General features: G+C 39.0%; 7 protein-coding genes across 13 annotated transcripts; 2 read left to right on the forward strand and 5 right to left on the reverse strand.

The window, feature by feature from the left end:
- The first annotated feature begins 5,929 nt into the window (after window positions 1-5,929).
- Window positions 5,930-8,935, forward strand: LOC306889067 (E3 ubiquitin-protein ligase DTX3L). The gene is made up of 4 exons (XM_079447737.1): window positions 5,930-6,396; window positions 6,505-7,479; window positions 7,559-7,776; window positions 7,869-8,935. Exons 1-4 carry the CDS (start codon window positions 6,373-6,375, stop codon window positions 7,936-7,938), a joined length of 1,287 nt encoding a protein of 428 aa, XP_079303863.1. The 5' UTR covers window positions 5,930-6,372; the 3' UTR covers window positions 7,939-8,935.
- parp8 (poly (ADP-ribose) polymerase family, member 8) lies at window positions 8,815-41,551 on the reverse strand. Its single transcript, XM_079447723.1, has 26 exons — window positions 40,918-41,551; window positions 40,353-40,407; window positions 34,274-34,311; window positions 33,205-33,294; window positions 32,412-32,482; window positions 32,243-32,311; window positions 26,919-27,013; window positions 23,242-23,302; window positions 22,845-22,935; window positions 21,872-21,938; window positions 20,805-20,933; window positions 17,873-18,455; window positions 17,362-17,415; window positions 16,961-17,056; window positions 16,482-16,574; window positions 15,898-16,023; window positions 15,741-15,806; window positions 15,531-15,598; window positions 15,297-15,345; window positions 14,412-14,524; window positions 13,908-13,980; window positions 13,328-13,397; window positions 13,170-13,243; window positions 12,990-13,059; window positions 12,817-12,901; window positions 8,815-11,241 (listed from the first exon to the last, which is right to left on the reverse strand). Exons 1-26 carry the CDS (start codon window positions 41,006-41,008, stop codon window positions 11,139-11,141), a joined length of 2,580 nt encoding a protein of 859 aa, XP_079303849.1. The 5' UTR covers window positions 41,009-41,551; the 3' UTR covers window positions 8,815-11,138.
- A 9,329-nt stretch (window positions 41,552-50,880) lies between these two features.
- pdzd2 (PDZ domain containing 2) lies at window positions 50,881-100,830 on the reverse strand (the record flags this gene model as incomplete). Of its 2 annotated transcripts, none has more annotated exons than XM_079447232.1 (24): window positions 50,881-52,437; window positions 52,606-52,740; window positions 53,714-53,987; window positions 54,205-54,306; window positions 54,692-54,809; window positions 55,286-57,899; window positions 60,180-60,324; window positions 61,156-62,027; window positions 62,125-62,299; window positions 62,524-62,627; window positions 63,237-63,309; window positions 64,910-65,042; window positions 66,493-66,610; window positions 67,486-67,702; window positions 67,986-68,059; window positions 68,224-68,338; window positions 68,508-68,627; window positions 68,954-69,102; window positions 70,703-70,802; window positions 75,562-75,732; window positions 76,058-76,190; window positions 78,306-78,451; window positions 82,048-82,510; window positions 100,334-100,830. In XM_079447232.1, 24 exons carry the CDS (start codon window positions 100,828-100,830, stop codon window positions 52,271-52,273), a joined length of 7,215 nt encoding a protein of 2,404 aa, XP_079303358.1. In that variant the 3' UTR covers window positions 50,881-52,270. The 2 variants fall into 2 exon arrangements, with proteins under 2 accessions (XP_079303358.1, XP_079303359.1); XM_079447233.1 differs by lacking the exon at window positions 100,334-100,830 and adding an exon at window positions 92,718-93,022.
- A 14,107-nt stretch (window positions 100,831-114,937) lies between these two features.
- On the reverse strand, window positions 114,938-128,830 carry golph3a (golgi phosphoprotein 3a). Its single transcript, XM_079479986.1, has 4 exons — window positions 128,352-128,830; window positions 122,799-122,930; window positions 119,314-119,428; window positions 114,938-117,380 (listed from the first exon to the last, which is right to left on the reverse strand). The coding sequence occupies exons 1-4, from the start codon at window positions 128,565-128,567 to the stop codon at window positions 116,956-116,958; spliced, it is 888 nt and encodes a 295-aa protein (XP_079336112.1). The 5' UTR covers window positions 128,568-128,830; the 3' UTR covers window positions 114,938-116,955.
- A 465-nt stretch (window positions 128,831-129,295) lies between these two features.
- Window positions 129,296-143,604, reverse strand: mtmr12 (myotubularin related protein 12). 4 transcript variants are annotated; one of them, XM_079482029.1, is made up of 16 exons: window positions 143,119-143,604; window positions 141,377-141,434; window positions 140,857-140,996; window positions 139,887-139,959; window positions 139,641-139,777; window positions 139,457-139,544; window positions 138,788-138,911; window positions 138,370-138,439; window positions 138,178-138,275; window positions 137,718-137,842; window positions 137,540-137,618; window positions 137,291-137,361; window positions 133,481-133,650; window positions 132,877-133,053; window positions 131,836-131,976; window positions 129,296-131,690 (listed from the first exon to the last, which is right to left on the reverse strand). In XM_079482029.1, the coding sequence occupies exons 1-16, from the start codon at window positions 143,185-143,187 to the stop codon at window positions 131,103-131,105; spliced, it is 2,208 nt and encodes a 735-aa protein (XP_079338155.1). In that variant the 5' UTR covers window positions 143,188-143,604; the 3' UTR covers window positions 129,296-131,102. The 4 variants fall into 4 exon arrangements, with proteins under 4 accessions (XP_079338155.1, XP_079338156.1, XP_079338154.1 ...); XM_079482030.1 differs by having other exon boundaries at window positions 132,877-133,020; window positions 143,119-143,402; XM_079482028.1 differs by lacking the exon at window positions 143,119-143,604 and adding an exon at window positions 142,362-142,617 and having other exon boundaries at window positions 132,877-133,020.
- Window positions 143,605-144,026: 422 nt separating this feature from the next.
- On the reverse strand, window positions 144,027-156,157 carry zfr (zinc finger RNA binding protein). 2 transcript variants are annotated; one of them, XM_079481378.1, is made up of 20 exons: window positions 156,040-156,157; window positions 155,748-155,829; window positions 153,645-153,924; window positions 153,382-153,529; window positions 152,909-153,130; window positions 152,574-152,824; window positions 152,230-152,439; window positions 151,626-151,920; window positions 151,313-151,503; window positions 151,093-151,212; window positions 150,876-151,021; window positions 150,633-150,798; window positions 150,244-150,461; window positions 150,018-150,168; window positions 149,621-149,762; window positions 147,231-147,328; window positions 146,306-146,401; window positions 146,067-146,178; window positions 145,601-145,698; window positions 144,027-145,530 (listed from the first exon to the last, which is right to left on the reverse strand). In XM_079481378.1, exons 1-20 carry the CDS (start codon window positions 156,074-156,076, stop codon window positions 145,348-145,350), a joined length of 3,246 nt encoding a protein of 1,081 aa, XP_079337504.1. In that variant the 5' UTR covers window positions 156,077-156,157; the 3' UTR covers window positions 144,027-145,347. The 2 variants fall into 2 exon arrangements, 1 of the variants encoding a protein (XP_079337504.1); XR_013788012.1 differs by lacking the exon at window positions 147,231-147,328 and having other exon boundaries at window positions 144,034-145,530.
- Window positions 156,158-156,207: 50 nt separating this feature from the next.
- sub1b (SUB1 regulator of transcription b) lies at window positions 156,208-158,376 on the forward strand. 2 transcript variants are annotated; one of them, XM_079481405.1, is made up of 5 exons: window positions 156,208-156,542; window positions 157,374-157,443; window positions 157,570-157,689; window positions 157,773-157,881; window positions 158,020-158,376. In XM_079481405.1, the coding sequence occupies exons 1-5, from the start codon at window positions 156,472-156,474 to the stop codon at window positions 158,097-158,099; spliced, it is 450 nt and encodes a 149-aa protein (XP_079337531.1). In that variant the 5' UTR covers window positions 156,208-156,471; the 3' UTR covers window positions 158,100-158,376. The 2 variants fall into 2 exon arrangements, with proteins under 2 accessions (XP_079337531.1, XP_079337532.1); XM_079481406.1 differs by having other exon boundaries at window positions 156,500-156,542; window positions 157,348-157,443.
- Window positions 158,377-212,031: the final 53,655 nt, after the last annotated feature.

Below are 212,031 nucleotides of genomic sequence, written 5' to 3' on the forward strand. Positions count from 1 at the left end.
CATACACAGTATTGTTAAAAGCTGTATTTCTATTAAAGACTATAAGACCTGTAAATAATGTCTTTGCATGTTATTTTATCATTATTATACCTCACTGTCAGGTGAGGTCACTCAATTTCATTACCTAGGATTTTACCAACAATATTCTACACACAAAAAGTGTCAAGTTTTTTAACGATTTCACGTTTATTCCATCACATGGTTATGACTTCACCAACATTTGAGTTTGGTCAAGACCCTTTGTGTAAAAGATAAATGTCTTTAGGTGGTATAGTTGATTTAAGGTCTTCAGATTGTTACGATAGACCAAGGGTAGAGAGAGAAATGGAAAAATCTACAATATGCTATTCACATTTTAATATTTCACTGTCTCCTTGTCATGTTCAGACACCTTACTGTATATTCATTACATCAGCTTTAGGCAACCGTCACTGTCAGCTTTGTAATTTGACAAGGAAAGGGCTGAAAATGAACGTTTCCGATACAAGGTGTTTTAAATATGGAAAATCTGCCATATTTCATCTTGAGCGGATCAAATTATATAGACATTCTAATATAGAGAGATAGCAAGGCTAAGCCTGACAGTCACATTAGAGGATGAGAGTGAAAATTATTCCTTTGTGGTATTTCTCCTGTCGCTGAACAATTTCGGAGACTATACCCAAGGTAACAATCATATAGCTAAACTCAAGGTTACTTCTCTTATTCTACTGTATATTATTATTCTTTGGCTTAAAAAAAGTATCTAACTCAGTTTGGAGCATCAGATTTATCTGTGCCTTAGACATTAGCCCTGTTTGCATTTACATTAAGCAGCTCTTACGGTAAATCGTGCATAACATTTGGAATCCTCATCTGCTTAAAAATGTATAGCATGGTCTATTTAAATTCCTCATTCCTGGCATCTGGTGTGACAAAGGATGCAAGCATGTAGAAAATTTGAAAAAAAGGAAAAAGAAGAAAATGTACAGATCGTGCTGAACAGTTAAAAATAGAATAAAACTATTATCAATATTAATCAATACGGTGGCAAAGATCTGTACTTCCAAAAAACATGTACTTCATTTTTTAAATATGGTAATTAACAAAATATGCACAATAACAGGCAAGTCACACAAGGCACGTTCAGTTTTGTACTTGTCTTTGAGTCTGGACGTTTATTGAATATTATTGATCAGAGTGGGGAACAACAATACTGTATTCAATAGGAGAACACGTGGTGTGTATTTGCCTGATTCCAATAAGAAAACACATAAATATGTATTATTATCTCTTCTCCTTTTTCATAATAAAGCGTTTTTGAAAAACAAAAGCAAAAAACAGCAAGGCAAAACAACAACATAATTAAGTCCCCCTACACCCCCATCCCATCAACCCTCTGCCCATGTCATATTTAGATCAGATTAGCTCTCCCTTTTTGCTGCCTGTTGTCTATCCTGCTTTAGTGTCTATAGTCTGATATCAATATTGAGTCTGTTCTGAGGTCAACAGGCATCAGGTCACTATGGACTTCATATGGATATTTAATATCTACAGGTTTTCTATAACTTTATATGTTCCAAAATCTGTTGTTGTTGTTGTTGTTTACAACGTTTTGTTCTATATGCTAGTTCTTTTACTTGTTTCGATATTAATTTGGTAAACGGAATTATGGTTGTTAAAAATCTATTACTACCGTATCAAAGGCAAAGAAAGGTTAAAAATAGGCTACATGGAGTTAAAACCTAAAATACCATGAATAAAATGAAATGTTGAGGCTTATTTTAAGTGATTTCCATACCGCTTGAAAGAAAATCGGTGACAGTCTGACAGTCAATGATAACGTTTAACATTTTAAGCCCACTCACATGACACGTAACGCAGAAGGGCATCTTGATCTGTGCCCCCTTTGTCATCTGCATTGTGTCTGCCTGCATGCTTTCAAGCAGCCGAGTTTTCGTGATCAGATTATGAATTGTACTTAATCCTCCCCCGATCTGCCGACGTCTTTCTTGGTTCAATATTACTAATGTACATTATATTGGCTGCTTTTGACAGATGTCTAGATCTCCCTCAATCCGATTCCACATAATACTTTCACTGCCATTAAATCCACACTGGTGGCCTCTTTGGGATCGGCGCTATTTGAGGACTGGCAGTGATGCTTTCCATATCGAGCTGGTTGTGCTTGAACTGGAGCATTGGCTGATGTTTTACGCAGCGCTCCACGCGCGTTTGCAGACTCAGCGTCCTGCTTACAGCAACACGGTGATTTCGAGCATTTTGCGCAAATCGATTTGAGGGATACATAAATCTGCCAGCGTGTCAAGGCGAATCTAAATAATGGCTCCCTTAGAACGGAACATTTTCTATTCTTATACAAACAGACTTACATCAGTCTGGAGTTAACATCTGAATGGCGTTATCTTTAATAAAAGGACACTGTTGTAAAGCACAACAATAAAATAATTTTTACCGTACTGATATAAAAGATGCAAAGGCAAATACATTTTTTTTTCATTGATTTTGTTCTTATTTTGGTTTTTTATCGTTTATGGCTTATTGTTGTTTTTATTATTATTATTTATAATATTGAAAAAGTTAATAGTATTTCTTTATTTTGTTTGTAGTATTTTAGTTTTAGTAGCCTATTATAAATCCTGATTTAGTATATCAATACAGTGTTGTATTGTACATTTTTGGTCCATTTCATTTGCCATTACTTTTAATCAAATGTATGTATAATCCACCCGTAAAAATTAGACATCATTTTGCTGTAATTATTTTAAAATACATTTTTCTTGCTATATCATTTTTAAGCCTAACTCTAAAATTAAATCCTCGTGCCCGTGTTCAAAGCTTTGCTCTGTCGAGACTCTAGGGAACACAAACGAAAACGTTTTATAAAAACTATAATAAATTTAGCACACAATAACTGCCAACTTTCTTACAAAATAATTATAACGTGCTATTTAAATAGGCTAATGTTATATAATGAGATGTGAGGTCCTTCAAAACGTTCAAATCTATTTTCTATTTTAAAACAACACAACACACTATTTTAATAGCCTACACTCATTATCAGAACATTTTCAATAATATCAATATCATATAAATTAAACATATATTGGGTAGAATAGCGGACTATGAATTTAAACGCTACCAAATGTATGGAATAGAAACATCTAAATTTGTTTTAACATTTACAAAACAACTTAACAAAATCGACAAAAAAATACTTTAATGAAGGAAGTTCCTAACTCATACATGTAGTACAATATTTACTTTCTCCGAGCATACATACTGTGATGAACGAGAGCCCCGTTTGGCTGGCTGTCCTCCTGCTTTCAAAAATGTCCCAAATAGTCGTTGACGAGTCGTCTTGTAAGGACACATAATTTGTGTCATGTGCAGGTGGCCGATTGTGTGATATCCGACAGGACCATCATTGGTGCAGTCTCACTCCAATTAGAGTCCACCCTTTAGAATTAGAAGTTAGCCAGACGTGCAATGCAACAACCCATAGCTTACATTAAAAAACACATGTAGAACATGTGGAAATACATTTTCCATCTTAAGTTTAATGTAAACTAATACAAACAACGACTAACAATGAGTTAAGATGAAATGTGGGATTTGGGTGACAGTTGTCTTAGCCGGGCGAGTGTAAGACAGCCTGTGCCATGTAGGCTATTAAGTGCTGCTGGTCAGAAAGGAAAAACATTAGGAGAAGGTGCTGTAACAATCGATTTTGGCATGAATTTGCTTGATGTGTGTTGTGGAAATGAAAGTCTAACTGTTACCTTATTATTAAACAGCAGGTTGGGTTGTAATCAGTTTAACACAAAAGAGAACTCTTCTGCCATCTAGCGATCATATAGACAGAGAATGCGCCGTTGCGTCAAATCTCAAATAACTCCACTGCCATCTAGTGTTTTTCTGAAGAACATACATCTGAACTTGACTGTTTTTGCAAGAGGTAAAAGAGTCAAGAATTCGCTCAGTGTTTCTATCCATTCATGTTTGCACCACATGCACGATTGAATTATTATAAATATTTTGATCACGCAGACTTTCTTTTAATCCATAGTGGTGTTCTACGGTGTTTTACAGTCTCATGTCCTAATGGGGTTTCCTGATGATGCTTTACCAAAGACGTTCTGGAGGGGTCTCAGGTGATTATTTTGTAGTGTATTCGAAAGTTTGGATGCTTTTTTGCTTAGCTTTTTCTCTTTAGTACCCCGCATTGTGTTTAGTTGTTCAGTTCTTTTGCATTTACTAAGTGTTCTTTTAGCTTTTGGCGGTAGAAATCTTGGCTGTGATGGAAAAGTGATGAGCTAAATGTACAGATTTGCACAACCTGTTGAGATGTTAATGATGGAAGGAGATTTTGAATGATATTATTTGTGTGTAAGAGATCTCTGTGTACAAGTCAGAGAAAGAAATTTGAAGGGGGTGTGGCCAGTTTTCATACTGAATCACTTTTTGGATGATGTTTGAACCAAATACCCAAATAATCAAAAATGATTTTTAACTTATCATAGAAATGTGTTCTATTTTTAACATGTATATACACACATTTTCAACTCTATAACCGTTACCCCTACTGGTGGTACTCTTCTGCAACATTTGAGCTAAAACGTGCTGTGGTTGCTATGGCTACCTCAACTGTCCAACCACCGACTGCTTGTAAGTAGCCAACCAGGAGGCGGGAATACGTTTAGAAAGAACCCATACACTCAGCGTTGCCAGATTGGGCGGGATCCTCCGCCCAATTCTTTTTAACGTGTTTTTTATTGAACTCAACCATAGAAATACAAGATGACATGTTCACACATAATGTATAATTTAGGTTAGCACTGTGTTAGACGGAATAAAATGCATCGGGCGGTTGGAAAAAATAGGGGCGACTTAAGAAATGAAAAACCCGCCCAAGCAAACTTTTTTATTTCAAGTTATTTCAAAATGTTCGAAAATCATTTTTAGCGAGTGCAGTCATAAACACGTGATTCCTTAACACGGCCCTTGTAGGTTCAGTTTAACCAATCATGTATGGAATAGGGAGACTGTCAATCAATCTACCGTTGAGATGTCATGACTCGTGAGTGACTGCGTTTTGGCGCGAAAAAGGACCAGATTTTGTATATTGAAGCGATCGCAATGTCAAAGTGGCCCAAATATATGTTGCACGGTAGGTTGAGTAACTCAAATCTCACAACGTGGATTACAAACGTGACAAACGAGTCGAAGACTTTGCAAATATAACTATTACTGAATTCAGAGCACAGTGTAATGATTTAATAAAATCAAACTAAATGGGATTAACTCTCTGTTCATCGTCAGCACACCTTTAAACGGTACAGACTGTAGGCCTTCATTAAATTACTCTGGCATAGGTCGTCCTTGACAGCTTCTGACTTGCTTGCTATATTATGCATTATGTGTTCTGCAATATATATTTGACGTTAGGCTACTGCAGTTCTGTCAGATGTTCAGGCACATAAAGGCAAGCACATTTTGTTGCTGCTATTCTGTTTTGTTCTGTCTATCTATCAATGAATTATAATTTTTTTGCTGCCGTGATGTGTGTAGAATGAAAAAAATGTAAAACTTGTTGCACAAATATTCACATAGGCCTAAGCATAAGTGTTTTTTGCAGGTTAAGTCATTGGTTAATTTCTTGATTGTGCTTTGAAGTGGTTTCTGCACACATATTTCCTAACTGTAATACATTTGCTATGTTTGATCCGTTTTATCTGTTTTCCAGTTTTTTATTATATTCTGTCATGTTGTCATACTTCGTTTTAAGGAGATAAAATGATCGTTATTAACGTTGATTGACATTGCAATACATTTCAATCACTCTATTTTGGCAGTCAAAATTTGGGCTGGTTTTTGTTGGTGTGGGCGGGTTTTAGTGAGCCTTTGTGCTCGAAATTGTCCACCCAATCTGGCAACACTGCATACACGTAACTTATTTCCTGTTTCAGAAATGAAAGTAAAGCTAGAAGGGATACAATATCTCGCTATATAATGACGATAACTTACATTAGCTAACGTCCAAACCTACCAAAACCCTAAGCATAGCCTTACAATAATAAAAAAATCTTAATCAACTGTTTTCAGCGTGACAAAAAGTATGCGGTATTGAAGTGCGCATGCCCAGTGGAGGTAGACGTCTCCCTTCGAGTCAAAACCGCGCATGCATGGTTGCAGTCAAAGTAAACAATAATTTAAGTGACATTAAAAGAAAAGATCAACTGTTCTCCTTCGGTGGATGAGAATGGGAAAAGGTTTTTCGGCAATCTGCATTATTGTTATCGTGTGTAGTTTGTGGCGGTGTTTTGTTTTGATTACCTTGACAACTTCTAGAAAGCCATTCGTAGTAACAAGATGTCGAGCTCGCCATTACCAGAGGTAAGTTTGCCAATAAATAAAACAAAAAGGGGTGGACGTAGAAAAACTGCGTTGGTACGTCAAGTTCTTATTTGTTATGACGTTTTTACAGTCTCATCTTCTTTCCAGATATTTAACGCGGTGAGACTTTATAACGATCCACCCGCCAGACGCCGTACGTCACTTCAAGACGTGAATGCTACAGTTGAACGTAAAGGCGGTTACGTTTCCAGCGGCACATTCGAAGATGTAAACAAAATGTTTCATTATGTACTAACTGCACACGATACATATAGTGTCCATTCAAAAGATGAGATGAATATGAGAAGCTACGCCTCAGCAGGTCTGGGGTCAGCCCGGAGTCGCTCCTCGCCATCGGATCGAGCAGTTGAGGTGGATGAGACTGTCATGCGTTACATCAAAAAAATCAAATCGGAGCAGTTTGAAAGAATCACGAGGAATCACGTCGAAATTGAAGAACGCAATGGACACGTGACCTTTTCCTCTCTGACTGGACAGAACATTCATGCTCAACTTGCGCGAGAAGAGTTCATAACGTTATATCAGAAAACTGCAACAGGGCTGCAAAGCCGACAATACGATTCACATCCAAAAATGATTGACCGGGTCAGTGCAGACTTTCCAGATCTCATGATTGACACCGGTAGAGATAAGCTGATGCTGACCGGTAGCTTCATTAGCCTTGAGAGATTTGAGACGATTTTAAGTGATAAAGGCTCTTCACGGAACAAAGTCCCAAATACGGCAAGACACTATGGTACACATGATACACGACAAGCGATGCAAAAGAATGCAACAGTCGAAGCCAAACAGGAGACATGTCCTATTTGTCTGGATACAATCAGTATGGGTGACTGTGAAGTCTTGCCTAAATGCAAGCACTGCTTTTGTAAAGGCTGCTTGAAGAGTGCTTTCCAGCTAAAACCTATCTGTCCAGTTTGTGGAGAGATGTACGGCAGTCTTATGGGCACACAGCCGAAAGGAGGAACCATGAATGTCTCGAGCGATAACTCATCCTTACCTGGATATGAGAGAAATGGAACAATCATAATTCACTACAACATACCAAGCGGAATTCAGGAGGTGAGATGCACCAAAATATACAGCTCCCACCAAAAATACTCCTTTATATTGCACATTTAAACGTTATTTTACTACGCAGGGTGAACACCCCAACCCAGGCCAGTCTTACCAGGGAGCATCTCGCACAGCTTACCTCCCTGATTCATCAGAGGGCAGGAAAGTACAGAAGCTTCTGAAAAGGGCATTTGACCAGCGACTCACTTTCACTATTGGTCGTTCCTCCACCACTGGAAGGAATAACGTTGTCACCTGGAATGACATTCACCATAAAACATCTCGTACTGGGGGGCCAACATAGTACGTAAACAATATGGGTGTTTAGAAATTTCGTACATGACTATTTAACAATGTTGAGATTGACTGTTTTAATGGTGTTTTATTTATTTTAGTTACGGTTACCCGGATCCGGAGTACCTGAAACGAGTCCAAGATGAACTGAAAGTAAAGGGAATTTATTGAATTTGTTACTCTTTTACATAGTTACTATGGTTACTAAACTTATTACATAAGCAGAATGTATTTCTCATGCAACCAGAAGCCTTTTAAATAAACAAGGATAGAGATTTAGAAAAATGTTAAGTTAGACTTTTTAATCACAGCACAACATGATTTACTCTTTATATGTAAATATGTGAATAATTGGGAAAAATGGGGCTTAAATAAGTGAAATAGAAAATCAAGGTAAAAAATGTTTCATTGGGGGAAATTATAAAATATGATAGAGCCACATAAGCATAGACATAGCTAGTTTTTTTTTAACACTACTGCTGTATTTGGGTGTTTTGTTTATACAAATGTTTTATGCTGTATCATTAAATCAACACTATATAGCAAACATCATTTAATGAGTCAGTGTGAACTGAAGACTGAACACCACGGTTATGCTACATTTACTTAGACAAGAGTGTAATTAAACGATAACAAAGAAAGGCCCACTGAATGCGTCCACTTAAAATAGTGATCATTTAATCCATCATCTCCAAATCTGTCCAAGAGTATCTATACAGTATATACAGTAGTTACTTCAAAAGAAGCAACAATAGCTAAACCAAAGAGTAAATTGTATTTGTGCCTCAAAGAACAAACATTTAAAAAGCCAGTCTGAAGCAATTCGCATATTCCACAAAAATTGCTTTTCATTTACACTTTCTCTTTTGTATACTGTTGTTTGGCTGGAACAAAATGAATTTGCATTATGAAGTGGAGGATAAAAGATGACAATATGATACTGTCTGCATACTGCAGTATTTAGAGTTTAACATGTAATTGTAATTTCCATTTTTCATCTTATTTCTAGTTTCAGTTAGAAAGAAAAAAATGCAAAGGTGTATGTTTATAGGCAAATCTGGATTTAATGAACATAAACAGGTACATAAGCTGCTATTTCCATAACTTGTAAAAAGACGAAAAGCTTGATCAGTTCGCAAAATAAGGTAAAAATAAAAACATACTACTGAAAATATTTGGCATTCATGTTGATGTGGCATTATTTACACATTTTACAGTATTTTCATATATGACAGTATTGTCACGTTTGCCGTTAAATCCATATCGGTAAGGCACCAAATGCTAAGTAGCATGGTTTTCCACCAAAGTGTGTGAAATGTACAAAACGTTTCCGACAGCTATCATCACATATGAACAGTTTTAACAATGATGGTCAAGTAAATAAGTTGAGCTGTTATGAAGCAGTTGTGATAAGGAGTGTGTATGCATGTGAAAACCCCAAAGGTAATGATTTAAGGATTATAATTTAGAATTATTTTACCTCCATAACTAGTTAGGTAATTGGATACACAAACACTCGAGTGATAAATCTGTGAACAACTTGCATCCCCTTTTTTTAATGAAAAACTTGACAATACTTATTTAACTTTCACCTTATTTATTGTAATACTAAGCTGTTAACATTCCGATCATTTTAATCTAAATTTGAATATTGAATTTTTGCTCAGCTGGTAGAGCATTGTGTTAGATGCATGGCCATGGGTTTGATTTCTAGGGAACACCATAAACTCATGTTGGGTTTTTAACCCAAAGTTGGGTGAAATATGGACAAAACCAACCCTATGCTGGGTTTATTTTACCCAAATAAGGTAAATGTACAACATATCTGTTGGTTCTGTACATATTTTAACTAATTATGGTTTGTAACAACGCAGCATCAATGCACTCTTAGTAGTTCTGGAAATAAGCGCAAGTAGTCAAATGTGTAAATGGATTCAAGTGAGATATATATGGCAACTTAACATCATGTAGAGTAACAAGCATTTCAACGATGTTAAAAACAGAATGCTTTTTTGCACACAAAATGATAAATACCACATTTTAATGTGCCTGTAGTTCAATAAAAACCCATAATTCTGCCCAAGAATAAGTGAAAAACATTTGTGTTGCTACATTTTCACTTGTAAAAGTTGCATTTCCTCAAATGGCATTCTAAATACAGATAAAAAATTTGTAACCACATCTGCCACCTATATATACAAATTCTTTATACCTATATTATTAGGTGACTGTCATTCCTTTTCAAGAAAAGATTTAGAGAATTTAACAATTTAATTTATGTTTGGAAAGTAAAATAAACAACCACAGAGATGTCTAAACATCACTATAAAGAATTGCAAAAACAGAATACTCACACATTTGAACCTTCCGTTAATACATTACAATGTATAAACAACCAAAGCAGCAAACACTTATTCTGCCTTAAAATCACAGTACAAAAAAGGATTGAAATATTCAAAGACATCTTACAATTGGGTGCCAACTTTTTTCTTTATCAAAATTCTAGAGTCATACCAAAGAAAACCAAATGGTTTGTTGAAAAGGTAAGGAAAGCAGCATGCATCTTATTTTTACTTGTTGCTGCCAAATATATTGTATTTTTTGTTTGTTTTTTGTTGTTTTATTTTTTTATATCTTGTTATATATATTCACTCCTCAATGAAAAATGCTTTGAATATTTTGAATGAATTATAGTTTATGATGTGATAGGTTGGGCAAGTTCTAAATGGAGACCTTTAGAAATTGTAAACTGACGGCTACTTTAAAGTAGCTTGACATACACAGATGTACATTTGTCATCATCTCCAAATACTCTGTCTTCAAGATCTTGCTTGTGTTCAGCACTGTCAAACAATAGATACTTCTGTCTCTGAAAGGCATTTGGGATTACATGGAAGTTTGAAACCGCTATCATACATTAAGAAAAATAAAGTGCATATAGACACCTTTTGTATACACAAATGAATGTACTTTAACAAGTACAACTCTTAGTAAACAAGGTCAGATGGCGCATATCCACACAGGAATATTGTATTTTCTCCAGTAAAGTCTCAAAATATTAATTAAATTGTTTCCATTGTTTTGCATTCTTTACAAAAAAAATAAGTATTCAATCAGTTGAACTGAAAGACGTACCATGCTCTTTTAAAATGTACTTTTTGTTTTATAAACTTAGCAAAATGGTAAGAGTTTGAATAGCCAGTGTAAATATACATACAGTATATCCCAGGGGAATAGTATAAATAGTGTATTTCAGAGATGTTCTTTATTCTGTTTTCTGTGGTGACAAAAAATACATATGGTGTTGACCTCCAACGCTCAAATGTCCAGCTTTGAGAACGAGGTCAAGGCAGCAATATTGTGTTAAACTCTTATCCAGTAGCTGTTTGATTGCCGATGACTCGAAGGATCTCCCTGTTAATACCAGGGTCCTGTGTGTTTATACTTGTGTCACCTACCTGTCCGTCCTCATAACTAGTTGATAAAAACAAAGAGACAAAGAGAACAGTAAAATAAGACACACATATACTGAAAAGAATACAGTATTTACATTGGGGGAAATTACTAATATTTGATCCCCTGCTGATTTTTAAAGATTGGCCGCTTACAAAGAAATGAAGGGTCTATAATTTCTATGGTAGGCTTATTTTAACTGATAGAGACAGAATAAAAAAAATCAGGGGAAAAATTTTATATAAAGGTAATAAATATAAAGCATAGATTTCAGTCAGTGAAATAAGTATTTGATCCCTGAGCAAAACATAACTTTGGGGTTTCTCTTGTAAGTTCAGAGGTCAGACATTTCTGATAGTTGGTCACCAGGTTTGCACATGTGTCGGGATACATTTTATTCCACTCCTCTGGGAATCTTTAAGGTTTCTTGGCTGTCACTCAGCAACTTGTTTAGCCTCCTTCACAGATTTTCTTTTGGGTTAGGGTCTAGAGACTGGCTAGGATATTTAATGTGCTTCTCCTTAAGCCACTCTTTGGTTGTCTTGGCAATATGTTTTGGGTCTTTGTCGTGTTAAAGGCACATCCACGACCCATGGGGTGGAGGAGGTTCTTGCCCAACATTTTTTACTGTACATGGGTCCGTCCCTCAGCCCCTCAATGTGGTGAAGTCATCCTGTACCCGAGCAGAAAAAAGCCCTAAAGCATAATGTTTACAAAAATGTCCTTCTCTTTAGGGATGGTGTTCTTGGGATCATAGTCAGCCTTTCTCTCCCTCCAAAAACAGGAGTACATTTTCTTCCTGTTTGGCAACACCATACACTTTCTCCAAAGCCTTTTTTGAAACAATGTTCATTGTCAAACTTCAGACAAGCCAGGTGGGTCTTCTTGAGCAGGAGGACCTTGTGGGTGCTTCTGGATTTCAATCTATTGTGACATAGTGTGTTACCGATGGTTTGCTTGTTAACTGTGGTCCCTGCTGAAATCATAAACAAGCTTCCGTGTAGTTCTGGGCTGATCTTTAACCTTTCTCATGATCATCTTTACCCCATTGAGGAAATCTTACAGGGAGCTCCAGTCCAAGGTTATTTTGTATTTCTTCTATTTCCAAATAAGAAAAAATTATAATCGTACCAACAGTTGTCTCCTTCTCACCAAGCGTCTGTCTGTAGCCTATTCAAGGATTGTGCTGCTCTACAATCTTGTCCCTGACATCCTTTGGAACGTATTTGGTCTTGACCATTGTGGTGGGGAGGTTGAAATGAAAGATACCGATTATACATAACAAGCTAACTTCGAGGTACTTTCGTAAAGAGACAGGACTAATCTGTGGTCCATATAGGCACATAACCAATCTGTGGAGCCAGAATTCTTGCTGCTTGGTAGGGGAACACATACTTATTTCACTGAAATGCAAATCAATTTATAACATTTATATGATTTTTTTCTCCCGATTCATTTTTGATATTCTGTCTCTAATTTGTATGAGGTTTATTTGAACTGATATAGAACCTTCATTTATTTGTAAGCAGGCAAACTTACAAAATCAGCAGGGGATCAAATTATTATTTACATTACTGTACTGGGAACTGTACTTACACAAAGAAAAAACGTGTGCAGACATGATCTGTGTTTGGAACTACCCAGATGTCACCATGCTTGTGCAGGTCTGGAGATGTAATAACTATAAAGAAATGAAAGGAGAGTTAACAAGGAAGATTACAGATGATGTTGTAAATCTGTGTAAAGAGCATTAGAGTCAGAGACCGAACCTTCACATAAGGCTATGCATTTCAGGTTACGACTCTGCAGAAACTGCGGGTTCTGGCCTTTCTTTTGTGCCTAAAGGAAAATACCAAACAATTAGTCTGAGCTATGCGCATGTGGAGCATTTTCATCAAGTCCTTAAGAAATGTATCATTGCATCTATGATGTCACCTGATGAAATATACCTGCAAATGAATATTGGACTTATTGGCAGCGGTTTCATCTTTTGAAGCAACTTTCTGCTGTTTTTTATTCATCCCTATTCAAAAAAGCCACAATGTGTCAAACAAATACATACATTTAAATGGATTAAGGCTTTTAATGTACTGTATGGTATGAAGACCTGAGTAGCCAAAGGATATGCTTGATAATGGACTGAGATAGATTCCAATGCCATAGATAGCGCCGTGGAGCTGCAAACAAAACAATGTTTCGCTTTGGTGTGGAATTACTCAATTATTTTCAAACATTTTTTATTTTGCTAAAACGTCAGTTTTAAGGCACTGCAACTGTGGATTGATCTTGTAAATAAACCTTTTACCAAAAAATCCCAAATATTTGTATATATATATATATATATCACATACTGTATATTTGGTTCCCCCTCGCATATACAGTATCTAGAAAAAATTTGCATCGTAGTGTTCTAATTTTATAGAAGTGTACTGAGCATACAATAACGTATTAGGCATGAATATATCATTCAATATTTTTGTTCTGGTTTAATTAGATATTAACAGTAAATATTAACTAACATTTATATTAACACATCCATAGTTAAATTAGATACAAATATATTACATTAAAACACAGTATGTTTAAAAATATTAACCAAATCTTTTCCCTCAACACCTTTCATAATTTGTCACTTTAAAAACTTGGGCTATAGAAACCATATGCATACTCTTTCAAGAACTGAATACCTGAAGCCTTGTGTTTGATGCCACAACCAAACCGTTTCTCAGAATGGAGTGCCAATTTTCTATGTGTGATCCACTGTTAGTAAAAGAAAATAAATGAGTCAGTTTTTCTTTTCAGAATTTAAAATAATCAATACAGAGTCTGGTGTTTTAAGTCAATAAATGGCTGTACGTCTGTTCAACTGTAGTTTTATTTTTATGTCATAATATTAACATTTTCACCTGTAATGTTTGTCTAAAACATCATCCATGCTATTATATTGTATTTGATTTAAACATCTGTCTGGCGGCCCTTCCTTGGTTCTTGGACAGAATAAGTGACTTAGCGGTACAGATTTTGTTCTAGGAGTCAAAAGCTCAACTTTGTGTGTGCACTGTGCAGTTCTACCATTATATAACATTTTGTTTAATACCAGCACCAACAACTACACGAATCTTGTCATAAAAGAGACAACTAGAGGTTTTAATATTCTTTTATCTATACTAGGTGTTTAAAATATAACCTACTGAAAGGCAAAGGTACTCCCGAAGAGGCCTTTGGCAGCTCGAAAGTTGGATTCTTTGGCAGGTGGACTGCTGAGCAGGAGGAACTGGTGGGGTGTGTGCATGAACTTCAGTTGCTATCATGATAGAAACGAGATATAAGTACATATTCTTGAGACATTAAAGGGATACTTCACCCAAAAATGAAAATTCTGTCGTCACGTACTCACCTTCGAGTTGTTCCAAATCTGTATACATTTATTTGTTCTGATTAACGCAGAGAAAGATATTTGGAAGAATGCTTATAACCAGAGTAGGAACAAATACAATGGTAGTCAAATGTGCCCCAGAACTGTTTACTTTCCTACATTCTTCAAAATGTCTTTTGTTTTCAAAAGAACAAAAAAATGTATAAAGTATTTTTTCCTATGGATAGAATTTTCATTTTGGGGTGAAGTATCACTTTCTATTTTCTATAAGATTCAAAGTTCTGTCTGTCTTCTGAATTTTATGAGAGAATAATCATTCCATGTTTAACTCTTAATCATCTTAACCTAGACGACTTGAATTGATCTCAGAAACACATTTTCTTTCTACTTTCTAATAGAAATAAAAGTCAATTAACAGTCAATTCTCGCACATCTGTAGTTAATGGATAGGTGCGTAGGAAAAAAGACCAACAGGTCCAAATATAAGCAAAACAGAAAAGAAGTCCCGCACACAACCAGTGCTTTCAAAGAGGTTAATTGAATTAGTATAACAACGTGTGGGTCTCATGACCTTGGTATATGCCTGATGAAAGACAAACGTTGTTATACTCATTAAATTGACCTCTGTGCAAGCACTGGTATTGTGCGGGAATTCTTTTCTTTTTTGCTAATAGAAATAAAAAAAAGATCAAAGACTTACTCTAGTAACAGTAAGCTTCACTATGTGTGACCTGTTACTGGATATCACCCTGTAAAGAAAAGTGACTTCATCAACCATGTCATATTCCCCACAACCTCTGACCGTAGATGTCTTTATCAAATAGTAGTACTTCATAAGCTTATACTGACTGGCAAATGTACAGTGTGTAATACTACTGTGATATTAACGGATCCTTAAACGACAGATAATGTTTGAAGTGTTATTGTGTCGTACCACTGCAGCAGTGGATGAGCCAGTGGATCGTGCTTGTCCATTTGCTTCTTTATCTCCAGGTACGGAGCCTGTGCAGCAGAAATGTTAATGGTCAACATGTTATGTCGTTCTGATGAGGCGAATACATTTTTTTCATAATACTTGATTAGTTCCCTGTCAACGTAAATACATTTTCACACTTCAGCTTTAAGACAATACAAATGTATTCACCTGTGTCATTTCTCTGAAAGATGCGATACTGTCAAGAGCTCTCGTCACTCGATCATAGTCCTTTTTCTGAAAGAAAATATAACAACGAATGTTGCATATATTCACATTGCACTAAATATTATGTTAAATGTTCTTCGTGAGATAAATGAAGAAGTACCCTGGGGTTGAAGGCAAGTGTTTGTGAGTCATTAGGATCCACAACAGAGGGATATGGCTCAAAAATTACAACTTTCCTTGGAGACTCCAGTGCAGATCGGCACATGGAGACCAGTAGGTCTACTACCTGCCATTACAAATAGAGACTGGTTAATTTGTTCATTTCATGTTCAATCCAGTTCTGCAATCCATTTCAATTTAGTTACAGTATATTACTGTGTTTCGTCCCAGTGATATCACAATAAATTGCAACTAAATACATACATGTTTTGGATAAAATAAATGTTCCTTTTATCATACAAAGCTTTATGCACTGAATGGTTTTAAACTCAATTCCACACACTCACTCAAGTTTTTAATCTGTTTATCATGCACACGTCTGCAGATTTCCTAATTCTACACCGTGTCCACACCAGACGCGACGCAAAACGACACACGGCTTGTTCTGATGGGATTGTCGTGTCGCACCACGCCGCATTCAGTGTGGAACAAAATTTACATTTATAATGGTGTCAATGCATTCTATTGTCTTATGTCGAGTCTTGCCCCACACGGTGTAAGAATGACTGAAAGCAAGTTGTATACCTGAGCACCAGTGGCAATCTCATTGGCAGCCTCATTCATGACCCCTAGCGTTTGGAAGGCGAATACACACAACTCTCTCTCACACACTGTGGGCTGCAAAGACACAAAAAAGGAAAACATTGAACTATTTCATAAATAAGTAAAAATGTGCTTCTTAGAGCAGCATTTGTTTTACAAAGAGGAATTAGAGTAATAAAAAAGTCAGAGGACAAACATGTCACATTGTTAAGCTTAATGATTTATTTTATTAATGAATAATGGTTTATTTGAGCTGGATTTTCATTGTTTTACTTTAACCCTCATAAGGATGCGCGTGTAAAGTAACATGGAATTTTATGTTTTAAACAGAGTTGGTAATTCACAGTGTTAAGTGTTAAAAAGTATTACATTAAGTTGTAAACGCATCAGAGTCGTCTTTGTTAAATACGTTCAGTGTAAAGAGCATTTACACAGATTCAGACGTGCTAGTAAATACTTACTCTGAGCATTGGTCCATTTTGGAACACGTGAGGTTCATCACAGACCACACAGAACTCGTTCAGTACGGGGATACGCTGTTCTGCGTACTCTATGGTCTGCATTTACAAGAGAAGTGAACATATATAGAGTACTGTAATGCAGTACTGTAAAACAACTCCAACAATAACCCACAAGTGCAAGAAAAGTTCACACCGCCCCCAAAAAACATTTTCACCTCATGTCATTTCAACCATATGTATGTTTAGAATATAGATATTTAGAAAGCCCATATGACTTGTGTGCCACAGGTCACATTATATGTTTGCTCTGTAAGGAACATACATATGAAATACATTTTTGTGTGTGTGCTTTAAAAAAAATGCATATCCATCAATATATAGTATAGAACTATAGATTTTACCTGCACAAGGAAGCCTCTGTCTCTGACTGGAATGGATTTGGCTCCAAAGTTTGGCTACTCAAGAAGACACAAAAATGTATGAGCTCCCTCTAAACTAAATACATAAAATAGTTTTCAACCCCTTAAGCTCAAAATTTAACTGTTGGCACAAACATCTACTTTGTCTCCGAAACTCTCATCCATGCCTGGTCAGAGAAATTACTAATTCACTCCTATTTTCACTTTAAATCTGCAGTGCACAATTTCAGCAGCAATAATGAGATTCCTAACAGGTTTCCAAATAGCCCCCTCATCTACCATTGGTGAACATCCAAATGGCTTACTTAGAGTTGTCTAATAGGATCTAAGAATTCATTATATAAATATAAAGTTATACACGTTAAATAAATTAGCTTATGATTATTAGTGGTTTGTACTGCTTTTAATGTGTTCTTGATCTTATTAGGCCACAGCAAACGGCCAATCACAATAAGCATGTCTATAAAAACCTGTATTTTCTGAGACTTATCACCTGAGGTGTTGAAGAGAGTGAAGGGGCCAGGATGCCGATAAGCCCTGAGGTAAGGGAGAGGCGTCTACTCTCGGTGACAGGCTCTTTAAAGATGTCTGTTTTGCCTATCTTGGTGCTGCTGGAGTAAGACCTGCTGAGCAGACGGTGGTGGTGCTTCAAGCCGTCCAGCTCTTCAGTCCGAACGCTGCCCGAGCACGAGCGACTCAGGAGCCGGTGGGGCTTTAAAGCACCGCCATCGTTGCTGCCCGCAGCGTGTTCGCAGCGAGGCTCCGGCGCGCTCGCCCGCGGCGACAGTTTGTGAGGCCGCAGCGGGGGGCAGTCCTCTGGTTTCACGGCAGTCGAGCAGGGCCTCGGCAGCAGCCGGTGGGGCTGTTTGAGGGGCTGATGTTGCTCCATGCGTGGGTCGCTGGAGAGGGAGTGGCTCAGCAGCTTGTGGGACTTGCCCACGCAGCTGTCCATTTCTGGCTTCACCGTGCTGGAACACGTTCGGCGCAACAGACGGTGGGATTTTGACACGCCATCTTGCTCGGGTTTGAGCTTCTTTTTGCTTTTCACGCAGCCGGGAGGAGGGTAGCTGGGGGATCTGAGTTTGCAAAAGCCCGGCACATTAATCAAACAAAGGAACACAAGGATGTTGTGCAATTATACTTGTGCAAATCTTGCACATTTCCAGACGCCTCATCGGCTGATTTACATGATTACATCTTTCAACTTGAAGTCTGTATAGTTCACAGAGGGAATGTATGTTTCTAATGCTCATTAGCTACTGTATGCTGTGATTTTGAGAGTTAATGGGAAACAAAGAATTAATCATTGTTGACAAATTGCTTTATCATTTATTCTCTATAAATGAGAGGATGAGACATCCTCTTTCAGCATTTTGAATTAACATTTTGAATTAAATTAAATTAACAAGAATTAACATGTATGTACAGTACAAACAAGTTACCGCTGCTGTCCTTCTAAACCTAATGTTGCCATATTGTCATGTTTCTGCCATAAATCATTATTATTGGTCACCCTTTATGTTTATCACAAGGTTTGGCAAATATCTAAACTATAAAAAGTATTAAAAAGTGCTTGTCAATCATGTAAAAGTTACACAGTTTTTATCCATTTCCTTAAAAAAAGTGAATTTAGACATACAAGGGTTCCTAAGGACAGTGACGATACTCTAAGAATCTCAACATTTTCGAAAAATAAAATTTCTTGCCGAACTGCATGCCATAATTGAATTTTGACAATTAAATTAAATTTTAAAATGAAGAATGATTATGATTTTACTATACGTGATATGGTCTCTCTCTGTTGATATAAAATATATTAGGATATTTTCACTGAATTTTTTTTACATTATTTAGAAGGGTTTTATGTAGAAAACAGTAAATCTTTTGCTCGGTTTTCACTAGTAGGGTCACAAATTCAACCTTATGGCGCTTCTCCACTGCATAGTGCGGTACGGTACAGCATTCCAGGGGTTTCCACTGTGTACAGTACCTAGTACCTAACACCGTGTCATAACCAAACGCGATGCGACACGTGATAAGAGGTATATGTTCCATGTTAATCAGAGGTTTTGCCCTAACCATCCGTGACAGCGCTGCGCGACGAGCAGCGGCCTTTCTATTTAAGAAATGATTTCTATTTCTGCGATGTCGCGGCTTACAGCTCCACCCACACAAGGATCTTATTCCATGTAAATTCTGCACCTCTTGAATATTAATCCCCAAACATGGATGAGGACAGGCTATATACATTTGATTAAATACGTTTAGATTCATAAATTATAGCAAAGTGTCCTGTGAGGCAACACTCAAGTCATCTCTATACAGTATGTGCACTATTCAGCTGTAGCGTGAGAGGGTGCGTGGACAGAGAAAAATTGCTGTGATTGGCTGTGTGGTGATTGATTGTTGTGTCACGCCCCTTTTCCGTGTTTGGTATACAGTTAAATTGCTTATCGCAGGAATCTCATCGCATCACGTTTGGTTAGGACACGATGTAATACTTTTGTAGTACCACCTTAGTTCAGGTTCCAAGCACCTCGTACTGATAACAAAATGTGACACACAGATCACTCAACACGGTCTCGAGGGAATTCATGACATTGTCACGAACTGTAAGCTATTCATTTGTATTCCTGACACGAATTTCCCCCTTTTTTCGTGCAAGTCAGCACGACCTTCTACATATGTACGCAGTATCTCTCATATGTATAAATATACATCAACGTAATCTGATCGGAAATCATACATATTTTACAAGTTGGTGCATTCGTGTGAATTCCTGTTTCCAAGATCTTATTATAATGTTTTTGAATGATTTGACTTTGCCCCTGTGACGTTAGTTTGGGGGGGGGGGTTAGAGTAGCCATTTATGATTGCTTTGCCACCTCCTGAAACCTTTTCTAGCCTTTGCAGCTGTAATTTTAGGGTTTGGGGTGACCTAAAATATGTACAACTTCTTTTGATATCAGGTTATAATATATTAATGGATATACACACACGATCCATGTATTAAAAGTCATGCTGAGTGCCTCGAAAAAAGGGGGACATTCGTCTCCATGAATTTGAATAAATAGATTCCAAATTTCGTGCCTATGCCACAGATTGCCTTGACACAGGGTTGGATAACTGATTGGTCAGAGAATCGCCATTACCAGCATCGTTGAATTTTCAACACTAGAGTACAAGGACATGCTCCACGATGATCTCACGGCAGTAGAGGTGGCGCAACTATGACAATATATATATAATCCCACCCACTTTGAAGCGGCTTTGAAACTGCAGGGGAAAAGCTACCACGCAGTGGAAAAACGCCATTATTCCTGGATTAAAAAGATCTTCAAATGGGAATGATCAATAAAAGTTTGATTAAACCTAAGACTAAGAATAGCTTGTATGTGATAAACTGAATAAATCTTTGCTCTTACCTGCGCAGAGTTGAAAAAATGTGCAGCGGAGACTTCACCTTCTTCTCGCTTTGCTTTTTGCTGTGTGGGCTGATGAGTTTATCTTTGCTTTGACACTTCCACTGCTGTGTGACAAAGGTTTGCATTATCCTACCGAGATAAAACATACTTATGAATGACACCATACAATTCAACCTTGCAGTATGAAACAACAATATACAGTGCATCCAGAAAGTATTCGCAGCGCATTTTTTCATGTTACAGCATTATTCCAAAATGGATTCAATTCATTATTTTCCTCAATTCTACAAACAATACCCCATAATGACAGAGAAGTTTGTTTGAAATCTTTGCAAATGTATTAAAAATAAAAGAGCACATGTACATAAGTATCACAGCCTTTGGTCAATACTTTGTTGAAGAACCTTTGACATCAATTATAGCCTCAAGTCTTTTTGAGTATGATGCTACAAGCTTGTCACACCTATTTTTGGGCAGTTTCTTCCTTTTTGTCATTACAAGATATCTCAAGCTCCATCAGGTTAGATGGGGAGCGTCGTTGCACAGCCATTTTCAGATCTCTCCAGAGATGTTCAATCGGGTTCAAGTCTGGGCCCTGGCTTGGTCCTGATGGTTCCAAACTTCTTCCAATTACGGATGATGGAGGCCACTGTGCTCATTGGGACCATCAATGCTGCAGAAAGTTTTCTGTACCCTTCTCCAGATCTGTGCCTCGATACAATCCTGTCTCGGCGGATCAACTGAATTTACTACAGGTGGACTCCAATCAAGTCGTAGAGACATCTCAAGGAAGATCAGTGGATTCAGGATGCAGCTGAGCTCAATTTTGAGTGTCATGGCAAAGGCTGTGAATACTAATATACGTGTACTTTTTTTCGTTTTTAATTTTTAACAAATTTGCAAAGATTTCAAATAAACTTCTTTCACATTGGCATTATGGGGTATTGTTTGTAGAATTTTGAGGAAAATAATGAATTGAATCCATTTTGGAATAAGGCTGTAACATGACAAAATGTGAAAAAGTGAAGCGCTGTGAATACTTTCCAGATTTTATTCTAGTTTCTTACTTTTTCAGCTGATGTCCCAGTCCAAATCTGTCTTTTGAATACCCTTGAAACACATCAACAGTGGGAACTGGAAAAGATATCAATGCGATTAAAAGTAGGCCTATCTAGTAACTAATGAAATAACTTGGGGATATTAGGAATCGTTTAAAAACATTTGAGATGAAATGCATCTATCAAAGCAATTCAGGTCATTTTAAAACACTGGAACAGGAGGTCACTTCGAAAATGAGCCAATTATGATTAGCGATATCTTAGCGGGAGCTTTATAGCCTTGTTCATGTTACTTGTCTCTGTTTCTTTTGTGATCTGAACTGAAGTGGCGTATGTCCTTGATGCATGTAATTTGGTTTAAATCTTCAATCAACAAAGAAAGCTTGCTAAAAGAGATGTCAACAGTGCAGGGACACAAGTCGTCTACTGATAGGAACACAGGTCATGTAGCTATTCGTGAACTGTTTGTGTATTGGTGTACATACAGTAAGCCTCACCTAACAAGCCAAATAAGCCAAACTGCCTTGCCGGCAAAAGTTGGAAGAACATGTGCATCAAAAAAAAAAGTGGATCAATATTTTAGCTTGAGTTAAAGGAAAGATGTATGTAAATTACTGTACATTTTACAAAATGAATAAATGCCAGTTAACATCCACAGCTTCAACAAAAATATCGTACTCCAGACAATATAAGCTATGTATTGTAATTAAGAATTATGTCTGGATCAGTTAAAATAAATAAATTCAGCTAACGCTTCAAAGAAAAAACTACTTACTAAATCCTTTGTTTAAACCAGTTAAGTTGGTGTATTAGTGTAGTGTTACGACATTTGTAGCTGCATCGTTTTGTAGAGAGTTGGCAATTGCATTTAGGGTCGTATATTACATGTGCATACTGTTGGGATAAATTCAATTGAATCTGTTTATATCATGAAAGTTTTATTACTGGACGTGTCTGCATGTATGTGTGTGTGTCATCTAACCTGGTCCATTGAGATACTGTGTAAGCGAGCAGTGAAGCCGCACAATAACAGGTTCACTCCTGATCACATCCCACGCAAGTGCAATCTCCTCCTTTAAACAAACACTGCATTTCAGTTTCTAAAGTTGAGATAACTACAGTATATATGTTTTTTACATATAATCCACCTACATAATGTAAACAATATTCTGTGAACACATACCATGGTAAAGATTGAAATCATAGTGTTGGATGGTGGAAATGAAACTTTGATGCTCATTTCCTCAAAATTAGATTTTGACACTTAAGCCTTGTTTTCACAGACTGTGTCTTAAATGACTGTATACTAGTATATAGTGCTTTCCATACTTCAAGTCTTTATCAATTATGTTTAGTAACACAACGAAACAGTTACTTACATCTAGGAAACTGACATCTATGTGTAGGTCGATGTCCACGTCATCAATTGCACCATATTCCCTACATTGTACACAAAGCATTTCCAGACTTGGTGATTATGATATTTCATCCTTCACATCATCACATTCATCCTTGTACTAAGTTATACACAACAGTTGCCATAGTATATAATATTATGTTTTTTGGTGGAATATGAAGCCTTGATATAAAAAATAATTCTCAGAGAAGCAAACATAAGTAGGCAGTGCCAGAATAAATCATAAGACTTCATTTTTTCACAAAGTAGCATTTGGAAAAACACTGATTTCGACATAAACACTACTACAATACTGTCCACTGCTTTAAACAAGATGTGGCGTGATGCATGAAGCTCTGTTTCCACACCCCCCTCAATGCATTTATTTCTCATAAAACCACTACGATGAGTTTGTTGCGTTGCTCTGAGCTAACTGTTACCATGGTTACATCTCACTCCAAAAACAACCACTGTCTCAAAAGCAAGAGGTTTGAGAAAATAATAATCCACTTTAATCTGTCAAGAGGAAACAGCTCACGAACACATAAACGCACGTAAACACTGACTTATTTTGAGAGATAAATACACACATTGAAGTTAAGTTAAACAGTTCTACAAATAATTTAAAGGCGCACTTCACCCAAAATAACAATTCTGTCATAATTTAGTCACCCTCGAGTTGTTCCAAACCTGCATAAATGTCTTTGTTCTGATGAACACAGAAGAATATATTTGGATGAATGCTTGTAATCAAACAGTTCTTGGCCACCATTGACTACCATAGTAGGAAAAATGACAATGGTAGTCAAAAGTGCCCCAGAACTGTTTGTTTTTCTGCATTCTTTAAAAGATTTTCTTTTGTGCTCAACAAATTTCTCCTACTTTGGTAGTCAATGTTGGCCAAGAACTGTTTGGTTATTGGCATTCTTCCAAATATCTATGTGTTCATCAGAATGAAGAAATATATACAGATTTGGAACAACTCACTCAAGCGTTACCAAATGATGACATCTTATTTTTGGGTAACTTCGCCTTTAAATTGTTTCCAGTTATGCCATTCCAATAAATTCCAGTTCCACCCCATATAGCAGCAAAAGCCAGCGACTCGAAGCGTTTGGTGGGAAATGTCCTGGAGTTATTAAAAAGGCCTCAGTGAACCCGCTCAAGGTAGTCATGCAGAGACTGCAGCAAAAAACAGCCCAGGTCATTTTTCAAGCAGAAAGCAGAGCAAAATACCCAAAATAGCTTTCAGTCCATGACTCAGGGCTAATGTTTCAAAGATCACGCACGTGACTAAATATCAAATACAAAGTTACGCTGCTGTAAATAGAATCATTTTTACCATTCTCTCTGTTTGCTGTTATCAAAAGCAGCCTGACATATAAACTTTCAAAAGGCTGAGCTTTTGCTTAGCCAGATTTGGCAAGATGACTCACATTCTTGTTGAAAATTTGTCACGAGTGCTTTTTACGACTTTCTCACCACATGCTCGATCTGGACATTTTCGCAAGTGCGTGCACATGTTTGGCTTTCAGAAGACAAAAATGATTATCCACAGCATTCTTAAAAGCAGCAGTTTAAAATCTGCACCTACACTGATGGCAGAGCAGATTAGTAAATAAGCCTTTACAACACAGCCATCAGCAGATCATTGCACTGCTGTGATGGAGCTGAAATGACTCTGACTCTCACACACAGTGCTTCAGTTGATCACTGAGCATTAACTCAAATCACAGGTTGGCGAGATGGAGACCTGGCTTGGGGAGAGAACGTCCTTGAGAGGGTTAACTGTGCCAGAACACTAAAGAACTATTGCTCACATAAAGCACAGCTCAGATGGGGACAGATAAGAAAGTGAACCAAGGCGCTGTTTGCACTTTTTCTGACATCATGCTTCTTATTTATTGATTATTTTCTTCTTTTTTATTAAAGGGATAATCCACCAAAAATGAGAATTCTGTCATGAAATACTCCCCAAAATGTAGTCCCAAACCTGTATACATTTATTTGTTGAACAAAAACAAAGATATTTGGAAGAATGTTAGCAACTGACATTTTTGGGACTACATTGACTACCATAGTAGGAAAAATCAATGGCAGTCAAAGGTGCCTGAGAACTGTTTGCTTTCCTAAATTCTTCAAAGTATATAATTTTGTGTTCAACAGGACAAAAAAATGACACAATATTTTTTCCTGCTGTTGTAGTCATGATAAGTTTCATTTTGGTGTCCAATAACTTTTTGAAAGAAATTGAGGTATATAATTTTTTTGGGTGAGAGAACTACTAGATATTTCAGATTAGCTATTATCCTAGAAAGAATAAACCAATAAATAATGTAATGTAAAATACTTATTTCACAGGAGTGATCTTGACCTGTTTATCTACATTAGTGGCCGAAAGTCATTTCCATCTTTGTACAATTAATATCTTCGGTATTATTCAAATACTAAATATATTTAATAATACTAAAACACATACAACACATCTGAAAAGTTTAGCTCAGTAGAAAGACAAATTGACACTGTAGTCAAAGTTTGTTTTCTTTCCTGTACGATTTTTTTAATAAAACCATCATTTCCTGATAGATGTCCAAGAAACACCTTTAAAATGTTGTGTTTTATCCATTTTGTACATACACCTCATCTTTTGATGGTTTGAGAGACATTTAAAGCAAACGTTGTACAAATATGCCCCCCAGACATTACTTGTGCCTGTCATGATTCCGCTATCATGTCATGTTAATTCTTGGTCTTGCAGCGGAGTTATGGCATAGCCTTAGGTTTTGTGTGAGAAAGACATGGCTTTGTTTAGATTTTGACTTGCCATGTGCTTTCTCGTGTCCTGTCGGTGTTCCCCGCCCTTTTATTTCGTTAGCCTTCCCATTAGTGTTTCATTACCTACACCTGCCCCTTGTTAATTTTCCTGTTTGTTCCCCTTTAAAACATCCTCGTGTTCATTGTCCTTTGCTTGGTCATCATACTCTGTATGCCTTTCCCCATGCGCTACCTGTTCAGTTATTTGCTTCTTGGATTAGTCGTGTCTGGAATTATTGTTACCCTGTGTCTAGTCTAGTCTAGTCTTTTAGTTCAGTCTAGTCTAGTCTTTTAGTTCAGTCCAGTCTAGTCTTTTAGTTCAGTCCAGTCTAGTCTTTTAGTTCAGTCTAGTTAGTCGGTGTCCTGATGTCATTATTATTTATCTAGCCTTGTTTTACTCCCTCGTGGGTTTTTGTTTTGTGTTTATTGTGATTAAACTTATTGTAACCCCTTCATCCCTGTGTCTGCCTGCACTTGGGTTCTCCCTCCTACACCGTTCTTGACAGTGCCCACTACTAACCCTAACCCAACCAACAATTACATTTATACAATAATGTCATAATGTTTATATCATTTTAAAATCTAAAATAATCATCAATTCATTTAAGCAAACAAAAAACGTTTAAACATCATTTAGTTAAGTCTCCTATCTGCCAATCAATATTGTCTAACTTATTTTCACTGCCTCTTTGTTAAAAAAAGTTTCAGGCTCTAATTTGCAACCTGTTCCTGAAAAGTGCCTGCTATATTACTCAGCGAAAATCACACCCCTGTGTAAGAACAGTTTCATCAAGCGTAATGTTCTCACATCGATTTGAGAAAAAAAGCGAGAGAACAGTCAGGTACCTGAGAGATACTGCATGATGGCCATATAAGTCCCTCACGGCTGCCAAATCGGCCTCCAGCTGGGGGTGTTTGTGAAGCTCTCCATCATAATTTACCTGCCCACACAAACACAAAAGGTCAAAGAGTGACACGCATGGCCCGGGGTAGTAGACAGGAGCAGCGGTGCATTCATTTAGATTAAACACAGGGACACTTGATCAAGGTCTGAGGACTGGACCCAATCTTTGGCAAGCTTTAAGAGTACTTCACTACTTCTGATTTGTGCTACCTTGAGGCTTCAGATGTTCATTTCATTGGCTTAGCAATGAGTCTTTAATCAGTATAAGATCAAGAACACGTCAAACAAGGTTTCTGATATCAATCGTCAAGCTATATTTGTACTGTTGATGATAAATAGGCTCCTTTGATGATATTTGCACTTTCATAATAGTATTCATCATAAACTCATGGAGAACTCTACTCTAGGATCAGTCCTTTTAGACTTTGTATTCAAATCTACAGTCTAACTTCCCTGTGGAAGTTCATTTGCCTTAACTTGCCTATTAAGTATTTTATGACTGATTTTAGAATTCCTCTCGTTTAAGCTCGACTAAAATTGCTAGTGCAGGATTCTGGAGGCAGATTTCCCAAGAGAACCACGAGTACAAATCCATGAGTACAATTTATTCAAACCTAGGCTGTGCATATGATAAACCTGAATGAAAACAGAAAGTATATTGTGTATGATTTAGAGATGTAGATTAGATGTCTTTATGAATAATTTTTTTTGAGAGTCTTCATTATAATACAATTGTACAAATTGTATTTTAGAAAATGTTTTAACATGCAGTCAAATATGTCTTAGAGGTAAGATGTAAATTTGTAAAATGTCTTTAAAAGAGTTCGTCTTTGGATAGTTTACATTAACATTTACATTTAGTCATTTAGCAGATGCTTTTATCCAAAGCGACTTACAAAGAGTTCGGGGAGCAATAAGCAATATTTGCTGTGTAAAATAACACACAACACTGAAAACAGTCCTGATCATGGCGATCCACCAGCTGTGCTCCAGTCCAGCAAGCATGGTAGGTAACCATATGGAAACATCTACCCGAAGACTTGTGGCCTGCTAGTTTTGGAATCGAGTGTTCCTAGCACGGATGTGAAAATTGCAATTGGCCACATTACAGTGAGCAAGAGCCAGTGGGCATTGAAAGCCCAGCGCGAACATTAGGACATGCATCTTCATCAGCACCAGACTGCTCCTCACAGGCCACTCAAAGCTTAGTCTCTCAAGTTTAATGGATCTGCTCCAGTGGACGGTCACCTGATTCATTTAAAAAACGTTCTCTAAAGAGTGAGGGACTAATCATTAAAATTTTAAGAAAGTTTTTTCTATATTGAGTCAATTTACCATGAAATGAAAAATCTCAAGCCTAAGGTACTGTGAGTGTGGGGATGGATATACCTAGAAAACCAGAGGTGACGTCACAGTCACCATGTGAGGTTTAAAGTCAGGTGGCCTTGTTGAAGTGATAGTTCACCCAAAATGAAAAATCTGTCATCATTGACTAACCCTGTTGTTACTTCAAACCAATTTGACTCTCTTGTTTCTGCAGAACACAAACTATTTTTTGAAAAATAATGGCGGCACCCATTTACTTTTATTATATGGACACAAAACGAATGCAAGTCAATGGGTAGAGCCATGGTTCAGTTACCGACATTCTTCAAAATATCTTCTTTTGTGGTCTGCAGAAGAAAGAAAGTCACATCTGAAATCTGGGCAAAGTTCTGAAGAATACACCATAAAACGGATTCATTCATTCATTCATTCATTTTCTACCGCTTTATCCGGGGCCGGGTCGCGGGGGCAGCAGTCTAAGCAGAGATGCCCAGACATCCCTCACCCTAGACACTTCCTCCAGCTCTTCCGGGGGGACACCGAGGCGTTCCCAGGCCAGCCGGGAGACATAGTCCCACCAGCGTGTCCTAGGTCTTCCCCGGGGTCTCCTCCCGGTCGGACGGGCCCAGAGCACCTTCCGGGGAAGGCGTCCAGTAGGCATCCGTAACAGATGCCCAAGCCACCTCAGCTGACCCCTCTCGATGTGGAGGAGCAGCGGCTCTACTCCGAGCTCCTCCCGGGTGACCGAGCTTCTCACCCTATCTCTAAGGGATCGCCCAGCCACCCTGCGGAGGAAGCTCATTTCAGCCGCCTGTATCCGGGATCTTGTCCTTTCGGTCATGACCCAAAGCTCATGACCATAGGTGAGAGTAGGAACGTAGATTGACCGGTAAATTGAGAGCTTCGCCTTGCGGCTCAGCTCTTTCTTCACCACGACGGACCGGTACATCGACCGCATTACTGCAGAAGCTGCACCGATCCGTCTGTCAATCTCCCGTTCCATCCTTCCCTCACTCGTGAACAAGACCCCGAGATACTTAAACTCCTCCACTTGAGGAAGGAACTCTCCACCAACCTGAAGTGGGCAAGCCACCCTTTTCCGACTGAGGACCATGGCCTCAGATTTGGAGGTACTGATTTTCATTCCAGCCGCTTCACACTCTGCTGTAAACCGTCCCAGTGCATGCTGAAGGTCCTGGTTTGAAGGGGCCAACACGACAACATCATCCGCAAATAGCAGAGACGAGATCGTGTGGTCCCCAAACCTGACACCCTCCGGCCCCCGGCTGCGCCTAGAAATTCTGTCCATAAAAATTACGAACAGAACCGGTGACAAAGGGCAGCCCTGCCGGAGTCCGACATGCACTGGGAACAAGTCCGACTCACTGCCGGCAATGCGAACCAAGCTCCTGCTTCGGCCGTACAGGGACCTGACAGCCCTTAGTAAAGGACCACAGACCCCATACTCCCGAAGCACCCTCCACAGGATGCCACGAGGGACACAGTCGAATGCCTTCTCCAAATCCACAAAACACATGTGGATTGGTTGTGCAAACTCCCATGAACCCTCCAGCACCCTGTAGAGGGTGTAGAGCTGGTCCAGCGTTCCACGGCCTGGACGAAAACCACACTGTTCCTCCTGAATCCGAGGTTCTACTATCGGCCGTATTCTCCTCTCCAGTACCCTGGCATAGACTTTCCCGGGAAGGCTGAGAAGTGTGATCCCCCTGTAGTTGGAACACACCCTCCGGTCCCCCTTCTTAAAAAGAGGGACCACCACCCCGGTCTGCCATCCCAAAGGCACTGTCCCCGACCGCCACGCGATGCTGCAGAGGCGTGTCAGCCAAGACAGCCCCACAACATCCAGAGACTTGAGGTACTCAGGGCGAATCTCATCCACCCCCGGTGCCTTGCCACTGAGGAGTTTCTTGACTACCTCAGTGACTTCGGCTTGGGTGATGGACGAGTCCTCCTCTGAGCCCTCAACCTCTGCTTCCTCAATGGAGGACGTGACGGTGGGATTGAGGAGATCCTCGAAGTACTCCTTCCACCGTCCGACGACATCCCCAGTTGAGGTCAACAGCCTCCCACCTCCACTGTAAACAGCGTTGGTAGGGCACTGTTTCCCTCTCCTGAGGCGCCGGACGGTTTGCCAGAATCTCTTCGAGGCCAGTCGATAGTCCTTCTCCATGGCCTCACCAAACTCCTCCCAGGCCCGAGTTTTTGCCTCCACAACCACCCGGGCAGCAGTCCGCTTGGCCTGCCGGTACCTGTCAGCTGCCTCAGGAGTCCCACAAGCCAACCAGGCCCGATAAGACTCCTTCTTCAGCTTGACGGTCTCCCTTACTTCCGGTGTCCACCACCGGGTTCGGGGATTCCCGCCTCGACAGGCACCGGAGACCTTACGGCCACAGCTCCGAGTGGCCGCTTCGACAATGGAGGCGGAGAACATGGTCCACTCGGACTCAATGTCTCCAGCCTCCCTCGGGATCTGGTTGAAGCTCTGTCGGAGGTGGGAGTTAAAGATCTCTCTGACAGGAGACTCGGCCAGGCGTTCCCAGCAGACCCTTACAGTACGTTTGGGTCTGCCGAGTCTGTCCAGCTTCCTCTCCTGCCATCGGATCCAACTCACCACCAGGTGGTGATCAGTTGACAGCTCCGCCCCTCTCTTAACCCGAGTGTCCAAAACATATGGTCGCAGGTCAGATGAAACGACCACAAAGTCGATCATTGACCTGCGGCCTAGGGTGTCCTGGTGCCACGTGCACTGATGGACACCCTTATGCTTGAACATGGTGTTCGTTATAGACAAACTGTGGCTAGCACAGAAGTCCAATAACTGAACACCGCTCGGGTTCAGATCAGGGGGGCCGTTCCTCCCAATCACGCCCCTCCAGGTGTCACTGTCGTTGCCGACATGGGCGTTGAAGTCCCCCAGTAGGACGACGGAGTCCCCAGTCGGAGTACTTTCCAGCACCCCTCCCAGAGACTCCAAGAAGGTCGGGTACTCTGCACTGCCGTTCGGCCCGTAGGCACAAACAACAGTGAGAGACCTAACCCCGACCCGTAGGCGCAGGGAAACGACCCTCTCGTTCACCGGGGTAAACTCCAACACATGCCGGGAGAGCTGGGGGGCTATAAGCAGACCCACACCAGCCCGCCGCCTCTCCCCATGGGCAACTCCAGAGTGATGAAGTGTCCATCCTCTCTCGAGGAGTGTGGTTCCAGAGCCCAAGCCATGCGTAGAGGTGATCCCGACTATCTCTAGTCGGAACCTATCAACCTCACGCACCATCTCAGGCTCCTTCCCCGCCAGCGAGGTGACGTTCCACGTCCCTAGAGCTAGCTTCCGTGTCCAGGGATCGGGCTGTCGAGGCACTCTCCTCCGACTGCCGCCCGATCCACTACGCACCGACCCCCTATGGTCCCTCCCGCACGTGGTGAGCCCACGGGAAGGCGGCCCCACGTCGCTCCTTCGGGCTGAGCCCGGCCGGACCCCGTGGGGAAAGGCCCGGCCACCAGACGCTCGCATACGAGCACCGACCCCGGGCCTGGCTCCAGGGTGGTGCCCCGGTTGCGCCATACCGGGCGACGTCACGGTCCTTGTAATTTTAAACATCATAAAGGGTTTTTGAACCACTCTTAGTCTTTAAAACGGATTTGATTTGTTTAACCATCTTTAAAAAAATGTTGTTGTCCTTATGTTATTCCGATTGCTTCCATTGTTTACCTCATTTGTAAGTCGCTTTGGATAAAAGCATCTGCTAAATGACTAAATGTAAATTCGTTGTTTTGGTCACTATATAATTCTCTTACTTCAATTGGTGGTTCTGCTATCAATTTAAAACAATCGAACTAGTACAACTAATACAGAAGGATCATGTGTTTACATGTTTTTAACCAGAAATGTATTATAATACAGACATTCCTCTGAACTCACCTGCCCCACATAGTAGAACTCCTCAGAATCATTGTCACCCTCTGAATCCTCCTCTATAGCATAATGGCACTAGAGACACGTAAAGCACATAAGCATTTATATTATTTGACAAGCGATAAAACGCACAGCATGTCACAGTTTTTATAAAAAACACTGAGTCAATTCTTACCGGGTTTTTGTCAGTTTGAGGTTTTGGTTTAATAGATGGACAACTGGGCGCATCGTTATTTATACGTATTTCTAAAGACAAAAAGAAAGCAACGAGATTGTATGCTAATACACTAATATTTCCAACAAGTGATCATTTCTAGCACATTTTGTGTGACAGCTCTGCATGTGCAACATCTAAAAAGCTAGATTTACACAGTGCAATGGTAACGTGCTAGGGGAACAGTCAGGTCGGGACCTTCAAGTGATGCTTGAGTCCCGCGCCACCTCCGAGTTAAAATAAGGCAATTTATGTGGTGTCAGAAACAAGTAAGAAAACATTTCACACTGACATCCAGCTGTGTACACAGACTCATTGGTTATAATGCACTGTGCTGGAAAATGTCAACACTTTTTTTAGTAAATGTGCGGACTAAAACAACATGAGGTGGGATGAGCCTCTAATAAGAGTCTGGAGGAAATTAGTCAAGACTGGTGCTGTTTACCCACTTTGTTTTTTGGCACATATGACTTGACCTATGCTTAAAATAGGAGCTAAAGACATCCTCTACAAGTTTTTTTCTCATGAAATCCAGCCAGCCTGTTCAATGAGCTCCAGATTGGAAAGTGGATTACGCACAGAAACTGCAATAACGAGGCACTTAGATGATTATGCACAATTTAAACGTCTTCACAACATTTCTAAAACATATAGTTAGATGTTAAATAGTTATAATACTGTACCACGATTTTGGGGTTTGGTTTTCTGTTACTGGTTAGTTATTGATTTACAAGTGTATAACAGAGACTCCCACCTGTTGCAATTCTGTGGAAAATTACTGGTATTGGATCCCGGGTGACTAATACTTCATCCTCATTTTCAGAGTTAGACACAAATGTGTTATCTGTAAAGACAAGAAAAGAACTAACAAAGTGAACAACGGCAGAATAAGACATTAAATACAAAGTATACTGTACGTAAATTATTAACAGAAATACTTGATAGAAAAGCGAGATAAATGCTGATGCCATGGTTTCTGGGCAATCCACTATGTTCATGTTAACACAGCCCGTGGCCTTCTGTCTGTGCCAGGCAAATTCCTCATTCTTATGCAAAGCTGACTGTCTGCCACTATGCTGTAAATCAGTCTAGACTAAAGCTCCGGCAAAGAGCATGTCTGCATCTTCCCAATTTAGGGGAAAAACTCTTGTGTGTTGAAGTAAAACATCAAATGTCAATCTCAGATTTACAGAAAGAGCAATACTGCAGATTAAGACGAAAATCCACTGGGGAATTTGAGAATAAGTACATGGTAGTTTGTCTGTTGAGGATAAATACTTAAATAATAATAAGTGAAGAAAATGTGAATGAAAGTGAAGGAAAACTGTGTGTCTACAGAGGAAACACACAAAAGCTACATAAATCCAGCCTAATCACTTTACCCATAAAACTCACCGAACTTCAATGCTCCATCATTTTATGACTCTTAAGAGAAAAATAACAAACAGTGTTTCCGGCTTGAAGTATTGTGCCGTTGAAATTAAATGACAGAATAGGAGGAGAATGAGAATATAAAGCAGATGTTCTCACACTGAGAGTGATGTGGTTTAGTTCCGTTACTATCAACTTTAGTATCAGTTGTATCATCTGTCACTTTATCAGACAGCCTATATCATCTTGGCTATCAGACCAGTTATACCGCACAGATCGAATCACACAGTGAATAAATGACAGTGGCTCCTTATTATAACAGATGGAAAATGAGTAATCTTTCTTTCTGAGTAATGAAGTTGGTTCAATCATATGCCATGGTGAGAGTTGAGGGTATCCAAACTCTCCATCCACCCGTCTTTCATCCATTCATTCATTAGTTTGTGCATTACCTGGATAATCATCAGAGACGTGAACAGAGTAGGAGACCCTGAAAGAAACAAACATTGACTTTAGACTGGATGCACATGCAATGCTTTACACTAAACTCCAAAAGCAGTTTGAATAGCAAGTTCACATATTGTGATATTTTCTGCAGCTTTTCTCAGACATTAACAGCATAGTTTCAATCTAAGTCAAATAAAATTAATTATTATTGTAGCTGACTCAGCAGTGTCCTGAATCAAAATGTTTCCCAGCCCTTCTTTATTAAACAGATCCATAAATTAATATTCATATTTATGGTAAGACTTTACAATAAGGTTGTATTTGTTCACACATTAGTAGATGCATTTACTGACATAAACTAACTAACAATGAGCAATACAGTTGGTGTGACATAGCTAAATTTAGAAAACCAACTGTTTACATTGTTTTTAGGGCTGTCAAAAGATTAAAAGATTCATCAAATTCAGTATAAAAGTGTGTTTACATAATACGTCTAGGCATCATAATATTTATAAATCATTTCAATTATTGATAAATAAAAACATAAAAATATTTCCTATATACATGTATGTTTTCGTGTTTATAATACAAAATGAACATGCCCAGTACACAGACATACATTGTATTGTAAACACAAACTTTAAACACAAATTGTTTCCAATGATTAATATTTATATTTATGATATAAAATAGCATAAGAGAGATTTATCTAAAGTATTAGTTTTTTCTAAATTTGCTGTCACACCATAGGACAAATCTGCATATTAGTCTGTCAACTACACATGTATGGACAGTTTCATCGTATGCATTTGCCTGGCCATAAGTTAAATTCCCATCTGTATTTGGTAATAATATAACAAATATTTATTTATTTAATTTATATTAATATTATTTATATTAACATTTTATTGTATACTATTTGTATAAAATGAACTACTGAACAGTTATGGAGTGTTTTGCGGAGGTCTTCCGGAAGTAAAATTTGGGCCACATAACGTTTGTTTGTTTAAATTTAAGTCTCTAATGCTGGCTTTTAAAACCATCACCCCTTAATAAAACACAGTCCTCACCTGCATACTTTCACTCCCTCCTTAACACATACTGCCCAACCAGAACCCTGAGATCAGCAAACGAGCGCGCCTAGTAGTCCCTTCACAAAATCAATCTTCCGCTCATTCCCCTTTGCTATCCCTGGCTGGTGGAACAATCTTCACAATTCAATCTGATCAGCTTCATCCCTCACATCCTTCAAGAAACAACTTAAACTCGTCTTTTGTCGAAAAAAAACCTGACGTGAACATGCTACCTTCTGCTTATAAAAAACCTAATTCCTTTTTCTCTCCCAACAGGTATTGTCTTGCCTTCTATAACCTGGTAACTTGTTACAGCACTTCTAATGCTACCTCTACGACTTAACGCTTCATTGCTTCCTTGCCTCTTGTAAATTTCTTTGGATAAAAGCTTCTGCTACATGCCTAAATGTAAATGTTTATGTTGTTGCCACTGAAACCATGTAATCCTTATTAACGTTAGTTAACGTCAAAACAATTATTCATGTTAGTTCACTGTGCATAAAGTAATGTTAACAATTACAACATTTGATTTAAAAAAATTATTAGTAAATGCTGAAATTAACATGAACTAAGATTAATAAATGCTTTATTTTATTTCTAAAGTGATTAAGTAATGGTATATCAATCAATTAAAACGAAGTAAAAAAATTTTTAGGTTAGGTGCAGAAATACAGTTATGACAGAAATCTGAAAACCAGCAAAACCTTTTAAAAAAAGAGAAGGTCTAATTAAATGAAAATGTCATCAAAGTTACAAAGCCTGACAGATGAGCAGATGGAGTATATAGCTGAATTGCAAGTGCCAAAAGAGATTTTCTGTATGCCCATTACAGAACAGCCTATCGGGATCCTGAAGGGTGGTGCACACATGTCCCAAACACAAGTCTAAATGCTTAAGTAAAAGGTTATTAAGTGTGGTCTCCATTTTACGTAGTCAAGTAAATAAGGTTTTTAATAAAAGATTGTTGACCACAGGACACCGCCTTTTGTAAAGTACCCTGAATTCATGTAGAGATTAAAGCCCGGGTGGTGATCCTGTCCAGAAACATTGTCATGTTGGTTGGAAATCTCTTTACATCCTGATGGCAATCAAGAAGTATAGCGGTCACACAATATTTTCATCATTATATATCTTCTGTGAGAGGCGTAGGACCAAAAAAACTTTGCCCAATTAAAACGCTCTGGCCGAACTCTGTGACTGGTCATGTGTACATTTTCAGCTAACGTACAGTATTTTAAATACCACTGTGAACACCCTGTTCACGGCACGCAGACATCAAACGTCAACATCGCGCGCATGTCCGCTGTGTCAATGTAACCTGTGTGGCGTCATCAACTATTGCTGAACCAACTTGGTTGAAACAATTGATCTTCGACAGAGTTACTACGGTTTCGGGAAACAGTCGTAACTACATCGTAAATTTCCCCAACGATGCATTGTCCTATAGTGGTTAACCAGCGAGTTATGTGGTTGTTTGGGAAACGCAACCCAGACTGATAGCTACTACAGAAAGTGATACTAGTCTAAAAGTAATTATATGATGACTACTCGCATTGAAATTGATTCGGTGGAAGTGAAACCCCTCCTGAAGATTCACATCTTAAGTGATTCACAACGACACCTGACCTGACTATGTCTAAAAATGACTTCTGTCACGTCATGCATGATACAGTTCTTTAGGGTATGCAAAACTTTTTTTCTAGAGCTCCAAACATCTGCTACGATGACTGTTGAAATATATACCATGGAAATATGGTGTATGTGGTCCAGTAAGAACATTTATTTTGAATTTATTTGTACTGTATTCCCAAACTTGTTTTACTGATATTTATGACTTAAACATGACTATATTGGTTTACATAAGTACATTTTTAGGGTTAAACAGCTTCTTAAGATAACTATACATGATTCAAAATATACACACAGAACAAGTAAAGGAAAGGAGTTTTATGATTGTTGAATTAACTATTAGTATATAAATGTCACGTTCTCTGTAAATCTAATGATTTCAAGGACTAGACCTCAATTTTAAGTCCTTAAAATTCAAAACTAAATGGAGTGTCAATATTAACAAGCCCAGAATAATATCCCCCCTGCTTCCCATTGACTTTCACTGTATAAACATCTTATTTTGTTGCTTGACATATGAGAGGCTTGGAATACAATAAATGATGACAGAATTTCCAGTTCTAGGTGGCTTATCACTTTAAGTACAAGGTAGTTACAGTTAGCATCTGGTATTTCTTGGTTCAATTGATTTGATGCTATTTGACGTACTGAAACTCTTAAAATTATGCTTTTAAATTAAATCTTTTTATTCAAGTTCAAAATGTTAACATGACTTTAATACGACTGAATCAATTTGAATGCATCAGGTCGAACCAAAAAAATTACTTGAGGGTTAGATCAAGCAAAGATAGATCCTTAAGGTAAAACTGCACCTGAATCTTGCATTTTTATTCTTTTTATTCTGTTTAAAGTGGGTTAATCTTTATTAAGGGGTCATGTGACACGGCTAAAACTTATTATCATTTGTTTTAGATGAAATGCAATGTGTATACACCATTTAAGGTAAAAAAATGCAATTACAGGCAAGTTTGTATCTCGTCTTTGCATGTATTCGCACCATTGACCCCTTTAAGCAAATAAAGGAAAACTCATTGCATGGTTAAAAAGGTCCAAAGCAGCGTGAAAAAGCCAAATTTCTTAAACGCAACACCCTAAACTAACATACTGTAAGCAGATCCTAAGAAACAGGTGATATTTTCTTGATTTATTTGATAGGGTGATATAGTTTGCATGCAGTGTATAGTACCTACATACTAATTATCCCAAAGTTAATCTTCCGGTATCCAAATCTAATGCAACAACATTTGTCACAATTTAGCATTCTTGGTAATTATGTTAATTCAGTTAATCGAAGATGATAAAATGCAAACATAATTTGTGCTGTTCTCGGAGACTATTCATGAGTAACCACCGCATCTCATGGATTGAGGGCTTGTCTATTCTTTTCACAGCTTGAAATAGCCTCCACCTAGTTTGGTAACATAACAAAAGTGATGTCAATGTGAATGTTTATCTTTTAGAAGTTATATCGAATAGCAGGTATATCTCATTTCAGGGTAACCTCCTTTCAAGTAACAAAACATACAAAAGGATAGAATTAGGTTCTTCGTCTACACTACTATAAAAAACAAGGATCTCCGAGTAAAGACACTGATGCTGCGAACTCTACAAACAGGAAATGTGCTACTTCCTCTTAATGCAACGTGCGACGATTTTTCATAGAGAGCCTGCCAGCTCATTTCCTGCATATAATGCACGGCGTCTCCTCTAATAACAAGAGTGACATTTGCAGAATTTTTTTAATGGAGGGAGACATAGAACTCCCTTTGAATGCAGAACACCTAAATACAGAATTGCTTTAGCGCAGCATTACTCCACAAGTGAATTAGCAAAAAGCTAAAAGTGACTGAAATGTAAATAAAACTGGATAATGTGATTTAGATGCTTGGTGACAATCAGAATTAGATAAGTGCAATTGTATTTCTTGAATAGACAAATTGACATATACGTAGCGTGTAGGAATGTGTTTTAGAGTGAAATTTACAATGAAACCATAAAAAGTAATACTGACAAAAGCAGAAATCACTTTACATACCGGCGGTAATTAAAACTTGAAGACCTTAATTAAAGTCGATTATTGCAAAGACAGGATCCACCATTCTGCATACATAAATCTTCCCAATACTTTCTTATCGGTACTGGTACTGCTCCACTGAGCCCGAAGTGCTTTCCTGGACAACTCATTTTAATTAGCATATTTATCATAAAATTTGCATGACTATAGAGAGGAACGAACTACAACAGGGCTCCTTTGTACCGAAAGCTTGTAGCTTTAATGTTTTACTCATCCAAACGGCCTAAAGCTCAAATTTCAGTTTGGTGTCTTGTCTTGTCTTGTCTGACTTCATTGGCAAGTAAGGGTACAAAATGAAGCATCATTTGCATGGTCAAATTCAGCAAGCAAATATTCCTGTCCATTTCACTTCTTAATCTGTGGAGAGGGTCCAAATAAAAAGTTTATCATATCTGAAATAGGTGGTAAATAGGTCGAAAGAATGGAAAGATGACCTGGGCAAGAACCAGGGCAACGGTGTTCCTCTCATGTTACCTTTCACCAGACAATATTGTGTGCGTGACACAAGACTCTGCAAGACAAAACTTGCCACTTGAACACTTGAAGCCAAGCTTTCACAGGTTAGTCCAAAGGAAGTTCGTATTCAAAGTTCAGAGATAGCCCAAAATAAAAATCCAATGATCATTTATTAGCCCATATGTTGTTCAAAACGTTTTTCTGTGGCACAAAATAATATATTTTGAGAAACGTTTTAAGGTTTTCGTGTACATATAATGAAAGACAATGTGGTCAGTGATGTTTGGTAACCAACCTTCTTCAAAACATCTTGTTTTGTGTTCTGCAGATTGAAGAAGGTCATACATCTTTGAAATAACATGTTCCTGTAACATGTCATAGATTAACTGCAAGTAAGCTTGTCTTTTCGTACGTTGTCACTATTTAAGGTCACGTTAATGAAACCAAAAGCAAGTTAAATAACGTGAATACAGTGGCATCTCCATGTTCAATGAAGCTATAGAGTGTATGTACAGTTTATGAGTGAATCATGGCGTTTAAGGAACTGACAACGTCGCTTAGTGCTCCAGATGTTTTTATAAAGCAATTTTCGACAGAATTTCAACGGACACCAAAACAAAATGAGCATGCTGCTATGAGGTATTACACGAAAAAGATATAATACCCACAGACCTGAATTGAATACTCAGTGCTTACTGTGTAACAAATGCAAAACCACACAAACATCCAGCACGCACGTGAGCCTCTTGTGCGCATACAGTTGACAGTGGAAGTTTGTTTTAACAGTAACGGTTTGTGACAAATCTCTTTTCAATAAAGACAAATAAAAGAAAGTCTCGGGGCAAGGTTTACCTTTTAGGTCCTTTTGAATAGGTGAACGTAAAGGTGGAGTCGGAGAATCGAAACTCTGAAAAAGACAATAAAGACGTGAAAATGTATTAACAGACTGGGCCACGAAAAGTCCCTTTCAACAAGTGTAGTCTCCATGGCAACATCAACAGGGACTGTCCACTGACGAAGGATATACAAGAATTCAACGGATAGCTGATGATTATTTACACACCGTATGAGCTGTACCGGCCATTGGTATGCCTAACCAAACACGCATTGACAAAACGCCCATAGCAACACCTGAAAGGCATGTTAATGTCTTTATTCCCGAGCAAAATATATGATAATAATGGCAGCTGACGTTTCGGTAGGCCCGCGGTTGCAGTTGATGATTGTTGCATAATTTATAAGTACACCTAAATCCAGGAAACATTCAATTGTAGCACCTACATACGTGTTTTTCAGCATTATGGGGTTTTAAGGAGATCAACAGTGAAGCTCGGGTGTCCTCTGTTCGATATGTTATGACTGAATTAACGGAAGATATCCACGATAGCACTCTTAATAAGAGACGATGAAAACTTACCAGAAAACAGGCAGTCTTTCTCTGCCTTACACCTTTGAATTACGATGTCGGCGTCTTTTTGAATCCTCTCTTGCCTTGAACACATCCCCATGAAATAACTAGAATAAGAATAAACGGCTTCTTTAACTAATATTCGGCGGAAAATGAACGCTTCCTCTCCTCTCGCGGGCACGGTGTATGTGAGGAACACGGTAAATACGTGCTTTGACGTAGCTTTGACAATTCCAGGTGTGTCACGCCAACTGACACCGTTTCATCTCGTCTAACAATAGCCTCGATCGCATCGGCACAGCGGAGAGCTCTTCCTCGCGACGGCTTTCATAAAGATAATATCACTTTTACACCGGAAGCATCTCTTGGTCGTCCTCATAACTCTGCGAAACCACACAATGGCGATATCGAAACCAACGCGGGGAAGAGCATCGGAGCGTTACGGGATTAGCGTTACGGAATTAGTGTGGGAATCCTGCGATTGCATCTACGAGATGAACCCGGTGGGAACGGGAATCACTACAAGGCGGATGATGTCATGGACGTGTTTTTCTCCCCACGCGTCCACCCGGCTGCTGCTGCTGATGCTGCTGATGCTGCTGCTGTTGAGCGTACTGGATAAGAGGCGGCCGCTTCTGAGTCTGTTCAGCATCTTTAAGATGTTGCTACGGGAAAGGTGCCCAGGAACAGCATGAGAAGAAATGCATCTTATTTTTTCAACATCAGTCTGTTTGCTGCAACTCAGCAGACATTATTCCTAACTGCTATTATTATCAATGAAGCCAGGAAATTGAGGGACAAAGCGCGTTGATGCAGTAGAATATTCGGCGTCTTTCAACATTGTTTTACTTTACCTTTGGTCTCTAGAGTAATAAAGCATTTGGCCACTGAATCCAGGGGCGCCGCCAGGAATTTTGGGCCCCATGACAAAAAAATCGAATCGGTCCCCCTCGGTGCAGCTGTTGGCACCACATCTCTAGGACCTAACTGTCCAATCAAAAGCTTTAAATAACTCCAATCAAAGGCTTGCAACTGTCTTGCTTCTTGTAGTGCAATACTAGTGCTAGCAAAATATTTACACTGCTGGTGATCTGTAAATGCAAGTCTACATACAGTATGCAGTTCACTATTTGATGCAAGATTAAAAGCCACGATAAAAATGTCCAATCTTAATGTATTTTTATTGTAAAAATATTGACAGATTTAAAAAAAGAAAAAGAAAAAACCTTAATATATAAATTAACTTTTTAATCAAAATAAATTAACATCATCATCTCAAACCAATGAAAACAGATTATTTTTTAATTTAACTGCACATATATGCCAACAACAAAATAAAGTTGACGTGTAAAACTGAATTTCCTTGCTACAAAAAAGATCAAGTGATCAATAAATCATTAGGTTTTTAAGGTTTGGAATTTGGTCATAACAAAACTGACAGTACCAGACATCAAATTAAAAGGTAAGTTCACATGGTACAAATAAGAACAATGGAAATATATACCAATAAATGACACTAACACTTCAGAACGTGGACCCAAATTACTTATAGTTCTGTATTATCATCACTTGATTACATACATTAGATATGATAGATTTGTGTGTGTGCAAGCTTCTCAAATAAATTGCCCATCATGATGGGAATAATAAAGTCTGTATCTATAGATGTCATTTAAAAGCCAAAATTCAGTCTAAATGAACACATCAAACTGGATTATTTTAATATTGTCTGTAATTTACATGCAGGTTGAGGTGAGCTACTCATTGTTTCTAAATGCATCTAATACAGACAGGAGGTTCTTTTTTATGTCATAATTGTCATTATGTGAGAAAATAATTTGTGTTTAATTTCTGTCATTAATAAATATTCCACTTTTATTTTGTTATGGTAAAGTCATTTACACAATGTTGCTCACCTTCTTCACTGGGACAAGCCACCCTTTTCCGACTGAGGACCATGGCCTCGGATTTGGAGGTACTGATTTTCATATAGTGTATAAGATAATTAAAAATTAATTTGTTTTTACCTATTTGTTGGGGCCCCTGTCAGTCAGGGAATCCATCATTTGGAATCCAAAAACAGTCCATATATAATTTTCACGCCTTCCCTTGTCAACCATGTGTTCATGGACATGCTATCAAGGTGGTGCCAAGGTATCCATAAAGGTGCGACGTGTGAGATTAAGAAGGATCTATTGACATAAATGCAATATACATACATAACTGTCTTTCGAGGTGTATACCGTACATAATGAAGGCTTATGTTTTTATTACCTGGGAATGAGCTATTTTCTACATGTAAATGTGGTGGTGAGATCGTGCAAACGTGTGATAACTGTGGTTTTACTACTAGAGTATTTTTATAAGGTAAACTCTGATGGATGTGATACTACAGTATTTCCTGCAGTTAGCAATGAGAAACAACAGCAATAACAGTGACAGGAAAATAATATGCTTGTTTCATATAACATCAAGAGATTGCATTAATAAAACCGAGGTTCCTTTTAACAACAGAGAGGAGAAACTGTAAAGGGCCACAGCAGCCCGTCCAGCCTGAAGATGGATGGCTGTGTTAGTGGCACTTTGATTAACAGTTCCATCCGGGCTCTGGCTGGTGGCTCACCAGGCTGGAGTTGCTCCAAGGAGACCCCACCAGCCCAGCTGTGCCCAAACAGGCAGGGCCTCTGCTGATGACTGCAGTGGCAGGAAAATCCATCTTCCTGCATCAAGCCTCAAATGTATTTCCACCTTCTACACACGGGCCCTGATTGAGGATTTAGTGCATGTTCTGATCAATATACACGCAAACACACTCATCATTTTCTCTTTCACATAAATGACATTAACCAAACACTAATCAGTAATCCCAATTTCACAGTGAGCCAAACAGTTGGTGACTGTGCGAGCACATATGCACTGTGATGCTCTTTATTAGCACGTAGGCATGGTAGATAACGTGTGCTTAAAGGAATTGTTCACTTTCAACATTCATTATCATGATAATTTACTCACCCCTGTAGTCATCCAAGATTTGTATGTATTCGAAAAGAAATTAAGTTTTTGATGAAAACGCGATCACGACTTAATATAATTACGTTAACGAAAAGGTCACGCCTGACGTAGGCGAGATCCAGGACACACTAAATGACCATTTTAAACAATAAACTGACACAAAGACAATTGAATATTCATTATTCAACAACTTTTGTACGGTCCTCCTTCTCCACATTTGTAAGCACTGACTCAATACTGCCTATGTCAAGCGTGACCTTTTCAACGTAATTACGTATTCCGTGAAGTCGTGATCGCGCTTCGCAGAACAGAGCAAGGCGAGCATTTGTGCATATACATTTAAAAAAATTTTTGAAAACGACCGATCGTTTCGCTAGATAAGACCCTTATTCATAGTCTGGTATCATTTAAAGCCCTTTGAAGCTGCACTGAATGTAATTTTGACCTTCAACCATTTGGAGTCCATTGAAGTCCACTATATGGAGAATTATCCTGGAATATTTTCATCAAAAACCTTAATATCTTTTCGACTAACATATCAATCTTGGATCACAACAGGGGTGAGTAAATTATCCTGAAAATGTATGCTGAAGGTGGGCCAATTTACCAATAATCTTCTTTGCACCATCTGAAGGTTTGAGCTGGATACTGTTTGTGGGTTGAGAAACAAATTTCTCTTTAGAAGTGCTTGTTGCACCACTTGTAAATTTATATATATATTATCATCAAGAAATTGGCCTTTTATTTATAGCGGACCGTATCAATATGTAACGCTATCAATATTATCTTGTTACTGTAGAGGTTGATGTATGAATCGTTTTTTATTCAGGAGACACCCTTCTGCAATACTATATTATCTGGGATTCTTAATGTCTAACAATTACAAAATTGAACATTTTAAATGAATACCTGGGGTGTCATGCAACGAATTGGTTGGCTAGTGGTTCTCAAACTGGGGCCCCCCAAGATGGATTCAGGGGGATATAGAAATGTATCATAGATTTTATGCAATCAACCATCAGAAACATAAAACTATCATTGTATAACTAAATATGTTTTTGGTACAATACAAATTCTAAGTTACATTCTAGCCTTATAACAAAAAAGTTTGAGAACCACTGGGCTATGCGATACATTTGTGTAATACCCATTATTGTTGTGGTACAGTTTTTGTGTAGCATGATCTAACCAATGACCAGCATGCATTATTAGCTGTTTAGACATTTTGAAAGTAACACCCTTTGTCCACCACAGGAACAGGAAGTCTTTTGAAGTTTCGAGTGACATGGTGGTGGGTAGAGGTCTGGAGGATGACAACACTAAACGTATAACTTTCCTGTACCTAATACTCATGCAAGCACAGTGTTTATGTTTTAATTGGAAGCTGCAAAACCCATTCAAAAATCATAGTAAGAATGGGCACGCCACTTGTTATTGTGCCATGTGCAACCTTTTCTCCAGAACCAAACTAACTTCATTTAGTTTACTAGCTGTCATTTCCCCTCTTTCGCATTGGAAAGGAATGAGCAGCATTCCAAATATCCATGACTGCAAATGTGTACAGTAATCAATTAGCTTAGCTTACAGGAAACCCCATTATCCATCACACAGTGAGACAAACTGGTCCTCTGGAGATTTCCTGATGCCATTTACGAGAGTAACTAGGCCATTTTGCATTTCTCCACCTCCACAGTCTTGCCGCATCCTTTGATGTATCCTTGCGAAGGCAAACTTTGGTTCCTTATTTGCTGGACTATTAGGATCTCGTGTGCATTTGTTTATCATTGTCTATAACTGTGATTCGACTTCAGATCGATACACTCTTAAAAATAGAGGTGCTTAAAAGGTTCTTCACAGTGATGCCATAGAAGAAAAATGTTTTTCTCCACAAAGAACCATTCAGTCAAATATTGTTTAAAGAATATTTCTTTCTTACTTTTTTATAATCTGAAGAACCTTTTTTCACCACACTTCAGATGTTAAATGGCATCGAAGAACCTTTTGAAGCTATAAAACTATAAGACTATAAAATCTGACAAATGTGTGCGGAGAGGACCAGCCCACCGCATCACACACTTGCTTCAAGGGGATACTAAAGCCATAGAAGATGAAACCCCCCTTGATGAATAAGCTTTGACACCTACAGGTGAAGCTTGACTGCGGGCCTCATAGGCCAGAGCAATAGCATCCCTCACCCAACGTGACATTGTTTGCCTGGTGGCAGCTGCCCCTTTGTTGTGGCTCCCATAACATATGAAAAGCTGCTCTTGATTTACGCCACGGTGGGCCATTCCCCTGCCTCTTCGAGGGGGGGCGTGATTCGCCACACTCTGCCTGACGACTTCACGCCTCAGGTAGACCGGACCCACCCGAGACTGTGTGCCTGGTTGGGACTGGGGAACTGGTCCGGAGTGGGTGGCCGACACTCCAGACGCTTGAGCACGGCGGGGGAGATACCTGACGAATGCCTCCTTGTGGCGTCTCACCTCCCGGAACCTGGTGACTACGGTATTAACCGCATCACCAAACAGTCCAGAAGGCAAGATTATGGGTCTCTTTTTCCTGCGGCCAGTTGAGCTCAAGACGGTTAACTGCATTCGTCACCGCGCCGAGAAGCTCGTCCAACGTTTTTGAGTCGTGAGAAAAACGCCCCGATGATGCGCTCTCCAAGCCCGCAGAAACAAGGGATGCTTCCTCCTCTGCCGGGGCACACTTTGGAAGTGGACACAAAGATTACGCGTCATGGCGAGTGCACAGGGGAAACGGCTTCCGTCACCCATGCCTCGGCTAAATCGAACCACAAACCCCAGGTCAGGGGAGAGGCAGCTCGGTCTCTCTTAAAGAAGGAACACAGAGCACGGAGAACTCGGATGTCAATAGCCCCAGGGTAACATGATCAACCCCCAAGCACTCAAAACAGAATTCATGTCTGTCCCGCTCGTCAAGGAACCTCTGACAAGGAGGCACACATTTCCGCTCTGGACTAGACATGACTCTCTCTATATACAGTATATATTTTTTTTGTTACTCTTTTTATTGTTATGTAAGGCTAAGTAACCGTACTGCTTAGAACCTATATACAACAAGCCCTACTTTCCGTTACACTATGTCTTAACGCTTTCGCTATGTAGAAAACACACATGCACACAAACCGGTCCTTGAAGACAATAGAACCTGAAGACACATCCGCACAATGCGTATTTATAACCTGCAGGTGCTGATGTAATTAGCCACGTCACCTGCCGAGGTTATTTAAAGCCGTTTTGAAAAAAATTGGCCGTGTTTGACACACATGCTTCACAACCGGTCGAAAACAAAGACGTTCTCCCATAACGTTTGAAACGCAGCATCGAGAGTAGCTTTTTATAGGGAACTTTCCATCTCCTCCCCCTTTTAAAGCGCAAGTGGTGTAACTCATTAATTCGTTCATTAATACAGCCATTCATTGCACACATTAGGATCACACAGAGACCATCTCAGTGACTAAAATGTAATTTGTGCTTTTATAGAGGATCCTGTATGTGAAGAGGTTTCATTAATTCATAGGGGTGTACTTTGATTTCAGGAGAGCAATTTAGAACCCGAGTGGAATTTTGATATTTCCCTGTGCATTTTTATTAAAACCGTACCATTTTTCTCTACAGTAAATTAAATATATCAAAACATCTCATCCATCCTTCCATCGATAACATCTGCCAACGTGGCCATGTATTACATCAGAGCAGATTCTTTACTTTACATTTTCTCACAAATGGTAATTTTCTATGTAGGATGAGAAATCACTTAATAAAGTGTATAAATAAAGTGCACGAATAAGAAAAGTAATAGCTAATAGTAATAATCAACCATCTTAGACGTGCAGCCACTCCTACCCAAATCTACTGTGAGCAGAGTTCGAAACGGCTTTCAGTCTGACTTTGATATTAGAGTCTGACACCCTGACAACTGTCCGCCATGAGAACAGAATTCTTTTTTTTATTAAATTGATGTTTTTTTGCATTCATTTATATACTGATTAATTGATTTGATTATTGGTACATCTATTTATTCTTTTAAACTTCAGTTACTTGCATTTCAGTTCATGCACGCTCTCAACTCAAGATAAACCTATACCCAGAGTTGATCGAACTAACTCAAATCATCTGTTCTCAAACCAAAAACTAAAAGTTTTGGATCTTAGTGTAAATCAAGTCAGAGTTCACACTTCAACATGATGTTGGTTGAACTTCCTTATTGAAACAGGCCCCTGCTGTACATTATGAGCACACTATACTGTACAACAAATACACATTTTTCTTATACATTCACTAATGCACATTATTACACGTCTGGTTGGAATGCTTGATTCTGATTGGAAAGTTGCGACATTTGCAGGTTGGTTATTCCCAGATAACAGCCACTCAAAACTAAAAAATAACACACAGTAACCCAGATGCAGCTTTTTTTTGACAAATTAAATATAAATATATATTTTAATATCATATATGACATTCAATTTTAAAAATGATTATACCAAATTGCCTGTTCGTGACATCTGAACGTCGTTTCTTATCTTAAAACTGAAAGTAAACGTTGTTTTCTCGCAGAAGGTCTGCATTCAGTAAAAATGACCTAATAAAATATTTCAAATTCACATTTCAGTTTTTTACTCATGTGGCAAGTAGCCATGTAATAAGCGGGATAATGTACAAGCAGCCGGCTGTTATGACGAAATAAGCCCCTTCAGTGTGATACCTGATCAAACTCTCGGGGCTTAACTCTCTGTACATTGTCCCTTGGTGTGTTTGTTGAACACGAGCAGTGTGGAGTGTAAGTATATGTGCCCTGTTAATGGAGGCTTACGGCTTTTTGCTGCAACACAACTCAATCTATTTTTCAAGTCTTGATTCACTCTTAAGGTTCATTATCGTCTATAAATCAGTCTGACCTTTTTTAGGGAGCCTTCATTGCTTTGTTTCAGTAAAACACTACAGAAGGCAGATTGATTTATAGAGTTTCTGTTCATTCTCAAGTTCTAATGACAACAATCAGACAGCTTACCAGGAGGTCAGTTTGCTTGTTTTATTTGCACCTGCCATGTCCTAGAAACCCATGTCCTTTGGATTCGTAGCTTGTGGTATAGTGTTCTAAACAAGCAAACAATGAATTAATCTGAGTGACATGGATGTCTGAGATATTCACCAAAACAATTATTCTGTCAGGATACTTACCCTGAAGTTGTTCCAAACTTATTGTATTTGGATATATAATATATATATAAGATATTTGGGAAAATGTGAGCAATAAAGATATTTGTGGCACCATTGACTACCAAAGTAGAAATAATGATATTGTTTGTTCTGATGAACACAAAATGTGATATTTTGAAGAATTTCACAAAACAAACAGTTCTGGGGCGCCTTTGACAACCATTTTAATGCTAATATTCTTCTAAATATATTTCTTTGTGTTCAACAGAATAAAGTAATTCATACAGATTTGAAATAATTCAAGCCTATATGAATTTCCATCTTGTAAAGTCATCCGACAGAGAATGTTACATTTTAAACAGCAACAAAAGAGATTTATTGGTTGACTCTTCAGGGAGTCAACTTCAAGGTGGAAAAGTGAAAAGATGCAAAATCATGTCACTTAAATTCTTAAAATACCTATATAACACGCCTACTCATATTTTCCGTTTGTGTTCCATTGATCTTTGCATTCAGTTATGCACCTGTCCACACAGCATTTCATCTGATCTGCATGGACATCACATCTAAAACTATCAATAAGACGTTATGGGATTTAATACAATGAATTCATGAACACTAACAATATTGCTTTCTGTAATTTAGCTCCGTTTTAAGCATATGGCACATCCTTCTCCTGCTGGCTGGTGTTTAAAAATGGTTGTGGCTTGAGATCACATGACTGTGAAAATAGAGAACAGGAAATGAGCAAGAACTGAAACTTGACCTCATGCAGTTTTACATAAATTCAACAAACATTTATTTTTCAGGCCTGTGTTTTTTTTAACTTAAGAATTCTTAAGTCAATATTAAATACAGATGAGACCAAATCATCCTTACCAAATACAGAAGGTCACCCTTAATATTGAACATGTAGTCTATTTAGTTGTCATATCAGTCAATAGCAGTTTTATACCGTAAGACGAGCAGCTGGAAAATTGAAGCTAAAATTCTATATAATGTTAAATGCATATAGTTCTGGTTTATTATTAGTTGCACGTGAACCATGTTTATTGTAATAACACTATGCTGGTACAGGCTATGGTGTTTGGTGCAATGGGAAACCTTCTCTGTTCCTGTTAAATACCAAGACAAACACAACAGTTACAGTTTAAATTATCTGCCATGTCTGAATCACATAGTGATTCACAGAAGCGTATTATCGAGAAGATCAATGTCGGCCAGCGATGAATTAACTCTTTGGCAGGTGGTGTGAGGTGTTGATGATTCCCATGAGACTGTGGCCATCATCTGGAATGGAGCAAGATGCAAACAACCCTTCAACTCAATTCACTCATGTTGTAGTGTCATGTTGTAGTTTTTTTAAGACGGAAAAGTGCTTGCTCGGGCAGTTGATAGAAATGCTGCAGAGAATTAAACTTCACAGTAAGGAATTATTTAAGATTAAATTGTATATAAGATTTTATATAAATCTTTGTTTGATTTGTATTGTTAAAAAGGCTTATGCTATTCACTTTAAAGGCACAGTATGTAATTGCATAACAAAGGCATAGCTTAATAACTGTAACACCATGATTTTTATAGATATTTTAATTCAAAAATCTTACTTTAAGTGTCTATTATTTGTGCCTTGGGGAAATATTAATATTAACATATTGGACCCGTATATAATGACCAGACCAATATAATGAATATTTTTATAAAATAACTATTTAAAAAATAACATTATCCGTAATACCAGTAGCTCCTATGCATAAACTGAATCTCAAGTACAAAATAGTTGATGTCTTTATTCACAATAGCAGAAAGTCTGAAAGACTATAGAAATACTCATGATTGCTTATTTCATATAAACACTTGTGCTTAATGCTGAGCTCAATTCAATTACAGCCATTTCAGTTGGAAATGCAATATTTACAAAAGACAACTCAAGTACAAAACAACAACAGCACTGATACAGTATTTCCTATCAGGGAGAGGACTCTCTTTAAAGTCTCAGATGTGAGTAAACATGACAAATGATTCACAGCTGAAAGAATATGGTCAACCAAACCTTATGAAATGCAGATTTCAAATAAAAAACTGCTAATATATGATGACAATGCTTTAATATAGGGAATGCTGTAACGTCACCGCGACAACATTAGTGTACATCTCTAAAGTGACGTCTAAAATGGTGAAAAGTTGTGGTGCAACCAAATTTTATCAAAGCGAATTATTATTTTCACTGGCATTTTCACAGCTGACGCAACTTCAACCCCCGATTTTCCTGAATGTTTTGCCACTCAATGGGGTCGTGTTCAGACATGTTTACATGAGATACCTCTATATGTGGACATGTATTTTAAATGCTAATAATCTGATTGAGTTCAAGTATTTAAAGGTAAAGTGAGTGTAAACATTGTGGCTTTGTATGTCTGAGCGGCTGACATGTCAATTGGAATAAATTGGAATAGAATGACTCACTTCACATTTCTTCCCCCCCATTGCGCCATCTCTGCCTAAAACATAAAATGTTTTATGTTATCTTTACATACGTCAAAGTTGAGTTTAAACTAATGTTTCCCATGAACTCGTACCCCGCAGCTGAACTTCTAATTAAATCATTATTACATTTTTGGGATATTTTAAACCCAAGAATTCCTAGATTGCAGATTTATGATAAAATAATAAATTAAAGGAACAGTACAAACACAGAATTATTTTGATCACAGAGACAAGATCCAAATCCAAACCAGATCAAAGAAAAACATATTCGCACAGATTTTGATACAAATAACTAATATCTATTCTATCAGATCAGGCAGAGTGAAGACACTCTTCAGTGGTTTGCATTATCACCATACATAACCAGAGACAGTACGGCAGGCATGTAAAACAATTGTCACAAATTAAATTAAATTATACAAGGGATGCAGCTATTAACATATCGCTTATACTTTTTACAATTATGTTTTAATAGTTTTCAAAAAGGACAAATCAGGACATTAAAAATACTCTAACCCCGCATATAAGCCCACTGCAAAGCTGCAGAAGCCTTGATTTGTACAAAATCAATGTGCTACAAATTCATCATAAAGAAGTTGCAAAAAGCAATGCAAAATATAAATATGTACAATACATGCCTATCACAGTTTGGCACCTTCACATACATGCAGATGTCATACAGAAGTCCTGGGTTTTTTAATGACTAACCGGACGGGGCCTTCAGAGACTGTTTTAATGATGTTCCAGGCGTCATAGTGCATGAGGCCCTGCAAAGACCTGCCATTGATGGCTAGAAGTTCATCTCCAACATCAATAACCCGGGACTGCTCGGCAGCTCCTCCTGGTGACAGAGAGAACATTTCAATTGAGCTTTTCACAGAATTAACTCTCAAACTACAGTATATGCAGAATGCGTGTTCATATGCCCTCATAACAAACAAACGCAGAGGGATTCCTTTGTTTACCCCCCCTAGTGGACATCTTAAAAAATGATGTGTAAGACACTCACCACGGAACACACGTTTGATGTAAAGAGGTCGATTTCCATGGGCCAATGCTTTACCTCCGTCTAGACTGAACCCTAGACCACCAGCAGCCTTCTGTATTTCCACACTCAAAGCCCCGTCGGACCCCACCTCCACACCTACAACACACCCAGCAGGAATAGAAAACGTAGGCTATTAAACGGGATGCTTTTCCATGACACGAATACAGAAAAAACAGAAGCATATTTCTGTGTAGAATGTGTGATTGTAATTCTAAAATCTTGCCAGTCTTGAATTCTAAATACAAATCAACAAAAAGAAAAGATTTGGGTTGAATGCATTGGTACTTGACAGGACTGAATGATTAATTGTATTTGCAAAGACTGTGATTAATTATGGGGATGTACAGTTTGAGCAATGGCCTCAGGCTCGACAGAACGTGGTGCTGTGGAAACTTTAGTGAAAAAGAGCAACAGCAGGTCAGTTGTGTGACAACTGAACTGACCTATTAGCACCTATTGTATTATTGCTCTTTGTATGACATATTGCTTATTGCTCCCCGAACTCTTTGTAAGTCGCTTTGGATAAAAGCGTCTGCTAAATGACTAAATGTAAATGTAAATATGTGTATTACAGTGACTCTGCAGTATCAAATTACAGCGTGTGGTAAAGCCAAAGTTTTGTTTTATATTTATGTAATCTGCATTTTAGTTTCTGAGACGAATGACTTTCATGTTACACCAAGATTATTTGTGAGTGCGTCATGATAATTATTAAATGTTTACATGGCAAGAAATTTAACATATCATTCAATACACTAGTATGATTGAGGAAATTCTATAAAAATATGTCAATCAATTTAGGCATCAACTAATATCATTTTAAGCCTGGCCTATAGTTTATGGTTAATCCGTCTAATATTGTGTTGGTCACATGATTTATTGAATTTCATTATTAATAATACAGAAGATAAGGTGCTTAAATTATTGCATATTAAATCACAATCGCAATATTGGTAAAATTGTAAAGCATCAGTATTTCAAATGAATCCATCTAATCTGTTTGCTGTATTTTTTACTTCAGGGTGATGTGATACATGCAGTATTTACCCTTGCAATTACAAATACTTACTGGCTTTATTCTCTCTTAAACTGTCTATATGGGCAGGAGATGTGCAGACTCGAGTCGGAAGGGGATGTTCTGGTCTAGGTGATATTGGTTCAATGTCTTTGCCCTTCTGAATGACCACTAATGCCTGTCTGGGCAGTCTGGTCTGATGAAGGCAGGACAGCGCCTCTCCGTGCGTCATCCCACTCAAACCGGTCCCGTTTACTGACAGAACCCGATCGCCTCTGTGAATTGTACCTTCCACTCCTGCCACCCCTCGAGTAAACACCCGATGGACCTGTCAGAAGAGACATTTTATCTGTTAGTCTAACTGAGGGTAACTGTTCAATAATCTTAGTTGACTGACAATATTGCTTTAGTGTTTGAACTGAAATGCTTCTTATGTGTTCCAAAGGAAAGTACTTTCTTTAAATACCACAAGGGGGTGATAATGTGTAATTTAATTATAAATTCTAAGTGTCTCATTTTTCAAAAGCCAACAACGAAAAACATACAGTAATAGATTTCTGTTCCAGATCTACTCCTCCAGCGATGCTGAAACCCAATCCAGATCCACCCTCTTTGGTTAAAATAACAAAGTATACGTCCTCCGTAAGCTTGATACAAAAGATTAACGAAGGACAGGTTAATATTTTCCACAGAAAATCTAACCAGGAACCTTCTAGCTGTTAGTGTTACCAAGCTAAAAAAAACTAAGAATAGCTCAAAATAAATCAAGCCCTGAAGTATTTGAAGCTATAAATATGACTAAGTAAACATTTTGAGTTGAGCGTTATAAATATGAATAAGCTAAAACAAAGCAATTTTGTGATTTCTTGCACTATATATCAGAAACCATATCTTCTCCATTTCTTAAAAGAAACTTTGGAGCTAAAATAGCTTTCTCAACAAACCAAAAACAAAACCTGATATGCAAAGAAACAGTGTCACAGCAAAAACTCTTGTACCACCAAAGTATCTGTCTGAAATGTTATAACGTACCTCAGAGAGAGCATCTGTGTCCTGTGTGAGAGTCGTCACATCCACTTTAGTTGTAATGGAACACAGAACATCTCGCACCTTATTTTGATCCAAGGGAGAGGATTTAAGATCTTTTAAACTATAACAGAAAGACACAAAACAGACAACAACTGTTATACTAATTAGCCGAGCTAGAACTAATGGTTGTTGAAAAAAGACTGAGCGTGAAGGGATAGTTCACCCAAAAAGGAAAATTCTGCCATCATTTACTCACCCTCATGTAATTTCAAACCTGTATGACTCTCCTTCTTCCACAAATCACGAAATAAGATATTTTGAACAATGTTGGTAACTGGACAATGGCGGTACCCATTCACTTGCATTGGTTTTGTGTCCGTACAATAGTAGTGAATGGATAGCCCCATTGTTCGGTTAACAACATTCTTTAAAAATATGTTCTTTTGTGTTCTGCAGAATAAAGTTGTACAGGTTTGAAAAGACAACAAGCATCAACAGTAAATTATAACAGAATTTTCCATTTTGGGTGAGCTATCCCATTAAACAACCTTACACAGATTATTACCAACACATACTTACAACATTCATAATGCTCACCTTATAGACCAGCATGAGGGACTCGTTGCCTGACTTTCATGTTTCTCCCCATTGCTGGTCGAACCAAGAGCCCCATCGCTCACCCTGGTCACTACAGTGCACTGTGCATTGTGTGACGTTGGTTCTGCAGGCCTGCAAGGGTGGATCTCCAGTTCAGTCTTAAAGATCACCTTTCCAGAATCGCTGGAAAATTCCTCGGTACATAGCTTGTCCAGTTCAGGCATGCTTAACGCTCTTATCTCTCTCAGTTTCGAGCGTGACAGTCCTCCATGGGCACGGGCATTGCGGGAACGCAGCACGGGTGGTGTATGTACTGGGGGTTGGTTCTGAGAGGTGCCATTTCTTCCCATCTCCTTTATAACCGGCTCTGTGGTTCCGTTTGAAGGAGCCGATTCAGAGTTGGTGATAAATGAACCAGCAGAAGAATTCTGTTGCTGATGCAATGGAGATGGAGCCGAGTTCAAATTGTCCAAACAGGAACTAAGACTCCTCCTCAATGAACGGCTATCATTGGACTGAGTGCTTACAGTGTAACCAGACAGCCTCCGATTGAGAGGTGGCTTGGAGTTAACAGCATAATACGGGACGTCTATGCACCTCACAACAGAACCATCAAAGCTGGCCAGATTCTCAAAGGACTGGATTCTTTGTCGAACTGAGAATGGATTTGGGTCTTTAGCGTCTATAGAGTAGCTTCTACGTTCAAGTCCTCTTAGATACAGTTTGGACGTGCTTGATTTGAGACTAGATGAAGCATCTTTATTTGAGTTTATGAGGGGGGTTTCCTCCAGACCATTGCAGTATACCTTCTCAGCAATTTCATTTGTACTAAAAGTACAATTTTGCAGAGGATTAGATGAAGAATTGGTTGAGTCTATAGACACCATTTGTATTCCTAAATTAGATTCCTCACACTCGAATTGATTGGCTGAACTTGGTTGACTTGCATGCATGACTTCCTTGTGTGTCAGGACAGGTGTGGAAGGTGATGAAGAAAGTCTTACCTCGATGAAAGTTCTTTGTGTGGTATTGACAGTAGCCTCAAGTTTGGAGATTTGCTCCTTTTGATCTGAGATCAGTTCCTCCTTGGTCGGTTTAGAAAGTTTGTTGTTGACAAAGGGGTTTGCCTTCAATGCACTGGTTGTATTTGTTTGATTTGGGTCCATTTTACAAGAATCCTTAGTCTTCTCAGACGTTCTGCTCGATTTTGGACTACCTGTTGGTGTGGTTCTTCTAGGATGAAGTTTAGGAGACTGACTTGGCGAGTTGAGGGATTTCCTCTGCGCTGGACTTTCCAGCTTGGGCGATCTTGTGAATGACTTTTCTTGTTCTTTGCATTTACTCCTAATACTCAGACCCTTGAGTTTTGAAGTCGTGCTTGACTTTTTATCATCAGGTTTGAGCTTGTTTCTCAGGAGGGGCGAGGCAGGGTTGTCATTAGAGGATTTAGTTCCTGAAGGCCTGGTGGATTTATTCTGGGTTTGGGAAAGGGATGATTTAGAGTCAGGTATAACTTTCTCTTTGTCTCTTGTAGCTTGTGCGGTGGAAACCTGCTCACTAGATTTGTCACCGGTATTATTTGACGCCTTGAGTTCTGACATGGTTGACCTCAGAGGCACATGCACAGTGTTGGGTTTCTCTGTGGAGAGGGATTTAGCCGAGCGCAGCTCAGCCGTCCTCTCCTGACTCCTGGGGATGACATGCTGGTTGATTTGAGGACAACTGACACCTGTTGGTGTCTGGCTGAGTTTGACCGGTTCTGGAGTAGTTTCACATTTCTCATCAGCCTTGCAGTTTGAGGACACTGTTGATGCACACATCACCTCCTGCTGCATGGGAATGTGTCTGGTATCTCCATTTAAAAGTGCATCACCTGAAATGGAATCACTGTTTCCCTTTAAAACCTTATCCAGCTTAGGAGGCGAAGGGGGGTTGTGGAGATCCGTACTGATGAGTGTTTGTTCATCTGCAATGATGTTTCTGTGTGGAAGAGAATGGCCCCCTGATTGGCCAATTGCAAAACAGAGCTCAACCTCTTCCTCATCTGTGTCTTGTGGATATTCACGGTGACCTTGAGTCTTCTCCACTTTGACAACACTGTCAGTAGCAGAGTCGCTCTCAGAGTCACTATCCTCCAACAGACTGTACATACCTGGTTTCTCCCCATGTTCTTTCCCCACGGAATCAATGTCATCTGCGATTTTACTAAAGTTCCTGGAGTAACTATTTAAAAATGTATTTTCTGGTGGAAAATGGCAAGTGTTGTTTCCCACATCTAACCCAGAGAAATCCAGATGATTTGGATGTGATGGTGCAGCTGTCGAAGTCTTTTCCTCCACCTCTGCTGTATTTGCACTCGTGTCTGGGAAACCTGAGACAATTTGGTCCTTTTCATTCATTTCAGCTGAGTTGAGTTCAGTTATGACATCATCAATGTTTGTGACAGGCACACTGTTGCTGTGGTTCACTGTCTGTTTTGCATTTGTTTCGGATGGAGGGGTCTCCTGAGTTTTGTCCATACTGCTTTTGTCTTCGGTAGGAGGTCTAGGTGCCTCCGATTTGGATGAGCCCTCACAGCCAGAAGACATAATTAAGCTGGAAAGTCGATCTACAGCTAAGAAGGTGGACAAAAATAGAAGAGTTACAAAAAGGGTAATTCCATGCAAAGGTTTTTACCAAAGGTTTTCACCAGACTGATATGTCAATATTTGGAATATCTCCCTTAAGGTTTTCATAGCTTTTTATGGGGTTTAAAGAATAATTTTCCAAAGTCTGGAAAGTGAATTGTCACATCCATAACAATTCATATTTCTCATAAATGGGCACATGAAATTTTTTATATTGTAACTATGTTATGGTCTATAAAGAGCCATCGCTTCTCAGTTTGTTGGGTATTATTGCTTCTGGTTTGTGCATTTTAATTCACAGTAATCCTGCAAAGTGTGTTGTCTCTCAAAAACATGCATTATTTTTGTCACAGGTGATCACAAATGCTAATTTAAAGCAACATTAATTAAGTAAAAAATATGGCAGAGCTGTAAAAGGGAATTTATATTTATCCATTGGATTGTCAAATAAGTGCGGTAATGTTTTTATGTTATGTTTTTGGAAAGTTGTGAAGGATGCTGCAGTTCGGGTGGAGGCTGGCAGTTCTTTCCACCACAGGGGAACCGAATGAATAAAGCTTTTTGCAAGCGATTTGGTGCCTCGTTGTGATGGAACCACCAAGCGTCGCTCATGGCCAGATGGGCCAGATATGACTTCACATCAAGATTTGCTCCGTCATATACCGTAAGTGCACCACAGAGGCCTGCAAGACAAGTTACAAATTGCTTCTGTTTTATAAATCAACATTCTGGAAAACTATTCCCACTAATCCCCTTCCATTCTCCAGAGCGTGCCTTCAGATTTTTCTGAAGATTTGCGTATCGTATTATACATCCTGAAAAAACACCCAGACCAGTACACATTCCACAGTCTGATATTTCACTGATTTAAAACACACTTTTGTCTGTTGTTAGTTAGTGGAAGGAATCTGTGCTCAGTCTAATAGAAGCCAGCACCACACTATCAAACTCCACAGGAAACATTGGACTACTGTCCCGTCTCTGTAAATTCACTTTATCAGAGTCTCATTCTTAGCACATTCAGGTTTCATTGGAACACATTACTAAGGCAATCCACAAAGAGATTTTTGTATTCTTTCCGATGATGTAACACTGGTATCCTGGAGGGAGCTGATATTTTTTAAAGACCTTACCAATTTTACTCTGAATGTACAATTGAATTAAACAGACAGATGTCAAATAAGTCAAATCTGTGCAAAAAGTTTTGCTGTTATGTCACAATTCTTAGAACACAGAAAATAGGTAGACATTAAAATGGCATGTTCAATACGATAAATAAACACAGTTGATAAATACCTGTGTTTATAAATATGTACATGCTTATATATTATATATTATAATATATATTATAAGGCTATTGCTCTGCATGCCAAATGTAAAAACAAGCATGAATCAATACAGTGGACTAAAAGGAAAACGTTTCTTAAGTCTTATAATGTAATTCTGAGATAACAAGCATTAAAGTTGGATTTCAATCATTTGTTTGACCGATTTCTCAGTCAAAATGAAAGATATGAAGGGTACACTTTTCACACAAGGTTTATACATTACATAAAATGAGTTTATGCAAAAAACACTAAATCACAAAATGCTTGGTTTTCACAGGCAGGGTAATTTTTTTTAAACAACTTCCTGTCAAATAATGCTTGTTTGAACTATAATGTGGCAGCAAAACAATAGTCAGAGCAATAGTATTACATCTACTTACTAAATTGACTAAAGGCCACTAAGAAGCGTTAGAGCTGCTACTCTACACATCTACATTGGCTACGGTAGTAAAGTAATCAATAGTCACCATTGACAAATAGCCAGAAGCCTGCAGTTCCCTTTGAGCTGGTGTAGGGTACTGCCAGAAAGGGGAAGTCTGTAGTACTCCTATATCTTTAGGGCAGCATGGGGAAAGACAGACTGATCTCTTTGTTGCAGTGGCAACTCTGCATGTGCTAACAGTCTCTTGCGAAGGATAAACAAGAACTGTTGAAGTTGTTATATACTTTTTATATTATTAGGGAATAAGTTTTCTTGGACTGAATCTGCTAGAGGAGTCTGCGAGGAAGGGAGGGATGTGGCCATTTAGCAACATGACACTATGCATAACACAGCGTTGACTACTATTCTTAATCAGAGCCAAATCATATAAGACTGTTTTATAGCATCATACAAAAGAGGCATAAGTGAATTTGAGAAAATACAACGTGGAAGGAAATAAAGCTGTTTCAATGAATCAACCTCTTTCGGGGACAAAAAAAGTTTTTGCTGTAACTTACCCGAGACTGGCTTTTTAATTTCTAAGGTCAATGTGATTGGCAGGTTATGCATGAGGTCACAGATGTCCTGATAGGTGGATGTACACACGGGGGTATCACCAATCGTTACGATCTCGTCACCAACACTCATCTTCCCTGAGGCGTCCTGATGAACAGACAGGAGAGAAATGGGCGACATGTACCTCAGATTTAGTCTTGCAACACCTCACCCGCCCCAATGACAAGCAGCTGTGTATAGTTTGGATGGCTGCCGTACACCCACTATTACCCAACATCTCAACATCATCATTATTCTTGCTGTTAACTTAGTGATGTGGCGTAAAGTTGTGTTCTAAGCCCATATGCTTTTATTTCTTCAGTGAAAGGGTAGAACTGTTAAAAAATACCCTGCCATAGAAATTAACCTATGCAACTATAGAGAGGTTTTGGAAAAAATCAGGATTTAACCTAGAAAAACTTTTATCTGATATACTATATTATATTGTGGATTTTATAAACATGCCATAAAAAAAACATTACTGATATGTAGCAAAACAAAGGTTCTGACATATTTTAAGATATTTTGACTAGGCTTAAAGGGACAGTTCCCCCCCAAAATCACCCCCGATCATATTCTTTCAAATATCTTCCTCTGTGTTTAACAGAATAAATGTATATAGATTTGGAACAACTCGAAGGTGAGAACATGATTACAGAATATTTATTTTAAACCTTTAAACCAGATGCACCATTTCTGAACACACGCTAGACAAAGGTTACATATCAACCTTTGTGTTTAGTGCAAAATATAACAGCATTTGGTTTTGGAAAGACATGAGTGTGACAGAATTAGAGGAAAATTTGACACAGCCCACATAATGGACTGTATTTTAATGCTAGATTTAGATCAATCAATAAAATTCATGTTTGGTTGCTCCTATTCTGAATGTTAAAAACGTTAAAATCAATAAAAAACATTACATGAATTCCAACGTACCCGCTCTGCGACACCTCCCGGTCTCAGTCCTGTGATCAGCACCCTGAGCGGAGCGGATTTTATCTCCAGATCCAGACCAAAAGACTCAATTTCTCCCCGCTGAAGCACTATGGTCTCAATGGTGCAGACCCCAGATAAGTCACTGCATTCCCCCTTCTTACAGTGTAGCAGTCTACAAGGGGGCCGTGTGCTGTTCTGCAAATTCTGGGCCGGGGTTGTCGGAACTGAGGGTGGCTCTTCAACCTTGACCCTTTGTGGAGGGTTGGGGCACTCAATGCTCATCATGCTCTTTACACGAGTCACAGCTTTGTGCTCCAACTTGGGTGAGCGTTTAAACTCCTGTCCTTCTCTATGAGGCTCTTTTTTCAAACCCAGGTTGGTTCCACCAGGTGGCCCAGTGTTGTGCTCCGTACAGCGAATGGCCATGGCGGGAGATTCAGTCCCAGGTGGCCCACCGGATCCTTCCTCAGATTCTAGCGAGCTGCCGTAGAGTGGAGTTGTCGGTTCGCTGCCGATTTGCCTGTGGCTTTCGCTGCTATCCTGGCTTTCATCATCGACCTCGAGAGATGAGGTGGCTACTACAATACCAGAGTCTTCTTCCAGGTGGTGACGGCCAATCTCCGAGACACCATGGAGAAGACGACTGAAGGGGCTGTTGTCTTCTTCAAGGCCGGTCTCGTCGTCACTGTGTTCATCTTCATAGCAGTTGACCCGGCGCTGGCGGAGAAGGGGGCTGCGTACAGAACTAGGGCTGCTTCCCACGCTGGCTTGATGGGGTGGGTCGGCGGCACGACCAGCTCCAGGAGGGGTTTTACAGCAGTCTGGGGTTGTGGGGATACTGTCTGAACCTCTATAAGAAGCGTCTCGATAAACTATGATCATAAAAGGACAGTCAAGAACATGTTTGTGATGATGGAAAATCGAAAATGTACACATAAACATTTGCTTATAGAAAGGTAACGTGGCTACCATGTGGCTGAGGTGCTGCTGGTTCCTCAATAGAAGTATTACAGCTTCTGCTGCTGTGCAGCATGTCGTCATCACTGGATCCCATCGCCAGAGTCTCAGAGAGAGACGACTGGCTTGGTACATCATGAACTGAGAAATACTGAGAGAGCTCTGCCTCTGAACTCAATGAACCTTGCTGCAGGGCGAGATAAAGACAGAAAATCAGATCGGCGCATGAGCGTAGACCAGTTATAAAAAAGTAATCAAAATTTACTTCAAACAAAGCTCAGTAGCGTGCCCTAAACTGCAATCAAATTCAAATGTATATGGAAAAAACACACATTATGAAAAATCCAAAACCCAAATATGTTTATCTCTGACACGGTGAATTTTGTCTGCAAACAAAAGCTTCTGGTTTACCCTGCTGGCTGGCTCTAAAAACCTCTTCATGGTCCAGCTGAGCGCAGGGTTTCCTTCACCCTGCCTGGACTTGACACTGGGAGATGGACTTTTAGACGGCAGACCTGTGCAAAAAATAAAAAAGCAACAGTCAGAGAATCTGAAGACTGAACAAACTGTGCTTTATTCACTGCGGACATTTAGTCCAAAACATTACAATTTAAAGATTTGGGGAATTTTTACTAATTAAAATATAAAATGTATGTAAATAATATCTTTACAGTGGCCAATGCTGCAGAAAAAAAAGAGAAAGATCGTTTTTGTTTTATTCTGTGAACTACAAACATTATTTCAACAAAAATATTGTTTCTATTTGCATTTATTTGCAGAAAATGAAAACTGGAGAAATAACAAAAATAACAGAAAAGATGCTCTGTATATTTTCAGACCTCATTTGCAGCAGTAATATTTGTACATGTATTAGTGAAAAGTTATTCCTTTTTTATGTGATAACCTTGGTTTTTATCAGTTTTAATTTGTCTTGTCATGCTGTCAGATTTCACATTGCTGTGGGATGACTTTGTCACTCCTGAGGTTTGATTTTGTTGGAATTAAACAGACACTGGACTGGAATGACCACAATATATCTAGAAATGCTGATGTAATGAAAATGTTTATGATTTCTTTTTTTCTGTGGCTGTGTGTAAGCCTTTCACCTCAAGCAGACAATTTACCTAGTGTGTGAGAAGACTGACTCTCTCTGTGTGTGGAGCGAGCGATCACTTCATCCATCTCTTGTTCAGACACCTGAGGACATAAAAAAGCCATGAACAAGTGTATCTTGATCTGATAATCCTAACGTAATGCTTTTCTTGGTTAAATAATGACCATAAGGGCAGTCAATCGCTTTCCAGCTCATTCTCCTTCACAACTCCTTCCTGGTGGAACGTTCTTCCTAACGCGGTCCGGTCAACCACATCTCTCACAACCTTCAAAAAACTACTGAAACTCTTCTTTGAATACTTGATAGACAAATATATATTTATTTTAATTTAAAGTACACTAACCCTCTCTCTTTCTCTCAACAGGTAGTGGTCTTGCTTTTGTTGACACTAGTAAGTTTATATTAGCACCTATTGTACTATTGCTCTTGTATGACATGTCACTTATTGCTCCCTGAATTCTTTGTAAGTCACTTTGGATAAAAGCGTCTGCTAAATGACTAAATGACTAAAGGCAATTTGTCATCACGGACCACTAGGTGGCACTGTGAATTAAGAAGAATGGAATCTGTTTCATTTTCATTAATCTACACTTGCTTATCAGAGGTTTTCTCAGTTTTAAGTCAGTGATGACCCTTAATAATGGCACTTAGGTGAAATTATTGTGATTTTAGAGATTTAACTAAATGCAGTGAAGAAATCGTATCTGTTTTGAGCATTTAACATTCCACAATATTAATCATATTACAATAATACAAGGTATTAATGGTATGGTTAGTAAAGCTACAAATCTATTCTGTTGTGTCGTGTAGTCTAGTTGTTTTGATTCGACACACTGAAACTAAAGAAAATCTCCATTTGTCTGCAGAGCTCTGGTAGAAAAGCCTGATTTAGATCAGGTTTTGCAAGATCTATTTCCGATGATTTGTTATTGTTGGATTTAATGTAAGTCTTGCTCTCAATTCAAACTTAACAGAACTGATCAAAGGTCAAATGACCTAGTTTTAAAAACATAATAAAAGAAACATCCTGAGTGTAATAAAATGGACACATGCCATTCACACCTTGGGATGACTCACTTGCCTGAAAACACTTCTAAATGCATGCAAACATCCGTCTGCACACAGATGCTACACAAACTTGCATTAAAATGTCATGTTTTGTTATTAATGGCCCTTTTGAGCAATGTTTCTGACCTTGGGTCAAATGCTAAGTATTCAGCTAGCCACATTAGAACTAGCAAGCCGAATTAACAGTCAGCACATTCTAACCACTAAAGCCTCTCACTGTACCCCACCCTGGCCCACATTTAAAATCTTGATTCATTGGCAGGAGGAAAATCAAGTCATGCTGGCATTAGGGCGAGAGGAATGTTGTTTACTTATTGGCAATCTTCAATAATTCATGTTAGGGGCAAATTATAACTTTAGCAGGTGGATGACGCTTTTGATTTCCACTTGCACCAATATGGCAGAGGGCCTTGTGACTGAAGCAGTGTGACCAAATCTCCACACAGATGTTTGGGGTTTATTCATTTATAAACTAGGGCCTGCTCCGTTAACTCCAGTAGTTTCACAAAGACTGTTAATGATAAGGCAGTCTGTTTTGTATATCAATCCTACAAGATATATTGAAGGAAAGAGGGACCATGATGCAATTCCATATGCATGCAGTTTGGCTCTTACTTTAGCGTTGGGATGTCGGCTAATGATGAGGCTGACCGGGCCGGGCCCACATTCACTCAGTATAGCGTAAGCTTCACTCAAAGCTGCATGTCTCAGGCTCACCGAATCCACCTCCAGGAGCTGGTCACCTCGACTAATACACACAAACATACACACATTAGACTTGTACTAAAGGATAAAAACAACATTATACCTGTAAGACTTAATCAAATAAGACATTTTAAATTATAAAATAAAGATTCTGCAAGGCGTATGTAGATGTATGATCCTGCAACGTGTAAATGTTAATTTAATTTATACACAATGTTAAATTAAGGTGCTTTAAATAGGCAAAATAACGAGAAAGAAAATAATAAAACTCTATAATATTACTTTCAATAGTGGAAGACAGGGACCGTCGGCCTCATCCATTGCTAGCTTTCATTGTATGGAAAACTATGCAATAAAAATATTTCGGATATTTGCATGTAGAAATGCTATGAAACTTGGATTCATTCAAAAAGGTCGTAATAAAGTCACATATTTATTCTTGAACACCATAGAAAATGAATGAAAATATAATACATATTACATTATAATATTATTCAATTTAGAAAATGTGTTGCTTATAAATATGATGTTAAGTATTAAAATAACTATTATAATTGCTATTATTTTCAACAACACCAATAATAAAGAATGTTAGAAACATTTTAAACAAAAATATATTCATTTTAATAAGCAAATAAAATTGGATTTTACATTTACATATAAAAAATTTTTTATCAGTCTGACATCCTTTAAAAGCTGGTGTGTCCCAGGAATGATAAGGCATAAAATGCTTTACAATAATGCTTAGAATATTGTGAAATATGTTGAAATACATACTCAATGTGCATTTAAAAACAGGCATATCTGTAAGTATAACAGCCTTATAGTTCCTTCACACAACTGCAACCGCTTTCACAACTAGATGCAAGATTCTGAACCACAAGTCTGTGTTTTGACATAAAGACCCCATTCATGAGCTTCTGGCTCTTATTGCACATTCCCTTCAGTCTGCGAGGTGTTTCATCATAACAAGAGTAAGCACATACACACCATTCACACAAACATACACCAGCAAATCACAAACAAATATGCACACAAACTTGACAGGTTTATTGGATGATTGACACATTAGAAAGAATATTCTGATTCAAACACATGTACAGACACACCGTGGACTTGGTAAAGAAAATAAAGATCTGTGTGATAGTTTTCCCAAGTGGGGTCTTATTCCTGCCTCTCCCTTCCTTAATTAACTGTAAGTGAAGAATTTAAGATGATAGATCATAGCAGTCCGATGTCTACTACAGTCCAATGCAATTTCACTCCTTGAACCGTGAAGGAGAGCATGAAGGGCATTTTATTACTTTCTTTCTCAGAATTATACCTAAAAGAAAACTTTACATGTGCTTTGAGCTCATTTTCTCCCTGACTAACCATTGTTAAACATTGACAGACCGGGACTTAAATGAGAACGAAAGACTTGTAGTTGCAATCATGTTTTTACAGTAGTTATTTACAATAATAACCGGTAAGGTATATGATCACAAATTTACCTGAGTCTGCCATCCATTTTGGCAACGGATCCTGGCGCCAAGCTGTGAATGTAGATCCCAGGAGCACTGTTTTCCAGTGTTAAACAGCAAGCACCAATACCCAGCCCCACACCTGGCTCTGAAGCACACAACATAACAGCATGTTGTTCACAACAGGCAAGATTTCTGATTCTAATTTCTGGCGAGGACACGTACATGCTTGATTTAAGGATAAAAATATTTCAGACATCTGAAAAAAAATGTGAAGTCAGATAACTGAACCTAATATTCCCATAAGGAAAGGGGAGGGGACCATTTATAGCACACTAATACAAAAATAATAGTTTTCATTTTGACAGGACAGTTCATTTGGAATAAGACCATGACCACAAAGCTGCTTTGGAACAATGCATGTTGTGAAAAGCACTATATAAATAAAATTGAATTGAATTCTTTCTGGTGCAGCGTGTGAGTCTTTGCCGCTGCAAATTACTTTAAATTTCAATTAAATCTCTTGCTAAAGCCAATTTTAAATATCAAGAAGTGTTGCAATCATTTTTAAACTGATAGAAAAATGAATATGGGCCCAAATTTGTATTGGGTCAAAAAGAGTCTAACCCAACTGTTGGGTTCAATTAACCCAGAAAATGGGTCACATTGACCCAACGATGAGTTAAAACCCAGCATTTTGGGTGGAACAACCCAACATATGATCATGGGTTCATCCTTTTAGGATCCAATTGAATATCTGAGCAGGTAACCCAAAGGTTCTGGGTTCAAACCCTATAGTGTGTGTTTATTAATGAAATATTGGCATTTCTTTTGAAAAATAAAACTGCAGGTTACGTCATGGTTCTTATCGTTTCATAGGCTGAAGTCAAATGATGTCAAACTGACATTACCCATGAAATCGTAATCGACAGCTTAACTTAAAAATTCATACGTTTTGTTTCTTTTTAAACAAAATGTACAGATTGCAGCTTAAAAAAAGAATTTAAAAAGTCATGATTGTACCTTTGTGTAATGTAACCTCCATGATAATGCGATCTTTGGGACCGGGCCCCTTACGAGAATCCCCATCTTCAAAACCTGCAGGGACTGGTGTTCCGCCGCTAGCATTTGAGTTTGGAGAGCTGGATCTGCTGAGCAGTGTGGGCGTGGGACACGGCGTAAGACTGGGACTTCTCAGACGGGTCCGAACAGTCAGGGTCACGACTCCCTTCTTTAATTGCTAAACAGTGGAAAACGTCATACCTTAGATAGCCAGGACGAATAAGATGCCAGCTGCTGTTGGGATTTGGTAGCATGTGTGCATTTATTTCACAATACGTCAAGCAAACATCTTTACTAGTGTGTCAAACAAAATAACAATCTATTGAACGCGAAACTTTGCGTTTCCTTCCTTAACAAACTGTTGCTTGCTGAAAGCTATTCAAGTACACAGGATGGAGTTTAGCGATCCGGGATTAATTCTCCACTGCGGTTGTGTCTGAGAATGACTGAGCGGTTTATACCTTAAACGTCTGAATGGCCTGCTGGTGTGTGAGGCCTTGCAGAGACTCTCCATTCACCTCCAATATCTCATCACCTGAAAGAGATAAACGTGATGAACAGAGCAACGATCACCAATGATGAAAGCCAGAGACTGTGAGAATACAGCTAATTATGCTCATGCCATTTGGATTCTATGGTGTCCAACCGCTTTGATGATCAATTGTTCCATCACTCAATGTATCAGGAGTGTCTATCTACCTTCTTTCAGCCTCCCATCAGCTGCAGCTGCCCCATTGGAGAAAATGGTCTTGACAAATATACCCATCCTCCCACGAGCTGAATCCTGTCCTCCAACAATACTGAACCCGAGACCCTAGACACATTCAAATCTTTATTAGCCAAGATTAACCATACTACAGGTGTACCCAATATATGAAACTGGATCAAAGCATGTGTCCATACTGTACATTAAATAATATAGATTTTTAAAAAGCTTAAAAAGAACACAGCATGTACTGTTCTCGGTGCAGGGTCTCCCTTACCTTGCCCTGTCCTTTCATCAGGACAATGTTAGAGATTATAGATGGCTGTGCCAGTCGCCATGGAGACTCCACTTGAACGGTGCTCAGGGAACGTGCCGATTTCTTCACGATTTGATATTCCTGAAGAGGATGTTTAAAGAGGTTATGAATAAACATTGAGATATTGCCTAACTGTAATAAAACAGGTAGCTAGTGTATACAGGATTTGTTACTATATTTCGATTGCTATTTGTTAAAAGCATAACTTATTCTACAAAAATAAATCTAAGGCAGTCAAGGTCAAAGACTGCGTTATTAAAGTTATGTCTTTTTTTGGTAAGTTGCAACATACAGAATTTGAAGAAGGTGTAAGATCATAATGGGTCAAAACGAAATACGGGAAAAATTTAACATATAGGCTAGTAGGTTTTAACTTAGGTAAAGAAAATGATGAATGCTGCATTAACCTGTCGGATGCCGACTGTGTCAAGTTGCTGAGGAAGAGAGTGTTTGCGTCCTCCACGTGCAGGCTTTCCTGCCATGTCACTTTCTGTATCACCGTTTTCCACGATTAGCTCATCGTCTTCACCAACAGACTCCAGACGGCTCCCTCCTCCTGACCATAATGAGTTCAATTGATATTGACATCTACACATACTTATAGTTAAAGTGAAGGATCATCTCATAATCAAGCCTAACATACAAATGCCGAGTTATTTCAAACCAGTGTTAGGTCATGAAGGATTACCCCAAATGTTCCATTGTAAATTAAGGTACGCTGGGTTGTTTAAATCCAATTGTTTGGTCAATATAAAGATTTTCTGGGTTTATTTAACCCAGGCACAAGCTGTGTTGGTCCGTTTTTGACCCTACACTGAGTTAAAAATAACCTGGGATGTTTTAGACTAGTGGTGCCCAACACTGCTCCTGGAGATCTACAGTCCTGCAGAGCGCAGCTCCAACCCTGCTTCAGCACAATCAAGGTGCGTTCCATTTGGCTGTAAGTGGACTGCGAAGTGGACGTCACAGGGTCTTCCGCCATTCGGAGGGCACTGCGAACGGTGTATGGAATCGGGGAAAATCGATATGTCACTTCGCCAGATGTGGAAAGGAAAAATAATCCAACAACCATTGCACGCCACGTGTCAGAAAAACAATGGACGAATTTACGTATGCCTTTTGTACATTGCGAAAGTTGATTTAATTAATGTTAATTATATTAAATGCTTCACATAAGTATGTTATTTTACTTTTTGTAGCATTGTTATTATATAGGCTACACACTTGAGATGATGAATGTCTTTATTTTTATTTTATTGTGCAATTAAAAAGAAGTTTTCATATGCGTGTATGTCAATCCATTATGCTTTTATTATACAAACTAATGTAAAATTGGTAAGGAGCTGCAGTTATGTTATGGTATTTGTTTACCTCAGGAATGTTTATGGCTGCACCGCGTATGGAAAAAAGCTAAATGAGACCGACGTGTCCATGGATTAAGAACACATCTTTACATAGTTGACCAAATTAAAATTTATTTTTATATTGCATAACCGTAGAGTTTTGAATTTTCAAAGCTGCATCAGTCAAATAATAAATAGCAACATAAACAAAAGTTAAGATAATATTGATTAGATACATAACGCGTGTTACGTTTGGTTGTATATTTATTTTAAATTTAAAACTAAAGTTACAATATTTATTTATATTATAATCAGCGCAACCCTGCCGTTGCCGTTCTTTGATGACATTGCAGGGCATTCCAATAAAGCGTTTTTGTCAGCAAAGTCAGGCAAGTAGGGAGCAGTGAACACTGCTTAGGGACCCTATCAAATGGAACGCAGCTCTTAAATAGATAGTCCAGATGTGTTTGATTGGGGTTGGAGCTGAAATTTTCAGGACGGTAGATCTCCACAGGGGCTGATTTAGACTGTTACTGTTTAAGAAGCATTTGTTAAGAATAAACGCATTATTGTATTTATTTTATTTAAAATGTTTATGTTTATTAACATACATAATTATAACAACAACAAAAAACAGTAACATGCAAAAATATTTTCACTACACCTTTTTTATACAAGAATCTATAACAAAGGAATTAGAATGGGTGAAGTCTCCCTTGGAGACTCCCAACACCGTTTAATCTCATTACAATGTTTTCATGCTCAGCAGTGTTTTGACCTGATAGAATTTATGTTTGTTAATTTATGTGTGACCTTGGGATCTGCTGCGGAACTTCATAGGTGTGGGGCTACGACAACATCCCTTGGGACCCTCAAACCTGCAACGATCCTCCAGCCTGTCAAGATCTGTAAACTGAAGAAAAAACAGCAGAAGAAATAAGGAAGCTTGCCTTGAAAAGTTAGACAGAAGATCTTAAAATTTCTCTTAATGGAAAGATAAAATAAATTGACTAAACAGGTGTCATTAAAATAAGTCTCATTAAATTTCATTTTTAGGGTGAACAATCCTTCTACCATTGCTGTGAAGGACTAGAAGGAATGTTACACTGCAGTAATAAATTAACTCTTTCACAATTTCAAGAAAGCAAATCTCTTGTTCACTTAAAGAGCAAATATTTTGTAATTGTTAAGGTCCTACATTGGTTTATGGAGTGTCCAACAACAAGGTTACGCACATGCACGGTGTAAAAACACTTCCATTTTCTAATAATAGGCAGTTATTATTACCTCACTTCTTGATTTATTCTTCGAATCATCTGTCTAATCCTCTCCTTTCTGTCAGCCTTCTCTGATCTGATTGGTCGGATAGTCTAGTCTGGTGTGATTGGTCTATCGTGTACAGTTTCGCAAATGGAGGGTAGGCAGGCATTACATGGAGTGATGCAAATCTGACCCGGAACAGAAATAAAAACGACAGACGACTCGTTCGCGTGATTCAGAGTCGACTCCTTTTTCCCAAAACAATAACTGTCGCTAAATTGGATACACTGGACCTTTAAAAGTTAAAGTATTAATGAAAGTTTCTGGGAAATGTGCTATTGGTCAAATGTTCAGGTACTCTATGTTCAAAACAGACTAACCAACTTGAACCAATACTGTTGAATAACTAATAAATAACTGTGAATATAAAAAGAAAAAAAAACATAAAAACACCAACTAACTGGACTGAGTGGATCACTTCATTTCTGTCATCATAGTGCATTACAGAGTTCAGTGCTGATCTCCTTAGATTTGTTTTGGAAAGGAATGTTACCTATACCTCAAGGCCCATTATTAAACTTATTTTTAAAATATTTGTTTTTGTAAAATCAACATGTTAAATTGACAGCCTAATTACTATACATTTTAAAGTAAAGTATTTGTTCTGTGTGGCTATTACACAATGGTCATTGTTGATATTTGTTACCATCTTATTTCCTGTAAATGTTCAATGTTATTTTTAATCATGGGAAAATGCATTTGAACCGAGCTAAGTTAATACTGAATGTTTGATCTTCATAAGCCTCTTGTTGTACACACTACATGAGGGTGGTGTTGGACTTCTCCTTCCAACTGTCTGACCTTCAAGAACGAGCTCCAGTTTATCGCACAGCTCCTATGTCCTGAAACAAGTTTAAACAGCAACATGCAAGGGATGATCCGCTGCTCCCCTTCAGGCATGCTGACAGGAATCCCTTCCCATGGCTGTCAAAAATGAAATCCATCTCCCGCATGAACGAGCTACACGAACAGAGCTGTCGCAGGTGAGCCGGTGGGTTTCCACAAACACCACACCTCTGTGCCTCGCAGAACTCAACGTGACAGTCACAGTGGTGTTCTTCCTACAGATACTTTCGTTTCCTTCCATGTTTTTTATTTTCCTCCCCCAGTCTGTCTCCCATCCTTTGTCTCATCAAAACCCCTTCAGATCCAATCTGACAAGCTGCATAGGAGACACACCCAACCCTGTCAGCGCTGGACAGCCACATGAAAGCGACCGCTCAGTGCCGCCCTGCGCTGTGGTGGGACGCTGAAAGGGAGTGTAAGAACAGTTTGGAAAGGTGTTTAGATCTGGAATGTCAGTGTGAGCAAACTGTGGGAAACTGAAAAATGAATAGGCATAATTACGGTTTCCTTGTTTTCCGTTAAATTATTGAAGCAAACTTTGCAGAAAACCACAAAGGTCAAAGATTTGGGAGTGACAAGAGCAGTACCTCTGCCTTAACTGTTTTGTTAAGCTTTGTACAAGCTATGCAGATTTATAGAAAGTTGCAATATTCATGAAAAGTAAGCCAAATTGTAATGCAAATTGTTCACTTTCTATTATATCATCAATTTTCAATACAATAATTTTCCCAAGGATTGTTTTTAAAAAACTCTTCAATATGTCCCGCTAATGTCACATTCATGCTGGGTTTCCATCATCATATTTTTATGTCTGTTCTAGTATATCCAGTACATTTTTTATTTATTATTTATGTTTTTAAATTACATTTAACTCAAGAAAAAGCTATCTATAAATGCCCGTTGTGTTCAGAACAAGACTCAAGTGACACTAGTCATTATATCCAGGCGATTTACATGACGCCATTTTCACGTCAAAACAGAAAACTATTTATGCGTTTTGGCCGTTCATTTTGTTTACACGATAATAGTGTTTTGAGGGACTGAAAATGCAACGTTTTCGTCTCTGTGTTAACTGCAAGGCAGAACTTTCTGAAAATGTCAGGGGCATGCATATTACGTGTTCAGTCGCGCGATTGTATGCATTGATGTCACTTTCCCCGCCGGGAAACACCCCCTTGAGTGCAAAGACACGTTCCCTTGAGTGGTAAAACACGAAGCAAAATGGCTGCTTTCAATAGGAGAAGCAAAGAAACCGGGACTAAAACATGCAATTCTTTGCTGAAATGAAAAGCAGTTGGACTCGAAGGTGATCCTTACGACTTACAAAGAAACCAGGTGTCCTTGGACACTGATATGTAGCCTGATTTCCTAATATTGTAAGCAGCCATTTTACTGAGTGTTTTGCCACTCAAGGGAGCGTGTTCAAGTGGTATTGACGCGGGAAAGTGACATGACGTGCATACCCTCTATAGCCAAAACAACATGGTGGCCTCCGGTACTGTGTGCTTGTACAACTCAATATATTTATTTCATGTTTCTCAAGCAAATGGTTTTACTGCACCACTAAGACCAGCGGAGACACAATATTTACATTTTGCCAGTATTAGACCCTCATATACGTCATCCAAGGGTATTAAAAATCACTTTTGTCTTATAACTGTTTATGTGAATGTGTGCAGGCACGTCCCGTTTCTTAACAAAGCAACATCGCCACCCACTGGCCTGGCATGCAGACTACAGCATTTTCATGGATCCATGGTAAATGTAGATTGTTTTGACAAAACTGTCATATACCTGAAACGTTTCAAAACACAAAGGAAAAACGTTTCCGTTTTTCATAGTGTAAATGTGGTCTAAATGTTTGTTGTTCTTAAACCGATTTCTCTCTTGAAAATAAATAAAGTAACAATAAAAACAAACACAGCACATGATTGGAACCCACTCCACCATAAGCACCAAGGTCAATGAATCATGGGAAAATTAACCAAAGTAAAAGATTATTTTTATATTAAGGTCACCCCTAAAGCCTGAAGGGACAGAATTCTCAGTACAGACCCAAAATTCAAGCATAAAAAACAGAATGAGGGGACCCACAAGAGGCTTTTTAAACCTGTTAAGCTTCTACTTACAAGTGTTTATCTAGTTACTGGTAAAGTTAAAGTCCTCCTGTTTTTCAAATAGGTTAAGATGATCTTTGTCTGGTAATGCAAAGCTGCAAGACCTTCCTCCTTCTAACTTGCAAGTGTGGAGTGGAAGCTGTTGTGGACGGTGTTCATTACTGATCAACCATTTAGTATTAATATTAGCGGTATTCTATGCTTTTTTTATTCCATTCCATTCAGATATCAAGTCACTCCTGAGGTTTGATTTTGTGGACACTGGACTGAAATGGCCACAATACAGCTAGAAATGCTTATTTCATGAATTTGGAATAGTCTCTTATTTTTTTCGTGTCTGTATAATAATACTTTTTATAGTCAGTATGGCAAATAATTCCTAAATCATCTTTTCTAGGAGACATATTGAAACATCACAAGATCACAACAGAACATCTGTCAAGTTTTCAATTCTGGTGAAGCAAACACAAACTTTACTGTCCCAAATCAGCAGGAGGTGTAGAATGCTAATGTAATTATATGGCAAGTAGAACGTCTGCTCATGAAAGCAAGAACACGAGCTCAATAAAGATGTGGTGGGGGGAATGACCCACTTTTCCCTGAAACGCAATCTCAAGATCTCAGGCAAGACAGAGCGCTGATCTCTAAAATCCCACTTAAGCAATATGATCGTAACATGTTGAGTTGTGTGGTCCCGTCAGTTCGCCACTGAATCGCGTAAAGACCAGCGTTAGCATGTTGTCGCCAGCATTCATCAAACTAGCGCTACATTCGTTTTGTATGATTAAACATTAACGGTGTGTGGCATTACTGATCTGATGCGCGGCTGCTTGCGCTGAGCAAATTAATAATTTCTAATCTGTGATGAGACGAACAAATGCAGAGCCAATGGCTGCTTGGTAAACAGTGGCAGTAACAGTTTTCGACAAAACAACGGATAGACTCAAGAACACGATTGGGGCCCCTGGCACACAGATCAAAAGAGGCAAAGAGATAAAGAGACAAATGTGCTTTCCTTAGAAGGACAAGCTGTATTTTAATTACAACATGCTGCGGGTGTTTAGATTTCGCTGAGAAATATCTGATAACTTCTTTAGCGTGTATCAGACAAACGACTTTCGCCTGATATCAAACACCTCAACGAGGCGCCAATGAGGAGTGTAAGGAACTTAATAACAAATGCATACACTAGCGCTTTGACCGCTTACACACACATTCTTACACAATAAACAAATCATAATAAACATTACACATTACTCAAGCTTTCATAAAAAAACAGACAGACCGAAAACAGTCTGTTCTAGCTCCAGCTGTGTATCAGAGGTCATTGGAGGCAGTACAAGATGAAAGCAGCAGATAATCAGACTGATAGGCAGCAGACGTACGTACCAAGTCCTGGGTGGGCAATGAAAGGCTGCTGGCCCTCACGTCCTCCATGTCCGGTTCCATGTTCTCCTTCTCCTCCCCGGGGGAGGGCAAGGGGTCCGGACCGGAGCACGTGCTCACTAGGTCGGGCAGGCTGGTGGACGGGTACTTGTGGAAGTCCACTTCGGATTCATCCTGGGAAAAGAAGGAAGAGCAGCTGGAGAAAGCATGTTGTGTGGCTTTGAGCAGACTGAGAGTATTTTTAACTTTATCTCGGAAAGCAATGCGGTGAACCCATCAGCGCTTCCCTCTTCAATTTTTTTAGCTGCTACACGCGGCTGCTCGTGACGTACGTTCTGGAATAGTTGGCACACTTATTTTATGTAAAGAAGAACTCTAAAAATATAGCAAGAACTGCTTAACATTTGTGTGTGAAGACATTTCCATCTGTAATGATGCACATACAGTATATAGTATGATTCTAAAACAGTATTGTTGCTTCGGCTTATGTAAAACTTACCCTGCTGGCTACCACTAACTGAACCAATCCAGCGGTAGAGCGGAGGATGTCTACAGCCTCCTGGTGTGAAAGCCCAACCAGGGAGTGACCGTTTATCATCAGCAACTCATCGCCTGCCTTCAAACGCCCATCTCTGTAATTGAAAAGGATCCGCAAGGTCAGGTTATCCCATCAAATGACGCAGACATTATGTTGTAGCTATTACAGTAAAATGGTCAAGTCAACATTAAACCGATTTTACTTCCATAATGTGGCAAATATTTTGAAACGGGATAAAAAATTATATGGGTCTTGATTTGTGTATTTGGAAATAATTAGATTAGGGCTTACAATGATTTATTTATTTCTGAAAATGAATAAATAACGATATCCCAAATTCATGTTTAATTTTGTTAATTTAGTATTTTCTCTTTTGTCCAACACAACATACATTACATTTGAGTGTAGGGATTATAGAGTTATATAGAGAGAGTTTATAAAAAGTCACAATAAGATTACACTCTTAAAACGTAGGACGAAGTAAAATGCAGTCTGACTTTACACTGTTAAACGTGCTGGCTTCTCAAGCTTAACATGGTCAACCCGCCAGGGTTTGAACAGGTTTCGGAAAGTTTTTCTCGGACAAGGATTCCCATTTTGTAACAAGGGTTCTTAGTCCCTTGTCAGAGAAAGGCTCCTGGAAGATCCTGAGAGAAACAGCACGCCCATTAATGCCGCTTCACTCGGCTAACGGAAGTTTAGCTGTGTTTGTTTGCTCACTGCATTTCGGTGATGCATGTTATATAAACGGTGGATATAACACTGGATTTGGAGATCGTTTGAAACTGATAGATGGAGCGGTCCCATCGCTAAAAGAAGCCAGACATGAACCGCATGCGGTAAGTCAAACGGAGTCATATGTCTGTGTTTTGTTGCCAATCGGCGCGTACGTGCATAATGTAAACAACACGGATTTATGCAGGGATTATGCCATTCTTCAATGCCATAGAAGAACCTTTTGGTTTCATGAAGAACCTTTAACATCTAAAGGACCATTCTGTTTCACAAAAGGGTCTTTGTCGTGAAAAAAGGTTGTTCAGATTATAAAAAGTGAGAAGAGATGGTTCTTTAAAGAACATTTGACTGAATGGTTCTTTGTGGAACCAAAAACGGTTCTTCTATGACATCGCTGTGAAGAACCTCTTAAGCACCTTTATTTTTAACACTGTGTGTCTATCTATGCAGACTTAACATCCGATGCGATAAACATAGTGCATAATCATGAATCTGTAATCAAGAAGCATAAACCGACTTTATTCACATGAAATCCCACAAAGGCATCATTGTCTGCATGCTAGTTTCGCCATTTGTCATTGTAAAATGTCCTCAGACTTTTTGAGACATTCACTGAATTGCAGCATCATCACGGTCAAGTTGAGGAACAGTGTGCAGTGAAGAGAGAATGATTCGAACTCCTCAGGGCTTCCCCTCACAGACAAATGAATGTGAAGTTCTCTGAGGGCTAGCTGTTATATAAGGCCAGGAAACTTCATATCTACTAACATCATGCTGTAGTGATGACCCTGATCTGGCCGCCCTCATGTAACCAGAAAGGAAGATTTGAAACACAGCCAATATACATTATTCATGAACATGTTTTATCGTCAAATGATAACATTAAGGCTTTTACTTTGGCCCTCTGGAGCAGGTGTGTCTGCGTATTTTAATAAGTCTCAGGATTTTGTCTATTCTGCTGTCAATTATTTTTGGGTCAGGAAAAGCACAGGGCAAAGCCACAGGGTCTATTTTTGAATGCTCTGTATGGTTCAATGTAACTTTTGTTTAGGAATTAACTTTCTGTTTTAAAGCATGTTGTGTCATTACATCAGGTTGTTGTGCATTCTACGAACTTTGCCACCTTTTATATAAATGAAGCAAATTCCCTTACATGTAAAAGCTTTAAACACAAAGATTACGCATTATAAGCCTGTAAAAGGGAAATCATTTGTAATTTCCAATGCGACACAAAGCATCAGGACTTCTATAAGCTTGCAATACCTTGTCAACTGATTATTATTGTCTAGCGGCGTGACTGAATATTGTCCATGTGTCTGTGTGGGCAAGTCACAATGCCTTTGAAGATTACTGAGTATTGTTGAGGGCCCTTAAAACTCGCTCATGCTTCCATATGCATGAGATGCTGATGACCAGTGTCGCCACGACAGCTACCGTTGCCACGGCAGCAATTGAAAACCTGAGGGCTTTTTACCTCTGTGCAGCTCCTCCCTCTTCCACGTGGGCCACGATGATTCCGTGAGGAGAGCGTTTAGACCCGCGACCGCCAGTGATCTGAACACCCAATCCATCCTGACTCTTCACTATGTGCATCTTCCAGATCCGACTGCCCTCACGGGGCTGTGGGACAGAAAAGGGGAATATTTGTCTCTTATTCTGAAACAATCAGGAATGCGATTGTATATTATAATAATTGTACTTGTAAAGAAACAATATAATTATTCAATTTAATAGAAAATAAAAAGTCTAAATGCTCATGTGCACACATGAATTCATAGAGACAGGTGTGATTTGCCAGGACGCCTTTTTTGTATGTCTTGCAGAACACTTTTTCAGCACTTTTTAATGTTCCTACAAACATTAACATACTGCACATGCTTTCAAAGTTGGGCAGTAATAAGAAGCAAATCCCCTAAAGCAATTCTCTTATAAAATGGGCATCACAAGCCCAGACTCAAGCAAAGAGGTCATTTTGTAAACTTTTAAAAGAGTGGGATCCACTTGACATTATTGATTTGAGTTATAAGCCATTCCCTTCCCTGTGGACACCCGGATCACAGCCAAACTGACATCAAGTCTGGACACACAGAGCGGATTAGTCTGAGGTCCAATTAAGTGTTAATTCTGGCACGATAAAAGCAAGCAGGTGTTTGTTGACTTATAATATTTTAGTGGGCATAATTAAATCAACATGCTCCTGTCAAAAACATCCACCGTGTACTTCATTACCTCACGTAAAACCTTGATTTTATTTTTTAAGACAGAAATTGAAACTCTGACACATTCAGTCCAACTAATAAGACTTTTTAGGTTCCACTCAAGACCATTTTAACAATGTTTTAAAGGGATAGCTCAACCAAAAGTTCTGTCATCATTTACTCACCCCTGAGTTGTTCCAAACCTGCATAAATGTCCTTGTTCTGTTAAAAAGGAATTGCTAACATTCTTCCAAATATCTTTCTTTGTGTTCATCAGAACAAAGAAATACAACTCAAGGGTGAGAAAATTATGACAGAATTGTCATTTTTAGGTGAACTATCCCTATATGCATATGTAAATACACATGGCAATTCCACCCCCCCCCCTCATCGGCTGCTGTGCTGACTTGGCTTAAGCACATTAAAAGCATTGAGAATGATATATAACTTTCTGTTCTTATGCTAATACACTCACCTCAAAAGTGTTACATAGTACAAAATGCTTTAATGTTCTATTTTAAACTGCTCTCGTTGCACCCTGATCAGATCAGTCCATGGAAAGCTTCATTAAGTTAAAACTACTTAATGTGTTTCTGCTGCTGGAGTTTAAGACCCAAATCCTGAATTAGCCAATTCTGCGTTTCTTACACTTTTACTCAACTCAATTTTATTTGAAGAATGTAGACGTTGCAAGGCACTCAGTGTTTCTAATAATAATACTAAAACAGAGGCCAATGAGTTGTTTAACACTTTTTCCAAGACACAAAATTAGGTTTAATACATTTTTCAAACAATCGTCCAAATGTTACAAATCCAAAACTTTTCTCTTCAACATGTTGTTTTAAACTTACATACCATAATATTTGCTTTTCATTGACAATTTTGGAAGAAATGCTCTTTTGCTAGTTTTTGGTTTGAACTGCAATTAAAAACTATATAAAAAATCTCAAATATTTATTTATTTTTTAATAGTCTGACCACTGCACATTAAAAAATATGTTCTTCTTACTCAATGATCAAACTCAGAATGATTTCCAATGTAGAAGAAACAAAGGCATGCCATTCACAATGCAAAGGACTTTAAAGGTCCAACGTGTACTTTTTTGCAGGATCTATTGGCAAGAAAATTCAATATATAAATAACTACGTCTTCAGATGTGTGTAAAGACATCTTACATAAAAAGCGTTATGTTGTATTACCTTAGAATGAGCTATTTCCATCTACATACACTGCAGGTCCCCTTTCTGTTTCTGTTTCTACAGTAGCCCTAAATGGACATTTACATTTATACATTTGGCAGACGCTTTTATCCAAAGCAACTAACATTGCATTTATCCTATACATTTATACATATGTATCTGCAATCCCCTGGGATCGAACCCACAACCTTGCGTTTTTAACACAATGCTCTTACCACCAAAGAAGCAAAAACGTAACAACATCTTAGCCCTGTGTCAGCTATCATAGTGCCTTGAAAGGGAGGGGAGGTGTTGTGAGCCGTTGGTCACAATTCGTAGGTTCACAGCTGCATGCCGCTAAATTTCATACACTGGACCTTTAAGAGAACTCTTGGGATCCTATTTAAGACACCAAGCTTTGCGGGTTAGCTTGGTTATATTACAAGCTTTTCATTTACTTTGGTGTCGCTAGGGCCACATTAAACTTCACCTGTAACTTTCTGTTTACTTCCTCCCATGGCAGTTGGGTTAGCACACACCCCTAGACTGTAAACATGCTGTCACTTGTTCACCTTCCCTTAGTTATGTGTCTAGGAGAGGGGGATGTTCTCAAGGAAAGCCTGACGGCTGAGTGAGTCACTGACACAGATTTCTCGCTTAGACGCGGTCTGCCGCTCATTCTCACGCTGATTCTGTTCCCTGTCAAAATAAGCATGCATATCCTCCCACCTGCATGTTCCTAAACAACGCACATGCATAAACACATTAATGCTGCTAGTGGGAATACCCACACCAGTTTTACATTTTAGGAATGTGCATCTGAGAAGGAACATTTTCAGTTCCGTTGGTATAGACTAGTAGTGCAAAGAAGATGCAACATTAACAAAGTTTTTTTGAGGTACAGAGTTTAGAATCCAAAATGATGGGATGAACATTTGTGGTTCAGAAAATGTTTGGCTCCAAAGTAACATGACTCATTTGAGTTACTCAAGAGATATTGTCATTTTAAAACGATTTTCCACGAAAATGTAAAACTTATCAGTTGTAATCATGTAACACATGGACTACAGAGTTCTGACTTTAAATGTCCATTGTGTAATTTTCTGAACGATCAATTGACAGAAATGCAATACACATAACTATGTCTTCAGAGGTGTATAAAGACCATACACAATGAAGAGTTATGTTTTGATTACCTTAGAATGAGCTATTTAATAATAAAAGACATTCAAAAAGTTTTGCTTGCATCTGCTAAATCTGTGAGAATCCATAAATTTATGTAGCTTTAAAAAGAAGGTAAAGGAAATATGAAATTAAGCATGTGGATTCAGTTTGTTGTCCTCTTATGTGGCTCTCTGAAAATGCCATATCTTGTGACTCTGTGAAATCCCATGTGATTATTTAAAATCAGACTTGTACAGGTTTTTCAAGGATGACCCCTTGAAGATTTTTTACAACCACTGACACATGGTCATATCTGGAAGAACCCTTATGGTTATTTTGAGTGAGCCGCTTGGCCCAATGTCACATGGATTACACGCTCTACAGATCACCAGAAGTCCCAAAGAAGGATAAAATGAGAAACATCTGCAGTTTAGCCACATTGTGGGATCCACACTACTTATTATAAGCATCAACCAACTACTCATCCTAGTCCAAAGAAAGGCCAATGGCAAAGTGCGTACATCTTCAATTTGTGCACTTTAAGGGCGTTTCCAAAGACTTCAAAGTGTTTGTTTGTTTGCTTTTTCTCAACTGGAGCATGACCCTTGCAATGGCAAGGACATGGGTTCATTTCCCAATAAAAAACATACTGTTTATTGTTCACTTATTTCCTACCTGACAGGAAGGTTCACTGCTTATTGAATCGTTCTTGTAGCTTTCAGAGAGGCGTGAGGCGTGTGATCGACTGGGTAGGGTGGCTGTGCTCCCCACCCTCATGTGATTGGGTATCACCTCTGAAGGACTGATGAATGGACTATCTTCGGTTGGTGTGTCAAGAGGTGTGCTGGTCTCAGGGGACGTCACCTCCGCCTCCATAGAACTATAGCCATTCTCATGCTCACAGTCCCGGCTATCTTTGACGTCCCTGCTGTCGCGAGTGAATGAGGAGCGGGAAATGACGCCAAATTTGCGAGTCCGTTTGCCGTTCTGTGTGGGGCTGCCTGTAGTCTCAGAAGAGACGTCCACACAGTTTCCCCCACTGTTGCCATTGCATGGAGGAAGAGGAGCTTTGCGTTTGATTCTTCGCAACATGATCAGGTAGATGCAGCCTCCATTCCAGCACTGGTCCGCCAAGTAACTTCAGAAAAACATAAAAAAAGGATTAGTTAACTGAAAATCTGCTAATCGCAATAAACACAACTTTACAGTAATTTACAGTGTAGGTTTGTTAGTTAAATATTCACATTTAATGAAATATTTCCAACCTATCACCATTTAGAGAAAGACAAGAAAGACAGAATAGTGTAGAATAAGGTCATCCCAATTGTTTTAATGAACAACAAATTTAAAATCCACCAAAATCCCCAAACCAGATGAAAGCAAAACAAGTGTTTACAACACTAAACACTACAATATGGAGGTATTGTCAGATCCAACTCTAGTATCTCCTAAAAAATGTGCAGAACGTGTTTTAGGCTATATTCCATGTCTAGACAAGTGCAATGAAACAACTGATATACCTGTATATGGCACCTGATGGCCATGTGTTGATACACTCATGACTGCCTGTGCAACCTAGATTTTTCGACTTCAAGGCAGAGGAACACACATTTATCATGTAATTCGCCTAATAAACTTAATTCTGAACACAACTTAAAGTCTCCAACAAACTGGTTGGACTTCTGGCAAATCTGTCATTATATAGTAACTAAATTGATCCCAATCAAGTTTTTCGTTGTTTTGCACTTCATAGCTTGGTTTTGGTTTCATCACATAAAAGGTGACCTCATCAAAGCACAAAGCATGAAGGATTTACACACCAGGAATACAGATTTCTAACGCTCAGTCACATCCTGATATCCTGTGACCTACAACACCAAAAACACGTTGCCAAACTGTCAAAGATACATTTAGCCCAAAAATACATAGTCAAGAGAGTGCACACACCTTGAGTTTGACCAATCTCAGAGAGCTCAGTAAGTGATCAAGGTCAAATAAATGTCCTTATGGTCATTGTTCTGGAAACGCATTATCCAGCATCTGCACACAGGGTCATATTAGTTGCATCTGAGTGCAACCTTTCATCAGTTTTCCAAGCTGACAGCGGCACAAAAGTCTTTAGGGGACTGGACTTTCAGTCACAATGTCCTGACTAGCCATACTGACACTGCTTTGGTAACACAACAACAAAGCATTTGCTTACATCGCCTAAACAGTGAGCTAATGAATGTTACAAACAAAAGAGAGATTTGTATGTTTGCCCTATCACAAAGGGAAATACTCACAATCAAAACCAAGATACTGATGTAATATTTTTTACAATAAATGGGCAATTCCAGCGCTATGCATGTGACATTTTGCGTCAAATCTCGAAATATACATTCTCAGAGAATGTATTCATTACCAATATATTGAATTATCTGTTTATATTTTACTAAACCCTAAAGCTGATAAGAGTCCAGGAATATTGTCCATTATGGATTTGACAATTTACTTACCTGAATATGGTTGACTATGCTTTAAAAATAACTTTCAAAGTCTGAGCTATCAGTACAGTAAAACATTTGGTAAAAGCTTGAGTCCATAGAATTGCCCAAATGTCTTGAATGCTCAAAAAAGAATCAGAGTCTCTATTGACTTGGCAAGTTATGTTTCCCACATTTTCTTAACCACAAAAATGTTTTAATCCCATAAATGTTTTGGAGCTAGAAAATAAATATGTCAACATAACATTTTATATTTATTCTACAATTTAACCTCCATTAAGCTTTTTGCAGTTGAATGATCCTTATTGTACAAAATACATTTGTAAAACTACAAAGATTCTATGTGTTTTTTGATTATAATAAAATGAACGGCATTATAATTATACAAGAATTAGAAAAATGCTCTAAATATGTCACAGACATACGTACCATTACTTAAGATTTCACGTGAATGCACCTTAAACAGGATTTATTTTTTGTGTCATGCCTAACTTAATGTGGCAATTCCAGCTGAAATCACTCAAGTCATCTGTCAAAATGGAAGGCCGTCTAAAGTAAAGAGCACTCGGGTCAGCTGCTAATGACAGAGCACTGTCAACTGACCCTGCTGTTTAAGATTATTACAGAGAGCTGAAATCTCAACATACAAACATACAAAAACAAAAACGAATCATTAGGAACTAGTCTTAAAAAACCAAAACAACTGTAAGGAATCAAGCAAACAATCCCACTTTTATATAAATAGGTCTAATTATTTCTGCATGACAGCTGCAGGTTTCTCTGGAGATCAGAATCACAGAGCGGGTTGTTTGCCTTTTCAATCAGGTGTGCCAATGTAGTCACACTGGATCTCCTGGAACGAAAGCATTCAAAGACTAGAAAAGACTGACAAGTAAAAATACCACAAAAGTGAGCAATGTTCAGGAAAGTCGATGAAGATTAATTCCCCGAAGCGGTTGGGTTTGGTTGGAAGATTTTGTTATTTTCAGGTACGAGAGTCACTTCTGTGCAATTGTTTGGTTTGCACGTCACAGATGCTTTAAAGCTTCAGTTTGTTCAATGCCTTTGGGCCGTTGGGTCCATTTTTGTGTAATTTCCTATTACCTCTGTCATCAAGCTGAACCTTTTTTGTCATAATCTCTTTTCCTTTTGTTTTTCTGTCTGACATGAACAAAGTCCTCAACATTGTGGTATTCAAGACATAAAAATCACAACACAACTCTACCGAATCACTTCAAACATAAAACTGCCACACACAAAATCCAAATGTGTTTTGCTTCTTTCTGGGTCTGGTTAGAGCTTCAGTCTCAATGGCTTACTGGAAGCACTACACTGCATTCCAGATCATACAGTTGATGACATTTTGTCTTATTGGAATGCTGGAACGATATCTTCTTTGTAGTTCATAAACCATGACTGTCACAATGCATGTCTCTTCAGCTGACATACCTGAGCTATCATACCTGAATATAAGCTTATACGAGATCTGCTGTAAAAAAAGAATAGCCTACATTTACAGTGCCATATACAGTAGTATCATACTGTCATTGTGGAGCCTGACAGCATTTCTTCAGGATATTCTAGAAAATTCCCAAGAAAAATACAACATGATGGAAAAGCGTGCATGTGATAAACGACAGTTTTCATTTTTTGGAAAACTGTGCCTTCAATAAGACGGAAAAGGCGTGTCTTAAGTCTGTGGTTAATCCGTCTGTTGTTATTAATGTGATTTATATATCTGATGTCACCACGATAGCTCCGTCCATGACATTATTTAAACATGCTAAACCATTCAACTCATGCTTTGCCAACCCACACATGTTGGAGTTCGAGCAGAAAGCAGCATAAACATTACTTTACCACACAATAAAGTGATATAACAAGCACTGTATTAGTCTCATATAGTTTCAAGCCTATACATGTCTTTTATTCAGGACACAGATCCAACGTTCAGTATTCTGACAAGCAGTCCCCACTGACCAACTGCATATCAAAATGAAAGAAATGAAAAGTATATTTATGGATGTTAAAGACATGGCCCTGCAGCTGTGGCATGCTATCTCAGCAGGTGTGTGCCGGGTACTAGTGTTCCTCCGCACCACTTCTCATGAAATACCATAAAGAATAAAGAATGATATCTCTGCTCAAACCTGAACTTCTAAAGACTTGTCATTCAAATCAGCATCTGATAAAGACCAAACCAGAAGAAAAACAAGCCATGATCTCAGCTCTGGCACGCTGACAAGGAATTTAAGCTGCAGTAAAAGCTAATGGGTCTCAGAGAAACCCAGCAACAAGCTCTGCCTTCATTGCCTTTCACAGACCAAACCACAGCTGCAGTAGGGAAATCCATCTATACAAGCCAAACTTCTAAACAATTAAAAAGGATGCTGACCAACGGGGAAAGGCTGAAGAAGACCTTGGTCCTCAAAGCCGTGCTTCTGTGAGCGACACAGTGATTTGTCATCTTAAAGCGGACGAGTTTTCTTTGACATAGAATGTGGGTTAAATAATTCAGAACTATGTCTCCCAACAAAGCTGTACTGTGTTTGCTTTACTGCTAGCTTGGATTTGGCTTACTTTTCAAAGTGGCGCCAATGCATGAATCGGATTGAAGGCTTAGACATCAGGTTGGGCTCTATTGCAGATGCAAAAAAAGGTGTGCACCTGGATATCATGTTGCAAAAAATACAGACAAGAACAGACTACTAGAGCAAAAAGTCCTTGAATCAATTTTATTTATATAGCGCTATTTACAATGTTGCATTAAACAGTACATGTTATAGAAAGAGCAAAACCATTCTACTAAGCAATGTTAATGGAGTTTACATAATCTTATGCTAAACTAATATCAGCAGTCCCCCGGTGAGCAAGCCAGCATTGTCAGCATGGATTTGTTTGATGATGTTTAAGTCTAATTCTGTTGAGACTGCTTTTGTAACCAATATCAAACAACAGAGAAATGTTTTAGGCAGGGATAATAATAATAATAATATTAATAATAATAATAATAATAATAATAGAGGCTAATTGTAACTGAGTGCAGCTACAACCTCAGACTGCCGTCATGGAAAATAAAATCTAAATCAATTAAAAAATATTTAATTGCAATTTATCAATTTTCCACCATACTCAAATATGCATTATGCTATTTTGTCACATTGCATTCCTCTTGTGCCCCCTTTTATCCAGTAGACCCTGATCATGGTCATTAGCAGAGCATTGAGGTTAAAATCCGCTGGTCCAATGAATCACTGACAGGATATTTTTTCCTTAAAGCAGATGCACTCCAGAGTTCATGCCAAGCAAAGTGAATTCCATTAGTCTGCTGGAGAGGAAGAGACACTGAAAATCTTTCTACCGCTTCTGGCCCACGATGGTTTTATGATGATATCTGATCTTTTTGTGTTTTTGTTTGGTTTGTCCTTTTTTGTCAAAACATAAACAAATAACCACATTACAGGAAGGGGGAATGAACTCTAGAAGCAAGTATATGTAGTCAACTGATATCAAGGATTGTAGTGCAGTTGAATAAAAGCATTATTGCGTAAGTGCTTTAACACTTAAAGATTACATTTACATTCATTCATATTCATTAGGTAGATCTTCTATCGTAAGTGAGCAAAGAATGCAGTACAACAAAGAGATTCGCCCGAAGTAGGAAGTAACATTAGCAGCGCTGTAACGTAGAGGCAAGTAATTACAGAGGATCTGTACATTTTTACATGTCATAAAAATAACAAGGGCCTCACAATGGTTGTTTGGGTAGAGTTGGGAAGATCAATCCTCCAGCAGGGAACTGTGGAAGTGATTTGTGGTTTTGGGTCGGTACCACAAAATAGCGCTAACTCACCTACCACAAGCTTTTGGAGGGAAAGTGGTATCGTGTAGTACTAAATGTGGAGAAAAGCGGGTGGCCAAACACAAACTCTTAAGATACCCAAGTGACTATTTGATGTGACTTGGTTACTGCGTATCTCCAAGACAGAGGGATAAATCAAACGAGGGATTTTCAGTTCCATGTTAAAAGTTGGATAAGAGAATCTGATGGTTTAATATGTGGAAAACTGCAGACAGATCCGGCAGAAGAACGGTTAAACATTATTTTGAGGCAACATGGCTTTAGAGCCAGATCCTAGTCCTTTGTATCCAAATGCTAGGTTTGATATACAGTAAATGAGAATGAATCCCCAACGCAGATTATTCGTTATCAAAGATTTTAATGCAAAGAATGGTCAAGCAAAAACCTAGCTGAGATCTACGTTTTGTAATGCTTCCCATGCTGAAGACTTTCCAAGGACCACAGCTCAGTGCACAAGCAGGCGCATGCCAGAAACAATCTAAAATCAGAAGAATCTGATACACAAGCCTCAGCATATACGCGAGACAAACAAACAGACTGCTCTTATAACAAATATCCTCACTTCTATACTATATGAAAAATCCATTAATGAAATTTCTTTAGAAATAAGCTGTTGTTTGGTTAACCAAAAGAGAACAGCGTGTGAACAGGTACTCACATTTATAACAAGCTTCCAGAAAAACAGGATTAAGATTAACTCAAATTAGCATTACAATAACTGCACAAAACAGACGTCACGATAAGATAATAATACTGAAAAATAATTTGATTAAGGAAAGGCAAATCTCTCAGGCTTACTTTGTTTGCTAAATTCATTAATGTGTGAAAGCAAAATATAATTCGATTTAGGCTATACAGCTGGTAAAACAAAAATTTAACATGTCAACATTTTTCTCAGTAAATATATTTCTCAAGGTGCAGTTGACATGAAATTTTCACCAGATGTCATTAACACCTCAAATAATCCATGCATACAAAGAAAACTAAACAAATACATTCTCAAATTAAGAGCAAAAAGTATTGAACACGCATACTGAAGCTTATTTAATACTTTTTCACAAAAGCCTTTGTTGGTAATGACAGCTTCAAGACCCATAGCTTGAAATTAGTCGCAAGCATTGCTCAGGTGTGATTTTGGTCCATTCTTCCACACAAACAGTCTTCAAATCTTGAAGGTTCCGTGGGTCTCTTCTATGCACTGATCTTTAGATCTTTTCAGAGATTTTCTATTGGATTCAAGTGATTGTCTGGGCCATTCTAGCAGCTTTATTCTCTTTCTCTGAAACCAACTGAGAGTTTCCTTGACTGTGTGTTTGGGATCATTTTCTTGCTGAAATCTCCACCCTCGTTTCATCTTCATCCTTCTGGTAGATTTTATCAAGAATGTCTCTCTCTGAGTCATATTTGATGAACAGCTGTTCTTCAATGATCACATTGTAAAGACAACGCGATCCTGTCGATATGCCTTATTCAACATTCGAAAGGTTAGACCGTACCTCAATGAGCATGCGGCACAACTCCTTTTCCAGCCCCTGGTAATCTCAAGGTTGGATTACTGCAATGCTCTCCTTGCTGGTGTTTCTGCAAAGGCTATCAAACCACTTCAGCTGGTTCAAGACGCAGTAGCACCGCTTTTGACCTCCAAACATGGTGTGTATTATGACATAAAAAGAGTTCAATTTTGGTCTCATCTGAACAGACTATATTCTCCCAGTATTTCACAGCCTCGTCTAAATGTTGTGCAGCAAACTTTAAACAAGCTTTAACGTGTTTCTGCTCTTCAGCTTTTCTTCAGCTGCTGTCTACCATTTTTATTATAACATTTAGTGTAGTTTTTTCATGTAATCGACTGTTGCTTTCAGTGTCGACTATTGGAGCTGTACAGTTTAAATGACTGGTCGATTAGTCTCGCACAGTCCTAGGGCAATGGCTGGAACGGCGTTAAGAAACAAAAGATTTAGTATCAGAATTAAGTTTATTTGCCAGTGTGAAAAACACACAACGAATTTGTTGTGGTTTCACAAACTCTCGTACTTACAGTATATGCACAAACAAAAATATATACATTTTTTGATATTAAGATAAAACATATATATATTTAAATATAGGTGTAAATGGGAGTAATTTACAGATGCATAGTAAGTACTATATACCTAGAAGTTTAGTGCACATTTGGTTTAAATAAATGAGACCAAGTGACATTTATGATGCTTGAACTAACTTTGCTTTTTCGTGCAATTTTTTTGCAATTTCTTTCAAACCAGCAGATCTCAAGGTCATTTACATGAACCATAATCCATTTCGTACAATTTGAAACCTAGAACATTTGTGAAATGTTTTGCATGAAAAGTGTTATTGCACTTTTACGTCATCTGAATTTCAAATGTGTTCTGCTGGTTCAAACCAAATATCCCACAAATATTAAACTTTAAATTAAACTGAATTCATTCAATTCACCAACAAAACCTGAATAAACACGTCTGGTCACACAGTGTAAACATCGTAAGCAGACACGACCTAACGTTCTCTTTGGTCGTAATAAATAAACCAATCATATTCTTTTAGCCTCAGTCAGGTTAGAAATAACATTTAGAAAAACAAAGAGCAAGTCAAAAACCTAAAATATGAACTCTTAGAAAATATGTAACTGGTGTAATCCACAATTCAATGCTGGCAGGTAAACACTCTCGGTGGACTGACTGGCTAATGTGGATTAGAAACAGAATCCAAAATAAGTCTTACGTGGGAAAGAAACAAAAACATTGCTGCTTTTTGGTTTAGACAAAGGGAGGGTTAAAGGAGACGAAAAGGCAAATCATCCTAACTATCTAAAAAATTCAACATGTTCAGTTGACAGCCTCCAGCATCTAACGGGTTTAAATCTTGAATTTTACATTCACTAAGAGTAACAGACATCCATATTTCATTCTGAAACTTACTAAAAAGACAAGAAAATCATTTCCATGTTGCTTCAGGCTTCAGGTCTTATGTTTGAGTGTGCTGGTGTTGGATATGCTCATTCTCTTTTATAGTGATTTATAGAAAACCATGTTTGAGCATGCACCTGCCTCTCTACAAACCTATGATGCATTTCATGATCACAATAAGATACAATTTCTGATTTATTTTTATAACCGATAAAGATTATGAGTTGGAAGTAAGATGGTGGCCAGGTTTGTTTGCAGACAAAGAAGTAAAGACATTCCACAGTGTGGTAGAGAACTGAAGTAATAACCTCAGTCAGCACTCTCCTCATGAACATGCCTGCTGAGAGGAAACTGAGTCCACCACAAGCGTTTGAATGCTCTCAGATGGAAACACAGATGTCAGAACACAACATAGAGGATCTAATTTCTTCTATGTGTATATGCATGTAGTTTTGCATGCAAGTGCATGTTTAAGTCTGTGGGCAGACTGGTTTTAAAATAGTTAGGTACCATACTGGTACTGTATCTCTATAATGATACAGTAGTTCACATACGCTTTGTATTATAGCATATCCTTATTTGATTTAGGCAATTTTAGTCTTCTGTGGAGAGCTGCTTTAACAGGCAGACGACGTTATACAAGGTAAAGCTCTCATTTTCCATATTTTCAGTATAGAGGTGGTTAGCATTATTGCGTTTAGAAAAAGATAAGCAAATGAATCAGCATCAAAGTTTTTACAACATCACTTCCCATTATTAGAAAAGATAATGAAAGTCTCCTAACTTACTATAGTTCAACCAACGTAACCACAGAACCAGATAGTCGCCCACCTTTTAACTAGTAACAATTGTAGAAAATAGAAAACAGAATCAAATTGATAGTTTGGGATAGGGACTGTTGTCAAAAAACCCAAAATCACTTTTCCAAGTTCCAACTGTCTGCCCAAATCTAATCTCTTAGGACAGTCTGTCATATGCAGGTGTTTACCAATAAACCGTAAATGTGTCCTATGATGTGATGGCAAACATTTTGAAAACAGACTATTAATAATATATTATTAAAAAGAATATAAAATAGCATAAGATCATTGTTGTTTTTTTCATTAAAAAAAAGACACATTACTTTATATTTTTGTGCGAAGTTTTAAAAATATGGCATGCAGTCATGACAGCAAAACTTTCTGGATGCTGAACCTATTTTGTTGCGCGAATATAATGTGTAATATTATTAGTTGACTAAAGCACTTTCAGTTCATTCATAAATTAAATTCCGTGTTAAGTGAGTTCCAGAAACCAATTGAAGTCCAGGGAGGACAGCGAGTACCCCTCGTTGTGTAATGCTGCTGGGAAGCTTATGTGACTCAGAGATAAGTAGATTTATAGTCTCTGTTTACGCAGTGCTTCTTCAGAAATAGAGCATTTCCATTCACATGCAGGAGCTGATGCTTCCCTTTGATACATCCACTATACACTTGCATGAGACCACTAAAAGCTATAAAGATAATACCCCATAATTACAATGATAAAAACAACCAATAACACCAATTCAACTAAAAAACAAAGCAGCACTTTAAACACATAACAGATTTAACAGAGTTTAACACATTTCCTATTATGATGTAGCGACATCAATGAATAGGCCACGTTATATGGCTACCTGAAAGTGTCACGCTTGCTTGTGCTTCCACTAAAGATTTAAAATGGATAAAGGTAAAGCACGGTAAACACTACCGACACCGATTAACCCAGATTTATTTGTCAAGTGAAGTCGTAAAATGTGTGCAACAAAGGTGCTCTGTGACGCTTAGAAAGAAAGAAAGAAAGAAAGAAAGAAAGAAAGAAAGAAAGAAAGAACAGGGTTGTTAAGCGCTAAAGACAAGAAATTCATCAAGCCTGTTATCAGTCAATATACGACCTGGAAACCCGCCACAACACGTGTTAAAACATTGATCGATTTTGATAAACAGATTAATAAACATTCAGGTTGTAGTAAATCTCTCTCTCTCTCTAATAAGACATATATACTATTAATTCTACCAAACAAAAATCTTTAAAAATCCAGCTTTATACCTGAAACGTTCAGTTCAATCGCATCCTCATCCTCTCAACCAGCTGGTGCGCGCTCCCGTCAATTCGATAACGTTACTCATTTCAATCGGCTGCTTGCAAAAAGCCCCTCGGAGACTTTAAGTGTGTGTTCATGAAAACATGTCTAACACCTCCGACGGCTCGCCTCTTTCATGTGATCTCTTCAGCGCTCGAGTAAAGTCCATGTCTGCTGTTTTCCACGGGACAGCCTGTCAGGGAAGCGGGCGGTTTCCGCAGCGCTGAGACATTCAAGTTATTACTGTTCCAGCGCGTTTCATCTAAACCGTAGTTGCTCTCGTCGTCCCGCCCCTTCTTCAAACTACCAACAGAAGACGCTCAGCCTGTATTGACACACGAGGTAATACCCCAGCGTCTCACTGAGGGAGCTGCAAAAGGTCAGGGTATATTCCTATCTAGGGTATATTCCTATCTAGGGTATATTCCTATCTAGGGTATATTCCTATCTAGGGTATATTCCTATCTAGGGTATATTCCTATCTAGGGTATATTCCTATCTAGGGTATATTCCTATCTTATTTACAGTGCGTATGTAATGTGCAGGCCGTTATGATGCCCAGGTAGGAGGGTCTTTAGGTTTTGTCGTTCTCTCAGAAGCTTTTTCACAACAGTTTAACTTAAACAATACACCTTCACCTGACTGCAAATGAGGACGTTATTTGTTTCTAATTGATTTTAAGATTCTAAGTGATTTCAATAAAGTTTAATTTATATCGTCATCTATCTCTAAAACAACGAAATGCACATTGAGATTTCTGGAAAGTGGTCATTTGTTCACTTCAAAAAAAGGTTTTCGGTGTTGTCTAAAATCTAGATTTTATTTAGAAACGTTTAGTTGGTGATAGATGTGACTATTTAGCAGACTTGGAAAAGCAGCCTCGCATTGCTTTCTTGCCTCCTGGACAGGCCATAATATTCCTACAAAACAGATGGAAAGAACACTTCATCATAATCCGCTGCTAAAAGGAAAAGGTGTCTACGTCAAGTTTTGAATAATTCAAACAAACAAATACCATAAATCTCTGGAATCTCTAACCTGCAGGGTGTCCAGACTGCACCTGAGTTTGCACTGTCTGCGTGTCTCTTCCTAAAGCCTGTTTTCATTATAAGGGACATCCGGTTGCGGGTTGCAGCCTGGGCACGCATTCTTTACATAGCTCTAAGGGGTTTGTGGGTAAATGTCCCAAAGACAGTAGCATCATTCACTGCCCTCTAATACATGCACTTGAAAATGGACATGCACCCCTCCATGCTGCTGTTAACTGTTTGTGTTGCTTTCTACCCCAAGATGTAAAAAGTTGTCTGTAATCACTAATCTTCCACCAACAATTCTGTACTGCACATGAAACAAAACAATTCAGTTAATATTAAGTACAAAAACAAGGTTATATAATATATTATACATAACAGTGGCTAGTAATATTGCTATAATAGGGCCACATATTCATGGATTTTTCAAATGACACAATCTGGAAAGTGTTGTACTACTGACCTCTAGCGGTTAAAGTCGTAGCAGCCAAAAAACGGGTAAAAAGAATACTGAAATCAAGCCTATAAGAAATCAAATCAGTCAATCAGGCTTTCATTTTTATTTATTTATACAAATGCAATAAATAAACAAATACGAATTAAAAGGCACTAGTAGACGTCCTTTGTCTTTAAAGATCTTGAATAGCCTAATCTGTGTAAATAGAAATCGGCATTGTTCAATCCCATTAATCAACACAACCCTAAAAAGTTGTCAGCCATCATTTTTCTAAAAAAGCCAAAATGGGCATGATTTAAATATCACAGGTCTAGACACGGTGGAATGTAATTTTAGGGTAGTTCCACTACCAGACAGTATTACCTGAATATCCAGAGTGTACAGAACTAATCCTTAGCCCCATCTGTGACTAGATAAATCTGGGGTGCCATTACATTCAATGTTTTTCTCTGTGTAAATGGTGTCGATTCTATGAGAAACCATGTCTTAAAAGCAGTTTTACTATTAAAATCCTAAATTCAGAATAAAGATAAAAGTATTAGGGATCAAATAAAGTCATGACCTATCTGCATAACACAAGAATGTCTAGACAAGAATAATCCATTACAAAAAAATATGCTGTTTAACCATTTTTAACCTTAGAATATCCTGGTGAAATCATAAAAAAATATATTTTTTATGCTGCATTTTTAAACAACAGTCATTTGATTCAGCCAAATGATCCCTTTCCCATCCATGCCATTTAAAATGTCCCACCACAAGTTTGATTTACACTCTCACCACCTTAAAAACACAAAGGAGACCAAAACATTTTAGCTCATGATTACAAGCTGTTTTCAATCACAGTCTTGAATGTTTTTCTAAGACCACGTTCCCTTATTCGAGACGCTTTTATCCATTACAGTGGGAACATCACACCAATAGTGTTAAAGAATAAAGAGCCGACGTCCTCTTGCTCATGAGAAAAACTGCAAACTCAGACATAGTTAATACCAAGGAAAGATGGCAGACTCTCTCTCATTTATCAAGTGGCAAGTTAACTAACCACAGAGAGCTGGCTCGCAAATGTAGGGCTCTGAGCGGGACGAGTAAATCAGTTCAAAGCAAAGCAAAAACATTATGAAAAACCCAAATTTAAAACTGAAAGTGCAAGACTTTGATCTTTAACACTGGCAGGAAGGAAAATGACTTTGTTCGCTACAATACATTACAAGAATTGCTCATCATTTTTATATTGTAATGCTTCATTGTAGTTTTGAGTTGACCGATGGATGATGAAATACAATAAATCACTTAGACGCAGACTGTAAAAACAGTTGGATGGGAAAATGAAAAGTCTTTTTGTTCCGTTTTTATGCCTTTACGCCTCAATTTCCAGATATGTTAAGACACAAATAAATTTAGACTTTACATTTATTTTGTGTGTAATTAAAAAAAGCCTGTTGGTTTTGGCTTTATTTTTCTTTTTTCACAAAATCCGTGTTGATTACCGTTCTTAATCTAGTCTTTAATAGTCTTTCATTGACCATGTGGAGAACACTTTGCATTGGCTGTTTGGAGCAGAGCCACTGAGTTATTTTCCATGCTCACCACAGACAGATGCTGGACCCGGCTGTTAAAAGAAGAACAAAATACAGAGGGACCAAAATTACAAGACGAGACATTAAACTGGGGAGTTTTTTTTGTGGAGCGCTCTACTTGGCCCAGAGGTTTTGCACTGAAATCATTAACATGAAAAGCACTTGATGAAAATACTAAATAAATTCCATCGTGTGTCTCTTTTTATGTCTTTGAAGGCTTTAGTCCATTGATTTTTGAACAGTATCCAACACTCATCTCACAGCTCTCTTCCCAGCACACTCACAGCAGAGTGACTCTTCTCAAAGTGTCCTCCACTTTAATACAGACGAAAGAGGCCATAAACTTCAATGAAATGAAACTCAAGAATTCATTTGAGAAGCATGAATAAGACGATAATGAAGAAGATGAGGCTGTTTTTGCAAAGATTGCATACTTCTGTCAACAGATCGGCACTGTTTATTTATATCACATATTTAAGAACTTTATAAATCTCTGACATCAAAATTTAATTAATTCATAAAAATGCATTTTGTCTTGCCATCTGATATTTCGTTATGAAGATAAAGATTAGGACCAAGGTTTATGGGTAGTTTTTACAGAACGCAGTGTATTATCATTTTTTGTGGCAAGCACTTGGACTCGGAAGTGGTGGTCCATGACATCACACTGAAAGGGATAGTTACACCAAAATCGTGTCATGATTTACTTATTTGTTCCACTTTGTTTGTTTGAACACAGAGAAAGATATCAGGACGAATGAACAGTTCTTGGACCCCATTGACTACCATAGGAAAAATCACTGAAAAAGTCCTACATTCTGTTTTTTTCTGTTCAATAGAACAAAAAAGGAAGTTTTCCTACTATGGTAGTCAATGGGGTCCAAGAACTGTTTGGTTATAAGCATTCTTTCAAATATCTTTATCTGAAATTGATTCGGATTTTGAATAATTCAAAGGTAAGTAAATGAGGACAACATTTTATTTTTTAGGTGAATGATCCCTTTAACAAGCATATATTGATTATACAAACTATGTAGTTCATTGTGGATCACCAAAGAAGTCTTGTCGGTAGAACCCTGGTGAGGACACCAGCAAACCAGAATACCAAAACAACACTGCTGACTACCCCTGTAATGTTCTTTTAGCAGGGAACACTATCCCATATTACAAATTTTATATAATTGCTGTGCTCTAAAATGTATTCTTGAATGTTCCCTTGTCAGAAGATGCTATGAAAGCAAGTCAAAATGCCTGTAAAACAGACACTAATCTCATCAATTTGCTCACCAGCTTTAAACTTCAAACTAGTCGGCTGCTTTTGCAAGGATAGAGTTTTAAAGACCCGCCTTTAAGCTTTAAAGACCATGAGTGGATACTGGTAAAAAGTAGGATTTAAGTAATCCAGTCCATCGCTTCTACAAAAGAACAGCATCCTTCCCCACAGTTCTTCATCAGTAAACAGCAGTAAAGTTACATTCAGATCAAATTATACTGGACAGATATTCTCAAACAAGCTTAAGGTTGCTTTAGGAGTCTCACAAAGGGTAAGCAATTTATAAAAAATAAATAGACCAAAATCTGTATAATATACAAAAAAATGTTGGGTTATTTCTGACATTTATTGGGTATTTTCGGCCCAGTTGGGTTAAAATTGAGCAGTGTGAGCGGTTATTTAAAATTTAAATTGTCGACCGGCGCCACTACTGACAGACGAAAGTCAGTTAATATTAATAATAATTATGAAATGTGCTTATCTGTGTGTATATATATATATATAAGATTGGTTCCAAAATGAGATGACTCTTTTCAAAACTTATTTTTTTATGATGTTATCATGATTGTTTTGTGTTTTTTTATGATAGTAAGCTGTATTCTTTAGTTATTATGGCTCAAATCAAAACAACTGCAGTTTGATTGATATTAATTGGAATGCGCAATGAAAAACATTGTTTATAAAAAATACAAATAAGAGTTATCTCATTTTGGAACAAAACTCTTCATAAACATGTTGTCGGCACACTCAGGTTTTAGGCCCCAGCGGAAGGGTCAGGGCTCCCAGCCACTCAGTCAGAAGCACCGGAATTCAAATGACGAGAGTATTTTATTTCTTTCGTTACATTCATTACTTTCATCATATTTTTAAAGCAAATAGCAGCAAATACATTTTTTGCCATTCATTGACAAACACGAAGGGCTTGCCTCAGTAGAACTTTTGTTTAGCATTCAATATATTTATCTATCTTTTAGAGAGATTATATGATAAGTAAATCTTCAGAAGTGAGACCCTGAAGCCTTCACTGACAAATTTGCAGTTAAGAGATTAATGTCTGAAACTTCCTGTTAGTACAGTCAGTAATGAAACGTGTACATATTAATAAATTAATATAATCTATAATATGACACATGAAATTAACATTGTACTAATTTTCACAATTAAAGGCAATAGAAAACGTGTGAGCCCTACATAATATTGAAGTGTGCTTGTACTTTTTTCCACATGACTGTACATTACTTATGAAAATACAGTTTTAATTATAAATAATTATTGTAATAATAATAATACTGTGTATGTGTGCATATTTACCAAGAGAATATCTGTTTATAGGTTGGAACAAACATCATTCAGTATCAGGAGGAGCAATGGAAGACCCTCATGTTCTGCAGCTTTGGGATAAAACCAGATCCTCTTAAGTCTTCGGTATTGTTGGAAGCATGATGGTGGAGGAAGACCGTCTTTTATAAGCAGTTATGTGTTGTTTATTTACATTCTGGAGTATGCCAAGCCTGGTGGTGCTGCTATTTGGTAGCTTTTGCTTAGTTTATAACTGTATAAGCCAGACTAGTCTCTGTTCTGTTTATTTGTGTATTTGATTCTTGTAATTTATACTTAATTGCTAGTAAAACTTTCTGATAAAATGAAGTAGCTTGACAAAACAACTGCAACCAAAACTTATTGCATTAGAAATAAAGAATTATAAAGGTATTTCTATGTTGTCTAATATTTTTTACACTGCAATAAAAAATTATATTAGGATGGCCAAAAATATAACAATAATAATAAAATAATAAATAACACTTTGGCAAAAATAACCCAACAAATGAGTTATTTCATAACCCAGCATTGGGTTATTTGTTGTACAAATACAGCTGTTGTTCTCCCCTGCAGAGATGTCTTGACATCAACAGATTTTCTTTAGCTTGACAAAATGTCTGTAAAGACAACTTGAGTTTCTGGTCAAAACCATGTACCACTCCCAGGAACCTCCTCCCTTTCTGTATCCTGCCGTCCATCTGTATGGGAGACAGTTGTCCCAAAGCAGATTCTGTGTGAATGCTGTGAAGTTTCCTATCATTTTTACACAATGCATTGTCTAATTATAGAGCTCAAGTTACACCGACAGATTGAACGCCTTCAAACCGCAAAATTCACAGCAAGTGGTCTTTTTTCTAGAAACCTAGTTCATTATGATTTGGTGGAGCTGTGGAACTCTATAGCTTGTCATATAAAAAAAAAATTCCATCATGAATTCCAAATCTGTATTTTTTTGGTTGAACACAGAGAAAGATATTTGGTCGAATGCTTATAACCAAACAGTTCTTGGAACCCATTTACTAACATAGTATGAAAAATGAAAATGCCAGTCAAAAGTGCCCCAGAAATGATTGCTGTCCTGCATTCTTCAAAATATCTTCTTTTGTGTTCAACAAAACGAAAAACGATAAGGTCATTTTTCCTACTATGGTAGTCCATGGGGTTCAAGAAATATTTGGTTACATTTAGCTTTCTCTTTGTTCATCAGAACTAAGAAATGTATACAGATTTTGAACAACTCGAAGGTTCGTTGACAGAATGTTGACAGAATGTTTATTTTGGGGTGAACTATCCCTTTAAGAAAACACAGACTACTACAATCTAGTGGCTTTCGGAAAATGCTTTACATTTTCTTCCATAGACGTCAAGAGCAAAAGTACTTTTCCAAAAACAAGTTTGCCAAGTAAGCAATAAAAGCATGGCACTCCAGCATGGCAGCCTTTCTGTTAGACACAGACATTTGGCAGCCTGATTGAACGCTAAGAGTGTCAGTCCAGATGGAGCCCAAATGTAGAGACACAAGGCCGTCCACTACACTGACACAAACTGTCATCTCTCAGAGCTGTGAGGCACGTGGGCACACAAACAAGCAAATGATTTGGCCCCAGTCCAAGTCAGGGGTAAAGCGGTCAGTCCTGGGACACACGCTGGGACACTGTACATAAAGACAGGGGAGTACTAGCTGTGAAGCAGCTTTAACAAACATATGCACACAGGAGATCGAGTTCTCTCTGGCCAGCTGTGACTCACCATGATACCTAAACAAACAGCTGCAACCCAGTCAGATAAGGAGCTATAAAAACAAGAGGAGTTCATGTACTCGTATACATTAATGGGAGAACTATTTATGATAGCGAATGTTATTTAAAATCAACTGTAATCAATGTAGTATTGAGATACAAAACAAATCCAGATGTCTTACCTGGCTCCAGTGACATCCACTCCGACCATCAACTGACCGTTAAGTGACAACAGTTCATCTCGCAGTTTAATATCTCTACAACAGGCTGCTGGGCTGTTCTTTTTCACTTCAGTCACCCAAATACACCCAACATCCAATACAGGACCCTTGTCGCCCTTCCTCCGCCTTCTCCGGACCCCTTTCTTCCTCCCTTCAGGGTCTCCAAAAATGGGAATATTTCCAAAGCTGACACCGAACTCTGACCCATCTCCATCACGCTTGTGCAGGCAGACCGCTCTCACCTCAAAATCAATTTCTTCTCTGAATAGTAGGCTTTCAACTTCAGCAAAGTTTAGCTGGATATATTCCACAAGTTTGCGGATGGCAGCCTGGCACAGAAACCCATCGTCTGCGCTTTTCGGAGTCTCATCTGTTTCTTTCTGATCTTTCTCTTGAGCCCCGAGCCAGTTCTCTAGTAGTGAGAGATGGCTAAGGGCATTTTCTTGGGTGATAGGCATCCTAGCTCCTGGTGATGGGCCTTCCCGGGCCTCCCCTGCATGTTGAGTCAAGGTTCTCCCCCAAAACCGGGGCTTCTAGCGGTGGATGCAAACAGACACATTAAAATCCTCTAACTGACAGAGTGCGTTAGAGACATTACATCCAGAGGGCTGGAGTCCATCAGCGGCACACTTAGACCTCGGAGGTCCATGATATCATCCGTAGAAATAAAAGAAAATGGGAGGAAGTCGGACTAGTTTATACTTTGACCAGTAACAAGAGAACGTGTGCTATTAGCTGCTCCTCTTGGTGCATGCCAAATCTGATTTCCAATACCATTCAAGTGGAAAATAGTGGATCGCTGGGAGTTGAGTTCTGTCCTGTCTCGCAGGCGCCACAGACGTTCACCTAATCAGAAAAAAAATTGAAAAGCCATTACAAAGTAAGTCAGCATGAGCTTGCTTTACAGGCACGTATGTAACAGTGTGTTAAATCCGCAGAGTCACGGCTCATTTAGTTCTCAACCAAAGTAACAACAGGAAGAGAGACTGGAATAAAGAAAGCTTCTTATACCAGCCAATTTGGTCGATCGATCGACAGAAGAGGAAAAGGCTCCAATAACAACCTCATAATAGTCTATCACACATCATTTATTTGACTGTTTATATAGATATTAATACAGAGAGGGAAAACATTCATTTACTCTTGTCATTTCAAACCTGTTTGGCTTTCCTTCTTCCGCAAAATACAAAAGAAGATATTTAAAAAAAATGTTAGCTGGCACCCATTCACTTGCATTGCTTTTGTGTCCATACGATATAAGTGAATGGGTGCCAGCTCTGGTCAGTTACCAACATTCTTCAAAATATCTTCTTTTGTGTTCTGCAGAAGAAAGTCATACAGGTCTAAAATAAAACGAGGGTGAATACATGATGACAAAATCTACATTTTTGAGTGAACTATCACTTTAATTCTCATATACCTTAAACATGTGGAACGTGAGCTGACAATAATATAAAACACCCAAGCTGTTTTGGTGTAGCTAGAACTCATGCAAACCACATTTGATATATTTAAGCATACACTGTAGGCAAAGACCACAGTCAAATTGGTAGTCTGGGTTTTTTCTCAAAATAACATAAGATTTTGGCCTCTGTGCGCATCACACAAGCTGCTATATGAGAATGGCATACGATCAACTTTCCTTTATATATGAGAAAACATGGGTGCATTTAAAAAGCATCTACATTTCATAATCAATAATACATATTATATCGATGTCCATTAGGAGGAAAAAATGTATTACACTATGAGAAGATTACTCGGCACAGCAATGGAGACTAGAGGGGGGTTCATAACCACCTGTCAACTTAAATGTTATCTGGATCAGATGACGAGAGTAAAATGACAAATAGGTAATTCCCTGTCAAGTCAACCAGAAGTCTCCTTATTACATTTTTGATAATTATTTTGTGGAGAATGGAATACTTAAATGATGAAGAAAGCCGACATATTAAATGCCATGGATGAATATTTAATCCACAATTTTGTAGAGGGGAATCAAAATGAAAATTATCGGCTGAAGCTGGACACAAATTAAAAACTAATACCAAAGGACAGAAGACATCACACATTTCAAGAGGTTAACCCCAATAAGTCACTTACGATTTATAGAAGCGAATGTTAGCACTAAGCATGCAATATTCAACTGTGTCAAGAGTAACAAAAAACACATTGCATTGCATATAAAACATATATACATTCAAGCTTTATTTTTCAACAGGAATGTGACACCCTATCACAATTAAAATGTTTATCAATCTCCTACCTTTTCTTATTTCAGGCCTCGTTCTTTCTTTTCTACGTTTAAGTGCATAAACGCTGAGCTGCACACTGCAGCGTGTTGTTCCAGTTGACACAGAAGGTCTACAGACCCCAGACTCACCCTCACCCAACACACACACATGTAATAGGATTAGTCTCACCCCTCCCTCATGCCACTTACAAACACAATGACCTCCCATTTTCTCTGTGGATAGTCCCTGAATGGCCAGTTCAAGTGTTTATATTTCTACCATCATGCCATTCATGATTATTGATGCTGGTACAAGTATGATTCCTTTAACAAAGCAAATGCGGGTCAATAAAACATTGAGAGCACAGTAAACAAAAGGCCAAATAAATAAGGAAATAAACTATATCTGCGATGAAACACTTTGTTTTTTTAACAGTGAAACAAGAAGCTTAACATCTTCATTTCTGCAGCAGATCAAACGTTTTGCAAACCAGCTAACCAAATTTTGACATTTCTAAATAAATAATAAATGTGTGAAAACCCTCCTTTGAATGTGTAGGTTTTTTTTCTTAATCATTATCATTAAGTGACATTACAAAAGTATGGTTTTATTACTGATAAACTTTTAACTTTATGAATCAATTATTATCGATCATCCTTCATATTTGTCTGTTGGTTTTGCATATATAAAAACAATGATGAAATATGAAAAAGAGCATGTACATTTTGACAACAGTGTTTTATTATATATCAAATAAGAGTCATGTATTAGATTTTGGAGATACAAGATTTCTGCCTGACAGCGATGATAATCAACATTAGTCCGATGATTTATTTTCTCGTATAAAACTATGGGACAACGTGTTATAGTCAGAATTATTTTTTAGCAAAGCCCAATGCTTCGAAGTAATGGCAATGCACAGCTGGCTGTGTGTTTAAGCTCAATCTACTTCCTTTACACCCAATGACAATAAAGTTTTTGCAAACATCCTCAAGCCAATGGAGCTGAGGAAGTCTTCTGCCAATGATAACATCCCATGAACCACCTCATGATAAAGAAAGCTGTTGTTTTCCATTGAAATGCCACATATTGAAATCCTTAAAAAGAGGATTAAATCTAAAGAGGACATTTTTCATTACATGGACATGTTTTAGGCTTTGTCCACTGCAGGGACACAATAGTCAAAGCAATCCATTCGATAGTGTGACAAGGAACACATGTCAAAAAGTATTATAAACATATTTTCTTTGCTGTTAAAACTGTGGATTCCACATGGTATGAATTGAAAGGCTAGTGAATTTAGAACAACCAAGCCTTAGTATCATTAAAATCAGACATTGCATTTTGCCATTCAGCCTTATAAAAAAAGATGAAAGAATAAGCCTTATATGGTGAAATCATGACCATTAATGTTTGTACTTGAATCTTTTGGATTAATTACACAGTATTTTTTTAGGTTTTATACTAGAACAATGCACTTCTTCAGCACAGCCCAAACAATGACATCATGGAAGCTGGACTGCTTAACTCGGAGCTCTGTAAATACATTCAGAATAGAACGAAATAAGACGTTTTCAAAGAGGAAAAACACAGATCCAGTGATAAACTCCAGAAACAGTCATTCCCGGTAAGGGTGGTCTTTGAAAGTTTCTTTGTTATTTCCATTAGGATCACATTACTTGGTTTTCACATACGCATACTTAACATACTAATCAGCCAAGCTCACGCTGTGAAGTGATTCCTAAAAAAGAAGCACGTTTCGAAAAATAAATGCTGCGGTCGGAGAACACTGACTGACAAATATAAAGTTGGAAGCCTAAAGTTGGAAGCCAACTGTGGAAAGCCAACCCGTTCTCCCACTAATCATAGAGTTCTGGCAGCCATAAACATACTCCCTCCAGCATGAGCTTCTGCCCTCAGCGCAACTCATCCTTACTTTATAATCTATACCCATAGATTATGGATTTAATTTCGTCTTTGATCTGACAAATGGGATTTTTATGATTTAAGTAATGGGTATGGTCATCGACGAAAATATTGGAGTTGCCCAAATAAATATGCTGCTTAATCTATTGATAAGTGAAATCGGCCTACTTGCAATGCTAAAGAGAGCGTGTTTTGTTTGTTAATGAGACACTACAGGATACAATGTAGATCAGTGGTCTCCAACGTGGTGCCCGTGGGCACCTGGTAGCCCGCATGAACTCTGTAAGGTGCCCGCTAAACACAGGGCTCACCAATAATGTTCAAGACAGTTGACAAATCTGTGACTATACCGATCAGCCAAGTGCAACATCGTCATGAAAGGTTATTATTAGCAAGTGTTATAAGCTTTAATATCTGAAAGAATATATAATAAGGCATCACACGTTTAAAGTTTGAATGTATGTTACCAACAAGTAGCCCTCTAGAGGATTTTAGATATTTTGGTAGCCCTCGTTTACAAAAAGGTTGGAGACCCCTGATGTAGATGGTGTGATATTACCCTATTTCACATACACACACATACAACTGCCAACCAAGACTGAAATAAACCGGGTAAGTGACTAGTGGCATCAGAACCCCTTCACAGACTATTTGCACAATAATTGGTTATGCTTTTGCGGTGTCAGTTTACGCGACAACGTGTTTTAGGGGAGTGAAAACACAAGACTGTTGGGTTTTGAAAATGGGTTTTGGCTTAAAACTGGATATCTATATCTGCGCAGGCATATGCACATAGTCTTATTACTTTACAAAGTGACATTGCCATCCACTGGCCTGGCATGCATAATACAGCGTCTTGCCTGTTTTCCTGGATCCGTGTGGCAGATGGTTTCAATTTTTTTAATACGTTGTCGTCGTCAAGACATTTTACAACACTTGTTTTATCTACACTAAATTGATAAGATTTTTTTCATTGGAAGGGTCATGACATCACCGTTCAACGCATGTTGTGTCCAGAGGAAACCCTCCTATTTTTTATATACCGAATGCAGATGGAGATTAAAGACAATCCTCTCAGGGTGCACGACTCTAATCCTGGATAGTGGGTGAAGGGGTAACCTCAGGATTGTCTGAAATGTAGGTTGAGGGCTGCAGGTGGAAAGAAGTTGGAAACGGTTCGAGCTCAAGGCATGGTTTAATACCACAACATTTTCTCACGTCGAAAACTGTTCCATATGAGCTACTGCTACAGCATTAGTGGTGACAAGCACATGTTATTTCGTCTTTTATGATATTTAAAATCCATCATTGTTGAATTCTTTATTGTTATTGGTTGACAGGTTTCAGGTTCAAAGCTGCACAGCTATTAAATATTTCCAGATGCGTTAACAGCAGCACAGTACTTATGGATCATTAAAAACCAGTAACAGTAACTTGAGTGTTTTAGGCGAGGTATTTAACTGTTGGCATGAGAAAGTAGATTAAACATAAACAACAACTTTATTCAACAATTTTCTGACTTCTGAAGTCTCCAATGAACGTCCACGAGAGGACCCGTTGCATGTGATTAGTCTTATATTCTATTAATGATAAAATATCAGAAATGTAATCATTTCTTTTAGCACCGAATTTATGTTCAAATGTAAACTAACTTCTTTCTGCTACATTTTTAAATCATGTATCTATATATTATATCATATTATATATAGCTTAAACATTCAAACGAATTGAATAGAAATGCATTAAAGCTAAATATTTCAAGTAATGTTGAGCAACATAATTATATTCCTTATCATCATTTATCTTGGACTTTCAGAGCTTAAATTCTTTTAATAATGGGGGATAAACCACCACTTTCTCAAAAAGTATAACATTGAACCCTTGAAAATAGTGATCACGCCCTATAAATGTCAAATTATCTCACAGTTTCTAACCTTTGCATGCAGCAGTTAGTGTCACCAGGGGTTCTTCTCTGTGATTTCATTTCCTGTCACATGTTTAAATTTTTTTACTTTTTTACCTGTACCTTTAGGCCAACTCTTCCTCCTGGAGACATGTAGGTACTAAAGCCCCATTGTTATTACAAATGCCTCACGGCTCAAGACCACACTGTGTTTGAATGAATAAAGAAACAGACAGTCGACTTCCAGCAGTTATCAACAGATTGAACAGATTGTAGAAACAAAGATCACAACGAAAAGGAAGCGCAAAGAATATGGTACAATGAACCTACTTGACTAATGGAAATGTGCATCAAAAGAAAAAAAAGTGAGCAAATAACCAGTTCTTTCAACCGTTTCCCTTTTAAACAGGATATTCTAAGAAGAGTATGTTAATAATATCAAGAATGGCTCAGTGTCTCAATGGGGCACATGTCATACTGTTATATTGACAGAATCAGAGACAACGCTGAATGAACCTTTTCATCCACTGGAACAAGCAAAGTTACAACACGCAATTGTATCTATGCCACATGAATGCTTATTGCATGAACACATTGTTGCACCTGAATTAAATATCGCAAAAATTAGTTGAAAGCATGTTTTTAGTTCAATGTGTTTTAGTTAAATGTCTGGAGCCGAGGAGTCTGGACCTTCCCCACACCTGCCAGCTCATTCAGGCCTGTCAGCAGACACGTGGAGAAAACTTGCCCGATCCTCAACTACAAAACACTGTGTGTTCTTTACATCGCACAAGTCAACAAGCACTCCGTGGCTTGCAGCCCGGAATAGCCATTGAGCCTCACGAACCCAAACATCTTTAGATTTTTCCTGAAAAAGCCTTGACAGGTGTTTTCAGACTGTATTCTGGCAGTCATTTAGATGGGTCTGCGTAAGGTTACAGACATTTTTAGCTATTCAAGGTCAGGAATGAGTCTGATTTCAGAATCACGTTATCCTATTTACTCTGGCAAGTTAAAATAAAATGTTGTATGTTTACATGGAAAAAATGGACTTAAGTATGACTTTCAGTTGCTACAAAAAAAAACGTACTGTATAAAAACCATAACACATTGTGCTCTAGCTGAACATGTGGTCTGCGGGGTTTGTTGAGGTTATCCTCGGATAATGGTTCTTTAAGCAAACTCCAAACACAGTTAAACAGTTTCTGACATGTGGAGGCCTGACTTAAAGCAGCAGCACAAACAAATCCTGCCATTGTGAAAAACTTTGATAGTGAAAAATATAACCTGGAGCGATGTTTCCAGTATGAGGGATTAACTTTACTTACGAGCATGCAGGAAAAGGCATCTATGGGTGAAAAGAGTCAAACGGGGCATAGAAGGGGGCATTTCCCAGGCGAAAGTGTGAGAAGCCTGTGGGGGTGGGCAAAGGAGCAGTGTAGTATATGCAGATGTCAGAGGTGAGCCACTGTAGGAGTGAGACCCCCTCATTCAGATTCATTCATTCGTTCTACGCTCTCATTGAGGACAATAAAACGCACTTACTGAGGGCTCTCATATGTAAATGAAACCCTACACAGGGTACAATTCATCAAGTGCCCATACTTGCCAAAAAGACCAATATAGTGTTGGCCATCCATCAACAGATGAATAGTTGTTTTCAATGTTATTTACAATGATAACAATAAAAACTAAGACAGCACAAAATCTGCTTATTTTGGGACAATCCAGGCCAAAGCATCTGAATACTCTTTTAAAGTGTAGTTACATAAACCTTTCAATAATGGAATAGTGCTTTAATCTTTGCAGTGTGTGTGTGTTTGTTTCTGTGTCATTTTTGAATAAACAGTATGCACTGACATCTTCATTCAGTAGATTTATACAAATTCTTGTTTTTCAGTTAACCTGAATCAAGACAACGTTTTAAAATGTATCTGTAACAAGTAGGGCGAGATGAGAGCCGCGACGGACCGTCCGAGGCCAGTGACGTGATTGATAATGAGTGTCAGCTGCGCCGCGCGTTGCACCGGTCTCGCATCTCTCACGGAGGAGCTTCGGGAGCATAAAACGGTGAGCGACAGGAGGGTACGAGGAGAGAGGATGTTGTGTTATAGTCTGTTAGTATGCAAAAGTGATCATTTGACGCGGCTAAAACAAATATTATTGTTTGCTTTAGATGTAATACAACATTAGGATGTATTTTACGTACTTATGTACTTACGATTTAAGGTTTAAAACGCTGTATTCTCCACATAACGTGCATGTTTGTATCTCCTCTTTGCTCTTTGCTGGGAGAGCATTCGCTTAAAATACATCTTTTGTTCAGACACCTACATTTTTGCTATTTTACGTGTCTAATACATGCATGGGCTTAAAACTTAAAAATCCCCCCTTTACGTTTGTTTGTTTATTTTATTAAAGTCTTTTCTTTAGTGGTAAGTGGTAAGCATTTTCAGACGTTTCAGTGTGGATGAACAGCTCGTGAAAATGCTAGTGTGCATGAACACTTTAAAACACAACAAAAACTTTTCAAATACATTATATAAGAAGATTAGTGTAGATGTAGCCTGTGTAAATGCTGATGCAAAACCTCTCTGATGGCAGCAAATTCAACCTTTCAAAGTACATATTTAGCCACAAAAGTAAAAGAACATAAAAAGCAATAAAAACACAACAATAAAAGCAGCTGTTATCCCAATTCTTTTGAAACCATGTGATAGTTTTGTAATTTCATAAACAGATCAAAATGTTATTTGCCTCCACATCCAGGCAGTGTCAATATCAATGACATCATGTAATAATTTTTTTGTTAAGGACGTGAACACTGGCTGGACACAAGTGGACAAGATTAACAATTAATCTTTCACTGAAGAATGATAATTTTTCAAACATTACTTCTTTTGTGTACAATGGAAAATTAACATCACATTAAGTTGCAAACTTAAACAAAAGACTGAGCATTATTGAAATCGGTTTTGTATACAGAAGCCGGATTGTTTTATGTTCTAATCTTGCACATCTTTTCTCTAATTAGATCCCATTTAACATTTTATTAATGCATTTAGGAATATGAATAGAATTAAGACTACAGAGAGAAATTATTCATGAGAAATTATTCCCTTGTAAGACAAAAGGAGAAGGGACGATATGCACTTTGCAATAGTTTTTCAATGACTTCACAATATTAAAGAAGTACACAGGAAAATATCAGAAATCCAGACTAGAAACATGCAGGAAAACGGCTACCATATTGGTTAAACATACTGCAAAAAAACATATACTAAAACATACACACTCATCCTTGGGTGTTCTTGTACACACCTGACATGAATTTTTTATATTTTGCATCTCACCACCATGACCAATGCAAAACAACAGAAACAGAAATATTAAAACTTATATGTAAATGTATGAAAATCCATTGATCTACATTTATGAACATTTTTGCATTACCAGACTGATAATACGCAAATGTTAGGATATACTACATAACATCCAGTTATCTTTTCTAACTAGCTGTCTTTCCTTAACCTTTGTGTAACAGTCCAGCATGAGATGTACAGATGCAATTCCCCATATGAGAATCTGATCTGAGGGGAGGCCTGGTTAAGTGCCGTGTTCTCCCTCTGGATGAGACATGCAGTGCCTTCAGGGCAGTGAGCCAGATTCTGTCCAGCTAAGCCAAAAGAAAACAACTGTTCCACAACCCAATGACACGCCCCTGCTTCCAGTCTTACCATTCTTTCAGAGACGCACTATCACTGCCTCTTTTTTGTACTGTGGACACTGCTGTACACTTTTTCCACCATAAATGCTCTGCTGGGTTGCTAGTGAGCATTAATGTGTGTCACAATTTTTTAAAGCAGTGTGAAGCATTATGAGAATAAACTGTGTAAACCGTTTGCAGCCTTATAGAAATAGTTTATCCGTTAACGAAAACCCTACCCTCAATTTACTTTCTATCTTCTGTGGAACAGAAAAGGAGATGTTAGGATAAATGCTACAGACTGAAAGCCTTCATCACTATTAACATTTATTGGATAGAAAAAAAAATCTCCTTTTGGTTTCCATCGGAAAAAAGAAAGTAATACGGGAAGAATGACATGAAGGCAAGAGTGATGACATTTTAGGACAAAGTAACCCATTTAAAGGTCCAATATGTCATTTTTTTGGAGGATCTATAGACAGAAATGCAATCTAATATACATTACTGTGTCAGAGGTGTATGAAGACCTTACATAATGAAGCGTTATGTTTTTATTACCTTACAATGAGCTATTTCTATCTACATACACAGTAGGTTCCCTTACATGGAATTCACTATGTTGTTTAGTACAGTAGCCCTAAACGGACAAACTGCTCCACAGAGCGCGTTTTGCAAATACATTATCTTCTTCGGCAAAGAAGAGAAAAAGTGACGACATCTTAGTCCTGTGTCACCCACCATAGTGCTTTGAAAGGTAGGGGTGAGCTATTGTTTGCAATTGGCAACCTCGCCGCTAGATGACGCTAAAATTCATACACTGGACCTTTAAAAATACTTTGGTTGAATTTTAACTAATGATTCTAGTACTAATTGTTGACATACAAACTATGCTCTTAAAGTCTTCTCTTTTATGATCCTTTGAGGTGCTGTTAGTGCAAAATAAATATCGTCATGCGAATTTGTAAATTTACACGATGGAATAATAATAAACAAAGACGACTAACATTTGAAATAGGTAAAATTTAAGAATAAATGTCTTAGAAATGCAGATCATTTATCACTCCGGCTTGGACCTTTTTCACTTGAGTTTTAAAATGGATTAGTCTGTGACAGTGCATATGAAAATGTGTTGACAATAAGCTAACAAAACAGTAGGCCCGCAAGAGAATAATTTGGCCAATGAGTGCAATGGTCCAATAAGAAGCATACCATTATTTCTTACAAGTTTGTCCTGTTTACCTCTATTTAAGATTGTTTCTTACCATAAATGGTCCTATACTGCAATGAAACTACATTACAATAAAACACCGCAGCCATGTTTAACAGAGGCCATTGTTTACATTAGATCACTGGATATTTATTCTTGTCCCAGCGGAATAGAAACAATGGTCGAATGGTAACGGGAGGTCTGAACGGCGACTGCCACCGACAACAGACGCAAACACACAAGTGAATACTTCCGACGCGTTTAAGATCAAACGGCAGCGCGCACACGTGACCGCGCTCAGCAATGCGTAAAAAACCGCTGTACGAACGTCACACATAACATTCACACTCCAAATAAATGAATGAAAACACGTGGAAGTAGTCGACGACATCGACGTTTTCACAGTGTACTGCCAAACGTGTATATTAATTCGCGTTTTAGGGGGGTTCGGTGTGGTTATATGCTCAGTTTTATTGCGTATGGCAAGAATTTATATTATGGAGGCAAAAACGGAATTAACAAAAAGAGCAATAACACAAATACCATGTTAACATTTAGACCCACAACTTGGTAGCGTTTCGCATGCTTTAATGCATTTGAAGGGATATATTGAAGGGATTGAGTGCCACCGGCTTAGGTAACGGTAAACAAAAAGGTTCGGGGAATGTGAATTTGCGCTTCTTTGGTAATAAATATATTATATTACACAAAAGCCTTTTACGTGCGAGAAAGGTTCGTCCAGTTTAGATAAGTTAAAACCATAACAAACAAAAACTTACCGAGAATTGTGACTAAGCGCACTCTATTTCCATCAGCACTTGAAGAAGTTTTAATCCATATGAATAAAATCCGTTGCGAGTCCCAGTATGACCATCAGCAGTTCAGTTGTTTAACTTAAAACACAATAACAAAGGAAAAACGAGCTTTTTTCTGGTCAAGTTTGACAACTCTTTCACAAAGCTTACAGCAAAAGCTGTGTATGGGTCGGTTTCACACATGCATGCTATTCGCCGCGAAGAATGACGTAACCAATGGGAGGAGTCTCAGTGCTGTGGTTCAATATACTTCACTGACTATAAAGAAAACGCAGTTAAATGGTTTTGTGTACATTGATCTTTTATAAAATATTTCTTCTTATTTGTTTTCAGAAAAATAATAAAAGTTGTTTGTTATTCTCAGGCCTTTTTTATCTCTCTTGAGTTTAACTATCAACCATTATCTTCTCAAATCCCCACCTGAAGTTTGTCCGGGCATGATAATTCAGATGATAAAAGCCTAAGCTTGACTCCTCACTGCTTTTGGATCAGACTTGTCCTGCCTTTAGCAATCTAATCCCCGTTCAAATATTAAGAACGTGCCAAGATCCTGAACATTTAAAGACAAAGTACTTTGTGATGAGCTGTGTCATGTATGTGTTGTTGATACCTTTTTCTTAGCTGTGAGGAAATGCTGCAAGCCTTCAAAAGATACAAGAAAAACATCTCGAGACAAGAACCGCCTTATAGCGTCCGGCACGTTTCATTTGTTCTCGAACATAACTGTGCACAAACTTGTAATTGTTGTGATTTCTATTTAAGGAACAACATTGGGTTGGTTATTTGGTGGCTTTAGCTTCCCTTGATCTCACCATCCTGTGCGTGATGTCACTTATGTAACTGATCATGGGCACCCTTTTGCTCACTCTCTTTTGCCATTTTCCACAGATATATTAGGTTTTTAATATTTTGATACTTTTTTAAGTGCAAGAGTCTCTAGAAGCAATGAGGCATAGGCATTCCTAGTCCCAGGTGGTTTTCATTTTGGAGGCGCATATGTGCCTTTAGGTCATTTATTATTTCAGGAGAAGCTAAATGAATGGCTGGAATACTCTACAAGACGTTTAAGATCTGAACAGATTTTTGGAAAACTGGATATCATACACTTGCAGACTTTAAAAAAAGTTTCAGATAGAAACACACTAACTGATCCGACTGGCACAGACTTTCTGCAACAAGACCAGACTGAAAATCTGGGCAAATCTGAGAAAAAGTCTCGTTGTGTATTTTAGCCTCAACTTTGAAGACAACGTTGTACTTGTAGACGTCTGGACAGCCAAGGACTCGCCCTGTCAAGTAAGGGAACAGTTCCGGAATCTGACAGATATATTATAAAAAAGTATCAACACTTCTGGGGGAAATTCTCACTTTTAACTAGTTGTTATAGCATGCCTATTATTGGCATACTGGCTATTTATTAGTATTTATAAAGCACATATTCTGCATGACAATATTCTACATCACTAATCCTAACCAATACCTAAACCTAACAACTACCTTACTAACTATTAATAAGCAACAAATTAAGAGTCTATTGGAAGAAAAGTCGTAGTTAATGGTTTGTTAATAGCGATTATTGTCCCCAAAATGAAGGAAAATGTTGAAAAGTAATAGATATTCATGCTGAAGTGTCTATGCTAAAAATAGATGCACAGCCTTTCCACTCCTAAATATTTTTTTTGTTACATTTCCAAATTTGAACATTTTTGACTAACAATAAAATAAAAGCATTCACCCCATCTGAGTTCATGGATTGCTTAATCTTGTGTGCTTTTCAACTTTATCATGCTGGAAAATCAGTTTGGCTTTGATTTCAACAAGCTTTCCTATTCCACTTTCTTCAAAAATGTTCCAGGAGATGTCACCTGGATTCTAGCAAACTCAACTCCACACATGCTTGCTTTTCTAGTCACTTTACCAAAGAAACCACTGAAGTGCAGATAAGATTTATTACTTATTTCAGGAATCTCAGAATTTTGTCAGTGTTGCAACTGCCGTCTTGATTGCGACAACCGCACTTCATGTCCTGTTGCTTAGTTTGGCAAGTCTATAAATAGTAGTGTCTGGGTTGTCAACCTTTTTCATTTCTTTGCAATTTACTTCACTGTGTTCCAACGAAAGTTTAAAACGGGCCTTTATATTCAACACTTTTACTCATCCTCTCCATTAAGCTTTTAGAATATTGACATTGGATGCTTGATCTGTATTAATGTGTACAAAGATGACCTATGAATATGCAGTTTTGAAAGTCTGTAAATCATTTCATTCCATTTTCATGATTTAATGTAGTAAAAAACTAAATATAATCTTCGTAAATAGGGAGTAGTGTTTTTTTACAGAGAATAAGGGTTTGTTCACTGAATAAATCCATTTAATCACACCCCATATATCACGTATGTAATCCTCAACATTGCCCAGACATAATATGCACTTCAACTACTTTCCCTGTTAAGAAACAGAATTTTACGGAGTCACATCTGACAATGCCAGAGCAACAACTTTCGACCATATGAAAGAAAGATGTTACGCTCACATTCGATCCTTTAGCTGAGCATTTTTCAGTGTTGCGAGCTGTGCTCAGCTTTAACTTTAACGCTGCGATGTTATTGTGTAGGCAGACGTGATTCAATCTTGCACAAGGTTAGCTGGATGGCCAGATGCCTGCAGACACCAGACAGCACATCAGGCCAGGCACAAGAAACTATTAGAGACTAGCTGATAAGGGAGAATATACAAATGAAAGACTGGTTTAAGCAATAAAAGTACCAAAGTTTGTAAATACCAGAACCTTTATGGACTTAAACTGCAGCATAAAACACACGTTAAAAAACAACTTTTTTATCCTATAGTGGTTTTGGTGTAAACTATGCAAGAACCCTATCGAAAAAATGTATCTCATGCATTATATATCAAATTAATAAAAGATGATCTCGGGGAATTCAAGACCATAGTTTATTTCATGGTAGTAAGAAAGTATATACATTGGGGTCCCTTTATAGTGAGTTCTAAAGCTACACATTTGATGTTATTTTTCTTTTATTTCATTTCTGACACCTGAAACGTTGACTCTTCCAACAATTGGTGGATTTCCCAAACCGTTGTTACATACAATAAACCACTGAAACAAGCATTTACCATTATTGTAAAAGAAACAAAGAGCAAAACATAAGCATGTCTACCTAAATTATTGCTATAAAAATGAATAAAAATTAAATACATTTGAATATGATATTGAACAGAAGATTTCATTGTGTAAAACAGAAATTAAGACATGCTTTACAATTAACATGCCAGGCATAATGATGACACAAGAGTTTGCTCATGTGGTAAGAAGTACAAGAAACTCTATGCATATTAAACTAGAAGTAACAGCAAGTCCATCCTGCATATCTAATGCCAAATAAGCTACCTTTCTGTTTCTAATAATAATACAATGCTATCAAAAATATACTGAGCCAAGAAAATTATGGAATTTGCTGTTACATATAAAAATCACATTAATAAAGTCTATGATCTTTCAGTCCAAGGTCTGTTGAGAGTTGGGAGAACATATATAATGTCATTATATCTTTAAACATTAAAAACATCATCAATGAAAATAAAATCATCAATAAAAATGACACCGTCTGCCATTCAGATTTCAAGAAGCAAAAATCTAATATATGTGGATCTATTTCATATCTGTCATTTTGTACAAAGGGTATGGACACCATGCTTTCTGTATCGAGCCCCATTGACATCCACATCACGAAGAGCTACAGTACGTATTGGACCTCGAGAGCAACCCATTCTGTACCCAATCTCAGGCACATTAAAGTACATTAAGTTAAATCTCTTAATAACACGAGAGAGAGTAAAAGTTGTAGAACTCATGAGAATAAATGGAGTGTTGTCTGAGAGGTAGAGAGAGAAACATTTGTGGCGTTTTTAGGGCAGAAAGACAGAATCTGTACGTGCTGATATCTATATGAATTTGAAGAAACGGAATTCAGGTCTGCAAAAGCTCTTTGTTGGAAAACCTTTCCAACCTTCAAACATAAACGACCTAATCCCATTGCTTATAAACAGTCAAGTCCCATCCCATCCAGGTTTCCTGACAGCCTACGGTTTCTTCTCCGTGTTTGGATCTCAATGCGGTTTGGACAGAACTTGCTTTCTTTGCTTTAGTTGTGTCACTTGCCACCAACTATATGTACTGCACATGTTATCATCAGTATAGGATTTAGACCTTTTTGGTTACTTTTCAAGCTGCATTATCAATATGACAAGACAACAGATTGAATTAAAATATTTGATACACTGAGTGTACTTTATTTTTTTGTAAATCTGGTCAGTTGTACCATATACAGGTACTGCTTTAATGGAAGTGGACACAGCTATTTTTTATTACAACGAAGTCCAATTAACTGTACATGAAACTGAAGACTAAACAGAAATTAGTGCAAAATAAATCTGATTGTAAAATCCGTTAGGTACCCAACACGATGTCAAGGCAAGAAAATAGCAAAGACATTTTGCCCAGTGATGCATCAGGTACACCTTCCAACAGTATATGGCGAGTTTGTACCCGATTGCATTCAACTGAACAAATAATGAAAAGAACCTGTGTGCTTTCAAAAAAAGAAAGAGAAACTCAACGATAAATCTTGCAGAAATAAGAGAACGTGAGATATCTACAAGCAAAGGAATGTCTAGTTTGACACACCAGGGTTCTCACCATTTCTCCAACCTGTTTTCGCCAGTCAAACCCTTCATATATTCACGCCACACGTTCACCAGATCCGAACCGGCTTTATTTGGTAAAGGCAGCCACCACAGCCCACAGCAGCTCGTTGGTGTTGGTCTTCAAGCTTTCACCCTCGGGTTCAAGGTCCAGCAGCTGTCGTACTCTCTTCATGGCCAGATCGTACTGGTCGTCCAGCAGCGGTGCGAATGCGTTCTCTAGCACGTCGGAGGAATGGGCGAGGAAAATAAGGCCTAGAATACGCTTGTCCATTCGGTGAGGGTCGTTCACCCACTTGTCCAGCACTGCCTCTTGCACCTTCTTAATAAGGCGCTGTTTAATATTATTGTTGGTAAGTGGGTGTGTGGTCATGTCAAAGAGCAGAAAGTTCTGTTTCTCGGTGGTGAGGACACCCTTCTCCACGAGGTTCTTGGCCAGGCGCTCTCGGACATTACGCAGCTGATAATGAAGCTTTAGTGGATTCCATGTCTCGCCTGCAAACAAAAAAACACTGCTTTATATCTGCTTATAATCGCTGTTATTTTTTGGACGAGGGTAGAAATTAAACGTGTCACCCCAGAGTTAGCCTTGGTCTGATCAGTTTCTTATTAAATGTTTCCTGTTCATCCATTCTAAAGATATTATATAATCCCTTTTGACAATACGCTATTGCTAAAACTTAACATACAACTAAATAAAAAGTTTGCGCAACAGCTGTAAAACTCCTGGGTGTAAGAGGTAAAGCTCCCAAAAGGGCTGTATATTTGTGGATCTTGACTCTTAAGAAAACTTTAAGATATAAAAAAAGGACTTCTCCTGCTTGCACGATGTCTTGACGATATTTACATGGGGTTTTTCTTAAACCTTTACATCTATGAAATTGTGAAGATTTTTTTTGTGATATAAAAAGTTAAATGTCAACCCTTCATTCCACTACGATTTCAATCTCGTGGTCCCCCAAGTGGTGGATAAGCGCAATTATCTGTTACCAGTGGTGTAAATAATGTTGCCGTGTAAGCTTCCCCGTGGGCAGAACAATACATGAATATGTTTTACTAAGCAGATGGAACCGGCAAATGCAGGAACGTTGTTTGGAAACCATATCACACGCTTCCGCAGGCAGGCGATGGGCGGGGCTGTGTACCGACCCGAACACAGAATTTACAGATTGGAGTTAAAGACATTATTTTAAGTCTGAAAAACAACAAGTGTTGCTTTAATGATTAGATAGGTGTTATGAGCTATCTTATGTCAAAACAGACTTTTTTTGATAAACTGTACATAATAATCATTACATTTTTAATAGTTTTAATAGGTTTTGAGCAGATTAAAGCCATTAATCTCAATGTTTCATGCTGAAACCATGTTATAGTCTCTTGTCTACCGAGCATCAGTGTTTTGTAAGTTACTCTGAGAAGATAATTAATTACTAGTTACATATTCGATCGTGTTATTAGATTACTGTACAAATGACTCTCTCCAGACAGTATTTAATTACTTTCTACATCCTATCAACCTTCATTAGTTTAGTGATTCAATGATAGACACGAAACGACTCAAATAAATAATATAAAACTACATAAAGTACTCTTACTAACTGACTAAAGTATTACAAATGTGAGAAAGATACATTAATGCATGCATTTTAAAGTTAGACTTTGAATTTTAATGTCAATTTCACTATTGTATACATTACACAGTATTTAGTTCGATTACGTCCAAAGAAACTGTAATTAAATTACAGACCCTTACTTTACTTTTTCAAGGGAAAAGAAATTAAATTACAGTAACTAAGGCCTACTCACATTGTCCAAGTCGAACCGTGCCCGGGCACGTTTGACCCCTAAAGCCTGATTCGATTGTCTAGTACGAGTGCTCGCAACCACGCTCGGGCGCGGTTCACTTACTGCTCCCTGGTCTGATTGGAAGAGGTAGGCTGGAGTGCGGTTTGGTTTGGAAAGGGGGCAGTGCGAGCGCAAACCACGTTGGAGCGCGGAACATGACTGTGGCAGAGCATTTGCTAGTCATAAACCTGCAGTAATTCAAGGCTCTGATCTAATTCTGAGCAGAGTTTTATACTCTTTCTCCATGAGAATGACAGCTCCTACTTTTAAGACTCTTTGATCTCACCCTCTGACCCTTTACTTTTCCATTATGAGTTCATCTGAGCTCATAGCCACAATATATACCAGAAATCAGGCCTGGATCCAGCTTAAGATTCTTTATTTTTACCATGTGCACGAGAATATTTGCCAACTAATGTCGAGTGCATTAAATGCACATTTTAAAGTGTTAATAGTTAATCAACATTTTAGGCAATAATGAAAATAAGACAGACAATAAAGTAGTGAAGACAGATAAGTATTAAGGTATTCAGAAAAAATAACTACAAGATTGAGGAACTGAAATGATTTGTGCAGGACTCACCACTGAGTAACTCAATCCAGCTCTGCACAGTCTCAGGCGGCTGGGTGTCTTTAATGTGTTTCAGAGCCTCATCTAATAGCACATCCCCCGTTGGAGCGTCAGACTTGCATATAACCTGGAAAAATGATGGAGAAAAAATGTCAATTTAATAAACATTACAAAACCTAATGCACAAAAGCAGACACAGCTAGAGAATGAGAAGTTTAGCACATAAAAGCCCAGTTAACATCAAAGCCCGGTTTAATACAAATAAAAAAGCACAAAAAAGCCTCCTGACACAAATCTATAAATAAAGGGCATCCTCTAGTGGCCGAAACCGTCCTGCACATGTTGAAGTATACCAACAACAAAATTCGCCAAGAACATCACAAATACTGAAAGTAGATTTTTTTTATTTTCAGGTGAGCCTACCCTTAGGAAATGTACCAAAAAAGGCTAACAAAAAATGTTTCACACATACATTTATAACATTGAAATAATATTGCAACATATTTACTCGTTGTGGTTTGCTTTGTGTGCAAAGAATACATCTATTTCTTAAAGGACCCCTTTAAGGTATGCATTATATGTTAGAATTTAAGTCTTTATATTGGGTACCACTGGAGGATGTAAAATATCCTTGCACTCAAACAAGGACAATATTGAAGGGATAAAAATACTAATCCTGTCATCATTTACTCACCCTCAGATAGCTCCCAACCTATATACATTTCTTTGATCTGCTAAACACAAAGGAGGATATTTGGAAGAATGTCAGGAACCAAACAGATCTCATCACCATTGACTACCATAGTAGTTTTCCATACTATGGCAGTCAATCAGTTTGGTTACAGACATGCTTCCAAAAAACTTTCTCTGTGTTCGTCAGATATAAAGATTTCGAACAACTCTTACTTATGTGCAATGTTAGGATAAAACATGATGTGTTAATGTAGTTTTTAAATGTTTCTCTGAAAACTATGAGGGATCAGTCAGAGGAGGAAGGACGATGGACAGTGTGATATGATCAACACCTCTGCTAACATGAGCACTACGCAAAAAGCATGTAAAGAAAACAACTAAAACTCTTTAAAAGCTGCACCTGTAAAGAAAACAGAGCATCATTTTTGTGCATCTACTGCCTCTCATTTGAGTTTGTGACAAAACATTTAGCAGTGTTTACATATTCATTTTGACGAATTATATTATGCAGTAATATATTACAATAAGAGAGTATTTTTCCCTAAACATTTCATCATTGAGGATTTCTTTTAAAAACTCTCATGTCCTGTCTCACGGGATAAGTGTTTAGTCACATTGCTAACACGACGTGGTGACGTAACAAATATGCCAATTAGTTCTTGACGTCACCAGCATCTGCCAAAATCCTGTGGGAAACACTGGAGCACACCCATCAATGCCGCTTCACTCGGCTAACGGAAGTTTAGCTATGTTTGTTTGTTCTTTGTATTTCGGTGATGAATATTATATAAACGCTTGATATAACGCTGGATTTTGAGATCGTTTGAAACTGATACAGTAGATGCAAAAAGAGTGAAAAATGTTAGGGGGTCTTTGTGGCAGCAATCCGAGCATTTTGACAATGGAGAAAACCTAAAATAATATAAATAAAAAGCAAGAAATAAACAGCGTAGGAAATAACTAAAGCAATTAAACAAGTTATGACAAAACGAAAACACAGAAGAACCGTCAAAGTTTATTTCTGTCAAAGTTTTTTCTTCAAATATAAATCGCATGTTTTTATTTAACTTGTTGCACGTCAGGGCACTTTTTGAGCATACACATGAAAACGCACTGTTGGAACTAAAATGGCTGTAACTCATGAAATCTTTGGAATAAAAACCTACGGTAGTGTCTCGTTTGAAAGAAGAAAATAAGCAGATTAGTCCTAATAATCACACAAAAAAAAACATTCGTGAAGAGATTTTGTTATGTTTATTATAAAAATACATTTAAAAAAGGTTTATGTTTTTCTTGAAACAAAAAGTAAAAGTTAACACTTAACAAGTGTTGTATCAAGTTTGGTCATAATACATCAAATTTTGAGGTGAAGTTTTTTAGCCCTTAGGCTTCTATTGGTTTTAACACTTGAACTAAAATTTGACCACAAAGGACATTGAGATGCTTTTTTAACAGACACAATTATGCACAGAAACAACATAAAAACAATACATTTATATGAAACTATACTTTTGATGCACTCTTATTTATGAATCAATTATCATTTGTGTATCACTTCCTCTTCCTAAATAGATTGTTCTTCTAAACACTGATCAAATGTGTATTCTAGATTATTTTGCTTTTCCAACAATATAATGTTTGTAATAAGATAAGAATTTAGATGCACAGTATTGATGTTAATGTAGGTGTTCTGCGGCATGTATTTATATGTTATAAACACTCTTGTCCTTTCGCATCACGTACACTTCCTACATACTTTATTTCATAAAACCATGATGAAACGTGTATTTTAGAGTCTCAGACTTATCCGATGATATATAGTTTGTCATAATTAAATCAGAATTTTCACAAAACTATGGAAGCAAACGTGGGTGTTCCGTATACGGACCGGTGACAAGTGAAAGGACATTAAAAAATCCAAGCGCACTCTTCATAAAAAAGAAACAATTACTCTTCCTAGATAAATTATTTGAAAAAACACCTAAAAAAAAGTATTTGAGAGTCTTAGACCTTTCCAATGATGTATAGTTTGTCACGATTCGATTAGAAATTACATACACAACATTGAAGCAAACTCAGGTGTTCCGTATACGGGTTTTAATCAAGTAACATGTTTACGTGCAGTGGGGACAGTCTGGAACCTGTTGACAGTTAGACCCGCAGCCGAAAACCCCCTTTCAGATGGCACGGATGTCCCGGGAATGCCGAGATAATGCCTCGGGAAAGCACGTTTCATTTTTACACCAGCCAGGATTAATATCCAAAGAGGGCACTTTGCACATAAATGTGTCTTAGCTAAACAGATATTAATCCAATCTGCTATACCCCCGCAAAATACAAACGTCATTTATTACGTGTTCCTATTTCACATTCGTACGTTACGTTAACATTAAGTCTAAAAGAAAGCATGGAAACGCCAGGAAGAATGTCACAGCGTCTACATTTAAAACAACAAGCTTGAGAAAGGGTGCCAGTGCAGTTTGGGAGGGTATTTACACCCTGCTGCACCCTGCACGCTCCATGAGTTAACACACATATAGCATATTTTTCTTTCACCGTACAGAAAACTAAAAAACACGTATGATTAAAAAGTTATTTAAAAATGCATTATTAGATTATTATACTTTACAAAATAAGATAAATATTAGTTAACTTAAAAAATAGATATACCTTTTCAAACCGTGATAGTATTAATCGGTCAAAATGTTAACTATCGTTAACGGTTAAACGGTCAATATGAGCATCCCTAAAACACAGAATATCATATTTGACTTTCAACTCCAGAATGCTAAAAGGAATCTCACCTTCCTGGCCAGCAGGCTTTTTCTTCTCATACCACAGGCCTCCAGCTGTAACCTTCCCCGTAGAGCCAGCTCAATGAGCATACAGCCCCGCAGGCCTGATGAAATGCAGTCATTCCAGAACGAGGTGTAGCCCTGGACATAAAAACAGAGCGAGTCAGTATTCCCTTTATTAGATTTTTGCACACATGTTGCTGGACAACTGCTGTGTGAATTTCGTTTCGGTAATGCGTCTGACTATCATTCCAATTCCAGTTAGACATTCGTGAGGTCAATTCAGTACAAATTCAAGCCCATGCCTCAAATGAGAGCCAGCTCAATAAAGAATTTTGCCCAACCCGGAGGGACAGTTATAGAGCTCATCTGCAGTGTCATGTTTAGCAGCAGTGGAAAGATCTCTCCATCAGTAACAAGGCGTGCTTTGTAAAGGTCCAGACTCCCGGCGCAGAGACCACCACTGTGAAACAACTGGCCTCTCTTAATGTGCTGGCAAAGTAGTCGCTCTGCACATGAAGACAAGCACATGCAAGAACCTAAGAGCACTCAAAGCAAAACATACAATTATCTATGTTCATTTAATTATCCGTAGCAGCTTTGTCATATGTTGTCAAAATGTGCTTTTTAAATTAACAAACAGACCTATAGTTTTGATGAAGAGATTTTAACAGAAATTGTAAACTATCAGATACAGACAACGATTTTGCCCAAAAGACAAACACACCAACATTTCCATCTTAGAAAAATGTAACAATCAAATAAACAATAGGCGAAAAGGAAGTGTACTGTGGGACCCTTACCCTTCCCGAAATGTAAAACGTCAAAGCATCCTGTCATTTTGAGCCAAGTGCATTTTTTTGTATACACCATTATGCAAAGAATAAACAAATTCGAATAACCTTTAATAATTTGCACAAGCATAACAACCACTTTGACTACATATTTTGTGAGGACCACCAAAAATGTTGGAATAAATAAACGTCTATGTACCTATAATCAATGGTCAGAGCTCACGCAATTGAATGGAGGTCGGGAGATCTGCATATTCATGAATTGTGTTCATTGTTGAAACCGTTTAGAGAAACCGATTTACATTTTGGCATGTCAAAAGCATTACATTGTGTAACAGAGCAAACTTCACCAGACTTTAAACTGAAAGCATTAAGATTTGTTTTAACTGGAATAGACAATGAACTTGTCTGTTCCAAGGTGTCCACACACTCATAAAGAGACACGTTTTATGGTGTGTGCTTATTTGATTGTGTCCTTGCTGACAGATCGGGTCACCGTAACCTTTTTCTTTTGGTCAAATAAAGAACGCTCTCAAACACAGATGGATTATTTCATATAAAAATACCATTACCATCTTATACAGGAGTATCATTTTCCAAAAAATATGTGTTTAAACTAATTCAAATGACCCCAGAGGGTTAACAAATGTCTTGTGAAGCAAAACAACATGTTTGGGATAGAACACGATGAATATTTTGGGATACGTCAAGTATCCGTGGCAACATACAGATCAGTTTGGTAAGATAACGTTGAATCTCAATGGTTCTAGCGTGTCACGATTGTTGTCATATGCGCAACATATGGTTCGGCATTATCGATGAAGATCAAAGTAACCATTAATGATAATGTTGCTACAAGATCAAATTAAGAATTGTTTGAGTTCAGTTGAAGAAAAGTACATCTGGGATGGCATGAGAGAATGGCCGTGGGAAGTGTGGGTGCTGCGCATCAAGCGAAAGAAAAACTAAAACAGTGTCAAAAATAAATGAAGGCAGATACTATTTGCACTAGCTCCGCCCACCAATATGTGATTGGAATAGAGAAAGTTTAAGAACGACTCCATTTCTAACAGCGACTCCAGTGGCGTAAGGTATAAAGTCTGTATCGCGTGGAAAATACAGCTATTTTTGATTGGTGTAAAAAACATTGCTGCCTTGGACGGACTATTTGTAATCCGTGTAAATAGACATACATTTCGTTAATGGGCATATTCACTAATATTCCTTGAAAACATTAATAAATTTACTGTTTTTGTTTTTAAACCGTTACTGTTACAATGACAACACAAGTGTCTCATGATGTCACGCCGTTAGTGTAGGTCAAGTGTCACGAGTGGTCTTGTCCAAATGGCGCAAAAAACTGAACTACTGAACATTAATGTCCTCATGCAGGACTTCATCAGCGGCAATCCAGAACGACATTCAACAATCATTCCCTCAAAATGATTTAAAACCAGAATTTCAGTCTTGGTCCTCAGAAAAGGGAAGTGAAAGAGAAACAGTAACCCTTTTAAATGTAATCACAGAGCCAGTTACTTGGATTACCTAAAACCTTCTTTATTGCAGTTCGTAACGTAGCTCTCCTTTAATGTTAATGATCTGCAAAGTTGTTCATCCTAAAAGTCCAAGATAAACATCTCAAAATAACAAGTCGACTCTGAATCGCCAGAACTTGTGGTCCTTTTTTCAAAGCTCAAGCCTGTCATTTCCAGACATCACATTTGCATAAATCCCCCATGCATGCGAGACACGAACACTCTGACCTGCCCACAAACACTTCTGATAGTTTGTGTGTTTACATACTGTGGAGACGCTGTGTTCTGTGCTGCAAAATCAAGCATGCTGATGTTTTTACTTTCAAAACAGGTGTGAGGCCATTTACTGTAGTGCCTGTCGTTTTTTTATTACTTGGATTCACACTTGGATGTGGATGGACGTACTGTTTCCCTGCATATGTTTAGTATGAATGCGTTCAAGCTGTCCTACGCCATATTGATGTGGTCATTTGACGTAATTCTTCTTCTGTTCCTTTTCAATGGCGTGTGGCAACTTACGTTTGAGGTGCAAATCCGCCACCTACTGTACTGGAATGTCGGCCAGAGATTGGCCATGTGATGTAATGACAAGCACAACAACTGAAGTTATGAGTAACAGGTCGCCTTAACACCGTAACATGTGTTTTGTAAAAGTAAACAACACAAGTACAGCACATTCAGAGCTTTTTATTTTCATGTATTTCCATTTTTACCTGGCAGGGCTATATGTAGGGCTAACTTTTCGTTTGGATAAGTAATTTAATGTAGATATTCCATTGGTTAAGGACTTATTATTGTGTTTTGTAATTATTCGTTCATGAAAGGTGATCGGAAAGTTGAATTGCGCCAAAGTGTATCAGTTAAAGCACCTGTTTATGATCTTGTGAATAATTTTCATGTATTTTGTTGTGTCTACGGGTTAAAAACCATTTAAGTAATATATAATAGTGTAAAGGGCAAATATAAATACAAAACACAAACGTAAATAAACTGCTGAAAATAAACTCAATATTAATGCTTCGTATTTAAATTCTAGGAATTAAATCTACGCACAACATAAAGCACCGTCAATTGAAGAACAAAGCAAGGTCGATGTTACATTAGCTTTAATTGACAACATGTTTCATTGTACATGAAAGTCAGGTGAGACTGTATTGTATTCTGTCCCGTGGGCTCACGGAAATAGAAGCATGTCAAGATCCATCACTGAGTGCCTAAGAATCTGGGCGTAACCAGGAATCCGGGAATTTCTCACCTACTCTTTATTGATACTGAGGATTCGGACATACTATAGGGTTTTCTCTTACTACATAGTAGGAAGCGTTATCGGACGCAAGCTTGCAGTATCTCTGTGTACTAATAATCTAAACCTGAAATGTAGTTGTGCGTCTATGCAGTCTATATGGAATGACCATTCACAACAGACTGGGTTAGCCGACCTATCGCAGTACAGTGGGCTTGTGGAAGGGAGGGGTTTACAGAAACTGAATCTTCGAACTGCCTTGAATGAACCGTTTAGAGATCATTGAGATATGGGGAGATATTAAAGGCATATTTTGCGAAAATTACAGTGTTTTTTTGACCTTGGATGCATTTAAACCTGTTGTGGGGACTCCAAAACAAAATTAGTAGTAGTACACTTAAAGTGCACAATAATCTTTTTTTTTTCTTTTAAGGGCGGTTTCACATTAGCACTTTTGATATGCACCCGGGTTTGATTCACGTCAGAGTTCGGTTCATCTGGATATTAACGCTGTCTTCCGAACCTGGGTGCATAAAAAAGGAGTGGGCTTGGAAATGGGCGGGCAGGGGGAGCCGTCGATTTAGGGTTCTTCGGACCAGTCAATCAAACTAAATGTGAAACCACCGTAAATCACAGGGACACAAACAATTTGCATCACATCATTGACCCTCATAAAGATAAGCAAACAAAAGGAACATTTTACCTTCAGTAACCTATGTGTTGGGCTGTGCATTATATAATATTTTTCTATGATGGAAAAAGACAGCAATGCAAAAAAGGACTGTTGCGTGAACAAGCCGCGTGACTACACCCTCTCGACTCGAGTCTTCATTAATGCAGTAACAAGAACATATTTGGTATACAGACAATTAACGTCACTCACAAACCTCCATGCATTCAATTGTACTGACAAATATAGTCTCAGGGAACCAGTCTCGTGGACTGTGACCTGACACTTTAACATTCATTTTAAGGGTGACCGGCAGACATTGTTGTTTAAAGTATAAGTGAAAGGAGGCAGTTATTCATTAATGACTAAATGAGGGTCTTTACAGACACCAGACCACGATGCCTACAGTTGACAGGCCATTATAAACTTGAAGTAAAGGTCAATCAATACAGCAGTCATTGCTCAACCATCCAGGCTCATTTTGGTTGAGCAATATCTACCTGTTTACTTATCCCTGCAGTCCAACTAGTTACCCCAAAACCCCAGGACAAAACGTCATGCGTGGTCACACATTTTTTTCTTCTACGTCACCACCTTGAATAGACAATACCTACCCATGAATGACCTCAATCTTAATGCTTTAGAGCAGGGGCGTCCAATCCTGCTCCCAAATAGCCACATCCAACCTTAACCCAACACAAAGTACCTACAATTTTCAAGCCATCTTTTAAGATCTTGATAAGCAGGTCCAGGTGTATTTGCTTAAGGTTGAAGTTAAACACTGCAGTACATTATAGGACGAAAGCAAACAGAAAGATCAACCTAGGATCGGTCCCAAGACACTTCTCGCACATTTTTATCAATGGTGTCTGGATTGACATGGTTCTTAGTCAAGCTTGCGTGGATGTAACGCGGGTCGTTGTGGGTAGAAGGACAGGGGTCTCAAAAGCTGTCGTGTTCGTCACAGTCAAGCGTGACGAGGTCATGCGATACCGTCATAAAACATCACACGGGTGACCCACTTACTTAAAGGCATTTTTAAAGCGGTGTCAAATTGTTATGTTAGTTTGGTAGGTTTCTGGACTCTGAAACGCGAAATAGCTGAAAGCAAACCGCTAGCTTTCATCGGAGCAATAACGTGGTGCGATTTCAACTATAAACAACAACCAAGTTTAAAACTATATATGTAAAGATAAAGAAGATTGTCTTCAGCTTTGTCTCTATAGAAAATGTGAATGATATAAACGATCAAGCGGTTAGCAGGCTAACGTTAAATATCGACACCTGACATATCTCTTAAATTAAAGAAAAAATAACAACCTCACGGTCTTTAAGCCCCAAGAGAAGCACTTCCTCCATTAAGGTCAGTCTGGTTTCCTTCGAGTCGCCGGTGTCATCGTCGTCCGGCTCGTCTCCCCGGCGGGGCTCGTAGTCCTCGTCGCCGGATCCGCGCTCTCGGTCTGCGGCAGCGGCGCTGCGCGAAGCCTCGGTGCGTCTTTGCACCAGGCCAGAGCTCCGCTGGGCCAGAGCACTCATCTCTCAAATCACACCGAAACAAATCCTCCCTCCCAGACAACTCCTGTCTGAGGTCGAAATGTCTTACTCGGCCCGATGCATAAATGTTTGTGGGGTAAAGGGAGTTCAATGTAGATTTGTTTTGGAGAAAAGGCCCTTCGCGATCCTAGAGGCGGACCGACCTACGTGTTTACGCGGTTCCTCTCAGTTTTAATATGGCGACTAGCCGTGACGACGAGAGCATCGAGTGGATGTGGCATCTCAACACTCAGGTTAACGACTCCAAGCAGTTACCTGCAAACCTAGACATTTACATAAGTAGGCTTTGTGACATTTGGTGCCTCTAATATATTATTTAAAAAAAAAACAGAATACAAATGTATTTATTTAAGTCCTGCTGGCTACATTCCGTGTTTTAAGTAAACATTTCTGGGGCTGTGTAAATTCAGTCAGCTATATTCATAATTGGTAATACTAAACATTTGTTTATATTTCAATGTGTCATTTGCATGAGCATTTTTTTTCATTCTCGTAAACATTATGTACAACAATATAGACCACTTTGCAAGATGTAAATACTTGTCCAGAAGCACTTCCAGTTATTATATATTTAAAATGATTGTTTTTTAATCCTACACAGCCCATATATTCAAATCTTATTTGTAACATCCAAAAGAAAATAAGTTCTTTTTGACCAGCGTTGTTTACGTCTATCTAACTTCTCACTAAAATTGACCATGATTGCAAATCCTTTACTTAAAGAGTCCTTTATTGTATACAAGGAATAATATTTCGAGAGGAAAATAAGTTACATATGTCAAGTGCAAAAATAAACATTCAATGTTATTCTCACGTGGAAATTGCAAGCCAGTGTTCCCGAAAAAGGCAAAGCCTGTATACATATTCTATATTTTTAACACTAAACTCTGACAACATAAATTATACAAAGCAATTATACAGTTAACCTTATTATCCAGCTAGTTTGTACCTGTCGGGCACAAGAAACAGCTGAATGGAAGAGAATCAAGCTGAAGTTTAAACAGCTGACTTTTCTAATAACAGTGACGGACTAGCAAAGAGCAGCAGTACAAAACAGGTACAAAGGTATGAGGTGTAAACAAGCCAAAATGGCCTGGAAACAACTCTTATCAGTGCTTTCAAGTAACAGTTCACCCAAATTTTAAATTCTGTCTAATATTTAGTCACCCTCTTGCCATTTCAAACCTGTCTGACAGGTAGATATTTCAAACAGCAGTACCCATTCACTTCTATTGTATGGACAGTGAATGGGTACTGCCGTTGTTCGCTTTTCAACATTCTTCAAAATATCTTCTTTTGTGTTCAGTGTAAGAATGAAAGTCATACTGCTTTGAAATGACAAGAGGGCGAGTAAATGGTGATAGGATTTTCATTCTTGGGTGAACTATCCCTTTAAGAAGCATGCATTAGTTTACATACATTACAGTCAGAGGCTGAAAAATACCAGGCAGCAAACAACAGCATTCATGACTGAAGTGCCTGTTGTTTGTTTGCGACAGTAGTACAAATATACAGTATGACATGAAATGTCTACAATGACATTTCTATATAGTTTATTTCGAAATGACTATAATTAAAATGACTTCATATTTTCATTGGCCAACCTGCTTTATAAGAAACTGTCTGAAACCATTTTCTTAATGCTCTGGTTATATTTCTTGGCTTTATTTTTATGTAGCCAAACAAAAGCCACAAAGTGCACATAGAATACAATAGACCTCCAGTCTTCGAGACACTGCCGATCTCATGTATTGTTCTACACTTCCTGTTTCTTTAAGTATGGGACTGCAAATAACCACTAGGCAGTACAAAAAGAAACAACTTGGACGGTTAAGAATACACACACTTAATCACATTGGACCACAGTAGTTCAAGTCTGGTTAAGATTCTGTTCTTACCAGAAGTAGGCGAATGCAGTGATAATTATATACCTGTTGGTGGCTTTTTTGCATGCTTTCAGATCTCTTACTGACACAGCACATTGAAATGTTGAAGTTAAGTTACTTTAAAGCTTTCAGCATTGCTATGTACAAGCTGGACCTGCACAATGTGAGTGTTTAAGTTGACAGACATCAATTGTACGTAGCAGCCAGAGTCTGGTACTATCATACATATATCTGAAAAGAAACAAGGAGCAACTTAACCAAGTAAAATTACTCATAACACATTTGAGTTATTTATAAAGTAACATTTTGCTATGCAAAAACTTGTCGAAAAGGCTTTTTTCTTTTCAAAAACAGTGGAAAAGCTGGAAGTGGAGGGCTACATCCTGTTCCTGTTTTTGATGGGCAACAAAGGAAAATACTAGGTGATGTTCCATTGAGATATAGGGCTCATGTAATGCTTTAAATGCTCTTAATACAGTACAGCACATTTGGAAAAATCTAGGAAAAAGATCTGCTTAGCATCAAAGGCACTTTAAGCACTATATGGACTCAAAAAGGCCACTTTTATCCTAAATTTACCAAATAATCATAACAACATTGTTTATTATATGATGTAAAAGCATGTTCCCTGTTAAACCAAACTCACAAACTGGCTGACTTCATCCTCCTGACTGGCAAGGTTGTCAGTTAGCACAATGCTTTGCAGTAGACCTGTAGGAATAATGGGATTGAAGGATCGATTGCGGCTGTAAGCGAAAGGAAAAGATGACATATGCCCCGACGAGCCGAACGACAGCGGCCTGGGCTGAAGGTGCGTGTGAGTATCGAGTTTAGCAGCTTGCGATGAGTCTTTCTGATCTATTACACGCTTCAAATCCTGCACCTGAGCTAGAAGTTCCATGAGTTTGGTTGTGATGGCCACGGATCCACCGCCCATGATGTGCACCTCAGGTATCCAGCGAAGGTAGCGCTGCATCCAGAGGTGGATAGCCGGTCCATCCAGACAGGGGAGCAGGAGGCTGTGATAGTCCAGAGGACGCCGCTGCCAGGCCTCGTAGAACTCCCAGGTGGCCGCCACTGGGGAGTCAGGAGACCCCATCCAGCGACTGATGCGTTTGACTCGTAAAATCTTTTTAAGACTATCGGCCTCGTCTTTAAAAAAGCCTTTCTTGGGTGGGGTTTTGAAGGCTGTGCTGGGTAAGGATAACTGTCTTTGGTGCTATAATTGTAAGTAAAAAGAAAATCAGCAAAAATAATAATAAAGCGACTCAATGTTCAATAGCCTATGGTCTGCAGATCATAGAAACAATGTTAAATTAAAAAAGTATATTATTAATTTGTTTGGGACAATTTCATCCTCTTACCTTGGGCTTGTGAGGTTTGCGCACAGTTTGTTTCACTTTCTCGGAGTACAGGGGGTTAAGGAAGAAATTCTGGGCCTTGCTGTCAAACTGTAGAGACCAGTCCCACACTGAAGGGCCGCTTTGTGCTAGCGGCGACTCAACCTGCCAAGAAATCAAGCAGAGGCAGTTGGAGGGAGGCGTGTCTGACTGAGCGAAGCAGGCAACGGCCACCAACTTCTGAGCACATGTAGAACAATGATTACATTACAGTGGGATGAATGTTTTCTTTTATAGGGCGCCTGTTTTTTGTAGAGGCCTCATATATTGGTGGAATGCCAAAATGTAATGGTATATGTTAAACAGTTGGCAATGTCCACAGACACACCGAGAAACACAGGCCTTTACCCGAAAATGTACTCATTCTCATGTCATTCCAAACCTGTATGTAATGCTTTCTTCTGTGAAGCACAAAAGCAAGTATTTTGAAAAGGATGGTTTAAACCTCAATGTAAACATTCTTTAAAATATATTTTTGGGGGTTTCAGACACACCTGAGGGTGTAGGCGGTAAATGATGAAAGAAAATAATGTTTCCATCTCTTTAAGCGCAAATTATACTTCGGTGCACATTTTGTTTTCAGGGTTATTCATATTTTGAACTAGCGTAAATATTTTTTAGTTCACATGATTTTTAACACTGTTCTACTAACCACAAAGACAGTTATTTGTTAGAAACCAATCTCATCTCCCAGTATATATTTTCCCTACTATGGCAGTAAATGGAGGATTATGGCCGATTGATTACCGATATGGCCGATAATTTAGTGTCCATCCCCATTTAATAGTTTTAGTAAACCATAATAACCTTGCTGTTCATTATCTGCTATGTCTTACAATTTTATCATTAGCCGAGTCACACAGACTGTCTAAGACACGATTTATCCTGATGTGAGGGCTTTTTATGTTGTCTACACATTGCAGGGGCCTGAATGCAGAAGAGTCCTTGCTTAACTGTGAACGAGACATAACAACCCTGGAATTAACTTTGAGCAAAAAGTTGTACCTTCATAAAACTTTCCCTGTGATATGCAGAGTTGAAGAGGAAAGTGCTGAACACAGGCACATGAATGCTGTCAGACAGCACAGTCAGGTAAGTCTCAGAGAACTGGAAGGCCGGGCCTTGCTGCTGAACAAGCTGCCACACACACTCGAGAAACAGGAGGAAGACCGGAGACTGACACTTGGCAATATAAACAAGAGTGAAATTAAAAAGTAGGCATGCATAAATTTGTGCGTAAAATGCATGATTCATCAATAAGTTCAATAAGACTGATAATGACCTAAGATGCAATGTATTAAGCCAAATGAAACTCAACTTCCTAACCCTACTACTATAAAACTCATCTCAGAGAAACAAAATGGACCTGCGTTGAAATGCAGCATGTACAGTCGTAGTAATGTTGTCTAAAAGAGTAGAGTAGGCCTATTTAAAAGAATAAAAAAGTAAACTATGAAAGTGGATAACATAATGATAACTCTACAATTCTAGATAAAAAAGCAAGTCTTATTTCGAATGAAACGGTGACATTCTTAGTTGTGTTGCTCCTAACTTGTTCATTTGACCAAGCTGGTAAAGAAACAGTCAAGAGTGAACATGCAATAATTACATCTTTATCTTTCTGATTGAGGTGATTACATCGATCCAGGAAGGCATGGCAACCAGCCACCCACTCTTTCTGCACCAGGCTCTGGAAACCTGTGAGTGTTCTGTAATAAGGGTCCAGCATTATCTGAGCCAGACTGGAAATCAGACAGCAAAGATCTGTGCCCTCTTCCTCTGAAACGAACAAAGAGAAAATTGAGTTTTAAAAAGTACAAAACCTCTATAATGTAGGGTGTATAATGTCTGCATTACACTACAACACTAAATGCAAAATAGTGTTTTTAAACAGATTTCCAATTTGGTCCCAGTTCCTATATTGAGAGTGTCAGCCCTTGGAAACCAAATGTTTTAAATATGCCAGTGTTTATACTCTTCAGTAGGTCAATCTAAAAATGTTTTATGTATGTGTCCATCTGATTTTGCTCATTAAAATATTCATATGAAAACATTTAGTTTATATATATATATATATATATATATGTAGCCCCTGGTAGGGTCTCCCAAGGCAAACAGGTCCTAGGCGACGGGTCAGACTAAGAGTGGTTCAAAAACCCCTTATGATGTTGAATATAACAAGGACCGTGACGTCGCCCGGTATGGCGCAACCGGGGCACCACCCTGGAGCCAGGCCCGGGGTCGGTGCTCGTATGCGAGCGCCTGGTGGCCGGGCCTTTCCCCACGGGGTCCGGCCAGGCTCAGCCCGAAGGAGCGACGTGGGGCCGCCTTCCCGTGGGCTCACCAAGTGCGGGAGGGACCATAGGGGGTCGTTGCGTAGTGGATCGGGAGGCAGTCGGAGGAGAGTGCCTCGACAGCCCGATCCCTGGACACGGAAGCTAGCTCTAGGGACGTGGAACGTCACCTCGCTGGCGGGGTAGGAGCCTGAGATGGTGCGTGAGGTTGAGAGGTTCCGACTAGAGATAGTCGGGATCACCTCTACGCATGGCTTGGGCTCTGGAACCAAACTCCTCGAGAGAGGATGGACACTTCATCACTCTGGAGTTGCCCATGGTGAGAGGCGGCGGGCTGGTGTGGGTTTGCTTATAGCCCCCCAGCTCTCCCGCCATGTGTTGGAGTTTACCCCGGTGAACGAGAGGGTCGTTTCCCTGCGCCTACTGGTTGGGGTTAGGTCTCTCACTGTTGTTTGTGCCAACGGGCCGAACGGCAGTGCAGAGTACCCGACCTTCTTGGAGTCTCTGGGAGGGGTGCTGGAAAGTACTCCGACTGGGGAATCCGTCGTCCTACTGGGGGACTTCAACGCCCATGTCGGCAACGACAGTGACACCTGGAGGGGCGTGATTGGGAGGAACGGCCCCCCTGATCTGAACCCGAGCGGTGTTCAGTTATTGGACTTCTGTGCTAGTCACAGTTTGTCTATAACGAACACCATGTTCAAGCATAAGGGTGTCCATCAGTGCACGTGGCACCAGGACACCCTAGGCCGCAGGTCGATGATCGACTTTGTGGTCGTTTCATCTGACCTGCGACCATATGTTTTGGACACTTGGGTTAAGAGAGGGGCAGAGCTGTCAACTGATCACCACCTGGTGGTGAGTTGGATCCGATGGCAGGAGAGGAAGCTGGACAGACTCGGCAGACCCAAACGTACTGTAAGGGTCTGCTGGGAACGCCTGGCCGAGTCTCCTGTCAGAGAGATCTTTAACTCCCACCTCCGGCAGAGCTTCAAGCAGATCCCGAGGGAGGCTGGAGACATTGAGTCCGAGTGGACCATGTTCTCCGCCTCCATTGTCGAAGCGGCAACTCGGAGCTGTGGCCGTAAAGTCTCCGGTGCCTGTCGAGGCGGGAATCCCCGAACCTGGTGGTGGACACCGGAAGTAAGGGAAACCGTCAAGCTGAAGAAGGAGTCTTATCGGGCCTGGTTGGCTTGTGGGACTCCTGAGGCAGCTGACAGGTACCGGTAGGCCAAGAGGACTGCTGCCCGGGTGGTTGTGGAGGCAAAAACTCGAGCCTGGGAGGAGTTTGGTGAGGCCATGGAGAAGGACTATCGACTGGCCTCGAAGAGATTCTGGCAAACCGTCCGGCGCCTCAGGAGAGGGAAACAGTGCCCTACCAACGCTGTTTACAGTGGAGGTGGGAGGCTGTTGACCTCAACTGGGGATGTCGTCGGACGGTGGAAGGAGTACTTCGAGGATCTCCTCAATCCCACCGTCACGTCCTCCATTGAGGAAGCAGAAGCTGAGGGCTCAGAGGTGGACTCGTCCATCACCCAAGCCGAAGTCACTGAGGTAGTCAAGAAACTCCTCAGTGGCAAGGCACCGGGGGTGGATGAGATTCGTACCTCAAGTCTGACCTGAGTACCTCAAGTCTCTGGATGTTGTGGGGCTGTCTTGGCTGATACGCCTCTGCAGCATCGCGTGGCGGTCGGGGACAGTGCCTCTGGGATGGCAGACCGGGGTGGTGGTCCCTCTTCTTAAGAAGGGGGACCGGAGGGTGTGTTCCAACTACAGGGGGAACACACTTCTCAGCCTTCCCGGGAAAGTCTATGCCAGGGTACTGGAGAGGAGAATACGGCCGATAGTAGAACCTCTGATTCAGGAGGAACAGTGTGGTTTTCGTCCAGGCCATGGAACGCTGGACCAGCTCTACACCCTCTACAGAGTGCTGGAGGGTTCATGGGAGTTTGCTCAACCAATCCACATGTGTTTTGTGGATTTGGAGAAGGCATTCGACTGTGTCCCTCGTGGGATCCTGTGGAGGGTGCTTCGGGAGTATGGGGTTTGTGGTCCTTTGCTAAGGGCTGTCAGGTCCCTGTACGGCCGAAGCAGGAGCTTGGTTCGCATTGCCGGCAGTAAGTCGGACTTGTTCCCAGTGCATGTCGGACTCCGGCAGGGCTGCCCTTTGTCACCGGTTCTGTTCGTAATTTTTATGGACAGAATTTCTGGGCGCAGCCAGGGGCCGGAGGGTGTCAGGTTTGGGGACGACACGATCTCGTCTCTGCTATTTGCGGATGATGTTGTCGTGTTGGCCCCTTCAAACCAGGACCTTCAGCATGCACTGGGACGGTTTACAGCAGAGTGTGAAGCGGCTGGAATGAAAATCAGTTCCTCCAAATCCGAGGCCATGGTCCTCAGTCGGAAAAGGGTGGCTTGCCCACTCCAGGTTGGTGGAGAGTTCCTTCCTCAAGTGGAGGAGTTTAAGTATCTCGGGGTCTTGTTCACAAGTGAGGGAAGGATGGAACGGGAGATTGACAGACGGATCGGTGCAGCTTCTGCAGTAATGCGGCGTCGTGGTGAAGAAAGAGCTGAGCCACAAGGCGAAGCTCTCAATTTACCGGTCAATCTACGTTCCTACTCTCACCTATGGTCATGAGCTTTGGGTCATGACCGAAAGGACAAGATCCCGGATACAGGCGGCTGCCTCCGCAGGGTGGCTGGGCGATCCCTCAGAGATAGGGTGAGAAGCTCGGTCACCCGGGAGGAGCTCGGAGTAGAGCCGCTGCTCCTCCACATCGAGAGGGGTCAGCTGAGGTGGCTTGGGCATCCGTTACGGATGCCTACTGGACGCCTTCCCCGGAAGGTGCTCCGGGCCCGTCCGACCGGGAGGAGACCCCGGGGAAGACCTAGGACACGCTGGTGGGACTATGTCTCCCGGCTGGCCTGGGAACGCCTCGGTGTCCCCCCGGAAGAGCTAGAGGAAGTGTCTAGGGTGAGGGATGTCTGGGCATCTCTGCTTAGACTGCTGCCCCCGCGACCCGGCCCCGGATAAGCGTAGAAAATGGATGGATGGATATATATATCTATATATTTCATATTTTTGTATACATTTAACATAGGAAAGAAAAACATGAAACTGTTACCTGTTATGAGAACATTTGTGTTGTGTTTCTCAAGACATTCAACCACCTCTACTGCTTTCTGAAGACATTGTCTGTTAAGAACATTAACAGTATATTTTCAGGAACGTAGATACTAGAGTTCTCACATTTTCATAAGATTTCCAATCAGTGTGATTATTCAGATGAACCGATTCACTGGATACAATCACTGTGGTTCTACTTATGACTGTGGGAACTATGTAAGGAGGAATTTTAGGAATGAAAACTGACCTGATGATGTCTAGCCAACCTGAGCTTTCAATGGAAGAGAACCACTTCACATCTGACAACCAAAACTCTGTTGCATTATCTACAAAAACAAAAATGTGATTTCAAATACAAGCTACCCTTTAATTTAGTTTTTTATATGAATATAGAGTTTATTGTGAAAGTTTATTCTGTGACTCACCTATAAGAAAGAACTGTTTGAACTTGTTATATGACTGTTGGATGTCTTGTAAAGTAGGAAGGGATTCTGTGAGATCTTCTGTTTTTACAGAATACAGATAATTATGTGCTACTGCATTTATCATTCTGCAACAGAAAAAAAGCCACAGAGAAATTCTTGAATGTAAAACTACTGTTGACAGAAGATAAGCCACATCAACATTTTTCCTATGGACACAATGTTCTTTTACCATTTGATTATTTCATTTAAATAGAAATGGGGAAACACAGAGGTACAACCATTACAAGATAACAAACTGTCACGCTATTCCCTAATAAAAACCGTGCCCTTGATTGTGTCCATGAACGCCCACAAACGGTTTGTGACTAGAGAGATTTCTTTCACTTCACTGAAATAAGAGGATGCTGCGCCAGTGTGGCTTATTTCCGAATGTGGGTCAAAAAACAGTGCATTTATTTACGTATCCAAGTGCTTTTGGAAATCCCCATCTTCCTGTGCCACAGGCAGGAAAGATGCTTTGAACAGGGCACAGCCACTGTGATGAGACCAGCACCAGATCTTAAAACAAAAATAACAATCCTTAGATTTAGTAAAGCAAAGGAAAAACCAGTAAAAAAAGAATTGAAAAAGCATCATTTAAAATAAAACTCACTGGTAATCCCTTTCCTTGGTGGCAGGACAAATCCTCTATAACTGATGGAATGACAAAGTACTTTGGTAACCTGAGGACCATGAGAACATTCATTTCATTTTTTGGATACATTTATTACACATAAATCAACAATGATGTATCTCTGTATTGATATAACAAAGACCATTTTGGCTAAGATATGATTTATGAAAGTATTTTTAACAATCATTTTGTTTGATTGATTGATAACAGACTTGCCATGTTAAGCAGCGGCGGTATTGGACTATCTTTCATATAAAACTTGTTGCATATAACAATTTATGTTAACTTCCAATGACTTAAATGCTATGTCTTGAGATTAATTGTTAATTTATCTGATTCAGTAGCTGATGAATTAGAGATGGTGGCAAAACTTTCAAATAACAGCAGCAGAACTTACTTCTGAGAGAGATCAAAGTTATCATTTTCAGTGACCAATCTACATTTAGTTTTGGTCCGTTTCATCTCCTTGGTCCAGTCCTCTGGTGAGTCGAACATAATTGTGTCGTGTTTCCTCTGCATGTCTGCAAAACCACCAGTTGGTACAAATGACATCAGTTGTTGTTCCATAGTCGTTGTTCAGGTGGAATATGATATACTATAGTATATGGCTGGATGTGACATGGAACCTGTGTCTAAACCGCATCCAGTATTTTAAAATTATAATGGGTTTTATCTTGTCGCGTCACATCCGGTGTAGTCTAAATTCAATTAATTTCTATAAAGTCTTAAATCTGTCCTTTTCTGAAGTCTCAACATATTAAATAGATGTCATGTTCTACAGTACATTACATGAATAAGAAAATACTTCCGATTAAGATAATATTTTATCATACTACATTTCAGTATGTGTTTTCCTTGAAAATCCAACTCACAATATTTTGCTATGCTAATGCTAGCTCTACCAGTTGAGCTACAAGATGTAGGCTGGCATTTCAGAGGCAACATGACGACTAAAAGCATACAGGTAGAATATCACCTATTAAAATCATCTTCATTTAATAATCTTGTAAAAAATGAAATGTAGAATAAAAACATCTAATAGATCTAGGACAGTGGAAATGAGTACCTGGGCTTGTTGTTCCCTCATAGGAAAAAGCAAAGAGACACTTCAGGGATTTCTCCTCCAAACAATGATGTGCAATACCATGAAAGATCTAACAAAACAAAGAAACACAAAAGACGAGGCAGTGTTACCTTCATACTATGCTGTACACATACATTACCTTAGTTTCTGAGGCCAAACATATTACCTTCTTGGCGTCTTCCTCCTTGGTGTATGTTAAACAGAACTGAAACACTTGCAGATCTTTACAGTGAATGATCATTTTAGACGGGTATTTGTTCTTCACGAGGCCTCCTGTTATCAACTTCCTCTTTTCATCGTATACTTAGAAGAAATAAATCATTTCACAGAAATAAACAAACAAAAAACTATTTCAATATATCTTTAATGGTTTCTCACCCATCCATTTATAACAAAAAGGAAACATTATTACCACCATAGATGTGATCCACACACGTTAATGTAACGTCATGTTCACGATAGAGTTTGTTCTTGAAGTTCCTGGCCTGGAACAAAGAGGCACCAGGTGATGCAACAGCATTGAGTGGATGTTACAGACAATATAAGAAATCATGTCGCACTTCACGTTTATGTGATGTAAACAACACTTACTTATAACAATGTCGATATTCATTTTAGAAAGCAACCAATGCTGCGTATCAGTATTGTATTTTAACACGGTTAACACAGGCCAGCCACTTTCTGTTGCCTTTCTCAGTGTGCTTTATTTAAACTTTCACACAATATATGTGTGTGAAATTAACTGTGAAATACAAGTCTAAAAGCGCCACACTGAACCTCAAATATCAACCAACATTAAAGTTTAAACCTTCAGCTGCCAAACAGTTTTGCATCATTTTAAGATGCTGACAAAAGCTCAATGACGTCTACATGGCTAAAACAAATACTGATATGAAGACAGAGATGATTTCCCCATATGAACCTGCTCGAAGTCCCACCAGAATTTCACTGCCACTGAGTCAAACACACAAGTTCCTGAAATAGCAGCCAAAGCGAGAGCACTCGGGCAGAACAGTTCCTCATGCCATGTCTTTGTGCATGCTCTGTGGCAACAGCTCCAGGATTCATTTTTTGTGGATTTTAAGGGACAGTTCACCCAAAAATGAAAATACTATCATCATTTACCCACCCTTTTGTCATTTCGAACCTGTATGACTTTCTTCCGCAGAACACAAAAGATATTTTCAAGAAAGTTGGTAGCCGAACAGCGCCAGCCCCCATTCACTTCTATTGTATAGACACAAAACCAATGCAAGTCAATGGGTGCCGGTTAACAACATTCTTCAAAATAATTTTGTGTTCTGCAGAAGAAAGAAAGTCATACAGGCCCTGTACGAGAAACCAACCCGATGTGTGTTATGAACAAAGTCACATGGACTTACGGTCTCCTCCAGTGACATCTCATCGCTAATGAAAGTAACACGAAAATTGGTGCAGAACAACGTGCCAAAGACGCCACGCTGGGAGAGGTCATCTTGAGTGTATTTGAGGATGGGATTGGCACTGCAAAACACCACTTCTCCTGCCACAGAATTAAAAATATGCTTACACAAATAAAATAAAAAGTTTGTGGTTCTAGTTGTTGTGTGCATAAGGAAATATGGTCAGTGGACTATGGTGAAGTGTTTAAGGATCTGAAATACCACAGGTTGTAATTACACTAAATGTGATCTCTCTAATCCACAGTGTGACCTAAAGATCTATGACTAAACATAAAACTACACCCATGGTGGATTTAAACAGCCAAACCATCATTTAGACTTAATGACAACAATGAAGAATAACTTGAAGTTAACAATGCATTCCGCAACAATGCATGAGGACGGTAACACAAACTGAATGACGTTCAGGTTATACAAGAAAATTCATAAATAGCAAAACATTATGCAATGAATGTCTTACCTGGTAGCAAATCAGGATGTTTCTCTTTTTTTAGTGGCTCTTTCTCCAATTTTATTTCCTTAAGAAAATAAAAGTCACAAAACTCTGCTATACAACTGTACATGTTATGAATTAAGTATTACAGGATTAACCAGGCATCTAATGTCAAACACATCACGTCACATTTCATGAATTGAAACGACATCTGCTAACCGTTGCTGGAAACAGATATGAAACACCAAAATCCTCTTACAGCCATTACAATAACTTTATAATGTTGAATCTTATATGAGAACTGATCTGATTATGTCCCTTGTAAGTTATAGTACTTCCTAAAAGTACAAAACAAACATAATTTGTAAACCAAGGGTAAGGTGAAAACAAGAATTACAGTTTATTGAATTTTTTATCTAAACACACAAGATTAATAAAAAAGGAAGGCATTAAACGTCCTTGCTACCATGAACAACCGTTACTTCATAAGAGGTCCCATGCATTTTGGAAATTGGGACACTCCTTCCCTGTTGACTTCCTGGGAAAAAAAGCTATTCTAAACGTTTTGAAACCAATATGCGCGAAAGAAGAACAACAAAATATATCACAGTGGGTGTTTCTGTAAGTGATAATGTACAGGCAGTCGGTTGTTATGGCAGAAATAAGCCATGACAGTGTGATCCGCCCCCGACACGAAGTGTCAGTGTTGCCGCTTATTACATGTCCACTTGCCACATGAGAAAAAAATAGACATGAAATTTGAATTTTAAAATATTTTGTTATCTCATTTTTACAGAATGCAGACCGTGAGGAAAAGCTGTTTACTTTCGGTTTAAAGGTAAGAAACAACGTTCAAATGTCACAAACAGGCAATTAGGTTTAATAAATTGTAAATATAATGTCATGTTATTTAAAGACATATTTATATTTAATTTGTCAAAAAACCTAATTGCTGCATCCGGGTTACCGTGTGTTATTAGTTTTGAGAGGTTGTTATCTGGGAATAACGAACCTGCAAAGTCGCGCCTGGCCAATCAGAACCAAGCATTCCAACGAGTCGTGTAAAAGTGATATTTAGCCAGGAACAATAAGACTGAGGAATGCTGTGAGATCCGAGCTTCAGAACAGGAAACGCTCCCCACATTAGACCACTTCTACCTCATACAGACTGGAATAATGGGATAGTTTATGCTTTTGCAATGTTTGTAAAAGCCCCGAACAATACAATATAATGTTTTCATTCACCTGCTAATGTGATTTAGCATTCGACAAAATGCAACACAGCACTATTCAACTATTCTAAGTGGAGCACAATTATTTTCCATCAGGCTCTTATCAATGAACAAATAAGCGCGCACATTTAGACACAACCAAGAACGAGTTGAACACACATCACATGACAGCGGCACGCGAAGACACCGTATAGCGTTAACCATTAGCTGTAATGCAACAATAAACGTAAAAACGATCATCATGCGAACTCATTAAGAAATATATCAACCGGTCTACTTTTATATTTCTGCAAATCTGCATTTCAATCGTCAGCCCAGCGGTGATCTTATTAGTTTATTTTCCCGTGTGAACGCAAAACAAACAATACGAATTTCCTTGTTTGCCTAAACTTAAACAAATCAACAATGTCCACTTCATAGAGACATAACCCCGCCCCGTGCACTGTCCGAGTTGTTTCAACTCTTGTTTCAGTTAAAAATCTCCCAACTGTTTTGAAAACAATAAACGTGTAACACGGGTGTATCTGTCTCGCTTACCTCAGGCGTAACATAGGACACAAATGACGGTTTAGAAGATTTCGCTCCTGCGCTCCCCAAACTCAACATTTTGCCTGCACCCAGTATCCCGCTCCTGGGCAGTCAGGTGGAAATCCGGGAGCTCAAACACAACTTTACCCCCGCTCTCTCTCTCTCTCTCTCTCTCTCTCTCTCTGTCTCTCTCTCTCTCTCTCTCTCTGTCTCTCTCTCTCTTGTCTCTCTCTCTCTCTCTCTCTCTCTCTCTGTCTCTCTCTCTCTTGTCTCTCTCTCTCTCTCTCTCTCTTGTCTCTCTCTCTTGTCTCTCTCTCTTGTCTCTCTCTCTTCTCTCTCTCTGTCTCTCTCTCTCTCTCTCTCTCTCTCTTGTCTCTCTCTCTCTCTTGTCTCTCTCTCTCTCTCTCTCTCTCTCGTCTCTCTCTCTTCTCTCTCTCTCTCTCTCTCTCTCTCTCGCTAGATTTCCTTGGTTGAAGAGAAATTAGCCCTGACAGCAAACCGCGCCCATTCTACGTCATTGGTTCTTCATAAACAAGTAGACCATTTTCTGACTTTGTGGGCTCGAGTCGCTTAGTGTTCATTGGTTTACTCGGCTGTCAACCACACTCACTTCCTCGATTTTAAACCAATAAGCGGTCGTCTTTTGAATGGACGTGCAATGAAGGCCTGTGTGTTTGTTATGGAGCACTTAACTAAAGGTTGAATTACGGTAGCTGCAATTGATCTTCTAAAAGAGACGCACGAAAGATGTGCGATCGAAACACTGGTCTAAAATGAGCTTTTGACCCGTATGTCTCATTTGTCTTTTTTCTTAACTATGCGGACTAAAAACTTTAGACCTTTAACCTGCATCTTGAAACGACGTAATACCGACCAAACCAAAATCTTCAATTGACTCAACATGATTGGACACAATGAACAATTGAATCTTCTAAGAATTGTATTTATTAGTTAAGCATTGTAATGCAGTAGTACCTTGACAGTGAATGACAAGCATCAATGGGTAAGTGTACATCAATCTGCAGTTACAACACAAAAACGTCTCTCTCCAGCCTTCTTCCGTAGATATATAACAAACTTCATAAACCAAAATAAGGGCCGATCAACTATTCATAAATGACAAACAAAATTAATAAAACCGAAAACATAAAAACAACAACATTCCTGTGCTTTAAAACCATACAGGCATCTCTTTTAGAAGATCTATTGCAAGATAAGATACAGGCTGATTCATGATCATATATTAGAAATCATACAGTTATGATCATATGTACATTTAGAAATACACTAGAAGTACAGGGAGAACACCATTATGAACACATACAGACCTGGGTCCAAATGGGGAAAAAAGGCTTGAACGAAAGAGTACTTCAGTGTTTGCAATTTCTATATTCAAATTATATCTTCGCTATAATGTCTGTTAATGAGTAGATAGATATTTGTTTTTCGGCCCAGCTCTGATTTTAACAATCTGTGGCTTCTCAGTCATGTGACATAGGTACACCAAAGAGGCCTGTGAATCGAGCACACATACAACCTAAAGTTAGGACAGTTCAGCTTTACATCACTTGCATTAAGCATATAGAAGGAACACGGGTTTAGACATGTTACTAATCAGCCAATGATTTGATTAACAAATGGTCAACAGCCAACAAAGCCTTCATAATGCACTAGGATCCATACCCAGTCCACATCCTCACAATCACCACATTTCTGGTTGTAAAAGGAATGTCTTTAGCCAAAATAATAACGAACACCAAATGATTTATTGCAAAGCTAAAGAAGCTGCTGTTAAAGTAACAATGTTTGCACTGAATGTATAAGATAGACTTTAAAGAATCTGTTCCACACTAACAGTACTTTGTCCAGTCTGTTGGCTTGCTTTTAGAAATGCTTAGCTTATGTCAAGCTACAATTGCACTCCTAGATATTATTACATATTACATCCAACATGCTGAATGGAGCATGAACGTCAAAAATAACATCTCTTTTTGGGCTAATTAAGCAGTGACAATACACAGTTTTAAACAACAGGGTGGACTATACGATTTGACAGTGTGTTAAGCCAAATGAAACCTAACATATTCCAAGCAGCCATCAGTAGGACCTTTACCATCCAAAAATATTTCTATGGAGTAGCAACTGGCATGCACAGAGGTCAACAGAACAAACAACGTGTATTCCTGGAATGCACAGGATTTGAAATGGGTACGGAGAGAGGACACACTGCTGTGCGCTTTAGAACCCCTCATAATCCTTTTTGTCTTTCTTTCCTTCAGCTTCGAATCCATCGGTACTTTCGCTGTTGTCGCGACGTCTCTTGCGGTTATTTCGTAGGTTGAAGCGTGCGTTCATCTGGGGCAAGGGGTCCATGCCTAGAACTTTGTGAATCTGACGGAACGCCAGCAGTCTCAAAGCAAACTGTAGGGAAAGTAGCCGGTCAGTCACTGTTAGGACTCAAATATCAGTGTACTCTTGAGTGCGTACTTACCTGAGCGCTTAACGTGATATCTTCTCTCTGCTGATCAACCATCGCAGCCAATGTGTCTGTTGGATTCTTCTCACAGGGGTCTATCAATCCTGGAGCACCTGCATCACAAGCAACGGTACATAAACCACAGTAACACCATTTGTTCAGTTTACAGTTACATTAAAGGGAAAGATCACCAAACAGATCTCATCCCCCATTGACTCCAATAGTATTTATTTTCCTTACTTTGGCAGTAAGTGGGGGATGAGATCATAAGCCACAACGCAAATGTGTCTGTTTATACATAAAAAAAAACATTTGACTATAGTTGTTACTTGAACGTTGGCAAGTTGTAGTTTAGGTGTACAACATAAACCTAAACTGTTCACACCAACTTGCAGCACTGATTTTGAGAGTTATTAATTTACTACATCGATTAAATGGAAAATACATTAACACTCGACGTTAAACAAGTGCTCGATCTTACCAGACTGAAGGATGCCTGAAGAAATACATTCAAAGACGCGTCGAAGAGCATCTCCAGGGCTCATTGGTCCAGCAGCACTGCTGATGGCCTTCTCCACCAGCAGTTCCATAGCCTTTGAGTAAATACAGAACAATTTACAGAATTTTGAAAATCATTTGTGTACAGAAAAGGAACTTTGAAAAAGAAATCATCAGAAGAAAAAGGTTCTCAGTGACAATGTCCTGCTTTTTTGCACTCACCCAACTTGGAAAGGCAGACCATGTGGATACCCGCTGACAAAGGTCACGCAGTATTCGAATGACAATCACACATGACTGGAGTCCATTAGCTCTAGCCTTCAGTGCAGTGAATTCAAGATAAGTTAATGCACAAGAACACTTCATTCACAAACGTTCATACATGACGGGGTTCAGTAAGAGGTGCAACACCACTGTTCGCAATGGAAGCTTTTAATTGGTTGACAAAACAGCCGGGTCAATTGCCTTTCATAAGCTGCCATTTCCAGCAGTATTATACCTCAGCATTAGTAAAAGAGTTAAAAGTTTGCAAGATTCACTCGGAATGACTTCCTGGTAATCTTGTAAACCCTGACCTCAGTTGTCAGATACACAAACATATACTTTCATTTTACAAAAGATCAGTTTGCAAGTAGTTGCATAGGAACTGATGCAGTCAAGGAAATCTGTTTTACTTTGCACGTGTGTTTGCAGAGACTGCAACAACACAGGAAACTAATCAGATGTTCCTTTCCTCTCAATCCCTAATCCCAAGGAAAAAAACCATTAACAAAACTAAAGACAAAAAACGAAAATCCACAAAAAACAAACATGAAAGCTCTTATCGATGACACTTTATGCAAAGGTATTCTGCAGCCTTATGGAATCATTTTACATGCTTACTCTTTAATCCCACATTTATAATATAAATAACATGTATGCAAGGATGCTTTTGTAGGATCAGATCTGCTAATGTGCAACAAAGAAAATGGAACAATATCATATTCATAATTTTTTTTATGGCATCCTTGTATCACCTTTTCCCTCATAAAAATCTACTTTTGAGGTTTACAATTTGAAAACAAAAGGATAAAAAAACTTAAATGAACAAATGAAAATGAATACATCTCATAAGGCTACGAGAAAAAAGTAAAATGATGTTCCGAACCTGGAACCACTTAGCGTGGCGTAGGGCAGCCAGAGCGTCAAGGCATTTTTGCCTGTCCAAGACGTCCGCTGGGTCTTTCACCATACTCGAGGTTACATCTAAAAATGGATCGAATTGTCAAATGATGGTGAGGAATGGGTGTTTGACCAGGTCAGAGAGATTGTCAAGAACACATTGCCACACATACCAAACTGGTCCCTTGCTAATTTCTCAAATGTATAAACTAAAGACACTTTCATTTCACCCCATGTGCAGAATCGTTCAGATCTTTTCGACAACATTATGGATCAGGTATGCTTGCCATTGGTGTTATATGTATTCTGTGGTGTGGTTGAGAGCGAAGGAAAAGGGCAGAGACAGATGAATCTTAAGGACTTTTTCCGGATATTAGACAAAAAAAAAACGGAAACGTGCCTGACATTTACATACGATAATGCTCTGCAATCCACCATTTGAAATTGCTGGGAATACAACAGAATATATTATTAAATGCTACAAGCCAGCAGAACAGCTTAAAAGATCAACTTCTACCATCACAATCCGTAAATGCTACATGTGGCAGAATGACAAAGACTTACAATGGTCATCTTTCTGTAATTCCTTATTATTGCACATTAAAACCTTTCAAGAATTCAAGAGTCGCTATTTTGTCAATAACAGACAGTCTTCTTAAACTCTTCTGATGTTTAATAAGAAAAAAATTGATACTACCACCTTGTGCTTCCATTGGTAATAATAAAGTCTGGTAAATAATGCCTGCCTTACCAGCTGACTTTGCATTTAAGAACAGTTGTTCTCTTGAGCTCTGGGCAAAAACAAATTGTGGATTCCAGCGACTACAAACGTTTAGGTATTAAAAACTAAATATCAAACCCTTAATGAATAAAGTGACTGTACTGATCCAAGAACATTGGAAAGATAATGATGGACTGCCATGGTATTGCTTGTATATTCATGAAAATGATGTATATCGAGGGAGATGTGCACTGTTCACAGCTGATAAGATTTTGTAGTGATCTTTTACAGTTGCATGGCAATGGTAGGTGTGGCAAAGTGTTGGAAGATATTTAGGAGAGGGGACCTTGGTCAAAAATCCTTCCGGAGCTGGTAGACGTAGCCTCAGATGGGAGACAAATTGCTGAACAATGCAAGTAGGCTTTGGTCGGGACTTGAAAAGCTTTGTATACATGAAGGCAGCAATGCGTGCTGGCAAGAAAATATGAAGCTCCCTGCGAGAGGATTAGGACATCACTGCATGCATACCCGTCACGATTGGGTTTGGAGAACCCCGTATCTTAATGTATACTGAAGACTGAGTAACCCAGGTCCAACCAAAGATTCCTCTAACAAAGCATGTCTCCAAAAAGCTTGCTGATACTCCCCTAAGAGTCAAGCGGGAATGGTGAGACAGAGCATGTAGAACGATTTCACTATATCAGTGGCTTCTTACCAAGTAAAACTTGTCATTAGAAAAAAAGTGAGGGTTATTGATGCAATCATTCCATTACTTGCAGCTAAATGTGGTCTGTTGGTTGTTGGGCTTTTTTCTTCAGATGCATCAAACCAAAACTGCTGAATAAGCTAAATTTAGAATTGGAGCAAGGTGCAGTAGACTGCTTCTCTCAAGGGAGCACCTTCATTTTAGAATGAGGACCTCAGAATGTTGAACTTTCTCACCACTACACAAAAATAATATTTGTTTCCTGTGGGGACATGACGGATATTGACTACACCTAAACAGCTCAGATGTCAACCATTTCTATTGGAACTTGTAATACAGGAATTTCTGACTGACCCCTCGACCCCCTAGGAAGGAATACAATTTAATTTCTGCATAAAACAATCCCCTTGAACACAGGAAACAAAAACCATCTTAACCAGAACTAACTAGACTTACACAATGCAAACACTTATCATGCTTGTTTTGGGGAGAACTTCAAGAGCACTGGAGAAGTGTTACAAAGAGAAGGCCCTGAGCACCACTGCTGGCATCTTGGTTGGGTCGGAAAAAAAACCTGGTAGTGTTGAACTCGGCTCTTTTACGGATCACACATTAACTTGAAACCACTTGGCTTCAAATCCTATTCAGTCATACTTTTAAATAAACGCATGCGCACAAACTCATTTTACAATCATTTTGTTCAAAATTCAACGATCTTGACTACACTTATGGATGTCCAAGCTCAAGCACATACCAGGTTTACTTTGGAGCATTTGATTTGAGAAAACGAGACTGAAAGTTGTACAAAAGGTGCAAATAATAACTATGCTTGTATTTATATCTACTGCAGTCTCCGCAGTGCCAACAGATGGGCTCTTAAGGGTGTCAAATCAGCATGTAATATTAATTTGATAGGTAGTCGGTTAATGTGAGCAACGTCTTTTCAAACCTCCATCCTGGGCATTGTCCTCTCGGATGACGGGCGAGGTGAGTGTGACGGTGACCTGCATCTTGGGTTCAGCACAGGAGGTGAGGATAATGGCAGCCTCTTGGACGGAACCATTTACCTCATATTTCTCTGGTGTTACCGTCTGACAAAAAATGTTGATGTGTTAGCAGAAAACACTCAAGATCATCTTTTTTTTTTAAGAGGATAAGCAGAAGAAAATGCATTTTCCTTTAAATGCCTATAATAATGGAACAACAAAAATCTATATCTTATAGGTATAATTACAGTTCACTATGGCATGTAAACTATAAAATGTTGAGAGGGCTACATATGTAAGATTGTCCAAAACTTTTACTGTTTGCAAAGACAAGGAGATAACATCTGGCATAGCTGGTACCGTGAGCTGTTTGGGGAGATGTTCCACAATGCGGGTGAGCAGATTTGTAGTAGGTTTCTCTGAACAAAGGAGGACCAAGTTGACATTTTTGTCTCCTCGCAGAAGCAAGCCCTTGGCAAGAACGCCTACTCGCATCACACCTTTCAGCACCCTGAAACGCAGAAGAGATAATATATAGCTTTGCCTTCAAGTGTGTAGCAATAGATAGATTTAAACTTCCTCCTACCTGTCTTTGGGAGGCTCTTTCTTCTCTTTGTCTTTGTCTTCCTCTTTGTCCTTTGCACCTGCATCTTGGTCTGTGATAATGTCAGAGACTAGCTTAAGTGCTCGCTCAGTGATTGACACGATCTTCTGGATGGCCTGAAGCTCATCCTCCGAGGGGTAAATAGCTGCATGTTTGGTCATCACATAACGATCATCTGAGGAATCAGGGCGACGTGGAGGCTGAAATAAAAATGTAATGTTTAAAACAAAACAGTTCTAACAAATGTAAATGGCAATAAACACATTTGAAAACTATGAATCGTTTTTCATAATAAAAGCATGTCAGCCTCCACAAGAAAAGATTTGACCTCTGGTAATCACACTCTCCTCTAAAAAATCCTCAAAACTCACCATTGGTCCTTGTGGCTGAGGAATGGGCATCCCAGGCCTCATACCCAGAAGACCCGGTGGTCCAGGTGGACCCTGTGGATAACCTCCCTCAGGCATTCTGCGCCTGTCCTCCCAATGATGCTGCTCCTCCTCCACACGCCGCCAGTACATATCTTCCTCGTAGTGCCTAAGACGACAATGCTTAGAGTAGAAAAAGCCAAAACATACATATTGCTGTATAAGAGCATAAAAACCATCTCACACCTCATCTCCATCCTCCAGCGCTCCTCTTCTTCACGTCTTCTCCAGTATTCTTCCTTCTGCATTTGCTTCCTCATCTTTTCCTCTTGGATCTTCCGGGCTCTGATGCTGGGTTTGACTTCCACCTGGAGATCTGGGTTCACCTTTTTCTAGAACGGTCAAAACTACAATCAGCATCACGATGGAACTTTAAACAAAATATTAAATTGAACCCACTTACCTTATACTGCAGTCGATGTCTCCTTCCCTTCAAATGCATTTCTTTTGCATTTGGATCGTTGAAACTGCATTCGCACAGTTTGCAGTGGAACCGGATAACCTTTCCTTCATCATTTCTTACCTGTAAAAAAATGTATTTGTATTATACGTATATTGGCCACAACAGCTATGGTATAAAAATGACTTTTGTTTTGCTGTTGTCTACAAGGGATGTGCGTTACCTCTTCGACATAGTCGTGTCCAACAGGCTGAACGTCACTCTGCAGGGCCGCAAGTGCTGACTGAGGTGACAGACATTCAGTGTCATTCTTCATGTCAAGTGTTGGCGCAGGCACAATGGACTGTGCTGGTTTAGTTGCCTCAACCTTCGATTCCTCACTTTTTGTAGCCGTGGTCTGTAACTTGTTTCCGCCTGGTTTGATCAGTATCAAAACAGCATAATGTTCAGTAAACCATTTTAGTTTTCAACAATTAGGCTTAACCACACATGCACTGCAGTTCAGGCGAAACATGAAACAGTGAAGCAAGACCTACCAACAAAATTGATCTTGGGGGTGTTGACCTTCTTGACAGAGTTGACCGTGACGCTGCTGGACATTGGGTTCTTGCCCTGCGAAGCTGAAGCTGCCATGCCGACGGATTTAAGGTAAGACGCATTGGAAATTGAGGAGGAAGTGGACAAGTTAGATGTTGTGCTGCTTGTGGAGCTGTTGATGAGGGCGCTGGCAGTCTTACTGGGAGCTGCTGTGCTGGAGCTAGAGCCTTGGCTAACAACACTGGGCTCGGAGGATGGGATCGGCTTTCCTAGTTTGGTGTGCAATTTCACAACCTGCAGAAATAAACGTGAACATCATTTGGATAAATGAAGGTTTCATTAACCTACTACTAGAGCATCGTGTGCATAGTTAAAATGTGTACCTATAACTTTGCATGAATGTTAATGTGTGACCAAAATCAAAGCATTTAGTAAAAAAATTTAAAATGTTGTTGCCTCAATGTGCAAAATGGCTCAATGTCTTCAAACAGCCTCCTCAAAAAATAGCAAGAGCTCACATTTATAACACTCTCCTCCAAACTATACAAATTCAAAAACAGACTGAAAGCCGATTATGTGCAGAGATCAGAGTGAGTCACATACCTTCTGGTGTTTGGCTCCTCTGATGTGTGCAGCGTAGGCATCGGCCCCTGTACAGGAGACATCACAGAGCTCACAGCGTAGCTGATTTTGGGTGCCGCGGGCGCAGTTTCCACCTCCAGAGCTGCTGCTACTGCTGCTGCTGCTCTGGGATACCTTCAGAGCAGCTTCCTTCTTCTTGTGCTTCTGGCCCTCCAAGTGTTCCTTATAGGTCTGAAAAACACACACGTCAAAATGTAATCCATGAAGATGCCCAAAATGATAAATTCACCTCTGTCGTTTTTCATTTTTAGCAAACCACCAATTGAGATAAAGCAAAAGGTGCAGCGTTATGTAGAGAAAGATACCTGGGGTCCGGCACAGCTGATCTTGCAGACATCACAGTAGTGTATCTGAGGTGGTTTAGGGGGCTGTTTAGGTTTGAGAGTTTTATTCTGGAAGGGGGTTTTCTTGGTAAAAGTGCTGCCGGTCCAGGCAGCAGTGGCTGCTGCGGCAACAGCCGCATGTTTCTGCTGCTGTTGTTGCTGCTGCTGCTGCTGGTGGTAGTAGGAGGACGCGGCTGAATACACAGCAGCTTCATATCCAGAGTATGATGTTCCTGCATTCAAAGAGGAGCCATTATTAGCCAAAGTGCATTTATCATTGTTCTTGAGTTTTAATCACAGGACTATGATATTTTTACCAGAGTATGTGACTGCATTGGTGCTATATGTTGGACTCTGAGAGTAAGATGGGACTACAGAGGCAGCCGCTGCGCTGGGTTGTACAGCAGAGGACACTGGGTAAATGGAGAAGGTTGAGGTGGCTGGACTGGGGGTGGCTTGCTTTATGGCTGTAACCTGACGCTGGGTTTGCTGGGTCTGGGTGTATGGAGTGGCGCCTTGACTGTATCCAGTTTTAGGTGCTACAAAGAAGAGTAAGAGATGAGTGTTATTTTACTGCTTTGAGACATTTTACACCCATAACCCAATTTCCCCACATTTATTTGATTAGTTGAGAAATTAAACTGGTTTTATAAAAATATGTGGCCTTTCAAATGATATAATATGTTGTATGAATATGTATAATATCAGATGCATTAACAATAACTTTTATGCATAAATGCATTTGCTCTTTGATATTAGGTTTATTGCCGAAAACATTTGTCAAACATACCAGTCTGATAGTAGGATTCAGCGACAGAGGGTTGAGGCTGGGCTGCTGCAGCAGCGGCCACAGCCGGTGTAGCTGTAGCCTGCTGGTAGTATTGTTTACTGTCATACGCTACAGCCGGAGCTGTGGACCGCACGTATGAATACGTGTCCTGCAACAGTAAACCGAGAGCTTGACATGACAGTTGGCTTGAACTATTTAAGTTAATACAATCGCAACAGGCAAAGTTCAAATAAAGGTCTTGGTTAGTCTCAAAACAGGCTTACCTGGTAGTTTTGTGAAGTGACAGGAGGTGGTGGTGGGGGTACTTCTGGCTGTCTCTGGGCATACCCGTAATCTGTGGCAGCGTGGGCCGGTTGGTATCCCCCGTAAGCTGCAGCATTGGCTGCAGCTGCTACGGCGACTGGTGCTGGCCTGGCGATGGCAACCGTGGCAGCAGTAGGGGCATAGCCTGCTGCCACCGTGTGTGCCACCGGTGCTTGGTGCACAGTATAGCTGGCCACTGTAGTGGGGTGGGTGTATGCTACCCCAGCACCCGGCTGCTGACTGCAACGAACAGAACAAAGGCTAAGGCAATGACAGCAGCCGTGATTATATGCACTTAAGAAAACAGGTTATTACAGGGATTTAGCAGAAAGAGGCAAATCCCTACACCTATTAAATAATTAAGAGTTCTCAAGCAGAAACCTAACAATGTAGAGAGTGTGCATGGGTGTGGAAAATAAACATTTTGATGGTCTTCATAACAGGACAAACTAGGTAATAATGTAATTATTGGACAAAGTAGAAAAAATATTCAGTATTCCCATAATTTGTTAAGTACATGAATTTGTTAAGTAAATGAAGTACGCAAAGACTGTTAGACAAATAGTCATTATCCTTCACACATGTAAACTTGCATGCATCTAAACACAAATACTGATGTCATAAAACCAACTCATAATTGACCTTGTGTTTAATGCATTTGAACAAAAATAGGAACATTGCCCATGTAAACTGAAATAAAATACATTTAGAAATTTGACATGGTGTTGCATGCAAAGCCATTATAAAAGCACAATATTGTGTGTAGAATTATATTTGACGAAATTCAATCAAAGCTTTTTAAAAAGAAAAGTCGGCAAAAAGGAAATTCTATTGATTTACATTGAACGCCACTGCTATACAATGACATTTTAAGACAGTCGAGTTCAAATCAACCTCTCGCTAGGGCAGGTTATATTGAAGATGCATTCATGAAACCTTTTATCCACTAAATCCCACCCTGTCTTTAAGTTATACATTTATTTACAGAAAGCTCCCGATCCAATTTCTATGGCCTGGATGGTTTCACTAGTTGAAAGTAACGAAAGTTTCCTCTATGAAAATAGGAAGATCAATCATGTCTCGCATTACAGTTGATGCAAATAAGGCTGTCACTAATAGCGAAAACATGGCTAATGAAAAATTGCTCACAAATATTACCATTCATTTCCTGTAGAAGGAAAACCCCAACTGCATCAATAAAAATGAATCAAACTCGTCTCAATATAGCAAAATCAACAACTAAAGAGCAAAGCGGTTTGGCCAGATCATTTATTTGAGATAGAGGATCAGCACGGAGTCCTTGAAGCGTCCGTGAAGACATCGCCCTACACAAACACATCAAATCTAAAACTATTGTGCGTAGGCCTAAGAGGTCGAAAACGTGTCGATAATGATTAGACTTTTCCTAAACAATGCGTAAATTCATTCATTTAACGTCAGTCTAATACGGCCGTTGCTCTGAATGCGCAGAGCTGCAGTGGTGCAGATGACAGCTGGCGTCTGCTCGGGCTGTTCACCATACTTATGCTTCTTAGGTCATTTTACACTCAAATCAAACACCAAAATAGATTCACAACAGCGTTAATGTCAAAGAATAAGTCGTCGAGTAAAGCGAATACAACGAAATGAATTATGTCTCTAACTTCTAAAACAAATACGCCAAGGAGCGGGTGCACCTGCTTTCGTTAACCCTGTCGCATGTAAATAATAATGATTTTAATAACAACATATTTTTCGCGAACGTCAAAAGTACTGCAGTTCTTAATCGAGACGAGCCCTTAAATATCACTAGCATAGGAAAGTATTATCACGGAATGCATTTTTTTTAAATACTGTAACGTTCACGTTACACAACATCAAACAGAAATAAATACACAGAATATGGCTACAATATGTAATACACCATTTTATCCCAAACACGTTCACCAAAGGTTTAAAGCAAAGCCTATCCGCTTCCTACCCTACCCCCACCCTGATCCTGCAACAAAGACAGCAGGGCCGAAACCCACCATTACTGAAGCACCACCATCCCCGAGATTCCCAATAAACATGAAGGCCTTTACCTGTACTGCGCCGCAGCACCGTGGGTAAATCCAAAATAGTTGCCGGTGGCCATTTTGGCATCTTCACCTAGCCGGCTGGGCACTATAAAAGAACAGATTCACGGAGGGTAAGCGGTTGTTAGCAATGGCAACCATGATGAAAAGTCCCGTATCATGCGGAGACACAAACACGTTGGAGACCGCTGTGAATAAAGCCCTGGCGGCATCGCCGCACATCCATCCCAATCATAACGTCTCTGCTTCAAATCGTGTCTGGCGCTTCAAAATGCTTTTAAATAATGATTTTACTCACCATAGGTGAAGGACACTACTGGACATATGGGAATCATTGGGGTCCTCTTCGCATTCAAACTCCGACTCGTAACCCTGCCTTTAATTTGAGAAGGTCGTACCAGGATATAGCTTTTGACGCGCATGCGCGTGCGCACGTGTATTTGTGAGTGACGGTAAGTGTAGTTTTCTTGTAAAACGGTCAAGTCACTCCAAACGCATAACAAAACAGGCAGATGCTCAAAAGAAAACACGTCGTTTTGTGTATGCGAAACAATTAAGCGTAATGGTTAAACCCATATTCATTTTCTATCGTTTTAATGACTTTCAGGTATAATAATGTAATGTATATATTTACAATCTGTAGTTGTATGTTTGCTTTATCCTGACGCGATGCACGTCATTCACCAGTGAACTACATTTCCCGCAATGCCTTCTGAGCGCTATTTGCCTTATGGTTGGTTCTCGGTTTGTGTCACTTCCCGCCGCTGAGTGTGATAGAAAGCAGTCTGTGCTCCGTTCAACGTAAGTCATTCATTTAGCTTACAAGCGACTACCAAACGTTCCGTTGTAAATGCGCTGTTAATTCAAAAAACAGACATTGCGTTTTTATAAAAGATCGGCCACATTATAACTATGTAAACGGAAATGTGTATTTTACGGCCTTGCTTTTTCACGTTAGTTGTTGGATGGACGGTCACCTGAACAGTCGATGTTGAGATGAGCTTGTGTTAGTGTTGTTTGATCAAAGCCAATTAAGACAATTTAATGTCATTATTCCCAGATGAGGGGGTAAATCGCTTAAGCGAAGTCATCATCGATCGAGAAAGCCACAACTCCGTTTCTCACTTGTGGTCGATATCATTTCGACCCAACTGACATCCTCTTCGTGTTCTGCGATCAGAATGTCGTGTCGATCCTTTAGAGTCAATGCAAAATTCATGTAACTGAACAACAACTATTAAAATCGTGATTTGTATAGAATAGGTTTGTGTGAAAAAAGGTGACTTAGACTCTACTTTTTTAGTAAATCATAGTCGTTGATAACTGTAGTGTTGACTGCCAGTGGACCGGAATCTATGATATTATATTTGCTGACTTCTAATGTAAAGTAAAAGCCGATAAAAAATCTAAAGCATTAGGTATAGTGTCAGCATCAGAAAAGATGTTGGATGCTACATGCTGTTGGCATTTTGTAAAGATTACTACGAAATCGCATTAAATCAAAGTACGTGCTTATTCTATTTAGGTGTGTACTGTAAATGTCTCCAGTTTTTGTCGATTTCTCTCTTACCATTATTAACTTCTATTACTCGCCGTGTGGGGGCAGTGTTCAATCATATTTGTTTTCAGCAGCATGCCTAAATCAAAAGAAGTGCTGACTTCTACTTCTGGTAGTGATTCAGCGAGTGACACAGAAACAAAGGTATGTATACGCAAATTTTAGGTCACATACTTGTAATACAATACAATATAATGATTATAGCTGACGGTTAAACACGATTCTGTGCAGTGGCCACACACTGGCTAACTTGTCATCTTTTTAATGAAGGCCAAAAGAAAGAAGGCAAGTGCTCCTGAGAAGCCTGCAAAAAAACAGAAAAGCGGAGAGACTTCCAGGCCAAGCGCCTCTGCTAAGAGCGACAGAAACAGTGATGATAACATGTTCCAGGTTGAGTTTTCAATAATTCTTATTAATTTGCATTCTTTTAGTATCCGTGGTTGTGAGTTTATACAGGTTTTAATATGTGGCAGATTGGAAAGATGAGATACGTCAGTGTCAGGGATTTCAAAGGAAAAGTTTTGATTGACGTTCGCGAATACTGGATGGACCAAGCTGGTGAAATGAAGCCTGGCAAAAAAGGTAATTATAAACAGATTTTCGGGTTTGTTCTGTTATTGCTACCTTTTCTGTTGAGACAAAAACACTGTTAAGATAAGATTATTTTTGTGTGTCTTTTCATTGTTGGGTCATGGTCTGTTTTTGTTCTAATACTTGCAGGTATTTCATTAAATCCAGAGCAGTGGAACCAGTTAAAGGAACAAATGTCAGACATTGATGATGCAATTAGAAAATACTAAAATCTCTCTGTACATTGAATAATTGGTCAATTCTTTTTAGGATTACACTTTTTTTGTGCACGGGGACTCTGACTCAAACTGTGACCCCTTTTCAATTTACATGTTTGATGTTAAATATTTTTTGTTTTGTTGTTGTTGTTGTTGTAGTAGACTTCCAACTGTGTATTGTTTGTTGTTGACGTGTTTGCATAATAACTCTTGAATGGGTGATTATTATAATACTATAGCTGCATTGTCATCATTCTCTGCCTATGTTATTAAAAAGGCTTTGTTTGGTTTCGAATCTTCAGCGTGTTTGACCTCTTAGTGTGTATGACTTGAATACATATACACAGCGGGGAAAATTAATATTGAACACGTCACAATTTTTCTCATTAAATATATTTCTCAAGGTGCTGTTGACATGAAATGTTTACCAGGGGTCCGCTTCAATAAGGTGGCTCAACCATCTATAGGTTAAACTTTGAACTCGGAGTTGGTTTACTTAGAAATTCGAGTGTTTGGTTTCAGAACAGCTGATTTGAGTTCGATCAATTGACTCCGGATATGCTTACCTTGGGTTAAGCGCGGTGCACCACGACTAAAAAAAGCCATCATCAATGGAGCTCCGATATTATGATTCGCCATGGCAACTGCACCAAAAAAGCAACATGGCGGCAGAAAGCACTTTAGAGCGAAGTACACTTTCTGCCCTGCATACAGTGGATTTACTTATGTGCTGAAAATGACTTTTTTAAATTAATAAAAAGATAAATGTACAAATAAATTAATCTTTAAATGTATGAAACAACAGAAATAATTTTTATTTGGTGATCAGTGCTCAAGTTTTGCTAATGAGTGTCAAGGACAGCTGTAGGGCGTCAGACTCTCTTGCAATGTTAGACTGATCTGTGGTTCCAAACCTGCTCTAAGCAGATTTGAGTGGGAATGGCTTCACGTCTAAATTAATTGTTTATTACCTTTATCGCTTTGTTTAAGCATGTATGTATGTATTTATTAATTTCTTTATTCATGAAATTTATTCACTTTATTAAGTCATTGCTCATCGTCCATAGAAAATGATGGCTGTTGTTATTGATGTAATGATAGTTGAGATATATTTTGATATATCTAATTCACTCTAAAAGAAAAACTGTACAGTTTTAGTAAAACTGCACAGGGAGATGATAAAATTCTCTTCGGGTCCAAAATGGCTCTCCTGAAATCAAAGTAGGCCTACATCCCTATGAATTAATGCAGCCTCTTCATGTACTTAATCCTCTATAAAAGCAAATATGACATTTTAGTCACTGAGATGGTCACTGTGTGATCAAAATGTGTGCCATGAATGGCTGTATTACTGAATTAATGAGGTACACCACTTGCACTTTAAAAGAGGGTTGGAGATCCAAATAAACTCAGTTTACCAAAGAAAACCTGCTCACGACCAGGTTAGGTTCACAGAGTAAAGGGCCATTCACATTATAACGATAATTATAAAGATCAGAACTGTAACTACTATATTTGCGTAATCACAAGCGGACGATAACAATAACGTTATGTTTATTTTAAGCCTGCACGCTTGCAGTGTTCTCGGTCACTAAAAGGAATGTAGATGACATGCTGATGCTTTGAAGGTTTGCAGGCCGAAGGTGCGCTCATGTCCGGGACGTAAAGCATATATTTTGCCAGATTTTGCTGACTCAAGCGTTACATATCTGATATCCCACAGTAAACACACCGCTTTCCGACCACAGTCTTTAATTCTTACATAAAGTCTGCGTTGCAATCACCAATACTCAAACATTATCTGCCAGAAACTGTTTGATGTTTTATCGTTCATCAGCTGGGAAAAATCTTTCTCAACTATAATGTTCTCTTTATCGTTGTGCTTAGTTATGGTGTGAATCCCACTATTCTCCTGAATTAAGATATTTATAGTTGTATAATGTGAACGGCCCTTAAGTTACTATGGTTACTGACTATGAGTACCTCTCTTTTAGAAACGGGTTTGACATACCTAGCATTCTGAAAAGGAAAACTCAGAGTTTCCCTAATTTCAGAGATTATATAGTCACTTTCTGAAACGGCCCCAGATGTTGTCAACATCCCAAATAATCCATACATACAAAGAAAACAAATAGCCTTAAAAAAGTTTTATGTAATAAAATAGAATGACACAGGGGGAAAGTATTGAACACGCTTACTGAAATGCATTTAACACTTTGTACAAAAGCCTTTGTTGGTAATGACAGCGTCAAGAAGCCTCCTGCATGGAGAAATTAGTCGCAAGCATTGCTCAGGTGTGATTTTGGTTCATTCTTCCACACAAACAGTCTTCAAATCTTGAAGGTTATGTGGGTCTCTTCTATGAACTCTGATCTTTAGTTCTTTTCGTAGATTTCTATTGGATTCAAATCAGGTGATTGTCTGGGCCATTCTAGCAGCTTTATTCTCTTTCTCTGAAACCAATTGAGAGTTTCCTTGACTGTGTGTCTGGGATCATTGTCTTGCTGAAAAGTCCACCCTCGTTTTATCTTCATCTTCATCTGGTATATGGTAGATTTATCAAGAATGTCTCTGTACATTTGTCCATTCATCCTTCCTTCAATTATATAAAGTTTGCTAGTGCCGTATGCTGAAAAACAACCCAACACCAATATGCTCCCACCCCCAAACTTCACTGTTGAGCGTGCATGCAGGTTGAGTGGGTTACCTATTGTTTTCTTTTAAACAATTGTAACTGTTAATTCCAGGTCTTTCTGAAGATCTCCACAAGTGGTCCTTGACTCTTGGACCACTCTTCTGACTATTCTTTTTACTCCTCTGTCAGAAATCTTGCGAGGAGCACCTGGTCGTGGTTGGGTTATGGTGAAATTATGTTCTTTCCACTTCCGGATTATGGCCTCAACAGTGCTCACTGGAACATTCATAACTTTAGAAATCCTTCTATAACCAATGTCATCAGCGTGTTTCGCAACAATAAGGTTGCAAAGGTCTTGAGAGAGCTCTTTGCTTTTACCCATTATGAGATGACAGCTTGGTAATGAGACACCCTTTTATATGTCATCAGTTAAGGCTGAACCAGCTAATGTTACTTTTCATTGACAAGGGGCAGGATTGCTTTCTAATTACTGACAGATTTCAGCTGGTGTCTTGGCTTTCCATGTATTTTTGCACCTTTTTGTGTTCAATAGAGGGTATGGCTGTGTCATCACTTTACCAAATGAACACCACATGAGCACGCCATGTTATCATACGTTACTTAATTTGTGAACTTATTTGTTTTGTTTATTTTAAATGTACTGATTATTTGAATTGTTACCGACATCTGGTGAAAATGTCATTTCAACAGCACCTTGAGAACTGTGAAAAATGGTGACGTGTTCAAAACTTATTTTACCCACTGCACCTAATAGCTATAAACCATACTGACGCTTTATACATTAAAAGTCGATTCTGACACTAAACAGAAATGTAATACAAAAAAACAACTGCGTTTTGCACTTCATGATGCTTGTTTTTGTGGAGTCTTGATTGCTTGGGTTTACTTTACTTTACTTTGTATATGAGCTGGAATTGTAATGATCAGTACTCAAACAACATGGACCAGACTCCAGAGTAAAAAAGAACAGTCCTTTTAGTTGACTGTCCAGGAGAACCACCTTGCATTAAATTGCATTTGCCAAAATTAAATCACTGTCTCAAAAACATGGCAGCCACTGTATTGCCAGCACGTCTTTGCGTGCAAAGCAAACATTATTCAGACAGTTTTTGCAAAAGGTAACTGCAGTATGTACACAGTTGTTTTAATGGGCAGTGCTCGGTATCGTCAATGCAAAGAATACAATTAAGTTATCCTTTATATCCAAGAATTACCTGTTTGTATTTATTTTTATTAGAAAATGCAACTAGTTGCCAATGCAATAGAAATTCTCTTGGTACTTGTAAGTTATCATCATATATCAAAGCATGTTTGCGATGAGTGTACATCATTTACATTCTAAGGTTCACATCAAGGTGTGCTTTAGAAAGGATATTATATTGCACTGTTTCATTGGTAGCACTTCTGGTTACTATGGAGATCTTTTGTTTCCAGAGAGGTATTAATTTCATGATTCTGTCATCACCTCCACCTTTCCTTTTGTGACCAACTGCATGTGCACATTGTAAAAACTCTAAAGCTACCTTTTCTGAGCACCTGATATGCGTGAAAGTTGGCATCCAAAACCATTGCTGGTATGTTAAAGACAGCGGATAGTCTAGTGGTGGCTAGACCACATTGACTATAAAGGTTGACATGGTGTCTATGTTTAGATTTCTTGATAGTCTCTACACAGCAACGTCCGTTTAAGCTGTGTGCATTACTTTCAAGAAGACGACACATTAGTTACAGAAAAATATTGAGGTACAAAAACGTTAACGGAGAATGTCATCATTTACTCGCCCTGTTGTCATGTTTATCGTGTGTGATTTCCTTTTGCAAAACACGAAAGAAGATATTTAGAAAAATGTTGGTAACAAGAAACAGTTGATACCCATTGACACAAAACAAATGCAAGTCACTGGGGACCAACAGGTTTCTGTTACCAAAATTATCCGAAATATCTGTTCTGCAGAAGAAAGAAAGTCATACAGGTTTGAAATGAGTAAAACATTTGAGAATTTTTATTTTGAAGGTAAACCGTGTTAGAGATAAAAACTGACAGCACCACTAGGTGGCACCAGTGCTCTTTACAAGACATTTTTGTATTTTCTCCAGTTAGTCGTACTGTTAGCGGATTTCTTTACACAAACAGCTACCAACATGTCTTGACAATAACACAAAGGTTAAAATGACTGTCCATTGCTTTATTTACAATTTCTAAATATTTTCTTTAACTTACAATCCTAACCATAACACTGCAATTCTGAACACACGCTATTTGAGGTTCATTGATGTGAATTTCTTTCCATCACATGTTAGTTGTTGATAGGAAAGGAATTTCTTGGCATTGCATCAAACACAGTTAATGCAGAAGAATGTCCATTTTCTGTGATAGGTATGTCATATAAACACATTTAACCCAATGATCTACATTAAGAAACATTCGGTTGATTAATTCTAACACTAGCTATGCTTTGATCTGCAATCATTTTATTAAAACGACGTTCTCAGACACGCACACATAATGCAAGATTTCAACCATCTGCCCACTTAACAGGAATCGAGAATCGGGTGCTGGAAGTACCCATGAGTCTGGAATAGAGAAAGGTGGACATTATTTGCGTTTCTTCATGCCTGTTGCTTTGAATGTTTTTTTATTTTTTTATGATGGATTGAGGGATATGAAGAACATCCTTTAGAGAAAGCAGAGTTGGTTGTGTAGCTGTAGTTAACTAGTGGACCAGCGGAGCACTTTAGGTCACCGATGCCTCAAAGTCCAACATCTGCTTCCATTTGAGGGGTCTGCTGTACGTCTGGTGATTGAACATGCTGTAGTGTCTGTGGTTCTTGGACTAGCTCTCGTGTCATTGGAACCTTGAGTATTGCTTTGCATATTTCAGCACTTCAGTTTCAGGTTGTGTTTTCATCTGGACAAAGGAACATGCAGGGGTGTGCCGCTCATCTCTGGGCTTATATCAAACCAAAATTTTAGGAGAGAACAAGGCGTGAGGAAACCCTTTCAGCCCGGTTTTGATGAATGTCTCTGCCTCTGTTGTTTTACTCCGTAGTGGCTAATATAACGGATACTGTTTCGTGGAAGGAATTCGCTCTTCCATTGAGATGTGAAACGCATATTGATTACAGGGCGCCTTGAGTTTCCTGTCCGTGACAGGGATGGTATTGGCCGAGACCTGATTTGGCTGTGAACTATGGCTATATTTTGCCAATTCGTCTACACTTGAATTATCTTTACAATGGACAAATGATATTAAGAAGTTTACAAGCCAGAAGTCCCCCTCTTGACCCGCCGGCAAGCATAAAATCATTCATCTTTAACACGCCAGAAGAAAAACAAGTCCACTAGACTACGACTTGAATTATACAAATCCGCTTCACCCGGGGTGAAATGTTCTTGGTGTGATACATTTCAGCCAAAATGTGCTGTTATTCTGTGGACGTCATTCTGTGTATTGTCTTAAGACAATTTAAAGTAGGGAGTGTGTCGGGGAAGTTTGTATCCTGACTGGTTTTGTGGAATGTCCAGTGAGTGTCAGTTTAATAATGGTTGCCGTTGTCTTTGGCATAGATCTGTGCTGGTTACATGTGAGGTCATCTGGGTGAAGTTGCCACATAAAGTAAGTGACGATAGATCAAAACAAGCACTTAAAAGTAGTCAAGCAATGAAGTATAAGGATCAATCATTGGTTTGCTGAGTGTCGTCACAAGGAAAAACAGACATCCAGAGATAGGGCATAAGGATTCTGTTTAAACATAGTTGAAACTAAATTAAACATTTCTAAACTTTACATTTTTTCCCCCAAGTGGTGGATAGTAACAATGTTTATGTGCATCGTCTGTACTTTATTACAGTATTTTGTATTTTACCTAACTACATTTCATAAAACAAACACAATACCCTTTTGAAAAGAAAATATATTTTTTTCTATATTAACTGCCGAGATATTAAATCAATTCAAACAGTATTTAATACAATAAAGAATAATACATTGTAAATTTATTACAATATATTGAATAATGCATTAAGGAATTGTCATTCAACCTATGAAGAAAATCACAAGCGCTTGGTTTCAATATACAGTATGGAAATATATTGTTTAAAACATTGCATTATCTTTTTCACTATATGCCCATATACTGTATTTAGTCTGAAGAATGCCCGCTCCAAGACATAATAGCAAAGTCATTCATGAACGATTATTATGTGCTTGTTGAATTCAGCTTAAAAAATACTGTATGATCCAATGACGGCTCTCGAATCAACAACTCGCTGATTGAAGGATTTGTTTAGAGTAAGTCTGCATTTAGCAAGTGATTGAATTATTCAGATCTGACTTCAAATAAGCAAGAAGATCCTCATAGCTGTGCATGCGAATGATGAAATTGAGTTACTTACTTTAGTCCTGATAAATAACTCAGTTCTAAAAGATCTGTTTTCCAAAATTGTAATTGTTTTATCTTTTACACAGAAATTTCTATCCTGTATGACGTTATTTATTTTACAGAACACAGTAGAAGATATTTTGAAGAACGTTAGTAACCAAACAACACTGGCCCCAATTAACTTCCATTGTATAGCCACAAGTACACCTATAAAAACAAACCATATGTGACCCTGGCCCACAAAACCATGGTAAGTCATAAGTAGCACGGGATTTGTTTTGGCAATTTTCTGTACAAAATTATAGATTTTTCTTTTTTGCCAAAAATTATTGGGTACATTAAGTAAAGATCGTGTTCCATGATCTTTGAAAATTCATGAAGATATATAACTTTATTTTTGTGAGACTAGATTACAGAGTTATAAATATCTGCATAAACGCAAAGCTTATTTAATCACTTTGATGTATAAATCTCAATACAAAAGAATTGACCCATTAGTCTGGTTTTGTTGTTCAGGGTCACATAGCCTACACTCAAAATATAATATTTTGTGGTCACCAGAAGAAAGATTTATGTATAGGTTCCGTTTTCGAGAGTGGTCTCTCAACATTGCATATATCCCCTGAAGTCTTATTGGATAACACCAGTTAAAAAACTGGCCAATTGTCGCTAGACATGCAACAGTATGCAAATACTGATTAACCATCCTGGCAGTATAAATACGGTGCATAGCGTCATTACCTCAGAATCCCCTCTTTCACGTTGCCATCGTTTAAGACGCAACTGGAGACTTCACCGCATCCGATTTTTTTCTGTTGTCTTTGCCCCATTGACCCGCCGGAGACCCACGAGCACTGCATTGCCTGGCTGGGCATGCTTGCTGAGGCTGTCTTCTGCAAGGAAGGAACATTGCAGGAACATTGCTTGTGGACTCTTCGGGTCGAGGCACAATGCTGCCCCCTCATTCCATGAGGTAGGACTGACGACCCGGCCCAGTGCCGCTGTCATCTCTCGTTGCCTCATTACCCAGTCCTTTTTGTAGGGGATAGCCTTCGCCCCCGCCTGCTATTGCTGTTTCCTTCGCCGTTGAGGAGAACGATGACTCCATGTCCTCAACTGGACCTCTCCAGAGGAGTAGGCTAAAAGTAAGTTTGACTACTGGTTCTTCTTAGCGTTCCACCATCAGGCTGCACCAAAAAGGAGTAAACCATTTTTTCCCGATGTCCTCAAACACATGTTGAAATTGTGGTCTGCCGGTTCACGCTGCTATGCAGGCCATGTTAGCCCATGTGGACGGGGCTGAGGCCCACGGTTACTTGCGCTTGCCCCCTTTCGAGGAGACTCTCGCCGCTCATCTGTGCCCTTCCTCCAACTCGTTGGGCACGGAACAAGCCCTGCCGTTGAAACCTTGCAGGCTCACCATCCACATAACAGACAAGGCTTACACCTCTTTTGGGGTAGAGGCTTCCGCTTTGCATGCAATGCCGTTGCTGCAGGTTTTCCAGGCTAAGGTTTCCAGGTTTTTTTCTTTGTATATAGGCTGTGTAATCAGCTGTTTTTCACACAATGAGCTAACCCTTTCCTATAGATTTTGCCTTGTATATATGATGTGTAATTCAGCTGTTACTCAAACAATGAGCAAACCCTTTCCCGGTAAGGGCTTTGCGGTCTTAAATTGAACGTACGGCCGGGTTTCGGCAGTCTGACCAGCTATTCGTTTGCTATGGTGGGGTACTTAAGGACAGGTGGTCTATAAACAGAGGCTCTCTCTTGCTATTACCTTTGAGTATGAGAGTCAGAAACAGGACTGTCCTTTTAGTATCAGAGCTCATTCGACTACCGCTTTTGCCTCTTCGTGGGCCTGATCTAAGGGCACATCTATTCAGAACATATGCTGTGTGGCTGGCTGGTCTTCGCAGAACACATTCGCCAGGTTCAACAGGTTGGACCTCTTTGGCGTCTTAAGTCCTGTCGGTGAGTGCTAAATGCTCTTTTTCTCCTAGCTGCTGATCGCTAATGCTGCACAGTTGTTACCATGTTGCTGTTGACTCTGTGCTTTGGTGTACTTTTAAGTTCAATGTTATACCCAACCGGGATTCCGTGCTGGCTCTTAGTCTGCCCTGGCTTGAATATGCAAATTTATCATGAGCCCGAACTTGCAGTTCATTAGTCTCAGCCAATTAGCTGTGGGCGCTTAGGGTGACTTCGTGATTGGTTGAATCTGTGTGCATTACCCAGTGCTTGGTGTGTTTTATCCCAATTGGTCACTCTGATCTTGCTACTCTCATGGCGGGATTGTTTACCATTCCCATAGCAGGGCAATCGGTTGTTGCTAGAAGGGATATTTCCTTGCATGGCAGGAAGTGGTGCAAAATCTCTCCATATAATTACAATAAATAACATTAGCTAACGCCTATATAAACTCCAACCCTGAACCTTACCTTACAATAATAAAAAAGTATGAATCAACTTCAGCGTTACCAAGAATATGTGCTAATGAAGTGCGCATGCCCAGTTGAGGTAGGTGTACCCTTCTAGTCAAAACCCCATTAATACGCAATGTTGAGAGACCTTAACCTTGGTTCCCTGAGAAGCGGGAACGATACATTGCGTAAACCGCAGTGTTCGCCGCTCATCAGCCGTGCAGCCCTTCACTCATAGATTCTGAGGTATTGTAGCTGTGCACCATATTTTTCCTCCAGGGGAGTTCGTCAGTATTTGCATACTGTTGCATGTCTTGAGACTATTGGCCAGTTTTAATACTGTCGTTATGCAATAAGACTTCAGGAAAGTGGAGAAAGGAATATTTCCCGTAGTGGAGCTATCCGGAATGTCTCGTTCCCGCTTTCGACATTAACTGGAGACGTTTTGAAGTTTTGGTCTCATTTAAATAATCGCCTACTATTAAATGAGTCTTCAGTTGTGTGGATTTCAGTGCTATGCAATAAAGTCTCTTTATTCATAAATTTCTTATATAACCAGTTTGAATTGACCAGATAAAAGCAAAAAACATGTCATTCGAAGGAGGAATGAATATTCTTGATGTTGCTTTGAACAGTAAGATAAATCTTTCCTCTGCATGAATTGTTCATGCATCAAAGGGTCTGAAAGTACTTACTATCGGTTATTACTCACAGTTTTGAATGGCAAATCCATCAGAGAAACATAAAATGTCCGTTCTAGAAGAATACAATTTTGGAGTGGTATTGTTGACTGTAAAATAAAAAAAACCTGACTGTGTCAGGGTTTCAGTGTCAGTGAGTTTTTATTGTGTCCTAGCATTGATCAAAGCATCCAACAGCGCTTTGGTAAGAACGGTCACAATAAGTGCTGTTGGCAGTATTCTGTTCAGGCTCTGATCAGAGTGGAACACATGCTGAAGGCCTGAATCACCCTGCCTGCTCTTTTATATTGGGTTTCACTGTTAGTACAGAGCTTAGATGCAGACGTCGCTGCCCACAGCTGTTCATGTTGGTTGGAGAATTTTAAGGAATGCAGTGGGCTTATTGAGTGCTCCCTTCTCAGCTGGGGCTTGTTGAGCCCCTCGCGTTGGCTGCGAGACCCCGCTGAGCAGAACGTCCCTGAGGTTAGCCAGCGGTGCCCTCGACCTGCTCGACTGTCCACGAAGCCTCATAAATCTGCCTGGCCTGAACCAACACTGATTGTTCACGAGGAGACTTGTTTGCCTGCCTTTTTGTTTCACCCGCAGACGAAATGCTTGGACAGTCAGGAGTGTTTAAGTACACTTAAGGGTACTGGAATTTTTCCAGTAATGACACAGATTATCCTTACCCTTACCTTTGGCCTAACATGCCACACAGCAGGACAGCCAGTTACATCCCGGCAACCTGTGAGGATTCTGCCCGGGCGCTGGTGTGCACCCCCCTCCCTCCCCCCGTGTGCTTCGACAAATGGCTGTGTGGTGAAGGATTATGCAATAAACTCCATTATGCCTTCCAAGTAACTTAAACCATACTTTAATTTTTTTGATTTGGACACAATTAAGATAGTCATGGTTGTAATTTTGACGCATCGGTCCAAATGTGCAAACTCATTCCTCCTATCTCACTTACAGGCGGAGAAATGTCTTGCCAAAGGGGGAAAAATATGTCAGCAGTCATGTCTCATTTATCTAGTGTATACAACACGGTCTCTGTTCCAAATCATCTTGTTATTTGCCTGGGTGTATATCCTCAGCGGATTTTCTTATCGAGGGAAAATCCTTGGAATAAATGTGCAGATTGTATTATTAATAAACAAACTGTGGAGACATTGGAGAATGATATCACACATCTTCCACTTAGTTTGCATTAATGGTGGAAAATACAAACCGCGTAGTATTAAAGTAAGAATTCATAGTGATTAATAGAAAAATGGGTTTTGGAATAGTGTGGTCATTAAATATTCATGGTTGTGTTTCCCTTGTTTGTGCTGTTCGAGGTTGAATGTTGAATCATTTCGGAGATGAGGGTTTTCCGCTTGACCTGCTCAAATCCCATTACCCCTCATTTTCCGAATCAAAACACAAATAATGTATTAAATTGTAATCATTTACTCACCCACTTGTCATTTCAAACCTGTATGAGTTTCTTTCTTCTGCAGAACATATTTTAAAGAACAACAGTGATGCCCACTCTCTTGCATTGGTTTTGTGTCCATACTATAGAAGTGAAGGGGTACTGCCTATGTTTGGTTACCAGTGAAGAATGATGTGAGTAAATTATGTTATTTACAATTTTTGCCTGAACAGCAGATTTAATATGAGACCTCACACCATCCTTTCTGCCGACGCTGCCATCTTTGTACAATTTCTCACGGGACAGAATGTAGACAGTACCCGACAATGGAAAGCTGTAATACAGCGTTCAAATAAACAAAGATTTGCGGAAAAAGGTGAAAAAAGAGCCGGAGAATCTCTGACGTAAAGACGTCTACCGCACACGCAGTGTCAACAGGCAGTGTTTCTCTTCGTCCGTGGGACATCGTTGCATGCCATTTGGAGGATGTTTAAACAGAGATCTGCTTGTCTCTTTGCTTTAGCCCTGTATCTGCTGCTCAGACCACAGTCATTCCAGAGCAAGGCTCGCTTGGATCCTACTCCCTCATTATATTGGAGAATCTTAACTCTGAATCCATTCTTTTGGATGGGTGTATTCTCAAATGCATCATTAGAAATGTGGAACAGCGGCCGATTTCCTCTCCCATTGCATTATTGCTCCAGAATCAAAATCTGCTTGAATAATGAACTCAAATGAATGAAGCAGCGTTCGTGAGACGTTGAACGTGAGAAAAATTTCGCCGGAGCATCCTGTGAGATGGCCTAATTTTTCAATTGTAATAGCTTACCCATTCCGTCAGAAGAAATATAGGCAGTCAACCTCTCATGCTGGGCCGTTAAGTCATTCATTGGCCAGAGGCAAGTATCACTAGACTAATGAAGTCACAAGTCCCATTTCTAACTTTATTCTACAATTCACATTTCCACGTCCTTTAAAAGGCTTAATAAAGGGAATATTTTGGACTTAAACAAACCCCTAACCACTTGGAGTTGTTTTTAATGTGCTCTCAAGGGAATGGAGCTGCGTCTGCTCTTCGGAGGTGAAAGGAAGTTTAGTGGAATGTCTGCAACGCAATTTGAAGTAATGGACTTGGGTCGTTATTATTTTGTTCCGAAATTCATTACTTTAACGATGTCACATTCTTTATTTTATTTGGACTCAAGTGGACTCGTAGAACAGTTCTGAAGCCTTTCTCTGTGCTCCCGGTTCGGCCCTATTCGGACTTGAACCTACAGTGAAAGTTGCAAATGTTGAAGGGAAACAAATAGTTTTATACGTCCTGTATAATTGAATTTTATGGAGTCTCACTAATCTACTTTGAAACATTGCTTATCTCCTACACTTTCTAGGTTTCATAATCTTCAGCTTTATTCCAAAATCTCATTGCCTCCTTCTAGATCCTATGAGGACTGTGGGTCTTATTAACCTGTCCCTGCGAGTTTGTTTTTACATGCATATGTGTTCATTGCCATGGCCTCTTTAAAAGGAAGCAGGAATGTTGCCAAATGTGTTACCCCATACTGTAGATTGCTCCGAGAGGAAGAGGTACAAAACAACAGGGGGTGTCTGCTGTACAACAAGGCCAAACATCCAGCGCTGTCAGGGGGCACGTCCAAGAATGCACTCTGTATGTTTTAAATATTTTCAAAACACGATACTCAACTCTTTAAAACATTGCTCATGCTCTCCCCACGGTACCTGTCTTTGGATATTTGCATTCCAGTGAAATCGGGGTGGGATGGTGAAATGTTACCACGTACATATTTGCATATTTTGATGACACAGAGTTGTACCTCTAGTGTGTTGCTTGATAATATTTGATTATTCGTAAGGCATTTCACTTTACTTACTTTGTCGAGAAACGAAAAATGTTACAAATCGCCTTTGAAACTGGAATTTTGGTGTCAAACAATTGCAGCCACTGACATTTTTGTTTTCATTATAAACCACAGTAGAAATAAAACCAAGTCCAACTACTAGTTTGAAAGACTAATTTGGATAAAATCTAAGAAGAAAAATGTAATATATTAAAAATCTCTCATGATTTACTCAAACTCATGTCATTCCAAACCAGTATGACTTTCTTTCTTCCTAAAACACAAAAGAATGTTCAAGCTGATATCTTCCATACAATTAAAGCCACTCTAAGCCAAAAAGCCCCAAAAACGGATTATTAAAGTAATCTGTATGACTCATGGACTTATGCATTCACAATTGCTTGTCATTGTATGGAAAGAATAGCTAAGACATTCTGCTATAATTACCTCCTTTTGTGTTCCACCGGAGAAAGAAAGTCATATTGGTTTTAAAAGACACGAGGGGGAATGCATGATGACAACATTTTTCCTAAACCATTCATTCAAAGGTGTAGAATGTTCTTTAAAATGTTGTGTTTTATAAGACATTTCAAATTTCATGTTTTTCGATTGTCAGGGGAAGTTTATAGAAGGTATGACATAAAGTATGTAGTTTTGGTCTGGCAGGGAGCATCATGTACCCTATGGTTAAGAATGACTCATGGCCATTAGGTCATTCTAAATTCAGTCATGCACTTTGACCATCAGACCCTTAGGCAGGATATATAACATCAGGTGTATTTCACTGTTAAACTGTAAACTCATTTGTTTCTAATCACTAGTAACATCTTTCAGTTGACTCATAAATGGTTCATACATGTATTTCTTCAATAGGAGTGAATTTTCTAAACTTGAAATAAGCCCATTCTGTGAATCTGAAAATCCCTTTGGAACCAGCATGATGTTTAAAGTCGAAAAATGTACCCAGTTTCTTTAATACTGGATCTTTTAGCTCTGTAGTGCACTTGAGCTTGATCTGATATAAAAGGTGTGAATTTTTCCACATAATGGAACATAAGACATTAAGATGATCTAACACTGGCTAAAAGTAGCAGCGGATCAAATCGGAACAGGTGCCTCTGACTCTATTCATCACAGCCTTAAAAAATGAGACTGTTCTTTGCTTGCACGTCTCACTGAGATGGAAAACTCCTTTGAGACTGCTGTCACATTCATTTTGTCTCTATAGTTTCAAAGCAGTGCATAATGAGCACCTGGATAAATATAGTTTTTATCTTTTTTAATGAGTGTCATGAGCTCACCATCCTTAAAGATTCAAGGTATAAGTTATTCTTTAGTCTCCATTGTCTATACTTTTATTTGTTACAAATAAATATGTATAGTTAACAAATGTATACATTAACCACTTCATTGTAAATAAATGTTGTTTCAGTGCTTGTTAATGTATTGTTTATATTAACTGTTACTTTTTATTTTGCATTGTATTTGAAAAAATGTTACAGTGTTTATTAACTATAAGTAGTAAATGCAACACAAATCTTTTCTATTGATTTGTCAGAGTATAAACAGCTCTACACCAATGCTTGTGACAGACGTGTCATCTTTGATTGGCCATGCTTTTTCAAAAGAGCAATTGAACCAGAGAATGCAACTCCAGACAACTCAGTCCACACTGAATAAATTCAAACGATGAGATGTGAAAACAGGGGCTTAAAACAGATATATATTTTTTTATTTATTTAAAAAAATATATATTTGTCATCCTGAACGGCAGTGATTCTCAACAGGGGGTTTAGGGCCCACAAGGGGGCCCCGGCTGACTTCCCGGGGGGCTCAGAATGACAAATAATAAAAAATTAGACAACATCCAAGATTTGGATTTTTATAATAAATTATGATTTTCCATTTACTGTTAAACTCAAAAATACTTTATTGGGTAGAAATTAAGATTATTTTGTGAACTGGAGGGGCCCTTTGAATGTTGTTAAATACAATGGGGGTCAAAAGGATTGAGAACCCCTGAGTTATGGTTCAATCTAATAGACATAAATAAATAATATGAGTGTGAGTGTCATAAACATCAGGCTCCGTAAACCGTGTTCTATAACAGAACATCTGTTCAGTTAGTATATGACAAAACATCTGAAAACATTTGAAAATGTGAATTTGAATATGAATTATTTCATGAACATTATTGAACACTCTTGTTTTCCAATTTCCTCTGCAAATGTTTCATTGTGCTTTTTTCGTGACACTGCGACTGGGTGTGAAAATGGATGACGCATCCAAATGATGTTAAATGTCATCAGAACTCTTTGGCTCTAAGCGAAGATGTCAAGATATCATGGCAACCCATTGTTTGTTTGACCCATATGTGAAAATGATCCTACCAGCTTTGGCTGAAAAATGTTTAAGTAGATCGTCATTGGAGTTAACCAAGCAAATACAAATCAAATTCTTGTTTCACATGCAATGTCATTTGATCTTACGTTGCCAAAGTATTCAAGCTATTAAATGAGAGCGAGCGAGTGGTGCTGTTTGCCATCATGACCTTCTGAGTTCTTCGTTCACTTCAAACAGAACACATCTGCGCATTCAGCTCGCCATTATTTCATCTCGTAACACTCTTCAATATGAATAAAACCTGCAAACCTATTTTAACAAATAGCACAGCTGGCCCCATGTAAGAATTTCAACAAGAACAACTCTTTTAAAGGCTACATCAGAAATGTGACTGTATGTTATTTGCAAAGTTCATGTGTTTTAAATGATGGGTATTGAAAGTATGACATGGCGCCTTGAATCAAATGCTTGGACATGTCTCTGTACTGGTGGCCTTTCCAGTAACTATTGAGAAGACCAGTGTTTGTTGACATTTCCCAGACTTTCACATTGCGGTGAGTGTCTGTGTATGTGCACACCAATGTGTGTCCAACAAAGTCTCTGAAAAGGAGACAAAACTAAATTAGATCTTCAGAGGTGAACAATGTAAACTCCCACCATCACTCCTCTCTTTGCTTCTTTCTTTGCACTTTAACATCCTTGTATTCTCCAAAAGAAAGAGAAAGACGTGCCTTTTATTGCAGAAAAGACGGTGTGTAAAGAAATCTTCAGATCTGTAGCAGACTCCTTTTTTCGGTGTCAAAAGGAGATATTCTGAGATTTTGTCTGAGATATTGATCTTGCAGTCTTATGCGAGTTGAATAGTTTTCAGGAAAATAAAATCACAAAAAGTTTTTTCTGCCTTAGTTCTTCTGATAAAATAATCATTACAAAATCAAAACACAAATAAAATATGCTAATTTATAAATAGAACATTTTATTTACAATATACAAAATAAGTCTATAATTAGCTTCCCTGTAGCTCAGTGGTAAGAGCATGTCATCAACAACAAACAAACAAACATTTATAGTATAATGCAATGTAAGACGCTTTGCATAAAAGCGTCTGCCAAGTGCATAAATGTAAATGTGCGTAAACGTAAATTAATAGTAAATTTACTTCTTTTCACTTGGACCAGGAGTCTTTTTAGGAGGTCTGGGGCTGTAGAATCAGCTATTCTGTAAAAAAGTTTTTTAATACAATATTTAACAATGGGTCCTTGCTTCATCTCTATCCGCCAAAGGGCACTGGGCCTGAAAATAGTAAAAGACCTCTGTCCTACACAACAAAATTATTTCTCCAAAATGAACTATTGAACTAATTGTGTTACCTAAAGAATTACCTAAAGATGGAACACAGTGAGTTTAATGACACCAAATCACATTATTTTTATTCTTAACCACATAACGACAATGGATAACGTCTCTGTTACGTATAAAACATCGGTTCCCCTCATACGTAACCAAGAAGCTCCCTTTCTGTCGGTCTCTTGACATTGTGTCGACAGAATGGGGTTCCTACGAAAATGCCACGGCACTGTGCCGCATCACAATCTCTATGGGATCAACGCTGACTGTAAAGCGCTATTTCCTCACTGAGAAAACGCGCTAGGGAGATCACTTCCTACCACAGGGATGAGTTTTAATAGGGGAGAACTCATGGGAGATTGTGCGGACTGTAAGGGAGTGCCGCGAGAGGTGGAGGCTCTCCACCTAGGAGAGGTCACGGGCCACCAGCATGGGAGCCAGATCATGAGGATACATATGACGGAACCGCCCTGTGGGGGAGTTACTATGTGTGGAGCACTAGGTACAATTAGAGCTATCCGTTAGATGCTCAGGTAACACTCGGACTAAGGGGGCATGGCTGCTCCGCCCAGCCCGCCACCAGGAAGAGCTTAGTGATGGATGGAATGCCTATTCTTCACCCAATTGTGGTAAGAAGGGAGGCTGAATAGCGCACTTACCCACCCAAGGAGGGGGGGGGAGCTTTTGCAGGCATACACTCCACTGGCTGCCGGTCTCACCTGGAGGCTGTAAAACCTCACGAAGGTATTAGGCTAGCCCAACCTGCAGCTCTACATAGGTCTATAAGAGAGGCGCCCTGAGCCAGTGCCCACGAAGAGGCCACACCCCTGGCACGGTCGATCTTGGGTACCGGTAAGCCGTAGTGATGGCGTCCACGATCCAGTGCGCCAACCTGTTTGGAGACAGACCTCCCCTTTGGCTGACCTCCAAAACAGACAAAGAGCTGCTCAGAGCTCCTGAAGTTCTGCGTGCGGCCCAAGAATGCAGTGCGTGCACTGGACACAACGTGCATAGGGTTGGGTCAAGTCAGCTTTATTTATGTAGCGCTTTTTACAGTCAGCTGTGGCCTAATGGTTAGTGTGTTGGGCTTGTGATCAGAAGGTTGCCGGTTCTAATCTCAGTGCCAGCCGGTCATGACTGAAGGGCCCTTGAGCAAGGCACCTTACCCCTGATTGCTCTGCAGTAATGTGACACTGTATAAAACTACTTGTAAGTCGCTTTGGATAAAAGCGTCTGCCAAATGAATAAATGTAAATGTAAAACATAAAAGGTTATGGAAGTCAAAACAAGGTCAAATATCAGACACACAATAAATTCCTATATGCAGTGTTAATTAAATAAGACTATCAAATTCTAGCAGCCCCCCCGGCCAGGCAAACAGTGCAAAACAGTATGCAAACGGTGGCGAGGAACCCAAAACTCCATTGGAGGAGAAAAAAAAACTCAGAGGGAGACCAGGCCTAACCAGGGGATTCCAGTTCCCCTCTGGCAAAAACTGCAGCCTCTGCACAAGCTCGACAGTGCTTGCACAACAAGGCAAAATAAAAAAACAAAGTTAGATTTAAAATTATCATTAATAATCTAATAGCGACTGAAGTTTTGTAGAGTCACCACGTCCTTCGTCCAGCATTTGTCAGGTCTGGGAATGGATTGCGCCCTGCCCGCTCCGGTAACCTTGGACTGCGTCCTGCCCGCTCTGGTAACCTTGGAACAATGAGACAAGACTGGCTGAGAGTAGAGTACTGTTCTGCACTCTTTGATGCAACAAATGCATCAGATGTTATTGGAAGTGTCCCTGGTTCCGGTTGATCCAACTAGTGCAGCCTAGATCTTTGAAATATATATATTATGATAGTCTAGTGTAGGCAAGAGTAAAAAGATGCGTCTTTAGTCTAGATTTAAACTGACAGAGTGTGTCTGCCTCCCGGACAGTGCAGGGAAGACTGTTCCAAAGTTTAGGCGCTAGATAGGAAAATGATCTGCCGCCTGCACTTGATTTTGAAATTCTAGGTATTACCAACTGACCTGACACCTGAGAGCGTAGTGCACGTGATGGACTATAATACGTTAGAAGTTCTCTCAAGTAGTGAGGAGCTAAACCATGCAAGGCTTTATAGGTAATAAGCAAGATTTTAAAGTTAATGCGATGCTTTACAGGTAACCAGTGCAAGGTTGACAGAACCGGGCTAATATGCTCATACTTTTTTGTACGCGTAAGAACTCGAGCTGCCGCATTTTGAACCAATTGGAGTTTTTGTAATATGCCTGCAGGGCAACAACCTAATAGTGCATTACAGTAATCTAGTCTTGATGTCATAAAGCCATGTATAAGCTTCTCTGCATCTGATGGTGACAGCATATGACGTAGTTTAGATATATTTTTAAGATGGAAAAACGCAATTTTACAGGTGTTGGCGACCTGGTTCTCAAATGACAGAGTACTATTGAATATAAAGCCAAGATTCTTAGCTAAAGATGAGGGTTTTATGGAACATCCATCAATAGTTAAGCAGTTCTTGGTTGTTACGTAGGGCGGTTTTCGGTCCGATAAGTAACACTTCAGTTTTGTCCGAGTTCAGTAATAAAAAATTGCTACTCATCCACTTTTTTATATCGACTATGCATTCCACTATTCGATGGAATTGCTGTGTTTCATGAGGCTTCGAGGAAATATAAAGTTGCGTATCATCAGCAAAACAGTGAAAGCTTACTCCGTGTCGCTTTATTATATCTCCTAGAGGTAGCATGTATAATGCGAAGAGCATAGGCCCTAAGACTGAGCCCTGTGGTACACCGTACTGGACTTTCGATTTTCGTGATACCTCATTGTTTATTGCTACATATTGAAAACGGTCGCATAAATAAGATCTAAGCCATTTCAAAGCTATTTCCTTAATACCGACATCATTTTCGAGTCTATGTAGGAGCATGCTGTGGTCAATGGTGTCGAATGCAGCACTAAGATCTAGCAGCACCAATAAGGAGATACAACCTCGGTCGGACGCCATAAGCAGATCATTTGTAACTCTAATCAGAGCAGTCTCTGTACTGTGATGTGCTCTAAATCCAGACTGGAAATCTTCATTAATCTCATTCCTTTGGAGGAAGGAGCAAATTTGAATTGAGACTACTTTTTCCAGAACTTCCTCCCCGGTGGGGAGCGCCTGCAGGTTCAAAACACCTGGTCCCGAAAGGGATTGGTGGGAACTTTGGGCACGTAAGCGGGCCGGGGTCTCAGGATAACGTGAGAGAGCACTCTTCAGTGCAGATAGCACAGCCAACAACTCTAGGCAATTGATGTGCCAACGCTGGCAGGGGCCCGTCCACTGACCTGACACAGCATGCCCGTTGCACACAGCACTCCAACCCTGCAGGGAGGCATTTATGGTCTCCACGGCATGCCTCAAAACCTGCCTAAGATAAAAGGTAATGTCTATAAAAAGGTAATTGAAGACCAGGGGGTTAGGGTGCGTCGGCAGAAAGGCATGATGGTAACACGCCTGCTGCAGTTGTGCCACGCTATCCAGGGAACCCGACTCTGTAGCCAGTGCTGGAGCGGTCTCATTTGCATCAACCCAAGGGGGACCACAACCGCCGAGGATGCCATGTGTCTTGATAAGGTTTAAGCAGTTCAGCACTGACAGTCGCGCTGTCATGGAGACAGAGTCGAGTTAAAAACCACACCGAGACATACCAGGAAAAAAGATGCTCTGCATGAACCACACCATTCCCTTAAGAACACAGCCACCTGTGACCGCAACTTCTGGATCCACGAACGCCGCCTCAGCATGCCGGACACCCAGACACTTGAGGCAGATGTCGTGTCCATCCCCCTGCTTGATGAGTGCGTTGCACCCACAAGCACAGCGGGACATGCCGCGCTGGAGAAATTTGCTCTTTTAGACACTTCTGGTTACTGCCGAGATGCCCAGGGGAAGTCACTGACAAGAATGGACAATCCGCTGCACCAGGTCATAGAAATCCAGCAATATTTAAAGCACGAGTCATCAGCATCAGATTCGACATTCAGCATTCAGATTTTTACCCAGATATCCGGGGCGGGGTCTGGCACGCAAATTTTATTCGCCAATTTTATTGGAATTTTCAAGTCAGTCAGAGATGACAGGTTCTCAAGTCAAACCCTATTCTGTCGACACAACGGAACTAGAATATTCTCCCAAGAAACCCCCAATTTTGGAGGGATTTTGGAGCGGGGGGAATCCTGTTATTTTTCACTGGTTGTACATTTTGGAGTGACACTGTTTTGTAACAATATGTAATACAACTCAACAGCCCGGACATTACTCAATTATTATAATCAGAAATTAACAAACTTTTCAAATGAAATTCCTGTCGTAGGCGCAATCTACACATCTAGAACATCTACGCAAATGAGACAATTCTGTTCTGGAAATCAGATTCAAACAAATGTGACAAACAAACAGAAACAGCCATTACAGGCTTCCGTGATTTGCAATATGACCAAACATTCTCAAAGAAAATAAACATACTGAACCCATGGACAGTGTCTGCTGCAGCTCTCGCTCCCTCCCTCTCTATGCCAAACTCAAAGCTCTCAACTCCCAGTGGAGTACCAGCATCCCCCACAGAAGAGTCTGAACATGTTGAGTGATTGAAAGCATGTACCACTATTAAAACAGCCCAAAGAGCAGCGCGGTTTTGCTTTTAACCCTGAATATTGGAAAAGGTCAAATTAGAAGCTTGAGTTATATCTAAAATAACTTTTTTTAAATCGAAATAATATATGGGTTAGATATAAAAATCAACCTACAATCGTAACAATGGAAAATATAGGCAAAATATTGTGTTTTATCAAATTTCATACGAATTTGTTTTTAATCCTAGTAGTAGTATTTCAGTTTAAAAGACCTATTTCTAAAGAGGATGTTGTATCTAATAAAGTTTTCCTTGTGAACACTTGCGCACAGTTGGTCTCTAAACTCATGCCAAAGCTTCAGATGCAACAGCTTCACTGCCTGTTTTAAATAGTTCCCTGTTAAGTTTAACAAAGCTACCTAACAATGTCGATGAGAACCTGATGATTTACCTTTGTTTTAAAATAATTTATAAATGTATTTAAGAAGGAAAAAAAAAACTATAGTCATTCATTGTGGTTGATATAGACAGTTCCCAGTGTTAGCCTTTAATAACACAGCTATCTTTCTATCAGATCTGAGTATCAGTGTGATTGTGAGGAAAGGCTGCGAATAGCATGACTCTTGCAGCGAGCAGATTGTCTCACTTAACTTTTAGTGTGAGTGACGCAACACAGGGCAGCGAACATCTTGCTCTGATTATGATTATTGTTATTATTTCCTCTCAAAGTGCTTTTAATAAAAGTCAGATGTGCCCCTCAAAACAGGTACTGCGATCAAATGGGCCCTTTTGTTCTGTTTGCTTTATTTCCCTGATGATCTCACGACCCGCTGGCGCTCGCTAGATGCGCTCTGACCAGCCAAACCATTTGTGTGACCAACAGAGTTGGTTGTAACTAGTTACTAAGTAGGTAGTTATTTAATTACTTTTCCCTTGAAAAAGTAAAGTAAGGGATTACTCTGTAATTACCTCAGGGATCGGTTCTAGGACCCGTGCTGTTATATACATGCTGCCCCTTGGAAACATTATTAAAAAACATAGAATTAGCTTCCACTGCTATGCAGATGATACTCAGGTATATATCTCATCAAGACCAGATGATTCCTCCCAGCTATCCAAATTGGCAGAGTGCATCGAAGATATAAAACATTGGATGACTTGTAATTTCCTTCTTTTAAATTCTAATAAAACAGAAATATTACTTATCGGACCAAAGACACGTAAACCGAATATTTCGGATTATAACCTGCAAATTGAAGGATGTACTGTTACTCCAACAAATACAGTAAAAGATCTAGGCGTTATATTAGACAGCAACCTAAACAGCCTTTTTCCACCTTAGAAATGTTGCTAAATTACGAAATATTATGTGTTGCTGACGCACAGAAGCTTATTCATGCATTTGTGACCTCAAGACTTGACTACTGTAATCCGCTACTTAGTGGTGGTCCTGCATCATCAATAAACAAACTACAGTTAGTTCAGAATGCAGCTGCCAGAGTTCTTACCAGGTCCAGAAAATACGATTGCATAACCCCAATGTTATCAACCCTTCACTGGCTACCCATTAGTATCGTATTGACTTTAAAAGTTCTTCTAATCACTTATTTAGCCCCTACCTACATAACAGAGCTTCTATCACACTACAACCCATCACGCTTTATAAGATCTCAAATCTCAAGACTTTTGATAACACCTAGAATAACTAAATCCACCAAAGGGGGTCGAGCTTTCTCATACGTAGCACATAAACTCTGAAATAGCCTTCCCGACACTATTCGAGGATCAGACACACTCGCCCAATTTAAATCTAGACTAAAGACGCATCTTTTCAGCCAAGCATTCACTTAATGCTAAATAAACCACCGGGAGACTGCTGACATTAGATATTATTTACTATAATAATTTAACTTGTTCTATAAACACCATGTACTGTTCTGTTTTTTCCGTTTTCCTTATTTTTCCATGTAAAGCTGCTTAGGAACAATACACATTGTAAAAAACGCTATATAAATAAAATTGAATTGGAAAGTGACTGCTTGACTGAAGTAATTAATCACATTTAATTTTGATTAACATTAGTGATTTATTAAACCACAATAATAGTACAGAATTGTACAGAAAACTTAAAAATAAAGTTGCTTAAAATGTTCTTCACAGCGATGCCATAGAAGAACCATTTTTGGTTCCAGAAAGAATCATTCTGTCAAAGGTCTGTTTCACCATCTGTTTCCTACATTTTTATAACCTGAAGAACCTTTTTCACCACAAAGAACCTTTTGCAAAACAGAATGGTTCTTCGGGTGTCAAAGGTTCCTTATGCAACCTTTTGAAGCACCTTTTTTAAGAGTTTATAAGAACAGAAAAACCTGTGGGCCCTTGAGCTGGACAAAGTCTACAGATCACTTATAAGACTGAGAAACTCTAGTTTTTCAAGAAATATGTGATGATTGAATAGGCTGCAGCCAAATCATGGGTGTGCCATCTGTAGATAAGAGTAATATGCAAATTAGTTTTTTGTTTACCTCATTTGAAAGTCGCTTTGTCCAAACAAAGCCATTCCTCAATTTAAACAGCTACTTTTGAATCAACTTTGAAGACAAAAATAAAAAGTGTTTTATGTTTTCTTTGGTCACAACTTAAATCTCATCATCACACTGTTATCATAGATTCATATATACAGTAGGTATCAAATATAGATTTAATATGTAGATTTAAAAATAACTGAATATGTAGATTTAAACTGTAATGGAACATTTGACCGCTGACTATTTTCTCAATTAAATTAAAAATAAATTAGGGATTTTGGCCAATTACTTGCATCATGCTAATATGTGACCCTGGACAACAAAACCAGTCTTTTGGGTACATTTTTCGAAATTAAGATTTTTACATCAACTGAAAGCTGAATAGTTAAGCTTTTTATTGATATATGGGTTGTTCAGATGGGACAATATCTGGTGGAGATACAAGAGTGTAAAGCTCTGGAATTAAAGGGTGCAAAAAATCGAAATATTGAGAAAATCGCCTTTGAAGTTGATAATCTGAGGCACTGTAGCAGGCCATCCACTCACAAAAATAAAGTTTTAATATATTTTGGGTTGAAAATGCACAAAATATCTTTATGGAACATGATCTTTACTTAATATCCTAATGATTTTTGCCATAAAAGAAAAATCTATAATTTTGACCCACACAATGTATTTTTGGCTTTTACTAAAAATGTTCCCGTGCTACTTAAGACTGGTTTTGTGATCCAGGGTCACATATGCACTTTTTGCATTTCTGAACTCCCTAAGAAATATTCAGAATATGGTGTGATTTTGCTTCAGGCAGTGTCAACTGTTTAATAGAGTAGGTTTAGGAATATGTGATGTTCTGGACCAAATTCAAGCAAACACATGTGGGCCTACACAGCTCACAGCTCTATGCTGGAACCTGACTAACCCAGCACAACTGTCCACCACAGTTGGACTGTATTATCAACAGAAACATTCGCCTGCACTACCACGACCCATGTTGCTGTAAACACAGATCGTTTCTAGCTAATCATTGCGGAAACAAATTTATCACACGTGGAGCTAATCGGTTTAATTAAGAGCCTTCGTCTGCAGGTCATTTATAAAGGCAAACTGTGCACATCTGGAACTGATCCTCGCCTAAGATAATCTTCTCTTGTCCACCTGTAGTCCAGCACGGCACAGGTTGTCTGTAAAGCGGTCTCTATAGATTGTGTTTTTAAACCGGCCCTTATACCCACAAGCATTGTCACCCACTTCCACCCCCTCGAAGGCATTGGCCTTTATTCAAGACAATAGAGCTCTTAATGACTTTCAATAGATGTTCCATAGGCAAGCAGTGAGTCACCTTGTGGTTTTATGGAAAGTTAGAGGAACATGTTTCAAAAGCTGCATTACGTATGGTCGAATGAATGCTCCTCTTGAGCGAATTAGTTAAATATTGACTAGATATTCAGCAATAAGAACTACTCAATGAGCAATTATTTCTCATTCGGCCAATAAATCACAAATGAAAGGATTTACAGAAGGTTTCTGTGTTTTAAAAACCTGACATGTATTGCAATGGCTTTTCACTGAGAGGAAATGTGGCATATCCCTTATTGAGACCTTGCACTCAAAACACAATTCACTTTCTGGTTTTATGTGACAGGGTACATACTATAATGAAATGCTGCCTGGAAACAAGTTTAGTGCAGGTTTCAGACAAGACTAATTAAACAGGGGCAGGAAGAGAGCTGTTTGATTTGTGATGGCAGCACATTCTTGAAGGTCAACCTTACTGGAAGTAAGAAGTGCAAATGAACACAACATTTACAGCTTTAAACCCTTACAGGGGTCTTCATGTTAGTTCACAGGTAATTGCCATTCTTGTTGTCCAAGTAACCAGTCAACAAAGGGAGTGCTAAGTATTTTAACATACTACACAATATCCTTGGTAGCAGAATGAGAAAATATCTGAGGGTCTGTAAAAAGTGGTAATAATTGACTTTGTGCAGAAATGGTTCCATTCAATGGCGATCTAACTAAAACAACCAACTTTGCTTTCAATAACGCTTCCCATGAAATTAGAAACTGAAATATTATGTTCAGTTCATTATACATTTTAAAGAATCATTTAAATTGTTTTAAATGTTATTTTATTTTATTGATCATTTATCAACTTTTCTATAGAGTTTGTTCACCCAGAAATAAGGATTCTGTCATTTACTCACCCTTTTGTCATTTTAAACTTGTATGACTGTCTTTTTGTCCACAGTGGAAACCTTGAGCAATGAGACGCAAAAATGAAATTGCAGTTAATTTATTAGATCCCCCATTACCCAGTACCAGTATTGAAGAAGGCCTTCCACACCCTGGAGATGTATTGTGGCCCCCGGTCCGATTTGACGTCCTATGGGATGCCAAAGTAGCGAAAGACGCGCTGGAACAGGAGTTCTGCAATTTCCATGGCAGTCGGCAGACCTTTTCCGGTTTGCGTAGCTCTGCTGCGTCACAGGCTCCAGCTACTGTTGTTTGTTTGTTTTAGTGGTTTTCTTGTGTTAAGTGACTGTTTTTAGTATAAAACATTGGAATTCGAGTCTGGTTTGTAGAGTTAACATGGCTAAGAGCAACGCAAGATGTTTGCGACTAATACAAACCTGCAGTTTGTTGGCATTTTTTGTAGTCTCGAACAATGGCCTCAGGCCTACTCCTTCTACTCTTGGTTCTGATCATCAGGAAAATGTTTATTCCATGCTTCGCATTGGACTCAAGCATACAGGGGAACAAAATCAAGGACTGGTATATTCCAGGACGGCAATGCTGTCTCTCAGAGATCATCATTATGCAGTACCGGATTATTTGCCAGCGGCTATACGAGCACCATATACCGGGAACCGGCTGCGGCGCAAACGAGCCAGAAATCCACAGCTGCCCTCAGTGATCCTGAGCAACGTGAGGTTGCTGCCGCCCAAGATGGATGACCTCCGTGCCGTCACAAAGACCTGCTTTGAATATCGGGAGTCCAATCTTATGGTGTTTACAGAAAGCTGGCTTCATGAGCGAATTCCAGGTTTGCTACTCAAAATTTATGGATATACTGTATGTTGGTGCGTGCAGATTGCTCCATTGAGTGTTAAGAGTGAAGGAGGAGTTTGTATGTGCATATGTGACAGATGGTGTAAACAACACAGTAAGATATAAGATATGCACTCCTGATAACGCACTGCTCTATGTGTCACTCATACATCATTATTTGCAGAGAGTTCGGTTGTTTCATCATATGTGCAGTGTATATTCCAACTGGCGGAAATGCAGGAAAAGCTGCCATGTGCATTGCAGAGTGTCAGACGTGTCTCTTCATGTATGCGTCTCTCCGTGCAGCCTGAGCTGCGCTGTTTTAAAGTCAGACGTGTCTCTCCATGCATGCGTCTCTCCTGGCAACAAGTTGCGCAGTTCAAAAGTCTAACGCGTCCCTTCGTACAGAGCGAGCTGCGCAGTTTTAAAGTTTAAAGGGGAGTTGTGTTTTAATTGACAAAATGTAAAATGATATTAGTTAAACCCAATTTGTGGCTAAAAACTCTGATTCGGGGGGATTTTTAGTTCGAAGGTTCGAAATAACGAAGTACATGTACTTTTTACTGTACTTCGCTACATTTGAATGACAAATATCTCACTTTTCATGCCACAAAAATAAACGATTTCCTTGGCCAACAGTCCCCTCCCTCCCACGTTTGGAAGATAAATACTGCTTCTAATAAGACACACCTGAAACAACTCATCAGCCTTGGTGTGTTAATTAGGGGGACATCCACAAAATTTGGGAGAATGCTAATGAGTTCAGTTGTGTTAAACGTTTTATCTGATTAATCGATTATCAAAATAATCGTTAGTTGCAACCTTATTCTATTTGAGAAAAACGTATTTTTACCATTATTATGTGAGGTGAAATAACTTTATATCAAGAAAGTTTTGAAATTAACAACATTTTAACACAATTTTTTCTCACACTGGATTGTTGAAGGTAAACATCATATTATGCGACTACGCATTACTTTACAGAGAGCTTATGAACTACTAGCTACGTTAAGACCAATGGTGCAAACGAATAACGTACAGACTTAGTTACAAACTAGCTGGTAGTTACTAAGCCTCTAGTGTGAACTTTACGTTCACATTTAAGAAAGAACTTACGAATGGTTGGTGCAACCCTACCCTGGTGGCTGGGTGCGCTATCCGGTGATGTCCGTTGCTCTTTCCCTCATAGACTTTCTCGCCCTTTGGGTTTCAAACACTTATTTTACAGTCTCCTACATCCCAGGGAGAATCGAACAACGGGAAAGCACAAACCGTCGCCTTGGAATTATAAGGATCGAACCACGGCAAAGCACAAACCGTCGCCTTGGAATTATAAGGTTTGGTCTGAGTAGTTGTGATATTTTGAGCTTTACAGTTTTAGCATTTCATATGGCAAAAATGATATGAGTAACAAATCTCTTTTATATTATGTACACGAATAAGACAGACCTGAAATGTATTACAAATGTAGCATACTGTATACAAATGTTCTGAAATTTGTAAATTGGGTTTCTTGGAACAGGTCAAACGGGTCATTTTCAGTTTACAATTATAAGCTTCTATCTACAGAACATTCATTAAAGCAATTCATTTTCAAACAACACAAACAATTTACTAGTAACTTTTGTTAAAACATGAAATTACTGTATTATAATGTGTAAAACGGATGCTTTTAGGATGTTTTTTTCCTGTACAAGTTAAGCATAAAACACTGCACTAAATGTTGTACTTTATCCACAGAAGTTGGGACAGTTACTTTTTAGAGATGTGTATGGCTTAAAAACATAATATTTTTAATTGTTGTAATCAATACTCCTGACGTTGCTGACTATTTGGCATTAACTGCATTATGAGAGTCCATGTAAACACATGTATTAGGAAGCTAGAACTGCTGGCTAGTGATGTGCATGATTCTGCCGCATCATGTCATGTTTCTCTTGGTCTAGTGGCAGGATCATGACAGAACCTCTTGTTTGGTTTAGAGAGAGTGATTTTGGGATTTTTGGTCTCGTCTCTGTTCCCGTCCTCTTGATTTCTCCCTTTTTAATGCCCTTGTGTTTTCTTTCCTGTACTGGTTCATTATGAGTTGTTTGGTGAGTTCTTGTGCCTTGTTAGTTAAGTCTAGTGAAGTTTTGTGGTTGTTAAGACTTTATTTTTATCTTGTTTAAGTGTGTCTAGTCGAGTCCAGTCCAGTCATGTTATTATATTCCCCTGTTATCTTATGTAAGCCCCTTGTGGGTTTTTGTGTGGCTTTTATTATTAAATGTTTTGTGTTAACGACGAAACGACAGCGAATGTGTACCATTTTAAGTTTAAATATGCACCTCATCCCTAAAACAAAAAACGTGAATCGTCTCATGTAAAGGCTGGCATGTCCTAAAACTCCTCGTTACAACACCAAGGGAACGAACTCTTAACCTATATCTTGAGCTAACTTTATCTTCAAACTCAATTTTAGTTTCTTGACAGACTCCTTCATTACTCAATAGCATAACATTCACCAACCTTGGAGGTGGATTTAAGCCATTAAGCATCCAATTTGACAACATACAGCAAACTTGATTGTACAGACCACATTTTTCACATGTGTATAAATACCAAGCCTTACGTAGAATGGCGTATTCAACATTGGGCGTAGAAACGTAACAGTATTAAATGAAATTAAACTTAATCTCTGAATTAGAGACTAATACACAATGCTTTTACAGATGATGAACAAACAGCAAAAGACGTTCTATAGTTATATGATTATAGTTCTATGGTGTTACACATACTTGAAGGGGGAGTGTTGGGCGCTGTGATCGGTTCATCATACTGTATGTCCATTGGATTGGACAGACAATGAGGGACTCAGGAATAAAGGGTTTGTCTGAGGGTTCTTCATCAGGGGGCTGAACATACGGGACAGAGTGTCGGCACAAGAGTTTTTGGATCCTGGGTGGTATGATATTTTAAACAGGATTTGGAAAAGAACAACGCCCATTGACCCTGGCAGGGGGTTCATACGTTTGGCGTTATGCAGATATTGGAGGTTTTTATAGTCTGTGTATAAAATAAACGGATGATTAGCGCCCTACAAGTAGTGTCGGCATACTTCAAGGGCAAGTTTGATGTCCGACTGCTCTCTGTCACCGATGTTATAACTTAGTTCCGCCGGGCTGAGAATAGAAGGCACATGGGTGGAGTACAGGGGGCGTCCCCTGCCGCTGTGACTGCACCGCTCCCACTCTAGGTGAGGCATCCACTTCCACGTTGAAGGCCTTGGTGGGGTCTGGATGATTTAAGAGCGGTGCTGATGAGAACTTCTTTTTCAACAGGGTGAACACCTTAGTGGCCAAGGGGCTCCGGGACAGGGATTTCTGCTTGCTTCTTAATAGGTTTGTGAGGGGAGTGACACTAGTACTGAAGTCCTTAATTAATCTACGGTAGAAGCTCACAAACCCAAGGAAGCGTTGGAACTCTTTAATGGTGTTTGGGATGGGCCAGGTCACTTTCCCCTCATCCCTTGTAATCCCTTCTTGGGGGATGTTATAGCCAAGGAATAGGATGGAGGACTGGTGAAAGCAGCATTTCTCAGCTTTTAAGAAGAGTTGATGTTCCTGCTGACGCTGGAGGACCTATGCAACGTGATGGTGTTCTTAGGGATCTTTGGAGTAAATGAGGACATCGTCTATATAAACAAGCCCAAACTGATGAAGGAATTCTCGGAGGACATTATGCATGAAGTCTTTGAACACTGAGGGAGCATTGGCATGTCCATACAGCATTACCAATTACTCGTAATGACCTCTGGGAGTGACGAAAGCCGTCTTCCATTCATCCTCTCTTCGAATTCCCATTATATTAAAGGAGCTGTGGAGGTCCAATTTGGTAAATACCTTGGCTTCTCTAAGCTATTCCAGGACGGATGGGATGAGGGAAGTGCGAAACCCTGCAAAACTTCAGAGCTCTGTAGTCAATGCAAGGGCGCAAACCCCTGTCCGTCTTTGCCATGAGGAAGAAGCTAGAAGCGGCAGGAGAATGAGAAGGGCAAATATAACCTTGCTTTAGGGCTTCGAAAATATACTCCTCCATGGCCTTCTGTTCGGGGAGTGAGAGAGAATAGGGGCACTGGATCAACCTCCCTTATATCGATGAGACAGTCCCGGTGAGGGGGTTATTGGGTCAGGACAGAAGACATCCCAGAACTGGTAGTCCATATATTAGAGGCCCATTGAAGTAGAGATATGTCAAACAATATCTTGGCTGCTTTTTTTGGAAAACAATGAGTTATTGTTAAGGTAGGGGTGTACATGAGAATAAACCCATTGCAATCCTTCGTCAGACCAGAGTAAGGAACTGTAGGGATCATGGGAAAGGCTGTCAGGATTCGGGTTTGACTTTCCATTAACTTCTGTTCACGCTCTCCGCTCAGCTGTTTCCACTCATGCTCTATTGCTCTCGCGCACCTGTTCCTTATTTTCTCATTACCTTCCCTTGCTTTATATACTCCATCAACTGTCCTTTCCGTTGCCATTGTGTTGTTTCCTTATTCGGATAGAAGTTGGTCATGCCCTGTCTTGTCGTGTTGCTAACCTTTTTTCCCCAGTTTGTACTGGTGGTTGTTTTCGGTGGTTGTTTTCGCTCTGCCGTTGTCTTCCCGGTTCTCCGTTTTTCTCCGATCCTCTGACCCAACTAAGAGTTTGCCGTGTTTCTCTGGATTATGTTCGCATTCGCCTGACCTCACCTGTCTGACTACGCTCTCTCTTCTCCCTCCACGGACACTGTCTACGCCTCGACCGACCCACGTCTGCCCGACTACGATTCCTGCCTCCTCCTGCATTACTCCGATTGCACTGCCGCGTATCTTTGTTTGCCTTTTTGACTTTGTGTTGATAAATTGACTCTAACGCATCTGCTCTTGGGTCTTCCCACTTCCTGGCAAGTGTGGACCCGGCGGATGTTTCCACTTTGCGCACGGCCGTGGAGCGACAGGGGCGTTACTGGGCCACCATCAGGAGGGATTAACAGCCGCTAAGCAGTCGTTTGATGCATTGTCCATTTTAGTGAACGTTCTTTCATCCCAGCTGGAACGCACACATATGCTCGATGCGACCTCCCAAGCAAGGACTACCTCCCGAGCCCCGGGTAAACAACCCGCTGTTGTACGACGGTGAGCCAACCCTCTGCAGAGCGCTCCACACGCAATGTGCACTTGTGTTTTCGCTCCAGTCCTACACTTACTCCTCTGATAAAGCCAAGGTGGCATTTGAGGTTTCCCTTGTTACCGAACAGGCTCGCGGGTGGGAAGCGGTTATGTGGGAGGCACAGGTTTGCTTTCAGGATTTCAAGGTGTTCGACTGTTCAGTCGTCGGGAGAGAGGCTTATCGACGCCTTGCCTCACTGCGGCAGGGCAGTAGGTCGGTTACTGACTATGGCCGCCACCTGCTCCTGGAATGCCGAAGCTCTGATTGCACGGTTCCTAGAGGGGCTCGTCAGTGACATCAAGGATGAGATCTATGCCCGGGAATTCCCCGGCGACTTTCGCCGGGTGCATCCAGTATTCCACATCTCCTGCCGCGTATCTTTGTTTGCATTAATAACTTTGTGTAAATAAAGTGACTCTAACGCATCTCCTCTTGGGTCTTCCTTCTTTCCCTGACAAAGGCATTGACAGAAGATGAAGAATGGATGTTGACTGCACCAGCAGACCACTTAGAAGGGCAGATTGTTTCAAGTGCAAGTTCTGGAAAGATATGAACAGCTGATTTTCGTAAATATAGCTCTTTAAATCATACATAATGAATGCAGTAATAAAAACAACAGTTTTTTCCTTATCTGAGACAACAGTTCACGTGGTGAATCCTTCCTGCAGTTACTTTCAGGGGCTCAAGACACGTTTGGGACGCATCCTCATGTGCATAGGTGCCTGTGGATTACCGATTATAAATAACATTTAGTTTCTTTGACAGACCAATGAAATTGCATTATAAGACATCAATTGTTATGAACCGCGGGAATTACTTTCGTATTGAATGTAGCTGCATTTTGGACTCAGGACATGCATTTATTAAAGCACACCATTCTTAAATTCTCTCCACTTATTTGAAATGTTAAGGCAGGCCAAGTAAAGATGATTGGTGGGCTGCATTTGGCTGCCTTAGTTAACTGGTAGGATTTACTTTTTTTTGTCCAATTTTTTACAAACTGTTTTTAAAGTGAATTGTACTTAAATAAACAGTGTGAAGAAACTTTAAAAAAAAGCTAATTAAATCCTACTAGTTGTTTTTACAGTGTAGGTCATCTGGGTAAAAACAGAGAGTATGTAGCATTATGTTATTATTAGTTGTTATTTCAGATATAACCAACCACTATATTAAATTCTCCAGACAATGAAGAGAATCAACGTGACTGTCAGGAGTCATTTGGCATCTATTTGATTGATTCACAGAGGCTACAGGCTCCAGCCAGATGGAACTGGACCTGGTTATTGTTTCGACATCGCTAACGCGCAACCACATAACATTTTACAGCTGCTTGAATGTGTTTATGTCAAAGATGCTGCATTTATTTGTCGCTGAGTGCTGAGACCATAATTCTGCTGCTCAAAATAAAATAGACCAGAGCCTCAAACACTGCCAATGTCATTTTTTCATCTATGTAATCTGTCAGCTTTTCAAGTGGCTGACACAGTGTCATTAAATTATATGCTTTACTACTCAACGTGTCAGATATTTATTCATGCAGCAAAAAAGCCACTTAGAGCTAAAAGAGCATAAGATTTATCTCCCTCTCATGGATATGAAGGAGATGGCAATATCAACCCTGCACATGCTCTCTCTAAAAAGAGATTTTCATATTTATGAGAAAGATATACATTAGTGTGACAAGGTGGAAGATATAGCCTGTGTATATAGGCAGTTACTGTATGTGCATAATGTGGACTCATGGAAGCATGACAGCTGTGGTGATGCCTTTATTGTTCATTTACATTTCAGACTGCAATTCTTTGTGAAGCATTTTCTAATGGATAGAGGAGAATAAAGGTAAAGTGTACCTATTAAATTATATGCAAGCACAGATAGAATACTTTAAGACTATGGTTCAATTAGTAAAAACTTAAATCCAAAGCAATGTGAATTATAATATTAGGCCATACTAATTTTTTTAGATGTGTAGTTTAGAAAAGAATGCAGCAGTCATTTAGCCACACTACACTGTGAAGGACATAAGCAGGCTTCTTGTGTCCCGCAGGTTGGACTAAGGCCAGATTAGCAGTGCTTATGTTTAATTTACAACGATACCAGCTTTTTACACAGACAGCCAGACGGCAAGCACCTGAACTCACCTCCAGAATTAATGCGTCTCTGAGAGCTCTCCAACCTTTAGAGCCATAAGCACTTCCAGGAAAAGGTGCCGAAACCCTCTTTCACCTCTTTGACTTGCTTACAGAAAGTTTCACGGCCCTCTAAATCTTCCGATTTACATGTTATAAACCAAAAACATTGATAAAAAACTCAAATGGTGGCAAATTTATGAAATACGAATATATGAAATATTTCTTGACAGTTTCTAGAAAGACAATATCTGGGATGTTTCTGTTTTTACTTTATGGCACCATAAATGCACTCTTTAATTAAAAGGCATATACAGGACAAAAGCTGTAAGTGTAAATGGTGAGAGAATGTAAGTATTAAAAAACCATTTTACATTTGGTCATCTGTTGAAAAATAAATATATATAATAGCAAAAGATTGTTTTTGTAATTTGTAATCACCTTTTCTGAAAAGCAGTATTTGTTTAATAGAAGTAATCAGACAACCATCCGAGATAAAAATGTTTATGTATTTCTACATTATATTTTCTTACCAGATCCAACACATACTTATATGATACCATCACATAAACAATTCATGTTTACCTTCTGCTCGGATTGAAATTTCCCTGATAAATGACTCTGCAGTGTGTAAACACAGGGACCTGTCATAAACTTGCGAAAGGAAGAGAGCCAAATACAAGTGATGGATTGTTGACTTGTTAAACAGGAATATAGAGGAAATGTGGGCCTGAAAGTCTGCTGTATCAGGGTAGCAAGTCCTTACTGCCTTGGCATGTTACAGCACTTCCTATTTAGATAGCAACAACCTGACCGGCCAGCTCTACACTGATTGGTCCTCTGACCTGTTTTGAGGAAGCAATTGAGATAAGACCACTGAATGGAGACCTTTTTTCCGTTTCCTCATCCCTGCACTTTGCGCCTAAGTGCAAGGAAATGAACAGCCCTGTGCATGTGTTGACATTATGAATGTGAGAACATCATGTGGGAAAATTCTCTGTCCAGCTCTTTTTTCGAGTTACAAAATATTCACAGAATTTCTAATGCTTCAAAGAGACACACATTCTGTTGAACTTGAACAGGCAGACTTTGTTTAAAATAACATTATACAAAAGATACATGTGCTTGGTTGCAGTGCAGTGCTATATAAGATGCCATGAACTTTAAAACTTCAAAACTTTTTACTAACGTTTTAACTTCTACACTTCAACCAAATGTGACACTAGATCACAAAACCATCCATAAGTAGGGTATATTTGTGGCAATGGCCAAAAATACATTGTATGGGTCAAAATAGTAGATTTTTCTTTTTTGCCCAAAATAATTAGAATATTAACTAAAGATCATGTTCCATGACTATATTTTGTACATTTCCTACCATAAATGTGGATCAAAATATATAATTTTTGTGTGAAGATGCAGCAAAATGGCTAAAAAGAATGGTGGGAAACACGTACATAGTTCACTCAGCGCTGCATGCTCTTTGGAAATTACCCACTCAAATTTGGTATCTACTGTATGTAATGCACAAAAGCAAATAATACTAAACGTATGAATAGGATAATAGGGATCTTTTACGAATTAGTCACCTCGTACAATATTTACGAATTCCTGTGAGATATGGTTGTATCACTCCATACTCAAAAAAACTTGGTTCTTGTTTTAGGGTTAGGCGTTGAAACAATTTGGATTAAAGCATTTATATATAGATCGTAAATTCTCTTTTCTTTTCATTTACTGAACCAATTTATTTTCAATCATGCAGTTGTCTGTTTTTAGGTTCATGTATACAGTGTGGAACTTTCATTGGTGTGGTGGAGTAAATTCTGGGATTTATTATGTCAAGACAAATGCCGGAATACTGTATTTTTTCCCTTTGCTTGTGCTTTCACATCTGTGCAAATGTCACAACCGTGGAAGCAAATATGTCTGACCACTGCAGGTGATTTTCAAAGAGATTCAATGTATACAGACTCTTCTATTTCAGCATAAAAATACAGAGTTTCCCGTCACGAAGACGCTGGAGCAGCAGGATCTGCTTGTAAAGGAATTATTTTTGTTAAGGCTTTCCCATCACAGCCTTGCTTGAGAGATCATGGTAGGTCATGGAAGAAAATAATGGCAAGGTGAAGGTACATAACAAAATGCCTGTATTTTGTGGAATGCCTTCAACAATACTTCAGATTATTAGAATTTTTCCTGCTAGAAAATGTGTTTATTGTGTTTTTTAAATAAATGGTGAAAAATGAATTTTGGATACTATAGCTAATTAGAAATATTCTTTACAGGATATTCGTATTGTATAGTGTATGATGTAGGTGAACATTTGCTTTTGATTGGTCAAACTGGTTAAAAGCATATACCATATGAGTAAATGTAGACAAAGAGCACTTGGAAGGATTACATGATGATTATATTAAATACTGATCTAATATATTGTTGAATCCGATATAATATTTGCATTTGTCTCAGCTCAAAGATTATTTGTCTTTGATCCACTACTTCATTTGATGCTTCTGAAGCTTCATAATTTCATAATAACTCATCAAAAGTCAATATGTCATCTTGATTTGATACAGAGCGGATGGAGCACATCAGATGGTAATCAGTTTTGAAGGTCTATTATGAAGGATGTTTTACTGCATTTCAAGAGTTAATTAGATGTGATGAATACAATCAGTTCATAAATTGAAGGCACTAAATGCTCTATTTAGAGTGGATTACAGCGATAAAACCCAGACAGAACCAGCAGATTTGACATATTGTAGAATATCTCCCATAATAAACAGAACTAAAATTCAATGCTATATATAGAAAAATGAAAGCGTTAACAAATTAATCTAAATAATAATGACATGCACAAAAAATGCAGATTTTCTCAAAGGCATTGTTACCCATCTGTGTTCGGAAGTTCAATCGTTGACAGCGTAGTATAAAAAAATAATGTCCCGCTCAGACCGCCAGCGACTAGCAGTGGCCGAGTGACGCAATCTCATTTATTTCAATGAAAGCGTAGCTATTTCGGGCAACAGTGTAAGGGTTATGTGTGTTTTTGTCATGTCTTTTATTATAAAGTTTTTTTGTAGTCCTGGTTTTATGGTCTATGTAGTCGTTTGTGTTTCCCTGCCCTGATTGTTTCCAGGTGTGCCTTGTGATCTTTAAAAGTGTATTTATACCCCTGTGTTTGGCATAGTCCGGGTTGGTTATTGAATGTGTTTGAGTTTTGTTTTGTTCTGTTCCTGTTATGCCTTGCCATGTCTGATCTTGTTTATGTTTCTTTGGTATTGGATGTTACTTTATTTTAGACTCATTAAATCACTTAAAAGCTGCACTTAGATCCAGCCTCACTGTTCCATGCTTGGACTGGCTCGTTGCAAACAGCAGCGACCATTGGTGACAGGAAGTGGGAGTGTGTAGCGATGCAAAAAAGTCCTTTTACGGAAGTGGTTTCACTTGGCGGCCATGTTTACAGCGCCAGTGTAGCTATTTACGTCATAGCAAGTCCTATCTACTTGAATGGGGGAAGACAGATATCATTTAAATTGCTGGAAACAATCTGATCAATAATAAACCATGTTATGAACTGTATCATAACCTTGGTTTGCGAAGCTTGAATTGCCAAATGTCAATCTCGCCTCATCACCCGCACACAGGCTGGCAAGTGCCTCACAAGAGCCCCACCACAGAGAATCGTCAGTCTTTACGATTAGCTTGTTTTACTGGAAGGAGTGACTTCCTTTGCTAGAGCGGATATATAGAGTGTTGCATTATTTTCCATTCATTGTAACACCAGTGGCACACCTTGTTAATATTAATATCTTTGGAATTGTTCAATTTAATGCTAATGCTAATTTGCCCTGTTTAGTAAATCTGGCACATAGTTTGTTAAAATGATTAAAGTGCTGCATGTGCATAGTATACATTTCTAGTGCTAGTGCTTTGGCTTTATATGAATAAAACTGTAACCTTATCAAATTCAAAACACAACTTGATGTTCTAAAAATGTTTTGTGATTTAAGTTAATGGGAAACATTTTACTAGAATGACTTTAATAGTAACAGTCTTAGTGACACACATTCATTCATAAGTGCACATTCATTCTTTATAAAGCATCCACACGCAAGAACTACATTACAGCTTTTTGTCTGCATAAATCAATGAAATACAAATAGAAAAACTATGCTGTTCAGACCAAATGGTTATTACTACGTTGTTCCAAGTGTGTATATGTGATACTTACTGCGGGTCTCCCTCGGGGGTTCCTTTGTAAAGAATTTGTGTAAATATTTAACCGATACTGTGAGGTCAATGTGGTATAGACAGAGGATATGCAAGTCTACTTACGCAGTTTGCGGTCACTTTCAGATGGCTGGCAGGAGAAACTTCTTTTCCCTGTCTGGAATATCTGTTCAACTCTAAGTGGAGCAATTATATTTTGTTAATCCATACGATTAATCCCTCTATACTGCTCATTTCCCTGCTCTTGCCTTAAATGATTAACTGGATGAAAGATTGTTTATTCAGGTTTTAGCCATGCTTGGCTTAGCACGTCAAGAGGAAAACGTTTGTAAGTGAGATCAAGTGAGAAACCTGGCAGTGTTTTAGCAGACTTCGACATTTATAACCTCAGTCAGATTTCTCAATTATTGTAATGCTTACAATGAACAAATGAGCGTATTAGAGCTGCAGATTTGAGTGCGCATTGTTATGTATGACTGAATATAAACAGTCTCCAGATGGTCTTTAATGTTAATCTGTGGTAATGATATCTGATACTGTAATAACATGTTTCCCATTGCAAACACACAGTCAACAAATGCTAATCCAAATGTGCGATTAAACCTCACACCCCGCTTGGGTGTCCCCTCACACCGCACCTGATTTGAAACACACAATAAATGACCCAGCTAGGGTAAACACCACGCTGATAATTTTCTAATACCATGTTCTCTTTAGTTCATCTAAGACGTGGCCTTCAAGATATACTAAATGTTTGTCAGTTAGCATTGCTGACAGCTCCGCTGAATGCCAGATTGTGGTGCTTTACACATGTTTCAGCGGTCAAATCTCCAAACAAGACGGAAGAGAGAGATGTTGTAGAAATGTTGTAAAGGACTGCACGGGGCATGATGGTTTTAAGCGGCACTGGGGGATTGTTTGTTACAATGGTGCAGAGGATTTCCAAGAGGCTCTTTCATCTTTTATCTTTGATCATTTGCTTCTGATCGTGTTAAAGGAGGATGGCTCCCAGGCTGGAGAGCCTGGCATCTGTCCGCAATCAAAAGGGAATTTGAGGTTGGCATAGTTTAACTTCAGGGCAGAAAGTGGAGCCTATTTCTGTCAGTGAAGGGACGTTTTGCATTCCTTTCTATTAAAGGTAATTTTTTACACTTGTTGGGCATTAAAAAGCAGTCTGATGAGAAATTGAAGCTCATGATCATGTAGAGACAATAACATCAGGTGTTACGTTGTACTACTGTACAGTAAACAAGGACTTTCAAGTCTTTTGTAGTGTGTAAATTTCAAGGTGCGGAATTTATAAGAATTTTCTGGCACGTTTTCTGGAGTATTTTTTTATTAATAGTGCAAATCAGGGTGTTTCCAACCAGTCCTTTAAAAAAATGCTGCAGTACGCTTTAAACTCAAGATTAAAGCACAGTCAAAGGGAAAAACTTAAATCAAACTGACATATTCGGCCTAAAAGGGACCATGTGCCAGTTAATCTTGAGAGCCACTGGGCAAACTCTCACATATCAGGCTGGGTGTCTGACCCTTCATTTTACTGCACTCAAGATCCATTTAAATATAAGGGGATTTGACTTTTGCGTGCAGACCGTGATGAAGGCTGGAAAAATCTGGGCCACATATCCCAGTGGAAATAGAATGATAGGCAGATTTGCCTCTACAAATACACCTGTTATGGTTTTTCTGTAATTCCGTGTTTTAGCCGAGCCATCTAGCTGAACTGAGAATGGAAACCGACTGGCCAACATGGTCTAAATTAGCACACCTTCATAAACATATACATTCGACTTGAATGTTTTAATTCCAGTACAATGATAAAATCTAAATACAATGTGGTTCAACTTTGAACAAATTCAAGAAAATGTTATTTTGGTGTCTGTCCAGCACATCATTTTATAATAATAAAATAAAGATGGTTAAATTTGGCATGGAATGTATTTAAATGAACCTCAATGTCAGGTCAGTTATTGCTGCCTATTCTGCAAATATATCATATATATATATATATATATATATATATAAATATGGTCTGGTCCAGGTATGTCTTAGGAGGTTATCATTACATCCTTACAATGTCAAATGTGAAGTTTTGCACAAAAATGTGTTTGCTCATTAGGATTTATTACACAAGATAAAAATATCTTCTGAGGCTCAGTAGGGTGAGCTCACACTTTTGTCTCACATTCTTACCTGATAAATTGAGCTGCCAATGGAATAGGAAACCTCTCTTTTACACATGAATGATGATGCCTGATGTCTCCCTACCCTCAGGACAGCTAGTCTTTCTTAACTGAGATCCCAACCTCATATCACCCTCACACACCTTCCACCCTATTGGAATTTTCAATAAAAAGAGCTCCTCAGGGCCAGTTCCATGTTTTTAGCACCATATTTACAACTGAATATTTAAATTGAACCTGAAGTGTTGTGGAGAAAATGTTACAAATTCATAGGGAAGGCCTACAATTGATATAATCCAACCTAAATGGTAACTGTAACGCAGTTCTTTAATCCAGAATTTCAAACAATACAGCTTGTTTGTTGGGCTGCCTACTGAACCGGAACATGTTTCCCTCTAAGCCTGTCATGCATGACACCTGTTTCAACAGAAGGTGGATCTCCATGCTCATTGACTTGGAAACAAAGTGAAGCCATAAGTACAGTATGTGTGAGATGGAGCAGCAGGTGGAACAAATAAGCATACTTGACTTGAGCCTGGCACAGCCTTGCACATCTCCGATAGACTGGAAGATGATCATGACCAGCGTGCACAGAGATATACTTAACACCTTCAGGAGGAGGAGCTTAACCAGAAGTGTGCCAGGCACAGTATGTTTCCAGCTGGTCTATGTTGTAATCCTTCCTTGAGGAGAAAGTGAATTAAATGAATTGTATGACTACATTCACAAACTGTATTCTCAGAGGTGCAGCCTGATATCACTAAAATTCATCAGTTACAGTACTTAAATATGAAGAAATGTACCATAAGATATACAGTGTTGCTTAAGTGCATGCATTGCACTACTTGTTTTTTACTATATGTGCATCAATGCATAAATTTGAATGAGTAAAATCCTGGCAGTTGGGCAAAACAGATCCTACCCCAATATTACCCCCTTCAAATGTTGTCCTGTCATTTGAAATGTTAAACTGTTTATGGCATTATGAGGAACTGCTTCATAAGACGCACAGTTTTGCTTGTGTGCATGCAACAAACTAATTGTTTTGACTATATATGTATCCATGCATCATTTTAAAGGGATAGAATCCTGGCAGTTAGGCAAAACAGATGCTGCCCCAATATTACACCCTTGAAATATTATCCTGTCATGTGTAACGTGTAATGGTTAATATGTGTGTCCTTGAAATTTAAGCATTTCTACAGTATACTTGGGGATCGTTATCTGATGGCTGAGAATATCCATCAAAGAAGATCTTATCCTGACGACTAAGAATGTTGCTGACAAACAGGATTCCCCTGTCCTGAATGAGGAAAAAGAAAGCCAGGAATCAATTCAACATCTGGCACCCTTCAAACCCAATGCACTAACCATTGGTCCTTTTGTTTTAATGTGGAGCCATTAAAGGTTATATTTAGCTAGTTATAGCAGGGGAACTTTATCTGATGGCTGAGAACGTTACCGTCAGATACAGTTCCTCCTGTGTTTAATTAGATTGAAGGTTCATAGTTGTCTCCCACCTACGCTGCTGACTTTTAACACCACAACAAAGAGGTTCTCAGAGTTTCAGACTGATATTACTAAACTTTATCCTAAACACAAAATTATCCTAAACACAGAAAGTTGCTATCAAATAAGGTTCCCCAGTATTGAATGAGAAAGCCAACCCTAATCAAACAACCCGCACCCCACAAACCCAATGCTTTAATCACTGGACCTTTTGTATAGGGCCAATGTGCAATGAATACAGTGACTTTGAAGTCTGCATTTTGCAGGGGAACGTTATCTGATGGCTGAGAATGTTACTGTCACACTCTGTTCCCACTATGTTAAGAACTTTTCTCATATGAACATATCTTACTTTTAACACCATAGCAAGTATTGTAGCAGTGTTCTGTTCATAGTTAGTATTCAGTGCTAGATCAAACGAAATATATTATGGTAACAAAATTAAAACACATCGTTACATAAATGATATACAGTATCGTGCAAATTTACAGTGTTTTACATTTGTTGTAAGATAAAACTGGTCCCGGTTGAAATCTGAGAAACATGTGGTTTTGCTTTTCTTCCGAAGAACAAGGACCGGTTTGAAAGTTGTGTGCAAAATCTTTTAAACTCCTCATTTTGAGATTGCCCAAATTCCTCACCCTGATAAAATCATTCCAGAGAGTACAGACAAGGTTAAATTGTCAAGCGGTTGATTAAAGGTATCACAATTACCCACAATCCTCCGATATATGGTTGGCCCAGATTTGGAAGCGCATGTATGGCATGCAAGGGCTTTGAATACCGTGTGTGATAAAGGCCATTCTCAGACACGACCAAACCCAGGCAGTGTGTGAATTAGAACCACATTGCATCCGAAAACATCCTTACTCTCGTGAATCCATCTCAAATGCTGAAAATGACGTGCTGTCCGGACCTCTCTTCTGAACATGCACAGTTGTCTTGAATTTTGAAACATCCAGAGATCTCACGGAATGTCAATTGATATATTTATGGAAAAACTATGTCTTTTGATACTTCACACAATAGCGCTTGCACGAAGGCTCTCGCGAGTGGAGATTTATGTGTGATTTAAAAGGCAGGGAAATGTTAATGCACAGCGACACTCTCCTCTGTTCTGTGCTTTGTAAAACACAGTGGTGTCTTTAGGGCACATCTGTCTCGGACGAAGATATGCGCATCTGAGAGGCTTATGACGGGAGAAATGAATCATTGAAGTAAACTAATCCAAGGGAATATAAAATAAACCATTTCACGCAAACTGAAACCTCATGAGAGGGCTTCTTTCCATGTGAAATGAAAATATGTATTTGACATTATTCGAGAACTACATGTAAGGCTGTCAATTAAATGAATTACCTGATAGGCCTATAAGTTAATAAAATGAATCATGCATGTCAATATGTGAACACTTATTTATTTCAAGATATTGCATCAATGACTAAAAAGGGATTGTAAAGTCAATACATTGTTTGTTTTTGTTTTCATATCATTCAAATGGGTCAATCATTGTCACGTCTCTCTGCTTTTCAACTTTTTGTGACCTTGTGTTCTGTTCTACTCTGGCACGTAAAAGTAATACAATAGAAAGCAAGAGAATTTGTTCTTGAAAGGGATTTGTGTGTTTTCTTGTTTCAGTGTTAATTTCTTGTTTCATTAAATTCGATTATTATTATTTTTTATATTGTTATTATTGTAGCGTTTTTATATTGAAGTCAGATGTACTTCAAAAAGTATTCGGCTGTCCTTATCACAGGGCAGTCATTTCTAAACTCGTTTTTATTCTTCTTTCATCATTGCTACACAATAAGTAAATAAAATAATGGCTATACTTGTCAAATCATTAAAAGTTGCTCAGCTTCAGCTGTGCCAATTCATTTGTTGACGTTTCATGTAACGACACTGTGGTTTGCCCTTATGACTTATTTCTCTGTTTTTCTTTATCTGCAATTGGCTGCTCTTTTAATTTCATTCTAGAAGAAAAATTTGGTCATGTCAGTGCACGTTTTTCACACACTCTTTATTGATGGGACAGTCTCAGTCTTCCAACTCTATTCTTTGTTTTGAATGTGCAATTGAAACATCTTGTTACTTGCCGCCCAGATCAATGAACAACACACCCATCCACACTTCAGTAACATGCCATTCAGCAACACAACTTACAGTACTTTAAGTAAAGTGATGGGTAGGAACCTTTGCTCAAGGGCACAACAGTAATGGGAAACCTAGCAACCCAAATACCTAAGGGTTTGAACTTTAGACCTCTGGGTTACAAGCCCGGATCTTTCAATGGATAGTTACTCACCCTCATGTCATTCAAAATCAGTATATGACTCTTTCTTTGTGAAACAAAAGAAATGTGAGAAATGTTTCAATCATTTTGTGTCCATACAATTGAAAACAACGTTCTTCAAAATATATATTTTTTGTGTGTATTCTGCAAAGTCATACCGGTTTGCAATTACATGAGGGTGAGTAGATGATGAAAGAATAGTCATTTTTGGGTGAACGATCACTTTAACTTCAACACTATATTGGTGTTGCCTTTCATAATGTTGCCTTTTAGGAAATCAATGTAAAGACAAGTGCTCATGTTCTACTTTTCCCAGTTGTTGTCTCCTTTTCCTGTGTAGACTGGATGCTGAGTGATAGTTGCCTACCCAGAGGATTTGCAAAAGTCTTTGTATACAAATATAATGACTGGGTTGACTGGGGGGTCCAAGATCACACGAGTACATTTTATGCAGCGTTACACATTTTCTGTAGATATGTGATATCATACTTATGATATTATGACTTATGATAAATAAAAAATAAACTTGACATGCTGTAGGTAGTATGATACTTTCTCACAACCAATCATCTGTTCACTTTGAAAGAACAATGACGGTTTCAAAACATGCGTGAATATTTGCTTTTTGGAAAAATACCACAAAAAGGTCCAGACAGGATTGTTTATGAAATGGGCTGGCTGGTGACAAATGTTTTTTCACTGTTATTATTAATATCATGAGAAACAGGTGGCAAAATACAAACAGACGATTTACATTTTTTCTTCACTTAAATATAATAAAGTGTAGCCTATGTAAATGATTCTAAAATTAAAATTTGGTTGACTCAGGCTGAGTATTCAATAATTTAAAAAGTACAATGTTTTTTTCTGTTTGAAATCTAAAGTTTTGGAAGGACAGTGATGATATAGAAATGGACGTTGTTTATAATAAGTGCTTGGCTGGCAACTAACTGACTTCACCCTGGATGCCGCAGTCGCATCTGTTTCTATGGGGTGCTATACGTAGGTCATCCGCCTTATTGGAACGGTTCGAGCTGGTCCATTACAGTTCAAGAGTAAGCTGACTATACTGTATATGATTTTGGAAACATGTTTATTGTTGTGTATACAATTTTGTGTATCAAATATTATATCTGCTACACTAACACATGGCAACAATAAAGGTTATTCCATTTTTTGGTGGTTTTCACAGCCACGGCTGCACAGTGTTGGGCATTCTAGCAAACTTTGAGTGGTGTCAGTAGACCGTTCCTAGATGGCAGACATGTCTACGTTCCTGGAGTGCTTGAATGAAGTACTCTAGTTATAAACAGTATATCTATGCTTCAACCAGGTGCCCATGGGCACAATGTTTAAGACCATTAATACTGCTATAAGTATTAATGCCCCCGACTTGGCTGCGACAGAGTGACATGATTTTATTAATTTCAAAGGATACCTTACAGCGACATCAAGCAACAGAAGCCACAGTGACTGTTAGTGACAGTAAGTGGACGTGTCTAGTGTAGTGTTGATCAACTAGTGTAGTGTTGAGCAAATTATGTGCGACGTTTGTGAGCAAATTACAAGACAACAACAAAGCTCAAGACATCCGTCTATCATCGGTTATGACCATGTTTGTTTAAAGCTATGTTTCAAAGCAACAACATAAACTAATTTTACTGCACATGCTTCCGGTAAACATACGCAAAGAATAGAGTCCCTGCAGATTATTTATGATAAAAAGCAAAAACAAGTAAATTGGATTAGCTAGCAAGTTAAAAGTATGTCTGGCCAGTATTATTTTGGGTTACCAGTAGAAGAACCGTTACTTGTCTAAACTTAAATGTGACAAGTTACATGACCCATTCATTTTTGTTAAATAAAATGTATATACAATAAAAATTCAACAAATTGTTTATTTAATACAATTATTATATAATTAAATATTAATATAGACGAATACTAAATGTGGCAGGTGGAGAGATAACACATACACAAAGAGTTGTTTTTACGGCCCCGGAGGGGAGTTTATATTCAGCGTTTAAGCGCAGGGTGCTCTGTGCAAAGTCCAGTGGGTTGGTGGGTGTCAGGCGTAGGAGTGCCTCTGGATTAGTTCCTCCAATGACCCGTGATCTCCATGCCCAAGTGCGTGTCCATCCACCGTGATTATGCCTCTTCTGTGTTTGCTCCCGAGTGCGCTATGGATCGTCAATCGTCAGAGCCTGCGAGACGAAAGAAATAAGAGTTAAGCCTGTCTTGCATGGGAGTGGTAGCTCCCTGTGTCTTCTATCATGGTGGTTTTTATGCCCATTTGATTGGTGAGTTGACGATCGACAGCTGTGTCTCGTCTGGCGACGCTGATTGCGCAAGGGGTGACTCGCCACATAGTGGCTCCTCTCGAGCAGGTAGTACATGAGCTCCAGGACTGCCGACTTTATGGCTAGGGCCTCCATCTCCACCGTTGGGGCTCGACCAGGGGCTGCGAGACGGCTCTATCACCCTTAATTTCTTTATGCGGTTGATTTCCTCCTCTATAGCCAGCCGGCAAGCATCCGGGACCCGGTAATGATGCTGCCTCAAGATGGTTCCTGGGGGTGTTCAGATCTTAAGTCTTATGATCCGGGTCTGCCAAGGCCTCTCGGAGAAGACATCCTTAAACTGACTGACCAGATATCGGAGGTCTTGCTTCTGTATTGCCGGCAGTTGGTCACCCATCAGGATTACGGCCGGCTCTGTGTCGGCGGCCATCTCATCTGGGCCGGTGAGGCTATCCAGCTCTTCCGCAGGTGGTATAGCTTTTCCTCTCGCCGCCCCGGCTGACGGACCCGGTAGTTGACCGGCCCTACCCTTTCCACAATGGTGTATGGTCCATTCCAGGAGGTCAGAAACTTTGATGTAGTCGTCGGAATGAGTACCATCACTTGGTCACCTGGCAGGAACTCTCGAGGTCGGGCAGGCCGACCATACAACCATTTTTGGGCACGCTGGGCCTCAGAGAGATGCTCCCTAATTAGGGGCATCACCCGGTCGATGCGGTCTTTCATCTGCCGTACGTGTTCGATGATGGTCCGATGGGGGACCGGCTGTTGTTCCCATGCCTCCTTAGGGATGTCTAGGAGCCCCCTGGGTTGTCGTCCAAAGAGGAGCTTGAAGGGCGTGAATCCAGTAGAGACCTTTGGTACCTCTCGGATGCTGAACAGCACATACAGCAGCACAGGTCCCAGTCGTGCCAGTCCTACCGCCACCACCCGGCACAACATCCGTTTCAGCGTCTGGTTGAACCTTACGACCAGACTGTCCGTGGCAGATGTCCGCCATCAGCCGGGACATTAAAGGAGTTTCCTGGTCACTTAGGATCACCGAGTGGATTCCCACCCAGCTGAAGAGGAGGAAGAGCTTGGAGGTGGCCTTCCGCAGGGGACTGCTTCTGGGTACTGGGTGACGCAATTGACAATCACCAGGATATGTTCATGCCCCCGGGCAGACTTAGGCAGTGGTCCTACCAGATCCATCCCTATACGCTAGAAGGGCACCTCGATGATGAGCAGGGGGACAAGAGGGCTGGGGGGGCCGTTTCGGCGAGGTCTTCTGGCATGTGGGGTAACTCTGGCAGAATCTCCGAACTTCCCCCTCAAGTCCAAGCCAATGGAATCTGTCTCGAATCCTCTGTATTATGTTGGCCTCCCCAAGGTGTCCAGCCATGAGAAGGGGTCTTTCCCTTCGGGACCACTAGCAGCTGTTTTTCCTCTCCCCACGTCAGCACCACTCTCTTTACTGCATTGCAGGATGCAGATGCCTCTGCCAGCTCTGGCGACTTGACCAGTTCCCTCAGCGTGGTGAGACCCCCCATGCTGACCGCGGTATCGGCACGGCAGGGCCCATAAAAGGCGGTCCACCACCACCCTTTCTGCCACTTGGGAGGCGGTGGGTCCGTCCGAGAGAAGCCACAGGTGTCCCAGGCATGAGAGTTGCGCCTGGGCTCATACCGGAGTGTTCTCGTCATATGTCCACTGAGCTGCACTGACGGCTGACCACCCAATTCTGGCAAGGATCTCTGCTTTCAGCACATCATAATCATCTGTTGCAGCCGTGGGGAGAGTATAATAGGCCCTTTGGGCCTAGTCAGGAAGGGGGAAAGGACCTTTACCCACTTGGACTTGTCCCAAGCCTCCCTAGCGGTAATGACCTCGAAGTTGTGGAGGTACGCCTCCACGTCATCCTGGTCCGTTAGCTTTGTAAGGAGGTGGTGGGCCTCCGATCAAGGTTCCGGAAGCGAAATCCGGGCCGCGATCGCCTCTCCCATCTGATCCATGGGCGAAGTCTGCACGGTAAAAAAAAACACGTTGGTAAGGCCCTGTGTATACGTCAACCTCTCTGGAGTGCCTGCATTCTCCACCAAATGTGGCAGGTGGAGAGATGACGCATACACAAAGAGTAGTTTTTACCGCCCTGGAGGGGATTTTTATTCAGCCTTTAAGTGCAGGGTGCTCTGTGCAAGTCCAGTGGGTTGATGGGTGTCAGGCATAGGAGTGCCTCCACATAATCAACTAGTTCTATCGAATTTAGTTTGATCACATTTATGAAAAAACTGATACAGCTCTCTCTCTCAGACACTGCTCTTTCTTCTCACTCTGGTGATTTGAATTCTCTCCGGGATAATAGTCCAATAAGGGACTAATAATTTTTTAATTTTTTTTATTTTCAGGTTCGAAAAAACTTTCCAAAACCGATACGAACACTGGGGGAGTGTATCGAGCACAGAAATACTATGTCATACGTTTAACCATGTCAATCATAAGAAGACATAACGTTTAACATTGTAAAATTTCAGAATGCATGAAACACCGTTGCACATCTCCTTTAAGTCAACTTATTCTCCTAACCATAAACCTGTACCTAACCAACCTAACAATCTACTCGAAATGTAATCTGTAGTTGCAAAGTTACTTATGGGCTAGTTAAATTGTCTAAAGTGGACTATAGAAATATAGTATAATGCCTGCATTATGCTACGATGAAAACTATCAAGCTTTAATTCATACAATACTAAAACACAACTACTGCCTAAAAACCTTAAAAGAAAGAAGAATGCAAACAATCAAGACTATACACCATTGCCTTGGCTTTGGACTTGGCCTTGAAATATCATACAAAAAGTGAGACACTCAATATGTTTTTGTTACATTGTCTGTGTGATAACCAGATATGTCTAAAGCCTGGTCCATAGTTTATATCTAAAGTAAGAACCATTAAAAAGTGTCATAACTAAAGTATACAAATTCATCTGGAAAGAAATAAATGACATTCCCAAAAGCACAGCCGAGCACAAAAGTAGCAGAGACGCTTTACTTGGGCTTACGCGGGATCGCGTGCAATTAAGGTTGGGCCCGTGTTGTGTTTCCTTTTCCCCCTGCCATAAATATTAATAATTGGGGACAAGGAAGGGTATGGATGTAATTCAATTGAAACATCTTGACCACTCCCGGGCGGTTCCAATGCACTTTTAATAAAATCCAAACCACGGCCATAGTGGGAATGTGTCAGGTAAACCATCCAGAACTTCAGAACTTCAATCTACAAAAAAGCACAGGCTGGCAATAAAACAGGGCGGATCAGACACATTCTTACAGTCTGAGTGCCTTTGTGGACTTTCATCCCATAATGCAGTTCTAAAGTCAGATGTTATTTGCTTTAGATGTTAAGGCTTGGTCTGTTTCCCCCAGGCTCTGGTCTCAAGTATTTTAGGGGAGAAAGGGAGCACTCCTCAATGAAAATCTCAAGTGATCTGAGGCAAATAGAGTTTGACATCGGAGTTGCTGTACCCACGAGATGTCTGATGGCGTGGCGTGCTGGTTGCTTGGAATTAAGATCATGTTTTAAAGGAACATTTCAAAGCTCGAAAACAGCCTGAGCTGTGCGTGGAGACACGAATCGCATGACTCTCTATGGAACATTTGTGCATAAATCGAATTATATTGCCATGAATATAATTCCCATGTTTTCTTTTCCTTGTCTGAACTCCTTTCCTTAAGAAAATAAGCCATGAGAATTTTTGTGTCTTACGAATGAAACCACGTCCGTGCCGATTGCTAAATGACTTATGTCACAATTAATCTGTGGATTTTTTTTTTATTCATGATGTTGACGGCTTTAGTGAGTTCTTGCAACTTGTTTTTGTAGACAAATTGAAAAAACTGAGTCTGTGTCTCGTTCTGTTTGAAGTTTGAGATTTGTTGTGTTTTACTGTATGACTTTGTGACACGCTGCAATAAATGCATATGTTTAAGAGACATTCAAGAGTTCATTTCCTTCAGGATTTCTTCACCCTCATGTCATTCTAAACCTGACTTTCTTTATTCCAGAGCACAAATAAAATAGTTGGTTACCAAACAACACCGACCTACATTGACTTCCATTGTATGGACACAAAGCCAGGGACATTTCCCAAAATATCATCTTTTGTCTTCTACCTTTGAAGAGACCCAAAAATAAAACGTCTATCATCATTTACTCACCCAGACTTTGTTCTAAACCTATATCAATTTTCTTGTTATGCTGAACACTGAGAAAGATATTTGGAAGAATGGCAGTAACCAAACTGTTCTGGGGCACTATTGACAAATATAGCAGGGAAAAAACATCTATGGTAGTCAATAGTTCACCTGAACTGATGGGTTTCCCACTATCTACGAACAGAACCAAGATATTTGTATAGCTTTGGAACATCTTCAGGGTTAGTATTTATATTTTGCAGTGGACTGGTGCTTTAAGAACAAGATGTAGCAACACCGTTTGTATGGAAAGTAAGGATACATGTTCGCCCTGACTAAAATGACAAGAATATTACAACGTATTTAGCAGCTTAAATTTGATTGTGAGTGGTTAATGAATTGGTAAATTGGAGTTTTTGCAGTAAAATGCTAAGTTGTTTATTGAATTCACTCACTAATATTAAGCACACTATATAAGTATTTCATAATAAAAGTGTAGATCATCTAAATAGTGCATCTCATGCAATATATCAATAATAAGACAGCAGGAAAACTTACAGAATGGTCAAATATGTTATAACTTTATGGGTATTGTAGACAACCGACACAATTCACATTGTTATCTTTGATAGCTGTATGTACCCTCTACAAAATGTACTTCAGGATCTTTTTTCGAGCCTGATGACTACAATCCCATTCCTTGCTCATAACCTTACAAAGCTAATTCTTAAAACTACAAACACGTCTCATGTGTTCTCAAAGTCTATTCAGTTACTGAATTCTGCGCTGGGAGTACCTAGAGGGAAGGAAGAAGGAAACACAGCTGAGAACCATCCTGGTTTGACGCTCGTCCAGATCTTTTGGACAAAATCCAAATTCAAGTAGAAACGTTTCCTTTGGATGTGTAATAGGAGCCTCAGGTTTTATAATTTCAGTCTCTGTCAAGCTAGACTCTGGCTAAAAGAAAAACAAATTAAACAAACTGAGAATTAAGCGGTTAATAAAGTAAACCATCATACTGCAGTCTGCACATTTTTAGCGAACCGTGTCCATGTTCAGACTCAGACTGGCATGTCGTAGTGGAACATTGCTGTTTGCTAGAAGAGCAGTTGATTTCAAGAACATTACTGTATTATTTATTTATATATATTACTTACTACTTAAGTAACCCTTGTTTTAAATGTTTTAAAGTTTGATATGACACTGTGAGGCAGAGGAAATGACTGCAGGTTATATCAAGTCGCACATAAAAAAATACAGACGTAATATCTCATTCCCACAATCTACTAAATAGTGCAGGGTTTAAGACACATTTTTGGGGCGTTAAATAAAGTCGCAAATACCGGTACAAAGAGGAGCATAAAACTTTAGTTGCATAATTCATTTAAATACATGAAGTTTGCAAACTCCTGCAAATGCATATGCAATAAGGTCAGTCGCAAAAACAGCTGTGTCCACACAACCTGATCTCACAGGAATTTGTAACTACTTTTCGAGTTGGCATATGAGTATGAATTTATATGTTGTGAATCGTACAAAATGTACGATTAGAAAAAGCAATACTCAAGTCCCATCCCTAACCCCAACGTCACTTGCGCAAAAGTCTTTCAAAATTTATGAATGAGATTTAGCCAAAATTGGCCTCATCATGAAATAGTTAAATAGTTATAATAGTTTTGAGTTGGTCCAAGCCTTTTCAGCACTAATTTTCACTGTGTGAATACCGACCAAAAGATGCATTCGCTGCAGCTGTCTGTTAGTATATCTGGCCCCATATCTTCACATCCTCAATTCTGTTAATTACAAAAGAGTACGATTGTGAACCAACAAATGTACTGGTGGCTAGTTAGAAAAACCAGAGACAGTTCCACTGCTTCTTTCAAGCCAATCCATATCAAGTATTTCCGAAAAATAAACTTCATGAAAGGATGAAGCAGATTGCAGAACTGTCTCTATTGCTATGGAAACAGTACAGAGCAGTGTACATGTTTTACATGCATTACATAATACCTGATGCTCTGTGGCTGGCTTTAATACAGCCAAACCATTGATGTAGTTTATTAAAGCAAAAACAAATATGTATTACAGTAATTTTACAATGGGACATCCAGCTTTGATACAGTACACTCTAATAAATGCAACCCTTACGTCATAAATAGATCTTTGCTGGGTTGTTTCTGTCCAAAATGCTGGGTTGTTTTAATCCATTGTTGGGTCAAAACTGTTATTTTCTGGGGTAATTTAACTCAGCAGTTGGGTTTGTCCCTTTTTGATCCAAATGCTAACCCAGCTAAAAAAATGTAAGAGCGTGGCTTATTGAACAGCAAAAGCACTATGATAAAACAGTTATAATATTTAAAAGATATATTTTAATATTAAGTAGGCCTATGGATTTTAGAATCAAAATATATATTTTTGATCAAATATTGAAATAAACCGTTTTTTCGCAAGTAATATAGATATTATTTAGGCCTGTTTGTTACTGTGCAATATGCTGTAACAATTTGGTGTATTAATATATAGTACACTGGCAAGCATTTTACTTTAAATACAAATTTTCCTTCTGCATTGGAACATTTAAGTTAAGAAAAACAGTTATTCAACCATACATATGCAAAATGCACTCTTGCA

Source organism: Barbatula barbatula (assembly GCF_947034865.1).
Source record: "Barbatula barbatula genome assembly, chromosome: 2".
NCBI classification, from domain to species: Eukaryota; Metazoa; Chordata; class Actinopteri; order Cypriniformes; family Nemacheilidae; genus Barbatula; species Barbatula barbatula.

Excerpts from the sequence above, each read along its gene's own strand:
- zfr (XM_079481378.1), bottom strand. The coding sequence starts at position 156,076 with ATGATTCCCATATGTCCAGTAGTGTCCTTCACCTATG. Across the intron at positions 150,799-150,875 it reads CGCTGGAGGATGGAGATGAG|GCACTACGAGGAAGATATGT; the intron begins GTGTGAGATGGT and ends TTGTCGTCTTAG. Across the intron at positions 145,531-145,600 it reads ATATCACGTTAAGCGCTCAG|TTTGCTTTGAGACTGCTGGC; the intron begins GTAAGTACGCAC and ends CTTTCCCTACAG.
- LOC306889067 (XM_079447737.1), top strand. The coding sequence starts at position 6,373 with ATGTCGAGCTCGCCATTACCAGAG. Across the intron at positions 6,397-6,504 it reads CGAGCTCGCCATTACCAGAG|ATATTTAACGCGGTGAGACT; the intron begins GTAAGTTTGCCA and ends TCTTCTTTCCAG. Across the intron at positions 7,777-7,868 it reads CGTACTGGGGGGCCAACATA|TTACGGTTACCCGGATCCGG; the intron begins GTACGTAAACAA and ends TATTTATTTTAG.
- mtmr12 (XM_079482027.1), bottom strand. The coding sequence starts at position 142,493 with ATGTGGGGAGCGTTTCCTGTTCTGAAGCTCGGATCTCACAGCATTCCT. Across the intron at positions 139,778-139,886 it reads TGTGGATCACATCTATGGTG|TATACGATGAAAAGAGGAAG; the intron begins GTAATAATGTTT and ends ATTTCTTCTAAG. Across the intron at positions 137,619-137,717 it reads CAAACAGTTCTTTCTTATAG|ATAATGCAACAGAGTTTTGG; the intron begins GTGAGTCACAGA and ends TTGTTTTTGTAG.
- parp8 (XM_079447723.1), bottom strand. The coding sequence starts at position 41,008 with ATGGGGATGTGTTCAAGGCAAGAGAGGATTCAAAAAGACGCCGACATC. Across the intron at positions 16,575-16,960 it reads AAAATGGACCAATGCTCAGA|CCCACAGTGTGTGAGAGAGA; the intron begins GTAAGTATTTAC and ends GTGTCTTTGCAG. Across the intron at positions 13,060-13,169 it reads AGTCCAATATTCATTTGCAG|GCACAAAAGAAAGGCCAGAA; the intron begins GTATATTTCATC and ends ATTTTCCTTTAG.
- sub1b (XM_079481405.1), top strand. The coding sequence starts at position 156,472 with ATGGTTGGTTCTCGGTTTGTGTCACTTCCCGCCGCTGAGTGTGATAGA. Across the intron at positions 156,543-157,373 it reads CAGTCTGTGCTCCGTTCAAC|CATGCCTAAATCAAAAGAAG; the intron begins GTAAGTCATTCA and ends TGTTTTCAGCAG. Across the intron at positions 157,882-158,019 it reads AATGAAGCCTGGCAAAAAAG|GTATTTCATTAAATCCAGAG; the intron begins GTAATTATAAAC and ends TAATACTTGCAG.
- golph3a (XM_079479986.1), bottom strand. The coding sequence starts at position 128,567 with ATGAGTGCTCTGGCCCAGCGGAGCTCTGGCCTGGTGCAAAGACGCACC. Across the intron at positions 122,931-128,351 it reads TGGGGCTTAAAGACCGTGAG|GGCTACACCTCGTTCTGGAA; the intron begins GTTGTTATTTTT and ends TTTTATGTCCAG. Across the intron at positions 117,381-119,313 it reads CTGGATTGAGTTACTCAGTG|GCGAGACATGGAATCCACTA; the intron begins GTGAGTCCTGCA and ends TTTTGTTTGCAG.